The sequence below is a fragment of the Kogia breviceps genome, chromosome 11, assembly GCF_026419965.1.
Source record: "Kogia breviceps isolate mKogBre1 chromosome 11, mKogBre1 haplotype 1, whole genome shotgun sequence".
Taxonomy (NCBI): Eukaryota; Metazoa; Chordata; class Mammalia; order Artiodactyla; family Physeteridae; genus Kogia; species Kogia breviceps.
This window is the reverse complement of record NC_081320.1, coordinates 52378383-52598109: the sequence shown is the minus strand read 5'-3', so window position 1 is coordinate 52598109 and position 219727 is coordinate 52378383. Positions and strand designations below refer to the sequence as shown.

Genomic DNA, 219727 nt, shown 5'->3' with positions numbered 1-219727 from the left:
TAGCAATAGATAACTATTAAGAAGCAGATATGTTTGCATGCAGGGAAGGCAAACATTTGAGGGAGCATGTGCCTGAAATCCTTCCATTTTTTTGTGCTGAGAGTAAGTTGAAAAAAAGAACAAAGGTTTGGCGTGGCTACATTAGAAGATGGGAAATTTAGCTGGCTAAGGATGCATGAAAGAATGGGCCAGTACTCTTAAGAGCCCAACTGAGATTGGTGATTAAAAAAAAGTTGAAGCTACTGCAATAAGCAGTTAAGGAATTGTTGTCCAGCTACCTTGACACCCTGCAATAGAAGAGAAAGAGGTTGTTGAAATGACCAGGATTGGGAGTTTATAAGATGATGAAGTAGAAAGCCAAAGAAGCAAATCAGTTGGAGATGCTAGCAAGAGACGGGCTACAGTGATGGAACCACAGGAGGGGAATAAGAGGTGGTGAGAAGGTCACAACTGGATGGATAGAAAATAGTAGGTAGCCTCAGTGAAGCTGGGGAGCTGGTTAATGGGCTTAAGAGTGAGAGGAACCAAAAGGCTCTAGGCCTGTGCTCAGAGGGGAGCAGTTCTGGGTGACCAGATGACTCAGGCTGTGCCCATGGGTGCAGGTTTCTTAAACAAGTGCCTCTGCCAACTCCTCCAGTCTGATTCAAGCCAACCTGAGCTCCCTGCATCCCAGCACCATGAACGCCATGCTTCAGCCACAAAGGACTCCTGCGGTTCTGTTCTTCTCATGTCGGCCTGGGTTGCCCTCCCTTCCATCCCCATCTTTCCCCAACAGATTCCTTTTCAACCCTCAAGCTGCAGCTCATGTTCTGCGTCCTAAGTGAGCTCCTCACAAATGTCTCCCACCTGAATTAATGCCTCCCCACCCCCAGCCCAGTTTTGCACCTATTACAGCCTTGAGTTTGCCATACGTTATCATTAGGTCGATGGGGCTTTTTCTGTTTTCTCCATCGGAAGGTACATCCTTGGTGGGTAGACAGTGCGAGCCAGGATCTTTAGGTAGCTGGTGTTCCCAGAAGAGTGGCTGATTTGCAGTCAGTGCTCAGTACTGAACTGGATAAAGTAGTAAAATAATAAGGCTGAAGACACTGAGTGTACAGTAAGTCTTCCTGAGGAACTCTGAGATGAAAAAGGCAGCGGGAGAGAGTGCTTCCGTTCACTGTGCATCTGCCAACACTCACAACAGCTGTGCCAGGGAGCTCTTCCAAGTTTGGAAAACTAAGGCTCAAAGGTTCAGACTTGGCCATCACTTGTCTCTTTACTCCTCCCTAGGGTCTCATCCAGTCTCCAGACTAAAATCCATCAATATGCTGGTACCTCCCAGCATTCCTCTCCAGCCCAGAGTGTTCTCAGGCTGGACTGTAGACACAACCCCCGCGGCCTCTGCCACGTCTCTAAGAGGCCTCTCAAACGCACATGGTCACAGACTCCTGATTCCGCTGCAAAATGTGTTGCTCCCACAGATGTCTTCATCCTAGTAAACGGTGACTCTGCTCTACCAGGTAGGACTCAAAAATATCGACTCCTCTCTTTCCACACACCCTCCCTCGGTGGTCCGATGGGCACTTCCTGTCAGCGCCACCACCCGCGGGTGTCTACATTCAACCATCCACTCCCCTGCTTCCAGCACCTGCCACCTGGATTATTGCAATCCGCCCCTTACCACCTGCCGGCTTCCCGCCTGCCCCCTTCAGCCCATTCTTGGCACAGCAGCAGAGAGGTTCTTTTCAAATGTAAATCCCGTCTTTCCACTCTCCCGTTTAAAACCTTCCGCTAGCGCCCCATCTCAGATCCTCAGATGGCCTACCAGGCCCTGCCTGATCTGGTCTCCTGTCAATCAATGCTCTGATTTTTAAAAATAGCTTTTTCAGGGCTTCCCTGGTGGCGCAGTGGTTGAGAATCCGCCTGCCGATTCAGGGGACATGGGTTCGTGCCCCGATCTGGGAAGATCCCACATGCCGCGGAGCGGCTGGGCCCGTGAGCCATGGCCGCTGAGCCTGTGCGTCCGGAGCCTGTGCTCCGCAACGGGAGAGGCCACAACAGTGAGAGGCCCGCGTACCACAAAAAAAAAAAAAAAAAATAGCTTTTTCAGATATAATCCACATAACATACAGCTTGCCTACTTACAGTGCGCAACGGTGTGGCTTTTAGCACATTCCCAGGGTTGCGCAGCCACCCTCTCAATGAATGTTACAACGCTTTCATCATTTCAAAAAGAAACTGAATCCCCTGGTCATCACTCCCCCATCTTCCCCTCTCTCCCAGTCCCAGGCACCCGGCTTTCTGTCTCCATAGATTTCCCCTTTGCGGATATTGCCTTGAAATCTCTCTTGAGTTTCTCTCCGCCTCCTGAAAACCCCTCCTCTCCACCTCCTCCCCCACCCAACAGCTTGGTCTCCTGGTGCTCCCTGAACACCCCCATCTCAGGGCCTTTGCACTTCGGTTCCCTCCACCTGAACCCCGCGGTCCCCAGATCACGGCCACACCTCATGCCTCCACTCAAATGCTACCTTCTCAGGGAAGGAAGCCTTCCCTGACCTCCATACAAAACAGCACTCCCATTATTCGCTTACCCCGCACCTGACTTACTTCCTCTGCATCACTAATCATTATATATATGTAATTTATACAATCTAGATATATAAAATTATATATGATATCAAGTATGCATATTTTTTTTCCTTTCTTAATTGTCTGTGTCCCCCTGCCACCCATGGAATATAAGCTCCAGAGGGAAGGGGTTACCACTTTTGTACCCTTAGTGCCTTGAACAGCACCTGAAATATACTCTATAAATATCGCCAAATGAACAGCAGAAACAGGGCTTGAACATGAGTCTACTGGACCCCAAAACCTATACCTACAGTCACTGTACTCTGCAGATCTCAGAAAATGGGAAGGATTTAGACAGTGGCAAGAGGTAGAAAGGTCTAACACCCATGCTCAGGGTGTTGGATGCTGAGGTACGTTGCCCGGGTCTCCCCTCAGGATGGGGTGTTCTTTACCCCAGCTGCGGGGAGTGTTGGCAGCCAGCAGCTCACAGCTGCATCCTCAGGGCTGGCCCTGGCCTAAAGAGAACCGCCTCCCTCAAGGCCACTCTGCCCCTTTCCAAAGCAGCCTGTAGCCAATGGTCAATGTGGGGTATAAAGTCTGCCCCGGGCTCCAACTGTAAAGGGCCATCCTAGCTCCGGAGCTCCTGTGACATCGGTGAAGCCTTTGTTGGGACAGCATCAAAGTTCAACTTTTCCCTCCAACAATCCTACTTCCTTTCCTCCTCCCACAGGCATTGATCTTGAGTTCACTCCCCAATAAACTCTGTGCAGGCAAATCTCTGTTGCAGAGCCTACTTCCTGGGGAGCTCAACCTGTGATGCTCAGAATAAATCATCCAGTGACTTTCCAGAAAGGTCAAAGGACCTTTGGGAAACTGGACACAGAACAAATAAGCTGGGCCTCTGAAAGCTATGCCAACAACCAGATGAGCCAGTCCTACCTGTGTTTACATGAGCCAGGCTCATCACGTCCCTTTTAACAGAATAACATGGAAAGGAAGAGAACGTGGTGTGCGTGGCCCATGACCAATGCCACAGCTCGGGAGCATCCCTCACGTGAAAGCAACTTCATTTCTTAGCCAAGCAGACCTCAGCTTGGGTCCCTGTCTGTGCCGTGACCTCACCCTGCTGAGCCAAATCTGCAGCAACTCATGAGTCATCGGGCTCAATCATAATTTCCTGTTAGCTACGTACCCCGCCCCCAAGGGACAGTGGTTATCTTCACCTCCCCCTTCTGGAGCCTGGCTGCTGAGTGGGAGAGAAGAGGGGAGGGGAAAAGGAGTCATCAAGAAATGACAACCCCAAGGGGGCAGCAATATCCCTGCCTGAAGTCTAGAGAGGAACAGGCAAAATTATTAAAATCATACTTGCCTGTCAGCCTTTTAGCTGAATAAGAAATTAGAAGGTGGTCTCTCTAGTGTGGGGGCAGCTTGAAGGCAGGCATCAGTTATCATAAGTAATAGTACAGCTATCCATAAGACCATGAGTCATCCTAAGGCCACTTCTCCTATAGAGAGTAGGCCAAGCTCTGTTCTGAGCACTTGACATATATTCACTAGTTTCACCCTCTTAACAAGCTTTCAGGTAGGTGCCAATCTTATCACCCTTATTTTGCACGTGAGACTGAGGCACAGAAAGCTTAAGAAAGGGTAGGAAACTTACTAAGGCCACACAGGTTACAAGAGAGTTTGGCCCCTGTACCTACCATACTACCGGTGTGTATAATTCAGGGCCAAAGGCAGTGCTGGGGTTTGGTGGGGTACACTGCCCCCGGGGCCCTTCTCACAGCTAACCACACACCCCTCAGGGGCAAGTAGGGGTAAGTGGCCCCCCAGAAACCTGGGTTAAAGAAAACATGGGTTAAGGAGAAGTGCAGGGGCTTCCCTCCAAGCCCCCCTTCTTCCTGCCTAGGGTAGGGGCTGCAAACATCTCCCCATGCCTTGATTCACTGTGCCTACTTTCTCTTTGATGCATTCATTCTTTCCAGAGTTTTTTACTTTCTTTCCGTTTGCTCACAAGGGAAGGCCTGTTGGGGCGGAAACATCACGCTTGAGTGAAAGGAGAACAATGGGTGCTGGCAGCCCGAGGAAGCCTCCAGTGGGGTGGCTGTATTGCGGTTCCAGAACTTCCTCCAGGCAAGATCTGATCTGACAAGACACACAGCAGGGCTGATGGAGACATTCATCACTTCCTCCCTCAACAAAAGGTGCTAATAAAATAAACTTCTCCTCTCACTGGCCACTTGACCGCTGTGTTGATTACAGCAAGATCTTTATGGACTCTGGTTCTTTTTACTCATCCTTTCCGAGTATTATTTTCCTTGTACCTATAAGCCCCAGCCCCTCCCAACACACAGACACACACACACACAAGAACTTGGCTGCGTTTTTCCTTGGGCATCTCTGGGTAGTGTTGTTTATTCCCAAGTTACCCTCCTGGACCAAAAAGAGTGATGATCCCCTTAGGTTCCAGATTTTAGAACTGTAAAAATGTCTAGGTTTAGCTAGACCAGTGTTTCCCAAGCTGTTTTCATTATTACCCCCTAAAGAGCCTTGTCAGGTATTCTTTTCCTAATCGCCCTTCTTCCCATGACATTACTGTCTACCAGCATATCTCAGGGCCACGAACCATTGTAATATCTAAGATTTTTTTCACATACCTCTGCCATCACCCCCTGCCCCACTCCTCCTAAGAAACACCTTGGGGTCAATATCACCTGCTAAGAATATATGAGCTGGAATCAGCAACAGAGTTTCCAGCCTGGCACTTTCTTCCTTTCAGTGGTGATTGCTGACATCCTGCCCCAGCGCTGCATTTCTTGCTCCTGGTTGTAAATAAACTCCCATCTACCTCTCACAGTCAAACCTTAAGCCTGAAGTAATTTCACTCCTAGGAATTACCCAAGAGAAATAATTTTGACTGTGTCCACCAGAAGACCAGTACAAGAATGTTCATAGCAGCTTTAATTGTAACAGCCCCACACTAGAAACAACCTAAGTGACCTTCAATAAGAGAATAGGTAAATTAGGATATATTCACACAATGGAATATTACCAGCAACAAAAAGGAACAAACTACTGCTACACATAACAACATGGATTAAATTGCAAAAACAATGTAAGTGAAAGAAAACAGACACAAAAGAGCATATATGGTATGATTCCATATCTATAAAGTTCAAGAACAGGCAAAATTAGTCTACGGTGATATTCAGAATAGTATTGTTACCTCTGGGACAACTTAGAGGGAAATTTCCTCCTCTATCTTGATCTGACTGATTGTTACATAGGTGTACTCAGGTTAAAATGTGTGTACTTATATAAAAATAAAAAGTCTAGCTATACACTTAAGATTTGTGAACTTATCTCTGTAAAGTACACCTTAAAATTTTAAACAGGGCTTCCCTGGTGGCACAGCGGTTGAGAGTCCACCTGCCGATGCAGGGGACACGGGTTCGTGCCCTGGTCCGGGAAGATCCCACATGCCGTGGAGCAGCTAGGCCTGTGAGCCACAGCCGCTGAGCCTGCGTGTCCGAAGCCTGTGCTCTGCAACGGGAGAGGCCACAACGGTGAGAGGCCCGCATACCGCAAAAAAAAAAAAAAAAAAAAAAAAAAATTTAAACAGGTCCTTGAAAGCTCCTAAAAAACAAATCAGCCAGAGGTGCCTGGTTAAGATGCAGATTTCAGGGTCCCGTTCAGAGACCTACTCTATGGGGCAGGTCTGAGAAACTGACCCTTATCCAACGCCCCCGGTTATTCTGATGCAGGTTGTCCTGACATTACCCTCTAAGACACACTGGTCAACAGCACCGAGGCATGTGGGGTCTTAGTTCCCTGACCAGGGATCAAACCAGAGCCCCCTGCATTGGAAGGGCAGCGTCTTAACCACTGGACCGCCAGGGAAGTGCCCAGGTCAAGAGTTTTAGCAGAAGGTATTTACTGGCTTCAGTGGCATCTTGGTACATGTTCCCATTCCATAAACCTAAAGAACTTGGAGTGAATGGAACAAATGTAGCAAAATGTTCCCTGAAAAGCTGTGAGAAATGCAACAAAAATAGACCCCTATGTCCTATAAGCTTAAATTGAATCAATGTGAAGGCAAACTGCCCCCTAGGAATGAAGGCTATGATGTTGGAGGCAAGGAAAAAAGGCAGAGAAAGGGCCCCTTTAGACTAAACAGTTTTGAATTGCTGCACTTGAGTACTCTGGTTGCATCCCACCCTAAATCACTGTGTGTGGAAGGCACAGAATCTTATCTGGACCTGAGTACTAGCTCCTCCCGTTGAGCTGTGTGACTCTGGGTTACTTAACAGCTCTGATCTTCAGTTCCTTCTCTCTAAAATGGGAATAACAGAATTTACTTCATGGTGTTGTTGTAAGGATTAAAAGAGAGAAAGAATACAAGGACATTTTACCATACGTAGGGAAGGAAAAAAGTTTTTTTCCCTCTACCCTGTTAGGTTCTGTACCTGGGCCCTGTAAATTAGAGTGACAAAAGACACATTAACAAGAGAGCAACAAACAGAAGTTTATTAACATGTGCATTGCACATACCTATGGGAGTACCCAGTGATGTGTAACTCAGAGGGGTGGTTACAACTCGGGCTAGGTGGCATCTTAACAAAAGAATGACACACTTTGAGAAGTGACAAGAAAAGGGAAAGGACTTTGAATTTCTAGGGCAGCAAGTTGTGGGAAGACAAATACATGGGGGAACGAATGAAAGACAAAGTCTTGTTAGTAAAGTTTGTTATATAGATTCCTCTGGTGCCACCTCTGTGCTGATAAGGGTCTAGAGGTATTTCCAGTGATGAACTTCTGTCCTTTCTGGTAGAGAGGGGAAAGGGACACCTTTATAAACTTCTGTCCTGCTTTTAGGCAAATAGGGAGAGGACAGAGAGCTTTTCTTACATCTGCTTCTTCTCAATTGCCAGCAGTTCAGAATAATCCTTATACCAGAGTGGCATATTTGGGGGAAGCATATTCTGCTACCAGTCATATGCCTGGCATAATGCAGAAGGAGCTTGTTAAGTGTGGCTTTCCTGAAATTTAAGTTGTTTGCTCTAGCTTCAGCTCCTCATTCACACATCAAATATTTATTGGGCACCTATTTTGTTCCAAACACTGAGGGGCCAGGGCTGGAGGGATGGATGAGATGTAGACACGCACGGCAGATGAGGTGCGCAGAACGACCGGGGAGGACAGGAACTGGGGATATGCTGCACAGTGCAGGCAGCAGCCCCACCCCAGTCTCGGGGACCAGGGATGGTGTCTCAAGTTCCCCCAAGCTGAGTTTAGCAAGATAAAGGGAAGTTGCCAGAAAGGCTGGCATAAGGACAAACAAAGGCCTGGGGTAAACAGGACATCTAGCTGTGTAAATTTTCTGGGTTCTCTTTCATGGGGTGCATTGATATGAAAGCCAGCATCTAGGGAGAGATTGCTGTGTGCCAGGCACTGGGCCGGAGGCTGTGAGGATCATGAGGCTAAGTCAGTCCATGCTCTCAGGAGACTTTCATCTGAACCAAGCCCTCCCCCAACCCTACGGTAAAAGACAGCAGGGGATCGAATTACACACATCATTTGTATCTGACCTACGTTGTGAACCAACTGCTAGTCCGCAGAGAGGAGGGCTGCCATCTTGAGTGCTCCTACTATTTGGCCCCTGGACCTAGTAAAAGTCTCTGACCATGGAGGGAGTCGGCAAGCATGCTGACTGGCCCAGTCCTACTACCTCTATCACCCTCAAGTTACAGCATTTATGAGGTTCCGCTTCTTGGAAGTCAATTGCCAGGAAACACTCGTAAGTGGCAGAAACCATACTCCACCTCTGGTAGGTTGGCAGTATCTTTTCCCAGGTATCTCAGGCAGAATCCAAAGGCCAACATGTCACTTTGTCATAAATTCTACCTTTTCAAGAAAACTTATGCTCTCTGTGAAATTGAGCAACCTCTCCAGGGCTGTGAGAAGTGGTTCATGCTCAGTGGCATAGCAGTAACTGTTTAACATCGGCTCTGCAGGAAAAAAAGCCCTGACTTGTTCACCAATTTCTCTGGTGTAAATACTCCCACCATGACCAATTTCAAGCTACCAAAGCTATGCCACTGAGTGTGGAGTCCGGAAGAGATGTGTACAATCACCTCTGGCCAGTGGAAAGGAGCCTGCTCCAGCACACCCCTGAGTCATGCTCTTGGCAGCCCCTGAAAGATGACTCACCAGAATGATTTGTAAATGTAACCTCAGTGATGAATAACGGCATATTCTTCAAAGCCCAAAAGCATTGTCTGAAACACCTTCGGGCACTAGAGTGACCTGCTCTCAGAGCTGGGCTCACGGTTCTATTCTTCTCTGGATGAGGCTACCTTCCATATCAAGTCCCATCATTTTTCTGCCCAGTCTCCTCCTACCCATCCATCCTTCCATTTTTAGCTTAAGTCACTTCCTCCAGGAAATCTTCCCAACATTCCAGCCTCCACTTAGCTCCTCCTACCATGAGCTCTCAAGGCCCCACCCACATCTCCTTGCTGGGCTCATCACAGTTTAATGTTAAATGTTGTTGGTGTGATTGTTTGATTTGTATCTTTCTCCCTCTAGACTAAATTCCCCAAAGGCAGAGCCTGGTCCCCATTGATCCCTCCCCCAGCACATGATGGGAGCTCAGAATATACTTGTGGGACAATGAAGTAGATGATGTGAAGAAGAGTCTAAACCAAGAGCACCGACACAGGGCAGAGGCAGAATTTCCTTTCAGGATCACCCCACAGCGCTCTCTCCACCTTCCGTCAGTCGCAAGGTTTTCAGCTTCAGTGTCAGTTTAGCCCCAGGGTCATCCTCATCCAGTAGAGGAAAAAACTGTCCAGCTCTGATGAGAAGGCCCTCTAGCCATGGGCTACCACTAGTCTTACATGGCTTGTGTACAAGTGAGACAAAGATCTCCTCTCTGGCCAGATGCAGCCCCAAGGACCCTTGATTTGCTATAGGATGCTCTTTGGTGAAGAAAAACGCTCCTCTTCCTCAGAGCACACAGCTTGGTGGGCAGCACTGGAACTGAATTTCAGCCCTTAGTCCACCACCTTTGTGCATCGTACAAACTGCAGAAGTATGCATAGCAGCCCTGCTGGCTTGGCCTCCCCAGGAGCCAGCCTTGCCAAGATGTAGGAACAGAGAGTTGAGGGCAGAGGAAACAGCAGTGCAAAGTCCCCAGGGCAGGGCTGAGCTCAGGCTTTGAGAAATAGGAGGAAGTCAGAGAGGGCAGCAGGGTCCAGAAGGGGAAGGGATTTGACTTTAGTGAAGGGCTTATATTTCAAGCGTTGTTGAATTGAACGGAAGTCGGAAGTAAAATTGGATAAAACAAGAATGTTCACTCTTATTGTCATGACCTATTGACCACAATGGGAATAGACCCTGAGGGAATGCACCAAGGTGGCCCCCTTATTATACACAATAGTTTGGGGACCAGGTCCCCTCCCAGGTCATGCAAGACCTGAGCCAAATTATATTGTGAACCCTCCTTCCTCCACCTTCCCCTCCAGGTAAAAGCAGGTTACAATCATCATGGAAGGTGGCCTTAAAGGGGTGGACATTTATTGTTACATGTACCTATCCCCTTTCCCTTCTTTTGGAATTGTTTCTTTTCCTAAACCAAACATGTGATTTGAATGAGGTCTGCCATGTTCTTACAGACCTGGCTCTTGGCCTGAGGTGGAAACTTGGCCTTACCTAAACCAGCTGAATTCTTCCCTAGGATTTTGAAAATATGGACCAGAGAGACCTGAGTAACTCCTTTCTGTTGCACTTATTTTCCTTTTTTGGAGGTGAGCACTTATTACATAGAGACCTGTAGACATTTATCATTTCTCACCTAAAAGTTGTCTGTAGATAGAAAGTAAGCATCTTTATCCCAAGCTCCTTCCACCATTTTCTCTGCCATTTTTAGTGCTCATTTCCATCTTCAAGTTCTCCTCATACTCTCAAGATGAATGTTCGAGCACTAGCTATCACATCCACATTCCAGGCAGAAGGAGGAGGAAGGCATAAGGGCAAAAATGGCAAAACTTCCAGCTGAGTCAGCCTTTTATAAAGGACTTTCCTTAGAAGCTCAACTTAATTTTCTGCGTACATCTCATTGTCCACCCCTGACTGTAAAGGGAAGCTGGAAAATGTGATCTTTTCAGCCAGGTATGTTGCCACTTCCAACAACATGGGGATTTTGTTACCAAGAAAGAAGGGGAAAATTTCAGATGCCTTTGAGATACCCAAGAGTAGATACCAGGTAGGCAATTAGCTACATAGGCCTAGAGCGTGGAGAAAGGTCTGTGTTGGAGAATAAATATGGGAACCCTCTAAGTAGAGATGGTGATTAAAACTGTGAGGATCTCTGAGGGAGGAAGTAAGAGGACCTAGGATAGAGCCTCGAGGAACTTCAATATTTGATGGCCAGGTAGGAGGCTAAGCTAGTCAAGAAGACAGAGAAAGAGAGGGATAGAAGATGGGAAATGTGAGGCTGTGGCACCACCATGTTGGGGACAGCCCCTATCTGCAGGGAGAGAGAAGAAAGCATCCTTGTAGAGAGTCAGCCAGAGAGGACTGTGGGAGAGAGGCAGGATGAGGGAGGGATGTTTTCCCTGGTCACTCATATCTGATGCTCTGCCCTTCCTGTGACTGAGCTGTTGAGCCATCTTTTTTTTTTTTTTTTCTTTCTTTTTTTTGGCTGTGTTGGGTCTTTGTTGCCAGGCACGGGCTTTCCCTAGTTGCAGTGAGCGGGGGCTACTCTTCGTTGTGGTGTGTGGGCTTCTCATTGTGGTGGCTTCTCTTGTTGCGGAGCACGGGCTCTCAGCACGCGGGCTTCAGTAGTTGCGGCTCGTGGGCTCTAGAACACAGGCTCAGTAGTTGTGGTGCACGGGCTTAGTTGCTCCACATCACATGAGATCCTCCTGGACCAGGGACCGAACCCATGTCCCCTGCATTGGCAGGCGAACTCTTTTTTTTTTTTTAAACATCTTTCTTGGAGTATAATTGCTTTACAATGGTGTGTTAGTTTCTGCTTTATAACGTAGTGAATCAGCTATACATATACATATATCCCCATATCTCCTCCCTCTTGCGCTTGCCTCCCAACCTCCCTATCCCACCCCTCCCTCTAGGTGGTCACAAAGCACTGAGCTGATCTCCCTATGAAGCAGAATTTCTTAACCAAGCTCTCTATCCATGTACCTGAGAGAAATAGCAAAATCAGATCTGGCCAAGTGGCAGAAGGAATTTTAAGTAGTAGGGAAAGGGCCAATAAAACTATTGTTCATTTTTTGATGAGGGGTGGGGAATGGTTTGAGTAGAAAGGACTAACTGATAAACCATATCCTATTTCCACGTGACTTTGAGTTCCCTAGGTACTGGTATAAACAAGGATATGAAACACACACATCCTCCCTACTCAGGCGGCTAACTAAACCAAGTAACTGTGCCCCATCACTGGCCATAAGCTTCTCCAAAGCTCCTTTTCTAATCCAACCTATTATACACATGCAAACCATCAACTTTCCCAGTTTGGGAAATAAACATGGAAAATAGTGCTCAGTCCTCATCCTTTTCACCACAGGAGGTCTTGGAGATGGGTATTTTGACTCAAGCCAGTCTCAGCAGCTAAAATATCACCTATCCTTGTCTACTCTCTTGAGAAGGAATGAGGCAACTGGGATGAAACCAGAGAAGTGAGCATTTTATTCAGGAAATGTGATATACAGTAAATTTCATACTGAAATGGTTTTATTCTAGGAAAAATTAGTCATGAACAAATGCTAGATTTCTTATAGGCTCAGGGTTTTATCAAACTAGTGGGTAATTGTCCACAAGAGATTGCCTGGTCTTGAGAAGTCGTATCACCATGCTCCAAGCTTGGGTGTACTGTCCACATACTTCACCACTTTGAAGTTTTTGCTCACAAAGTTTACGGCATTAAACTGTTTTTGGTTTCCACCTTAAGGGATATGAAGCTGTTGTTTGTTCTAGATCAGTCACAGAATTAAAGAAAACTCAGCTGTCTCTGAATAAGCCTACTCCTTGAGTCACCTTGAGTAATTTTCACTTATGCCATTAGTAACTGGAGTGAGGGAAAAAAACTTCTAATGTGCAACTTTTAAGAGCCTAAGTCATTCCCTACTAGAAAATTAAGAGTTTAGTGATTCATACCAACTCTTCTAGGCCAAAAAGATGCTTCAGATTATATGACTAGGTAGTCCCTTATGTACTGCCTACTTGAGCCCCTGGGGAGCTGGGCCTCCACCCCAAATCGTCTCCCTCTATCCACCCTACTTGTTAGGGTGTTCAAAACTTTTTGGCCCCTCCTCCATTTAAATGAACATTCCCTTCAAGAGAGTATTGTCTTTACCTTAATCTGTGTTGCTTTTTGTTTTTTGTTTTTGTTTTTTTTTGTTTTTTGGCCACGAGGCTTGTGGGATCTTAGTTCCTAGTGAAGGATGGAACCCACACCCTTGGCAGTGAAAGCGTGGAGTCCTAAATACTGGACTGCCAGGGAATTCCCTACCGTAATCTGATTTACAGAGGGGAGCAGACAGAGGAGAGCAGGCTTTCTTTGGTTAAGATTTCCACTCAGACTTCCTACTAAATATAAAATCACTGCCTCAATCTTTTTGCTCCTTGGGTCCCCAAATCATTGCTGGGAGGAAGTTTGGAGAATATCTCAAAGGTACGATGGCAGGCAATATTTTGTCAGTTAAGTGCACAGATCCTGGGTTGTGTTGGGATCTGCTACATACTGGCTGGGTGACCCTGGGAAAATTACTGTAACCTCTCAGTGCCTCGGTTTCCACATCTGCAAAATGGGGATAATAATGGTACCCAATTTATATATCTAAAGTATTAACTATGAGGATGAGGATGATGATGATGATGATAATCTTTCTCTATTCTTCTTCTCTTCTCTGATCTACTGAAAATGACTTCTTTTCAGTTCCCTAAAAGTTTCTCTCCCTTGACATGAGCCTTCTAGAATGCTAGTCTCTCTTCTTGGGACAACCCCTCCCCACAACTTCACCCCTCCACCTTCACCTAACACACTCAGGTTTTACCTTAGATATTACTGATATGGCCCTGATCAGCTATAGCCAAGTCTAGGGTGAGTATATGTGAAAATATTCCAACCACATGCCACATTTCTCCTATTTAGCACCTATCACCTGGAATAATAAGTGCCAGGTTAGACTACACTCCCTGAGCACAGGCACTGTGTCTATTTTATCCAAGGACTGAGCACACAGTTTTGATAAGGAATGAACCCATAGATGGATGGATGAATGTTAGACAAAAGTTTACTAATACCAACGTATGGAAATTCCTATAGACATTACAGTGGAGAGGCTATGAGAATGGAATTGCCCAGAGAAGGGATCTTTGCCATCAAATACAGATTTAGTGCTTAGATGTTATTTACTTGTCTTTTAAAAATTGATGGCATTTGATGCCAACAGCTCAAAAACCAATTATTATTTCATTTAACTTTACCTCCACAGATGTAGTAATAATATGTTATCAGGATAACAAAACCAAGAAGTTTCTTTTAGGTATTTCTTTTTTGATTTTAGCAGAGGACAAACAGGAAGGAAAAACAGGAATTGAATCCCCTAGCATGTAGTCATGTGTCTCTGTTTCTCAGAGCCTCAGTTACAGTGAAGCGGTGAATGACATTTAGATATGAAGCTAGTGACTTCGGGTCTCAGTCTCTGGTGAAATAGGGTATTTCCATTTGGTAATCACTGCTCTAAAAATGGTAAGAGTGTGTGGCCATTCTGGTGAACAGAACTCCAGCCCAAAGGAATTTCCCTGGGAGCCCTGCTTCAGCCATCTCCCTGGCCCCTGGGAAGTGTCTGTCTGATTTTTGCCCAGTTCTGAAGGTGAGGTCATCATCATCACCCTCTCTATTCTCATCATCATCACCTTCTCTATTCAGGGCACCATCCTGAGGGTACTGAGAAGCAAAAGGGTAGGAGATAGACGTGGTGCCCATTCAGGGGGGAGCAGAGGGGAGTCAAGGACACACAGAGCCAGAAAGGGAGCTAGGTTTTGCTCATGGAACAGGAGACTGGACAGGCCAAGGAGTGCATGAGGGAGCAGAAGAGGTGGCCATATTGACAAGTTAATAGTGAAGCAAAGGAGGCAGATGAAGCAGGAGTGTGTCTGAGAAGCAGGGCAGACCAAATTCACTTGTAGGGAGGAGGGGCTGAGCTAAAGAGAGAGGGAAGGGGGAGAGCCAAAGCAGTGAAGTTCAGTGAGAGACAGGAGGAAATCAAGATCAAGATGGAGGAGGAAACATTGGGTTGAAAGAACTTTGCTTCCTCCAAGACCCAGGGATCAAGACAGAGACATATTTTTAGGGGAGAAGATAGAAGTCCAATAAGTTCATCCTGGAGAAGGGCAGTCCTGGGATCAAATGCCTGCATTGTGACTTGGAAGCAGTTAGAGGCTGGAAGAAGTCTTTAAGCTCTGGTTTCATCATCTGCAAAACAGGATTATTGATACTTTGCAGATGAAGCATACATACTGCACCAGCCTAGTGTTTGTGCTGCTGCATAAATGATAGCAGCTATGATTATTTTGTTACTCATCTCAGGAAAGCATGAGGCAAGGACATCTGCAGAAGGGAAACAGGGAGAGAAAAGTTTGGGGCCTTGGGGGAAGTGAGTTGCCATGGGAGTAAGACACACAGTTAGAAGGTGATTAAAGGCAGGCCAAAAGGCAGTGAGGACTTGCTGAGGTCAGAGGGCAGGAATTTTGGGCAGTCCACTGGCAACGCTGGGATTTGAACTAGTAGGGCTCAGCAGCTTGGGAGTGGGATCAACATTTTCAGGGTGTGGACATTTCCATGGCATTGCCTTGACATTCACGTTGTCAACGGAAACGGCTGGTTGTTTTAGTTTTAGGGAAGCTGGTCTTTTGATCAGGATTTGCACGTCAAAGCACCACTTCAGGGCCTGTGGTTCTTCTGTAGAGTTGAAGCCACTGTAGGAGGGACTCCCTGTTTCTCATACAGCAGAGCTGGAACCAGGTTTTCACCATTGTTTTAGTTAGAGCTACTGTCCCCCACAGCCTTTGCCTGTGCGATGGTGGTGGAATGGAAGGTACTAAAGAAGGAAGAGCCAGGTATGTGCAGAACAGTAGTTTATGGGAGAGACCAAACTGCAAAATGCCTTTGAGAAGGTACCTCATACTGTTTGCTGAGCATTTCATTTTTATTTTATTATTTTTATTTTTGGCCGCACCGTGGGCAGCATGTGAGATCTTAGTTCCCCAGCCAGGGATTGAACTCGTGTCCCCTGCAGTGGAAGAGTGGATTCTTAACCACTGGACCGTCAGGGCAGTCCTGAGCACCTCATTTTGACAACCTGAGTTGTCAGCGACCTGCAGTGCAACAAGTACTCTAGAATAGGATTTCTCAACATCAGCACTATTGATATTTGGGACCAGACAGTTCTTTGCTGCGGGGGGCTGTCCAGTGGATTGTAGGATGTTTAGCAGAGCCCCTGGCCTCTACCGACTAGACGCCAGTAGCAGCCTACCCACACCAGCCCTTTTAGGACAACCAAAAATGTCTCCAGACATTGCCAAATGTCTCTTGGTGGGGGGGGGGGAAATTTAGCCACGGTTGCAAATCTCTACCGTAGGACGGTGATAATCCTTGAAGGAAAACACTCTAGAATCTACGTTTCATCACTTGGCTCTCAGCTGTATGTATCTCTCCTCCCAGCATGTCTCCAAGGACTTTCTTCCTCATTATCAAACCCCTAGTTTTTGCACCACCTATCTGGCAAAGCAGAGCTAAAAGATCATAAAAAAATAAATCTGAAAAGCAAGAGCTACAGAAATAGAGAGGCATTTCCTCAGGAGCGGTCCCAGTTTTATAGAGCCTGAAACCTATACAACTTGGGAAGCCCATTTTAAGAACACTAATGCCAAATTAAAAACAAAATTGTGAGGGTCCCTCTCGGGGCTCTGGAAGAGGCTGGAGCTAAGCGAGGGGCTGTATCTCAGGTTTTGTTAGTCTCACCACAAACCTGCTTCTGCACATCATGCAAACCTGATTCTTTACTCATTTTTCTTCTCTTGCCTGAACTTTTTTTCCCCCCTAGAATACTATGTTGAATAACCCCACAAATGACATGTGTTTTTCTCTTGTAAACAAATCCTTAAGACGCTATCCATTTGCTTCTTTTTTTGACAAGTTATTGAAGGTGAAAAGTAAAAGAAACTACCTAGATCTTAATTTCCTAGGCTATATGGAAAATGAAATCATTCTACTTACTTTTGTTTTGTTTTTGGCCATGCCACACAGCATGTGGGATATTAGTTCCCCACCAAGGATTGAACCCGTGCCCCCTGCAGTGGAAGCGTGGAGTCTTTTTTTTTTTTTTTTTTTTGGGGGGGCTGCGTTGGGTCTTCGTTGCTGCATTCGGGCTTCTCATTGAGGTGGCTTCTCTTGCTGCGGACCACGGGCTCTAGGCCCGCGGGCTTCAGTAGCTGATGCACTCAGGCTCAGTAGTTGTCGCTCACGGGCTCTAGAGTGCAGGCTCAGTAGTTGGGGTGCATGGGCTTAGTTGCTCCGAGGCATGTGGGATCTTCCCAGACCAGGGATTGAACCCTTGTCCCCTGCATTGGCAGGCGGATTCTTAACCACTGCACCACCAGGGAAGCCCCATTCTACTTACTAAAATAGCCTTTCTTCAAATTCTTGTGACTTACTAAAAATGACCATTAACATTTTCAGTTGATTTCATTTTGGTTTTGGTCAGAGTTTCTTCTGAACTGAGTTTCACTGACAACTTTGGTGACATTTATCCTTCACTTCCCTTTTTTTTTTTTTTTTTTTTCTGATGCCCTCTGGGACTGAGGCTAAGGGATGTGCTGCTCTTGTTGGCACAATAGCTTTTCTCTTTGTATAGAATACGCCGAGACCCAATGCTCCAACAATGGCAATAAATCATGTTTTCCTTTTCAAAGCACTCTCATATTTACTCTCATTAATGTTATGTGTAAGGAGCTCTTGTGAGTGCAACATAAACCAGGCTTATTTGGGAATCCAACAATAAATAAGGCCCTTTCCTCACCCCGAAGAGGCTCATGGTCTGGTAGGAATGACAGGTAAGTATATATAAACAATGACAATAACAGTGGTAATGGTAATCATTATAATTTGAGTATCTACTATGTTCCTACACTGTTCAAGTACTTTACAAATATTAACTCACAAAATATTGGGCAACATGTGATATATATAATGTTATCTGAGGCCATATGAATTACAGCTGTGGTGGAGAGCGCCATGAAAGCTTCATGGAACAAAAGGGAGTTTAACTGAACTCTTGAAATCACTGTTTTATACAGGCAGAGATGCTCAAAAGTATCAGACAGACACTTATTTCTTATCATCTCACACAATATCCGAGCTTACTTATAATAATAAAAAAGGCAGCTACAATAGAATTGTTAAAACAAGAATTAAAACACTAAGATCACATTATGGAGGAGAAGGGAGAGCTGTACGAAAGAACATGTATCTACTAGGACTACTGGTTAGAACTGAGGTAAAATCTAAGTGTCTTGGCAACTTAGGTATAACGGGTTTCATAACTTCAACTTCTTTCTCAAAAACATATACATGCTTGCTCTAACTTCTAAGAAAATAGACAGGATGAATCTTTATCTGAGGGGGATAAAAGGTAGTATAAATTGTTTTTCACAGGTACAGAAAGATCTTTCAGGCATTTGTTTCTTACACTTAAATTATTGTCCTGTGATGGCATTTCTGTGAGAAGCCGAGAAGCTGCAATCCAAGAATGCACCCTTCTGGTGTTCTAATTCTAACCAGATCCAGGGAGGGAGCTTAAAGCAGTGTTTTTCAAACTCTAATGTGCATCCCAATGACCTGGGGTTTCTAAATTCAGTCAGCTGGCTTGGGGCGTAAGATTCTGCATTTCTAACAGTCTTTGAGAGGCAAGGGCTCAGAACAGTAGTTTTCAAATGTGAGCATCAGAGCCACACATGGATGGCTGGGCCACAGTTCCTGAGTTTCTGATATAGAAGTTCTGGTGTGGGGCCCAACAGTTTGCATTTCTTCTTTTTTTTTTTTTTAAACCACTTTATGGAGAATGACTGACATACAAAAAGCTGTAGATATTTAACATATATCTGATGAATTTGGAAATAAATATACATCCGTGGAACCATCACCACAATCTATGCCATAAACATATCCATTATCTCCAAAAGTTTCCTCCTGCCCTCTTTATTTATTATTATTAAACTTTTTTGGTGATGGGAGTTTGCAGGCCTAACAAATTCCCCAGGTGATACTCATGCTACTGACTACCACCACCCCCCCGCCCCCCGCAAGCCAAACCACCATCACCACAACATTTTAAGAACCACTGGCTTGGGCTTCCCTGGTGGCGCAGTGGTTGAGAGTCCGCCTGCCAATGCAGGGGACGCGGGTTCATGCCCCGGTCTGGGAAGATCCCACATGCCGCGGAGCGGCTGGGCTCGTGAGCCATGGCCGCTGAGCCTGCGCGTCCGGAGCCTGTGCTCCACAACGGGAGAGGCCACAACAGTGAGAGACCCGCGTATGGCAAAAAAAAAAAAAAAAAAAAAAAGAACGTACCACTGACTTAGAGCAACCCTCATGAATGTGAATGGTCCCTCCTGGGATTTGCAGGAAAGTTGGGGGGATAGAGAAATCAAGATGAAACAACCAAGATGGGCCATTCCAAGCAGGTATCTTATGAGCTTAAATGAAAAGGGATCCACTCACTTTAGATAATGAAGATAAGGATAGCTAGCATTTGTTGACATTTTCTCTGTACACCAAACTAAGGAGTTTAACTCACATTACCTCACTCGGCAACCAGCATGGGCAGCAGACTTGGTGTTTGATGTGTAGCTGAGGAGCCGGCTCCATGTGCGTGTTGGGAGGTGGTGTCTCAGCTCAGCGTTGTGGTCCGTAGAGGTACCTGCAAGCAAGGCCAAACTGGCCCTCAGGAAACACCTTTAGATCTGGACAAGCAGCCGCTGAAGGCCTGATTTCTGCTTCACAGGCCTTGCAGAAACAACCAAAAGAATTTGGGGGCAGGTGTTAACAATCATCTGTCTCAACCGCAAAAGTACCTGAATATAGAACAGAGTTTATCAGCCCTGGCACACATCAGAAGCATCTGGATGCCTGAGACCCATCAGGGGAGAAACCTTTTTTAAAGCTCCTCAGCCAGAATTGAGAACTAATGGTATAGGTTTGATTTGGGGCAAGACCAATGGGGGAGGGGAAGGGCAAAAAACAAACTTTCCAGCAAAACACCTATTCGCAGAATGGATCTCTTGAGCGTTTGCCAAATTGGCCAAATTGGCTTCTTGCTACTGTTTAGAGCAGTAGTTCTCCAATTTCAGGATGCATCAGAATCACCTGGAGGGTTTGTTAAAGCAGGTTACTGGGCCTACCCCCAGAGTTTCTAATCCAGCAAATCTAGGGTGCATTCCTAACACATTCCCACATGAGGCTGATTCTGCAGGTTCCAGAAACTTGGTTGCTCTCTCTCACCCTCAGAGGCATGTCCTTGAAGGCCACTCTTGCTGTCAGCCATCAGCACACCAGGTCCCCCAGCCTTCTCTCCACCAGAAAGCCCTGTCCTCTCCACCACCCTGAGGCACAGAGACACAGTCAGCACCCAGACACAGAGCTGGAGGTCTTCCCCCCTAGAAGGAACAACACCAACAAAGGCAGGAGGCAATGTTCTCAACACCGGGTGCACTCTGGAAAATGCCCAGGCCAGGGCTTCACCCCCAGAAATTCTTATTTAATTGGCCCAGGATGGAAACTAGGCAGCAGTTTTGTTTTTTAGTTGGAATAAAATAGACACAAAAACAAAAAAGTGCACAAATGGACAAAAAAGTGCTCAAATCTTAAGTGTGCGGCTCAGCAAATTATCCAAACATGTATGTATTTTTAATTTGTATAAGCATCATTGAGGAACACACACACACACACACACACATACCACCACCACCACCACCACCAGCAACTCAGAAGCCCTTCATGTGCCCTCCCTGTAAAATCTACTTATTCCCTCTTCTCCAAAGGTAACTGTTGTCCTGGCTTCTAACACCACTGAGATTTAAGATTTTCCTGATTTTCCTAATTGTATGATATCTCACATTTTGAGGAAAATCTTTTTTTTTTTTTGCAGTACGTGGGCCTCTCACTGTTGTGGCCTCTCCCGTTGCGGAGCACAGGCTCCAGACGCGCAGGCTCAGTGGCCATGGCTCACGGGCCTAGCTGCTCCGTGGCATGTGGGATCTTTCCGGACCGGGGCACGAACCCATGTCCCCTGCATCGGCAGGCGGATTCTCAACCACTGCGCCACCAGGGAAGCCCTGAGGAAAATCTTTTATGTCAGGTTCCTTTTATTGAACATTATATTTGTGAGATTCACTCATGTGATTGCAGCTGTATTCTGCAAACTTTCAATACTAGTCTGTATTCCATTATACATGATATACCACAATTAGTCTATTCTGTTGATGGGCATTTGAGTTGTTTGCTGTTTGAGCGATTGCAAATAATACTGCTGCAAACATCCTTGTACATGTCTCTTGATGCACCTGGGTACTCATTTCTCTTGGGTATAAACCTAGGACTGGAAATGCTGGATGACAGGGAGGTATTGGTTCAACTTCAACAGATGCTGCCAAACTGCTTTCCAAGGTGGGGGTATCGACTTACACTCCGTTAGTAATGCTTGTGAATTCTAGTTGCCCCACATCCTAGCAGGACAGCAGTATTTGTATAAGCTTGCCAGGCTCTGTTGTGCATCGGGTGTTGAGAGCCACTGGTGCCATCGTACGTGATAACGCTTTGGAAATGGCATATGATCTCACATATGGCAGGAGTACTGGGGGTAGAGGGAATATAGTGTGATGTTTTCACAACCACCCAAGAAGCAGACAGGACAGATATTTTTATTCCCCTTTTGCTAATGAGGACACTGAACTCAAAGTTCATTGACTTGATGGAAGATAACCATGTAGTAACAGTCATGACTAAAACTCAGGACTCTTGATTTCCATCCCTTTGTATATTCCAACATACAGCATAACATTATTCATTAGATGTCTGATGTATAGAGGTTTGGGGCAAACCAAACGCCAAGGCACTTTCTCTGTTGTCTCCTGTCCCAGGGTTTAGGAAAGAAGGGAAAGCAGAATGACTCAGACTTGCACCATGACTGAAGTCTCTGGTCATGGTTGTGAGAAGTACACAGATTCTTCCTTTAGTCAGGGATTTAAGACAGTAAATATGCCCCTTCATTGCCTGGGAAACTCCACAATCAGAAGGGTAGCTGGTGAGCCTAGGAGCAAGATGGACTGAGCTTCCCTCAGACAGACTGGGCTCTGACCCAACGCTTCTCTGTCCTGGCTGGGTGACCTTGGACAAGAAACTCAATGTCTCTGAGTCTCAATTTCCTCATTAATAAGATGGGAACCTTAACATATATCTCATGTTTTAAGGAATGAATAGCATATATAAAAACCTAACACATATTAGCAGTCAATACAATGTAGATGTTCTTAATATTACAAGGTAGAGGCCCCTTAGCCCTGAATCTTCCATTTCTCCCTCTCTACTGGATCTTCTCCATCAATGTACAAATGTGGTTATTTCTTCTATATTTAAAAACCTCTCTCAGCCCTATGTCCTCCTCTAGCTTGAGCCCCAGTTCTCTCTTCCATTTACAACTAATGGCCTTTGAAGTATCGTTTGTACTCACTGGCCACAATCCCTCCTCTTAATTTGTTCTTGAACCTTTCCATCAAGGCTTTCACACCACCGATCCACTGACAGGACTCTCCTCAAGGTCACCAGTGACTCTGACTTTGGAGGATTTCCAGTCCTCATCTTACTCACTCTGTCAGCACCAGTCAACACTCCCTCTTCCTTGATGGGTCTTCTTCACTTGGCTTCCAGGACAGACACTGTGTTTCTCCTACTCTCCTTCTAGCTCTTGGCTGGCCCTTCTGTCTTTCAGCTTGTTTTTCTTCTTCCCAGTCATAAACACTAGACCGTTCCAGGACCCACATCTTGGACTTCTCCATCTGCTGTCATTCCCTCAAAAACTTCTTCATCTCTTGGCTTTAAATAACATCTCTTCATTGATGGTCCCTAAAGTTAATCTCCTGCCCCAACTCCACCCTTGAATTCCAAACTCATATATCTATCTGCCTGCCTACTTGGGCCCTTCACTTGTCTAACAGGGATCTAGGGTGTAAGTTCCTGCAACTGAATTCCTGATCTTCTTCCCAACCTGCAACTGTGAAGCCTTCTGTCTCAATTCATAGCAAAACCCTTTTTCTAGCTGCTCAAGTCAAAAACCTTGACATTCTGTTTGGCTCCTTTCTCTTCCTCACACCCACAACCAACCCATTAGCAAATCTTTTTGACTGTATTTTCAAAATATAGCCAGAATCTCCCCACTCCTCACCATCTCTACGACTACTACCCTGGTGTAAGATATTGATACTTTCTTCTCTTCCTGGGATTATTTCAATAGCCTCCTAATTGGTTTCACCCTTGTCCTTCACGGCTTATTCTTAACACAGCAGCAAGTGATCCTTTAAAAATGCAAATCAGATCATGTCACTCCTAGGCTTAAACCAATAGGTAGCTTCTCATCTTGCTCAGAGTAGATCAAAGTGCTTAAAAAGGCCCTCCACCATCCCCCACCCACACACCCACACCTTTCTGACCTCATCTTCTAGTCTTTTCTGTGCTCATCCTGTTTTTGAGTCAGTCACACTGGCCTGCCTGTTGATCCCTAAACTTGCCAGGCGTGCTCCTGCCTCCGGCCTTTGCATTTGCTCTCATCTATGCTAAGAATGCTTCTGCCTCAGATATCCTCCTGCCTCTTTCCACCTCCTCCAGGTCTTTCTTTAAATTCCACCTCCTCAGTGAGGCCTTCCCTGACCGCCCTACATTATACTGTACTCTTCTTTATCTTCTCCCTAGCACTTCTCACCACCAAACACAACACACACACATTATTGTTGTCATTGTCTTGTTTATTGCGTGTTCTCCCCATAGAATGTACAGGGAGAGCTTCCCTGGTGGCTCAGTGGTTAAGAATCTGCCTGCCAATGCAGGGGACATGGGTTCAAGCCCTGGTGAGGGAAGATCTCACATGCTACGGAGCAGCTAAGCCTGTGCGCCACAGCTACTGAGCCTGTGCTCTAGAGCCCGCGAGCCACAACTACTGAGCCTGCGCACCCCAACTACTGAAGCCCGCGTGCCTAGAGCCCATGCTCCGCAACAAGAGAAGCCACCGCGATGAGAAGCCTGCACACCGCAACGAAGCCCACGCGCAGCAACGAAGACCTGACACAGCCAATAAATAAATAAAATAAATTTATGGAAAAAAAAAAGAGAAAAAAAGAATGTACAGGGAACGAGGGCAGGATTTCTGTCATTTTAGTTTACTCCAATTTCTCCAGCCCCTGGAGCACTGCTTGCTTATAATTCAAGCTCAGTAAATATTGATTTAGTGAATGAAATAGTCCCTACTCACAAATGAAAAACAAAACAAACAGCCTTGGTAAAAGAGATCCTGGGGGAAATCCCCAAGAGTTCTTTGGCCCGAGAGAAATACAACTCATTTGAAGGGGGAAAGAGTTTTGGTTTTCCCCTTTATTTCTGAAAGTTCTATTTAACAAAGACTAGCCATGCCTGCCCCTGTAATCCCTTTCTAATCTTTAATATGCCTTCATGAGAACACAGAAAAGAAAGGAGTATGGGAGCCTGGGGGATGGGCAAGGAAAGGGGGAGGAGAGGAGAGGAAGGCAAATAAAGGGTAGAGGGTTCCAAGGAATGCATGACCTACAGAAACTGGACTTGCCCTGTGTGTTTTCTGCCGCAACAGGGCCCCGAAGCCAGTCTCCAGGATGCTCACTGCCCCACTGCCTGACAGGGAGTGTTTGGTCTGCTTTCCTTAAGTGCACACCTGAGTTATAACAGAATGGCCAACCACAGTTCTCCAGCAGGACCAGCTGGCACAGGCAGATGAAGCAGCCACTCCCCAGGCAGGATTTGAGGCTCACCAAAGACTGTTGTGCCCCTCACCTGCCGCAGCATTTGCCCTGCTCTGGTTAGGCCGGCCTTTCCCTGGGTTAGGGTGCTGTGTCTCTAGGGCTCGCCGATCAAAGCCCCAGATGTGCTGCAGAAGACAGAGTCCAATCCAAGACAATGGATTACACTTGCCAGGGCAAGAGTGCAAAGGGAGGCCTATGAAATATGTATTTAAATATTTAAAAGTTATAAGTCAAGCCAACAAACTGTTAACCCTAGAATGGACTTTTGCAAAAATCACTCCACCTTGGATCCCACACAGAGAAAAGGCCAAAACCTTATTAGAAGTTATTTTCATAAGTCCCTGCTGTGTTTTGTTTTGTATCATGTTGTTTTAAAGCCTACTACATCCCAGTGTAATATTTTATCTGCTAAAAGAGTTTGGCATAAATGTTATGGGTGATGTTTCTGTACTAATTTATTCTCAGGAAACAGTCTGTTCCAAGTTTCTGGTGACCACATGTATAGCACTTTGGATCATCATACTTTGTCTTGTATAGGCCAGTTATCTCCTCTATCTAATCATTTCCTAATAAGTCTTTATACTGTCATTTCACTTACCTTGTAACACCAAAAACATGGGTAGATTTTCATTAACTTGAAATTGTTGATTAAATGACTCCTAATTATAGTATCCAAAGTTTAGACTTTTAAGATCTGGCTGTTTAATAGAATTGGGGTGTGTGTGTGTGTGTGTGTGTGTGTGTTTAAAAAGTAACTTACATATCTAAATTATCTAGAGCCAATTTAAAACAAACCTTTATCATCAATCCTAATTTTTCTCCTTCGATAGATTTACATCTTAATACAAATTAAATGTACCTTAGTAATAATATGTTTTTATTTCTGGAATTTGATTAATGTTATAGGAAAACAAATACATTAAAAAGGAAAACAAACACCAAGAGACCTATGAGTCCCTTAGCAAAATGGCCAACCACTCTCTTTCAAGTCCACTTATTTTTGGTTTTCCAGATATGTGGGCATATGACAAATGATTTCAGAAATAGAGTATGGGACTAGCTGGGAGAAGCTTATCATTAAGAAGTCTCTGATGGTAGTATCTCTATGATATCAGAGTTGGAAATGATTTAATTGAAAAAAGTAAGATATTTTAAGTAAGGGTCAAGTCAATGACAAGGGTTAAGACAAACTGTCTAAAGACCAGCTCTCAGAGAATATGGTCTCTGACACTAGTGATAGACAGTAGAGAGAGACCACCAATTGGTCCAGCAAGACATTCTCCCATCCCGAGAATCAGAGGGTGGTCTGTTACCTTTGTAGACCTCCATTAATCGAAAGTGTGAGTCCCCAGGGAATTAAAGGTTGTCACTAAGGGAGGATTAGGACCATTGAATCCTGGTCATTTTACTAGATCAGAATTTAAATACTTAGTGCTAAAATAATTAGGGACTGCCAAAAACAAGGCAAGCTCTTGAAGGGAAGAAGAGCCTTTGTTGTTTCTGCCCTAAAGGGTGTTTGGAGCTATCTCTGAATCTGGAGACAGAAGCCTTCAGCTCCTAGTCCCGGCTTTGCAGGTGACTAAGTGACCTACTATCCTTTATTCCCCCATCTTGGGTACCAGCATCCTCCCATCCAGGGTTGCTATTAGCTCACACTGCACTTTGTTCAAATTAGGAAAATGTGCTCCAGAAAGACAGCCAGAGCCCTGCACCCAAGACACCTGGCCTGGAGGGTGGGGCACAGGCTACTTACCTCTGCCACAACCTCACAAGCGCAGGTGACTGTCCTTCTCCATCAGTTTTCCAACAAGCTTTGTCCCCCTTAAGAAACTCTCCTCCTGGACACCCTTCAGTGACTGTCACAAAGCTTGTTTCTCCTTCCCACCTTTCAGTAAGGTCACCAGGGGATTCCAAGTGCCTAAATCTGAGGGACAGTTTTTGTTCCTCATTTCACTAGGCCCCTCAGGAATGTGGACTGTGCTGATCACTCTCTCCTTAAAACGCTCTTTCCCCAGCCTCTGTGGCACTCACGCTCTTAGCCCCTCTCCCCCTCTCTCTAGTCTCTCCTCTCAGTTTCTTTGGCTGGGGTTTCCTCTTTGAAACCATGCTTAAATGTGAGCCTCAGTCCTGACCTTCCCCTCTTCCCATTCTAGACTCTCTTTGATGCCGGTGACCTCAGATACTATTCCCACAGGCAGGGAAGACCTGTTCCTACATCCTCACCTCCTCCCCAAGAAGGAATGGTCCTGGAGCCCCTCTCCTGCCTGTCTCTTCACAACTTACCATGCTTCTCCAAAGAGCGAGTAAAGGAGCTGATTGGGAGGGTTGGGGAAATGCTGCACTAGCTCCAGTGACCACACCTCTAGGGCTGGCAATCCCCCCAGCAAGCCAGGAGGCAGGCAGCTGGGGCTGGGAGGTCTAATTCAGGGGAGAGGTGTGAGGAAACCCAGCGGTAGCTGCAGATTCCCAGCTGCGTTTTCCAATCCAACTTTATCAGCAATAAAGCTGACATACTGACCCCTAGCAGGGTCCTGATCCTGATTTTCAGTTGGTTCTGAACTCAGAGGAGGGGGATTTGATATGTTTCCTCCCCACCCCCAAACCATGGCCTACAAACCAGGAAAGCTTAAGGAACAGGCACAATGACAGGGCTTTGGAGATTTAAGATATATCCAGAGAGAGTGATGCTTCAGGTGTGATAGGGATAGGAGGTGTCAATACTTTAGTCAGCACAGGGCTTCCAGGTACTTGACTGCTTTAAGACACAGCAGTTTAGTGAGCCTGGTGCCACAGGACCTCGGCAGACCCAAGGCCACCTCGGTGTACACAGGCTTTGCAGGTTTTTTGCAACTTACAGATCTAAGCAGGTATGCCCAACATTGGGATTAGATGGGTCTTTCTGTCACTTAAAACATGCAGAGTTTCAGTGAACAAATTATTTAGGTATTAGTGGTTGGGAAAATTTCTTGCTGCTCCTACCATATCTCAGGCAGGAAGAGCCCAAAGGAAGCTAAGTTTCACATGAAACTTATCTTAGTAAATGGAACTAAGCTCCACCTGGGTGAGAGCTGTGGTTCTCAAATGCTAACATTCATAAGAATCACCTAGCGAACTTGTTAAAATAGTTTCCTGGGCTCCCACCACCCGATTTAGTAGGTCTTGGGTAAGGCCTATGAATTTGCATTTTCTAACAAATTCCCAGGTGATGCTGCTGGTCTGAGGACCACCTGAGGACAGGGTTAGGATATACTAGTTGTGCATTAAGTCATCTGCCTCAAATTCTCTTCCTCCTTATGTTATGTTGAACTGAGTCCAGTTTTAGAGCCAAAGAGTAAACTGTGGTGGAATTAACCTCCTGATTCCTTAATGACTTATCTACAGACTCCTGGAATCACCCTCAAACACCACCACATGGTTCAAAGTCCTCTCTAGCTTTATTGCTTAAGCCTGGCTATGGCTTTGGTTAAAGGCTCAGATCTGGAGGTTCAGCCACAGAGGGTGGTGGCTTTTCATCACCGAACGGATAAAGGAAAAGGGGCCCTTATTTTATAGGTGGGAGGACATCTTTTTGGACGTTAATAAAAATACTAGCAAACCAAAGACTAGGAAGGAGTAGTAAGAGGCCTAATGCCAGGAACATACTGTCTCTAGGAATCAAGGAGGAGCTGGATTGGTTTAGAAACTAACAAAGGTTCTCTCCTTGACCAAACTCCAGTCTGGCTCTTCTGAACTCTCTTTTCAACTAGGCCCTGACTTTTAGGCTTCCGTGTCCATCTCTGCTTTGTCCATCATTAGCAAGAACCTTGCTAAGTCAGTTTAACTCCATCCTCAATTTCTGATCTCCCTCGATATCTGATTAGGTCCCTCATCCTCCACCATCCCCCAGGTGATGTCTGATCACCCTTGCCTGCCTTCAGCAAGAAGGTTAGGATGGTTTAGCTGAAAATCCCCACCCCCACTTACCCCTGATATTTCAGTAAATTTCCATCCACTGACTCCCCTTCCCTGCTCCTTGGCTATAAATTCTCACTTTTCCTTGTTGTTGAGCCCAATTCAAAGTTGAGCCCAATATCTCTCCCCCACTGCAAAACCTCATTGGTTCCTACAACTACCACAATGGTGCTGAATAAAGTCTGCCTTACCGTTCTTTAGTAAGAGTCATGAGTAACTTTTACTCTAACAAAACTTTGATCTTGAAATCAGAATGAGAAAGTTGGAGAGAGAAAGATAAATAAAGGAGCCAGGCTGTGTCAGCCAGAGACACACATTGGATGTTTGCAGCCCATGCCATTCTGACTGGCCAGCACTGGGTCTTACCACCACTGCCATGTAGGGAGAAGGATTTCCTTAAGAGACAGGTTTTGATGGCAAAGGCCAGCCTAGTCCGACATAAAAGACGAAAGGAGATACGCTTGGACCTATGCTCTCAAGGAAGGTATTAGAAACCATTCTGTTTATTTGTTTTGGTTATTACTAGACCAGAAAAGGTGTCTGGGATCCAAAGAACTCTAATGGAGGGAGGTGAAATTTCAGAGAACAGACTGGAATAATCTGCACCTGCCAGCCAAAACCAGGAGTGCAGTTCCAGGAAGCACTTGAGAAGTGCCCTCTTTAAAGGTCAGATAAGGAGTCAACAGTAAGTTTAATTGGGGAATCACCCTTTAAAGACTGCAACAGTTATACCTGGTCACGCAACTGTGGCCAGATTTGAGCTGGGAGATCTGGAAAGAGGAGCATAGCATGCTGCTAGCATTACCAGTGAGTTTTGAGGTGGCTCAATTATTGTAATAGACGAGAATGCAGGCATGGTGTGTGCCTTGAGGCAATGTAACCCAGGAAACTTTTGAAAGGGGACGTTCAGGGAAGGCACAGGAAGGTGAGATGAGCTGCAGGAGAACTAGGCAGGACAGTGGCAGATAGAGTCCAGGCCTTAGATATTGGTCCAGTAGGACAACACCATCCATGAGGGGCCACCCACCCAGGAAGACAGATAAAGGATGACAAGATCTGTGTCAACAGCCATGCTTCTGGCAGACTCAAGACTTCCTAAGTACAGGTGGCTCACTGCGGTGGACCCCACAAGACAGAATCCAAGGAGTATATCAGAAAAGCAAATGTCTGGACTCAAAAGCATAGGGAAATAAAGAGGAAAACATTAATTAGTACAGCAAATGGTGCTGGCTGATGTGATAAAGAAGGAAATGATCAACTCAAGAAGCAAGTTAAAATGTTAAAAATGTGGCTGAGTCTTCCTGAAAAGAGAAGTGGAACAACAGAGGCAAACAGATCATCAGAGACATGAGCCACTTCACAGAGAAAGAGGACGTAGGGAAAGTCTCTGCTGCCTTTGACCCAAGAGAAAGGCAGTGGTCTGTGGACTAGCACACGGCAGAGGTGGTTGTCCTCACCAGGCCCAGGGAAGAGCCTCAGAACCACCACCACAAACAAATATGTGCTGAGAACCTTCTGTGTGCCAGGGACTGTTTTAGGCCCTGGGAGTACAGCAGTGAACAAAGCCCTCTGCCATCATGGAACACATATTCAATAGCAGCTTTAGTTGAGGAATCCACGATGAGAGATTCTCCAGATTAAGCAAGTGACACAACTTTAGGAGGCCTGAGAAATTCCAGGCAAGAGGCTGTGGCTCATAAGGGCTCATAAAAGCTGACACTAAAATATTCAGGGATGTAACCTGCAACTTTGGTAGCTTGAAACCTTCTACAGTGGGAGTATTTACACCAAGGAAATTGGCAAGTGCTATCAATCAGGGCTTTTTTTTCTTACACAGAGCCAGTTTACCAGCACACCATTGCAATGACTGCTCACAAGAGGAAATGTGGCTGTGTCCTTGGTTTGACAGGGACACAGGGGAAATAGAAATTAAGGGGTTTTTAAGTGGGGAAGAAATGAGTCTCCAATAAATCCTGGAGCATCATTAAAAATTTCTAAATTTTGCAAGAGGCTGGGAAGGTTTCAATTTCCAGATATGATATGGTAAATCTAGGCCATAATTAACCTCTTGATGAAAGACTTCTCCCAACACCATGTAAAGGGACTTTACATGGTCAAGGGCACACTCTGGGCACTGACTCCTGCCCTCTGCCACATTCCTGTTGGGCAGCGCCTCTGCCTCAGGTCAAGGGACTTCCTTGGTGGAGTAGTGTTTAAGAATCTGCCTGCCAATGCAGGGGACACAGGTTCGAGCCCTGGTCAGGGAAGATCCCACATGCCATGGAGCAACTAAGCCTGTGCGCCACAACTACTGAGCATGTGCTCTAGAGCCAGCGAGCCACAACAACTGAGCTCATGTGCCACAGCTACTGAAGTCTGGAGCCCGTGTGCCGCAAGAGAAGCCACCCTGATGAGAAGCCTGTGCACCACAGCAGAGAGTAGACCCTGCTCGCCGCAACTAGAGAAAGCCCGCACGCAGCAACGAAGACCCAGTGCAGCCAAAAATAAATTAATTTAAAAAATTTTTTAAAGTTCACAGGTCAAAAACTATAGAAAAGTGATATATAGACAGAGAGGCATTCAGACAAGGCTAATATCAATAAGGTTTTTTCTTTCGTGTTTTTTCAGTCTTCCCTCCTCCCCTTAGATCCTGCTGGACCTCTGTCTGGGTCTTCAGTTGGTGCCAGTACCATGTGTGTGTTCTGGGATTTCAAGAACTTTATTTTGACTGAAGTAGACATTCATCTTGATTTTTTGGTGCCCATCGTCTACACCTCTTCCCCCTCCTTAGGAGTCTTGGTTGGAGGCAGAGTGTATCTCCTTTTATAGAAGCAGAAAATGCTACTTACTAACATTCCCAGCTTCCTTGAAGCCATATGACAAGAGTTGTGGCCATGTGACCACGGCTTATTCTGTGAGACCCACCCACCTTGGACTTTGAATCAGGAGTCAGTGACACACAGCCCCAGCCCCAGCAGAGAATTCCCCAAGTCTGTGGGTCCAGGGCTCAGCTGCTGACTATAGGTCTTCTCAGGACCAGTCCATAGGTAACACCAGGTTTTCCAGTCTTCCCTGTGATTCCGCCAACTGCCCAATGAACTACTAAGGGGCTTCCCTGGTGGCACAGTGGTTGAGAGTCCGCCTGCCAATGCAGGGGACATGGGTTCGTGCCCCGGTCTGGGAAGATCCCACATGCTGCAGAGCGGCTGGGCCCGTGAGCCATGGCTGCTGAGCCTGCGCGTCTGGAGCCTGTGCTCCACAATGGGAGAGGCCACAACAGTGAGAGGCCCATGTACCACAAAAAAACCCCCAAAAAACACAAAAAACACACAAAAACACAAAAAAACAAAGAACTACTAATACATTCCTTCTCTGCTTAAATCAGGCAGAGTTTATTTCTGCAGCTTGAAACCTAGAATCAAGACTGATACAACTGGTCTAAATGCCAGGTAGGGCCAGCAGACTTGACCCTGTTTTCTAAGTTTCTTGGGTGTGGGACTGGTGCTGGGAAATCTATGTCCTGTTAACCCTTTGGACTCTAACAGTAGAGCATATAAGAGACTTTGCCTGCAACCGCTGAGGGAACTCCACTCTTCCCAGGCACTGAGTGATGCCCCTGGGCTGAGGCTGAACAGGATGAGAGTTTGTGTAGAAGATAACTGTGGACCTGAATGTCCGTGGTCTTTACCCTACCAGAGCAGGGAGATTTGATTTGGGAGCCTTTAGTTCTCTAAGGGGATGTAATACTATGTTTCATAACATCTAACACACTACCAAGAGAGGGGGAGAAAATGCCAACTAAAGTTTGCACAATACTTGTCACTTAAAATGTTTATTTTATACTTTCTTAATAAGCTCTTTTAGACTTAGACATAGATGTTTATCATAGGTTGTTCTCATGCATATATTAAAAAGAATATGAGCAAAAAAATTAAAATATTCTTAGAAGCTCTTTATATTCAGAATTCAAATATTCTGAATCATGTTTATTTTCAAAGTTGGAAAAGAGCTTTTGTTGAATATCCTTTTACTTTTTTCCCCTAAAAGATAGTTCACGTGTCTATAAGCAGACTCTGAATACAGATATTTTTTCTTTTTCTTATCCATTATAGGTTGTTACAAGATATTGAATATAGTTCCCTGTGCTATACAGTAGGTCCTTGTTGGTTATCTATTTTATATATAGTAGTGTGTATCTGTTAATCCCAAACTCCTAATTTATCTCCCCTTCCCCCCAACCCTGCTATCCCCTTTGGTAACCATAAGTTTGTTTTCTATATCTGTGAGTCTATTTGTTTTGTAAGTAAGTTCATTTGTATCATTTTTTTAGATTCCACATATAAGTGATATCATATGATATTTGTCTTTCTCTGTCTGACTTACTTCACTTAATATGATCTCAGATGGTATCACCATCTGTGTCATCAAGAGCACTCGTGAGGAAGCATTTTATAACAACACTCTGCTCTGTCTGCTGGGTTTTCCTCCAAGCTGCTGACACCCATTCTGTCAGTTTTGATGCACATAGCAGGCAATGACACCTCCATCATAACAGCTGCCTGGATGAGGAGACTGTAATATGACTCCCAATTTTAGAGAGGTTAAAATGTGGGAAAAAATTCACATCCTAGAATCAATGAGATTCTGTAATGGAAGAACGTTATTTGAGATATTTCAATTTTATTGGCATTGCATCACTGTCAAACATCATATTATCATAAGTTTATACTGTCATTTGATCCCATTGCATATCTTCTGGTATACCAGTTGGACAAAACAGCTAAGCAAATATGGGATAGGAAAGAGGACAGTGATGAGTTTTCATCCTAGGGTGCAGTGGGCATTGAAAACTTTACTAAATAACTGTTCTGCTCCCATTTCAGAGCCTTCTTGGAACAAAAGCTAAACGACCCAACAGTGGTTGAAAGAGGGACTCCAAGGAGCAGTGGATGGTAGGGGAAAGGGTGTGGAAGTTAGTCTCATAAAGGTGAGGACAGAACCACGTGCTGGTTCTTTTCTTTCTTCTTTTCCTTTTTTTTTTGTTTTAAACTTCTTGGCCCTGTCGCCCAGCATGCAAGATCTTAGTTCCCCGACCAGGGATCGCGCTGCACCCCTTGCAGTGGAAGAGCACAGTCTTAACCACTGGACTGCCAGGGAAGTCCCTGTGCTGGTTATTTTCTGATTGCCCATTCCCACCCTTTTCTACCCTACTTTGTACCTGGTCAGTCTGACTGCTTAACAGACTACATTCCCTGGTCATTATAGTGCTTTGGTTTCCTGTGCGTTTGGTCAATGGGAGGGAGTTTAGACGGTGGGAAGAATGAGTAGGCTGGATATTTCCCCCCCCCACCCCCCAGCCCATCCCTACTGCTGGCAGTCAAGGGCACACTCTGGGCACTGACTCCTGCCCTCTGCCACATTCCTGTTGGGCAGTGCCTCTGCCTCAGCTACAACTCTCCTGAGTTCTGTACGAGCTCCCTCCTCTTGACCCTAGAACTAGAACTTCCATGTAAATCCTGGATGCTTCTACATCCCTTGTTTGTACCCTTAACCTTGCCCACACCTCTTCACATAATCCCTTTGCTACATTCCCTTCAATTACCTCTGTAAGTATACCATTTATTTCCTGCTGAAACACTCAGTCCTTCCCCCAGGGGAAGTGACTCACTGACGGCTTGGGTGCTTCTTTCTCCTCTCCTCTCTCTCTCTGGATCCGTGCCCCCTGCAGCAGGCACCCAAGTCCTCTCTCCTACGTGATACAATCTTACTGGGGAAGACGCTCTGTTTCTGAAATAGGGAGATAAGCACGGGGGGCCAATAGGTTAAGTCCTGGGGGAAGATATTAAAAAGTCCAGTTTTGTCTACAGATCAAAACTATACTCTATAATCTAGCTTAACCAATTAAAAAAGTTAAGATTTTGTTCCCTAAGTTCTATTTCTCAAGTTGCTTCTGAACTCAGAAGTTAGGGGGCATTATTCATTGGTCCCCTTAAATCCCAACAACCACTCTCAAATGTATATCTCCAGTTTCAGACCCATATAGACAGCTGTCCCGTCATTTTGCTCTTCCTCTTTCTACCCCAACCTGTTCCAAGTTCCCTATTTCATTCCATCTAACCACTCTCCACCCAAGTGCTCATGCTGAAAGTCATTCTTTTTTTTTTTTTGCGGTACGCAGGCCTCTCACTGTTGTGGTCTCTCCCGCTGCAGAGCACAGGCTCCGGACGCACAGGCTCAGAGGCCATGGCTCACGGGCCCAGCCGCTCCGCGGCACGTGGGATCCTTCCGGACCGGGGCACGAAACCCTGTCCTCTGCATCGGCAGGCAGATTCTCAACCACTGCGCCACCAGGGAAGTCTTGAAAGTCATTCTTTTCTTTTTTTTTTTTTTTGAGGGCCCTCTTCCAGGTTTATTTTATTTTTTAACATCTTAATTGCAGTATAATTGCTTTACATTGTTGTGTTAGTTGCTGCTGTATAACAAAGTGAATCAGCTATATGTATACATATATCCCCATATCCCCTCTCTCTTGCATCTCCCTCCCACCCTCCCTATCCCATCCCTCTAGGTGGTCACAAAGCACTGAGCTGGTCTCCCTGTGCTATGCAGCTGCTTCCCACTAGCTATCTGTTTGACATTTGGTAGTGTATATATGTCCATGCCACTCTCTCACTTCGTCCCAGCTTACCCTCCCCCCTTCCCGTGTCCTCAAGTCCATTCTCTACATGTGCGTCTTTATTCCTGTCCTGCCCCTAGGTTCATCAGAACAATTTTTTTTTTAGATTCCATATATATGTGTTAGCATACTGTATTTTTCTCTTTCTGACTTCCTTCACTCTGTATGACAGACTCCAGGTCCATCCACCTCACTACAAATAACTCAATTTTGTTTCTCTTTATGGCTGAGTAATAGTCCATTGTATATATGTGCCACATCTTCTGTATCCATTCATCTGTAGATGGACACTTAGGTTGCTTCCATGTCCTGGCTATTGTCAATAGAGCTGCAATGAACATTGTGGTACATGACTCTTTTTGAATTATGGTTTTCTCAGGGTATATGCCCAGAAGTGGGATTGCTGGATCGTATGGTATTTCTATTTTTAGCTTTTTAAGGAACCTCCATACTGTTCTCCATAGTGGCTGTATCAGTTTACATTCCCACCAACAGTGGAAGAGGGTTCCCTTTTCTCCACACCCTCTCCAGCATTTATTGTTTGTAGATTTTTTGATGATGGCAATTCTGACCCGTGTGAAGTGATACCTCAGGGTAGTTTTGATTTGCATTTCTCTAATGATTAGCATCCTTGAGCATCCTTGCATGTGTTTGTTGGCAATCCGTATATCCTCTTTGGAGAAATGTCTGTTTAGGTCTTCTGCCCATTTTTGGATTGGGTTGTTTGCTTTTTTGATATTGAGCTGCTTCGTTGGCAAATATTTTCTCCCTTCTGAGGGTTGTCTTTTGGTCTTGTTTATGGTTTCCTTTGCTGTGCAAAAGCTTTTAAGTTTTGTTAGGTCCCATTTGTTTATTTTGTTTTTATTTCCATTTCTCTAGGAGGTGCATCAAAAAGGATCTTGCTATGATTTATGTCACTGAGTGTTCTGCCTATGGTTTCCTCTTAGAGTTTTATAGTGTCTGGCCTTACATTTAGGTCTTTAATCCATTTTGAGTTTATTTTTGTGTATGGTTTTAGGGAGTGTTCTAATTTCATTCTGAAAGTCATTCTTGACACCTTCTTCTCAACCTTATATAGACGAATTTTCAAATAATGTAGATCCTGTCTATGAAAAAATCATTAATCCATCCACCACTCTCCATCAACACTGCTACAACCTTGGTACAAGCCACCAGTAACTCTTGCCCAGACCTTAGTAATAGCTTTTCTTAAAGTTTTAAGGGGGAAAGAAACTAAAGAGACAAAAATTTGTCCATATTCTAAAGTCTCAGATGTATCATGAAGCTTCCAGGAAGTCCAAAATAATAGCTAAGAAACATTCATTCTAATACAGAATTCATTCGAGTCCTTTTTTCTAATAGTAAGTGACATATTTTTAAATGAAAGTGACTAATACCTAAGGGCCTTAGAACAATAAAAAAAAAAAAGTGTCCCAGGGTTTGGAGTTGCCGGAACTGTGAAGGGTGGTGCTCTCTATTTGCTCGATGTTTGCAAGTGCTCCCTAGGATGAGACCTGAGCCAAATCTGGTGTTCATCAGTAGCATCACTGTTCTAATAAATACATGATAAGGAGGACATCTTTGACCCAAAGATCCTTCAGGGCTCTCTGCCCAAATCCACTGCTGTTGTGGGTTGAATTGTGTACCTCTGAAAGATATATTCAAGTCCTAACCCATAGTACCAATGCGTGTGATCTTACTCAGAAACAGGGTCGATGCAAATATATTTAGTTAAGATGAGATCATACTGAATTAGGGTATGACTGGTGTCCTTATAAGAAGAGAAGAAACACAAACACAGATACAGAGGGAAGACAGCCATATGAAGATAAAGTCAGGGTTTGGAGTTATGCTGCCCCAAGCCAAGGAACACATAGGGCTACCAGAAGCTAGAGGAGGCAATGAAGTATCTTCCCTCAGAGGCTTTGGAGGGAGCATGGTTCTACAACAGGTTGATTTCAGATTTCTGGCCTCTAGAACTGTGAGATAATAAGTTCCATTGTTTTAAGCTACCCAGTTTGTGGTACCTTGTTACAGAAGCCCTAGGAAACTAATACGCCAGCCTTTAGGAACTTAGTCCTCTAGAGCAGGGGTTGGCAAACCTGCTCACTGACTTTTTATTTGGCCCATGAGCTAAGAACTTTTCTTTTTCAGAAGTACAATTTGCAATCAATTTGAGGATAGGAAACATTAACTTTGAACCTCAATTAAGTGAAATGTTGTCTCCTAAAAAAGAATTCCATTTTTCTCATTAGCAGACCTGTATTACAAAAAAATATATACTCAATTATTATATTTTTAATATCATCATTTTGAAATGTGCAGAAATTTGTTTTCTCTCTTATTATATGAATTCCTACATAGTATTTATGGTTTTGTCTCCTGGCCTGCAAAGCCTAAAATATTTTCTATCTGGCCTTTTACAGAAAAAGTTTGCTAAACTCTGCCCTAGAGGAATCTCAGCATCATCTTCTCATTTAGCCAAGGAAATTTCTAAGCATCAGTGAAAACATTTTAAAAACATATTTATTTATTTATTTATTTGGCTGGTTGCATTGGGTCTTAGTTGCGGTGCATGAGCTTATCTCTAGTTGAGGCAAGTGGGCTCCAGAGTGTGTGGGCTTAGTTGCCCTGCGGCATGGAGGATCTTAGTTCCCCGACCAGGGATCTAACCCGCATCCCTGGCATTGGAAGGCAGATTCTTAAGCACTGGACCACCAGGGAAGTCCCCAAAACATTTATTTATGATTTTTATCTGTTTTCATTTGACATAAACTTTTTTCCCTTGTTACTTTTAAAAAATAACAGCTTTATTGAGATATAATTCACACAACATACAATTCACCCACTTAAAGTGTACAGTTCGATGGTTTTTAGTATATTCACAGTTTTGCAATCATCACCACAATCAATTTTGGAGCATTTTCAGTACCCCATAAAGAAATTTCGTACTCATTGTACCCATTAGCAATTAGCCCCCATGTCCCACTAGTCCTACACCCTCCAGCCTTAGACGAGCATTAATCTACTTTCTGTGTCTATGGATTTGGACATTTCATTCACATTTTCCATGTTACTTTTCTACATTTGCTTTGGTTGATCTTAATTTTTTTTTTTTTTTTTTTTTTTTTTTTTTTGCGGTACGCGGGCCTCTCACTGTTGTGGCCTCTCCCGTTGCGGAGCACAGGCTCCAGACGCGCTGGCTCAGCGGCCATGGCTCACGGGCCCAGCCGCTCTGAGGCATGTGGGATCTTCCCGGACTGGGGCACGAACCCGTGTACCCTGCATTGGCAGGCAGACTCTCAACCACTGCGCCACCAGGGAAGCCCTGATCTTAATTTTTATTCATTTTCTTTCAATCATTTAAACCAAGAACAAGAATTAAGACCAGAGGTGTGAGCCATAAAAAGCTTTTACTTCTCTGATAGCCATGTTTCCCATCCTGATATTTAGCTCACACATATGGTCCCACTGGCTGCATGTCCCCTGTAGACTAAAAATGTCCTGGACTTTACCCTATAGAAACGTTACATGACTGAATGTCCTGAGATCAGGAAACTGGAACTCAGTCCATAGAGTTCCTAAACCTCCCAGCTTGTAGCTTTTTGAGCTGCTAAATTGTGACAAGTCAGGAAGCACCCCAAATATCTGTCATAGTTTGCTGATAATATGAATCTCTGAAATAGGAAGAAAAAGTGGTAAAAAAGAAAATTACTTACACAAATTGCCTTTGAGAAATACAACATAATCTTTAAACATTTCATGTTTACCTAAAGTGAAGTTCTTTCAGAGTCAAGGTTTTTTAAAAACATTACTTGGCCTCACCAATTAATTATTTAATTATCGGTAACAGATCCTCTGACTGGAAACCACCAGTTCACCTTGCTGTTATAGTAATTAGCTATAATGACTTCTAATGGTCCTCGAGTTCATTCCTTACTTATTAAAGAGCCATAGCATTTAAATCACCTCATCTATTGTTCCGGCTATCTATTGCTGCATAACAAACCACCCTAAAGCTCATTGGCTTAAAATGACAACAATCATTTTATTATCTCTATGTGGTTTCTGCGGGTCAAGAATTCAGGAAGAGCTCCACTGGGTGGTTCTGCCTTAGGTTCTGCAGTTGAAGTCATTCAGTGGCAGGAGCTGGAAGAGTGAGCACTGGGAGAGCTTGGGCTGGCTGAGCATCTCTCTCCATTTCAGAAGGCCTCTCCATATGGTCTGTCTGCATGGGTTAGCTTGTGCTTCCTCATAGCATGGTGGTCTCAGGGTGGTACTGCTTGTTACACAGTAGTTCATGTTTCTAATGCAGGGCCCAGCAAACCAGGTAGACTCTGTACCACCTTTTATGACCTACCCTGGGAAGTCACATAATATCACCTTTGCCACAGTTTACTGGTCAACCAGTCACTAAGGTTTAGCCCAGATTCAGAGAGGGGCCACAGAATTCACCTCTTTATGGGAGGTCAAAGAATTTGCAGAAAGTTCTTAAAGCTGTCACTGTCTATGCAGAAGACATTTTTTGGCTTATGCAATAATTACTCCAGTGAGAGACATTATTTCTCTCTTCCTTTTACTTCCTTGTGTTTTCGTTCCTTCTTTCACAATCCCCTTAAAATGTTTCCAACTTAAAGATTTCAGCTCCACATACTTTGCTTGGTACTTTTGTGCTCTGCAGATAGACTAATTCTTGCGCCAGACCCAAATATTTCTGGCTGCTCCGTTCTACTCTACTTCCTGTTTGGTTGACTTTTATTTCCTGTACTCTTTGTCACGGGCTTTGTCAAAACTGTAAACTTCCATTTTGGCCTAGGCACTGTGTTCTATTTCTGAATCTGCCAGTGGTCTTGAGCAATAGTATGCATACAGTAACTGCAAGTATAATACTGGAAGTGAAAATTAAAATACTATGTCTTAATATAGATAGAATTAAATACCCACTTTAAGGAAATACATATTTTAGTGGAGACCATTTTCCAGGAGATCAGACCTCAAAGAGTCAGATCACCTTCTCAGGGGTGAACCGCTTTGAGCCATTGGTTGGACCATCGAGCCCCAAAGATCTTATTTGCAAGGGATTACAAGGCTAGCTAGAATTCTTTCTTTTAGAGACAGTTCTATAGCTCTTAAATTGTTTTGGGCTGCAAACAATGGGAACCTCAACTCAACTGGCTTAAACCATAAGAGAATGGTTTAAGCAGCTAACCATGTCATCAAAAACTCAGATTCCCTCTAAATCTTTCTGCTGTAACATCTTCAGTATGTTGGCTTTATTTTTAACTCACGGTCTTAAAATGGCTTCTATAGTTCACTTGTCACTCGCAGACACAGCAAAGTCCAGTAAATTCCTAGATGTCTCTTTTTATTATGAATGAAAAAAATTATTCCAGAATCTCTCTAGCAAATTTCCCATCTTGTTACATTGCTCAGAAATGTATCATTTGCCCATTCCTAAACACTCTGTGGCTCAAGAGTGGGATTACCATGATTGGTTTAAAGATGCACTTGGCATTTGTAGCACAGTGAATTACCCAAACAAAATCAAGATTCTGCTAAAAAGGGGGAAGAGAAGAAAGAATGACAGATTGGGAGCCTTCTAATATTTGGATTTAATGTAATACAAAGGGAGAAATTCCCCTCCCATGGAGTTCCTAGATCATTGAATGGGACCACAATTAATATAATACAGTTGCTCAAAGCAGAAACCTGGCAGTTCTCTTTACCTATGTCTCCCAATTATCTATTCCCCAAAGCCACTGTCTTAATTCATGCACGTATCTTCTCTCCTCTCCATTGTTACAATTATTTTCCTTACCGGTTACCTGCCTCTAGTCTTCCAGTTCCCTTAATCCATCTTCCACATTGTTGAGAGGCTGAGCTTTCTCTCATGGATTATCAGGGTATTCTCAGTAGAGCGCAAATGCTAAAAATGGAGTAACTTTCACTGTCCACTTCCTCCACATGAGTTGGTGAAATGTATTTTGAGGCTGCAGATGTATGAAACAGTTCTGGTGCAAGGGTGTTCAAGAGACAGTTGGGGAAGCAACAGAGGAGATGGGATGGCATTCGTTGCTATCATGAGCCTAATGATGGTATGGAGTCACAGAAGGGGTTAGAGCCGAAAGATAAGGATACTATATTCATAGTAGATTCTGTGAGGCTTTAGGCACAAGCAGTCTTTTGTGGGTCCCAGGTGACTGTGATACAGTGTTGGACAGAAGGGAAGGTCTTCTGAGCTCAGCAAAGCAGGAAAGAATATTTCATGATCTATTGTGCTCTGTCCTTCCTATTTCAGTGATATACCAAGATCATATCAAAAATCTAAGGCAACATGGATGGACCTAGAGATTACCATACCAAGTGAAGTAAGTCAGAAGGAGAAAGACAAATACCATATGATATCACTTATATGTGGAATATAAATATGGCACAAATGAGCCTATCTATGAAACAGAAACAGACTCAGAGACATAGATAACATACTTGTGGTTACCAAGGTGGACAGGGGGTGGGGGAGGGATGGACCAGGAGTTAGGAGTTAGTAGATGCAAACTATTATATAAGAATGGATGGATAACAAGGTCCTACTGTATAGCACAAGGAATTATGTTCAATATCCTGGGATAAACCATAATGGAAAAGAACATAGAAACGAATGTATATAGTATATAACTGAGTCATTTTGCTGTAAGCAAAAATTAACACATTGTAAATCAACTATTCATCAATAAAAATAAATAAATTTTAAAAAGTCTAAGGCAAAAAACATACCCAGTAATATGAAAGAAAACTTTATGATTTGTAATATTGATCTATAATGTTTAATAAGTACTAAATAAATTATATATGTTTACTATGAAAATGAAAAAATTCCTTCTGGAATATCCAAAATTAGGTTTAATATAGTTTGAACCTCATTAGAGATTTTGAAAGTTTGCTGTAAATATTAGATGAAATATTAATAATAAATTATTATATGAAAATTATGTTTTCTTCAATCTCAGTTGTTAGAGAACAAAATACAAGTCTTTCTTATGCAATAATTTAAAAAGCCCAACCTTCTGCTCATAATTTCCTATTTTCCCAACTTTCCCACTCCATGGTCACACAAAATCTATTTTTTAACCTCAGTAAGACCTACAAACCTTGGAACTATTCCCAGTTTGCTAGGACATCCATTTTCCAGCCAGCTTCCTTCCTCAAAGAGCTGAGTATAAAAACTGTGTAGCAACACAAGACAATGTGGATGGTATAAATATCATGTGGAAAAAAAAAAGGCTACCAAATTTTATGTATGCATAGTATTCATCGCTGTGGCTATATAAATTATGTAATAAAAGTTATCTGAGGATATACTCCAAACCATTACTCTTGGATAATTTTTTCCCAGGGTTGAAGGTAAAGTCATTTTAACTGATTCTCATTTTCTCTGCTTTAATTTTTTACCATAATCAAGTCATAGCAGAAGAAATAAATCAAAGCCTGCATATGAAAAAGTCCTGGAAGGAAACACATATACACACACATGCATATAGGTGATATCTGTATTAATAAGATAGAATTATAGGCCATTTTTCTTCTTTTCTACAACTTTCTTTAATGTTATATATATAAAATTTTTTTTTTTTTTTGGCCGTACTGCGCGGCATGTGGGATCTTTGTTCCCCGACCAGGGATCAAACCCACGCCCCCTACAGTGGAATCGCAGTCTTAACCACTGGACTGCCAGGGAGGTCCCCTATATGTATAATTTTGATGGCATTTTAAAATAAAAATTTTAGCAAAAATTTAAGAACTTTGCATATTATTGAATAATTTAACTGGTTGGCTCAACTTGCTTCTATATTAATCCATGATTTTGGTATTTGTCTTAATATAATCACTATTATGCCTCTCTGCTGGCATGTTTACTTACCTCTTCTGGGAGGGAGAGTTGAAGCCTTGTGTGTGTGTGTCTCTTTCTTTTTTAACAGTATCTCATGCCCAGTGGTAATAAACTGTTACTCATATCAATACTGGACTGATGCAATGTATAACAATTTATATTTCATTAGATATTTACTGAGCATCTCAATACTCAGGGCACTGTACTGACCACTGTAGGGAATAAACGATGAATATGATTTTTACTTTTCCCATGGAGTTCAATTGAGGACTTTTGGGAAAACAGCATGAGGGTCTTCTTCTTCTTTTTTTTTTAACTGAGGTATAGTTGATGTACAATATTACATAATGAGAGTCTTAAAAGATACAGAGCCTGTGAATGCTAAGTACTCCATATGTTAGCATTTTTATTAGTAAGATTATGGCTGCTAAAAAATTTTTTTATATTGCTTTATATCTTAGATCAGATTTGGAAATGCAATGTGACATACAGGACAAAGATCCAAACTATTAGTTTGGAGGTCTAGTTTCAAGTTCCAACTCAGCAACTAACTAGCTGTATGATGTGGGCATAGTACTAAAATTTTCTGTCCCTCAGTTTTTTCATGTGTAAAATGGGTTCCTTCTAACCTTAAAATTTAACTGTCCTCTGTTGAGGACACATCATATGACTTTAAGGTGATGATGACTTTATTACCAGTTCTGAAAAATGCTAATTCTAAATCTGTGCAAGTAATTATTGGATCACATTGCTTGTGAAACAACAGCTATTATTACTACCATTACAGAAACCAAGTTAGTATATTATGTCATACTTCCAAGCAGTGCTATACACATAAAACTAGCATATATAGAACTATAGGGCCTACACAATGTAAAGATTAAAAAGAGGTATTTTATAAATGGATGTTTTATGACTGCTTTTTAGAACTTTCACATACTAAGATTTCATTTCTCTGGGTGTTCACAAATCTCACGTTTCAGTTCCTTAAATGAAAATAGGTGAGTGGGGAGGGTTTCCTCAGAGTTATAGGTTCTTACTTTAGGGACTGGCGTTAGGGAGAACAGGCAAAACTGATGATGGCAGGATCTGGGTTTGCTGCCACACTCCAAACGATTTATGCATTTTTGAAGTTAATCTATATATTTCCATTTTCCTGACAGCAATTCCTGCTGCATCAGCAGTTTTCCAGATTAGAAATCTGGGACTTTTCTTTGACTTCTGGTTCTTCTCAATTCCCTATATCCAGTTGGTCTCCAAGGCTTATTACTTTTCTTTGTAATACCTCTTATTTTCCTTCTTCTTTTTTTACTTCATTTCCACATTCACCATCCTGGTCTGTTTCAGACCCATAGTTGTTTCACTGCAATAACCGCTTAATGGAGTCTTTTTAAAAAATATATATTTATTTAATTTTTGGCTGCATTGGGTCTTCGTTGCTGCAAGTGGGCTTTCTCTAGTTGCGGTGAGCAGGGGCTACTCTTCCTTGCGGTGCGTGGGCTTCTCATTGCGGTGGCTTCCCTTGTTGCGGAGCACGGGCTCTAGGCGTGTGGGCTTCAGCACTCATGGCTTGCGGGCTCTAGAGAGCAGCTTCAGTAATTGTGGTGCACAGGCTTAGTTGCTCCACGGCATGTGGGATCTTCGTGGTCCAGGGCTTGAACCCATGTCCCCTGCATTGACAGGAGGATTCTTAACCACTACGCCACCAGGGAAGCCCTAATGGAGGCTTTATATGCTACCAGTGTGATTTTCCTGAAACACTGCTCCCATCACAGCACTCTCCAGTTTAAGAACTTGGAATATCTCTCTAATGCCTATGAGACAAAACTAAACTACTCCTCTAACCCCTCCATTACCAGGTTTTAACCTTTTTTCCCTGTTTCCTAACACGTACTCATATTAGTTATTGTAATGCTAGCTGCTATAACAAAGAGATCCAAATGCAATGGATGAGAAAAGAGAGAAATTCATTTCTCAATTTAATGTCTGAGTTCCAGGATGCTCCATGCAATCACACAGGTTCCTTCTATCTTGTTTCTCGATCTTAACCTCTAGGACATCATCCTCAATATTAGAACTGAATCTGGATGACAGGACATCTTCTCATTAGCTTGAGGGAAGGCAAAAAAAAAGAAGCAGGCTAAACATCTGAAAGGCTCTGCCTATGAATGGGTGGGCATATATTTCTACCCAAGGGAAGCTGGGAGATAGAGTGTAGCTGGTCAACCATATATCAAGCTACAATTAATACAGAAAAAGAAGAAAAGTCAGCTAGCACTGTCTGCTGCACACCCTCTGCTTCAATTGTCCTGGTCTCTCCAACATGCAGTTTTTCTTTCTCTCCTTCCCTTCTCTCCACTTAGCCAAATGACATCCACCCTACTTAAGCATTACCTCCTCTTGAAAGTATTGCAGCCATTTTCAAAGAATGCTTCAGTATGCTGAAGAAAGTAGAAATGGTTCCAGGACTGTTCAAAACTGATTTATAGTCCTCATTTTTTTTTTGGTGCTAGGCGGGCCTCTCACTGTTGTGGCCTCTCCCATTGCGGAGCACAGGCTCCGGACGAGCAGGCTCAGCGGCCATGGCTCACGGGCCCAGCCGCTCCACGGCATGTGGGATCTTCCCAGACCGGGGCACGAACCTGTGTCCCCTGCATCGACAGGCGGATTCTCAACCACTGCGCCACCAGGGAAGCCCAGTCCTCATTTTTTTATGACGTGTTTTTCTCTTTAATTTTGTCTTTTACAACCTCTTAATCCACAGAAGCGGATTTTGGAGGTCTCAAACAATGCCCACATAGGAAGTAAGTAAACAGGAGAGTAGCAGTGAAGAGTTCTGGTAAAATCCACTCCTAACAGCTGAGTCCGGCCATTGCAACTGTATGTCCTGACTGGTAGTATTCGAACTGAGATTAGTGTGTAGTCTTGATAAGGCTTAATTTCTTGTAAAATATCCTTGTGGCCTAAACTGATATAAAATATCTGCATAAACTATGGATAAAAGTGGTATCTTTCAAAGAGAAGCAATGTGGTCATGTTCATCTAAAATTCTCTAAGAGACACACTGAATCTGATGAACAGGATCATTCTAGTTATCAGAGAAGTATAAAAATAACTGCTTAGGCACGTTAAAGTATTGAGAGAGAAGTGTACCACTGTCTACAATCCAAGGTCTGTGTTGTTTGCAAAGCCAGGGCCCTTAGTTATGTATGGAATAGGGATAATTAAACAGACTTTTTTCACAGCCTCCATTAAATATTATTTAAGACTCTCTTACTCTTGGGGTAGTCAATACCAAATACAGACTACAGGGCCCTTCTCCTACCCACTGAATCAGAATTTCTGGGAGTAGGGACAAAGAATCTGTATTCCCAAAAAGCTCCCCATGTGATTCTTCTGACAACCAAAATTCAAGAACCACTGTTCCAAACCACTGAGGATATTTTGGAACTCTATGACCAAATAGTCCACACCACTGGCATTTACTGCAGGAGTGGTCAGCAATGCTAGGTGCCCTGCAAAGGACAGTGCAGCATGGCTAAGGATTGTCCACCATCCTCATGACTTACCTACGTTTCACCAGAAATTTACGTTCATGTAGATGAAAAATCTATTATAATAATATAAGCCTAGATCACCACTCCATTTTACATATAAACACAAAATATTTTTTGCATGGTTTTAACAGAAACTGAATTTCCCAGTAATACAACTACAGTTGTCCCTCAGTATCCAAAAAGGATTGGTTCTAGGACACCCACAGATGCCAAAAATCCTTGGATGCTCAAGTCTCTTACATAAAATGGCATTGTATTTGCATATAACCTACAGCACATCCTCCCTATATACTTTAAATCATCTCTAAATTACTTATAATACCTAATACAATGTAAATGCTATGTAAATAGTTGTAAATACAATGTAAATGCTATGTAAGTAGTTGCTAGTGCACAGCAAATTCCAGTTTTGCTTTTTGGAGCTTTCTGGAATTTTTTTCCCCAAATATTTTCAATCTGTGGTTGGTTGAATCTGTAGATGTAGACCCATGGATACAGAGGGCTGACTGTACCGTGTAAATCAAGAGAAGATTGTTTTATTAGAAAACTTTTTAAAAGTTGAAAAATCGTTAACTGTGACAGCTTACCAATACAACATATCAGTGTCAGGCTGCGTTTGTAGCCTGTGATTCTATGTATAGGTGCAAACATTTGAAAACTTCATTATGTCTTTTTAAAAAATTAATTAATTAATTTTTGACTGCACTGGGTCTTCGTTGCTGCGCACGGGCTTTCTCTAGTGTGGCGAGTGGGGGCTACTCTTCCTTGCAGTGCATGGGCTTCTCATTGCGGTGGCTTCTCTTGTGGAGCACAGGCTCTAGGCACATGGGCTTCAGTAGTTGTGGCATGTGAGCTCAGTAGTTGTGGCTCATGGGCTCTAGAGCACAGGCTCAGTAGTTGTGGCTCATGGGCTTAGTTGCGCTGCGGCATGTGGGATCTTCCTGACCAAGGCTTGAACCCGTGTCCCCTATACTGGCAGGCGGATTCTTAACCATTGTACCACCAGGGAAGCCCCATTATGTCTTTTAATGTAGTCATGGCCAACCATTTACATATCAAAGTCAATATTATTTTTTATAAATGACTTTTTAATTTCACCTCGATATTGCTATTACGGCATTATTTTTGTTTGAAAACGTACATGGAAGGTAGATTATACATATGATTTTCACTTCAGGGGAGTAAAGGGGATGTTACAAATATCTATTATAAAACAGTGGACACTGATCTGGTAAGGCAGAGAACCACTGCTCTTGATACTAAAGAACATGCCTTAAACATTTAAAATCTTGCTGTTGAAAGAATAAAAAAGACACTTGACATCAAACTGAATAGATGTAGTTATAACAAAGTTTTAGAATTAGATCAATTGTAGGCTCAGAAGAGCTATCCAAATGCAAGGTGTATGATATATAACACACTAAAGACCAGGCATGGTAGGATGTTCAATAACCCAACCAGGCTTGAGAAACAAAGGTGCTGATCTCTAGACAGGATAATTCATTCAACAAATATTGAACATCTGCTATGTGCCAGCCACCTGGAATAAGATTTCCTGCTTTCAAGGATTTTATAGTTTAGTAAGGGAGCCAGGCACATGACCAGATAACTGTAATTCAGTGTGGTAAACTGGCTGATAGATAATATGCTGGCTATTATGTTGTCCAGAGAAGAAATAGCCTATCTGGCTAGGGGAATCTATAAAGGCTTCCTGTAAACTGAGTCTTAAAGGATGAGGAGGAATGAACCAAGTGAAGAAGTGGGTGGGGGGGGCAATATAGGGGTTGGGGAGTGGGAGGTACAAACTATTAGGTGTAACACAGGCTCAAGGATATATTGTACAACACGGGGAATATAGCCAATATTTTGTAATAAATGTAAATGGAAAGCAACCTTTCAAAATTGTAAAAAAATTTTTTTACTGTAAAAAAAAATTAAAAATAAAATGAAAAAGAGTACAAAAAAAAAAAAGAAGTGTGTGTTAGGACACGGAGAGGAGGGAGGTAGTGAGCAGGGTCTCAAGGTAGGGCTGTGCTGGTTGAGTGGTCCTGGTGGGGAAAGGTATTCAAAAATCTTTTCAAATATTTTTAAAAATTGAGATACAATGTACATAAAGTAAACAAGTCTTTATACACCAGTATAGCCCAATTAACTTGTAAATATACGTACCCATGTCAAAGATAAACAAAGCCAGACATTAGTTACAGTGATAAAGACAGATTCTACTCAGTTCAGTAGGGAAGACAGCCCAGTGTAAACTGACTTCAACTTTCATTTGTGCAGAGGTAACTGGGCATTTTCAAGGGAGAATGAGGGAAGAGGGAAGGAAATGAGCAGCATGAGGAAGTGGAAATTTATTAAAAAGTGGGAAGGGAGTTGGTCAGTATATTTAGGCCACGCAGGTTTGTTAACTGGCACTTATGGAAGTGAGGCTCCCACCCTCCCACAGAGACTGGGAGATAGAGGTCCTGACTTTAGGTGTTGGCTGGAATAAACAGTAAATTCTTTTGGCAACCTTGAGTTTTCTCAAGCAGGAACCTATGGGGGCTGAAGTTGTCATCTTAGGGATGTGGCCTTGAGCTATTAGAAAATTTGCTGGTGTTATTCAAGTCTCTTAGCAACAGAGGATTGGCAAAATCATTTGTGGGGAGAGTCTTCAGTTGTTATAGGCCAAGGTTGAGGCCTAGTTGAGAAGCGGGCTCAGAGGAGCCTGACAAGAGTTTGGTCAAGGGGAGAGCCTTTCTCACCACCCAGATCAAGATATGGAACATTTCTAGCAACTCAGAAGGCTCCCTCAGGGCCACTTCTCATCAATTTCCATCCTTAAAGATACCTAATACTTTGCTGTCCATCCCAATAATTAGTTTTATCTGTTTCTGAACTTGATATAGATGGATTCATATAGTATATACTCTATTGTATATGACTTTTCAACTTACATTTATAAGATCCACCCACATTGTTATGTGGCAATAGTACATTCTTTTTCATAACTGGGGAGAAATCTATGTTACGAATATAATGCAGTTTATCTATCCATTCTGCTGCTGATGAACATTTGAGTTGCTTTCCTATTGTTGAATAATACAAATAAAGGTTCCCTTAAATATTCTTATCTGTCTTTTGGTAGATACAAGCACTTATTTCTGTTTGGAATATACCCAAGAATAGTACTGCTGGATCATTGGGTATTTATATTTTAGGTTTAGTAGATATTGCGAATTTTCCAAGGTTGTTGTACCAGTTTATATTCCCACAAAAAATTTTAAGAGAATTCCGTATCCCCACCAACACTTGGTATTATCCTTTTATTTTTAGTTATTCTGATGAGGTGTAGCATTATTTTATTGTTTTTTAATACATATTTTCCTGCTGACTAGTGATTCTGAGCATCTTTTTATATGCTTATTAGTCATTTGGCTATCCTCCTTTGTAAAGTGCCTATTTGAGTCTTTTGCCCACTTAAAAAAATTAAGCTACCTATCTTTTTAAAATTGTTTTGTAAAGTGGATATGAGTGTACCAGTTGGGTACTCTGGGAAGCAGATGCCAATATGAAATGAGCAATGCAAGAGATTTATTGGGGTAACACCTACGAAAGACAAAGGGGAAATAAAGAAGGAGTAGATAGGGAAAGTTCAGATGCAGGTCTGACAATTGTGAAAAGAAAGGGGGAAGGAAGGAAGAAGTGGACAGGAATAGAATTAGATTGGGGTGCATCTATGATAAAGTCTCAGCCAGCCCCATGGGGAGCTCTAACACAAAGACTGCCCACAGAGAAGTCCTGTGCTGGCCAGAGATAGCAAGCCTGTGTTCCACCACTGTGCTTATAACTGGCTAGGTGCTTCCAATGAAACACATGGCCTTGGCTTGAAAGCTGAGGTAGACCCTCTTGAGAAGGGAGATCTGAGCAGAGTATCTTTATGGATGCCATAGAGTTCTTTATCAGATCTATGTATTGCAAGTATCTTCTCCCAGTATGTGGCTTGCCTTTTCATTATCTTAGTGGCATTTTTTAGTTAATTTTAATTAAGTCCAATTTATCTATCTTTTCTTTGCTAGTTAGCACTTTTTGTGTAATGTTCAACAATTCTTTGCTTATCCCAAGGTTATGAAGGTATTCTCCTATGTTTTCTTCTAGAAGGTTAATTATTTTACTTTTCACATGGAGGTCTATGATCCATTTAAAATAATATTTTAGGGCTTCCCTGGTGGCGCAGTGGTTGAGGGTCCGCCTGCAGATGCAGGGGACACGGGTTCGTGCCCCGGTCCGGGAAGATCCCATATGCCGCGGAGCGGCTGGGCCCGTGAGCCATGGCCACTGAGCCTGTGCATCCAGAGCCTGTGCTCCGCAACGGGAGAGGCCACAACAGTGAGAGGCCCGCGTACCACAAAAAATAAATAAATAAATAAATAAAAAATAAAATAATATTTTAGGTATGGTATAAGTTTAGGGTCAGGTTTCATTATTTTCCATATAGATGACAAATTTGTCCCAGCACCAGTTAATGAAAAGACCTCCTTTTCCCCCACAGAACTGCAGTGGAGACTGTTGTAACAAGTGACTGTATATGTATGGGTCTGTTTCTGGATTTTCTAATCCAGCCCATTGTTCTATTTGTCTAAAACTATGCCAATATCATACTATCTTAATTTCTATAGTTTTATAATAAATTTGGCTATCTGGTAAGGTACATTCTCATCTTTATTTTTCCATATTGGCTTGGCTATTCTAGGACTTTGGTATTCCTAGATATATTTTAAAATTACCTTGTCAATTCCAACAAAAAATATGTTTCTTTTCAATTTTTCAAAGACAGTTTTTTTTTTTCTTTTTTTTTTTTTTGTGGCACGCGGGCCTCTCACTGTTGTGGTCTCCTTCGTTGCAGAGCACAGGCTCCGGACGTGCAGGCCCAGCAGCCATGGCTCACGGGCCCAGCCGCTCCGCAGCATGTGGGATCTTCCCGGACCGGGGAAGGAACCCGTGTACCCTGCATTGGCAGGCGGACTCTCAACCACTGAGCCACCAGGGAAGCCCTCAAAGACAGTTTTAATGCCATGGGGAAAATGCTCACGACGTTAAAATGAAAAAAGCAAGATATAGTACCATATATGCAGCATGATCTCAACTATGAAATAATTTTAATATTTATACATTGAAAAAAAAGACTGGAAGAACATGCACCAGACATTTAACTGTAGTTATCTCTGTATAGTGGGAAAATAAGATACTGAATTTTTTACTTTTTGGAAATTTTCAAATTTTCCAAGAAATCAGTATTTATAAATCAGAAAACCAGTAAAAAAAAATTAAACTTAAATGTTAAACTGCTTCATAGCTAACTATCAATGGATTATTAAGGAAGTACTAGGTGAGTAAACTGGCTTTGAGGCATGGCTACATGGACTTTTTCACCTCAATGAAAAAAATGTCCAAGAAAATTTTACTGCAAATTCATAACAGTTTTGTATTATTAATGTTGGAAGCTTTAGTTAAGTCTTACCCACAGAAACATCAGTAGCTAATATCTAATCTTAATATACAGAAAATGCCAACTTTTCATCAAAAATTTAATGCTATCTTAATTGCCTTAATTTGTTCAGAGGCTGGTCTGAACGAAGGGTATAATTTAAAAATTCCATGGTTTCCCTGGTAGCGCAGTGGTTGAGAGTCTGCCTGCCGATGCAGGGGACAGGGGTTTGTGCCCCGGTCCGGGAAGATCCCACATGCCGCGGAGCGGCTGGACCCGTGAGCCATGGCCGCTGAGCCTGCACGTCCGGAGCCTGTGGTCCGTAATGGGAGAGGCCACAACAGTGAGAGGCCCACGTCCCACAAATAAATAAATAAATTAATAAATAATTTTAAAAAATAAAAATTCCAGCCTTCAGAAGAGTTTCAATTAAAGAAGATTTAAAATAATCAATTTTAAGCAATTAAGAGATGAGATTTGCTTTTGGTGCATTGATCTCTTACATCTTAATTTACAAATAAGTTTTTAAAACATTTTACAGTTAAATAACTATTGATAGTTCTGTTATTTCAGGAAGATGCAGAATGCAACATTCAACAAACATTTATTAAGAATCTACTGTGTTCTGCACTTTGTGCTAGGAGTGTGGGCAAGAGGATGAAAAGGGATTCTGAAAGATGGTTGGATATAAATCCCCCACAGGTCAGTTCTAATTAATTCTGTACAACAGAAAATTGCCAAGAAGTTTCTTTCATACTGTATCATTGGTTTAAAAGCACTTAACCTAAGTATTTGTGTGGCTGTCAACGTTTGTTTCTATATATTTAGCTTTATCAATGGGCGGAATGAAGAGTCACAGAAAAGGGGAGAGACACAGAACCAAGCATAAATAATCAAATTTCTTCTTAAAGGTACAGATCTCAATTTTATCAGGAAGATTTGTTCTCATCAAAATTTGGGAACTTCTCTATGACACACAGGCCAAAGAATGTTCTGACAAAACAACAAAAGCTACAAAACTTGTGCTCAAAGGAGCAAGAAAATCCTATTGGTCCATGCTGCCTAAAATCACAGCTTTCCAAAACTCTAGGCGAAGAAGGGATCTATTTTATGACAAATTAGGAATCTGCCTTACATTTTTTTCTAAGTAAAAATTCCTACCTGACCTTACAACCCTAAATATATCAAATGAATGCATTTTTCTTATATGGCCCTATACTCAGTCTCTCCACATCCAAGAATCTTGTCAAGCAATTTAATGATTTTAAGAGACTAAGGATCACCACATATACCAGAAAAAGACTTTGTTAGTCCAAAAAGAGAAGCCAGATATGGAGCCTATTAACTCCTGAAGAGATGGCACTGTGCCACAATCTGATTGCCTGGGATTACATGCTTCAAACTGTCTAATAATACAATTCTATTAGGCTAGAAACTCCTTGAGAGATTATGTGATTCATCTTTGTATCACCTGCCCTTATCACTAGCCTCTAATAAATAGAATGCTTGGCTGTTTACTGTGTTCACTAAATGCTGGGTAATAGGAAAGGCTACAGAATGACAAGATACATTTGTATTTTTAAATGATCACACCTTCCACAGAAGGATTTTTTTTTTTTTTGCAGTACGCGGATCTCTCACTGTTGTGGCCTCTCCCGTTGCGGAGCACAGGCTCCGGACGCGCAGGCTCAGCGAACATGGCTCACGGGCCTAGCCGCTCCGTGGCATGTGGGATCTTCCCAGACCGGGGCATGAACCCGTGTCCCCTGCATCGGCAGGCGGACTCTCAACCACTGCGCCACCAGGGAAGCCCTCACAGAAGGATTTTAATTGCAGAAATCAGAACTCATAACACCACATATGCTGCGTTTTTGATTGGAATCCATTAAATCTATAGAATAATTTGGAGAGAACTGACATTTAAACAATATCGAGTCTTTCAAACCACAAACATGGCATGTCTGTGGGAAGGAGCATTATAGGCAGAAAGGAAAGCATGAACAGGGCAGAAAGACAAGAAACGGCATGGCCCATGGAATATGAGAAGCTATGAAGCAGTTCAGTGAGGTGTGAAGTGCAAGGTGTGGAGTGCAGAAGATGAGGCTAAAGAAACGGACAGAGGCCAGATTATGGGGGAACCTGTCAGCCATGTCCAAGTTTGGATCTAAGGCTAATGGGTGGCCTTAAAGCACAAGAGTGGTATGGTCTGATGTGCATTTGTCCAGAGGATTCAAGCAGCAATGGGTTTGAATATGATTGAGTGGCTTTCAAATGGGACAAAAGTATAGACAGGCGTAATAGTTAGAAGTCCATTCCAGTAGTTCAGGTGAGATATGATGAAGATTTGAACAAGGACAATGGCAGTTAAGATGGAGAAGCAATGGATTCATACTGGACTGATAAAATCAGCAGGACTTGATGATTGGACATTGTAGGTCAGGTAGGGGATGATTAGAGAGAGAGTCAAAGATGGCTCCCAACTTTCTAACTTGTGTCTGGGTAGATGGTGGTACAAGGAATATGGGAATAAGAGTAAACTTGGAAGAGGAGATCCTGTGTTGATTGAGTCTGGGATGTCTATGAGTCTCCTAATAGACAACTGGATATACAGGTCTGAAACCCATGCAAAGATCCAGGCTGGATATATGGTCCTGGGACCATAGGTAAAATCATGGGAATGGGTGACATCACCCAGGGAGTGTGTGTGAGCTGAGAAGTACTTAACATCCCTCCCTCATATTCCCATTCAGACTTAAATTTTCCTAGTTCTTTGTCTTCTTTTTCAAAAATAAACCCACTGATATTCCCTGGGTTAAAAACCATACAAGAAATACTGTGTACTGGTGTGACTTTATATTTATGACCACAAATTTCAAATGATCATTCAGTACAGCCAGACACATCTAATGTCCCACTCTTACAGACTGCATTTTCAGCTTCTCCTCTTGCTTGTTGCCCTCCACTCTCAGCTGAACATAACCTCATACCTCACCAAAAAAAAAAAAAAAAAAAATGCAATTTGACTGATTACTTCATCTCTATACCATCAGGTCTATGAGGTTCTACTTTCCGTCTTGTTACCACAGAGGAAGTGTCCCCATTCCAATCTATGGCCAATCCTATAACCTGTGCTTTAGATTTCATTCTTTATCCCTTACTCATTACTCCCTTCCTCTCAATCATCACCAATTTCTCCTTCACTAGTGAGTCTTATCTTCTACAAACATGCCTTAACCTGACCCTCTATAAACAAAACAAAACTGCAGTACCAGAGACTGCTAGTGATTACTCATATCCAATTTCTTCTCTACTTCCACAGCACATATTTAAATTCCATTTCTCAAATTATATTTCTCAGCCCCCTTGTGGAGACCATATGGAAAACAGACTGTGACCAGAGGAATGTATTCCACTTTCAGGTCTGGCACATAAAAATCTCCCATTCGTGATTCTCTACCCTATTTCCTTTTCCAGGATGACTTTCAAATCCACATGTTGGTGCTACAAGATAGAAGGCATCTAGGTTCCTGGATAACTTCTGGAAGAAAGCCACTCAACTCACATTGGACTGTGACTCAAGTGATAAATAACCTTTGTGTTAACCTGGTGAGATGGAGGTTGTAGCGACAGCCCTTAGCCTAAGACAACCCCACATCCCCCTCCAGCTATTGCCCCATTTGTTTCCTTTAACAGTCTTCAAAGAGTTGTGTATACTCATCCTTTCCATCATTCTCTTCTCAACCTCCTCCAATTCAGCTTTCATTCCCACCATTCCACTGACATGGCTCTCATCAAGGTTACTGATGACCTTCATCTTGCCAAATCCAAGGTCATTTCTTTATTTTCATCTTTTGCAGTCTCTCAGCATCATTTAACACAGCTGACCACTTCCATTCTTTTTGAAACAGTCTCTTGGTTTTTCCTCCTCTTTCACTGGCAGCTCCTTCTTTTCTACCAGCCTTCTTGGGTTCTTTTTAATTTTTTTTCTCTGTGCTCCTTTTTTTTTTTTTTTTTTAATGAAATGCTGCTGACTCACACATCTTTATTTCTACCTTTGACCTCTCCTCTTAGCTTAGTTCTTTATATTCAACTACCTACTCAGATATTTAATAGGCACCTGTAACTTAACAAGTCTGAAACACAACTCCTGGTTTTCCCTCTCAAACCTTTCTCTCACCAGCCTACCTTGATCAGACCAAAAATGTGAGTTATCCATGATTCCCTTTTTCCCCTTCCATCTGCATCCAATCCATCAGCAAGTCCTTCAGGCTCTGACACCCGAATCTTACTGAATATGACCCTTTTTCACCATCTCCTCTGCCGGAATCTTACTGAGTATGACCATTTTTCACCATCTCCTCTGCTAAAACATAAGAACAAACCACTTTTACTTCTCCCTTAGATGACTGCGACAGCCTCTCTGCCACTCCGCCTTCACTCCTTCCCCTGGTTAGCATACAGTGCCCCTAGCAGTTTAACACATCAGCCAGAGTAAACATCTCGAAATGTAATCTACATAAATCAATCACTTGCTTAAAACTCTCCAGTAGGTTCCTGTGTGCACCTGGAATAAAATCCATCCTCCTTACCATGGCCTACAAAGCCCTACATGATCTGGCCCCTGCTTATCTCTTCAACCTCATTCAGTTTGGTTTGGTTCCAGTGGTGTTTCAGTCCCTCACATAAGCTCTTTCCTGTCTCAAGGACTTCGTACTTGCTGTTCTTCACACTGGAATGCTCTTTCCCTGAATCTTTCTGTGGATGTCTTTTTCTTATACCTCAGGACTCCGCTCAAATGTCACCTCCTCAGAGTATCCCTCTCCCTCAGTTACTTTCTATCCCATTACCTCATTTTCTTGACAGCAATAAACAAAATAGTTTAATAATAGTATTTTAGATGATCTTATTTGCTAACATGCTTGATGTCTTTCATGTGAGACAGAGCTGCATGAAGGGAGAGATTTTGTCTTTTTTTAAAAATTGAGGAATAGTTGATTATCTTATTATTAGTGTTCATGCCACAATCTAAAGAGCACCTGGCACAGAATATATATTTGTTGGACTGAATAAATAGTATCAAAAACTGTAAGCCCTTGAGGAATAATACCATGTGTTACATTATAATCCCCACCAACTAGCTGCCAATCATCTTTACAGTAATAAACTATTTCCCCCCCACATAAGTCTGAAAAAAAATAAAAACCACTACTCACATTTGTTGTTGTTTTTAGTCCATCCATCACCTTGTCTTGTAATCTTCCTTTTTTTCTAATTAAGTTTATCCTGCACAAGTGAAATATTTTCACTTTTCAGATGTGGACTGGATTTTTGAAGAAAGGGTTCAGTAAGTTTCTAAAATAGTGAAAGGATTTTCAAAAAAGCCTTTAAAAAGGTGAGATAATATAAATCTATAGCTTATTCATGTGACAAATAAAAATAGCCCTGGAAATAAATACAAAAATGCCATCCTGTTAGTGAGGAGGTTTAAATAAGTGAGTCTTTGAAAAATAAAAATAAAATAAATTCAAACTTCTGTAGTGTTACTAAATCTCAAAAGATCCAGCTTGTTATTTCATAGATTGGAGTGGTTTTAGGACTAGTTTGGGGTCCTGCAGCTGGGACAGATTCTGTTTGGCCCAGAAGTCTTCAGTAAGCAAACATTATTGTGTCCTATTAAGAAGCACCTAAAACCAATCAATTTCTGGAGATGAAATATAAACAAATACACGCAAAATATTTTCCATTCCTATTGGTCTCTCATCCTCCTGTTGGATTCTTAAACACTTATGCTTAGTTCATTCATATAGTTCTCACATTTGGGGTTGTAAGGGTAAATACAAGTCTAAAATAATTTAATTTAAAAATCTGCCTGGTGCCAAAAAGAACAAAGAGCATTACCCCCTCTCTTCATTTAGCAATTCTTTTAGAAAAATAGAGGCTATAAATGATTTCTCTCTTTGAGATGTATGTACACCTTTTAAAAAGCTAAACAAGCTTCTTGCCAGTTTTGTACCCCCTTAAGATCTTTCTTGGGTGCCTTTGAGCTATCTCTTTAAAATGTGAATATCAAGGAGGATGGTGCCCCATCTCTCTGTCTCTGTGGGAGTTTAAACTTTGGCTTTTGGCTCCAAGATGTAACTTCCTATTTTTTTTCCCTTGGGAGAAGTACAACAGGTATGTAATTGATTGCATCTGTCTGATTATATAAACGAGTGAGATTTCTTCTCTTTGCAATCTCTTTAGTGCATCACAGTATAGTTTAATGCTTATTCTATAATAAAACGATTTCATTCTTTTCTACTTTTCTATATTTTGTGGCGAGGATGTTTTGGGCGTGGCAGGAGAGTTTATTTTTAATTATTTCCCCAACTGGGTCCTCCAGTTTTGGCACTTGTATGGCTGATATTTCCCATTGCCCCTCCATACTTATTTTAGGCAGTAAAGGATAGTGGAAAGAGCATGGAGCTTTTGGAGTCAGAAAACCCTGAGTTTAATGTGTTCTTTTTTTTTTTTTAGTAGCATTCTGAGGTATGAACAAGTTACTTAACTTCTCTGAATCCTGATTGCCTCATCTATAAAATGAGGATAATAATACATTATAAGGTAACTAAACTGACACACAGAAGGTTCTTTACACATGAAGGAAACAAAGTTAACTTAGATTCCTTTACCATACTAAACTTTCGTCCTCCTTTCCACGTGGGTAACTCTGTCAAACCTCAAGGCAGTGTCCACGTCATTAATCTTGAGCACACTGAGTGATGAGGCAACGAACTCACACTGCGGACCTCACGAGTTTAAAAAGTTTTAGTTTGTAAAGTACGTTAACAGAACAATTGAGATGATGCAAAGGGATAAGATCAGACTGCTGGGGTCCCCGTAGGCAAATACCTTAATTACGGGCGCGCAGAGGCCTCTGCAGCTTCCGCACTTCCCCTCGAATGCGCTCCGGGACGCCCACGCGGCGCCGCCCGCCCGCGCGGGGGCCGGGGATTTGCATGTGCGAAATCAGGAAGAGGGGGAACCACCCAACGAAAACCCCAGCTGTCCTTACCCCAGCCTGGGAGGACGGGCCCCACTTCGCCGCCCGGCCCGCCCCCAAGTGCTCGCGGGCGGCCAGCCCTCTAGACGTCACCTCACCCTCCCACCCGCTCCTGAACTTTAAGCCACGCGCCCAAGAACACCCTGGAGGAGGGGGATTTCTCAGGAGCCGGCGGCTTTCGCACGCTCAGGGCCGTCACCTCCCGGCTCCCACCGTTCCCTGCGCTCCCGAAGGTCCAGCGCTCGCGCTTCCGCAGCGAGGTCCCAAGCCCACTAGGGCTCCGGGAGAGCGGGAGGGGCGGGGCGCGGGCCGCTGAGGGCGGACGCACGCGCGCGGGTCGCAAGACGCTCCGTCCCCGCCCCAGCCGGGGGGAAGCGGCGGTGAGGCGCTTACGTCAGCCGCGGGAAGTCCCCCTCCCGCCGGGTTGTTCGCCTCTCGCGCAGACCTTCCCTCAGCTGTAGCGGCGCTCCGCCTCCTGGCTCCTGCAGCCTGGACTGGCGACGCCGGGTGACCGGAGCGCGAGAATTAAGCGGGTGAGAAGGTGTGAGCCGCAAACCCAGAGGAGGGCGGAAGGAGGAAGAGGCGGCCCCGGGGTTGGTCAGGGGGACTGGGGATCCCGCCGGCAGAGGTCCCTTGGCCGCCTGACTGACTGACGGGCTGATTGACTGCAGCGGCTTCGGGTCCGGACACTCGGAGCTGGGAGGCGCGGTGAGCGGAGCCATGGCCTCGGGTGAGTGTTCTCGGCGCGGGCTACCGAGGGTCGGGAGCTAGCCTGTCCCTGAAGGCGGGGGCGGGGGAGGAGCGCGTCCGAGGATCTTGCAGATCAGGGTTTCGGGCGCTCAATTTTGGTTGTAACTCATTCTGTCTTTAAAATCGCCTCTGGCAAACTGTCAACCTTTTAAAAAAGTAAGCTGGTTTAGCGTTTGCGTGCGAAATCAAAGTCACGCTCTGTAATTTGATGCCATTATAATAGCCGGAGCCTTAGAGTTTCCCAAAGACTTGCTTTTTGGATTATGGAAGTAATAAGAATGTAAATAAAGGAGGACGAAGATTTCCCATATTTAAAAATTGATTTAAATTGAAATGGTGGTTTTACGTTTTAGAACAGGAACGAGGAACCTTCCGACCTCAGGAGAGGTCTATCTTTTTTAGTTTAATTTCATCAGTTGCCAAGAGGTGATCGCTGTCGTGCTGACAGTTGGACAAAATGCGGTGTGGCTTTAAAAATCAGTGGTATTTTAACAGGTCTTAAGTGGAAATGTTGCTTCAACAAAGTGGATCATTTTTACTGTAAAGTGCGTACTTTCTAATTTATGGAACAGAAGTCGAGTTTTGTTTTGTTTTCCTTTGTTGGAAAGAAGGGGAAAAGAGGATTTTTAGAATCCGCGTGCTTTAAAATATGAGTAAGAATGAAAACAACTTTCTATCACTTAGGTGAATACTTATTTTTAGTCAATAAATGCGTGGATCTCTTGCTTTGGGGGAAACCAGTTTACCAAGAAACTGCTTAAAGGGTGAGGGAGGGAGCCTCACATCCAGCCATGGTTTGGGTCTACCTGTAATCTAAGGGAAGTAAATCAGGTAGACTGCATTCGAGTGGGACCTTTACAGATGTCTGGCAAGGTTTATGGGAGCACTTTCCCGGCAGAGCGAGCAGCGTGAGCAGAGGCTGGGGGGCCTAAAAGTGTGGATTAACCCTGTGCTAGGAGGCTACAGAGGTAGACTTGTTTATGCTTGACCCGCATCCTCCCAACTCCCTGGTTCAGTGACCCTCAGTAGAAGGCTGATGACTAGCAGAGAAGAGGAAGTAGAAAGCATAAAGGACGTTTTTTTTAAAGGGTTGAGCAGGACAAAGCCATAGCTAGTGCTGTAGGCTGAGAAGGAAATTGGGGTGGTTCACATGACATTTGATTTCAGTTTGTCTGTGGTTTTCATGTGAGAATACAAATGTAGTTTAACATATTTCAACTTTCTCTTTAGCCACCTAAGTGACCCTGAACTTTTAGATAATCTTGTAAATTCATAAAGTCAAACCGTATGTAGATTAAAAGTGCAAAGTGACTTGAAACACTTGGTTAATTTATTGATTATCAGAAAGATTTTGTATGAAAGTTAAAGAAGGGCCAGCATTATAAGAAAAAAAAAATCAGCCTTCTGGTAATTTAACCAAACTTCGTTGATATATGGCATGAATGTAATACTCCTAATTCTTTAAAAGAGAAAGAAAAGAATTAGCCATTTATATAGAGTATCCTAAGACCTACATCATGTAAAAATGTGATACAATTTAAACTTGTTTAATGACACTATATTTTGTCCTATTGTGAGGACTGATTTCCTAAATTGAAGGGGAAAAAATTTAAAGGAATGGAAAGTTTAGGGTAATTTTCTTTTCTTTTTTTCCCCAGTTTTCTGGAGTTGCGTTAAAATGGGACTGTTTAAAATATAGCAAGTTATTTAAGTTGTAATTCAGTTGTCTGAAAACTGCTAAGGAAAAGTCTGGGTTTCCTTAATCACTCAGTAAAGACCTTAGACCAAAAGATTCACAAAATTATAAACTCCCATCCTGTTTTGAAACAGTAATTTAACCGAAAGAGTAACAACAACGACAAAAAAACTTTTGCTTAATTAGTTTATCATTGTCTAGTTTGGAGTCTGTTTGTAGTAAAGTTGTATAAAACCTCAAAAAGTATTTTTATTGATTACCAAGCATTTAAGACCATTTCTCACCGGATGTAATATGTAAATAGGTGTCTGTAGTTGAATATATGATCTGTATAACGTGAAAGTAACAGATCATTATTTCATAAATAAAATTATATAATTACCATGAATAACTGAGACTTTATGTATGATTCTGAATTTTGTTCAATTAAATTATATTATTTAGTATTTCACACCTCGATTTCTATTAAGCTGTCTATATTGCTTTTTTAAAAAAAAAATTACACCTTGGTTCCAGTCTTTTGACACAATTAATGAGGACAGGCATTAAGAAAAATGTTCTCAGTCCTATCCAAGGTATGCATAGACAGTCATTACTCTTGTATATTTATGATTCTATCCTGTTTAATGTAAATAAAATTAGCTTTTTTTGTCTGAATTTAAAGCTTCTCATTGTTCTAGTAGAAAGTGCAAATGTACCTGTGTGCGCATAGCTCTGTTTACTTATAAATAGTATTGTCTTTGGTAAAATATGTTCTAAAATTTAGGTAATTTATTTTTATTTACAGTTTTAAAAATTATTATTTTTTAAATTGGAGTATAATTGATTTACAGTATTGTTTAGTTTCACATGTACAGCATAGTGATTCGGGTTTTTTTGCAGATTATATTCCATTATGGGTTATTACAAAATATTGAGTATAATTCCCTGTGCTGTACAGTAAACCCTTGTTGCTTATCTACTTTATGTATAGCATATTCACAGTTTTCTTTAGTATAGTTCTGCTATGTCACATAATAGGAAGTACACGAAGAAATTGTGTTTGTTATCGCACTACTTACCAACTTTGTAGTGTAAATTGCAAGAGAACTGTTTCTCTTGAGTAAGGGGGAAAAAATCAATGTAGTACGACACAATTTAATCTTTAATGAAAAACTGGAGCTGGAATTGATAGGTAAAGACAGTGATTTATGTTTTTAGTAGAAGACTGAACATGTAAACATGAAGGCTGCTTCAGAAGTGCAACACATGAAAATGTAGAGATAACAGTAGTATAAAAGAATTAAGATGATATATGATAGACATAGAGTGAAGGGAATGAGCAAGTGAAATGACTAGGGAGGAATCATGATGAGTCATAATTGGGAACATCTGGGGTGTGTGTAGTATCTTTCTGAAATATAATTTGAGGGACTCAGAATTTCCTTTCGTTCCATCTTTCTTTCATCTGTGTTTTCTGCAAATGATTGTGTTTGTAGGCACACGACCCAAATAATTGCATGGGATATACTTATAGTAAAAAAATTATTTGTTTAATTCGTATTTAAATGGGCATCCTATAATTTTTATTTTTAAATCCGACAGTCTTAATCCAGACAGATGATTTGGCCCTGCCATCTGTTTTTAATTTAGTTTCTCTACTTTTTTCACCCTGGAAGTTAAATTTTTTTTTCAGGACTTATTCTTCCACCCCACAACCCAATGGCAGTGGAATCTCTAGCAGTAAAATCTCTTTGCCAAAATTTTTGCATATTTTATTTACCTTGTGGTGCATACATCAGTCAAATACTCATCTGCAAATTCCCTTACTTGGATTCATGAAGCCCAGATGAGAGAGTTAGCCTGATATACTGGAGTAAACCTTGGATTTTAGTCCATGATGGACCTGGGTTGGTTTTTATTCCAGTTCTGCCACTCTGTGATTTGAAAATGGGTATAACTACTGCAGAGTCTTAATAGGAGCAAATGAGGTAATGCATGGCCATAAATGTTAGTTTTCTTCTGTACTGGAGCTGTTTGGGGACTCAGACCTCTAGGAAACAGGAGCTCCTAGACAGGAGCTCAATTCCTGCCTTTAGGTAGCTTGAAGAAATAAAACAAGTTGTTTGAAGAAATAAAACAAGTAGCTTTTTTTCAAGAAGAAATAAACACTTGGCACTTAATACTATTTAAGTATCCTGATGATTCTAGAATTTTATGAAACCTTAAGGTTTCATAAAAATAGACTAGACCAGATGCTAGATAGAAAATATATCTTTCAAGAATATGTAAGCATGCCCATTTACTTTTAAATAATTTGAAGTGGTTTTGTGTATATTTAAAGTAGGGGAGTAGAAGTTGACAGTGATGTTTGGAGGCAGTCTTCTTTGTCCACTTAAATGATAGTAAGCATTCTGAAGAAGAAAGTAAATAAATTGCTTAGTAAATAAACCACATGTCCTTTTGCTAATTTGATTGATAAAACGTATCCTTCCTTTGATTTCTTTTGCATCTTCTTGAGTTTTCCTTGCCCTTTTGTTAATTGGATACAATTCTGTGTAGGAAGTGGTAACTAAATTTTTATTGTAATTGGAAAGAAATGGAAAAACTCACCTGTGTCTTAAGGTAAAGAAGGTCATCAACATAATTCAGTTGGGTTTGAGGAAAGAAGAACAGGTCTTTTCTTTTTCTCCAAAGTGAGTAGAGGTGATACTTAGAAAAGTATTTATTGGTAGCTCCATTTGCTCCTTTGGGTCTCAGGCAATCTGTTATCCTGAACTTCAGTGAATGAGATTCAGTCTCTAGTCAGTTATTCAAAACTGTGGTGTTCATACACTGGCATGCTGTCTTGTAAGAAGTGTTACTGATGATAGTTAAAATATTAATTTTGTAAAAGATTTATTTTAAATATCAGTGCAGTTGAAGGCTATCTCTGTAATAGTGCTTTTTTTCTCTTGCTTGCATTTGGGTAAGCTTTTTAGAGTGGGAGAGAGTTAAAGGTAGTCAGAATTCCTCCACCTAGTCTGTCCATCACCCGGCTCATCCTTGTGTATGAATTTTGGGGTTGCTTCTCCAGATATGTGTGTTGTTGTTTCCACTTCTTTATGTTTTAGGGCAATGGTTCTTAATCAGGAGTGTGTTCAAATTGCTTCAGAAGCTTTTTTCAGAAACAAGTCTGGGCTTTAGATGGATTTCTGTCTCTATTCAGCAGATCTCAGGAGGGGTCAGGACATGTATGTTTTTTGAAAAAGCTACCTAGGTGATTCTGATATATAGCCCCAATATGAACTTTGTTCCAGGAATTTCATTGCATCTAAATACTCACTTGCCTGTGCCAAGATGCATTATCTTCTTAAACTAAGTTGCATTTATTTTAGCTTATTTGCTATATCAGTTATTGTGACTTTATCCGCAGCTGCTTTTATGCTGCTTGTTCTCTGAATTTGATCCCTCTGGGATCCCAGCTGTCATATTTGCTAATGTCATTCATAATTTCTTTTTCTTATAACTTTATATAATTTTGAACTTTAGTTTTATCAACTGTAAAATGGGATAATAATTCCTGTCCTGTTTTTATGAGACTAAGGTTAAGAGGATCAATGAGAAATGTATATTAAAGTGCCTTAAAACAGTGTTTTAATTACTATAATTAACATTTTTTCACTGTGCAATTAATGCTGGTTCTCAGTGCTAGCTGACAGTTGATCATCCACTTTTATCTTTTATTTCAATGTACGTTCTTTTTAAAAATTTTTTTTCCAATGTACTTTCTTTTTTTAATCTTAAAAACTCAAATAGCACTTTTTCTTGCCTAAGTGCAAATATAAACAAATATATCTTGCAAACATTTTGGCTATATTTCAAATGTTATTCTGGTCTGTATGAGCATTTTACAATACTGTTAAAGATTTAGGGGTCAATCCCAGCTGTGCATAATATTGGTTAAAGAAAAGTACAGTAATCAACTTGTTTAGAACTACTTTTGAAGACATTTCTATGATTTCCAAAACTGTAGTGATTTGAGATAATCTTAGTTAAGAGTACTCATTTTCTCTACAGTTCCCTGATTTATGTTTTACCAACTTCCACTCCATAGATGATTGCATTTCACCACTTTTTATCTTCAGGAAGGATGGCACTTCAGAACAGGGTACTAAGAAAGGAAGTAACTGATACACTGTACTGATGCATGATATTATAAATGATTTATAGCTGAGAAGTTTTTTTTAAATTATAAATACAGATAAAGAAATTAGAATATGAATAGGTATGAGGAGTATGAAGGTGTAGCGATTTTAGTACTTACAAAGCACTGTTTTTTTCTTTAGTAGTACAACCTAATAAGGAAAATCTGAATAATTATTAATATAGTCTTTCAATGTTTGCATAATGTACACAAACAAAAAGATCTTTAGATTTTCAGTCATTCATTCCACAGATACTTACTGAATATCTATCTGTGCAAGGCACTGATGAGTAGGACACAATTCCTGCCTTTAGGTAGCTTGAAGAAATAAAACAAGTTGTTTGAAGAAATAAAACAAGTAGCTTTTTTCCAAGAAGAAATAAAACAGTGAGTCTTCCCTAACTTACAGTTATTTGCAATAATTGCTATAAACAAAACGCTGTGAAGTTTAGAGGAGGGGAAGATTATTTCCAGCCAGGGGAATGGAGAATATTAAAGTAAACTCTGGTTGTTAGACTTTTTACCAATAAAGAGCTTCTACAGTAGAAAGAATAGAGTTCAAGGGTTTTTTAAAGTACTTGATGTTATATGATAACTAATATTTGTCATTTTTAGAATTTAAAAATCTTTAAAAAATGTTTTATTTAGTCTTTCAACAACTTTTTTTCTGTTCTCTTGCCTACAGACTTTTTTCTTAAACGCACTTTCTAGTTTAAGGAAGTGTATAACCAATGAAATATTTGAGTGCTCACTTTAAGCCTAGCACTTTTTTTCACACTCCTCCCTCAAAAGTTAGCCACTTACCATTATTGATGTCATTCTATATTAACTTCCCACTAAGACACTTTTAAATAAGCAGTGGACAGGGATTTATTTGACCTTTAGTTCAACCACAAAGATGATTTAAGATATTACTTAAAAAATACTGTTGAGCATTTTGAACTTCGTTTTCAGAGGGAAAATGTACTTTCTTTTAAATACTCCTACAAGGATATATAAGGATGTGAAATATTTGAAAGTGAAATGTGAATTTGATTATTTGAAATATACAAGGATATATGTTTGTGAAATTTTTTGTCTTTTTAAAATTAATTTTTATTAGAATATAGTTCACTTACAATGTTACGTTAGTTTCTCTTGTACAGCAAAGTGAATCATATATATATACAAATATATATCCATTCTTTTTTAGATTCTTTTCTCATATAAGTCATTACAGAGTATTGAGTAGAGTTCCCTGTGCTATACAGTAGGTTCTTTTTTTGTGGCTGCGCTGGGTCTTTGTTGCTGCGCACGGGCTTTCTCTAGTTGCGGCAAGTGGGGGCTACTCTTGCAGTGCACGGGCTTCTCATTGCAGTGGTTTCTCGTTGCAGAGCACGGGCTCTAGGAGTGAGGGCTTCAGTAGTTGCAGCACATGGGCCCCAGAGGGTGTGGGCTTCAGTAGTTGTGGCGCGTGGGCTCGGTAGTTGCGGCGCACAGGCTCTAGAGCACAGGCTCAGTAGTTGCCCTGCAACATTTGGGATCTTCCCAAACCAGGGATCGAACCTGTGTCTCCCCTGCATTGGCAGGCAGATTCTTAACCACTGGACCACCAGAGAAGTCCTATAGGGTAGGTTCTTATTTGTTATCTATTTCGTAATAGTAGTGTGTATATGTCAATCCCAATCTCCCAGTTTATCCCTCCCAAGGATGCAAAATTGAAATACTCATCTGCATGTGTTACATTTTTCAGTAAAATTGAAATAAGTATTATTAACTTGATTGGGTTAAAGTCAGTTTTCCCTGGCTCTTTGTCTTTTGAATAAACAAATAGGTAGTAAATTCAAGCACAAACCAAACAGAATAAAATTAAAGATACCAGTAATACTTTACTTAGGAACACAAAGTAGAAAATAATGGAGCCATCAATGATTCTTTATTTTCTCTTAACCGTAATGTTCGTTCAGTCACCAAGTACTGTCAATTTTATCTTTTAAATAGTCCTTCATTCCTATTATCACTACCAAATTTCAGAAATACTCTCATCATTGCCCACATTACTGTAACAGCCTCTAAACTGATCATCTTGCTTTCTCTTTTCTTTTTAATCTGTTCACTGCCACCAGAATTCTTACTCTAAAATGTCAATCAGATCATGTGGTTCCTCTGCATAAAACCTTTCATTGATTTTCTGTCACTCATAGAATGAAATCCAAATCTCCAAAAGTACTCTGGCTTTGGTTGTCTTTCTAAGGGTGGAAGTGCACTTCATTTCCATTGGGGCTGTATTGTGATTCTTTAGCTCTTTTTCTGTGCCTCCACCTTTGGACACACTCTTCCCTTTCTGTAGAATGCCTGTGTTTCTCCCTTCCCCCTCCCCACCCTCTTGCTTCAGTACCTCTTTTTTTCCTTTGACATAGTTCGGCTTTCCTGACTCTTTTGCTCTTGTTACAATTTTATGCAGAATTTTGTTAGCATAAACAAAATTTTGTTCCTTCCTCTATAGTCTAATAATTTGTGTTGTTTGCCTCACTATTCTGTAAGATCCTTGAAAGAAGCAGTTGTATATATACTGTCATGGTATCACTATAAATCATTGTTTTCTAGAAAGCATTCAAAATAATAATAGACCATTTACTGAATATTTGTTATATGCCTGACACTTGGTAAGAACCTAACACATATTATCTCTAATGCTCACAACAACCCTATGTGGTAGGTGCTATTGTTATTATCTCCATTTTATAGAGTAGGAAACTTAAGAGATATGATATTTCTAGGGTCTTCAATGTTCAAGATGTGGCTGAGTAGTACTCAAAAGGCCTCTTCCCCATACTGCACTGATAATACCCATTGTGTTACCCTTTCTGAAGATATGCTTGCATCATAACAGAGGATAAGCCTTTAGTCAAATAAATGGATATCTTAATTGTGGGAATTTAGAAATCACTAAACTGATTGAGGGAGGGTTTTTTGGGGGGTTTTGGTTTTTGATTTGGGGTTTTTTTTTTGGTGGAAGACATCTTTATACCCTTGAAATAAAGATAACGTTGCTAAGTACCCTACTTGTAAGCACACTTGAGTGTCTTTATTAAACTGTCATTTCCATGATTTGGATAATAAGGGGGGGCAAAAGTGCATATGTTTTAGACAGCTTTATTGACATATAACTAATGTACAATAAATTGCATGTGTTTAAAGTATGCAATTTTATAACTTTTGACATATTTATACAATTTTGAGATCATCACCACAATCAGGTAATTAACATGTCTGTCATTCCCCAAAGTTCCCCATCCACTCCACACCCTTATTATGCTTAGGCAACCAGTGATATGTTTTCTATCATTATAGATTAGTTTACATATTCTAGAGTTTTATATAAATGGAATCATAACAGTATGTGCACTTTTGATCTGGCTTCTTTCACTCAACATTCATCCATGTTGTTCTGTGTATCAGTATTGATTCTAAAAGTATATATTTTGAATTACATTTGTTATAGAAAGTAAATAATTATTTTCTTTTCCTCTGTTGTGTCTTATACTTTAGGTGGGACTCACTGAAAATTCTTTTGAGTGTCAAGTCCCTTCTGGAACTTGTTTTGCTGTACTATGTATAAGTCCCTTAAGATTCCAATTGAGATGTGAAAAACTTAACATTTCCTTCTGCAAGGATTTAAATACATTTTCATTTTCAATGAACAGTCTTTTAGTCCACTGTTAAGTCTAATGTAAAGTCAAGCAAAGTCACTTTTGGAATATAATATTGTACTTCTGAAGACTATCTTCTTGACCCTTCTGGGAGAATTTTTGGGGAAAACCCTTCTGCTTGGTCTCATGTAAGTGGGTATCTCTGAAGTGGTTATCACAGAACTTCACTCTGGCATTAGTTATAGATATTAAACAATAAAGAGCTAACCAGTAAATATGATTTGAATGACTTGTGTTTACACTGTACGGGGAGCTCAATTTGAATGAGAGAGAAGAGTGTCTTTACCACCCAATCTTTGATAATTACATTTCAACCTTGTTATTTAATATTGAGAGGGAAAATTTTTTAGTCTACTGTTTTATAAAAAACAAAATGGTCAAAATCCATTATCATTTCTGTTGTAATCTCACCCTCCCCCCTTTGAAAATTTTCAGGCGAGTATAAGCCATGTATAGAGATAATTGAACAACCCAGGCAGAGGGGAATGCGTTTTAGATACAAATGTGAAGGGCGATCAGCAGGCAGCATTCCAGGGGAGCACAGCACAGACAACAACCGAACGTACCCATCTATCCAGGTAATAGAACATTCTCTTGTGTGTGTCTGTCTCTTAGTTGCTTCATATTTTAGCTACAGCAACTATGTTAAAGACCCAGCTTTTTCACAGTGATCTCCACCAGCTTTTCTTCCTTTTTTTTCTTTTTAATTGATCTATACTGCATAGAATTCTAGGGACATTTCTTAAGTACAGCATGGATTATTCATCCCTGTGGATAGTTATACATTGTGTGTTAATCTAAGTAGAGTGAGTCCCAGTGCTTAGTATACACTGGCAGCTTTTGGATGATGATCCCTTTCATGGAACAAAAAGCTAATGAGGAAAAAGCATTCTCTCCTTCCAGAGGTGATCAGAATTGTTCTGTAGATTGAAAACATGCATTTGGGAATTCAGTTAGAATTCTTCCTGCAGTCACTTGGTTAATCTAGGGTCTATGTAAAAAGAGAACATTTTTGTCTTTTTTCCCCCTCACCTTTATTGCCTATCCCTGATACTCTGGGTTGACTTGATTTCAAATATTGTCACTTTTTAAATATAGTTTTTTCATATTAGCATAAATTTTGAAAGCAGTTTGACTTTGGTAATATACTATAATTATAAACTATACTATATTTGTATTTTATATTTATATACATTTTCTTCAGTTTTTAATGATTTTTAAAAATTCTTTAAATGCCAATTTAAAACCTTAATGGCAGAGTGGATTTTTGAAGTGTTATTCAATGTTTCATCAGCAGATCTGAATTCACTATTTTATAACTAGATTATTTACAGAGTTTACTCTATTGAACTTAAAGGAAATGCAAAGTTATATAACAAGCCAATGGCAAACTTACATATTGAATTACAGATTCCATCTTCTATCACATTTTTTTGTTAGCAATATGGATTTGAGTTAGATCTAAGTCTTTTTACATAGTGTTAAAATGGGAGAGGTGCTAATAAAAGGTAAATAAGAAAGCAGTAATCTTCTATTCCTTTAAGAGCAAATTTTAAATCTTCTCCATAATTCAGCTTATTCTATACATTCTCTTTAATATTTCTAAGATCTATATCCTTACCATTCCTGTATGTTCTAAACAACTTTGCAGCTTGAGTTCTACAGTAGCCTACCTTATGCTTTTTTTTTTTTTTGGCTGCACCACATGGCTTGTGGGATCTTAGTTCCCCAATCAGGGATCAAACCTGTGTCCCTGCAATGGAAGCACAGAATCCTAACCACTGGACCACCAGGGAATTCCCAACCTTACACATTTTTTTTTTTTTTTTTTGCGGTACGCGGGCCTCTCACCGTTGTGGCCTCTCCCGCTGTGGAGCACGGGCTCAGGATGCACAGGCTCAGCGGCCATGGCCCACGGGCCCAGCCGCTCCGCGGCATGTGGGATCCTCCCGGACCAGGACACGAACCCGCGTCCCCTGCATCGGCAGGCGGACTCTCAACCACTGCGCCACCAGGGAAGCCCCCAACCTTACACATTTAAGTTGTTACCTTCTCTTTTATTCAGGAACGCAATAAATACTTTCTGGTTACTGTTCAAATTAAGTTTAAATTCAGAATTATGGATTTTAATGCCCTTCTACCTTTGAAACCACCTATTCTTACTTAACTGCTTTGCCATTTGTGCTTGCAAATTTGCTAGCTTCCAACCTAAACATTAGCTCATCCCCACATGCTTCCTTCCTCTCCCATGTTTAACTCTTCTCTTCTTTCTCAGTGTTCTGTGTGAAAACTTAATTTTGCAAAACTCAACTTGATTTATTGCTGTTATACAGTGAACACTTGCAGTATGCTTACTGATTAACAAATATTTTTGTAAAATGAAATGTAATGTATTAAGTAAAATGATCATATTTGTGTGCTATCATTTCCATTATGGCTTAAATATATACTTTTTGTTTTTTTGGCTGCGTTGGGTCTTTGTTGCTGCGCGCGGGCTTTCTCTAGTTGCGGCGAGTGGGGTCTACTCTTCGTTGCGGTGCGTGGGAGTCTTGTTGCCGTGGCTTCTCTTGTTGTGGAGCACAGGCTGTAGGCGCACCGGCTTCAGTAGTTGCAGCACGTGGGCTCAGTAGTTGTATCTTGCGGGCTCTAGAGCACAGGCTCAGTAGTTGTGGCGCACGGGCTTAGTTGCTCCGTGGCATGTGGGATCTTCCCGGACCAGGGCTCCAACCCGTGTCCCCTGCATTGGCAGATGGATTCTTAGCCACTGTGCCACCAGGGAAGCCCTAAATATATACTTTGAAGGGATGTTCATGGTATGACAATGAATATAAGAGCATGGCATTCAGTGACTCAACATCTTAGAATTTCCTCATGCTCTGTGATAATATTTTGGTGTAATTTTACTTGTTTTCAAAGGAAAATAAGCAAAAATCAGATGATATGACCAACTGAATTAGGGCACAAAATAATATGCCAAGGAACTGAGCGGTAAAATTCTTCTCTACTGGTATTCTCTGTAAAGTTTCATCCAAACTGCAGTTGCCAGTCAATTGGACTTTATTTATCCAGTGCTAACTATATTATATAAATTGAACTCTCATTTTGTAGATCAGTTCTTAATGAGACGTATTTATTGATCATATATTTAATTTCCCCCCTTTTCAGATTAGGAACTACTATGGAAAAGGAAAAGTGAGAATTACATTAGTAACAAAGAATGACCCACATAAACCTCATCCTCATGATTTAGTAGGAAAAGACTGCAGAGATGGCTACTATGAAGCAGAATTTGGACAAGAACGCAGACCTTTGTTGTAAGTACACAGTCACAGACATTTTTAGGAATAGGATAAGCATAGAATGAATGCTCTTGATTCCTATCCATGTACCTCTGTTATTTTTTAGCAGAATAAACTAATTCCTCACTGTACTTCTATTTACTATAGTATACATTTACATTTTCTTATCATTTGCATTGGAACTACCCTGTCATTCTTTATTAGTAGGCACAGCCCATGATGGTAACAGAAATACTTCTTTATTGTAACTAAAAGTAAACAAACTTATTTTATGCTGCGATTTTCTTTCTTAGTTTGAACAACTTATGAAAGATTTTCTTTCATAAATTTTTACTCTCTTTTCATTGATAGTTAACTTAAAAATTGCCAGATGTGAGAAAATCAACTGGAAAACTGGAATTATTATTTGAAAAGGGCAGTTATAAAATTAACATACAGCAAGTTCTAAGATTTTAAAGAAGTATGTAATACTTTGTGTTTGAGGCTGCTGGATGTATCCATTCATCCTGTTGGTGAGAGTGTAAATAAATATAATCTTTCTGGTAGGCACTTTAACAACTACATAGCAAAAGCCTGAAAAATATGAATGTCTCTTGAACTAGCAATTCTATTTCTAGGAATTTATCCTGAGGAAATAATTTCTAATTAAGCATGTTCAGAAACTTAGCTATAACGATCGATGTTCATTGAAGCTTTGTTTGTGATGGCAAAAAGTTAGAAGCAATCCAGATAATAAACAAAGGGGAATTAGATCCATGCAGTGTACTCCTATGTGGCCTTAAAAATAACCTTGCAAATATGTCTTGTATAGAATGATATTCCCAATATTTAGATAAATAAAATAGGGCTTTAAAACAATGTGTGATAAATAATTTTTTAAATTTTAATTTTATATTGGAGTATCATTGATTAACAATGTTGTTTTAGTTTCAGGTGTACGTGATAAATAATTTTTTCAAAAGTAAATGTGTACATATACATAGTAGTATAAACACTACGGTATTGATAGTAGTTGTCTCTGAGTGGGAAGAATTGTGGAGTTTTATGTTCTTTTAACTGGTGTTTATTTTATAATTCATTTTTTGTAACGAACATCTGTTGCCTTTGAGGAAAAATGAAACCAGTTGTAACAGGAAAAGATTAGTAGCCTCCTTAAATACTAGCAGTAACCATTTAGAAAGTATACTTTAAAAATATTCCTCTTTCAGTAACAACACAAAACATAAACTATCTAGTTATACAAACTTGGCAAGAAGTGTTTCCTGTTTATATTATTTGACCTCCCAATAGCATTTTACATTGTAGATTACTTCTTTATTGGAACATTATTATTCCTTGATTTCTGATTTAGTGAGAACAAACTCCTGTTTTACTTCTTACTTCTCTGGCTGTTCTTTGTCAATCCTAGTTACAGGCAGTTAAATTTTTGGACTACCTTAATTATGTCCAGTGATGCCCAATAATGCCTGTTAAGGCTGTCCTAACTTTCCGCTCAATCCAAGATCCTGTTAAGGATCATACATTATTTTTAGGTGTCATGCTTATTTAGTCTCCTTTAATTTAGAACAGTTTCTCGGCCTTTGTTGGTCTTTCATGACATTAACATTTTTGAAGAGTTTTGGTTGTTTTGAAGAATGTTGTTCAATGTGGATTAGTCTGAATGGTTGTTCATGATTATGTCCATGTTACCATGAATAATAATGTCATGTTAACATGAAATATTTTGGATGAGAAATCTACAGAGGTGATGCTGTATTGTTCTCAAAATAATGTTTTAGGAGACGCAATATTAGTTTTTTCCCATTGGCGATATTAATTGGCATTCTATTATAAAGAAAAACTTTTCCATCTTCTCATACCTCAGTTGAAAAAATACCACTATAGACTCATGGATTCTTTTATTCAGTGTATTATAATTGAATGCTAGTCCATTACTAGCATTATTATTTTGATTTTCAAATTGACCCAAATTTGACCAATGTAAGCCCCTTCATACTGTTTCCTGTGTCCTTTTGACATGTCCCCATCTTTCTTTGAGCACTTCTTTACTTTCTGACACAGCGAAGTGTTCAAGACTTACTTGTACTTTTCTTGCCCAAGCTTTGAAATCTTCAGTTTTTTCTAAGGATACCTGGTTTCTTTCAGTAGGGAATGGTAATAAGGGTGATTGCCTTTTTGACATATTCTCTTAAATAGCTCAAAGGCACCTCAAATAGAATATGCCCCAAACCATGATCTTACCCTGATCATATATACCTCTTTCCTCTCAAAATTGGTCTTCCAGTGTACCTTGTTTTACTAGTTGCTATAAAAGCCCCAAACATAGGTGTCATCCTTCACACCTCCTCACAGAGGTGCACATGTTGAATTCACTAACAGGTACCTCCTAAATAGGTCTTGAATCTATCCACTTCTCTCAGTGACTCCATCACCAACATACTAATTGATCAACTCTCTCCCACTATAGGTTCTCGTGACATAATGTGTATCTCCTTTATAAAACTTGTCATGATTTCAGTTTAGCATTTTGGTGTGTGATTACTTCATGTCTGTTTCACTAGAAAAAAAGTTTCAGCAAACTTTTTCTGTAAAGGACCAGATAGTAAATATTTTAGGCGTTGCAGGCCCTGTGGTCTCTGCTGTACCTGCTCAGCTCTGCTGTTGTGGCATGAAAGTACCTGTAGATAATATGCCAACAAATAAGTTTGTTCGAGTAAAACTTTATTTACAAGAACAGGTGGTGGGCCAGATTTAGTCCATGGGCTATAGTTTGCCAACCCCTGCTCCAGACTGTAAGCTCCATGAGAGGAGGGATTGTATACTCCCATTACTTACCAGAGTTTTTGGTACATAGTAGGAACCCCTGAACTTGTTGAATGACTATGAATGAATGAGTAATTGATTCAGATAATCTCTGTGATCCTTGGTTTCCTCATGTCAGAATTTCAGTGTGTGAATAGGAGTCAAATATGATTATTCAGATGAAACTATCAAGTACTGTATAAATATATAAAAACAGAGTTCTTTAAAATCTTTTGTCAAAGAAAAAGTGAGAACCAATCTAAGAATATTTCAAAGAAGTGGAATACTTTTGAGGAAGACAATCATGGTTTCAGGGTTTCAAGAAAGGATTACAAGTTCAAGATTTACTTTTTAATTATTGGAGGCAGAAGAAGGAAATGTTAAAGATATTTTAGGTGCTAACAAAATCACAGGTGTGGTGAATGTGAAGAGCGTGAACAATAAGACAACAGTGCATGGAGGGGGCAAACAAGGCAAGCGACCTCCTGGTGCAAAGGGCCATGTCAAGTTTGAACAAATAGTAATGTTCGTATAACCAAGTTTTGCTTCCTTATTCACACCCACCTAACTTTAATGATGTCATGGTTTTTCCATGTGGGAACAAGTATGACTGGTGGTGGTAGGGGAGTTCCCCCCACCATCATCTGTACTACACATATGCAAATTAGTAATATTTGTAGCAGTTGAGAAATTTTCCATAAATGACATTTTGAAACTTTTGTTAAATATTATTGTTAGTATTAAATATCTTTCTAATGAAAATATGTAGTTTGATGCTTTCTTATGATGAATGATTATTATAACTTAATATGATAAGGCACAAAATATATTCCAGTGCTGCTGGCAGTGAAGTCATTTGAAGTCAAAAACCAGATGTCCGTGGAGTGAAGAGGCTGAGGTGTAAGAGGATTAGCAGGCACTGTAGCAAACTGCAGAGCCCTGTATAAATGGGGCCGCAGGTGCTTAGCTCCAGCCAGGTGTTTCTGTGCCAATCTACTGTTGCCAGACCTTTAAAATGTTCAAGAGAAGCCAGAAATCCAGAATGTTTATATGCGGTTACCTGGTTTTTAAATGTTGGTAGTCTACGCACAGTTTTTAAAAATGTAGTCAACACTTTTATGAGCTCAGCAAAACTATACCTGTATGTGTCAGCCTTTGGGCATCTTTTTACAACTTTTGCTTTACATTATCAAATGTACAGATTTTATTGATTTGATTATGAATTTGTTTGGGAGGTGAATTTTAGCTTTTTGGTGTTGCTTTCCTCTTAATCTTTGTCTACTTTGGTATATTTGATGCAGGAATATTAGTAAGATCTAACCATAAAATACTGTATGTAAAAGTGATAAAGTATACGCTGCTTTTCTTTTAACAGTTCTCTTAGAAATATAGCCCCATTTTTTTATCCTCACATCTTTATCATAGCAATTGGAAATGTACTTCATGCTTTTAATATCTCCATCTGAAAATTATGATGACCTTTCAGTGCTGGATATATGCTTGATTTTTGCAGTATTCTTTAATAAAACCTCATTTATGTGTCCTTGTATTCAGCTATAAGGAAATTTGAAAGTTCTGTGTTTTCCTTCTAGTTTTCAAAATTTGGGTATTCGATGTGTAAAAAAAAAAGAAGTAAAAGAAGCTGTTATTTCAAGAATAAGGGCAGGAATCAATCCTTTCAATGGTAAGTATGTTTGATTTAATTATTTCTATTATTTGGATATTGACTTATTGTGATGATTTCTAGTTGTATCTTCAACCTGTGCTTTAAAAGCTGTCTTAAGTTCTGTGTTAACTTATATACTTGTCTTACACCTGTAAATGAGGATTGAAGTATATTTAAAATGCTTCAGTGTTGAAAAAAAATTCTTATTCACACAAGGCTTTCTACTATCAGTGAAGAGTGCCATTGTTTTCTATAAGAAAACCCACTCAAAAATATTCTGATTCTTTTGGAATGTGGCCTTCCTTTTGCCACTCCAGCAGACAATATATACTCCCCTCTATGAATATTGAATAGGCACTGTGGTTGTAAGGTATTGGAGTGCATTTAACTCAAGGACATATTCAACAGTGAAACTTAAATTAATCCCAATGTGGAAGTAGTATAGAAATAGTAGAGGCTATACAAAATATTTTCATAGTGTATTTGTGTGTACGACTAGATATTTACTGTTCAGTGGATTTTGTTGGGGATGGCACTGTCTGGTGTAGCACCTGGTAATGGTGCCACAATTGCTACAGAATAGTTGACGGGGCTTCCTTGGTGGCTCAGTGGTTGAGAGTCCGCCTGCTGATGCAGGGTACACGGGTTTGTGCCCCAGTCCGGGAAGATCCCACATGCCGCGGAGCGGCTAGGCCCGTGAGCCATGGCCACTGAGCCTGCACGTCCGGAGCCTGTGCTCCGCAACGGGAGAGGCCACAACAGTGAGAGGCCCGCGTACGGAAAAAAAAAAAAAAAAAAAAAAAAAAGAATAGGTGAGGGCTCTATTTCTTGAATAGAAACATGACTACCAAGCTGACATCCTACATTACAGTGGTCTCCATTGTAAAGTCATCTGCAGTCACTTAAATATGCATAATTCAGGTATTGAACAACTATAAAATTTTCAAAGAATAGATTTCTTTGTCATATTTAAGATATCCTTATATTGTTAGTTTGTGTTTTTCATGGATGTTTAAAATAATTTCAGGGATATGATGATAATTTAAAGAATATGCTCATAGACAAGTAGTGTTTTTATGAATTATAAGGTCTGCATCTCTTTTCTCTAGGTCTTTATTTTGCATACTATTTAGTATAACACAAAAAGCAAAAGTCCCCTTCTTTCTCTTCAGTATTACTCACTGTAAGAGACTACTGTTAAATTTGATGTAAATTTTTCTAGAATTTTCTATATACATGTGTCATGTATATATATACACACATTGTATTTTTTATATAAATGGAGTCATGCTGCACTTCCTAATCTACTGCTTCTTACTTTTCACTCAGGAATTATATCTTAAACATCTTTCCATATTAGTACTTATAAATCTAGTTTACTTTTTAACAGTATTCTGTGGTTTGGGTAGGCTTTAATTTGTTTATCTAGTCATCTATTAATAAACATTTTCAATTTACTAAAAAATCTCCATTGAATATAGACTTTGAATTCTTGTGTGATTTAAAAAAAAAATAAATTTATTTATTTATTTTTGGTTGTGTTGGGTCTTTGTTGCTGCGTGCGGGCTTTCTCTAGTTGCGGTGAGCGGGGGCTACTCTTCATTGCAGTGTGTGGGCTTCTCACTGTGGTGGCTTCTCTCTTTGTGGAGCATGGGCTCTAGGCACGTGGACTTCAGTAGTTGTGGCACATGGGCTCAGTAGTTGTGTCTCACGGTCTCTAGAGCGCAGGCTCAGTAGTTGTGGTGCATGGTCTTAGTTACTTAGTTGCTACACGGCATGTGGAATCTTCCCGGACCAGGGCTCAAACCTGTGTCCCCTGCATTGGCAGGCAGATTCTTAACCACTGGGCTGCCAGGGAAGTCCCTCTTGTGGGTTTTTTTTTTCCTTAAATATTTTCTATGCCTTCATTTCCTTATTTATAAAGTGGAGGTAATAATAGTACCAACTTCATAGGTTGTTATAAGAATTAAATGAAGTAAAATATGTAAAGCACTTATTATGTACTAGGAACTATTCTAAGTGCTGTGTGAGTATATGTTATTAATATCATGCCTTGTTCTGGATTGGTAAAAACAAAAATCAGAAAACCCCCCAAACTTCCTCTGCCTTTTGACTCCTGCATTTTCCTTTTTAATGCCCTTTCCACTGGGGTCAGGAGATCTGGATTTGAATTCCAGCACTGCCACTTGTACATGCTATGTGACTTGGGAAAGTTAAGTAACCAAAGCTTTGGTTTTCTCTTCTGTAAAGCAGTGTTGTAATGATTAAATAAAATAGTGTACATAAAGTACTTAACATTTACTCCTTGACATACAAATGATACTTAATAAGTGGTAGCTATTATTTATAATCTCCTTGTTTTATACTGCATTATCCCTGTTTCATACTATGCCTAGACTTGATGGCCACTTTAATTTAAAAATTGGCCTTTTACTTTAGCAATAAATCAAAATTTTAAATGAGCATACTGTTGACCCAGAAATTTTCTACTTTTGAAAATTATCCTAAGGAAATAATACCTGGTGGAACTAGGATTTGAAAACAGATAGCCTGGCTCTCGGGCGCATTGCTTTATCTCAACTTTGCTTGTTGTATTAACTGTTGTATTAACTCCCCGCTCCCCCCCATTAGAATAATCTTAGAACAGTGCTTTAGCATATTGTTGTGATTAAAAAGTTGCAATGGCTCCTTAAATAGTTTAAAAACGAAATGGCCCTAAATTGGAAATCTTCCAATTCAACATATCTTTCCTACCTTCTTGTCTACTGCTTCTCTTCATGAACCATCCTCTATTCCAGAAAAACTGTTCTGTTCATCTACCCTGACCATCTCTCAGTCGTCTCTGTTCTTCTCACTACCAATGTAGGAATGTAAGCTTACATCATTTTTTAACCTGGACCGTTATTGATAGCCTCTAAACTTGTGTTCCTGCCTCTATTCTAGATCACCCTCCAAGCAGTTTATACACGCTACATCCAAAAAGATTCTTCTAAAACCAATATGAATCAGTTCAGAACTCTGCTTATTATCCTTCAGTGACTCTACATCATCTTCACCAGTGACTCTCAATTTGAATGTGCATAGGAATCCCTTAGTACTTGCTAAACATGTAGAATCCAGGACACATTTTCCCTAATTTGATAGGTCTAATGTGGGGCCTTGGGCTCTGCATTTTAAGACACCTATAGATCCATGTTTCTTAACTGCAACAGTAGGAAATAGATTTTATTTCTCTACTCAGTACATACACATGCACACGTACACACATAGATAAAAAACAATATTCTTAATACATGCAATATACTCTCTAATCCATTCCTTTCCATTTGATTTTTCTTTTTTTTTTTTTTTTTTTTTTGCGGTACGCGGGCCTCTCACTGCTGTGGCCTCTCCCTTTGCGGAGCACAGGCTCCGGACGCGCAGGCTCAGCGGCCATGGCTCACGGGCCCAGCCGCTCCACGGCATGTGGGATCTTCCCAGACCGGGTCACGAACCCGTGTCCCCTGCATCGGCAGGCGGATTCTCAACCACTGCGCCACCAGGGAAGCCCTGATTTTTCTTTTTAAAGAAAATGCATGTCCAACCCAGTAAATTAATTTTATGACCAATGGGTCCTAAACTCTTAGTACATGCAGTATGCTTTCTATTCTATTAAATTCCATTTCTTTTTCTTTTTTTTTAAAGACAGTGCTTATTGAACCCACTAAATTAATTTTATGACCATTGGGTCTCAAACTAGAATTTGAAAATCTCTGTCCTAGATGATTCTAATGCAAGTGATCCATGGACCACACTTTGAGAAACTCTGATACACTTGCTAGAATCAGTTTCTCAAGCATGGCATTTAAAGCCCTTCATAATCTGATCCTTGTTTTACATTCCAGCGTCATTTCTAGCTGTCATCCTCTGCCTCAACTTCCTGTCTGTCCTTCCCCTAGCACTGAGTGCACACATGCCATCTGAACTTTTGGCCATTCTGAATTACTTGTCATGTTAGAAGAGCCGTATTTTTTCTTGCTACTATGTTCTTATACGTGGAGTTCCTAGCATGAAATGCCTTAATCTACATGGTGAATTCTTTCTGCTCATCCCTCAAGCTTAAGAGACACTTCTTTCAAGCTTTCCGTGACCTTCCTAGAGCAAAGTATTCTGTTTTCCCAAAGTGCTGTACATATTCTAATATGGTTTGCTATAAATGTACTTACATGTTTCTCCCTCACTAAATCGTGAGACTCTGAAAGGTAGGGACTCTATTCTGTGCATCTCTGGCACCTAGACCAGTGTCAGATACATGGAAGAGGCTTAATTAAAATTTGTTGACAGAATAAATGAACAAATGAATGAACATGCCTTGTTTGTACTTGTCTACCAAAAATATTCAAATTGCTTTCCTTACCTGAAATGCCCTGAAAGGCTTTTCAGTTCTCTCTGAAGAACTGAAGTCATATCCTTTTAATTATGCCATTCACTCAGCAATTGATCATGGAAAGCTTTGTGACAACTATTAGGTCATTTAGTTGAAGCAGATGAATTTCATGCTTATTGTGGACAGAGTCTCTGATGGAACTTATTTATATTTCACTTTGGCACCTAAACAATGTATTTGTATTACTGTTATATTAGCTATCTATCTTCACAGCTAAGTACCTTCAGGTAATGTGTTTTCTACCTGTATACAGTAGGTTACCCAACTTAACTATTTATGCATTCATTCCTTTGACAGATTTTTACCTTATGTAATCCTAATGGTCCTAGGTTGTTTTAGGTGCTCAGGATAAGTCAGTGAACAGAACAGACAGAAATTCCTCCCTTTGAATAAGGTATATTCTAGTGGAGAGAGACCAACAGTTAACAATCAACTTTACTAAACAGGTATATAATTTATTAGACAACTAAAAGTGCTAAGGGAAAAAAACAGCAGTGTAAGGAGCCAGGAACCTGTAGTTAGGGAGATGGGTTACAAATTTAAGCAGAATGGTTAGAGTAGGCCTCGTTCTCTATTCTTTTTTTTTTTTTTTTAATTTATTTATTTTGGCTATGTTGGGTCTTCATTGCTGCGCACGGGCTTTCTCTAGTTGCGGCGAGCGAGGGCTACTCCTCATTGCAGCGCGTGGGCTTCTCATTGTGGTGGCTTCTCTCATTGTGGAGCACAGGCTCTAGGCGCATGGGCTTCAATAGTTACGGCATGCAGGCTCAGTAGTTGTGGCTCACGGGCTCTAGAGCACAGGCTCAATGGTTGTGGCTCATGGGCTTAGTTGCTCCGCGGCATGTGGGATCTTCCCGGACCAGGGATTAAACCCATGTCCCCTGCATTGTCAGACGGATTCTCAAACACTGCGCCACCAGGGAAGCCCTTCTAGGATGGGTTTTTGTTGTTGTTGTTGTTTTTGGCTGTGTTGGGTCTTTTGTTGCTGTGTACAGGCTTTCTCTATTTGCGGTGAGTGGGGACACCACTCTTCATTGCGGTGTGCGGGTTTCTCATTGTGGTGTCTTCTCTTATGGCGGAGCATGGGCTCTAGGTGCTTGGGCTTTAGTAGTTGTGGCACGTGGCTCAGTAGTTGTGGCTAGCGAGCTCTAGAGAGCAGGCTCAGTAGTTGTGGTGCACGGGCTTAGTTGCTCCGCGGCATGTGGGATCTTCCCGGACCAGGGCTCAAACCCATGTCCCCTGCAGTGGCAGGCGAATTCTTAACCACTGTGCCACCAGTGAAGTCCCTCACTCTCTATTCTGAAATGGCTTTCGTAATAGAAATAATTATTCTGTGTTTTATTGTTTTCCTAGAATATTGAAATAAAAACCTAAAGTATGCATTTCTAGTATTAAGCAAAACATATAATATCTAATCCCCTTGAAAAAACTCAAAACCCTAAAAACTAATTAAAATAGTCTGAACTCAGCTATAGACCTTTGTTGGTTGTTTATTCTATGCTATTTTCAGGATATACTGGTAAATTCTACCACTTACGTAGGAATTTGTCAGAGATGAACTGTCACTTTTTTATAGATGTATCACTTAACACAGGAAAATTCTACTGGTAAAGATAACAAGATACTAGCCGACTTTGTGTTATATCTTTATGATATATAGAAACAATGGAATTGGAAACGTTTAGCAGAATAGGGTCTACAAATTCTGGTCTATAGAGTATCTCATTATGATACTCTGTTCCCTAAAGATCAAATATGTGAAAATACAAAGACTATTAAAAATTATTTTTACTTTGCATGTATCTAGGATGTTTTAAGGTGAGTCCTTATCTTTCTTGCCATTAGTTCTTTAAAGCAGAAACTGTCTCTTGCAGATAGGGACATATAACAGTCAAGTAGTATTAAACTTGAGGCTTCATGTAAAATACATGTTCAAATTATCTAATATGTGCTGAAGTCTAAATAGTGTGAGGAATTTATTTAAGGGTTCCAGTATCAAATTTTAACAGTGTCCATTTAGCTGGCACCAAAAAAATGTCAGTTAGACTTCATAGGGGACTCTTAACTGCAAAAGCAGGGGAAAAAATTTAATTGTCATTTTCTAGCTATGTATTTAATGACATATAAGGAATTCTAATATTCAGTGATTAAAATCTGTAAGATTTTTACAATGAAGTATTTGCAATTCTGTTTTATTAGTCACTTTACTTTTTTTCCATGTACAGAGAACATTGAGTTGTTGTGAGAACACAAAGGCTGTTTTGCAGTTGAGTTTGGGGGAATTATTTTATTTTGGTAGTCTGAAAGGGAATACAGTTTTAAAAGACAGGTAATCTCTAACAGATTCTTGTCTCTAAAGTCTGGTTTAATACAAGAAAATAAGAGCCTTTCCTCACCACTTAAATCTTAAAGCGTAAACAGCAAGAAGAAAAAAAAGCTCTTGTGTACTTCATTATCCTTCATTGCAGTCATTTTAGAAAGCCTTCTTTATTACCCTGTGCAGAACTTGGGGCACTTCTTTTATACCTTCAGTACTCCTTGAACATACTCCCATTATAACACTTTTCATGTTACATTATGTAATTTTAGTTTATGCATCTGTTTCTCATCCAGGCACTAATCTCACTAAGGGCAGGCACTGTCTTTTCATATCTCTGTGTAGCATTTGTTTTAGCACATAATAGAAGCCCAATAAATATGTTGAAAGAATGAGTAATTAATGATAGACTGCTATGACCGTTTACCTTTTGCCTGGCACACAAGCACTTAAATGTTAGCTTTTATTATAACTATACATTTCAAGTAACAGAAATTAAATGAATTATAACTAAACTTTATTTTTTTTCCCTTAAATAAGACATAGCTCTTAAAATTGTTAATCTATATACTGTACATTTTTGCCCTGTTAATTACTTTTTAAATTTTAGTAATATTTAGCAATAATTAAAATTTTAGAAAAGTCACATCTCTAGAGCTAGTAGGTGTTATAATTGATTTAAAAATTTAATCCCGGGGCTTCCCTGGTGGCGCAGTGGTTGAGAGTCCGCCTGCCGATGCAGGGGACACGCGTTCGTGCCCCGGTCCGGGAAGATCCCACATGCCGCGGAGCGGCTGGGCCCGTGAGCCATGGCCGCTGAGCCTGCGCGTCCGGAGCCTGTGCTCCGCAAGGGGAGAGGCCACAACAGTGAGAGGCCCGCGTACCGCAAAAAAAAAAAAAAAAAAAAAAAGAAAAAAAAAAAATTTAATCCCTACTTTGAAAACAAATAAATCATGATCATATCTTTTTGATAAAAATGAAATTCTTATTGCATATACACTGCTCTTAGGACTAAGGAGTGACATTTATTGCTAAAGATAGATTAAGGAGAATAATTGTTACCTTGTATGTATCTTTTTGATCAAGTATAAAGGGAAATTTTAAACTAGTTTAAGAGAAATTTAAGAGAATTTGATTGGTCTCGTGCTTTCTTTTGCTAGATTTTGCAACTATCATTTTTCACATTGCAGAATTTTTAAAATAAGACATTCTGTATCATGCTATATATTTAAAAGCCTACTGCAAGCATTATCTAAGTGGAGGAAACATCCGAAGCATTCACTTTAAAGTTAGGAATGAGAAAAGGATGTGCACTCTTGCCACTTCTATTCCACATTGTACCGGAGATTGTAGCCAGTGCACAGAACTGATCAAAAATGAAGAAATAAAACTGTAATTATTGGAAGCTATTATTTACAGTGAAAACTCAAAAGGATATACAGATTATTAAAGTTTAAAAGGGTGAATGCATGTACAATTAACATATAAAATTCAGTTACATTTCTATATATCAGCAGTAAATAATTATAGAAAATATTGTCAGAAAATGTAAAATACCTAGCAACAGCTCTAAGAAATGATGATCAAGATTTCTCTAGAGAAAATTATAAAATTTTATTATGAGATAGTAGAGAACACCTAAATAGATGGAGAGGTATATCATGTTCTTTAATATCAATATTATAAACATTGCATTTTTTCCCAAATTGATATACAGGTTCAGTGAGATTCCAAACAACTCCCAACAAGATTTTTCACTAAATGTGATAAGATGCTTCTGAACAGGAAAAGGAGGATAATTTATAGAGGAGGAATAGCGATGAAAAACTGACCTTATCAGATATTAGGGTTTATTATGAAATACTTATGAGATATTAGGGTTTATTATGAATAAGTACTAATTAAGCAATATTGGGGTAACAATAGACAAATTGGCCAGTGGAGTGAAATTGAGAGCCCAGAAACAGACTTAAGAAAATATGAAACTTTAGTAAATGACAGTGGTGGTATGTCAGATCAAGAGAAAGGAAGGAAATATTTGATAAGCAAAGCTGGAAAAAATGATTATTTAAGTTGGATTCCCTACCTCTCGCCATATATAAAAATTAGCTTTCAAATGGATTAAAGACTTTAATGTAAATCAACACTTCGAAAACTCTTAGTATAAAATATTGGTAAATAGATTTTAGTCCTTGGCTTCTATAGAAAGACAAGACACAAAGTGTTTTCTATAAAACAGTTGATAAATTTGATGATGTTTAAAATTTCAGTTTACTGTATTTTTTAGTTCTAGAATTTTGTTTGGTTCCTTTTCCCATAGTTTCAAGTACTCTACCAAACTCTCAATATTGTCTTTAACTCCTTACATATACTAAGTGTAGTTATTTTAAATCATGTATCTGAAAACTTCATTATTTGGAACCTTTGTGGTCTGTTTCTATAGTCTGTTGTTTTTCTTTTCTTTAAAAAAAATTACTTTGTCTTTTCTTTTGCTTGCTTATTTAAAATAGAATACCAGTCATCCTGTATGCAAAGTTGTTTAGGTCTAGGGTGTTTTCTCCCTTCAGAAGACTTTCTTGTGGTGGGTGGCTAGTCACACTAGCAGTCCCAGATCATCTAAAATTAGTGAATGATTTAGGTGAGGTCTGGTATCTCTGCATCCAGTTCACCCTTACTCCTAGGGTATAGCTAGCTCCTCCAGAGCCCCAACCAAAGCACTAGGCATTTATCAGATTCTCCATCCTTAGCAGACCCTGAACTTTATTTTTTGCCTATAGTCTATTGAGAGTTCACCTCGATTTCTCATCCTCTTAACTACCTCTTACAAAATTGGCAAGCTATATCTGGAAAAAAGAGGCCTCTTATTCTGAACTTACCTCTCTGAGTTTCTGTGATATTGTGATTTATAATAAATATATCTTCATTCCCATTCCTGGTTTATTAATGAGTTTATTTTTCTTTCATGTGCTATTTTAAAAGATTTTAAATAAAATTTTCTTGAGGTCTCATTTATATACAGTAGGATCCACCCAGATATATGTAACACCACCACAATCAAGGAATATTTCTACTACTGCCACTATTACTACAGAATTTCCTTGTCCACTTCCTGGTCAATTCCCTCTCCCATCTCTGGCTCCAGTCAGCTATTAATTTGCTTTCTGTTGCCATCAATTAATCTTTTCTAGAATTTTCGTATAAATGGAACATGTGGTATATATTTTATATCTAGTTCCTTTTGTTCACATAATGTTTTCGAGATGCTACATGTTTGTGTATATATCCATAGTTCTTTTTTATTGTATAGCTGTCACAGTTTATCCATTCACATAGGTTTGTTTTTAAACTTGTCAGTTTATTTTTGTGTTTATTGATTACTCATCTTTGGAACTGGAAAACATTAATGTCTTCAACTCTAAATTTATAATGCTATAAAAAATTATTTTGAAGAGGTAGATCTCTCACTGCCTACCTAATTGTGCCAGTAGAGTATGCTGCTGTGGTACAGGTGTTTGTATCATAACATTTGACGTTTTACTTGTACAAATATGTTTTTGTAGGCTCTTTGAAATGCTAGGCTTAAGATTGTTGATAATGGAATAATTTTTAATGTTGTGATAGCTACTGAGTGTAGTTTAAAATAAAAACAGTCAAAAGTACATATGGAGGTTCCTTAAAAAACTAAAAATAGAACTACCATACGACCCAGCAATCCCACTACTGGGCATATACCCTGAGAAAACCATAATTCAAAAAGAGTCATGTACCAAAATGTTCATTACAGCTCTATTTACAATAGCCAGGACATGGAAGCAACCTAAGTGTCCATCATCGGATGAATGGATGAAGAAGATGTGGCACATATATACAATGGAATATTACTCAGCCATAAAAAGAAATGAAATTGAGATATTTGTAGTGAGGTGGTTGGACCTAGAGTCTGTCATACAGAGTGAAGTAAGTCAGAAAGAGAAAAAACAAATACCGTATGCTAACACATATATATGGAATCTAAGGAAAAAAAAGGTCATGAAGAACCTAGGGGTAAGACGGGAATAAAGACACAGACCTACTAGGAAATGGACTTGAGGATATGGAGGGCGGAGGCGTGGGCCGTGGTGGAGTGGGAGAGTGGCATGGACATGTGTACACTGCCGAGCGTGGGGTGGACGGCTGGTGGGAGGTGGCCGCCTGGCATAGGAGATCGGCTAGGTGGTTTGTGACCACCTGGAAGGGTGGGATGGAGAGGGTGGGAGGGAGGGAGACGCGGCGGGGAGAGGATGTGGGAACATGTGTATATGTGTGACTGATTTGCTTTGTTTTGGAGCGGAGGCTGACACACCATTGTGGAGCAATTGTACTCTAGTAAAGATGTTAAAAGAAAATGAATGAATGAATGTATGTATGTATGTATGTATGTATGTATGTATGTAATAGGACTAAATACTCCAAGTAAAAGATCAATATTATCAGACTAGATTTTTTTTTTTAAAAGTACATTGTCATTTTTATTAGTTATTGCTAATTGTAAGACTAAAGAATTGGGGTTTTAACTGTTTTCAAATTTAGTATTTCAAATTTCAGTGCTTTCTGAAAACTAAAAATGTTCGTATAATTTAATATGTGTATTTCATGCTTTTTAAAAATATGGCTATGTTAGTTATGGTTGATTGCTACACCTTATAGTATCTTTGAAAAGGCAGTAATATTCTCCTTTGGAACTGCATTTCTTTTAAATAGCAATTTAACAAACTGTCATTATATTATATTCTGTAATAAAGAATGTTTAAAAACTTTTTTTTCAGAACTGTAAAATTTTCCTGCTGTAGCTTTTTTTTTTTTTTTAAGCAAACCTAGTTTGCACATAAATTTTCTTATGGAAACTAGCTGACTTACCTCCTCTAGTATCCTCTTGGTATTTAATCCCTAAAATATTGATCTAAGTTTTTGTAGATATTCTTGTGTATGTCATTTTTATGCAAAACATACGTAAAATTTTCTAATAGAGTTCAGTTTTTTTTTTTTGCGGTATGCGGGCCTCTCACTGTTGTGGCCTCTCCCGTTGCGGAGCACAGGCTCCGGACGCGCAGGCTCAGCGGCCATGGCTCACGGGCCCAGCCGCTCCGCGGCATGTGGGATCTTCCCGGACCGGGGCACGAACCCGTATCCCCTGCATCGGCAGGCGGATTCTCAACCACTGCGCCACCAGGGAAGCCCTAGAGTTCAGTTTTTAAGAGCATAGGCTCTGGATTTAATGGCCTTGAGTTTGAATTCTGTGCCACTTCTTAGCTGTGAAATGTTGGACAAGTAATTTCATTTATTATTATTTTTTTAAATAAATTTATTTATTTTGGCTGCCTTGCTGCATGAGGGCTTTCTCTAGTTGTGGCAAGCGGGGGCTACTCTTCATTGTGGTGCACGGGCTTCTCATTGCGGTGGCTTCTCCTGTGGAGCACAGGCTCTAGGCTCACGGGCTTCAGGAGTTGTGGCTCGTGGGCTCTAGAGCACAGGCTCAGTAGTTGTGGCGCATGGGCTTAGTTGCTCCGCAGCATGTGGGATCTCCCCAGACCAGGGATCGAACCTGTGTTTCCTGCATTGGCAGGCGGATTCTTAACCACTGTGCCACCTGGGAAGTCCCAATTTCATTTCTTTAAAATCAGTTCCTCATCTGTAAAATGGAGTAATTCTTATATAGATTTTGGAGATAATTTACAGAGTCCTTAATACATGACTGGACTAAATACATATTCATTGAATTAATGAATGAATGCCTATTCTCTATTGTGTACAACCTGCAACCATTTTTGTAAAAATTTGATTTATGTCAGTTTTGGATTCTGCTCTAAATTTCACATGACTGGGGTAGTTACTTCCTGACCATGGTCATAACTTAACAAATTATGTTGGATAGTGATTATATGATGAAAAGGATAAAAGGCAGTCTTGAGATTATGTACCATTCTATTTTTGTTAGGACAGATTTGGATGCTAATAAAGGTTATAGGCTATATTGGGCAGTGAGGAGGACTTAGCAGGATTTTAGTTCTATGTGACTATTCTGTATCCTTAAAAAAAAAATGTACTTTTCAGTCCCTGAGCAACAGCTGCTTGATATTGAAGACTGTGACCTCAATGTGGTGAGATTATGTTTTCAAGTTTTCCTCCCTGACGAACATGGTAATTTGACAACTGCTCTACCTCCTGTTGTCTCTAACCCAATTTATGACAACCGTAAGTAATTTATTTTCTTGTATTTGTAGCCTTAGCTCTTTAAAATGATTTTTTAAAGTATTTTGGTAATTAGAAAAAGAGTATGTTCATTATAGGAAAAATTCAGACATTACTGGGTAGATGTTATCTATATGAAGTAGATAATGAGGAGAGTAAACCTCCTATACATCTCATCCTCCAAAGATATTTCACCGGTTTCTTCTTCATATATATACAAATACCTCGTTTCATCATCATCACCATCATTGACACAATATATTTTTGGCAACTTTTTGAAAAATCGTCATTGATTTTTTTTTTTTAACTTTTTCTTTTTTCTCCTCTTAGCAACATATCTTGAACCTCTTTACCTTTCAGGTACCTTACTCTTTTTGGTAGCTGCATATTTCCTTATATCATAATTTTACTAAATCATTACCCTATTACAAGACATTTGGTTTGTTTCCTTCTTAATTTTTTTCTTTTTTCTTTAGCAAATTGTTCTGCAATAAATATTCCACATGTGCATATCTTGTGCAAATGTCTCTAGCATAAATTTGTAGAAGTAGAAATGTTGGCAAATGCTAGATCAAAGGATATGGATATTTATAGTGGTAAAAGATTATGAAATTGCCCTCAAATATTTGTGTGTTTGTATACTCTTATATATGCACCCACCAGTGGTGTATGACTATACCAGTTTTGCATGTAGAAGGATAGTGGGACATAGAACTATAAAGGTAAATCAGAATATCCTCATCATGGAGAGCTTTGAATGCCAGGGAATTATTGGAATAATGTTGACCAGATAATAGGAAGCACGAAAACTGCATGCCACAGGGTTATGGTCATGATTTAAAAAGATTAATCTGATGACAGTGTATAGGATGGATAGGACGAATCAGAATTTAGAAGCAAGGAGATTTAATTAGAGGACATGTCATTGCCTAGAAATGAAGTCATAACACTCTAAACCAGGGTAATGCCCTTAAGAAAAGAAAGGGACAGATGTTGATGATTAAGGTATTGAGTGCCCTTAATTTATTTATACATTAAAGCTTTTATCTATCCTGTAAGTTGTTTTCCTAAAATTCTCCATCAGAAAGGAATAAGACATATTACTAAGGTAGCAACCCATTAAAAATATCCTTTATATTTAGGTGCTCCTAATACTGCAGAATTAAGGATTTGTCGTGTAAACAAGAACTGTGGAAGTGTCAGAGGAGGAGATGAAATATTTCTACTCTGTGACAAAGTTCAGAAAGGTATTTTTTTGTTGTTCTTTTGTTTGTTTCATTGAATTCAGAATATATTTTAGATTGATAGATACATTTTACTTTCTTTTCCCATTGTTACTTGCTTTCGTATTCACTAGACGACATAGAAGTTCGGTTTGTGTTGAACGATTGGGAAGCAAAAGGTATCTTTTCACAAGCTGATGTACACCGTCAAGTAGCCATTGTTTTCAAGACTCCACCATATTGCAAAGCTATAACGGAACCGGTAACAGTAAAAATGCAGTTGCGAAGACCTTCTGACCAGGAAGTTAGTGAATCTATGGATTTTAGATATCTGCCAGACGAAAAAGGTATGACTTTTTCATGGTAATGTTTTATATATTTCTTGAAGTTAGTCCTGCTAAGAACATTTTCTTGTAAGATACATTTGAATATAGTTGTGTTTATTCATAATTTATGTTTCTTTTCCTGAAAGTTTTTGGTTGATTTTTGACTGATCTTTGTGCTCTTTGAATCTCTTCCTTAGGAAAGGTATCTGGAATAATTTCAAAGTATCTAAACCATTTATCAAAATTTGTTTTACGTTTGAGATTCTATTTTGGTCCTTATTGTGCCCTCTTGATAGATGGCATACTTGCCACTCAGAAAGTGGTCTCCATTTTGGTCCTTATCTGCCATTATTGCATTAATTGACATTAGTGACTTGTAGGTGTTCTAAGAAAACAAGATGAATATTATAAACTATTTTTTACTAAGAAAAATATCCTTTATTACTGACTTGGGATGTAGTTTGTGATACTTATAAATCTGTCTTATGTACATTTATTTAAAGCATTTCCTATGTGGGAGTAAAACATCTGTATATTTATTAAAGGAGAGGAAGCATAATCCCATGATGAATCACGTTTTCTTGGTTTCTTTCTAACCAGATACATATGGCAATAAAGCAAAGAAACAAAAAACAACTCTACTTTTCCAGAAACTGTGGCAGGATTGTGGTAAGAATATTTTGTTATTGTTGTTTTTAATAAATTTATTTATTTATTTTTGGCTGCATTTGTCTTCGTTGCTGCCCGCAGGCTTTCTCTAGTTGCGGTGAGCGGGGGCTACTCTTTGTTGCAGTGCGCGGGCTTCTCATTGCAGTGGCTTCTATTGTTGCAGATCATGGCCTGTAGGTGCACGGGCTTCAGTAGTTGTGGCTCGCGAGCTCTAGAGCGCAGGCTCCATAGTCGTGGCGCATGGGCTTATTTGCTCCATGGCATGTGGGATCTTCCCCGACCAGGGCTTGAACCTGTGTCCCCTGCCTTGGCAGGTGGATTCTTCACCACTGCTCCACCAGGGAGGTCCCGGAACATTTTGGATTGATTTGTATTTAAGTAAATTTGTTTTGTTTTGCTTTATTCCGTTTTTCAAATTTTAACTGATATACTGTTATTTTTCAAATTACAATTAATAATGGAAAAAATTTATCATAGGAGTTAATTTTCCTGAAAGACCTAGACCTAGTCCCCTAGGATCAACTGGAGAAGGAAGATTCATCAAAAAAGGTATTTTATTCCCTATAGAGTATTCCTTGTGATTAGAGAGACCAGTGCTTTACACAGTATATTGGAATTCCATTCTTAGGAATGTAAACTGCCTCTTTGATTTATTCCACTCCTACATATTTTTTATGCTATGAACATTGAATGAATTGATCTCAGCTTCCGAAAGACCTGTTGGCAACTATGATTATGTTTTTGGGATTTATTGTTTGAAAAATTACATTTCATTCATATGGTGGTAATTTTACTAATTACAGTGTGTCATGGAAGAAATGATTTAGATCTGGCTAGTTGCCTATCTTTATTTATTTATTTATTTGTAAAGTTTTACTGGAACACAGCTCATTTGATTGCATATTGTCTATGGTTGCTTTTCTTGTACTATAGCAGCAGAGTTGAGTAGTTCCAACAGAGGCTATATGGCCCACAAAGTCTAAAATATTTACTATCTGGCCCTTTATGGAAAAAAAAGTTGCCAAATTCTGATTTAGATCATTCAACCAGGGTTACTTAGAAGTCTTTTTTTCTTTTTACATTCTTAAATCAGAGCTTTTTCTTGGTTTAATATGTACAGCAGTCATATAACATGTAAATAAATACAGACTCCTTCATTTTTTTCTGACTGGGAATTTTGTAGTACCTTAGAGTGAGTAGTATCTTAACATAGCTTGGAAATTTATGTAGATTTTTAAGTCATCCCTAATGAATGTTTCCATCCCTCCATTTTCTCCTAAAGAGGAGAATATGAAATGATTTTGAATATTTAGAGGCCCATTAACTGAAATTCTGATATTTATCTTTCACATTTCAAAAATACCTTTGTAGGGCCTCAGAAGCTAGATTTCCACATTTAACTGGAGTGAAATTTTCGATGCCAAAGTAACTTACCAAAATTATTTTATAGGTATTTGTAAAACAATTAGTATTAAAGAATTCAATTTTGGACTCATGTAATAATTTTTAGTGCTATTTAACATTTCTATTTGAAGTGTTACATTGGTTTCCTTTAAAATTTTTTATGTGTTTGTGTAATTTTAATTTAGAAGTAATGCTTTTTATAATTTTTTTCATTTCCGTTTTGTACAAATACATTTCCTCCTCCACAGAACCAATCTTGTTTTCTCATGGTGCAGTTTTGACAGAAACGTCTGGGCCAGTTTCAAGTCAAGCAGGATCCTACTATTCCTCATCTGCGTCCATCTCAAGTGCATTGCCACATCATGCTTCAGCCATACCCCCAGTGGTACCTCAGCCTTCTTCAAGCTGGTCATCAGTGGCCCACGCCACCTCACGTTCAGTCAATACAAATTCACTGAGTAGTTTTTCAACAGGGACACTTTCCTCTAATTCACAAGTTATCCCACCATTCCTGGAAATGTCTGTTGTGAGTGATTTGAATGTGTCTAATGCTTGCATTTATAACAGTACTAATGACATAGGCAGAATGGAAGCATCATCTGTGTCACCAGCTGACTTATATGGTATTTCTGATGCCAGCATGCTGCCTAATTGCCCTGTGAACATGATAACGCCCAGTAATGACAGCATGAGGGAGACTGATAATCCAAGACTTGTGAGTATGAATCTTGAAAATCCTGCCTGTACTTCAGTGTTAGACCCAAGAGACTTAAGACAGCTCCATCAGATGTCCTCTTCCAGTATGTCAGCAGTCGCCAGTTCTAGTACTAATGCTTTTGTTTCACAATCAGAGGCATTTGAAGGGTCTGACTTTAATTGTGCAGATAACAGTATGATAAATGAGTCAGGACCATCAAACGGTACTAATCCAAATAGTCATAGTTTTGTTCAAAATAGTCAGTATTCAGGTATTGGCACTATGCAGAATGAACAATTGAGTGACTCATTTGCATTTGAATTTTTTCAAGTTAACTTGTAAGATATAAATGGTGTTTCAAGAATTAAATCCCTTTAAAGGTAACCCTTTTGATATTACCTTTATAAATGCAACATTATATATTCCTCTAAGACTATACTACAGTATATCGTGGACCCTTGAACAACACGGGTTTGAACTGTGCGGGCCGGTCCAGTTAATTCTCACATTTTCTTCACTAAGTATGTAGTGCAGTACTACACGATTTGAAGTTGGTTGAATTCATGGATGCAGAAGACATCCATGGAGACAGAGGGCCGACTGTACAGTTTTAAACACAGATTTTTCACTGCACAGAGCGTCTGCACCCCAACCCCCATGTTGTTCAAGGGTCAACTGTAATAATAACTTCAGGTATGTAGGGGATTCCTCTAATGGGCAATCTTGTCTTGGGAGCTTCTTGTTTTGCTGGCAGAGAATTGGTTGGGATAGAAAAGATGAATGCTCAGTGCTTGAAGCTGCAGCTAAAAGAGAGGGATGAACTCATTTCCCAACTTCAGGAAGAGTTAGAAAAAGTCCAGCATTTACAGAAGACTTTTGCTTCAAAAGTAGATAAATCCACACAGACTGAACTCCTAGGCTATGATGCATTGTGGAATCCTACATACAAAGAAAATTTATGTAAACCAGTGTATGATGAATCTATGACATGTTAAATATTGAATAAAATCAATTTTTCCATTAAAAAACCCCAACTTTGGGTATGTAGAATACAAAGTTGGAAACAGTCATAAAAGGAAAATTCCAAAATAGAAATTTAGAAGAGCTTTACTGTTTCTTCTTTTGAAACATGTGATCCGATACTGTGTGTGGTGGGAATTCTAGCATGAGAATCCTGCCACATTTTCCCAGGACAGACTGAGAACATTAGAGCGAGGCTTCAGTTTTTCCAGCTACATCTTTTTATACTTCTTTTATAATGTATTAATGTATTCTTAGTTAAATGAATTAACTGATATTTGCTTTTAAGCAAATTTAAGGTAAAACCTGTAATGGCTATGTCATTGGAAAAATTAATTCCTTATTATTTTTGAGGCCAATGGGCCAAGGTGACCCCTAAGGGGTTTTCTGAGGCTTTCTGGAGTTTCTTAGATTTACATGTAAATCAAAATTTCTTTCAAATGTTAAGTTGGGCAGCAGGCAGTTGAAGTAAGCTTTCAAGGTATGGGAGTTCTCTACATTTTGAACTATTTAGATCCATACCTTTAAAATTGCTTATGATTTTAACTTTACATCCATGTTTTTAAGAGGAAGAAGTTTCCTTGGACCTGTCCTCTTTGTTATGTGTCTGAACTCACTGTGATCTCATCCAATTTCATGCTGTCAACTCCCAAATTTTACCCCTAGCTTACACCCACCCCTTCAACTCCAGACTTGGAGCTTATGTGTGTGTGTGTAAAACTGCTTATTTGACATCTCTACATAGAGATGTAATTAAAGCTCAAACTCAACACATCCAGAGCTGAGTTCTTGATCTTCCCTCCCAAACTTGCTTATCCTTCAGTCTTCCTCAACTCAATAAATGGCAGTGCCATGTTTCTAGTTGCTCAGGTCCAAAACAATGGAGTCATCTTTGCTTCTTTTCTTTCTTTTATCTCTCATATCCAATCCATCAGCAAATCTGGTAGGCCCTACCTTCAAAATATATCTTAAGCTGCCCACCTCTCTTGACCTCTGATATTAACATCCTATTCCAGACCACCATCATCTCTTGCATAGATTGAATTATAGCCTCCAAAAGCTCTCTTTACATCCTTGTGCTCCCGCCGTCTGTTCTCCCTGAAGTAGCCACAGTGATTATTTTTAAAAGAAATCAAATCATATTCACTTGCTCAGAACCATCCAGTGGCTCCCCATCTCACTTAAAGACCCAAATCTTTAAAATTAGCAGGCCCACACTCCCTCTCTTACCCTCATTCACTACCATTTTCCCCTTCTCATTCAGCTCCAGGCACTCTAGCCTCAATGCTCCTTTTCAAAAACACCAAGTACACTCCTGCCTCAGACCCTTTGTACTTCCCTGGTGGAGCAGTGGTTAGGAATCTGCCTGCCAATGCAGGGGACATGGGTTTGAGCCCTGGTCCGGGAGGATCCCACATACCAAAGAGCAGATAAGCTGTGAGCCACAACTACTGAGCCCGCGTGCCTAGAGCCCGTGCTCCACAGCAAGGGAACTAGTTGTAAAATAAACTCAGCTGTATGTGTAGCTCATGCCTTACATCCTTCAGTCTCACTCAACTGTTATTTGATCAAGGCCTTCCATGACTATATATACATTGGCACTCCATGTCTCCCCTCCGTTACATTTGTCCATAGCACTTATCATGATCTGACTTTACTATTTGTTTATATGTGTTTTCCTATACTGGAATACAAGCTCTGTGAGGGCAAAGTTTTGTGTTTTTGTTGAATCCCACATTTGTAGAACAGTGTCTGCTTCCTGTTAAGCACTCAGTAAATATTTATTGAACATTCAAAGTACTACTCATAGAACTTTGGTTTTTGAAAGAAAGAATAGCTTTACTTATTAGATGTTTATGATTTTTATACTTCTGCTTCATGTGACATTGAGTTTATTATATCAGAATCATGTACATTCAGGTTGATGACTAATAATGGTGACCCAAATTGTTAGAAAGCAAAGTAATCCCAGTGGCAAAATGACTGTAGAATTTGGACAGTAATCTTAATTGTGATGGAATCAGCATGATGCTAAGTAACTTGCTAAAGATAAAGACCTAGTTTATTTTACAGCTAGAATCTACGTAAATGTTGAGCATATTTCTAGCTAGAAACAATGTGTCTTTTCACTTATGTGTAGTGTCCAACCAAACCATAAATTTACTGGAACGATTAAAGCTAGTCAGTTTCGTCAAAATGGGGAATGTGTGAATGTCATAAAAATTAAAATTCTGAGTTGAATGATACTGGGAAATGAGAAGGAGAGCAAGATAAGACTTGGGGTCAGGATAGTTTGGAAAGCAAAAGAAAAAGATTAAAGACACCTAACTATCATTAATATTTCTTAGAAATTATGATTTCAAAAAGAAATACTTCTGTTGTATAACTTTAAAAATCATAAGCATATAACATACTTTAGTAAAACTTACCAGGGAGAAAAAACATGAAGGCATTTCTTTCCTGTTCAGAATATGAACCCAAGATATCTCCAGATAGTAGCTTATAGATAGTGAACTTTTTTTTTTAATACAGAATCCTATAATTTTGTAGTAACTAGCACTTATCAGCTTAAACACTGACTGTTAGGCTATCTAAATGGATACTTTAAATTAAACAACTGACTTGTTTTGCGGGTTTTTTTTTCTGTGTAAGTTGAATCAAGGTCCTGCTACATTTGTGTTCATAGTATTTCCAAAGGTTTTTTTCATTTTTCAGGTGCTGTTTACTGATCACAGATTTTACTTTATAATTTAAAATATTGGCAACCTGCTTCTTTTTCTCCAAATGTATTTATACTTTCATCAGTTCTTTTATCACCCTACTTTTAGTTTTGAGAAAAAGATGGCCTCTTGCTTCCTAAACTCTACTTGTATACTGGGTCCCTCTTCCGCCTCTCCCATCTTGTTTCTGTACCCTCATATCACCATTTAGTGCTTTTCTCATATAAACATGGTAACTGTTTTCTCTAGCCTAAAAGAGAAAGGATAAACACCTTTCCTACCTCTATCGTGCTCCTTCCCTTCACATCCAGACTTATGAAATGCTTTCAGCCTCCATTTCCTCACTTCCCAGTCATTCTTTAGCCTACCAGTCTTTCTCTTTTATCTCCTACTATTTTCTTATGATATTCTGGGACAAGTGACCAGAGACACCCTCCCTTGTCAAATCTAGTGTCTTTTTATCAGTCCTCACCCTGCTTGACCTATCCATAACCTATCCTCTTGACCACTCCCTCTTCAGATACTCCTCTCTGAGGTTGACTTTCTTTCCAGAGTCTCATCCCCAGCGCTCAGTTGGTGCTACTTTTCCCCCCTGGGTGACCTCATCAGTGCTCAGGAGAAAGCTTCAGCTTTCTCTTACAATACCTGAATGTCTATAAACTGGCTGCTCCTGTTGCATTCTCTCCTTTCATTAATGGCATTACCATTTACCCTACCATCCAAGATATTTAATAGGAGCCTCAAAATCATATTTTATTCTTTTTCGTCCTCACACTCAAAGAGTTATCAAGTCTTTTTGGGTCTGCCTCCTGAAAATCTCTTGCATTTGTCCTTTCTTCATTCCTGCTGCTTTCTTAGTTTAGGCCTTCATTCTTTTTCCCTAACAAGAATCTTTTCCATATTGCCCCAGTTAAAAATAATACCCCTTCTTCCATACACTGTATTGCATAGTTAGCGTTCCTTGAAGACTCTCTCAGGCCACTAGGCCTCCATGCCTTTCGCATGTTGTCCACTCTGCCTCTGCTCTTTACCTCCACAGCAAGCAGTCTTCAAGATGGGGCTTCTCTGTGAAGTTTGATCCTAGCTGAGGCACAGCTTTACACATACCCACTCTACTGCAGAACTCCTCTCACTGAATTATAGTTATATGAAGTATCTCTTGTTCACCTTTGGAACTCCATCACTTAGCACAATGCCTGGCACAGTTGGTGCTGAATAAATGGTAGTATTGATAGAGAGGGAAGGGTGAAATTGACATAGGTGTGATTATAAAAAATGTGGACAAGGATATGGTTTTTAAAGGGAAAGGTATTTAACGTGGCAGGAAAAGCCGCGATGCCAAGATTACCAGGCTTGTGACGTACTTCACCCTGTGCCTCCTGTAGTGTCAACTGTATTGTGTAGAAATTTTACAGTTACTAGGACTGTTTCCTATCTCTGACCTTACTCCTCCTCTCTCTATGTGGCAGGTTTAATCTCAGTTCTCTGGTGCATTTCCTCAGCACCTTACCCTTGCACAGAAACTCCAGTATTCATGTGATCAGTCACATTTTTGAATGTCTAATGTGCAAAGCACCATGTTAGGGGCTAGAAATGACGTAGAGGTGAATGAGACAAAGTCTTGCTCTCAAAGATGTGTCTTTTTCTTTGGAGGGATAACATATAGTAAAGTGCATAAAGTGGACTAATTTTAAGTTTCAGCTTGATGAATTTTTACATATGTAAATAATCATTTCCAGTTCCCCAGAAGTTTCCTTCATGCCCCTTGCCAATCTACCTACTCCTCAAAACCACTATTCTGATTTCTGTCATCGGAACCTACTATCTTAATGGCCTTTTACATTGGTAACTGGGCTTCCCTACTCAAAACCTTAGTGAACAAAAACAGCTGGGTTGTCAATTTCTAACCTAATGCTTCAGAAAAACTTATTATACTGTCCATGTTAAGAGAGACTTAGAATCAATGGTCCAGGCTGCCTAGTAGCTCCAAATAATTTCTTCTATCATTAATTGATTTATTGAGGGATTTACAAACTTACTGTGTGATGTTAAATAGCATGGAGAAATGGAAAGAGTAAGTAATTTTTAGTCAGAACATCTGGGTTTGAATCTTCAGCTCTGCCACTTAGAAGTCATTTAATATTTAGCAGATCACACTTTCTATGGGCCTGTCTCTTCAGATATAAAATGCAGATAATTCCCAGCACACTTAACTCACAAGGTGTGTTGTATTAAATAAAATAATTCATAAGAAGAAACACTGTAAATTGTATAGTGCAAATCAAATACTGTTAGTAAACCAACATATGCATATATCCTGTGGCCCTGATAATCTCTAATCCAAACACTCCTTCCAGTTCACAGAGTGACAGATCACTATGGATTAGATTCTTTAGTAAGAACCCTGGAATGACTTCCTCTTTAGAGTGGCTAGCTTTTGCCCAAAGATGGAGGACTTTCATTTGGCCATATTCTTTCCAGAACATTTCCTATTGTATAGTGAAGATAAGGTCAATTAATGACTTCGGGTTCTGAAATTCTATGACTCTTAATTTCTTTGCCAAAATTGACTATGAATTGGGAGTATTATGACTATCTTCCTAAGAAGGAGTCTCATCATAGCTAATGAAGTGGCCACGTAAAGATTTCTGATCTGTTTTGTTTCTGGAGATTGAGTATGAGAGGGGGAAAATTAAGGTGCTTTTTGCATCACAAACAATAAAAAATTTCATGCTATTTAACATTATAAGCCCAGGAGTGGGTAGCGAATCAGAGACAAATCTATGAGTTGTCTGTACCCAGTTTTATGCCTTTGTTTGTTTAAGACTTGGTCAAATTAATATCTTAATATATCTTAGCAGAGTTTAAAGTACAAACTTAACATCAGTAAAGTCTCAAAAGTAATCATGTCACCACTACTTTCACTCATAAAGCACAGATACAATTTTTATAAATTTATTTATTGATCGATTGATTTTTGGCTGTGTTGGGTCTTCGTTTCTGTGCGAGGGCTTTCTCTAGTTGCGGCGAGCGGGGGCCACTCTTCATCGCGGTGCGCGGGTCTCTCACTTTCCTGGCCTCTCTTGTTGCGGAGCACAGGCTCCAGATGTGCAGGCTCAGTAGTGTGGCACCCGGGCCCAGTTGCTCCACGGCATGTGGGATCTTCCCAGACCAGGGCTCGAACCCGTGTCCCCTGCATTGGCAGGCAGATTCTTAACCACTGAGCCACCAGGGAAGACCCCAGATACAATTTTTAAACAATTATTTCTTCTAAATATTTTTTCTATTCTAAATGTCTATGGCTTTAGAAAAAAGTACCTGCTAGTAATTATCTACTTAAAGGGAGTAGCATTTATCATACTCTTTTTTCTTACATCTCCTTATTTCTACAACTTCAGTTTACTATTGGACTTCAAAAATTTAAAGAGTCACCAAAAATTCATTAAATACCTATGTGTGAACAGTAATGCACAGTAATTAGTACAAAATGTTGGTGCTTCAGTAAATCAAGTTTTTAGGAATATCAGCAGAAAAGTAAAATATAAACTTTGTTAAAGGTATCATTCATCTTGCTTAATTTTCTTCTTAAACCTTAATCAGAACGTTACAGCTCTGCATAAAATGTAGTGAAAAATAAGTTGGAGTGTTTGGGGACCCATTTGTGGAATTCAGTCTCAGGAGGCTTCGTTGGTGATTTTATTGGGTAATCAGCTAAAAATATTGGTCGCTGGTGCACAGTTTGGATAGCTTTGAGATGCGATGGAAAGGAAAACACAAAGTTTTTGGGTAATGGGCTTTCTTAAATGCATGGTTCAGATGAGATGAACCCTTTTGGAGATGACTTCCATTTTAAAAGAAAGTACTTTTCTATTTTTTTTGTAACTGTTCTGAGTATTTGTATATGCTTCTTAATGACTGTAATGAATTTGGAAGCACTGACAAAAATGATTTTTAAAAGTTCTCAGGGCTTCCCTGGTGGTGCAATGGTTGAGAGTCTGCCTGTCGATGCAGGGGACATGGGTTCGTGCCCTGGTCCGGGAAGATCCCACATGTCGTGGAGCGGCTGGGCCCATGAACCATGGCCACTGAGCCTGTGCTCTGCAACGGGAGAGGCCACACAATGAAAGGCCCTCATACCGCAAAAAAAAAAAAAAAAAGAACAGTGCCATTCTACAGGGATCTGTATTCATCATAGTCAACAGTATTTTTAAGTACATTCTTTTAAAATGGAAGTCATCTCCAAAAGGGTTCATCTGGTCTGAACCATGCATTTAAGAAAGCCCATTACCCAAAAACTTTTTGTGGCCTGCGTACCACAAAAAAAAAAAAAAAAAAAAAAAAAAAAAAAAATCTCAGTGTTCAATTATTTAATGTTAAGTGTGATACTTAAAAGTTGAAATCATTTTTAAATGTCAAAATGTCTTTTGTACAGAATATTTTATTACCTTTGTAATATCTTGTATACAGTGATTTTTTTTCTTGATAATAAATGGAAAAAATTCTGAAACCCTTACAAAAATTTGTTGCTGTTTGACTTTAAAATTATCAAGATTTTCTTGTATTTATAGCATCCTCCTTAAAGAGAAAGGCAGTTTTGGTTGCTTAGAAACATTAGACATTTTTATGGAATGCTGTATCTGAATATACTTACATATGTAACTGTCCTTTAAATTTATTTTATTTATTTTTGACTGCATTGGGTCTTCGTTGCTGCGCATGGGCTTTCTCTAGTTTTGGTGAGTGGGGGCTACTCTCTGTTGAGGTGCGTGGGCTTCTCATTGCAGTGGCTTCTCTTGTTGCAGAGCACAGGCTCTAGGTGCACAGGCTTCAACTAAGGCGCAGGGCCTTAGTTGGGCATGTGAGATCTTCCCTCACCGGGGCTTGAACCTATGTCCCCTGAATTGGCAGGCGGATTCTTAACCACTGTACCACCACGGAAGCTCTGTAACTGTCCTTTAAAATGATAATTTTTGTAGAGTACTGAAATGCCTTTTAAAGAGATTTTCATTTTCTGCCTTCCTGACTTATTTCCTGCCTGTCTCTCTCCCTTCCTGAACAATTCAGGACAAAAGTCATTTGCTTATTCTGAGCAAGGTACAGTTACCTATTGCCACAGGGGGTGAAGACGGTGGCCCATTGTGGGATTACAGTGTGGAGCCTGGGAACATTTGAGGGTAGTAGGGAGGGGAGTCTCAGTGATCTGAAATAAGGATGCAGCAACAGGAGATTGGTTACTTATGAGGGGGAATGATCTATTAAGGAAAATATTAAGGCTAATGGAGCCAGATTTCTCACTGTCAGAAAGGACTTACAAATATGGTAAGGGGGAAAACTAGAAGAAGGTTGGAATTGGAAGTACTGGTATAAACTCATAATTTTCAATATATGTAGATAAGTATATAGGGGTGAGTGCATGCATGCATGCCATGAGAGGGCTTGGTAGCAACAATGCCACAACAGCAGTGAGCACACCTAGTGCCCAGATCTTTTTTCTATCATTTTCCATGAAAAGGAACCAGTTTTTCTCAGAGAAATAGCCCATTCCAGGGCTGGTGCAGATGAAATACAAGATGAGCCTGGAATGTCTTTGTATTAGAAAGTAAGAACATGCTCTAAGAATGATGGGGACATGTTACAAAGACAAAGGAGCCATCTTGAAGGGGCACCCACTGGGGAAGTCAACACTTAGAAATCAAAACAGATGTTAGTAACAAATTATAAACCATCAAATAAAATAGGAAGCCATGAATCCACAAGAAGGGAAAGCTCTACCTTTCAGTGTAATGCCAAAAGGAATGGTGGAATTAGAAAATCATTTGATCATCATTGTGGTAATAGATTCAGGTGAAAATCTTCAATAAATGCTAAAACTAGTGAATGAAAGTTTGAAGGTGTCCCTACAAGATACTTATTAAAGGGAAAAAAGGGTAACTATAAAAGTGAAGGAGATTGGCACACACCACCTTCGTTAACTGATCAAAGCTCAGTTAGCAGTAACTGCAGTAATCAAACTTGTGACATCTGAGAAGATGCAAGAAGATAATCTGCCTTCTGTGGTATTGCTAGAAAGGTACAAACTGAACCTAATTAAAAGGAAACATCAGGCAAGCCCAAATGAGGAACAGTCTGCAAAATAACTGGCCTGAAATCCTCAAAAATGTTGAAGTAAGGAAAGTCAAGGAAAGACAAACTGTTTCAGATTGGTGAAGATTAAAGAGACATAGTTAAATACAAAGAAGTATCATCCCTTGACTATGAAGGACATTTTTGGACAACAGGTGAAATTTGAGGGGCGGGGGGTCCTGTGGATTATATAATAGTAATATTAGTGTTAATCTGATTTTGATAGTTGCATTGTGAGGAAGTAGAAGAATGTCCTTGTTTGTTGGAATTACACACTAATGCATTCAGGGTGATACATTTCTGGCAAAAACATTCTTTGTACTTTTCTTGCAAGTCTGAAATTATTTCAAAATGAAAAAATTGAATTGAAAAATATAAAATATATTTTCTCTATAATAATAAAGGGCAGCATTTAAAAAAATCAACTCAGGAAAGCTTACATCAAAGTTCATTCTCATATGGACTTAAAAATCAAAGAACAAAGCCCCAAAAGATCTATCTAAGTAAGAATGCCTTTTCTCTTTGGAAATAGAAATTTAACTTCTAAATTGATTTCATATAACTTGTAAATAAAACCATTTATCTTACTTGGGAAATTTTTCATTTTACCAGATTTTTTTTTTCCCCACTTTTTCAGGTACTTGGTGTTTTTCCTAAACTAAACCATGGACTATATTTGGGACAAAGAGATACTAAAAGTACAAAGGGCCCTTTCTCTTAAGTGTTTTTTTGTTTTTTGGTTTTTTTTTTAAATACGCTATAGAAGATCACAAAAGTAATTTTAAAATATTTTTATATAGGCAAAAGTTAAACTATGTAGTACTCTCATGACTTAATGTCTTCTGCTTAAATAAAGACCTACATTAATTTTTAACAACCTATGTCTCATATGGATATTTGTAATAAGTATTTGCAGCTAATGCTTACTCTTGAAATTCTGTATAATCCCAGGAATAGAAATTTAAGAAACAAGTCTTCTAATTTAAATTTGCTAAGGAGAGTCTTAATTCTTCCATTTGCAGATCCACTAAATTCAAAGCTGCGCCAAAAAGAAACCTGCAAAAGACTATTTCCAAAATTATTTGAATCTCTTTTGTAGCTAAGTTTCCCCCCAAACTGAGAAACATTCACACAAACGTTGTTCTTACCTTTTTATCAAGTTTATTTTTATTATCCCTTTCTCATTTACCGGCATTGAAAATAATGAAAAAGTTATTTGCTATTATTCACATATGAAATTTCTTCATGTCAGTTAAACCATTTTCCTGATTCTTAAGGTGAATGATACAACTTAGTATCTCTGAAGCATGTTTAATGTAGAGATGGGAAATTGAATAATCCAATAGTATCCAAAAGTCACATGTGTTCCAAAGTAAGCTCAGAAAGTTGAATCAGGGTGATGGAAATTGCACTTAAATCTGAAATTTTAATGAGACTCTTTTCTGAAACTTTTCTCTCAATGATCTATCCATTTTCTTTGCTTCTTTCATGTTTTTCCTCTTCATAGTACCAACTAATGATTAACTAATTAACAAATGGTAATCATATGAGCTCACGTGAAATTTACTTGGGCAATTTTTTGGTAAGCTTGATTTGGTATCTAAATTCCAAAAGTCAATTCTCATGGTTATGTCCATTAAAATGACATTCTTGGGTGCCTCCTTCATGTAGCAGATGCTCAATAATAAGATTTATTAGAAAAGACCCTAGAGACACGGAAACTTCAGTCCTAGATATGGAAGTAACTAACAATTTTAGATAAGTCAGTTCACTTCTATTCTTTGGTTTTCATATTTATAAAGTGGAGATGATAATACCCTATCTACCTGATGAAGATGTTTGAAATTGGATAATACATTGAAGCACTCTGGAATAATATCAGCTTACCTTTGTTTAGCAATGTCAATTTTTCAAAATCTTATCCCTGGGATTGAAGTCATTGAAGGCACTTGTGACTCCTTATTTAAAAGATTTATGAAAGTCTCTTATTATGGTATGCCTCAATTCCTAAGGTCTCACATTCTCTCCCCCAGGAAATGTACTGACAATTTTAGATTGTCAAAAGAGTAACTTGGAGTTATTAAGGTTTGTGACAAATCGTACCAAAACACACTTCTATTGGTAATAGCTTGCTTGAAGCTTACTGGGAAAAATATTAATGATGTCAGATTTGCATTTGGTATCTTAGAATATTACAAGGATACTTACTGTGCTGCATAAATCTAGATGTAACTTTTATCAAGATCATTTAAAAAATTTTAAACCTGATTTTAAAAGTGGTATCTATCCTGTGGAGGGCAATTTTGCTGAAAGAAATTGCAGCTTCTCAGATTTTCAGAGAATGTATCCTGTTTGTGTACCTCTCTGAATGAATGGTTTCATTATTCATAGTTTGGCTTGTGGGGGGTTGGAGAAGGAATGAGAAAAATCATAAGACATCCTTGGAACAATTCAACACAAAATATACATGTACATAGATCCTGAGATGTTACAACAAATTTAAAAATAGATAGATCAACATGATCCAAATGGTTTCCAAGACACCGTTATGGTGGGTAAAAACAGCCATTTTACAGTGTATGCTGAATGGATGTCCACATTTTGCCGGAAAACCCTACTCCTTGTTTCCCATTGAAAGCTAGTCATCCAGAGCAGGGGGCCAATCAACATCTACAGACTAGAAAGAAGAAAACAAGTCATTAAAACATTATTGTTCTAGTAAGCATTTGCTGGTAATGCTATATAAATCTAGTAGTTTTAATATAATGCAACAGAACAAACTGCATTGGAAGAAAAGAGCCATTGAACACCACAATTTAACACTCTAAAATCCATTCTAGGACCTGCAATTCTTGGGCCTGAGGTCTGTTCCTGAATTCACTGAGTATTTGGTTACTCAGCCAGTTATTAATTGTACCTTTTGGTCAATACAAGACTAGAGTATGTTTAAATTTTTCAAATGTTATTTATGGGAAAAGTAGCAAATAATGCAGGGGCCAACACCAACTTTCCCTCAGAAGTCTCAGCAACTTTTAGTCTTCTGACTGTTTTCATTTTTCCATCTTCCATTTAACAGTACTCAAGTAGTCTATATACTTATAATCTTGTTTGTAACTTAGCAACTAAATGTGAAATAAATGGTTAGGAAAGATCACCTGTAACTAGAAAAGGATTAGAGATCTTTGCATGTCACTTCAGCAGAATTTTTGTTTCTTTTAAAATTGATCTATCTCTACTCATCCTGGTTTGGCACTTCTAGAACGAAACCTTGATCTTTAAGTCATAATGGAATTACATTAGCAGACTATTTGTCTCCACATAAATAATCATGTCCCAGGCATTAGAAGCATGAAATTGCACTTTGCCTTAACTACCCTAGAGGGTCTAATTTAGAAGTTAAAACAAAAAAATACAAAAAACGAACAAACAAAAACAAAACTACCATACCCATGTAGTTTTTCGAGACTTAAAGTGTAAAACCTGAAATGATTTACTACAAATTATTTTAAAAATTAATCTGAGTCACTACCAGATTTGAAAATTTTTATTAGAAAAGCCCAAATCATTATTGTGTGTGTGTGTGTGTGTATCTTTTACAGATGCCAAGAAATACTTTGGTTTTGTTTCAGAATATAGCCATAAAACAAACACCCATATATAAATTAATGGATGGTTTCTCAAGGCTGAAAACCAAACTTTACTGATCACCGTCTTGTATGTGTTGAAGTCAGGGGAAGGTAGGCATATTTGTAGGGTTTTAAAAGTTCTACAGGTGATTGCAATGGACAATCAGGGCTGAGAAGCCCTGGCCTTTGGCTCTTTGACACTCCTAAGCTTTGCTAAGAATTAAGGTCAAAGAAGATGAATGCATTTGGGATTTTCTTTAAGAGAAGGTTGTCTTCCTCAAAATGACAGTCTTACTAAGAAGACTCCCTGCAACCTTGAAGATGCTATCACTGGTTGTACCGCAGGTGTATAAAATCTAATCTGAAAGCACTCATGAGAAGTGCTGGTAAAGCAATGACGTTCCAGTGATCATTTGATTACCATGGCTGTTTTCATACTAGGCAATTATACCCACTTCTTTTTATTTATACTCAGATTATTCCCAAGTGCAAAAATTCCTTTTTTGGTGGGGGGTGTGGGGAAGCTGTTCTTAACCAGATATTTACCAAAGTGCACAACTCGTGACTCAATACCTATTGATGCTCAAATGAGAAAAATGTTTATGGAGAATTGTCTGAAAGATCCATTCATTCCATTCTTCTGATTACTTAAGAATGTGGTCTGATTTCAATTCAGACTATAAAAGCAGAGAATTTCTCTTATACCACATCACAGAACCCTACAGAACTGCTTTTATTTATAACCATTGGCTCATCTCATTTTTCTATCCCTGTCCTGAATATATGTTTCTGAGGAGGCTGCCTTAAATTCTTTATAAGAGAGTCCAAAGGATATATGAAGGGCCCTTACAACTTCGTTTCCTTGCTTGGTTTAAGGGTTTAGATCTCATGTCATATGTAAAGCACAGTTAGTAAATTAGCTATATATTTGCAAGGATTATAAATGAGACCTTGTGTTTTTTAAAAAATAAAAATTCTGAAGATAGTCCCTCCCTGCAATTCAATGCTACTGTGAGATTTTGACCGTTTTCAAATACCTATTAAAGTGAATAGTACTATTTGGCTTAATGCTAAAAAAGCATAACCGTGGCTGATTCAGTGTACAAACAGGCATTTCCACAATAAAATGGTTTACCTCAACATCCAGCTCAAGAATGTCTGCAGTCACATCCATCAGAGAGCAAATGTTCGGCTTTGTTCTTCCAAAGTCTCCATGTACAAACTCTTTAATGTAGCTGGGTTTTGTTTAAGAAAAAATGAAGATAACCATACAATACCAACTGTTTGATGAGATTTAACAGGTTGAAGGGGAAATGACAAACCAAAGCAGAAAGGTTATAAAAGGGAGTTTATTTCTGAGCCATGACTTGGGATGTATGTCTTAGAAATTACAGCTATGGCAATAAACTAAGGATGGCAAACTGGTTCCTATGAGCTTGGCAGCCAACACTGGGACCTAGGGCCTATGTCAAACTTCCCAAGAGTCATGACTTTTCTTTTGGCTCATCTCCAAGTGCCAAGGTTTGGATTTGGATTTTTTAAATTAACTATAGTTCAACGCTTTAAAAAAAGAAAACCTCAGCTATTTTCTTTTTTGCTACAGATTCTATTTGGTCATCTTTTTGGTCTCATCATTTTTTGATAATGACAGCAGGCGGCTGCCAAATGGTAGGTTTTCACAGGGTCACTCAGAGAGTGACCTCAATGATGGCTTTCCTTATAACATGACCCAGTGACAACAGCAACAGGATGGGAGAGAAAATGAACATATTAATTTAGACTTGATGAAGGCCCTTCAGAAGGATCATCAAAGGACCTAAATTTTAGTTGTTTGCAACTCTTGCATGGTTAGCAATAGACCTAATTCTTTTTGTGTGTGTTTTCCTCATAGATCTTCAAAATTTCAAAGTCAATGACTGATCCTAGAATTATTCAGATTACCTTAACACTTCTTACACAGAACTCTACTATAATCTTAACAGTATTTTATCTGAAAGATGTGTTTTTGCCAGCATTCAGTAAACACTCATTTAGCATTATGTTGTGTCATAAAGCAGCACTTAGTATAAAAATTAATATAATTTGAATATAAAAAAGTTTATTCTCAGATGATAAAAAGTTACCATAATATGCTGACATTATGTCCTCCTCACTTTCTGATAGTTTGTTCACTATACTTTCACCAAATCTTTTGTCTCAAGTATAAGGCATATAATTATCTATTAACTGTCTTCTTTGCTAAACTCATAATTACTCAACAATTGTCCTTTTTCTCTCACTTCTTTAGAGAGTGCTACTTCTGAGTAGCAATGATGAGGGGAGATGACCTAAAAGCCCCAGAACAACCAGTTAAAAGGTCCAGAATGTTTTTTATGAGGTATAAGTCAAATGAACTACTTCAGTATACTGAGCAATATACGAGAAAAATTCACATACTTCTGTGTATAACCACATGGTATCTAAAGTTTTACCAAATAGGGACTTCCCTGGTGGTGCAGTGGTTAAGAATCTGCCTGCCAATGCAGGGGACATGGGCTCGAGCCATGGTCCAGGAAGATTCTACATGCCGCAGAGCAACTAAGCCCATGCACCACAACTACTGAGTTTGCGCTCTAGAGCCCACACGCCTAGAGCCCGTGCTCTGCAACAACAGAAGCCACCACAATGAGAAGCCCGCACACCACAACGAAGAGTAGCCCCCACTAGCTGTGACTAGAGAAAGCCCGCGTGCAGCAACGAAGACCCAATGCAGCCAAAAATAATAAAATAAATAAATTTATAAAAAAATAAAAAATAAAGTTTTACCAGATAGTCTTTCTTGGCTAATGCCTTAAGTACATGTACATGGCTGGTTCTAAAAATACGTTAATGAGATTGAAAAGACATTAGCTTCTCCATAAGACCACTGCATTTCTTCCTAGCACACCAAAACCAAAGCTGAAATTAGATAAAAATATGTTTTTAAAATCTGTGATTTCTTTGAAATTCCATCCACATTCCATCTACAATAGGCAAATGTGCTCCATGCCCACTGGTCTAAATAAATCCAAACTGCAAAAATTTAGAAGATTTTAGGAGTAAATAACCTGTACCTGTTTCAGCTTAGTCACTCCTGGGGTGGAGCAGGGAAAGAAGAGGGGAGAGAAGGTTGATGGGAAAGGAGAGGCAGACTAATTATAGCAATATAGTGAGAACGCTATTTGGTGATTAAAATGACATTTTTCCCTCTATTGTATCCAATAAGTATGTCATTAGTTTTATACTAATTAGAAGGTTTCATGCTTCATGCTACTGGATCACAAAATAATATAAAGCCAAGAAACAAACAAAAACTAGGAGCACCTTTGAAAACTAAACTAAAGCTAAGACTATGGCAGCTCCCTGATATATTTTAACCAGCAACTAAGATATGATACAAAACCACACAAAGCAGGGTAGGTTATGAACAAGTGATCAAACTGGGACTATTCTCTTGTTCTGGGCCAGTGGCCAAATAATGTGAAGGTCTACATGTAAAGTAGGGCCATTCCCATCTACCATCCCTGTTTAATCATTTGGGGCAAATGCTCGAAATGCTGAAAGGACTCAAATGTGGTCATGAATATGTGACTTGCAAAATGTATAAACACATGAATCAATGAATGAATCAATCAAAAGTGTTCCCTGAGCACTTACTATGCCCTCAGCACCTCATCATCATGTGAGACACTAAAAATTTTAAGGTTCACATTGAATTGGCTGCTGCCTCATGGTTTAATATGTCATCTTGAAAAACACAAATTTAATGGGTAAAAACACTCCAGACCCCCCAAAAAACCAACAAAAAAAGGATTCTTCTCCAGCCCAAACCTTTCCCGAACTGTTCCGAGATAAGGTTGAACCTCTTTTCTAGGGCAGCATGAACTCTCCCAATAGGATTCTGGTTAGATTAGTGCTACACAGCCGGTGAAAGGATACGTTCCTGCCTGAGTCTTCAGATAGAGGCGGAAATGGTGCTCATCCACATAGTGTGTCTCCATGGAGTGAATGATGCGAGTCCTCACAGCCAGGGGCCTCCGGTGAAGGACCCGTAAAGGTGTTTTCTGGTCAATCTTTAAGTCCTAGAGGAGGATATGATAACCATGTGTCAGCTTTGCCGCCCAGTGAAGCCCATTTTAGCACCTCCTTTGTTCATCCATGGCTCACTACAGGCACCCCATCTATCACTGTCAGGATAGAAACTAATACTGTCATAAATTGTATCCTCTAAGGTTCAGACTCTGTGGGACTTCCTATAACCTAGTCCACAATTACTCATTTTCTGGGCCCCAGTATGCCATTAAAAAAAAAAAAAAAAAAAAAAAAAAAAGCTTTGAAGTAAATGATACCCAAGGTCTCTTTTGCTCTCATATTAACAAATTCATTGGACCCTGGTTCTGCATTTTAAACAGAGCCTTTTAAACAGAGCTCTTCTAAAAGATAATGTTCTTACCTTTTTTTTTTTTTTTCCCTAACCCAACAGAGTGACCTAATAGTGGGGATTTCAGACTGAGGTGAGAAATGGTGTAGATGGTGGGACATCAGCATCACCTGTGTGCCTGGGCAGAGTCCATGTTTTAGGGAGAGCCATATACCTACTCACAGGATTATTTTTTTGGTTATACAAAAGGATTTATCTGGAAAATTAACAGCTGCATCTCTGTCTAGGGCGGTATTTCCAAATAATAATCACAAATAAGTGTGTACAATAAACCAGGACCTCTCAATATTTGTTAGACCAGTTCAGGTTACTTGAGAATAATACTGCATGTTTTTTTTTTTTTTACAACTCAGGTTTTTAGGGACAAAGTCTTGTTTTTCTCACAATTAGAGATGTCCTTTTATGTCACAAGATATAAATTAAGAAATAGAGGTTAATATTGTAAAAGGCCAACTAATTACAAGTTTTAAAAATAGATATTGGGGGCTTCCCTGGTGGCGCAGTGGTTGAGACTCTGCCTGCAGATGCAGGGGACATGGGTTCGTGCCCCGGTCCAGGAAGATCCCACATGCTGCAGAGCGGCTGGGCCCGTGAGCCATGGCCGCTGAGCCTGCGCGTCTAGGTCCTGTGCTCCGCAATGGGAGAGGCCACAGCAGTGAGAGGCCCACATACCATTAAAAAAAAAAAAAAAAAAAAAAAGATATTGGGCATAACCAGCAATGCAGGTTCGTAAGAACTTTGAATCCTCTGCAATTTCTTGTAGGAACAACTCCTGCCTGATTTACATGGTTAGTGAGTACACAAAGCCATGCTGACAAAAGAAAGACTTCTGTCTGGTCTCCCCCTACCAAGTTCTGTACCAAGAAAGAAGAGCAGGTTCTGACAAAGACTACACTTGAAATGGTATGACTACTTTTATCAGAGCAGTGAGTCAATGACTCCTCCCTACGATTCTATAATTCTTTGATTTTTAGAAGCACTCTGTTCTGATGAGATAAGTTGTTTTCACAACGTTTAACATTACTTTGGCCAAAAAGACCAAAAAAAGGACAAGGCTGAATTATTATAGAATTGATAAAGATATGGCCTCCACTTCAGAGCACAGAACCAGCTGGCCTTTAAAGGAGTGACTCGCTAAGGTGTGCCATTCCCCTCTGTTTCCTTTACCTCGAGTCACTCCCTGGACTCTGACCCAGGAGCAGTCAATGGAGGTACAACTGAGCTAGTAGATGCACCACTGCTTCCAACATAACACTCAGATCAACACACTTGTCGTTTTTGGTTGCTTGTGTCTAGCAAACGTAAGGAAACCACTTCATTAACTCTAACACTGCACTCTGCTGTCCCCATACTGAATTTTCAGAAACACACGCAAGTGACTTTTTTCCTTAGAAGTAGGTTGCCCTTAAAAAAAAAAGAGACAGAGGCTTCCCTGGTGGCGCAGTGGTTGAGAGTCCGCCTGCCGATGCGGGGGACGCGGGTTCGTGCCCCGGTCCGGGAAGATCCCACGTGCCGCGGAGCGGCTGGGCCCGTGAGCCATGGCCTCTGAGCCTGCATGTCCGGAGCCTGTGCTCCACAACGGAAGGGGCCACAGTGGTGAGAGGCCCGCGTACCGCAAAAAAAAAAGGAGACAAATGGTAAATTTGAAGTGACCTTTTCTCAGAATGGGGCAGTAACTCAGTTTTTTAATTTTTGATGCCAATAGGAATATCTGAAAAACGTTTTAACCCTAACACTTTTAAAAAAGTATTAGACGTCACCTAGTCTCATCAGTCCAATTGGGCCATTAAATCAGACCCTTTCACTACCGAGTGTGTACCTATAACAATCATCTTTCAGCATCATTTCTGAATCAGCTCTATGGCTACTCCCAAACTGTGAATCTATTTTTTTTTTTTTTTTTTTTTGCACCTGTTGCGGAGCACAGGCTCCGGACACGCAGGCTCAGCGGCCATGGCTCGCAGGCCCAGCCGCTCTGCGGCATGTGGGATCTTTCCGGACCGGGGCACGAACCCGTGTCCCCTGCATCGGCAGGCGGACTCTCAACCACTGCGCCACCAGGGAAGCCCTGACTCTATTTTTAAAATGAGTTTTGACTTTCCCCACAGCATTCTAAATGAGCTGCATACATGTACACATGTGATAGAATAGAGGTTTATAAATTTGTTTTTCAATTTTAAGGATATCTGTCTATAGCATAACTATCATCCTAAAGATCCTAGATAATAGGGCCAAAGGCCAGAAGGCCTTAGATTTGGAATCACAGAACCTGAGAAGTGGAGGGCCCACTGGGGATCATCTAGTCCACCCCTCATTTTATAGGTGAACTTCTCTAAGCGGGTGAATGACATGTATGTTTTCACCAAAACACTCATACTATAAACGTTATTCTGCACCTTGCTTTTTTCCGGTAATATCATGGGTGTTCCTACAAAGTCCTAGATGTAGACCTACCTCTATCTTTTTTTCCAACAGTTTTAGGCATATATACACACAATAACATAAATTAAATGGGATCACATGCTGTTTTAATTTTTTTAAACAGCTGTATAATATTCCAACGTGTTCTACCATTTCCTTATTGAAGGAAATTCACTTTTGTTTCCAGTTTTGTTGTTGATTTTGTCACTCTGAACAAAGTCAACAAACATCCTTGTGCACATATCCTTATGCATTGGAGTTTTATTTCTTGTCCTGCCAGTAATGGAAGTACTGGGTAGAAGACCAGTCTATTTTTTATTTTTACAGTCACTGCCACATTGTTTTCCAAAAAGGCTGAAACACTTAACATTTCTACTGAAATTGTATATAACTAGCCTTCTCCTCCCTCCAACCAACAGGCATTCTTAGTCTCAGAAGAATAAAGTGATGTCTTATTGTTACTTCAATCTGGAGGTAGAACATCTTTTCAAATGACTCTTGGCCATTTGGAGTTGCTCTTTTTTCAGCTGTCTTTTCAAATATTTTGTCCAGTTTTTTCTATTGGGTATTTGTATAAATCCTATTTATGGTATTTTTTTTGCCATACAATTTGTTTTCTATATAGTCATATATATGTGTATACATAAGCACACACACGTGTGTGTGTGTGTGTTTAAATCACAATGTATCATATTCTATATATCCTTATAGCTTGTTTTTTTCCCCTTAGCATTCATCAGGAACATTTTCCTTTGTCAATGAATATTCATCTACCATATACTTTCTAACAACTGGCTAGTAATAGTCCATCATACAGATAAGCCATAAGATTAAACCAGTCCCCTCTAGATTATTACAAAATATTGCCCATTTAAACAATGTTGTGATAACGATTTACATCTTTGTGCCCATTTATGCTCATTCCTTGCATGTGAAAGTAAGTTATCTTTACAGGAAGCAGTGGGGGCAGGTGGGAAGAAACATGCAAACGAACATGTAGACCCTCTACAGCAGCATGCTCATGTGAAGGAAAATCTAGCATGTGCCAGAACATTTGTGCTCTACATATATCACCCTGATGTATTTATTTACAACATGTTTTATTTATGCACTTAATCTGAGCATCAATTCTATTAGATAAGTTCTATTTTCTATTTCCTTTTTGCAAATGGCCAAATATAATAATAGCATTGCTGAGTGTTTTCTATGTGCCAGATTCTATTCTAAGAGCTTTATATGACTAAACCCATTTAATTCTTCTAACTAATTTTACAGATGAAGAAACTGAAGCATAAAGAGGCTAAGCAACTTGTCCAAAGTCACACAACTAAGAAATGCAGAACCAGGATTTGTACCCAGATGATCTGTCCTTGGAGTCAGACTCTTAATCACTAGCATCACTGCTTCTCACACAGGTTAGATGAATTGCCCAGTCATTAACTAGTAAATGGCAAAGGCAGGATTTAGAACCAGGTCTCACAGTCCCCAAAGCCTATGTGCTATGACTTGTTGGTAATAAACGAGAAGACAAAGGACTCTTTTATAGGCAGTAGAAAAATAAAAGAATTAGAGCACTGAACTACCTTTATGTCATCTAGGAATTCAATGTCCTTCCTCTGTATTGCTTTATTTGTCCATATTAAGGCACTATAGGTCTTGGTCTTTTCTTCTTCACCTTCTTTCATATGACCTATTGCCTCTCTAAACAAAAACAATAAAAGAAAGTTTGTCTGAATATATAAAATACAGACAAGACTTGCCCCAAACTTCCCTTTCTTTAAAAATAGATTTATTGAGATATAATTTACATACAATTCCCCTGTGTAACTGAACGATTCAGTGATTTTTAGTACGTTTACAGAGTTGTGCAGCTATTACCACAATCTAACTTTAGAATACTTTCATCACCCCAGAAGAGAAACTCCACACCTATTTGCAATCACTTCTCATTCCTCATTTCCCCCAGCCCTTGGCAACCACTTGTTGACTTTCTGTCTCTATAGATTTTCCTACTCTGAACATTTCATATATTAAAATGTGAATATTGTAAAATATACAATAAGTGGTATTTGATGTCTGGCTTCTTTCACTTTATAATGTTTTCAAGGTTCATCCATGTTGTAGCATGTATCTGTACTTCATCCCTTTTTATTACTAAATGATATTCCACTATATGGATATACCACATTCACATTTTGTTCATCCATAGACATTTGGGCTGTTTCTACTTTTTTGCTATTATGTGAGTAATGCTACTATAAACATTCATGCAGAAGTCTCTGTGTGGATGTACATTTCCATTTCTCGTGGGTATATATCTAGAAGTGGAACTGCTGGGCCATATGGTTACTCTATATTTAACTTTTTGAGAAACTGCCAAACTGTTTTGCAAAGTGGCACCACTTATAATCCCACAGCAATGTATGAGGGATCCAATTTCTCCATATCCTTGCCAACACTTGTTATTTTCTGTCTTGTTGTGAAGTGGGATCTCACTGTGGTTTTGATTTGCATTTCTCTAATGACTAATGATGTTGAGCATTTTTTCATGTATTCACTGGTTATTTTGTATATCCTTTTTGGAGAAATGTTCACTTAATCATCTCTCCATTTTTAATTGAGTTATTTTCTTATTATTGAGTTGTAGGAGTTCTTTATATATTCTGGATACAAATCCCTTATCAGATAAATGATCTACAACCAAAACTCCCCTCTTGAAAATATCTCCAGTGAGCCTACCCTTACCTTGTGACAAGCTGCAAGTCACGGACTTGGATTTTGTTAGACGAGTTATTAATTTTCTGTAGTATTAGAGAAAGAAAAACAATTAGCAACTCTAGTTCAGTTACAGAGCTGCAGAAACATGACAATTTCCATGTCATGAAGTGGTTTACCTGCTGAAGTTCCTTAATTTCTTGTGAAGTGAAATGTACTCTATGAGGATTCACCAGCTCAATTGCAAAGGGCCTTCCTGGCAGCACACACCCCGTCATGAAACAGAAACGTGTTGATGGAGTTAACATTTGGGCTAATGCAAGAGGGTTAGGAGGTGTGAAAAAACGAGTTGAGCTCTAGAGGACTGAAAGTTTAGTGACATGACTACATCTGGGGGAGGGAAGAATGTGTGAAAAGAATCAAGGGGCTTTTGGGGGGCTGCTAAACCCCAGGACAGGCAATATGTAAAAACGACTGCTTTCCCAAAAGTCCATGAACAAGCCTGTGTTAATTACAAAATCAAATCCAAACAGCCACTAACTGACTTGGTTACACTAATGTAATGTTGTCACATGCACCAATGCCCAGGTATACCAAATTGAAATACATTCTCCTAGCCTAGTGAAATGAAAAGCTGAGACTCCATGAGAAGAAGGGACTGTAAATCTCGAATAGCTCAGGATTACTCTCATCATCCTCCTTGTAATGCAACAATGTAAAATGAGAGAAATGAAGGCTAAGAGAGCAGAAGCACTTTTTAAATGAAGACATTTTGCAATTTAAATGAGGTGCATTTTAAAAACTGTACTGGTACTGAAATGTAACAATTAATTATCATTTTTGGAAAAAATCAGGCACCTCTTTGTTAATGCACATAGAAGTCCCTTATAACCTACAGGTATTCAATAAAGATGGCCTCTGAAGAAATGATCCCTGTTAAAACATAGTCATATAATTTACAAGGGTAGCTCCATAATCCACAAGGCTTCCTCACATGGAGAAGCTCTGGGCTCTGCCAACTTTGATTCTGACTAAGTGACTACAAAAAAGCTGCTGTCTGAAAAGGGTGATAATCTGAAAGTTAGTTTCAGTCAAGTGATATTGTCACAATCTTACCATTTCCTAATGTTCTCACATCTACATCTTCTCTCCCAGAGGATGAAAAATTAAAGCCTTTGGAAAGCAGATAAAGAAAAAAAAAAATCAGAGACATAACAGTGCTAAGACTTTCATTCCCATCCTTTGGTAGAAACCTAATTTGTCTTAAACAATCTACAGGAGAATCCCAAGGAATAGTCATAATCACACCTCTAATCCCAATCTCTACTAAAAATAGCAATGATAATAATAAATACCATTTATTGAGCACTTATTACATACCAGGTACTGAGCTAAAATTCTGCATACATTATTTCATTCAATCCTTATTATAACCTTATGAGGTAGGTATTAAATAAAAGAACACCAAGCTTCTGAAAGGTTAAGTACTTTTCCCAAAGTAACATGACTAAATGGCAGAACTAGATGTTTCTGATGTCAAAGCCAGACCTTACTTATCATCGCAGTCCACCATCCCATGGGAAAGCCAAAGGCAGAGCACTGTTTGGAGGAAGGCCCCACTACCACCCTGGCTACAAACTTATGGTGAAAAATCTACCTTTCGTCTTTTCCTTAAAACAAAACAAAATAAAAACATTATTTGAGAATTAAACTCTATGAAAGGAAGAGGAGGGGAAAAAAAAGGTTTGATTCTAACAGCAAATTCATTATATAAGCAAACCTAAGCTGGAACCACAATATAACTAGTATACATTTTAAGATAGATGGATCATCACAGACTAAAAGCTGCAAATATTGGAATGGGAAAGTGGTCAATACAGTGTGGGTGGGCAGAGGAAGTGGTTCCATGACAACTTTCTTAGATACAGAACTAACTGATGATTTTGCCACAGCAAAGATTACCATGAGCAGGCATTATTCTAAGTACTTCATATATGTTAACACTACGAGGTAGATACTATCATTATCCCCATTTTACTTGTAAGGAAGGTGAGACAGAGACAGCATAAGTAACATGCCTAAGATCACATCACTGGTAATTGGTAGGGTCAGGATTTGAACCAGCCTGGCAGTCTGGCTCCAGAGTCTCTTAATCACTGTCTATACTGCACCACCACAATGACAGCTGGAAGAGCTCAGACTCATGCCAACTGGGACAAGCAAGGCCAATCAGTCCTCTTGTACCAGGGATTGGGAAAGACTAGGATGTTTTGGAAACCCTGGTCAATCCATAGTTCAGCCACTTTGGAGAGCACAAGATGAGGAAGGACAAAACTGCTGGGAAGGACAGACAGGAAAGGTAGAAGGGAAGGAGGGTCTGTACCATTTTGACAGACATTTTTCTCCCAGGGAAGGTTCACTATGCAAAGGTCCCATGTAGATTTTAGAAAAAGGAAGGCTAAAAGGCTTGAAAAGTGCTATAAAAACTACACTGAAGATTAGCTCTCCTTTCTAGGATGTTTAGCTGTGAAGAAAGTAAGATTTCACCCTTCCTTCACCTTTAAGACATCCCTTTAGCAAGTCAAGGCCAACACTTGTTGGAAACATGGGCTCCAAGCTGTTGTCTGTCACCCACTGCCAAGGTGAAGTGGGCTCTTCTCTGCCCCACATGGCCCAAAACTGTGGGTCTCCCAGAGAGGACCAACCCAGGACTGGTTAGGTAAGGCCTAGGTATCTAAGGTTGGCCTAGAATTCAAGCTGCTCAGAGGTCTGGGTAACTTGTGCAGTGTTAACACCTGGGGACTAGCCAAGCGGGCAGCCATGAGGGGCACAATGTCAGGCTCTTCTCCAGGTGGAGAATCTACACCAGGCAGGTAGTAGGGTTCTGCGGACCATTAAGTCCCAAAGAACCCTCCATTCTATGTCTATACTCCACTGTCAAGCAGCTAATAAACCTATAGCAACATCAGTAGCTTCTAGTCAGAGTCAACAGACTCAAGAGTAGTGCTAACTAGGGATGGACAGCTACATGGAGAGTTCAAAATGGCATCTGGGAAGCTGAAAGATACTCCCTGGGGTGGGGGGGGGCGGGCTGTAGTTTGTTTTATACCTGCCCACCTCCATCTCTAATCCAGGCATAATACTGGGGAACCAGGGCCCTACAGTGACTAAGCCATAACCTGTGACCGATAGGGGTGGAGGGAATGAACAGGACACGAAGAGGTAGACTCAATCAGACCAGAAATCTCAAATTCATAAATTAGCCCCTAAAACTTCCCACAAATTCCAGCCCAGCAACAAGAAAGAAGTACAGAAAACTAGGCTCTCGAGAAGTCCAAAGAAACATTACATCCAGATTAAGGGAGAAGGAGTATTTATTATATCTTTTAGAAAAATGTTGCAAATTTGGACCCTACATTGAGAAATACTTCAGGGGGCAAACTTTAAAAAATAATTTGCAATTATGAATAATAAATGACAACAAAAGGAAAAGGAGTCACTACCTTGAGTATAAGGAAATATATGCTTAAAATTTAGTTGATTTTTCTAAACTCACATTACGCCTTGCCTTATCCCCCTAATGCTGTGAGTTCTACAGACTTCTGCTCAATGGAACAGATATTTCAAACATACAAACAAACAAACAACAAGGACAAAACCAAGTGCAAGAATGATCAAGAACTGTAAGGGGTTCGATAGTCTGTAGTGGCTCTCACACCTGGGGGCAGATAGACAATGGGACTGAAGGATGAGCAGAGGCCAGAGGATGATGGTCTCAGAATATCAAGTTATATAGTTTGGACTTTACCCTGTAGCTAGTCACTGACCAGTTTTCAGCAGGGAACTGACATGACAAATATTTGTTCTGTAAGTGAAGTAATAAATGTATTAGGAAAACATTTCTTAGACATATTGATTTTGAGAGTGTGTCAAAGTTTTACTTATTAACTAGAGAACTGGCAAGTAGAGAATATGATGTGTCAGTCTGAAGTGGCTGAGAAACAAGTTTCTATCTCCCACTGAGGGGAAGGAGTACTAGTTACTTCTGCTTTATAGAAGTAGCTAGGCTGCTTCATGCAATACTGGTTTATTTTCATAGAGTTGTAAAGCACAGAGGTACAACAGTCAGAACCATTTTCCCAGAGTTGTCAGATGTGAATCACAGAAGTAACGAGTAATGTATCTGAGAAGCACAAGTTTAGCAAATCGATGCTATTAATCAGGCATTTCGAACAACAAGGTTTTATTTCGTGACAAGGAGCCAGTTAGCACAGAGGCCCAGAGGTCTGCTTTTTCTCAAGAGGCTCTTAATAAATTTCCTCAGCACACAATTACAGATGCTAAACACACAGTTTGCTTTATTTTCAGTTTGGGGAAATTTTTTTCCCTCCTCAAATGGAAAATGACAACAAATCACCTTCATGAAAGATTGCAAGGGGGAAACATATAGCTATTTCAGAGCCCCCCAACAGCCCTTTTGGTAATGGAGGATTCCTTGGGACCAAAATAATCAGAACTAAATCTTGAATCTTCTTACAGAAAGGGAATAAGGTAGCCCCCCAAAAAGAGTCTGAAGGACACTTTTCATGCTAACGCTTTATTTTCACTTCTTTGTAACTTGGATAAGTCTTATGAGATAACCAGCGTGTAAATATTAAATTAAGTAGGTAAAAGCTCGTGGCAATAGCCCTTTACGGCTAAGATTTTGAAAAATATTAGGTTGCTAGGTTACTTTCTTCTCTATTCAGTAAACAATTCTTAAAGGCCCTTTTTAAAAGGGCCCACCTACCTGATAGGCAACAAATTATAAGAGGGATATGGTTCTTGAAGTGCTTCTCTTTCCTCTTAACAAGCAGAGAGCTGGAAGGGATAGCCATGTCTCATTTTGGTCACCTGCTCACCATTCCTAAAGCAGGCTTGTCTTAAGGTTTGTCAGAGAAAAAGATGGATGTCTAGGTCTATCTGGTCCTTCAAAAAAGGTGTTCTGGGACTTCCCTGGTGGAGCAGTGGTTAAGACTCCATGCTCCCAATGCAGGGCCTCGGGTTCAATACCTGGTCAGGGAATTAGATCCCACATGCATGCTGCAACTAAGAGTTCACATGCCACAACTAAGGAGACTGCCTGACGCAACTAAGGAGCCCACATGCCGCAACTAAGACCCAGCATAACCAAATAAATAAATAAATATATTTTTTAAAAAGGTGTTCTAATTATGCTAGGAGACCCACTCCAAAGAGTATGATATACTTACTCATAGTCTACAGTTTCTCCTGATGTACAACATGGTTTCTTGTGATTGAAATCTTAGTCTCTTTCCTCTAGTCTAATCCTAGGTGAAATCACAAGTTTTTTTACTCCTTTGACCTGATAGCCCTATTGAGCAAAGAAAGCATATGCCTGACAGGATCTGACTCACCCCACAAACCTGGGCTCATTAATACTTAGGAAATTAAAACAACACAACTACTATTAAATCTTTGTAAAATGGTAGCTATTGAACTATTTTCCCTAGGCCTGAACTTTATTCTAGGACACTTTAGCCGTTAAGATGGAAGCTGGGCATTTGCCGGTGATTATTCTTGAACAAGCACTGGATGTGGAAGCTGTATTTTAATTACCTCATATTCCCAAAAAGAGGCAGAGGCTCAAGATGTCCCAAGGTCAGAGCTTAATTGCATTCATTTAAAGTAGTTTCAATTGTTTTGAATTTACCCAGGAAAAAGCGTAATCTTGAGAAAGGAGAGAAAACCTAGGGCACCTTGGCTCAAATCCAGCCCAGGGCAGAGGAGCTCAGGACACGACGGTCCCTGTTCACAGGAAGCTGCCAGCCAAGGGGCCCAGACTTGGTGGTGGTTTACAAAATATAGAAATCTTTCCTGCCACCTCCAAGAAGTCTATTCATGAATGACAATGTAACTAAAATATGAATATTATAACACTTACTCTCTGCTTTGAACACTGTCAAAAGATGGTCTGAAATTAATTCTTCCACTGAAGAGTCCATCTTCCTTTCTCCATCAATTATCCAAGGAGTTTGTGGTAGATTCCTGGAGTATTTATTGTATCTCCCTGTCAAAGAAATATAAAGGTTACCTGGATGGAATGGTGTGCTTAACACAATAGGTTAAAAAGGAAAGCAACAGCTATTTATTGAGTGCCAGTATCCTAGGTGCTATGATATAAAACAAGGCTTAGCCTTCAACTAATTTACAATCTTATTTGGAGAGTCAACATATACACATAATTAAATGAAAAAATTTAAGGTAGCAAGAGAAGAGATGGCTAAAGACACGGTATGAATCATCAAATGAGTTCTAAAGGAATGCTCAACATACTTATATTTGGCTGACTGAACAAGTTACAGTATTATGGAACACACTATGAATCACTTAAAAAAAGAGCAACTACTGTTTTCATGCCTGGTTAATAATACTCTCAGTGTAATAGTCATTGGTGATAATGTATTCCAAACACTTCAAATACAGGAAATTTTGAAGTTTTTGTAAGCAAAAAAAAAAAATCCTAACAGAATATGACTCACTGTTTTATGAAAAAAGCTACGCCAAGGCAGGTAGCTTTTATTACCCCAGGGCAGGGTATTATAGTCAAGACTAAAGAGCAATTTCATTTCAGCTATTACTATGAAACAGCTGTAGCTTTTAAAACAAAAACTGTCTACCCGATTTACCTCTTGGGAAAGTCAATGCAACAATTTCTTTTTCCAGGCAGAAGCCAAATGTTTAGTCATTTTGCAGATAATAAGATAACTTTTTTCAGGATTGATTTCATGTTATAAAACATCCTTCTCCCTTCTCCTGACCAGTTTCAGGTCTGTACATGTACCCATATTTTTACCTGGCCTTCTCTGATAAAAACTATTAAAACCTGAGAACTATCATTTCCCTTCAACATGGCATTTTAAATAACAAATCTCCTGAGTGACCCTTAAGAATGCCTACAGAACCTACAATAAACTTGGTTATCAGCTCTTGTTCTCAAAAGAGTTAACTAATCAGAAATTAATAACAACAGTAAGAAGGAAACAGGAGGAGTTAGTTGAGTTTTTCAGAAAGGAGAGAAAATTGACAATGTAAGTAAATCCTGGACTAAATATTTTACCAGCCACAAAAACAGCACCATGAGCACATTCAATTTCAACAACACTGCATACAGCCTTTGGTGAGTTTGGAGGACAAGGAAACTGCCTGCAAAACAAAATAAATTTTACAGCTACTATTTTCCAGACATGATATTGAAGCACATAACTAAGATGAATCAGCACTGTCTGAGTTACACAGAGCCTGAGTCTCTCAAGGACTAAGCCTCTCCCTAATTTTAAGTGTTGGAACCGTAATGGTCTCTTAGGCCTCTGGAGTACCACTTTCAATACATGAGAGTGGCACTAAGTAAATAAGGGCTCGCTAATAACATTCATGCTCAGGAGGCCTCATGTTCCCAAATGACAGCTTCCAAAATCAACCTGGAGATTTGGGGGAAAAAATCCATCCATATGTAGTGGAAACCTCTCCAGGTTCATTTTGCTATCCATGAACACTGGCTGCTGGCTGACAAGGTCCTCAGTCATTTGGGTAAAGCTGGTGTGCAGTCAGAGACTGGCCACATGAGCATGGCCCACGTTGGAGGGTACTCCAACATTTTTCTCTCTTTTTCCTCTTCATTTCAACTACCTTGGGACTCAGACCACAGAGCCAGAAAAAGTGGAATATGGCAGACTCTGTTGTTTAGCTAAGAAACTTCAATCCAGCTGAGGACAGACCAGAAAGAGCAATGTATGGCTTTATTCTCTGTCCACCATCTGAGAAATTCCAAAGCCATGGAATGGAATCTACCTGTAAATGACTAGATGTGGACTTAATGCAAAATGCTTGTCTTAAAGTTTTCATTCCATTTCCCAAGATGTCTTAACAAAGAAATCACTTAGAAACTCAGGAACTATTGCTTGTAGAGAGTAACTGTCTTTACTTCCTAAAGTTTAATAGAGAATTCCCTGGCAGTCCAGTGGTTAGGACTCTGTGCTTCATCTGCAAGGGGCACAGGTTCAATCCCTGTTCGGGGAACTAAGATCCCACAAGCCACGAAGCATGGCCAAAAAAAAAAAAATTTTTTTTAAATAAAAATATTTCAATTCTGAGACTCATGTTTAGTCAGTAAAATATATGAAACCTTCCTCATAACTTCTTCTGGAAGGATAATATGATAATATTTTATTAAATTAAATGAACACACTGAGAATTAAATCTAAGATTTACTGTAGTTCAGTATATTTTAACAAGAAAGGAAACTCAGAAGCCCTTTTCTCCCTCTTCTGGAGATGTACAATAACAGGAAATCCAGGATGAGGGATGTAATGGGGCCAGTAGTAGGCTGGAGAATCAGGAAACCTGGCTCTATGTCCACTCTCTATTGCCCAGTTGAAATCTTAGGCAAGTCAACTCCCTCTTTGGACCTCAATATCCTCCTCTAAAAGATAAAGAAGTTGGACATGATTCATAAATTCAAATATTAATTTGACATTTATTGAACACCACTACATGCCAGATACTGAGCCAGGAATTGGGGATATAATAAAGATTAAGACACAATCCTGTTCCCTAAAATATATCCAGTCTTGTTTTAGAGATAATCCAGATTATTTCTAACATTCCCTTTATTCTAAAATTCCATGATTATTTCTTGTTTCTATAATTCTACTTACTTGCGGAAATCCTCTTCTTTAATCTTATTCAAAGCTTTCATAACTGCCATTCTAGTGAATACTGACTATACAGGGTAAAATGAAAAGAAAAGACATTTTATCACCTATGTAAGAAAACATCAGAGTTGAAACAAAGAACATGGTTGGAGAAATTATATCATTTTAAACCATACTTAAAAGGGAGAAATACTTAATAACTTCAAGAAAATAAATGAAGCACAAGTATTCATACTGTCAGTTCTGTGATTGGTAGACCCTACAACCCTTCTATTCAATCTAGTCTATGTCTATAATACCAGGTGGATCTAGCAGAATATGTCTTTTTCACTGAGCTCTCCCATTCCCCTCAAAATGTGGTATTCTTCAAATACAAATACAAAAATGATGACATTGCAGGAAATGTGCGTTGAGTATTTTTTCCTAGACCTCAAAAGAAATTTAGACTGATCCATCTATCTTTTCTTCCCTACATCCCTTCAGGGGCCACGGTATATAATTTAGGAGTTGGCTGCCAGGGTAAGGGGTGAAACAGAGCCAACCAGCCTGACTTGGCATCTAACAATTCAATATCACTCACTAACCTCTGAGAAAGTAAATGAATCCACTATACTGAATAAAAGGGCATCTACAAATGTCCCACTCTGGGTTTTTTAAAATAAGAAAAACCAAACCTCATGGTAGACATACTAGAACTAATTAGTGCATATATTTGTGGTCACTATGATAAATCACAATTATTTCTTCTGTTATGAGAAATTATACTTGACTGAAAAGAAGAATAATGTAGGTATCTAAACAGTTTATCATCAAAGAAATAATTTTCTAAACCATATTCTGGGGAACGCTAAGGTGTCGTAGGGTTAGAATTAAAAATTAAGTGCCTGTTTGTTAAGATATGAAATCTTAGGCCTGAAAGAATCTCACAAGGTCATTCAAATTATTCCCAGCCATAAGGCAGGAAAACTACACTTAAGACTATACAACACCTACTGGCCAAATGGCGTGGTGTCCATGATTGTCTGACAAAAACTTCCTTACTCTATTATTTAATGCTGGTACTTATATACTTCTTCAAAGATAACAAAAAATAAAACTAGATCTTTAATATAAATATGGCTTACAGCTCATTTGGGCAGAGCTTCCCAATTGGTATGGCAAAGCATACCACTGGGCTACAGTTGTGCCCAGATCCCTCTAGTTCACAAGGGCTGAGGGGCAGGGCCTGGAACAATGAGAACCCCCAGGCCTATTGCTTACAACTTAGAACAGCTTCATCTGTTAACCTCAGGGTGCTGGCCAAACATGGTAATGTTCTAGGTATACCATGATGTGAGAAAAGGAGGCAAGCAGTGTTTTAGGCTTCCTGCATTTCTGATTATTTCCACACAGGGCATTTGGCAAATGTTACAAACTCCCCAACCCTCCCCTCCCACCCCAGGCAAGAGGAAAGACCAAAAGATGTATCTTTGGCAATAAACTTATATTCTTTTTAACAACCACAACAGCAAAATGGATGTCGGTAAAACTAGGAATGCCTGAGTCTACACAAAACCAGCTAAGTAACTGGGGTGTGAAAGCTTGCCAATATCGTGCCATGCTGTTCTATCCTAGCATAATAGAAACTAAAAGCACATGCTAACTAATTTTTCTCATTAACATGAAGACCAGCTTACATCAGACAGTAAAGGAGAGTTTAAATAAAATACCTTTTGGCAAATGTAGCCTGAAATAGGCTCTATTAATTCAGGACTGTTCTAAATAAAATAATTTACTTTGGATTATATTTTCAAAATACCGATTTCTAGAAAATAAATATTAGACAAAAGTTTGGAATGGTGATGATACTGAACAGGTATTTTCCCAGATGACATAATCTTGGGGAAACAATCCAGACACTGACACAAGCATGAGAACATTTGTGTGTTACGACTTCCCAGCCAAAGGCAAAGGTGTTAAGAATTGAAAAAATGAAAATAAATGTAGTGAATGGAAATAGTTAAAGACTGATTCTTAGCATAATAGATTGCCAACATTTCTAATGCATATCCTTTATGTTGTTAATTTAAATATTCAGCTCAGACAAAACTCACTAAAGAGTAAGAAGCAGGAATCCTTACCTGTTTGTTTTTGGCTGGCTTGAAACAATCTGGGCATATCGCACGTCTAAGTAAAATTCAAGGTAATATAAAAGATTAATGAGTTTATTTGGGGGAGGATAAAATTCAAATATATTTTATACAACATGGCTGCTAAATTCAGGATATCAGAAGCAGACAAAATGAATCCCTATATGAGCTGCATTGGTTTGCCTAGACCCTTATATCAGACAGCTCCCAACCTACTAAGACATGACAAGTTCTGACAGGCTCATTAGAAAGAAGAGCAATACTATTTTCATGAAAATAAAAAAAATATTAACAATGTTGCACAATTGGCATTGTTGTTTACATTGTAACTTACAGGAAGTGGCAATCCTCAACTGTTTCTGGGTGAGCAAAGACCACACTCACTTCAAACAAGCTCTAAAAATTATAAAGACAGTTTAAAGATGAGCAAAAGGAAACTAACATCTGACAACTTATGAATGGAAACAGAAATTAACTCTCAAAGACTGGCTCAGAAAAAGAGTGACAAGGAAAACTGGAAATACTACTGTTTTCAAATCAGCTTGTTCACAGGGCAGCTGTAAAGGAAATCGTCCTTTTTTTTTTTTTTTTAACTTCTAAAACTCAATCATCAGTGATCCTACAAAAAACAAGTTTAAAACAAATTTTAAAATAAATTTGTATGATTTTTTGTACATGTATACATTTTTGTACAAGTATATTTTTTCTACATGTATAAATTTTGTATAAGATTATACAAAATTCCACACTGAGAAAAATATATAAATGTACAATTAGGTAGGAAGATGAATGAGAATTCAGGGAATTGGAAAGGGATAACTGAAAGAAATGAAGAATTACTCCTGTCAGTACTATGATTAGAATTATTAGCAAAGCAAATAGCACTTTATGCACATGCTTAAAAACTCTGTATGAGGCTTGTTTTAAGTGCTCAAACTTCTTAACGGATTTGACTTTTAAAAGCAAGATCTTAATTTTTGTTTTATTAAAAAGGTGATCATAATAAATTATAAAATAATCAAACAGGATGGGTTTTCAATCCCATTCCACTGAGGTAGAACCAGTAACAGTTTGGCATGTTTCCTTCTAGCCATTTTTATGAATATAAACATAAATGTATATACTTCTTTGTATATTAAACAGACTTAGAAAATTGCTTAATTCAATTAATATTGCATCATGAACAGCTTTTCCACTCTAGGAAATGTTGGATGTTTAAGTTAAGTTTTTCTGTTTTTAAAAACTGCCACAATGAACATCCTTGTACACAAAAAAGCACAAGTTCATACTCTATATACATTTACCTCCATGGAGATAATACAAAATTCCACACTGAGAAAAATATATAAATATCATACCATATAACAATTTTTCCTTTTTTATTGAGTTCTATATTTACTGATTGCATTGGATCGTCAGCAGGCCTATTAGTGACTCTATAAAGTGAATAGCTAAATTTTTGCTCTAGTCTAATCTACAAAATAAAATTAAAATTACAACACATTCCTTCTACTCAAGAAAACTTCATTCATCCTGAATCCATTAGAACATTACCACATCTTTTGTTTTCTATTTTCTGTTCTCACTGATTCAACATGTAAAATTATCTGTGCTTCAAACTGAAATTTGAGGTTAAAATATTTTGCATCAATGGCTTCTCTAATTTCCAAAGTACTTTCATCACCTCATTTCCTCTTCATACTATCTGTGAAGTGGTTTTATTCTCTTAGTATTCAGTTTAAAGGACAGAGCTTATTCTTACTAACAGAGGGAAACAGAGCTATATAATTCAGAATGAGGAAAATTTTTTAATTACTTAGCTTTGAAAGATGGTTTTGTGACTTTACTTGAATAGGGGTGTATCTGATATTCAGGGAATTTCCTTCATGCAACATGATGAAGCAGTGAGCCATACTATTAAAGTCTAATTTAAGAGGAGCTGGGAATATGTCCTGTTTCCATGTCTGGAAACCTATTGAACTCTTCCCTAAAATTCAATCCATTTCAAAGGCTGAGGCAAGGTCTGCCTTGGAATAGGGGAGATAGTAAGTGTTCTGGTTTCAAAGGCAGTCTGCTTAAAATTAAACAGAGGGACCTGAGATACCAACAAGGTGGGATAGGTTGAGCCCATGCTCATTGTAGTTGAATAGGGTCTGTCTGCATATTTGAAAACAAAATTAGCCACAGATAACCAAAATTAAATAGTCTAGATTTGACTCCACACTTGTTCATAGTTATTTATGTTTAGCTTTGTATCAGTAAATCTGTCTCTCTAATTAAACTATAAATATACTAAAGGCAAAGATTCACTTCTAACATTTTAAGGTCAATTAGGATACACTGCACCTGTTATAAGTGTCTTGGATCACAAAGAAATCTTTAAAAAAAAAAGGAAGAAAGAAAAACTTTAACCTCAATTTAAGACTGTTAGAAATTAACATTTTAAAAGCTTAAAAATCCTTCATTGGATTATTGAAAGAGAAGATTCTTTTGGATAACCAAAACTGTGCCATATAGTGAAGTAAAACTAGTAAAACCACAGAATAAAATTAACAATGCTGATGACCCAATACCTTTCCATCAATGGGAACACCCAGTTCCTCTGAAAACAGGGGGTGAGTTATCCATTTGTAGGCTTCTTTTAGCTGAACTGTATCATTTCTTCCCAGCGACAGACTCTGCTTTCTGAATAACAAAAATTAATTCACTGACATGAAAAGCTTCATTTTTATGAAAGCAAGAATTTATGTGATTATTAAAAAGTATGTATTATTGAGTGCCTACTATGTCCCAGGCACTATTCTACACATTAGATAGAAAGCAGAGACCAAAGCAGACAAAAATTCCTCAGTTCATGGACCTATATTCTAGTAGAATCAAGAAACTGCTTTTTTGGGCTTCCCTGGTGGCGCAGTGGTTGAGAATCCGCCTGCCGATGCAGGGGTCACGGGTTCGTGCCCTGGTCCGGGAAGATCCCACATGCCGCGGAGCAACTAAGCCCGTGAGCCATGGCCGCTAGGCCTGCGCGTCCGGAGCCTGTGCTCCGCAACGGGAGAGGCCACAGCAGTGAGAGGCCCGCAAAGAAACTGCTTTTTTTAATGGCATATAAGACAGTTTTTGAGGCTTCAAAGACAAAAGCATACAAATGAGGTTTTTCTGAGATAGAATCGCCAGATTCCAGGATTTATACATCAGAAGATGGAAAGGTGGAATAGAGAGGATTATTTATTGCTTAGAAACTACAAACTGTGTATTACAATAATCTCAGACCAAAAATGTTTGTATCTACTCTCTTCCTGATAATGGGGGCTTACTTTTGGGAAATCAATGTAAAACTGTACTTCTCTTTACTGGTAAAGAAGAAGTATTAAATCCTAAAGTATCAGTGTTCTAGAATGCTCATCAATTTAACAGCATATAAATATCTCAATAAATATTTTACATTCCCCCAAAATCTGCTCATGAGCCAATAAATAGGTTTGGGGAAGTCCCAATTATGAGTTCTAGCTTTTAGTTTGTAACCTAAAATGAGATAGAAAGGAACTGAAGTAAAAGGAAAGAAAAACATGGTATGGTAATATTTAAACAGTCCTACTCTGCAATATCACTATTAAACAGGCCGTATCATTCAAATAATTAAAATGTCAAATCAGTCCTATAGCTATTTACAGGACTGCTTTTAACAAAAGAGGTGTTTAGACCAACTTGTGAATCATTTCTTTCAATGTCCTATTTTCACTATTAGAAAGGACAATATAGTCACTATCCATTGTAATTTAATTCCTCAAGACCAAAAGACACTACGAACTACAGGTAGAAAACAAAAAATATTTTAGCTAACGGCTAAACTTAATTGATCTAAATATATATACACACACACACATACACATATAAAGACCACTGTTCCTCTAAAAATGCAAATTAAGAAATAGTTGATCTACCCATTCTTATCCAGCTGAGAATAACTGGTTAAACAGAATGCTTTCATATGCTTTGGGATTGTGGTTTAACAATGAAATACTCTGATAAGCCCTACATCTGACAAAAAAATTAAGTTACTTCTTTACACTTAAGAACTTATTCAAACACTAAGCATTTTAGCTTCATAAACCATTCCGAGCTCTCTATCAGAAACATTTTAGAAATTGTCAGACTATCTTGATATTGTATCAACAGTTTAACTAATGATATTTGCATAAAATAGCATCACAGTTGAAAAGTAAATAATTAAGGTATGAGCACACATTTTAAAGAATAAAAAGGTGAAACAGAAAACACAAGAATGGAAAACCCATTAAAAATTGTTTAGACTCTAGAGAGTACAGAGGATTGTAGCCAAAGCCAATCCTAAAAATGGATTAAAACATTAACTCATTATATATTTAAGAAAACTGATACTTTAAGTCCCTCATGTCTTTGAAAAACGTTTAAAGCACGTTAGTCCAGTTTAAAAGCTTCAACTACAGGTATTTTTTCCTTCCAGATTAAAGAGCTATAAGAAAGGGTTAAGAAACATTTTGGAAACCTTAACCTCACATTTAAGGCAAAAATACAATACTTAAAACTCCAAATTTTCAATCCTGCAAGTTGAATATGGCTAATAGCTTTTCTAATATAATTCAGGGTGAATGTTTTCACAAAGGTCCTTAGCTTATGGCTGATGGTCCTTTAGAGGAATCAGTAGTCATTAAGGTAAATTCAGTACCAATTTAATACTTAGTAACTGCATTTCCCTCTTTCCTCTGTTAGATAACTAATGATGAGGATATCAATTAGGATCACTTTTGCTATAGATACAACAGGATAACCATTCTAAAGCAAACATGAACCAAAATATCATATTTTTTCCTAAATTCCTTGAATCAATTCTTAAATGGCAATTCCTCCACAACCTTTTGATATTAGAATGAACTAGGGACACTGAGAGAAAAGACTACTATTCTATATTTTTTTATGTTCTAGTATCCCTATATTGATCAGGATCTTTTGGAAGAACTAAGCTTAGTTTAAAATCCTTCGATAAGAAATAACAACAGCAAGCAAGGTAGATGGAAACTGGAAACATTTAAAAAATAGCATGCTCTGACTTGACTATGCTAACAAATTTCTCAAACATAGGATCAAATTTTATTATGCCAGAATCACAAGCATTTGAGCCTAATTTAACAAAACCTAACAGAACCCCCAAACCTTTAATAAATATGTGGTTATTACCCTTTTAAAAATGCAGATGTGAAATACAACACACACAAAAAAGCCAAATCAACTAATTTTCTATAAAACACCAAGTATGAGATTCTGATACAGAAATTTATACTTCTCTCTGTGGTTTTCTTTCCAGAGTACACAGGAAACTCCAGTAGTCACATGGTCCTTTTCATACCGGTACAAAATTTTTAATTTCAAAATCCAGAAAGCTCTGGGAAATTAAAGATTTTTTCCTTAACTCAGTTGGCAACCAATCTCTGACTTGAACATGTGAGGCTATTTATTTAGACTTTGTTTATCAAATTTATTATGACTATACATATATTTCACTGCAGAAATATTAATGTTTGATTATATAGTACTACCCCAGACCCTGGAGGAGATGGGTATATTATATATGGTATTTATACTGTATTACATTTCCAAAGTCTAAAAAATTCTAAATTTCAAAACACATTTGGCACCAAGGGTTTCAGATAAAGGATTGTGGACGTATGTTTTCTATGTATAAACTCACTGCGGTTCTGCCTTAACTAGGACTTTACTATGTATCTTTTATAGAACAATTAGTTTTATAATTTAGTTTCTAAGACCAGTATAAAATGTGTTCCTTTAAAATAAGTTGCCAAACTACATGCATTTACATTCATGATAAATCTACCAAAAAAAGAGTCTGCTTTAATAGACTACTAATATGCTGTGCAAATAAACCAATTAAACAAGGTTAACACCTTAAATATATACAATAAAAATTTCCTCTTTGTGCCAATTTCTCTAGCAGCTAGTGAACTCCCTCTAAAAAAAGAGATAGTCGTAGTAAAAGTACTTTAAGAATCAGGTAGCTTATATTTAAAGGGTAGTAAAAATTCCCTACCTAAATTACTTACCCCATTTCCTGTTTTACCAGCAACCATGCAGCATGCTGTAGGCAATTTAGTCACACCCAGAAAGAAAAGGGAAAAAATGTTCATTGAAATTTGGTTCCAATATCATTAGTAAACTGCTTAAGTAATTTGCTAATCAAACTCTCCTTTTTAGGAGAGGAGTTAGTGTTCAGAAATGCAGTAATGACCTCAGTCTCATTTAAAATCAGAAGTGAGGTAAGATGCCACTTTGTAGTGCTGGCTTGCTGTGGCCTACGAATTCAACAGGGGTATCCGCCTCTTCCCCACAGATTTCTATTTCTCATTAATGAGTTACAAGTGCTTTTTAATATGGGTAGCTTACATTTTTTTTTAATATCTTACTATTTCATAGGGGGAAAGCTCAAAGTGATTGAGGAGTACATACTATGTCCCCAAAGACGGACTCAGTTTTTTGTTTTTTTAATAGAGCTAACATTTTTAACTCTAATTAATGATATCCACATGTAAGTGTTTAGGAGTAAAATGTGCTAATGTCTATAACTCACTTTGAAATACAACAAAAACTAAGATGGGTGGCTGGATAAATTGATGATAGGTATATAATAATGCAAATAAAGAAAAATAGCAACAAGTATAGAATCTAGGTGAGTATATGGGTGTTCACTGTATAATTCTTTCAAGTTTAATATAGTTTTGAAAATTCTCATAATTAAATGCTAGGGAGAATGTTCTGGGAAGGATTAATAAAAAACTGAAAAAGTTGCTAAAATGAAAACAATAACATTCACAATCATGGTCGTTATGAGGATTAAGTGAAATTCATATAAAATGCTTTGCATTGTAAGTGTGTGACACTAAGATTTCTCAGTTTTCCATTAAACTCCCATAGCTTTCACCTTAAAGAAAGGTAATACATGGCCTGCCTTGTATATACAGCATTTTGTGAACATGACAGAAGCATACATGTGTAAGTCAATAAAATGCCATAGGTAGTCTCTGCTTCTACATGTCACCAAAAGGGCCAATCACATCCACTTCAAGACCTGGAGAAAGAGAGGGACAGAGAGAGTAAGACAGAGAGAGAGAGAGACAGGGAGACAAAGACAAAGAGAAAGAGAGAGACAGAGAGAGAGACAGCTTTTGTTGTTCATATGTAGAACCCTGTCCTTTTAAACTTAAAGTGGCTGGTGGGGCACCAGAGACTGCTAAAGACTTAGGATCATTTGGAAACATTAGGTGCATTACTTTGTTCAGACATGAGCCAAGCAGAATAAATTAATCACTAGCTAGGTAAGAACTAGAACTGTTCCCAATGCCTAAATGTCTCATCAGTACCTTCCTATCTGTTAGTTTGTTTACTTTGCTAGCTCAAACTAATACCATTTATAGCGCTGCAAGACCCCTTCCTTCTTGCCTCCCATTCACTCAAGCCTTCTCTGAAAGTGCATGAGCATGGTGTAATACACAAATTATGAGTTGTCAGAAGACCTGGCTTTAGGCTTTACCAGATTTCTGGCATTCAGTTTCCTAATGTGTAAAATAAGAGAGTTAGACTAAAATGATTGTAATTTAAATTTTTCTGGATGGCTAAAGGTCATCATTAATGGACATTACTTAGTATACTGTTTTGTAACAGGGGCTATTAAGACTTATAGGACTTTGAGATCATAGAAAAAAATAATAATAAAATAAATAAATCGACTAAAGTTGAAACCTTGTATTCAATGAATGTTACCCCACCTTCCTTCAGTCTCCCTACTTTAACAGATCAATAAATACTTGTTTCCTCATCTGTAAAGGGATATTAATACTCCCCTTGCAGAGATATTATAAGGATTTAATGAAATTATGTATGTAAAGAACCAAGTAAGATTCCTGGCATGTACTTAATAAATGGTAACTATTACTGTCATTTTTGAATTAAAACCTTATCTGTATTTTACAAGTAATAAAATTATTATCCCTTTAAAGACTTAAAAGGCTTGATCCCTTTCCCTCACGTCCCAAACTGCTCTGCTATAAGTAGTTCTGGAACCTCCCTCATCAATGAAACCCTCATGGGTATCTGAGCTATAGAGAACTATCTGTCCTTTTTTTAATGGAACTCAGACTCTTCTGTCCTTTTATAGTGATCTTTTTCTCTCTTTTTTTGAGGCAAACTGTTCTCTATGGTCAGTTCCAGATGATGCCATCAAGTCTGTAATCTACCTGCCATCCTCTGATTATAAAGTAGGGTAGAACTGGAGGTTGCCAAGGGAAACCAGATTACCATGTGTAACATGTAAAATTAAATCAAATGTCTTCAGTACCTGAGATTTGTTAAAGGGTTTTTCCTTCCTAATCCTTTGCAGGCTCCCTGCTTAAGCATGCCAGCAGGTTGGACTAAACTAATCACAAAGCAGGGGCTGGAAACCTGAATCCCAAAGTAGTCAGTGTTGCTCAATTATTCAGTTTTTATCACGTGCTAATAATGCCTTGGACCTGCTTCTGCTGAGGAAAAAGAAGTACATTTCCCCCTTTCAGGTCACCAAGACAATTTTAATAAATGTTCTATTCCTTAGTGAAAAAAATTCATTCTCTAGAGTAAGCAATTTAATTCTTCCTCCGCAACAGAACCAAATGGCATTAAAGTTATCAAGTTTAATCAAATTTGATACCAAAGGCAGCATGTCACCGCCTGAAAATTCAGAAACCACAGAATTTAATCCTGGGCTCAGCTTTGCTAAATGGGACAGCTGAATAACGTGCTTGCTAAAAGTGCTTGTGCACTCTGGCCATACACAGACATACAGACACACACACACAAGCATATACCTGTATACACACATCATGGAAACTCTATGCCTGGGAATGGATTTTTTTTTTTTTTTTTTTTTTTTGGCTGTGTTGGGTCTTTTGTTGCTGTGCGCGGGCTTTCTCTAGTTGCGGCGAACAGGGGCTACTCTATGTTGCAGTGCACGGGCTTCTTGTTGTGGTGCTTCTCTTGTTGTGGAGCATAGGCTCTAGGTGTGTGGGCTTCAGTAATCACAGCAAGCAGGTTCGGTAGTTGTGGCCCGCGGGCCCTAGAGCATGAGGGCTTCACCAGTTGTGGTGCACGGGCTCAGTAGTTGTGGCTCCCGGGCTCTAGAGTGCAGGCTCAGTAGTTGAAGCGCAGGGGCTTAGTTGCTCCGCAGCATGTGGGATCTTCCTGGACCAGGGATCAAACCTGTGACCCCTGAATTGGCAGGCATATTCTTAACCACTGCGCCACCAGGGAAGTCCAGGGAATGGCTTTTAAGATTAGAGTTCTGAGCTGGGGGTGCATCCAGCACCAAACTATGAGAGTGGGTTACAGTAAGGCCAGGGATTGAGGCTGATTCAAGCAGAGGTGGAAGGAAGGAAGGACAGAGAGAGAAGGGGAGGAATTAAAAATGGCATGTTGTCACATATGGATCAATGGAACAGAATAGAGAGCCCAGAAATAAACCCACACACCTATCGTCAATTAATCTTCAACAAAGGAGACAAGAATATAAAATGGGAAAAAGACAGTCTCTTCAGCAAGTGGTGCTGGGAAAGTTGGACAGCTGCATGTAAATAAACGAAGATAGAACACACCCTCACACCATGCACAAAAATAAACTCAAAATGGCTTAAAGACTTAAACATAAGGCATGACACCACAGAACACCTAGAAGAGAGCATAGGCAAAACATTCTCTAATCATACCAATATTTTCTTAGGTCAGTCTCCCAAGGCAATAGAAACAAAAACAAAAATAAACAAATGGGACTTAATCAAACTTACAAGCTTTTGCACAGCAAAGGAAACCATAAAAAGAAGGAAAAGACCACCTACAGATGGGAGAAATTATTTGAAAATGATGCGACCGACAAGGGCTTAACCTCCCAAATATACAAACAACTCATACAATTCAACAACAAAAAAGCAAACAACCCAACTGAAAAATGGGCAGAAGTCCTTAATAGACATTTCTCCAAAGAAGACATACGGATGGCCAGTAGGCACATGAAAAGATGCTCAACACCACTAATTATTAGAGAAATGCAAATCAAAACTACAATGAGGTACTACCTCGCACCGGTCAGAATGGCCATCATTAAAAAGTCTACAAATAAATGCTGTAGAGGGTGTGGAGAAAAGGAACCCTTCTACACTGTTGGTGGGAATGTAAGTTGTACTGCTGGAGAACAGTATGGAGGTTCTTCAGAAAACTAAAATTAGAATTACCATATGATTCAGCAATCCCCTCCTGGGCACATACCCAGAAAAAAATATAATTCAAAAAGGTACATGCACCCCTATGTTCATTAGCAGCACTGTTCACAATAGCCAAAACATGGAAACAACCTAAATGTCCATCAACAGATGAATGGATAAAGAAGCTGTGGTACCTATATACAATGGAATACTACTCAGTCATAAAAAAGAACAAAATAATGCCATTTGCAGCAACATGGATGCAACTAATTAACACACTAAGTGAAGTAAGTCAGAAAGAGAAAGACAAATGCCATATGATATCACTTACATGTGGAAACTAAAATATGGCACAAATGAACCTATCTACAGAACAGAAACAGACTCACTGACATAGAGATCAGACTTGTGGTTGCCAAGGGAGAGGGGATGAGGGAGAGGGATGGACTGGGAGTCTGGGGTTGGTAGATGCAAACTATTACATTTAGAATGGATAAACACCAAGGTCCTACTGTATAGCACAGGCAACTATATCCAATCCCCTGGGATAAACCATCATGGAAAAGAATATAGAAAATCATGTCTATGTGTGTAAAACTGAGTCACTGTGGTGCACAGCAGAGATTGGCACAGCATTGTGAATCAACTACACTTCAATAAAAAGAAAAAAAGGCATGTTGGGGAACCACAATTCAGTAAAGTTGGAGCTTGGGGTATGTATGTGTGTACATAAATGTGAGTAGGGGTTCAATGACTAGAGATGAAACTGGAAAGGTCAGCAGATTTTGAGTGCCAAGCTAGGGTATGAATCCATAGATTGAAACCATAACATGAAGTGCCACGTTATGTGTATACAAATTTCCATGGCAGCACATTTGATCTTCTATAATTGATCAAGTCACAATATAACCATCATCTTCACACTATCGTTTTTTTAATGCAGTAGCTTAAGAGAAAAATTAAGTATTTCTTGTACAAAAATATTTCTTTATTATACATGGGAAAATCCAGTGTGAAACAGACATGTTCAGAAAAATGTCAGAATGACTGTAAAAAAGACAATCCACTTTTCTCATATTTGTTGCCTATCTGGCCCTTACAGACTCCTGAGTCTGTAATTCCTGACAGAGGAAAACAAACACTAGACTAAAAGGTAGGCTCTAAATATTGTGTGAGCACTTTGCAAGGTGGCTTATCTCTCTGAGTCTTGGTTTTTCAACTATAAGATAAAGGGGCTCAACACTTCATTATCTGGGGGTACCTCCTATGTGGTGATATCTTTACTGAGAAAACAGACCTGACAGGCTAGTTTCTGCCCATAAGGGAACTCGTGAACTAGGAGAGAATAAATGTAAGTAAAATGATAATAAAACCATAATAATGATTAATAATATTAATAAAAATAAAAGTACAGAATGATGGGGGCTGTGACAAGGACATATTCTGAGTGGACACTTAGGGCATCCTCAGCTCAGCCTTGGCATTAGAGTTATCAAGAAATGACACCTAATCTGAGCTCTGAAGAATCAGGGATTGAGAATTAACTGAGTGAAGAGCGGGGAAAGTACATTCCAAAGAGAGGAAACTGTTGTGAAAAGGTCACGGAGCATCAGGAAGGTTCTGGGAACTAAAGGTTAGTGGTCCCTAAAGAGCTGAGGATGTGTGGCTGCAAAGTGCAAAGGAGGGACCAGGACTAAGATCACAGAACTAGTGCACCTGTGCTAAGGGGCTTAGATTTTACACTTAAGGCAATACGGTGCCACATAAGGAGTTTAAGCAGTGGAATAGCATGGTCACATTCGTCATCAGGAATGCTCACTCTGGTTGCAGTGGGAATTAGAGGAAGAAGATGGGAACTAAGGGAAATGAAGACGTTTGGTAAACGAAAGCAGTAGTTCAAGTGAGAAACAACACATATGGCAGTGGCGGTAGGAATGGAGAGGAGGAGGCAGCTGTAAGAGATAATAAAGACACAGACCAGTGGGAATTGGTGATCGACAGTGGTGTTGGGGTTTCTAAACTACCACTAATGCCCTTAAAACTCTGAAGTCTTTTGAATCCTACACATCTCTGAGACTCATTTATAATAACAAGCACCAACAGGGAAATGACAATAGTTGTGTGGGAAGCTAGAAGTACTACCCCCTGCTCTTTCTTCTTCTCCCAACACACACACACACACACACACACACACACACACACACACACACACACACACTCTCTTATGTATTTTTCTGGCATACAAATAGCCAGTTGGGAACTAGGCTCAATAATGATGTTAGTTAACAATAGAAACTCTTATGCCCTCTTCCCACCCAGCAAAACTGCCTAAGGTTTCCTTCTCCTCCTCCCTACCCTGCAGTTTGCAACACTTTGAACATCTGCCCGCTCCTCACCTTGGGTCAGGTTTGGTGTCAGGCGTGGTGGCAGAAAGAGAGGTAGGGAGAATATACTCCTAGAACCCCTCTAGACTTCCACTTAGCTACCTCCATGTCTCCTCACCACCGTCACCTCCCTGCCACTCTTTTCCCCAGAATCTAGGATGTCAGACCTGTGATGTAAGACTAACACACTGAGTCTGGATGTCCCTTTCGATAAATAAATGTTCTGTTAGCCATATTTAAAAACCCACCCCTATCCTCTACATTATCTTTCTCCACAGGGTTGAGAAAAACGAAAAATGAAGCCAGACATAAGACCTTCTCACTCCAGCTTTTTCTACCACTGTTGGCAATAAAAACCTTTAGATAGCATTAAAAAGGTTGAACATTTTATTTTTGACAAGGCAAGAGGAGAAAAGCAAGGACAAATCAGCAAAGATAGAATGAATCTGCAGAGCCAAATTATATACAGCTCTACTGACCCAGTTTCCAAGAGAATTACTATTTCTATTTTGTGAGTTTTAAGAAGGAGAATTTCTATTTCATTTTCCAATAGTCTAGATGCTGATGTTTGCCTACTTCTGAAGGACTTTATTGGAAATAATCACAAGAGGAAATTCTATGGGGGTGGGAAGATGGGGTAGGAGTGTAGGTGGAGAGAAGGAACAGAAAAGACAAAACAGCTGCAATGAATGAAAGGCTCTGGGACAGACATAAATAAAGACAGATACGGTTCAGTCTTGTCCTTCAGTGTCATATACTAATGAGGAGATAACCTGGCAACTGAATTTCAGGTAATTCTAGAGCTCAAAACATCAGTGGAACAGAGACATCTCAACAAATATCTGTTAGCAACTGGGTGTGGCTGAGAGTGCAAATGTGTTTCCTCCTAGAATTTGATTTTAGAGAACTAACATCCTCACTGAAATACTGGTTAATGTGAAGTGAACGTGCAGATTCAAGAGGCTTCAAATGTACCAACTAGCTCAATTTCAATAGTCATAAATACAATTTTACTTCAAAACAACTAACAAGAAAAACAGCTTTTAAAGTAAATTTTAAGTTTTGGAATACCAAGGAGACAAACTAATTCTTAGTTGCTGAGAACCTACTAATTGCTGAAAAAGGTCTCGTCAATAATTAACTCAAGAACTCTAAAAAGAGATTTATTTTAAAATCATTCAAAATTATCACAGGAAAATTACAAGACTGGAATCATTCCATGTGTTGAACTTGATTTGCACTAAATATATTCTTAGGGATAAGGATTTATTTATTGCATTTAAAAAAATTAATTTTTAGATATTACTTTTTAAACATACTAAAAGAATATTATAAAATAATCAGACTTCTAGCTTCAAGATGGTGGAAAAATGCCCTTTCTGCTCACTTCTCTGGAAAATCATTGCAAAATCAGGAGAATGAGAAACAGAAAAAGAAACTCCATCTACAATGAAACAAGAAAATACTCATCATCCCAACTCTTGATAAGTGACAGAAAGGGAATGCAGGAGTAGAAAGTAGCAGAGCCCAGGAAGCTGATCCCTCAGTCTCAGCAAAGGGAGATGCTTGCTCCTCCAAGCCCTGCAAAGCTGAGGACCAGAGGCCTAAGACAATAGAGGGTGAAACATGGGCTAAAAAGAAGGGGAATAGCTGAAGCCTTGTATAAAGAATGGATAGACCCCCAACCCCCTCCCTGACACCAAGCAATAGAAGATTTATACTCTGAGAAACTAAACGAGAGGTGTCTGCACTAAGGAGCCCCTGGCAAGAGGACAGCTGGAGTGAAGCCCTACAAGGAAAACAGGAGGGGTCAGTGAGACCTTACAGTCTGATCAGAGACCTGCAACCCCCTTTCCTACCCTGCTCTGGGTACTCAGGCTGCCAAGCTTATATCTTTCTGGATGGGAGATTAGAGGATTCTTCTCTGGATAAACTGGATGGTTTTTGAGGGAAATTTTTCAGATAATGTCATATGGTCCTTCCTTATAAAAAGTCAGTTTACTACCTGTTCTCTTCCAATAAAACCCAGTCAACAAGCACCACCATCCCACACTATACACACATAACTTTCAATCACCTTTTAATGTTCTACGCTTAAATGAATGGACAGAGATCACTAGTCATTTGAAGAAAATCTCTAACATGAAAGGAAGAAACCAAAACATCAAACACAAGTGGAAAGAATAATGTATGAATTCCCATGTACCCTTCAAGCTGGCTTCAAGTTATCAACATTTCACCAAACACGTTTTATCTATCTCTATTACTTTTTTTCTTTTTAAGAGGGAGGTTGGCGGGAGTTACTAAAAGAAAATCTCAAACAATTTCACCTGTGAATATCTTCCAATGGAAACATTGTTAAAGCAATATTCTTTGCTGTCATTTAAACTTACAGTGAAACATTTCTGATGTCAATTTTAAAATATGTAAGGAAGTACATAGTTTCTCAAAATTCTTTTGGGGCTGGAGAAGGGTACATAAGCAAAAAAGTATGAAAAGCATTTACTGAACCTTAGCATAGACTAACACCATTAGAAATGAAAAAGGGACTAGAACCACGTGTGCAGAAAAGGGTGTTTTATTTTTCTCATTTTCTGTTCTTCTTTTCACATAACATGTTAAAAAGTATAGAACATACTGTTATTTACTGTGGAATGTATTTTTCTCTTTCTTTCTCTAAGGATATTATCTCAAGCTCAAAGGTTTTGTGTTTTTTCAGAAAAAAAAAAAAAAAAGAATTAGGAGGGTCCCTGGGGAGCAGAGGAGAAGGAAAGACCTCCTTCCTCCCATTCCCCCTTTCTTCCTCTTACTCTGATCATTGAATAGATATAAATTGCCACCGCTGCTGCTACTGGGAACCTGGATAAGACATGCTGGATATGGTCCAGAGTGACCATAGTCAATGACAAATAACATTGTGTGTCCGTGTGTGATAGGCATATATTAGTAGACAAAACAGACACAAATCCCTGTCCTTACAAAACTTATAGTCAAACAGAAAACAAGCAAAATAAGTAAACAAATCACATGCTGTTTTATGTGATAAATGCAATGAGAAATGATAAATACAGTAGAGAAAAGTAAAACAGGGAAGAGGAATGGAAGAAGAGCAATTTGCAATTTTAAACAGGGTAGTAAGGGAAAGCCTCACTGAGAAGGAAAAAAGATATGAAGGTGAGGGAATAAGCCATACATATATCTGAGAGAGAAATATTTTAGTCAGAGAGAATAGCAATGCAAAGGCCCCGAGGCAGAAGTGTGCCTGTTGTGTCCAAAGTGGCTGGAACAGTCAGGGAAGAGAACAAGTATCAAGTGATGAAGTCAAAGAACTAAGGTGCAGTGGTAGGGTAGGGCCAGTATAGGACCTTGTAGGCAATTAAAGGATTTTGATTTTACTCTGAGGGAGATGGGGAGACATAGGAGGGTAAGCAAAGGAAGGACATGAATTGATTTACTTTTTAAAGTGGTAGGGGACAAGCATGGAAGCAGGGATAGCTTTTAGGAGGCTACTGTAAAAATCCAAGCAATTGCTCAACCTGTCTCTGGATAAAGGAAATGATTTTGACAGGTACAGCAAGGAGAAGGATTAGGGTCTTTTCCAGTCTTGGATCTCAATGCCTTCAAACCAACCCTTGTTCAACAGTCCTTGGCCCTTTTGCTGAAAGAATAAGTTGAGGCTTTAAAAGCTAAAACCCTGTCCTAGGTCTTGGCTTGTAACCCTATGCCTCACTGTGCCGGATTATTCCCTTCCAAGAAGGAACTTCCAGTGCACAGGTAGCAGGCAAGAGGTACCAGGCCCAGGCATCTCATCTGTGCCCTGCAGTACACCTCCACAGGCACTGGCCTTCAGAGCCAGAGGCTTCTAGACAGTCATCATGGATAAGAAGATCAAATAGTCCAGCTTGATGGGATTGGGGAAGAGGGTACACTGAGGACAGACAGCTGGCATACACAGACTGAAGGCCCCAGAAAAGTACTGACCATGGGATTCATAGTGGCCAAGATCCTGTACATAGCAGACTCAGTCAGGGGGTTTTCTGGATTCCTACCTTGGACACATATGGGTTTCAAGAAATCCAATGTAACCATCAGAGCATGGCGCTGGCCTATGACAGCAACTTCCCTGGGAGAGCCTCCTACTCTTTCTGCTACAACTCAGGAACTCCATGCCTGTCATCTAGGCCGACCATCAGAAATCTGCCAGTTCACATATCTAAGTCACTTCTGTAAACTTGGCCTGTGGACAAAATCAGCCACAAAGAAGATCTAAAATACCAAGTGGGCCAGTTCTTCTATCTACATTGGGGTTCTGCTCACAAGCACACATGAAGAGCCACACAATAAATATGTAAAAAACAAAGATGCAGCAAATATGTCTGTGTACATACAGATGCATATATATATATGTATGTATATATATGTGTATGTGTGTGTGTATATATATACATATATATATAAACATACCCATAAGGCAGAAGGCAGAATATTCTATTCAAAGAAGATTTCAAGAAACATAGCTGATAAGTACATGCATTTTCAAAAAAATTAAATTATTAAATCTAGATCAGTGGTTCTCAGTTTGGTTTCAGGACTTTTTACAGTATTAAACATTTTTGAGAACCCAATATAGCTTTTGTTTATGTTGGTTATATCTATTAATATTTATAATATTAGTAATTAAAACTAAATTTTTAAAAATATTAATTCATCTAAAATTGATAACAAAGTAATAAATCTATTACATGCTAACATAAATAACATTTTTAAAATATATTTTTCAAACAAAATAATTTAGAAGAATGGCAATGCAGTACATTTTTGTAATTTCCTCAGTATACATCTTAATAAAAGATAGCTGTTTTTTCATATCTGCTTCTACATTCAATTTGCTGCAATAGTACATATAATGTAGCCTCTGGAAAACTCCACTGTATACTCTTGAGAGGATGAGAATGAAAAAGACAAATAATTATATATATTATGAAAATACTTTTGGCCTTATGAACCTCTTAAAAGGACTCCTAGTAGTCCCTACACCACACTCTGAGAACTACTGATGTGACTGAAATGAACAATTTTGAAGGAACATACAAATAATTAAAATTTGACTCAAGATGAATGAACAAACCCATATAGACCAATAACCTTCAACAGAATAAACTGAAAAAATAATAAAGATCTCCCCTTAGTACTCCCTAAAATGTTTTCTTAAGTGTAGTCTACCAGAACTTCAAGAAACAGAAATAGATTACTCTGGTGTTGCTAAAATTTTCCAAAAACAAAAGATAGAAAGCCTAAATTTGCACAAGCCTCTTAGATAGCCTCATCCACCAGAGGGCAGACAGCAGAAGCAAGAAGAACTACAATCCTGCAGCCTGGGAAATAAAAACCACATTCACAGAAAGATAGACAAGATGAAAAGGCAGAGGGCTATGTACCAGTTGAAGGAACAAGATAAAACCTCAGAAAAACAACTAAGTGAAATGGAGATAGGCAACCTTCTAGAAAAAGAATTCAGAATAATGATAGTGAAGATGATCCAGCACCCTGGAAAAAGAATGGAGGCAAAGATCAAGAAGATGCAAGAAATGTTTAACAAAGGCCTAGAAGAATTAAAGAACAAACAAACAGAGATGAATACAATAACTAAAATGAAAACTACACTAGAAGGAATCAATGGCAGAATAACTGAGGCAGAAGAACGGATAAGTGACCTGGAAGACAGAATGGTGGAATTCACTGCTGTGGAACAGAATAAAGAAAAAAAAAAAAAAAAAAAGAATGAAAAGAAATGAAGACAGCCTAAGAGACCTCTGGGACAACATTAAACGCAACAACATTTGCATTATACGGGTCCCAGAAAGGGAAGAGAAAGAGAAAGGACCCAAGAAAATATTTCAAGAGATTATAGTTGAAAACTTCCCTAATATGGGAAAGGAAATAGCCACCCAAGCCCAGGAAGCACAGAGAGTCCCATACAGGATAAACCCAAGGAGAAACATGCTGAGACACACAGTAATCAAACTGGCAAAAATTAAAGACAAAGAAAAATTACTGAAAGCAGCAAGGGAAAAACAACAAATAACATACAAGGGAACTCCATAAGGTTAACAGCTGGTTTCTCAGCAGAAACTCTACAAGCCAGAAGGGAGTGGCACGATATATTTCAAGTGATGAAAGGGAAGAACCTAAAACCAAGATTACTCTACCCAGCAAGGATCTCATTCAGATTCAATGGAGAAATCAAAAGCTTTAGACAAGTAAAAGCTAAGAGAATTCAGCACCACCAAACCAGCTCTACAACAAATGCTAAAGGAACTTCTCTAAGTGGGAAACACAAGAGAAGAAAAGGACCTACAAAAACAAACTGAAAACAATTAAGAAAATGGTAATGGGAACATACATATCGATAATTACCTTAAATGTGAATGCACTGAATGCTCCAAACAAAAGACACAGGCTTGCTGAATGGATACAAAAACAAGACCCATCTATATGCTGTCTACAAGAGACCCACTTCAGACCTAGGGACACATACAGACTGAAAGTGAGGCGATGGAAAAAGATATTCCATGCAAATGGAAATCAAAAGAAAGCTGGAGTAGCAACACTCATATCAGATAAAATAGACTTTAAAATAAAGAATGTTACAAGAGACAAGGAAGGATACTACATAATGATCAAGGGATCAGTCCAAGAAGAATATATAACAATTATAAATATATATGCACCCAACATAGGAGCACCTCAATACATAAGGCAACTGCTAACAGCTATAAAACAGGAAATCGACAGTAACACAATAAGAGTGGATAAATTTAACACCTCACTTATAGCAATGGACAGATCATCCACAATGGAAATAAATAAGGAAACAGAAGCTTTAAATGACACAATAGACCAGATAGATTTAATTGATATTTATAGGACATTCCGTCTAAAAACAGCAGACTACACTTTCTTCTCTAGTGTGCACGGAACATTCTCCAGGAAAGATCACATCTTGGGTCACAGATCAAGCCTCAGTAAATTTAAGAAAACTGAAATCATATCAAGCATCTTTTCTGACCACAACACTATGAGATTAGAAATGAATTACAGGGAAAAAAATGTAAAAAACACCAACACATGGAGGCTAAACAATACATTACTAAATAACCAAGAGATCACTGAAGAAATCAAAGAGGAAATCAAAAAATACCTGAGACAAATAACAGTGTAAACACGACGATCCAAAACCTATGGGATGCAGCAAAAGTAGTTCTGAAAGGGAAGTTTATAGCTATACAAGTCTACCTCAGGAAACAAGAAAAATCTCAAATAAACAATCTAACCTTACACCTAAAGGAACTAGAGAAAGAAGAACAAACAAAACCCAAAGTTAGCAGAAGGAAAGAAATTAAAAAGATCAGAGCAGAAATAAAAGAAATAGAAACAAAGAAAGCAATAGCAAAGATCAATAAAACTAAAAGCTGGTTCTTTGAGAAGATACACAAAATTGATAAACCATTAGCCAGACTCATCAAGAAAAAGAGGGAGAGGACTCAAATCAATAAAATGAGAAATGAAAAAAGGAGAAGCTATAACAGACACCACAGAGATACAAAGCATCCTAAGAGACTACTACAAGCAACTCAATGCCAATAAAATGGACAACCTTGAAGAAATGGACAAGTTCTTAGAAAGACTGAACCAGGAAGAAATAGAAAATATGAATAGACCAATCACAAGTAATGAAATTGAAACTGTGATTAAAAATCTTCCAACAAAGAAAAGTCCAGGAGCAGAAGGTTTCACAGGTGAATTCTATCAAACATTTAGAGAAGAGCTAACACCCATCCTTCTCAAACTCTTCTAAAAAATTGCAGAGGAAGGAACACTCCCAAACTCATTCTATGAGGCCACCATCACCCTGATAACAAAACCAGACAAAGATACTACAAAAAAAGAAAATTAAAGACCAATATCACTGATTAATATAGATGCAAAAACCCTCAACAAAATACTAGCAAACAGAATCCAACAACACATTAAAAGGATCATACACCATGATCAAGTGGGATTTATCCCAGGGATGCAAGGATTCTTCAATATACGCAAATCAATAAAATGTGATACACCATATTAACAAACTGAATAAGAAAAACCATATGATTATCTCAACAGATGCAGATAAACCTTTTGACAAAATTCAACACCCATTTATGATAAAAACTCTCCAGGAAGTGGGCATAGAGGGAACCTACCTCAACATAATAAAGGCCATATATGACAAACACACAGCAAACATCATTCTCAAGGGTGAAAAACTGAAAACATTTCCTCTAAGATCAGGAACAAGACAAGGATGTCCACTCTCACCATTATTATTCAACATAGTTTTGGAAGTCGTAGCCACAGTAATCAAAGAAGAAAAAGAAAGAAAAGGAATACAAATTGGAAAAGAAGAAGTAAAACTGTCACTGTTTGCAGATGACATGATACTATACATAGAGAATCCTAAAGATGCCACCAGAAAACTACTAGAGCTAATCAATGAATCTGGTAAAGTTGCAGGATACAAAATTAATGCACAGAAATCTCTTGCATTCCTATACACTAATGATGAAAAATCTGAAAGAGAAATTAAGGAAACACTTCCATTTACCATTGCAACAAAAAGAATAAAATACCTAGGAATAAACCTACCTAGGAAGACAAAAGACCTGTATGCACAAAACTATAAGACACAGATGAAAGAAACTAAAGATGATACCAACAGATGGAGAGATATTCCATGTTCTTGGATTAGAAGAATCAATACTGTGAAAATGACTATACTACCCAAAGCAATCTGCAGATTCAATGCAATCCCTATCAAATTACCAATGGCATTTTTTACAGAACTAGAACAAAAAGTCTTAAAATCTGTATGGAGACACAAAAGACACCGAATAGCCAAAGTAGTCTTGAGGGAAAAAAATGGAGCTGGAGGAATCAGACTCCCTGACTTGAGACTATACTACAACGCTACAGTAATCAAGACAATATGGTACTGGCACAAAAACAGAAATATAGATCAATGGAACACGATAGAAAGCCCAGAGATAAACCAACACACCTATGGTCAACTAATCTATGACAAAGGAGGCAAGGATATACAATGGAGAAAAGAGAGTCTCTTCAATAAGTGGTGCTGGGAGAACTGGACAGCTACATGTAAAAGAATGAAATTAGAACACTCCCTAACACCATAAACAAAAATAAACTCAAAATGGATTAGAGACCTAAATGTAAGACCAGACACTATAAAACTCTTAGAGGAAAACATAGGAAGAACACTCTCTGACATAAATCACAGCTAGATCTTTTTTGATCCACCTCCTAGAGTAATGGAAATAAAAACAAAAATAAACAAATGGGACCTAATGAAACTTCAAAGCTTTGCACAGCAAAGGAAACCATAAACAAGACGAAAAGACAACCCTCAGAATGAGAGAAAGTATTTGCAAACGAATCAATGGACAAAGGATTAATCTCCAAAATGTATAAACAGCTCATGCAGCTCAATATTAAAAAAACAAACAACCCGATCAAAAAATGGGCAGAAGGGCTTTCCTGGTGGTGCCAGTGGTTGAGGGTGTGCCTGCCGATGCAGGGGACACGGGTTCATGCCCCATTCTGGGAGGATCCCATGTGCCACGGAGCGGCTGGGCCCGTGAGCCATGGCCACCGAGCCTGCGCGTCCGGAGCCTGTGCTCCGCAATGGGAGAGGCCGCAACGGTGAGAGGCCCGCGTACCAAAAAGAAAAAAAAAAAAGGGCTGAAGACCTAAATAGACATTTCTCCAAATAAGACATACAGATAGCCAAGAAGCACGTGAAAAGCTGCTCAACATCACTAATTATTAGAGAAATGCAAATCAAAACTACAATGAGGTATCGCCTCAGACCAGTTAGAATGGGCATCTTCAGAAAATATACAAACAAATGCTGGATAGGGTGTGGAGAAAAGGGAACCCTCTTGCACTGTTGGTGGGAATGTAAATTGATACAGCCACTCTGGAGAACAGTATGGAGGTTCCTTAAAAAACTAAAAATAGAATTACCATATGATCCAGCAATCCCACTACTGGGCATATACCCAAGAGAAAAACCATAATTCAAAAAGACACATGCGGGCTTCCCTGGTGGCGCAGTGGTTGAGAGTCCGCCTGCCGATGCAGGGGATACAGGTTCGTGCCCCGGTCCGGGAAGATCCCACATGCCGCGGAGCCGCTGGGCCCGTGAGCCGTGGCCGCCGAGCCTGCGCATCCGGAGCCTGTGCTCCGCAACGGGAGAGACCACAACAGTGAGAGGCCCGCATACCGCAAAAAAAAAAAGAAAAAAAAAAAGACACATGCACCCTAATGTTCACTGCAGCACTATTTACAATAGCCAGGTCATGGAAGCAGCCTAAATGCCCACCGACAGACAAGTGGATAAAGAACATGTGACACATATATACAATGGAATATTACTCAGCCATAAAAAGTAACGAAATTGGGTCATTTGTTGAGATGTGGATAGATCTAGAGACCGTCATACAGAGTGAAATAAGTAAGAAAGAGAAAAACAAATATCGTATATTAACGCATATATGTGGAACCTAGAAAAATGGTACAGATGAACCGGTTTGCAGGGCAGAAGTTGTGACACAGATGTAGAGAACAAACGTATGGACACCGAGGGGGGAAAGCTGCGGGGGGGTGGGGATGGTGGTGTGATGAATTGGGCGATTGGGATTGACATGTATACACTGATGTGTATAAAATTGATGACTAATAAGAACCTGCTGTATAAAAAAATAAATAAAATTAAATTAAAAAAATAAAAAAATGATAGAAAGCCTGATAATTAAATCCATATAGCTTACATAATCTAATATTCAAATCATAATCTAATATGTAATCTAATGTCACAATTTAATTCCCAAACCAAAGGTAGCATAAAAATGGTAAATAGGCTATTCTTATTTATATATACATACATATGTATGTATATATGTAAAATACTATATAAATATTAAGTCAAATTTTTATGTAAATAAAATGACTAAAAAATGTTATCTCAGGAAAACAACAAAATTTCAACATAAGAAAATCAATTCATTTACTTGACTATAATAATAGTTAAAAAGAGAAAAATATGTCTGCAAATATCTGTTCCTGATTAAAAAATTTCCTATACTTGGAACAGAAACAAACTTCCTTAAATAGAGAAAGAGTATGTATCAGAAAAGAGTTAACAATGTAATTAATATTTAAACTCTAGAAACATTCCTATTATTGAGGGTCAAGACAAGAGTCACTAGTATTACCATTATGTAGCATGTTTTGGAGGTCCTAGTGAAGTCTGTAAGATAAATATACACACATACATACATACATACACACATATACAATAAATATACACATAAATAGTAGGAAAAAAGAGTAGAAAAATGATCATTATTTGCAAATAAGGTAATAGCATATTTAGATAACCAACTGAAAAACCACTAGAATTAATAATAGAGGCTAGAAAGTTGGGCAGGTACAAGATAAATATCAAGACACACAAACAGGGCTTCCCTGGTGGCGCAGTGGTTGAGGGTCCGCCTGCCGATGCAGGAGACACGGGTTCGTGCCCTGGTCCGGGAAGATCCCACATGCCGCGGAGCAAGCCCGTGAGCCATGGCCGCTAGGCCTGCGCATCCGGAGCCTGTGCTCCGCAATGGGAGAGGCCACAACAGTGAGAAGCCCACATACCGCAAAAAAAAAAAAAAAAAAAAAAAAAAAAAGACACACAAACATACACACATTACTTTCCTAGTAACCAAATAGAAAATGTTATTTAAAAAAAAAACTTACTCAGATTACAATTAAAATAAAAAATGAAAACATGTTAAAAAAAACACATAGGAATAAATTTATGAAAATTGAGATGAAAACTGTAAAATAATTGTAAGCCCAAACAAAGAATTGAAAAAATGTAGAGAAATTTGTTCCTAGTTGAAAAGTTCCATAAAAATTAGAAATTTAAGTTTGCTGAATGACCATAAACAAAGATAAATGACAAATGACAGGCTGGAAGAAATAAAATAGACAAAGGATCAAGAACCATATGTCAAAGAGCTCTTACAAATCAATTTTAAAGAGCCAAATAACCAAATAAAAAGGAACCTCAATGGTTAATAAACATGCAAAAGAGATGTGAAACCTCACTTGAAAATCAAACAAGTGTAAATTAAACAAGATAATTTTTGCATGGTTTAGAATACGAGAGTATGATATACCCAGTTTGGGCAAGGGTACAAGGTTGTAATACACTGTTGTAAACTGGTAACATCTTTTAGGAGGGCAATTTGGAAATACTTATCAAAACTTTAATCAATTCAAAGAGAAGAGTTGCCCATTTTAAATGTAAACCTCATTCCCATAAATACAATAGCTATCTTCAGAAGTGCTGTGATGACAGAATGTTTTGTAAACTCTAAAATGTATACACAACACCCTCCCCCACCCCATATATCATGATCTTATTTTTAGAGAAAAATCTTTCTCCAAGTTAATGAATTTTATTATAACTTGAGAAATAGCTTACGTGTCAAGGTATTAATATTGGAGGCTTTCTAAATTTATTAACACAATGTCCTGAAAACTTCAAACAAAATCTTTCCAAATAAATGACCAACTCCTCTGCCCTGGTAAGGTTTAGTGTGCCTACAACTTTTTCTTTCCAGGAACTTGCCTAAGTAGTGTCAGAGGCGGAATGGGAAGGAGGTCAAAAAGCATACTGGAAAAAGCATGGGAGTCTGAAATAGAAAGAACTGTGTTCAAGTTCTCTTCCTACTTAGTAGCAAGTAATTTGGGGCAATTAAATGCCCTTTTGGTGTTTGTTTCCTCGTCTGTAAAACAGGGAGAATGCTGTTTCTTGCATAATTGGAAGTTTAAATGAGATATTATACCAAAATGTTAATTGTTGTTTTTATAATGCAGGTCTCCTAACTCTGTTTAGTAATGCACATTAAACAAAAAAGGGGATTTCCTCAAGCTTTGCCCTTTCCAAACTTTCAGTTCTAGTTTTAGGCTAAAAGTTTAAGGAAGGTGATTTGTTGTGAATTTGAGAATGGAACAGCATCTGCACCGGGCCAGTTTCTAGCCATGAATGCTAGTTAACGGGTATGCAAGACATAAAGGCAAATGATCAAGGCAGATCAAACCATACACCCAACAACAAAATGCAGTATGACGCTGGGGAAAGGAGAAAGGCAGGGGCCCTTGGACCTTAAATTTTGTCCAGTTTGAATCCTGCCAATATCTTTATTAGGACGCCTTGATATAGTATTTGGAAGGAAGGGAGGCAGCAAGGGAAGCCAGGAAGGTAAGGGAGAGGGAAAGGGGGAGAAAGAGATGTAGACAGTGAGAGAAAAAGAAGGAGAAAAGAACCACAGATTCCTACGAATAATTTGGTAAAGACTATCTAACGGCAAGATCTAATGACAAGGCTTTGGTGGCTGGGACATTTCAAGTGCATTTCTAGAAAATGGCAGTGTGATGAGTTATTCATATACTACCACAAATTTGTACAATATGATATAAAAATAGAAGCTAAAATAACTAAACAAATTGAAAAGGCCTAAGTTCATGAGATGTCAAAATGATTATTAAATACACTCATGAGTCTAATTGGTAATGAATTTTTTCTACCCTTTTCTTCCACCTACCATCCCTCCATGACATAACCTTAAAATATGCAAATATTGTAAAGGTCATTATTGGGTATGAACCCTACTATTAACTGCCAAAAAAGAATATAAAATTTCTTCAAGTATATTTTATCTTCATATTTTTCCATATAATTAATTTGCAAAATAAAAACTAAATTGACAGATTTCCATTTGGGTTGTTATAGCATGAAAAAGTTCTTTCTAACCTCACAGATGAAAGAAACTAGACAGTATACTTTGATTTTGGTAATTTGTATAATGTAGTAAATAAAAATAATGTAACTATAATAAGAATTAAAATGAGACAAACACAAAAATTATATTTTAAAAGTAACCAAATGTATTTGGACTTCTGGGTAAAGAGAGAATATCAAATTCAGGTATGTACTTTTGCTAATCCTCTAAAACAACAAGTAACAAGATTTGTTAAAAGAGCATAAAATCCACCAGGATGGGGACAGTGGGAGTGCAGTTAGAAATCTGGAAGTTGGAAAGCAGATAGAGGAGTGGTAAAGGACAGTGACACACACGCACACACACAAAAAGCTGAATCCTAAACTGGCAGCACACATAACTGATACGCCACAATTAGCAAAAGTCTGAGGAGTAGACACACGACATGGAATTCTGGAAGTGGGGATAGAAGGAGCAAAATAAGGAAGTTTGACTGAAAATCTGTTTGAAAAAAGAGGTAGATCTTCAAATCCCCCACATCACTTCATTCAGCCAGGTGAATGACCTGCCCTAACTGCTCTAAAAGACTATTTATTTTTTCTGGAGAAGGTAAAATGAGGGTCTTTTCAGTGGGGGTCATGAGTCCATGAAGGGAAATGACACCAGATGGCAACTTGGATCTAGAGGAAATGAGGAGCACTAGACATGGTAAATTTGTGGTAAGTATAATAGGTAGACATATTGTTTTCATCTCTTCTTTAAAAGATACATATTTCAGGGCAAAAATTATAACACAGTATTGTAGGGTTAAAAAGTATATAGATATAACAGATATACAACAATTGCACTAAGAACAGTAAAACAGAAATATAATGTTGTAAGATTATAATATTCCTGATTGAGTGAAGATAAAGATGCTTATTATAGCCCCTAGAGCAAAGGTTGGCAAAATTTTTCTGTTAAAGACCAGATAGTACATATCTTAGGCTTTGTTGGACATATGCATCTAGCACACGTAATCAACTCTGCTATTGTAGCGCAAAGAAGAAAAATCTAAAATAAACTATCTAAGCTCCCAACTTTAGGAAGACAGAAAAAGAACAATTAAAGCCATAATAAGTAGAAGGAAGAAAATAATAAAGAATAGAAAGCAATGAAATATAAAATAAACATATACAGAATAAATCAATGAAACCAAATACTTGTTCTTTGAAAAGATCAATAACATTGGTAAATCTCTAGCTGCACAGATCACAGGAAAAGAAGAGAAGACACAAATTACCATTGTCATGGAATAAAACATTAAACCATAAGAAGGGGGAACATTATGAAAAACTTTATGAAAATAAATCTGACAACTTAGATGAAACAAATTCCTCAAAAGATACAAATTACCAAAACTGACACAAGAAGCAATAGGAAACTTGAATAACCCACTATCAACTGAAGAACCTGAATTTGTAATAAAAAACATGGTCAAATATCCTAAGGAATCTACAACAAAACTATTAAAACTATTTTTTAAAGTTTAGCAAGATTGCAGGTTACAAGTCTGCAAAAACCAACTACATTTCTACAGATCAGCAATGAAAAATTGGAAAATGCAATAAAACTCCAATTCCACTTACAAGAGCACCCAAAACAATGAAATTCTTAGGGACAAATTATTTTAAATATGTGTGAAATCTGTACACTGAAAACTGTAAACCATTGTTGAAAGAAATTAAAGATCAAAATAAATGAAAGTGGGAATGTAGACTAGTACAACCACTTTGAAAATAGTTTGGCATTATCTGATAAACTCAAAGAAATGTATTCCTTATGACTCATCAATTCCACTCATAGGCATATACCATAGATAAACTCCTGCATATGTGCACTAGGATAAGCTTCAAGAATGTTGATGGTTTCACTGTTGAAAGTAGCTAAAAACTAGAAATGATCTCAATATCCGTTAATAGTAGTATGAATAAACTGCAGTATATTCATGCAACTGAATACCGTACAGCAATGACAACCTACAGCTCCATGTAGTAATAAGAATGAATCTCTTAAAAATAACATCAAATGATAGAAGCCAGACACAAAAGATTTATCATGTTATGATTCCATTTTATATAAAGTTCAAAATCAGGCCCATTTCAACTCTAGCTTTAGGAGTAAAGACAATGGTTATCTGTGAGAAGGAAGGGGTTAAATGCTGATGAATATAATAATATAAATTGCTAAAAAGAAAATGAAAATATTTCTATTCCAGGATAGATTTCAACTTCAAGGACGTACATCATGTAATCTCTGTGTTTCCCATGAGGCAATTACTTAAAATGTGAGAAACATGAAAGACAAAACAAACTGGAAAAAGACTACCTAAGATGTCCAACAAGCTATCCAATAGATGTACTATATCATAAGCTCAGGAAAAAAAAGTCTCTATGCGAATTGAATATTGTTTATTTGAACACTCACTCTGATTCATTACACTATACCTGTAGTGAGTATGATTAAAAGCCCTTCAAAAGACACATGTGGTGCATCTTAATCTTATTTGCAAAATAACTCAGGTTGCATCATGAATAAAAATGTTATCCAAAAGAAGTGCCCTGAATACATGCCTGCATTTTAAAAAATCTTTTGGAATACCAATTTAGCATTTGTTCCTGGTTACTGATTTATTCAATAGGGCTTGAGTGTACATGCCCACTTTCTTCATAAGGAGAGATTCTACCAGGTAATGCTTTCAGAAATATGATCCGAAGTCTCACTAAAATCATTCTCTCACAGTTTCTAACATGAATTTATAGTGATAATACCAAATGAACAGAATATTATCAATACACATAACACCCCAGCTTCACAAAAAATTTAAATCCTAGATGTGAACTGAATTCTAAATAGAAACTATTTTATATCATGATTCTTTTTTTTAAAGAGTTGAGTTTTTTTTAATTTATTTTAATTTTTATTTTATTTATTTATTTTTGGCTGTGTTGGGTCTTCATTGCTGCACACGGGCTTTTCTCTAGCTGTGGTGAGTGGGGGCTATTCTTCGTTGCGGTGCGCGGGCTTCTCATTGTGGTGGCTTCTCTTGTTGCAGAGCACGGGCTCTAGGCACGTGGGCTTCGGTAGTTGTGGCTCATGGGCTCTAGAGCGCAGACTCGGTAGTTGTGGTGCATGGGCTTAGTTGCTCCACAGCATGTGGGATCTTCCCGGACCAGGGATCAAACCTGCGTCCCCTGCATTGGCAGGCAGATTCTTATCTACTGTGTCACCAGGGAAGCCCTGATTTTTTAAATTGAGATAAAATCGGTATATAACATTATATAAATTTCAGGTGTATGACATTATAATTTGACATCTGTATATACTACAAAGTAATCAGTACCAATAGTCTAGTTACCATCCATCACCATACAATTGACCCCCCTCACCCGTTTCATCCATCTTGCAACCCCCTTTTCCTCTGATAACAACCAATCTGTTCTCTGTATCTGAGAGTTTGGAGGGGTTTTAAAAATATATTTATTTATTATTTTTAGCTGTGTCGGGTCTTTTTGTTGCGGCATGCAGGATTTTTTGTTGTGGTGTGCCAGCTTCTCTCTAGTTGTGGCGCATGGGCTTCAGAGCACGTGGGCTCAGTAGTTGCAGCACGTGGGTTCTCTAGTTGTGGTGTGCAGGCTTAGTTGCCCCGCAGCATGTGGGATCTTAGTTCCCTGACCAGGGATCCAACCCATGTCCCCTGCATTTGAAGGCAGATTCTCAACAGCTGGACCACCAGGGAAATCCCCTGTGAGTTTGTTTTTGTTTTGCTTTATTTGTTCATTTGTTTTTTTAAGTTCCACATGAGTGAAATCATACAGTTTTGTCTTTCTCTGACTTATTTCACTTAGCATAATAGCCTCAAGTTTCATTCACAGTGTTGAAAGTGGCAAGATTTCATTATTTTCATGGCTGAGTAATATTCCACTGTGTATATATACCACATCTTCTTTATTCATTCATCCTTCAATGAACATCTAGGTTGTTTCCATATCTTGGCTATTGTAAATAATGCTGAATGAATATAGGGGTACATATATCTTTTCAAAATAGTAATTTTGTATTCTTTGGATAAATACCCAGAAGTGGAATAGCTGGATCATATCATAGTTCTAGACTTAATTTTTTGAGGAATCCCCATACTGTGTTCCATAGTGGCTGCACCAATTTATATTCTCACTAACGGTGTACAAGAGTTCCCCTTTTTTTACATTCTCTCAAACACTTGCAATTTCTTGTCTCTTTTATAATAACCACTCTAATAGGTGTGATATGACTCTTTATATAAGAATAAAAGGGCTACCTGTGTTGATACCAACACATCTATTTCATTATTTCATTTCCTTTTTTATACTTCATGACCACATCTAAATAAAATCAATTTTATTTTTCCCCACAAATTAGTTCCCCTCACATTATACCTGCCCAGATACTCACAATAACATTTTAACAACCACCTCAGAGATAAACTGAGATTCCACCAGAGAAAAGAATAAAGTTTCAATCACATCAATACTTCAACAGTTACTTATATGAATAACTTTCTTTTTTTTTTTTCTGGCTGCATTGCGCAGCCTGTGGGATCTTAGTTTCCTGACCAGGGAATGAACCCAGGTCACGGCAGTGAAACCACCTAGTCATAACCACTGGACCACCAGGGAATTCTCTGAATAGCTTTTAAATGATAATAAAAATAATATATGACTCTTTAATTTTCCATATATGTAAATTTTAAAATAAAAAATTTATATAATTATATACCTCTTAAATAAAAAACTTGCCCTCTTCCTTCTGCCAGTAACTGCTCTGAGCACTCTTGCCAAGGTTGTAGAGACAGCCATACACCCATCTGATCTCCGTCCCACTAACTGTTAAACCAAAAGCTACAAGCAATAAAAAGGAAGTAACACTGTGAAATGACAATCCAATGCTAAACTAAGGCCTTTCACATGGGAGTTTTATAAACGACGAGTGTCCAAATTGGTTGAAAAATATTTATCATGTTAAAAAAAATCAGGTAACTCTGCATAATAAAAATAATGGCTAGGAAAAAGATAACCAGTTTTTCTTAGGAAAAAAAATTCTCAGATACCATTTCCTTGAATGGTATTTACTCTAGAAAATAGATTCCACTAATATTGATCCTGTATTAATACTGGTAAGGAAAAACAAAGTTTCATTTAAAAGGAAAGATTTGTGGGACTTCCCTGATGGTCCAGTAGGTAAGACTCCGTGCTCCTAATGCAGGGGGACTGCGTTCGATCCCCGGTCAGGGAACTAGATCCTGCATGCATGCTGCAACTAAGAGTTTGCATGCCGCAACTAAGAAGCCCACGTGCTGCAATGAAGATCCCACATGCTGCAACTAAGACCCAGTGCAGACAAAATAATAAATAAATAAATATTTTTAAAAATAAAAGGAAAGATTTGTAAAGATAACATCCAATATTTTAAGCAGTACAACCTAATTTTTTTTAAAAAAAAAGCAGGAGCAGCTGAAGCACTACCATTAATCAATACTACTAATTCTTCTCTTTTTTTAAAGGTAAGAAAGTACCAGTACTAGTTCTCAAGAAAGAGGTTTCTGAGAAGTCAATAATGAAGTTGGATTTGTCTGACTTCAGGGTGGCACCAGCTCCCTCTTTTTGGATATTTGGAAGTACACATGACAAAAGGACAGGGCTGAAATCCTGACATGCCCACCTCTAATTATTAAGGGAATAACGTAATAATTCATCATCACACACACCTACCAATCGTCCTAAGATTAAAGGAAAAACAGAAGTAGCTCCTCACAAAAGTGAATGGAAATTCCTCTATTTTAAGACATCTGCTGTAAAAAGATATTTGATTTGAAACCTCTTCTGTACCTATTCCAATCATCTGATAACAAAACTTGAGCTCAAGTGTGGTGGGAAAGTGCTAAAAAATGTAATTTTAATTTTACTTTCAAAGTTGTAGTTTTAGAGAATCACCAAATTGGTGGTTTAGCATCATGTTTGTTAAATTATTACTCTTGTTAAAATATTACAAGAGCTCTGGTTCCATATATATATATATTTTATATATATATATATTTTTACCAAGAATCCTTTCCCTAACTTTGAAAATACTATACCATTTGAGTGTAAAGGTCAAAACCTAGACCAAGCCTCTCCTGTAAACACAGATAAACAATAACCCACTTCTGATATCTATCTGACCAAATCACAGTGTAGGTAGTAAGTAGGGCACAGCAATAATCAAAAGCATATACTTTGGAGTTGGATACATGAGTGTTTAAATCCTAGCTCTGTTATTTATTAGCAGTGTAACCTTGAGTTTCAATTTCATCATCTGTAAAATAGAAATAATAACACTGCCTACTTCAAGGGGTTGTTATGATTAAGTGAGACAGCACAGGCAGCACACTGTGCTACAAATAATAAATGGTGGCAGCTACTGCCCCTTGTTTTTTCCAAGAAAGGGATTGTATCTTACTGCTCCTAAAACATAAGCACATATTGTGGTGGTGTGGCTGTTTCACATATAAACTATCACTTTATATACATATATTGTATATATAAATTATTATGAATGATTTTTCAAAAATAATAACTTAGTAGTTAAGAATTACTAAAACATGGTGGTGATCTCAGCAAAAAGGGTAATTGAGATGACTTCTCTATGTAACAAACGAAATCTGAAATAGAGTCTAATTTAGAAGCTCCCTTTTTCTGAAACTTAGTCCACTAGGCCATGCAGTCCTAAAACTGAATGAAAAATAAAGAAAGTTTGATAAGGAACTCAATAGTTGGTAAGTAGCAATGTGATAATATGTTGCATTTGATGGGGAAATAGAAAAAGGATTTACTTCATCTTGTATTCCTATTAACTCTGTTACATAAACATTTCTCACTATAAATTTTAAAGATGCAAAATGTGGCAATACATGAGAATAAGACCACACAAATTAAAACATAAACTTCAAAATTTTAAGGCTGCCTCATGCTCTTAACACACCCTGCTACCTCTCAACCACCCACACTGGTGGATTAGCCATAGCAACCTTTTCTCTCTTGCTGCCTCCTCTGCCTATACTTCGCTGGTTCAGGCCAAGAAAAAAGCAAAGCTAGGAAGTAAACATACGCATCTTCAAGTATTTAAACATATGTCTGAATACTCCGCCAACTGCATTCCTGAATTCAATATACATTATTGTGATGGTTTTTAGAATTAGCCTTGCTCCTTGTCCTACTTCACCATGGCATCTCATCGCGGGAATATGATTTGTTCTTCCTTGCTACAAGGCTCAGTGACTTCAGGAAAGGGTTCTTGCTTTATTTGTTGGTCTCCCTGCACCTGTACCCTCTAATAGTGAGTTATTAAACCTATTCAATACCTGCTCTGAATCTCTGACAGCTGGACTGCTGACTGCCCACCCTAAGCTAACCAGGACTTGGGTTCTACAAAGACTTTGACTAATCACAGGTCACTCATCCTTTCTTCCTTGGAACACACGTCCCAGTTGTAGATGGAGTAACAGAATCCTGAACCTGCTCCCATGTCTAGTCCCATGTTCCCCCTGATGCAACAGCTCTGCCTAGATTTTATCATTCTTTTGTCCCCTGATCCTTCTCAAGTGTATGGCTTAACAAGTGCCGTAGTTAAGAAAAGGCAATGCCCATAGAGCCAAGGTAGTTAAGTAAATAAAACATACCTAAGTATAAAAGATGAAGAGATGGTGTGGATTTTTAAAAAAAGCATGAATGAGGGAGACACACACAAATTCCAATAAATGTGACACATTGGGCAAGCTTTGGTTTTCCCCCCTTCACATGAGATGAGTGAGATGATTAGTGAAGTAATCCCAATCTGTGAGGCTGAAAAAATATCACCCAAACATATCTTCTTTCCAATACACAGACACTGGGGATCCATTAAATTTTCAGAGATTAAAAGGTTGGGAACTCCTGGACTCCATCAGAGATTCTCAGTAGGTTTTAAGGGATTTATACCTGGGGTGGTGGCATGGCCAGAGCTCTGACAAATCACAAACAGATACATGTCATTTTTCAATGAGGCTAGATGGTCACCAAGGTCTCCTACAGATTTATGATTCTGTGATTCTGATCATGCAGACTTCCATATACTGATGTTGTGCTCACAGAGGTATGCTATTGGGGTCACCTCTCATAAGGAAGATGGGTTTGCTGCATGTCCTCTGAATGGCTTAAAATGTTGCAGCCTGTATATGCAAAACATTAGCAAGCCCCATCCATAAAGAATCTACTGAAAAATCCCTAAGAGGCTGAGACAGTGATTGCTATAATTTTGCATGTTTTTCAGTGCCTCATTCAGCAACCTTGTAAAAATGCTTTGCATGGATAAATGGACCACATAAAGATTAAAGCAAGTCTTAACTAACTAACCTAACCAAAAAATAGGGTTACAAAGTCTGAAAACTCCTTAGTAAGCTCAGAAAGTTTATCAATTGAAGTGAACCTTAAGTTGGTACTAAATGGTGGGTTAAGCAGGGTGTTTGTCATACAAAATAAAAATTGAGAAGTCACAGAAAATGAATAAAAAGTAGAAAATATGCATACTAAATTAGAGTTGGGTTAATGAATGAAGATAGCCAGCTCAGGCCTATACATACAATATGAAATTGAAAATGTATCTCTCTGTACTTGAAGTCAAAGAGATTTCATCAAATTCTGTACTATGAGCTAATCATAATTAGAAAAAACATTGCCCTTTAGAAAAAGTAAGCACATCAATCAATTACAGAGGGGGAAAATTACTGGAGTGTCCAATTAAGAAAGATCCTAGGTTAATGGCTGGGAGTTTAAGAGGCCTATATAAATACATGCAAAATTTTAAATATATGCATTTTTAGGACAAGGGAGTCATTGCTTTCTTTAGATTCTTAATGAGATGATGGTCCCAAACTGGTTAAGACCGCACAGATTTAAGTAAAAATCCAAAGTCTTTTGAATACCCATTTGTCAGAATTTAATAAAAGAACAACTTTGTAAATATAAACTGCTACCACAGAAATGGTACTGCTTTTATTTTTGGCTACTTTTCTAGGGCTGTGTATAACTTATAGTACTTAGTGCAAAGCATGGAAATATTACAAAGTATAACAAATGAGAGAAAAAAGGTTTTGATTTGACAAATAAAACTCAAACTATACCAAGTTGCATATAGAGAAGTAGGCATTTCATACGACCAAAGTAACATTTAAGGGACAATTAACATTCAAAGTCGATAGTAATTAAGGACCTACTGTAGAGCACAGGGAACTCTACTCAATACTCTGTAATGACCTATGTGGGAAAAGTATCTAAAAAAGAATGGATATATGTATAACTGATTCACTTTGCTGCATAGAAGAAACTAACACAACATTGTAAATCAATTATACTCCAATAAAAATTAAAAACAAAAACCAAAAAAGTCAGTAGTAAACAACTGTTTCCCGCACGCTGCTCCTGAGGTGGGGCCAGTAGGCCAAACTGACAGTACAATATTGCCCCCTACTGAACTGTACTAGTAAAGATAAACCTAGAAGAACAAGACTTTAAAGTGCTTACTTTTAAAAGGACCTACTTGGAATGCTCTTTTCCCATCAATACCAGGTTAGCCTAATATTAGCATAAGTCTGGGTTATTCACTCTATGGTAATTTTTGTGTGGCAGTAATGTAATGTGGTGTAGGAGTTTAGAGGACTCAATCATGAATATAAGGTAACATTTGAAAATTACTGTAATAAATATTTTTCTTAAAACTATTAGGATCTTGAAGTTTGTAAAGGCTAAACAAAGTCTCTAGTCTAACCAACTATAGGTTCACAACTTCCTTATATATATATCTCTGCCAAGTAGTTGCCCAGCCTTGGCTTAAACATTCTGGTGACAGAAAACTCACCATTCCTGAAAACAGTCTATCCTGTTTTGGATAATCCTCCTTACAGCTGAAAATTACTCTATCTCTTCAGGAGAAAAATCCCTCAAATATTTAAGCAGAGCAAATGCGTCCCACTAAATCATCTATTCTCCAAATTAAATAACCCCAGTTCCTTTGGCAGCAGCTCCTGTGACCAGGGTTCAGATGTCTCCAACATTATAAATGCACTCATCTAAATGTGTTTGTTTCTATTGTTGCTATAACAAATTCCCACATATTTAGTGGTTTAAAACACAAATTTATTATCTTACAGTTTTTTAGGTCAGAAGCCTGACACTGGTCTCACTGGGTCAATAGGGCCATATTCTTCTCTGGAGGCTCTAGGATAGGAGGACCTGTTTCCTTGACTTTTCTACCTTTCAGATTCCACTCATTTTCCTTGGCTCATGGCTCCCTCCCACTATCTTCAAAGTGAGCAACACTGCATCTCTCTGACCATTCTTCCACAATCACCTTTTTCTCTTACCATCACCTCAGCCAGGAAGGGTACTTTTAAGGACTCACATGATTAGGTTGAACCCACCTAGATAATTAAGGAGAATCTCTGTATCTCATCATTCTTAACCTTAATTACTTCAGCCATGTCCCTTTTTAAAAAATGCAAGATAACATATTCACAAGTTTGGGGGATTACTACATGGACTACTACAAAATGCCTTCCCAATTGTATTTGTTCTTCCTCAAGTAGAACATTCCATCTGAATATGGTACTCGAGGAATGGCCAGCACTGAGTAAAAAAGGATTGTCACCTTCATCTTCTCAGATACTATACTTCTAATATCTGGATGAAAATCCAAAGAACTTATCTAATCACACCCATAATTCTCATTGGGCTACTAACTAAAACTCCTAAGCCATCGCTATAAACACAGCTCTTTTTTAAAAAAAAATTTATTGGAGTATAGTTGATTTACAATGTTGTGTGAGTTTCAGGTGTACAGCAAAGTGAATCAGTTATACATATACATACATCCACTCTTTTTTAGATTCTTTTCCCATATAGGCCATTACAGAGTATTGAGTAGAGTTTCCTACGCTATACAGTAGGTCCTTATTAATTATCTATTTTATATACAGTAGTGTGTATATGTCAATCCCAATCTTCCAATTAAACATAGCTCAAGCCACTCCTGCCTCCTCCTTTACCTGGCAGTTCTTTTTCTAAACCCAAGTATAAGAACGTAGGTTTAAGGACTTCCTTAGTGGCACAGTGGTTAAGAATCTGCCTGCCAATGCAGGGTACATGGGTTCTATCTCTGGTCCGGGAAGATCCCACATGCAGTGGAACAACTAAGCCCGTGCGCCACAACTACTGAGCCCGCGCTCTAGAGCCTGCGAGCCACAACTACTGAAGCCTGCGTGCCTATAGCCTGTGCTCCACAACGAGAGAAGCCACCGCAATGAGAAGCCCACGCACTACAAAGAAGAGTAGCCCCCGCTCGCCACAAGTAGAGAAAGCCCTCATGCAGCAATGAAGACCCAATGCAGCCAAAAATAAATAAATAAAAGAAGAGTTTATGCAGAATAATTCTATTTTTAAAAACAGCATCTTCTATTTCTAATATGGAATATAAATACTTCATAAGTATTCAACAAATATTAAGTTAATATTGTTAAAATCATCACATGTGGTAAAAATGGACAATACAAATTTCAATGTAAAAATATAAACTTTGAGATGAAGATTGGTAGTAAGATATATAACCACACTTAGAAAATATATTTCTTTTCCTATTTTTGTTACTCAAACACTGAAAGCTTTTGTGAGTCACTCAGCTTTTGGAAGTCTGTTTTTCTCCAACAAAATTGGACTCTGGAGATGACCTATCTGTGAGAAATGCATTGATGATTGACTAGAAAATGATTTTAAGTGTTTATAAACCTCAGTATTACCATTATCACCACCTTTATTCTTCCATTTGCTCCATTATCTTGTCATCAACAGAGATACTACTTAAAATCACTCTACTCTTTTTTACTTCCCAGCTCTTCTCTACCATTTATCCAGCCTCAACAAATCTTAAGTCAATCTTTAGCCTTTTAGGGACTAATAAACATATTCACCCAAAGAAAATGATGGTATAAGATGTAAGGTGATGCTTTGGGATTCTTGGGGAAAATATACCTCATACATATAAATGGATGTGTTACAGCTCATTATAATTTGAGATTACAGAGGCCATTCTCTCTATACTACATTTAACAGTATTAACAAAGATAGTTTTGTGTTTTCACATCAGTTTCTGCACACAGGAACATTACAATAATGACTACTATTATTTTTTTCACTTACCAAAAGAAAAAAGTTAAAATAAATATGAGGCTATTTCTCTCCCTTTTTCCATTGACTAAAAGAGGTGCCGTCTTTTTATATTTTACTCTGGAAAAGAGAAGGCTCATCAAAATTAAAATGATCTTATCCTAGGACCATTATAAAACACATACATCTGCCCCAAAAGATCTATGAAGTCCTGGTCAAATATCTTTCTCTGACCAACATGCCACTCAATGAATGTTGCTACTGAATAAGGACCTTTTAAAAAGATGGCGGTACTGTGATGAATAAACTAACTTGAACCAATAATTCCTTTTCTCATCCATTCATTCAACATCATTAAGCAGCTATAATAATGTAATGCTTTCAGTCATTCAATAAATTCATAAAATGTGAAAATATGGGAAGGAATATTTATACTTTCCTATTTTTTTAGAAATTTCTATTGTGTACTTCTCATATAGTTTTATGTATGTAAATGACCTTACCTCTCTTACAGATAGCTGTGGTGGGAAGGAGATTGACAATACCAAGCTGGTGAATTCAAACCCAGAGGCCTCAACCTTTTGGCACACCTAAAAAAGTATTACATAAAAAGTATTTTTTATTACATAAGAAAGTATTATGTAAATTCCCAGGAATTGCTGAAATTTTTACACTAATCTTCATAACATGAATTTTTGGTCCAGGAGATGACACTGCAAAACTTCTAAACTTTTACCTTTGAGTAGGAAACTCACAAACATCCTGAAATCAAATATTTGCCAACTATGACCCTGAGGACTGATATCACAAGGTGCCAAAAGAGCCAGGACTCACCTGCAGAACAACCTGTTGAATGTCAAAATACTTTTCTATTAAGTCACCTGGTAATTCAGAAAAGATTTTAAACAAAATAAAGCCAAATAGGCACTCTTGATACCTGGAAACAAAAAGCAATCCCACCTTCAATCATGTACCTTCCTCAAGGCTGTAACACTAGTCTTTTCTAGACACTAAAAGGTATGACTAAAGAAGAACTTTTCTCTAACTCCTTAGCTATGTTAAACAGCAAAGGGAAAACTGCTACATTTTTGTTCAATTGAACAGCACTCATAACTGAAATACATGGATACATATTTCATTAATTTTCAGACATGCTGATAAAAAGGTAATTTTAGAATAGTAGGCTTTTAAAAAAAATTAAAAAAACGTTCTAATGATCCATTTGTGTGAAATAAGTTGAAATGAATGGCATTGTTCCTTTGGATACAAGAATTCTAGGCCTTAGAACTGAAAATCTTTACGAATTGCACGTTAATAAAAAAACAGTTTACCTTTTTAATGAACTCTTTTTCACAGAAATCTTGAAGAATTCCTAGGCATACATTGCATACATTTAAATTTGAGTTCTTGGAAGCAATGCTTCCATCTTCAATAATCGAGATCTTTCCCTCTCCATTCTGACTCAGATTATCCATCCCATCAATCCCATCTTCTAGTTCTTGTAGTCGAATTTTCTTGGGAGGTGGGTTTGGAACTTCTGAAACTAATTCATCTTTTTCAGTTTCCAGAAATTTTTGCAGTTCATTGAGCAACTCCTGGAAAGTTAATTAAAAAAAAAACAACCCTTTGACAATGTCCGTAAGGGTAAGATGAAGCGTGAAAATTATGATATATCACAGACTTATACAATGCTGACTTATATCAGTTCTGGAGCAGGTAGTTTTTTTTTTTTTTTTTTTTTTTTTTGAGCCGTTAGTTTTATTAGCCAGCACTGGCTTTCAGAAGAATTTAAAAGAGGATACCTAATTCCTATAATATATGTGTGAATATTTTTTCAAAAGAGCTTCATACATCAGTGAAGCTAAAATCCTAAATCTGAGCTGGAAAGGCTCCATTAACAAATTTATTAATTTGGCCTGTAGCTCTCTGTTGTGAGGGTCATTCACTTGCTAATTTCAGCAAAACAAACAAACAAAAACAAAAAAAACCAACTTCAGGCTTCCCTGGTGGCACAGCGTTTGACAGTCCGCCTGCCGATGCAGGGGACATGGGTTCGTGTCCCCGTCCGGGATGATCCCACATGCTGCGGAGCGGCTAGGCCCGTGAGCCATGGCCGCTGCGCCTGCGCGTCTGGAGCCTGTGCTCCGCAACGGGAGAGGCCACAACAGTGAAAGGCCCGCGTACCGCAAAAAAAAAAAACCAACCAACTTCAATTCTAATTATTAGCAAATAGAAATGCAAACCGAATTTCCATCTATGCTAGGTTATTTAATAATCTCACAACCACTAAAACTTCGTATGTACAATATTTAATATGATATATGAAAAATTACATAGATTAGAAGTCTATTAAGTAAAAATAATTTCTAGGCAATTTACTAAACAAAGGCAAACAGATGCTGGCAATGCTGAAATTTGGCATCATAATTACAAACCATTTACAGGCATTAATTGAAAAAAGCCCTCTACTACATTCTGGTTTGCCTAATTTCTGTCACTCTTTGTATTGGAATGTAAAAAGTGGCATTCCTTTCAAACCATTATCATATTTCAGACATTCCACTCATCTAAATACTCAGAGGACTTTCCTTCTGTTTTGTCTAAATTGGGCAGGTTTTATTATTCAGTTGTTGAATAAATATCCTTTTGAAATTCACTCATATTACAATTTACTGACTCTAAAGGGAAAAATCTTTCACTCAAACAAATTTAATTCATTTTATTAAGACAGGAGCTCTCCTATTAAATCTTTAACAGAGAAATACATACTCATACACATATACACATACAGGCATATTATGGCCCACACAAATATTTTTATTATTACCTAAGACCTATAATGTCAATATAACATCGTACAGATACATGCATGTGTACATATATCACATGAATAGAAAGTATCAAAATATATTTACCCAGAGAAGTCCTCAGATATTTTCATGTTTATTTACATAAAATGATACAAAAGTTGGTAACACTAAGTTTCTTTCTATAATATATATTTTAAAACTTACAACATATGTATAAAATAATAGATTATAAATGTGTCTAAAAAAATTGTAAGGCAAGTTACACAAATTCAATCTTATTACTTCATAGTCATTATGCATATAAAGGAATATAGATGTATATATTAATCATCATAGCATATGTACCATTTCCAGTTTTCAAAGTGTTTTCACATACTTTATTAGATATTGTCCCTTAAAATCCTGTGAGGTGGATGTTATCATCACGCCCATTTACAGAGAAGAAAACTGAAGCTGGAAAGTGGTGAAACTGGGATTCAAATCCATGTCTTCTAGCTCCAAATTCTAGGCTTTGGATTCAGACAGACAGTTCATATCCTAGCTTGCTCACTTAATAGCTGTGTAACTTTGGGCAGGTTGCTTAACCTCTCTGTGCCTCAGTTTCTTCATCTGAAAATAGAGACAATCATAGTATGTACTTACCTAACAGGTTATTGTGAGGATTATATGAGAGCTTGACATATAATAATGCTATATGAATATTGGATATAATTATTTCCAAAATAATAGAAACTAATACATAGGAGAAATGACTGCTATTGCTAATTCCTGGGCAATTTTTTTTAATTATAGGAAGCTGAATGTGTGTGTGTGTGTGTGTGTGTGTGTGTGTGTGTGTGTGTGGTGTATTCATACTGTTTATAAGTACATATTTACACATATGTATATAATTACTATCTGCCTCTGAAAAGAACATCACTGTTAGAATAAAATATATTTCACAAAATGTTATATATTTTATATGAAATATTCTATTAAATGTCGATGCTCTCTGTATATTACCATAAATGTCAAAGACCTCAGTATATTACTTTTGCTATTAATAGTGGTAAATGATAATAAGCATTTACTTCTAGAGAGTTGCAAACACCTATTTGTAAATACAAGTGGTAATACAGAAAACAGAAAAAGAAAAAAGGCAACCAAACCCACCATGCTTCCACCCCCCCAATTACATTTTACTAATATCTGGTGAGATGCACTATTTTGTGATATTCTGTCTAGATATTCTTTAGGAAAGGTCTATGCAAACATTAAATGCACCAGTGAATTGCTTCACAAAGATCTCACTACATTAAATGTTAAATATAATCACTTAAAAAGGAACTTACATTTTATATGGTAATGGCAATTCCAAAATTACCATTATTGGTAACTATTTTATTATAGTTTTTTAAAAAACTTTATGAGAAGTTATGAACAGATACTTGCCCTCAAATACACAGGTATTGATTTAAGACCCTTTCTTCAGGAAAGAGAGAGAGAAAGAAAAGAAAAGAAAAGAAAAGAAAAGAAAAAGAAAAGAAAAGAAAAGAAAGAAAAAAAGAAAATACCCTTACCTTGTAGGGAAGTCTGTATGGTGCATGAAAATCCACACCACAGAATCTGAAGATACATCTTGGACAGGTACCAGTACTGAGCAACAACTGGGCCACATGCTTGTTTTCCACAGTCAGTGGAAACATATTAAATAACTACAACTAGAAAAAAAGAAAAAGTAAAACTAATGAGCACCTTTTGTGTTTTATTTTCACAGACAAATATATGGTCACCTTTAAGGATAAAAATCTTTAAAGATAAAACATTTATATTTGAAAATCACTATTTGGTATTCTCCAGTAATGTCCCTTTCATTATATCCATATTGAAACAAAAACTTGAAGGCAATTTATTAGATGGATCAGGTAAAAGTTTCTAATTGTCAAAGACTTTAACATTCTGGATTATGATAAAGTGCATCAACATAACTAAATCAATCAGAAGAAATAAAAACTAATAAATGGCTATCTCTAAGGAGGGTAATGAAAACAAGAATACAGAGTGTAATTTTGCTTTTTATTTTGTACCATTCAGTATTGTTTGAGAACACAGATTTGTAAATTCAATAAACTTTCCTGTTAGAAATAAGAAAAGAGCTTGCTAGAAAAAATAATCAGATCAGTCTACGTTATGTAATACTTGACTGACCTTAATGATAGTTAAGCAGTCAAGTATTCAAAGCAAACTGATCAGATTCAAAAACATCATCAATTTTACTTTGATGAAATAATAACTAAATAAAAACCAACTATTAGCAAAATGAGAAAAATCTTCTCCTTTCATACACAAGTAAAAACTCCAACAAAAACAAATGAAGTGCAAAATATTTTAGAGTAATTATTGTCTAAAACAAGTTGCCACTTTTTTGCAATTTGAACAAACTCACTTGGAAGTAAATACTACACAGAGAATGGGTTCTTGTTGCCAGGAAGGAGGGGGGTAATAAAAATTAAATTACGGAGTCATTCTGTTTGGAGGGAAAAAAAGGTCTTCTGATTAATGAATCAGCTCACATTACTTTAAAATGAGGAACTAGTGATATTTTATAAAACTATGATTGCATGGTAATGGTACTGAGGTCATAGAGATAAAAGATTGTGGCACCTTTAGTTTGTTCAGTTTCATAATTCAAATGAACTTAATATTTGTGGAGGGTGACGCTCTTACCGACTGCTTACTATAAAGATGTGACTCTTAGAATTAGTTTGTGTTTTCTAACCCTTTAAAACCCACTACTTACTTTCAAGTTTCTAAATGTTTGTGGCCACTTATCAAGAATAGATCCTTGACAGAAAATAGATAGTACTACGGAACTCTTCACCATAAAAAAAAAGTCAGCAGGCAGGACTACAAAAACCAGATTGCCTGTGGCTGGGTTCTAATTCAGGTGAATATGTGGAGTTGTCAGGGAGGGGAAGGGAAGAAAAACAAGCTTCGCTGGACACACCAGTGAGAACTTTCAGACACCCAGACTGGGAAACACTGATTTAGGATTGCCTAAGTAAATTTGAGCTCCAGAAAGTACAGAATATGTAAAGAACACCCTCTGCATAATGAAGCTCTGTGTGATCATTGTTATTTACAAACGATCTGAATCCCTTCCCCCAGCTCATTTAATCTAATAGTTTGATGCTGATAAGGGGTTGGGATTCCTTGAGGAGCTGATTATCAGCATTTAAAGTGTATCCCAGGGCTTCCCTGGTGGCACAGTGGTTGAGAGTCCGCCTGCCGATGCAGGGGATGCGGGTTCGTGCCCCGGTCAGAGACGATCCCATATGCTGCTGGGCCCGTGAGCCATGGCCGCTGAGCCTGTGCTCCACAACGGGAGAAGCCACGGCAGTGAGAGGCCCGCGTACCGCAAAAAGAAAAAAAAATAAAATAAATAAAGTGTATCCCAACTGCATTCCCCTCACAAAGAAACTGTTTCAATCTCGTCCTTTTTTTCTCCTCCTTTCCATTAGCTAAGGCCAAGGATTTCATTTAATTGAGAATTAACCTTTAACTCAGAAAGAGAAACAAATAAACCCTCATGTCCAATAAATAAATCCAGGGGTGAGTGCTTAAGAAGGACACTTTGTATCAAAGATTTCCCAGGAGACAAGTTAAATAGTTGTAATAAAATGTATGCTATTTCCCCCCTTTGGCTTAAAGACAAACTTTGTTTCTCCAGTAGGTTCACTAGAATAAAGGTATCACGCTAGTCAATAAATGACACACTCTAATCTCGTGGCTCTAAAGTTTCCAAACCCGCCCAGAATTAGGTAATCTCCTGTCTTGAGTAATTTGAAGAGGTCTTAAAGGAGCAAAACAAAACCCTCTTCCGTAATTATGTTAGTAATCGAATGGCCTTACAAATTTCTCAAGATCATTTTCACCTAGCAACAATCTAGCGACTTCCCAAGCGCGTTAACATTAGGAAAAAATACGTTCTTAAATTTGGTTGTTTCATCTTGATGTACAGCGCTGAAATGACAGGATTTCATAAGACATCAGAAATCAGTTGTTCCATATTAGATTTATTATCTTTGAAACCAAGCCCTGAGAAATGCATCCCGTACTGTAAGGTTTTCATTGTCGGCTGCCTTTAAGATGTTTGCTTTTCGTTTACGTGTTTACTTTACCCAAAGAACTGGAACATATCATTGCAACAGAATCTCTTCCCAGGTGTCAGGATCCTACGGCGATCGAGTCCCTGCTCCACAAATCAATGGTAACTAGCCCCGTCTCTGGTTTACTAGAGAAGATGGTTGTTTTCACTTCTCGGACGATTACAGAAACTATTTATTACAACAGGCCAGGAGCAGGCAAAATAACCAGGCTGAGTCTCACAACCCGGGATCTTTTAAAACTCATTTTCATACAGAAGGGTGTCATTCGTCTTGTGGGGTGGGGGTGGGGTGTGGATTTTTAAAGAAAGGCGCTCGTAACTTCACCGCGCTACCGATGCACTCAGCAGTGGAATCTACTCTAGATTTCTGTTAAGTTCAACCCCAGGTCTAACCTCCAGTCTTTCCTTTGGCCAACCAAGAAAGCCCTTCGCACCTTCAGTCGGGTCCCAAAACACTTCCTACTCATCCCTCCTTGCTAACAAAGCCTCTCCCACAGGAAGGAAACGATCCCCTCCATCCACACCTCTCCCGCACGCAGTCCTCACCCCCTCTCCTCAGACCTCCCTTGCCTCACCTTCTCCCACGGCGCCGAAGCCAGAGATTTAACCCCTTCCAGCCCTCGGAGGGAACGGGGAAGACTAAAGACAACGCACCTATTGCGTCTAGCAATTCTGTTCCCCGAGGAAACGAGAGCTATAGAACGAAAAGTACCAGCTCCCTCACGCGAGGACTGAATGAATTCTCCCCTGATTGTTTGCAGGGAAATCAATCAAGATGCCTGGCCGGCTGCCACTCACCCTGCCTGCGCCGCGGGTGGAGGAGTGCGTGGAACATTACTCCCGGCCGGGTGCAGGACTTGCCCCAGGAAGCCTCCGTGGGACTCTGACGTCTAGGAAATTATAGCCGCCACCAGAAATATCGATGAGCTCTTACCCTCTGTTTAGAATGGAAATTCTTTCCAAGGCAAATAAAAAGAGAGCGTTTCTTCCCATAGGTTAGTGGCATCCTCCTAGGCTGTAATCCCAGCCAGCAAAACACCACAAGCCACATCCTGACTGCAAGGGAGGGCCGGGTGGAGGGCTCGGTACTCTGCATGTTGTGCCTGGCGCTCAAGCGGCTGGTGTCCTCCGGCCTGGAGAGTCCCAGCGCAGAGCGGGATCTGAGAGGAGGCGGAGATGGCGTCCCAGCCACCGCCTCCCCCGAAACCCTGGGAGACCCGCCGGATTCCGGGGGCTGGGCCGGGGTCAGGACCCGGCACCACTTTCCAGTGAGTGTGCGATTCTTCAGGCCGCGAGTTTTGTGGGCTGTAGCGGGGACGTGGTAGGAGGCGGTTGAAGCCGTTGGGTGTGAAGTGTCCCCTCCCCCTCTCAACCAGCCCCCACTCCCACTCCTAGCCTTAAGGGAGGTCGAAGTGCTGCCGGGGCGCCTGCAAGGGGAATTTCGGCGTCAGACAGCTATTTCTGACTCGGCGGCTCTCGGCAGCGACGTTTCCGGGGGGGTGGTGGTGGCGATAGTCCTGGGTTCCTGTCTGGGTGCCGGTGTTTGGAAGAAAGGGTCAGGTACCTGTCCCTTCTGTTTTGGGGACACCCTGACTGAACTGCATGACTGTTCCCCACCCCCACCCCCACCTTAAAGAGTTAAGATTTTCGGTCTGTAGCAGGTGAGAGAGGTATTTGTCTGGCCCCGGCTCGTTAGGGAGCAAAGTCTCTCGAAAGCTTTTAACCATCTCGACAAGTTGGTGAAAGCCCAAAAGGTCACTTTTACACAACTGGAACTCAAGCCTGTACAGTTTGCGTTCTTTTCCAACATAACTCAGCAATGTTTCGGATAAAGATTTGGAAAAGCAACTTGAAAGCGGGAGTTAAGAACTGAGGCCTTCGAGTGGCCTTTGTGTGCTAGATAGTGTGTGATTTTTTCTAAGGCCTGTGGTTTTTTGTTTGGTTTTAATCAGTGTTAAGTGGATCTACAACTCAAAAATGGTTAAAATAGAATAAAAGGGAAGAATTTCACAGCTTTTCGTGTTTTGTGTTGGGTAGATCTGGACATCTTTTTAAAAATTTTTTATATTGGAGCAGAGTTAATGTGTTAGGTTCAGGTGTACAGCAAAGCGATTAAGTTATACATATACATGTATCTATTCTTTTTCAAATTATTTTCCCATTTAGGTTATTACAGAATATTAAGCAGTGTTCCCTGTGCTATACAGTAGGTCCTTTTAGGTTATCTATTTTAAATATAACAGTGTGTACGTTGTCAATCCCAAACTCCCAATCTATCCCTTCCACCCTTGTAATCATAAGTTCTGTTCTCTAAGTCTGTGGATCTGGGCATCTTAATTCAGATGGTGAGACTCAAATGTCAGATTGCCTACTGTGGTAGGTTTACTTACATAGAAATCCCCAACATACTGGAATGTATTTCTGCTATGTTCTAAAATCTTGTAATTTTTGAAGGTTTTTGAACACAATTGCTACTGTATTTAATAATGAAGGTACATAAGTAGTAAGCTTTAATTATGCTATTAAGTTGGGGTGACACTTTCTGCTACTTTTTTTAAAATAAATTTTTAAATTTAATTTATTTTTGGCTGCATTGGATCTTCGTTGCTGCGCACAGGCTTTCTCTAGTTGGCAGCGAGCGGGGTCGGGGGGTGGGGTTCTCATGGCAGTGGCTTCTCTTGTTGCGGAGCATGGCCTCGAGGTGCATGGGCTTCAGTAGTTGGGGCACACGGGCTCAGTAGTTGGGGCTCGTGGGCTCTAGAGCACAGGCTCAGTAGTTGTGGCACACGGGCTTAGTTGCTCCTCAGCATGTGGGATCTTCCCAGACCAGGGCTCAAGCCCGTGGCCCCTGCATTAGCAGGCAGATTAGCATTTTTTGCTAATCTAAAGGTAGCATCTGCTACCTTTTTTTTATGAGTGGTTTGACCTTCTTTAGAAATTTGGACTGCTCTTTAGAAGAGAGACGTTTTATTTTTGCATCTGTTAAAGTTCTGTTTATGTAAAATTAACCATTTTCCCACTTTTTAAGAAAATGTGAAGTATTTTAAACACCTAGAGACTGGTAGAGAGTAAGATGATGAATACTTGTGTATTAGCTCCCAGCTTTAAAAATATTAACATTTTACCAGATTCGCCTCAGATTTTTAAAAAAATAAAAATTAGAGCAACAGTTAAACCCTCACATTCTTCTTTCCTACAGTAACTACTGTCCCTATTTGGTTTTTATTGTACACAATGTTTTTATACTTCACTATTTAGCTTTGTGTGTACATTACATATGTATATATGTATGTATTATTATTTAATATTTTTAGACTTTAAATATATTCGAACTGTATGTATCATCTTCAAAGTGTTTTTCCACTAAGTATTATTTACTTTGAGATTTATCTTGTTCATTCTTGTAAGTGTACAGGCATACTTGGGAGGTATTGCAGGTTGGGTTCAGACCACCACAGTAAATCAGATATTGCAATAAAGCGAATGAATATCGCAATAAAGCGAGTCACATGAGTTTTTTTGGTTTCCCAGTGCATATAAAAGTTATGTTTACACTCTACTGTAGTCCGTTACATGTGCAATAGCATTATGTCTAAAGAAACAATGTACATAACCTTAAAGATACTTTATTGCTAAAAAAAATGCTAACCATCATCTGAGCCTTCAGCCAGTTGTAATCTTTTTGTTGGTGGAGAGTCTTGCCTCGATGTTGACTCATTGGAGGTGGTTGCTGAAGGCTGGGGTGGATGTGGCAGTTTGATGAATGAAGTTTGCCACATTGGTTGAGTCTTCCTTTCTCGAACATTTCTCTGTAGCATGCAGTACTGTTTGATAGCATTTTACCTGCAGTAGAACTTCTTTCAAAATTGGAATAAATCGGGCTTCCCTGGTGGCGCAGTGGTTAAGAGTCTGCCTGGCAATGCAGGGGACATGGGTTCGGGCCCTGGTCTGGGAAGATCCAACATGCCGCGGAGCAACTATGCCCGTGAGCCACAACTACTGAGCCTGCGCGTCTGGAGCCTGTGCTCCGCAACGGGAGAGGCCGTGACAGTGAGAGGCCCGCGCACCGCGATGAAGAGTGGCCCCCACTCGCCACAACTGGAGAAAGCCCTCGCACAGAAATGAAGACCCAACACAGCAAAATAAATAAATAAATAAATAATTTTTTTAAAAATTGGAATAAATCTTCTCAAACCCTGATGCTGCTTTATCAACTGAATTTACACAGTAGTCTAAATCCCTTGTTGTCATTTCAACAATCTTCATATATTCTTCACCAGGAGTGGATGCCATCTCAAGAAACCACTTTCTTTGCTTATCCATAAGAAGCAGCTCCTCATCTGTTAAAGTCTTATCATGAGATTACAGCATTTCAGTTACATCTTTAGGATTCACTTCTATTTTTAGTTCTCTTGCTATTTCCACCACATCTGCAGTTACTTGCTTCACAGAAGTCTTGAACCCCTTTAAAGTCACCCATGAGGGTTGGAATCAACTTCTTCCAAACTCCTGTTAAAGTTGATATTTTGAACTCATCCCATGTATCACAGATGTTCTTAATGGCATCTAAAATGGTGAATCCTTTCAGAAAGGGTTTCAATTTACTTTGCCCAAGTCCATCAGCGAAATCACTATCTATGGCAGCTATAGCCTTATGAAATTTATTTCTTAGATAATAAGACTTAAAAGTCGAAATGACTCCTTGATCCATGGGCTACAGAATAGATACTGTGTTAGCAGACATGAAAACATTAATCTCATTGTACACCTCCATCAGCTCTTGGGTGACCAGTTGCATTATCAGTGAGCAGTAATATTTTGAAAGGATTCTTCTGGGCACTAGGTCTCAACAGTGGGCTTAAAATATTTAGTAAACCATATTGTAAACAGATGTGCTGTCATGCAGGCTTTGTTGTTCTATTGATAGAGCACAGGCAGAGTAGATTTAGCATAATTCTTCAGGGCCTTAGGATTTTCAGAATGGTAAATGAGCATTGGCTTCATCTTCAAGTTCCAGCTTCATTAGCCCCTAACAAAGAGTCAGCTTGTCCTTTGAGGCTTTGAAGCTTGGCATTGCCTTCCCTCTAGATATGAAAGCCCTAGATGTCATCTTCTTCCCATAGAAGGCTATTTTGTCTGCATTGAAAATCTGTTGTTTAGCATCGCCATGTTCATTAATTATCTTAGCTAGATCTCCTAGATAACTTGCTGGCGCTTCTACACTAGCACTTACAGCTTTACCTTGCACTCTTACGTTATGGAGATGGCTTCTATCCTTAAACCTCTTGAAACGACCTCTGCTAGCTTCAGACTTTTCTTCTGCAGCTTCCTCACCTCTCAGCCTTCACAGAATTGAAAACAGTTAGGGCCTTGCTCTGGATTAGGTTTTGGCTTAAGGGAATGTTAATGGCTGCTTTGATTTAGCTAGACCACTAAAACTTTCGTCATGTCAGCAGTAAGGCTGTTTCACTTTCTTATTAGCGTGTTCACTGGAGTAGCACTTTTAATATCCTTCAAGAACTTTTCCTTTGCATTCACATCTTGGCTAACAGTTTGGTGCAAGAGGCCTAGCCTTTGGCCCATCCTGACTTGACATGCCTTCCTCTCTAAGCTTAATCATTTCTAGCTTTTGATTTAGAGGAGTGTGACCCTTCCTTTCACTTGAACACTTAGAGGCCATTGTAGGGTTATTAATTGGCCTAATTTCAACATTCTTATGTCTCAGGGAATAAGGGAATCTCGAGAAGAGAGGGAGAGACGTGGGAGGAAAGGCTGGTCGCTGGAGCAGTCAGAACACAATTTATTTTGACAGTTTGCTGTCTTAGGGGCACAGTTCATGGTGGTTTAAAACAACTAGAATAGTAACATAAGAGATTACTGATCACCATAACAAATATAATAGTAATGAAAAAGTTTGAAATATTGTGAGAATTACCAGAATGTGACACAGAGAGACGAAGTGAGAAAATGCTGTTCAAAAAATGGTGCAGATAGATTGGCTTGACACAGGGTTGCAACAAGCCTTCAATTTGTAAAAAACACGATCTGCAAAGCACAGTAAAGTAAAGCATCATAAAATGAGGTATGCCTGTAGTTTGTTTTAACTGCCATAGGATATTCTGTTATATAAAAGCAAACTATTTGTTCTGTGATAGATATTAGAGTATTAGTTGTTAAATATTTAAAGCTACTGCAATCAGCATTCTTGTGTCTTTCTCCTTGTGCAAGTTTCCAAGAGGTTTTCTGGGAGGAGAGTTGCTTATTGGAAGGGTATGCTTATCTTCAAGTACTGACTATCACCAAGGTGCTCCTCGAAGTGGTCCTATACCAATTTTTACATTTTCACTAGCGAGGTATTCTGTTTTTCTACATTTTTTCCAACACTTGGTGTTATTTTGTAGTACTGTATTTACCAATCTAATAGATGTGAAATGGTATTTAATTTGCACTTCTCTGATCAGTAATAAAATTGAGGATTTTTTTTTTTGCGGTACGCGGGCCTCTCACTGTTGTGGCCTCTCCCGTTGCGGAGCGCAGGCTCCGGACGCGCAGGCTCAGCAGCCATGGCTCACGGGCCTAGCCGCTCCGCGGCATGTGGGATCCTACCGGACCAGGTAACGAACCCGCATCCCCCCTGCATCGGCAGGCGAGCTCTCAACCACTGCGCCACCAGGGAAGCCCTGAGGATCTTTTTGAATGTTTATTAGCCATTTGAAATTTTTTCTGTTGGTAATCTTTTGCCCACTTTTATGTTGATTTTATCTTTGCTTATCAATTTGTAGGAGTACTTTATTGTTCGTAGTGATCCTATTTTGTTTTTAACTTTCAATCTGTGGCTTGTCTTATTGCTTTTACATTCATGTTCACTTTTGTTGTACAGATATTTTAATTTTAATATAACCAAATTTTTCATCTTTTATTTGTGCTTTTTCTGTCTTGGTTAAGCAACCCTTTCTACCTCAGATCAGGAAAATTTTTCTCTATATCTTCTTTTAACTGTTCATTTCCCATTCGTATCTTTAATCCACCTGGAACTGGCTTTGTTGTACACAAATCAATGTGAAATAGAGAATTCAGTTCTTTTCCATGTGGATAACTTATTGTCCCAGCACCATTTATTAAGTAGTTAATTCCATATTACTTTATAATGCCATCTGTATCATACCAAGTTTTCCTAAATGTGTGGTTCTGTTTTGGGGACTTTATAATATGTTCTGTTGCTCTGTTTATCTATTTTTATGCTAATACCACACTGTCTTTATAATAAGTTTTGATATTTGGTATGTCAAGATCCTCCACACATTGCTGTTCTTCATAATTGCCTTTGTTGCACTTAGCCTTTATAAAAAGACTTACTGGGATTTTTATTAGAACTTTATATTTTATTGGAACTTTTATGTAAAGATCAAGTAAGCCTTTTCATCCATGAATATTGTGTAAGGTGCAGTTGGTGAGATTTTGACATTCTTTTTTGCTTTAAGTAGTGTTTTATAATTGTTTCCATGAAGTCCTTTCCCATCATTTATAAGGTATAGATACTATATCTAGCATAATGTCAGACTCTTAATTTGTTCTGATGGTTTGGTTGAAATTCTTTTGAGTCCCATGTTGACAACCCTATCATTTACAAATAAGCCAGCATAAATTGCCAATATCCTTGTATTGGTCCAGACTTTCATTGGAATGCTTCTCAAGTCTCACTATAAATTATGATGTTTGCTTTTTGTTTTTGATAGATATCGTATCAAATTTCTATCTCTCTACCTTGCTCAGATTTTTATTATGAAGAGGTATTAAATTTTATGAATAACTTTTCTGTATCTGTTGGGATAATTATGTGTTTTTATTTTAATATGAAAATGTGGTTTATTGCATCAATTAACTGTCCAATGTTGAATCATCCTTGCGTTTCTGGATGAACTCTGCTGAATTTTGATTTTTAAAAAAAAATACAATGCTGAAATCTAATATTTTAAGATCTTTGCATATATGTTCCTAATTGGCCTATAATTTTCTTTCTTTGTATTATACCTTTCTGGTTTGGTATCAGAGTTTTGTAGCTACAGAAATTTTTCTATTGAGTCTAATTTTTATTCCTTTACAGACTGTGTTCTCCTTAGCAACCTTTAAGATTTTCCCTGATACCTTGGCCCTCTACAGCTTTATTAGGCTCTCTCTAGGTTCAGATATTCAGATATACACATGTGTATATTATCCTCCTGCTCAGCAGCTACAGTGTTCATTGCTCAGTACCCACAGTGTTGAATCCGAGGATTCACTCTGTCTTTAATTCAGGAAAACTCTCACGAATCCTATCTTTAAATATTGTTTGAGCACTATTCTTTCCCATCTCTTCTTCTGGAACTACTATTAAACATATCAGGAATAGTTCTGCTCCAAGTAACAATATCTGACTTTCTGTGCTTTCAACTATAGAGGCATTTATTTAGTTGACAAGAAGTCTAAAGATCTGCTAACTCACCATTGTCATCAGGGGACCTACATTTTTCTTGGCTTCCTTTTTCTCAGCTTTCTGACATTTTCAGTCATCTCTGTCTTACTCTTGCTCCTTCGAAAGGAATTTTTTTTTTTTTCCCAGCAGTTATACTTTGTTGGGCTTCAGTGTATTTTTCATTATATTATTTTTGGTGGGATTCATAGAGATACTTCAATCTGACTTGATGTCTTTCATTGATTTCAGAAAAGGCTCAACCATTATTTCTTCAAATATCACTTCTGCCCATCCTCTTTTCATTTCTCTGACCCCAATTACATATATGCTCTATATTTCACTATACACTCTGTATCTTACACTCTTTTCTGTATGTATCCTTTTGTTACTCATGCTTCATTCTGGGTATTTTCTTCTGAACTCTTCTAGTTCACTGGTATTTTTCTTTCAGTGTGTCTAATCTGATAGTCAACGAATCAGTCATTGAATTCATAGTTTCAGGTATTTTATTTTTTTAGTTTTAGAATTTCCATTTGGTCCTGCTTTATGGTTTCTATTCTCTGCTGAAAATCTCAATCTTGCCTTTTTTTTCTTTGAATATGTATAGCATAGTTGTTTAAAGTCTCCACCTGATAACTGCATTGTCTGGATCCGTATGGATCATTTTATATTGGCTAATTTTTTTATTTCATTTTTTTTAACATGTAGTTTTATCATCATAGAGGCTCAATTATTTTTCAGTGAGAGCTGGGCATTGTATATAGATAATTTAAGGCGATTTGAGGCCTAGGATGGTCTCTTCCTCCAGAGAGTTTTACTTTTGACAGGCACCTTGGGCCACTAGCAATCTAAGATCATTTTAATAATTTCAAATTTGAACTAACTTGAAATTGTGGTTTCCAGTTTCTGCCAGGGCTAGTCTATTTCTTGTTAACCTTTTCCCCCTTACTCCTAGCATGTGGCTTTATAAAGTCCCAGTCTGAAGTATGGGCATTTATCTTGTCCCTCTTTTGGGGCTTCTGAACTCTAGTTTTCGTCTCCTTAGCCCAGAGACTCTATTAAAAGCTCTACTCAACTTCTCATCCTGTCAGCCATCTCTTCTGGAATTGGCCCTCTTCCCTTGAGAAACATCTAAAATGGGCTTTCTATGTTCTCTCCTACTCCTGGACCTTGACTCTAATTCCTTAGTGTCTTGTCCTCTCATGCTGTAAACAGATGATTTTATATTTTTTCTAGCTTTTCTAATTGTTTTCTGTGAAAGAGTTGGTCTGATTACCTAGAATACCATTACTTGAAGTAGAATTCTGCAAGTTCTATATTTCTACTCTGTTTCTTAGTGTACAACAACTAATTTTCTTTTTGCCTCATAGTTACAAGATGCCTTGTGGCTATGGGCATTGTATATAAGATTTCTAATGAAATTTTTTTCATATTTACATGTTTTTTTTCAATTTTTATTTCACAGATGTTATTGCTACATTTATCTCTCACTTTTTAAAAATCAATTCATTCAATCTTATATTATTCTTGTTCTGCTTATCTCTTTGACCATTTTAAACATATTTAGAATCTTTAATGAGCTATTATATAAAATTAGTTTTTCCTTGAATGACTTTTCATTCTTATTGTTGATTTTTGTTATTTTGGTCTCTGTGTGTTTTTTTTTCTTCTTGGTGTAGTATTTTTGATATGTCCATTTTGAGTGGGAATTTTGGGGTTCTTTTGTCTCACTTTTCCTTCTACATTCAGCTCTTTCTATCTGGTAGGCTTCCTGTTGCTTGTACCTTCCTCTTAGCATCCACTCTCCATGTGAAAATCTGGTATAAAGTGCCTTAGATTAAGGATATCACAGATTAAGTCATTGAGTCAGTTGTTAACTTGTTTCATTTCCTGAGTTTAAGGCTTTATCAGAGTCTTCCCGCATTCTTAGTTTTGTAACTTTCTAAAAATCCTAAAGTGTTAGCAGCAAATTTTATAATCTCTTCTACTACTGTCAGCAAATTTTTATGAGGCAAGGTGGCACTTCCCAGTCCCCAGCCTCAAGCAATGAACTAGTTTCATTTGAGTGGAGCACTTACCCTCAGAGCTGCTTCATCCAAACCTGAATATACTATACTATTTGGTAGTCTGCTGACCCTTTTTAAAGTTTTGTTCCTTTTTTTATGATGTAATACAATCTGAAGTAAACAACTTTGCTCATGATTTATGCTTGCCAAAACCTTTAGATGCATACTTCCAGTTTATACTTCCAGTTCATACTTCCAGTTTATACTTCCAGTTTAACTGGAAGTATAGAGGATAGGGGATAGTTAAACAACATTTGGGGGAAACACAAATCCAGAATGTGGGACACTCTGGAAGAAATTGACTGGACTCTTCAAAAAGTCCAAGACATTATTGTTCTGTTTAGATGAGAATAGGGACACAACCAACTAAATGCAATATGTGAGACTTAATTGAATTTTTGTTTCAAAAAAACCTAAAAAGACATTTTGACTTTTACAACTCAATGGTAAAAAGACAAATAACCTAATTTTTTAAATGGGCAAAGTATGTGAATAGACATTTCTCCAAGGAAGCTCTAAAACTGGCCAATAAGCACATGAAAAGATACTCAGTATCATTAACCATTAGGGAAATGTAAATCACACGCACAGTGACATACCATTTCACACCCACTAGGGTGGTTGTAGTAAAAAAGACAGATAATACCAAGTGTTGGCAAAATGTAGAGAAATTGAAACCCTCACGCACTGCTGGTGGGAATGTAAAATTGTACAGTTGCTTTGGAAAACAATTTGGCAGTTCTTCAGAAGGTTAAACACAGTTAGGATATGACGCAGCAGTATCACCCCCAAGAAACATGAAAACATATGATCACACAAAAATTTGTTCATAAACGTTCATAGAAGCATTAGTCATAATACCCCCAAAGTGGAAACAACCCAAATGTTTATCAACTGATGTATGGATAAATATAATATAGTAATAAAAAAGAATGAGGTACTGATACATGCTATAACATAGATGAACCTTCAAAACATTAAGTGAAAGAAGCCAGTCACAAAATACTACATATTGTAAGTTTCATTTAGATCCTCATTATTTGCAGATTCAGTATGTGCAAACTCTCCTACTCGGTGAAATTTATTTGTAACCCTAAAATCAGTACTTGAGGCATTTTCATGATCTTTTCAGACACACATAGAGCAGTGAAAGATCTGAGTCATCTCTCAGCTAAGGTTGAACAAAAAGCAACATTCTGGCTTCTTGTTTCAGCTCTCATACTGTAAACAGGTGTCCTTTTCAAAAATCAATTAAGTGCCAGCCACGTTTTTCACATTTTTGTTGATGATTTCACTGTCTTTAAATGGCACCTAAGCATAGTGTGCTGAAGTGTTCCTAGAAGGCCTTATGGAGAAAATATTAGCATTAGATAAACTTTGTTCAGACATGAGTTGTGGTGCTTTTGGCCATGAATTCATTGTTAATGAGTCAACAGTGTAATTAGATAAGGTATCTTTAAACAGAAACATACATAAAAAAGTGTATGTATTGATCAGTAGATGAAAATGTTGTGACCAGAGGCTTGAAGGAACCTAACCTTTTGTTTCCTCCAGGAGCAGTAATTCAGTATTTGCTGATTTCATTGTTTGCAGGTTTATAGAACATAACTATCGCAAACAACAAGAATCGATTATATAGGAAATGTCCAAAGTAGGCAAACGTATAGAGACAGACAGTAGATTAGTGATTGCCCAGGATTGGAGGAGAGTAAGAAATGGGGAGTGACTGCTAATAAATATGGGATTTCTATTTGGGATGATGAAAGTGTTCTGAAATTGCATATGATGATAGTTATACACCTCTATGAATATATGGAAAACTGTTGCTTTTTACACTTTAAATGGGTGAATTTTATGGTATGTGAATTTTATCTCAATAAACCTGTTTAGACAAAGGTATTTGAGAGTAATGGATATGTTTTGAATATCAATTGGGTAATAGATGATATTGAATTATTAATTTTCAAAGATGGGAAAACAGTATTATGTTTTTGTATAAAATATCTTTATTCTTAGGAAATGCCTGCTGAGGTATTTAAGAGTAATTTATTAGGTCTATAAGTTAATTTCAAATAGTTCAAGAAGTTTTAAAAGACTAGATAGTGATAAATAGAAAGCATATGTGGCAAAATGATAGCAGTTGTTGAATCTAGATAGAAGGTATGTGGATATTCATTGTACTTTTCTTTCAAGTTTTTTTTTCCTCTTTGAAACTTTTCAAGATAAAAAATTGGGTGGGGGAGACTTTGCACATTCAGCAATGAGAATAAATCATTTGTTCTTCTAAGTCATAGGCTTCATTAGCTCTAATTTTGCTTGTTGTAACAGAAAGCAAGACTGTACATGCACACTGAATGCACTTGTATGCCGGAAACAGACCGCATTAAAACCAAAGAAGAGGAAGTTGGTCCACTGGTTAGGACTCCTCACGTTCACTGGCAAAGGCCTGGGTTCAGTCCCTGATGGGGAACTAAAATTCCACAAGCTGAGCAGGGCAGCCAAAATTAAAAAAAAAAAAAAAAAAACACACAAAGAAGAGTAAGAGGAAATCTCTATATTTTTTATTACCAAATGTTTAAATTCCCTATAATTTTTTAAGTTACATATTCATCACAATTTATGAAACAATACAAAGATATATAAAGAAAAATCTGTATTAATAGTCTGTGTGATATATGTGTATTAAATATTTACTAATGAAAGACTCCAGTATAGTGTTTGTATCAGTACCTATTTATATGCTAAGCACTATAGTTAGGTGATGGAGAAACAAGGAAAGCTCCCTTGCCTTTGAGGAGCTTGCCGTTTACAGGAAGAGTCAGATGTATAAATAAATGTAAGATACAGTGTAAAATATGGACAAAGAATTATAGGAAGGACTTATGATGATGGCAGAATAAGTACTTTAGGAAAAAAAACTATTGAGGACAAGTAGAAAGCTAAGCAGAATATAAAACATCTGCTGGAAGGCATTATAGGGCAAAAAAGAAAATAAAGATTTATGGAGCCCAGATTCAGGAAAGTTAAAAATTCACAAAGGTGAACATGGCCTTTGAAAGCACTTTTCCCATAGAAGCTTCTGCTGACAGACTCTTGAATCATGGTTGGAGTTCAGACGTCCTCCAAGACGAGATACTGATAAATTACCCATACCTAATGTTAGGTACATATAGATATAAGGGTATAAAAGAAGTAGACAGGCCCTTGTAGGAACAGAAGCCCAGCTTCAAATCATCAATTCCTGAAATTAAATTAGGAACATCATGAATTGATAGTAGCCTTAGCAGCCTGCCTGAACCAAATTAGAGAATATCCAGATACATATTACTATATATAAAATAGATAAACAACAGGACCTATTGTATAGCACAGGGAACTATATTCAATATCTTGTAATAACCTAAAATAGAAAAGAATCTGAAAAAGAATATACATATTCAGTTTTATATATATGTGTGTGTGTGTGTGTATATATATATATATATATATATATATATATATATGAATCACTTTGCTCTACCCCTGCAACTAACACAACATTGTCAGTCAACTACATTTCAATTTTTTAAAAAAATGAAACAATATCCAGAATGAAACACATCTGGAGAAAGAGAACATCATCCAGAATCTCAAATTACTGCTACAATAATAATTGCTGATGCACAGCAAATTCAAATAGCCAGACCCAGGAGGACATTATGTAACATAAATGGCTGCTAAGTTAACATCTGGAAAAACAAATTCATAGGGACTCTAGATATTGGAGTTAGCAAAGAGACTTTAAATTATCTTTAATATGTTGAGGGCAATAAAAGAGAAGATGAAGAATTTTGGCAGAAAATTGGAAACTATTAAAAGAGGAAAGGAATTTCTAGAACAAAAAATACAGTAACCAAAATTGAGAACTTGTTGGGTTTAGAAACAGATTAGAGACCTTTACATAGAGAATTAGTGACTTAGAGCAGTACTACTCGAAGTGTGTTCTGTAGCTACTGAGAGTCTATGGGCTGGCTGCTACTTTTTGAACTATGTAGTAACAGTCCACAACAAGATAGGAAATTTGTGTCAGAATGTAGAACAAATTGACCCTGAGCACACCATTTAGTTCAACTGGCATTTTCTTTTTTTAAAAAAAAATTTATTGGAGTATAGTTGTTTACAATGTTGTATTAGTTTCAGGTGTACAGCAAAGTGAATCAGTTATACATATAAATATATCCACTCTTTTTTAGATTCTATGCCCATATAGGTTATTACAGAGTACTGAATAGAGTTCCCTATTCTGTACAGTAGGGTCCTTAGTTATCTATTTTATATATAGTAGTGTGTATATGTCAATCCCAATCTTCCAATTTATCCCTCCACCACTCAAGTAGCATTTTCTTGATAGCAAAACTTTCTCTGTGAAGAAAGAATTTGTTGATTTACATTATAGTGCAAGCTCCTTATCTTGCATATTGGCCCTGAGAGTAGCAGTGACCTAAAGAATAGTTGGAGGGCTTCCCTGGTGGCACAGTGGTTAAGAATCTGCCTACCAGTGCAGGGGACACAGGTTTGAACCCTGGTCCGGGAAGATCCCACATGCCGCAGAGCAACTAAACCCATGCGCCACAACTACTGAGCCTGTGCTCTAGAGCCTGCGATCCACAACTACTGAAGCCTGCGTGCCTAGAGCCCGTGCTCTGCAACAAGAGAAGCCACCGCAGTGAGAAGCCCGTGCACCACAATGAAGAGTAGCCCCCGCTCGCAGCAGCTAGAGAAAGCCTGCGTGCAGCAGTGGAGACCCAACGTAGACAAAAATAAATAAATAAAATAAAAATTAAAAAAGAAAAGAATAAAGAGACAAAAGGATGGGAAAATACAGAAAAGAAGGGAGGAGATTTAGAGGATGAAGCAAGGTATATTTTACAGATAGAAAAGATAAATAGTCCTTTAACACTTGAAGCAGTGCTTCTCAAAATATTTGTGATGATGGCCAATACTTTTTATAAAATGCAGTAAAAATGTCATAGCAGTGTCAAATTACTTAAACACAATCTCATTTTCTGTACTTTTCTTATTATAGATTGGTATAAAATGGTTCATAAAATAGCACTGGTTGACAGACCACATTTTTTTTTTTGCAGTACGCGGGCCTCTCACTGTTGTGGCCTCTCCCGTTGCGGAGCACTGGCTCCGGACGTACAGGCTCAGCAGCCATGGCTCACGGGCCTAGCTGCTCCGCGGCATGTGGGATCCTCTCAGACCAGGGCACGAACCTGTGTCCCCTGCATCGGCAGGCAGACTCCCAACCACTGCACCACCAGGGAAGCCCCACAGACTACATTTTAAGCAGCATGATACTAAAGAAATTAAATTCATAATGAAAATTCTTCCCAGTAGGAGAATTCCAAGCCCATATGATTCACTGGTAAACTCTAGAAACCTTTAAGAAAGAAATAATTAACTTTTCTAGAATATAGAAAAGAGTGAAATACTCCCCCAACTCTTTTTAAGAGGCCAGTTCAACCTGATGTCCAAATCTGACAAAGACATTTACAATAAAAGCATATTAAGACAGTCTCATTCATGAACATAGATATAAAAAAGTCTTCAATAAAATATTGGCAAACCAAATTCAGAAATATATTGTGGCCTAGTTGATTCTGTTTCAGGAATGCAGGTTGGCTTTAACATTTGAAAATTAATGTAATTCATCATAGACAATAAAGGAAAAAATTCATATAATCATCTTGATAGGTGCTAAGGAATCATTTGATAAAATTCAGCATTCATTTGTGGTAAAACAAATTTTATCAAAAAGAAACAGGAAAGGAACTACTAAATCTACAATAAACCTACAACAAATATGATAATTTTTGGTGATGTCTTGAAAATTTTCCCTTTGAGATTAGGAATGAGACTAGGATATCCTCTATCATCCCTTCTATTCAAGATTGTACTGCAGGTCCTAGATGCAACACCTTAATAATCAAAGCTGTAAGAATTGAAAAAAGGAAGAAATAACCTATCGTTATTCACATACAATATGACTGCAGATCCTTAAGATTCTAGAAAATACAAAAGAAGAATCCAAAATAAGGTTGCTAGATATAAGGACCAATTTTTTTTTTTTTTTTTTTTTTTTTTGCGGTATGCAGGCCTCTCACTGTTGTGGCCTCTCTTGTTGCAGAGCATAGGCTCCAGACGCGCAGGCTCAGCGGCCATGGCTCACGGGCACAGCCGCTCCGTGGCATGTGGGAACTTCCCGGACCAGGGCACGAACCCATGTCCCCTGCATTGGCAGGCGGACTCTCAACCACCGCGCCACCAGGGAAGCCCAAGGACCATATTTTTTAAATCAATTATTTCTATATAACAGCAAAAAAGTGAAATTTTAGAAAGACACCGTTTACAGTAGCATGAAAAAAATCAAACATATAGAAATAAATCTAAAGAAAGACCTCCACACAGTAAACTATAAAACATTGAGACTCAGTGGTTATTTATTTTTGGCTGTGTTGGGTTTTGATTGCTGTGCATAGGCTTTCTCTAGTTGCGCGAGTAGGGGCTACTCTTTGTTGCGGTGTGCACACAGGCTTCTCACTGAAGTGGCTTCTCATTACAGAGCATAGGCTCTAGGTATGCGGGCTTCAGTAGTTGTGGTGCATGGGCTCAGTAGTTGTGGCTTGCAGCCTCTAGAGCACAGGCTCAGTAGTTGTAGCTCACAGGCTTAGTTGCTCCGTGGCATGAGGGACCTTCCCAAACCAGGGCACGAACCCCTGTCCCCTGCATTGACAGGTGGATTCTTAACCACTGCACCACCAGGGAAGTCCCTCAGTGGTTATTTTAAAAAACATTATTAAGAAAAATATTTAAAAGACATAAGTAAATGGAGGATATGTTATATTGAGTTGAAACTCTCAATATAGTGGAGATGTCGACTACCTCAAATTAATCTACGAATTTAATGTAATCCCAAACCAGAATCTCAGTGGGGCTTTTGTGGGGAGAACAGTGTAGAACTTCAAACTCTGATTCTAAAATATATATGGATATTCAAAGGGTCAAATAGCCAAGACACTTTTGAAGATGAAGAATAGCGTAGGAAGATTTGTTTTATTGGATATTAAGTCCTATTATAAAACTATAATAATTAAGATAGTGCCATTTAGGTGTAAGGATGGACAGATATTGAGTTGTAACTAACCCTGAGGAAATGGACATGTGTCTTAAAAAGAAACCAAAGGTTGAAGATACTACTAATAATGCAGCGTAAGTAAACAAGAATATAGAGTTCAGTCAGCTATTTTATCTTATCCATTTTGTCTTAACACAGATTCTAAGTATCTGGATACTAGAGGCTATTCCTTACTCTTAAGACATCTTTAGTAGGATCTGTCATAACACTAGGTATATACAAAGTGTTTAGTAGTTACTTTGAATGAATTTATTGTGTGCTAAATTATACCTTTAATCCTTTTTGGTTTTAGATCTGCTGATTTGGGTCCTACTTTATTGACAAGACCTGGACAACCAACACTTACCAGAGTGCCACCGCCTATTCTTCCAAGGCCATCCCAGCAGTCAGGAAGCAGTAATGTGAACACTTTCAGACCTGCTTACAGTTCATTTTCTTCTGGATATAGTGCCTATGGAAATTCATTTTATGGAAGCTATAGCCCTTATAGTTATGGGTATAATGGGTTGGGCTATAACCGCCTTCGTATAGATGATCTTCCACCTAGTAGATTTGTTCAGCAAGCTGAAGAAAGCAGCAGAGGTGCATTTCAGTCCATTGAAAGTATTGTGCATGCATTTGCCTCTGTCAGCATGATGATGGATGCTACCTTTTCAGCTGTCTATAACAGTTTCAGGGCTGTATTGGATGTAGCAAACCACTTTTCCCGATTAAAAATACACTTTACAAAGGTTTTTTCAGCTTTTGCATTAGTTAGGACTATAAGGTATCTTTACAGACGGTTACAATGGATGATAGGTTTAAGAAGAGACTCTGAGAATGAGGACCTATGGGCAGAAAGTGAAGGAACTGTGGCTTGCCTTGGTGCTGAGGACAGAGCAACTAACTCAGCAAAATCTTGGCCAATATTCTTGTTCTTTGCTGTTATCCTTGGTGGTCCTTACCTCATCTGGAAACTGCTGTCTACTCACAGTGACGAAGTAACAGGTAAGAGTAATAGAATGGGTTCAAAAACCATATAACAATCTCAGATTTCAAGAATAGATTAAATTAGCTTTCTTTATTCATTTGTATTTAATATTTTGATCCAGTTATATTTTCAGTTAACTTCAAAACTGGAAGAGGAACATGTAGCAAAAACAGGCTTGTTGATTTATTCTTTGTTAGTTCAGTTTAACAGCACACATTACTTAACTACTGTTCACAAGTCACTGAACTTGATGCTGTGGAAGATACAAAGATAACATAGGGCATAATCCCTTTATCTTTCTAAAACTTACTGGGAGAGAGATGGGCGAGACACATAAATAGGTAATTGTAATGAGGCATAAAGAGTGTAAGTAGTACGACAGTTGGGGAGAAATATAAGACTTACTGAGCCTTTTAAAATTATTATATTTTCTTGAATTTTATTTTAATTTTTTTTTTATACAGCAGGTTCTTATTAATCCATTTTATACACGTCAGTGTATACATGTCAATCCCAATCTCCCAATTCATCACACCCCCACCCCAACCCCCCGCTGCTTTACCCCCTTGGTGTCCATACGTCTGTTCTCTACATCTGCGTCTCAGTTTCTGTCTTGCAAACTGGTTCATCTGTACCATTTTTCCAGGTTCCACATATATGTGTTAATATACGATATTTGTTTTTCTCTTTCGGACATACTTCACTCTGAATGACAGTCTGTAGATTCATCCACATCTCTACAAATGACCCAATTTTGTTCCTTTTTATGGCTGAGTAATATTCCATTGCATATATGTTCCACATCTTCTTTATCCATTCATCTGTTGATGGGCATTTAGGTTGCTTCCATGACCTGGCTATTATAAATAGCACAACAATGAACATTGGGGTGCATCTGTCTTTTTGAATTATAGTTTTCTCTGGGTATATGCCCAGTAGTGGGATTGCTGGGTCATATGGTAATTCTATTTTTACTTTTTAAAGGAACCTCCAAACTGTTCTCCATAATGGCTGTATCAGTTTACATTCCCACCAACAGTGCAAGAGGATTCCCTTTTCTCCACACCCTCTCCAGCATTTGTTGTTTGTAGATTTTCTGATGTTGCCCATTCTAACTGGTGTGAGGTGACACCTCATTGTAGTTTTGATTTGCATTTCTCTAATAATTAGTGATGTTGAGCAGCTTTTCATGTGCTTCTTGGCCATCTGTATGTCCTCTTTGGAGAAATATCTATTTAGGTCTTCTGCCCATTTTTTGATTGGGTTGTTTGTTTTTTTAATATTGAGTTGCATGAGCTGTTTATATATTTTGGAGATTAATCCTTTGTTGATTCATTTGCAAATATTTTCTCCCATTCTGAGGGTTGTCTTTTCATCTTGTTTGTAGTTTCCTTTGCTTTGCAAAAGCTTTGAAGTTTCATTAGGTCCCATTTGTTTATTTTTGTTTTGATTTCCATTACTCTAGGAGGTGTATTAAAAAAGATCTAGCCATGATTTATGTCAGAGAGTGTTCCTCCTATTTTCCTCTAAGAGTTTTATAGTGCCTGACCTTACATTTAGGTCTCTAATCCATTTTGAGTTTATTTTTGTTTATGGTGTTAGGTAGTGTTCTAATTTCATTCTTTTACATGTAGCTGTCCAGTTCTCCCAGCACCACTTATTGAAGAGACTGTCTTTTCTCCATTGTATATCCTTGCCTCCTTTGTCATAGATTAGTTGACCACAGGTGCATGGGTTTTTCTCTGGGCTTTCTCATGTTCCATTGATCTGTATTTCTGTTTTTGTGCCAGTACCATATTGTCTTGATTACTGTACCTTTGTAGTATAGTCTGAAGTCAGGGAGTCTGATTCCTCCAGCTCCGTTTTTTCCCCTCAAGATTGCTTTGGCTATTTGGGGTCTTTTGTGTCTCCATACAAATTTTAAGACTTTTTGTTCTAGTTCTGTAAAAAAATGCCATTGGTAATTTGATAGGGATTGCATTAAATCTGTAGATTGCTTTGGGTAGTATAGTTATTTTCACAGTATTGATTCTTCCAATCCAAGAACATGGAATATCTCTCCATCTGTTTGTATTATCTCTTTTTTTTTTTTGTGGTACGCGGGCCTTTCACTGTTGTGGCTTCTCCTGTTGCGGAGCACAGGCTCCGGATGCGCAGGCTCAGCGGCCATGGCTCACGGGCTCAGCTGCTCCGTGGCATGTGGGATCTTCCCAGACCGGGGCACGAACCCGTGTCCCTTGCATCGGCAGGCGGATTCTCAACCACTGCGCCACCAGGGAAGCCCTGTTTGTATTATCTTTAATTTCTTTCATCAATGTCTTAGTTTTCTGCATATAGGTCTTTTGTCTCCCTAGGTAGGTTTATTCCTAGGTATTTTATTCTTTTTGTTGCAATGGTAAATGGAAGTGTTTCCTTAATTTCTCTTTCAGGTTTTTCATCATTAGTGTATAGGAATGCAAGAGATTTCTGTGCATTAATTTTGTATCCTGCAACTTTACCAAATACATTGTTTAGCTGTAGTAGTTTTCTGGTGGCATCTTTAGGATTCTCTATGTATAGTATCATGTCATCTGCAAACAGTGACAGTTTTACTTCTTGTTTTCCAATTTGTATTCCTTTTCTTTCGTTTTCTTTTCTGATTGCCGTGGCTAGGACTTCCAAAACTATGCTGAATAATAATGGTGAGAATGGACATCCTTGTCTTGTTCCTGATCTTAGAGGAAATGCTTTCAGTTTTTCACCCTTGAGAACGATGTTTGCTGTGTGTTTGTCATATATGGCCTTTATTATGTTGAGGTAGTTTCCCTCTATGCCCACTTTCTGAAGAGTTTTTATCATAAATGGGTGTTGAATTTTGTCAAAGCTTTTTCTGCATCTATTGAGATGGTCATATGGTTTTTCTGCTTCAATTTGTTGTTATGGTATATCGCATTGATTGATTTGCATATATTGAAGAATCCTTGCATCCCTGGGATAGATCCCACTTGATCATGGTGTATGATCCTTTTAATGTGTTGTTGGATTCTGTTTGCTAGTACTTTGTTGAGGATTTTTACATCTATATTAATCAGTGATATTGGTCTGTAATTTTCTTTTTTGTAGTATCTTTGTCTGGTTTTGTTATCAGGGTGATGGTGGCCTCATAGAGTGAGTTTGGGAGTGTTCCTTCCTCTGCAATTTTTTGAAAGAGTTTGAGAAGGATGGGTGTTAGCTCTTCTCTAAATGTTTGATAGAATACACCTGTGAAGCCATCGGGTCCTGGACTTTTGTTTGTTGGAAGAGTTTTAATCACAAGTTTCAATTTTATTACTTGTGATTGGTCTATTCATATTTTCTATTTCTTCCTGGTTCAGTCTTGGAAGGTTATACCTTTCTAAGAATTTGTCCATTTCTTACAGGTTGTCCATTTTATTGGCATAGATTTGCTTGTAGTAATCTCTCATGATCCTTTGTATTTCTGCAGTGTCAGTTGTTATTTCTCCTTTTTCATTTCTAATTCTACTGATTTGAGTCTTCTCCCTTTTTTTTTTTTTTTCAGTATGCAGGCCTCTCACTGTTGTGGCCTCTCCCGTTGCGAGTGCAGGCCTTGGACGTGCAGGCTCAGTGGCCATGTCTCACGGGCCCAGCCGCTCCGCAGCATGTGGGATCTTCCCGGACCGGGGCATGAACCCGTGTCCCTTGCATCAGCAGGTGGATTCTCAACCACTGCGCCACCAGAGAAGCCCCCCTTTTTTTCTTGATGAGTCTGGCTAATGGTTTATCAATTTTGTTTATCTTCTCAAAGAACCAGCTTTTAATTTTATTGATCTTTGCTATTGCTTTCTTTGTTTCTATTTCATTTACTTCTGCTCTGATATTTATGATTTCTTTCCTTCTGCTAACTTTGGGTTTTGTTTGTTCTTTTTTCTCTAGTTCCTTTAGGTGTAAGGTTAGATTGTTTATTTGAGATTGTTCTTGTTTCTTGAGGTAGGCTTGTATAGCTATAAACTTCCCTCTTAGAACTGCTTTTGCTGCATCCCATAGGTTTTGGATTGTTGTGTTTTCATTGTCATTTGTCTCTAGGTATTTTTTGATTTCCTCTTTGATTTCTTCAGTGATCTCTTGGTTATTTAGTAACGTATTGTTTAGCCTCCATGTGTTTGTGCTTTTTACATTATTTTCCATGTAATTGATTTCTAATCTCATAGTGTTGTGGTCAGAAAAGATGCTTGATATAATTTCAGTTTTCTTAAATTTACTGAGGCTTGATTTGTGACCCAAGATGTGATCTATCCTGGAGAACGTTCCGTGCACACTTGAGAAGAAGGTGTAATCTGCGGTTTTCAGATGGAATGTCCTATAAATATCAATTAAATCTATCTGGTCTATTGTGTCTATTTAAAGCTTGGGTTTCCTTATTAATTTTCTGTTTGGATGATCTGTCCATTGATATAAGTGAAGTGTTAAATTCACCCACTATTATTGTGTTACTGTCGATTTCCTGTTTTAGAGCTGTTAGCAGTTGCCTTATGTATTGAGGTGCTCCTACAGTGGGTGCATATATATTTATAATTGTTATATCTTCTTCTTGGACTGATCCCTTGGTCATTATGTAGTGTCCTTCTTTGTCTCTTTTAACAGTCTTTATTTTAAAGTCTATTTTATCTGATATGAGTGTTGCTACTCCAGCTTTCTTTTGATTTCCATTTGCATGGAGTATCTTTTTCAATCCCCTTACTTTCAGTCTGAATGTGTCCCTAGGTCTGAAGTGGGTCTCTTGTAGACAGTATATATATTGGTCTTGTTTTCGTATCCATTCCTCAAGCCTGTGTCTTTTGTTTGGAGCATTTAATCCATTCACGTTTAAGGTAATTTTTGATATGTATGTTCTTATTACCATTTTCTTAATTGTTTTGGGTTTTTTTTTTATAGGTCCTTTTCTTCTCTTGTGTTTCCCACTTAGAGAAGTTTCTTTAGCATTTGTTGTAGAGCTGGTTTGGTGGTGCTGAATTCTCTTAGCTTTTGCTTGTCTGTAAAGCATTTGATTTCTCCATTGAATCTGAGTGAGATCCTTGCTGGGTAGAGTAATCTTGGTTTTAGGTTCTTCCCTTTTATCACTTTAAGTATATGCCACTCCCTTCTGGCTTGTAGAGTTTTTGCCGAGAAATGAGCTGTTAACCTTATGGGAGTTCCCTTGTATGTTATTTATTGTTTTTCCCTTGCTGCTTTCAGTAATTTTTCTTTGTCTTTAATTTTTGCCAGTTTGATTACTGTGTGTCTCAGCGTGTTTCTCCTTGGGTTTATCCTGTATGGGACTCTCTGTGCTTCCTGGACTTGGATGGCTGTTTCCTTTCCCATGTTAGGGAAGTTTTCGACTATAATCTCTTCAAATATTTTCTCTGGTGCTTTCTCTCTCTCTTCTTCTGGGACTCCTATACTGCGAACGTTGTTGCGTTTAATGTTGTCCCAGAGGTCTCTTAGGCTGTCTTCATTTCTTTTCATTCTTTTTTCTTTATTCTGTTCCACAGCAGTGAATTCCACCATTCTGTCTTCCAGGTCACTTATCTGTTCTTCTGCCTCAGTTATTCTGCTGTTGATTCCTTCTAGTGTATTTTTCATTTCAGTTATTGTGTTGTTCATCTCTGTTTGTTTGTTCTTTAATTCTTCTAGATCTTTGTTAAACATTTCGTGTATCTTCTCGATCTTTGCCTCCATTCTTTTTCCGAGGTCCTGCATTATCTTCACTATCGTTATTCTGAGTTCTTTTTCTGGAAGGTTGCCCATCTCCATTTCACTTAGTTGTTTTTCTGGGGTTTTATCTTGTTCCTTCATCTGGTACATAGCCCTCTGCCTTTTCATCTTGTCTATCTTTCTGTGAATGTGGTTTTTATTTCACAGGCTGCAGAACTGTTGTTCCTCTTCCTTCCTATTGAGCCTTTTTTTATATGCAAGACACTGTGCTAAGTTATTTTGTGTATTTTACTCATTTAATTCTTACAACAATCCTAAGAAAAATTATCCTCATTTTATAAGTCATAAAACTGAGGCTCAGAGAAGTCTCTTGCTCAAGGTCAAATCTTTAATAAGCCAGCACCAGAAACAAAACCAGGCATATTTGACTCTTAAGCCTCTACTCTGTCAACTAGTACAGAGTATTATCTCAGTTCAGAAGTGAAGCTGACATTTTTTGACTCTTTGTATCCAGAAAGAAGTAGCATCTAAGTTAGATTTTCGAAAGATAGGTAACATTCCATCAGTTACATAGGAAAAAAAAAAAGACTGAAGCAGATGGAATAGCTTGAACAAAAGTATATAGGTAGGAAATATGAGATTTATTCATCAGCTGTCCTATAGTATTGAATTGAAGGATATTAGGAAGTAAGGCTGAGAAATTAGATTGGAGCCTAGTAATGGAAGATCTTAATTTCCATGACAAGGCTTAATCTTCATTTAGTAAGGAAAGGATGGTTTTTTGGTTGTCTGCTTTTGTTTTTGTTTTTTAAAGCAGGCTTGTGACATACATATAAACAGTGCTGTAAAGAGGTCAGTCTGTCTTAAGTGTTTAAAATAGGTCAGTGCAGGTTAACACAGGTTGAAATTGGATGGTAAGATTAATAAACAATTTGGGGTTATACTTACCATTGTATTCCCAAAAGCTAACAACCTGACCAGTATATCGAAGGTGCTTAATAAATATTTATTAATTTAGGGACATCACTTATGAAGCTTTTGCATTTGAATGGGTGAGAAATAATGAAGACCTGAACTAGGGTATGTGAAAAGCAGCAAAGGTATAATAGACGTAACAGATTTAGTTACTAGCTAGATGGAGTACATAAAGGGAAAGGAGGAATTGAAATGCCCTAGACCTTTAAAATTGAGTTATGAGAAGGATAATGTTTTATTTGTTAACAAATATTTGTTGAGTACCTACTACATACCAGACACAGTTCTAGCATCTAGGGATATAGCAGTGAGTAAAACAGATTTTAAAAATTCCTGCCCTTGTGGCTAGTGGGTAGAGACAGCAATAAACAACTAAATCAAATATATAGTAAGTCACAAGGTAGTAAGTGCCATAGGAAAAAAATAAAGCAGGGAAGAGTGTTGCAGAGTGCCAGTGGTAGGAAATGGGATTACAGAGCTACACATAGGGAACGCCTCTCTGAAGGAGATAAAGGGGGTAAGCTGTATGAGGGAACTGCTGGAGGCATAGGGAACAGCAGAACTGCAAAGTTATTTAAGTGGCAGTGTGCCTGTCATGTCACATGAACAACCGGAGGCCACTACGAATGGAGCAAAGTCAGAGTACCAGGAGATGAAGGAGGGAAGAATACAGTGTGTAGATGGTATAAGCCTTGTAAGCATTTTTCAGAACTTTGGCTTTTATTCTGAAATGCAAAGCCATGGCAGAATTTTGAGCAAAGGAGTGATATGATTTGACTTAGGTTTAAAAAAAAAATCTTTTTCCTGAGAATGGTTTTTAGGTAGAGCTAGGGCCAAAGAGACCAGTCTGGAAAATCAAGAGGCCGTTATAGTAATTCAAGTGGGAAATGATGGTGGCTTGGCTCTGGGTCGCAGTGATGCAGGTTCTGAGGTGGGTCACATTCTGGATATTTATTTGAAGGTAAGGTCAATAAAAATAAATACAGAGAAATCACATGGAACAACTGGTTTGTGAATGATTATCATTCATTTCATTAGAGCTATATTGAGTTTGGTTGTGCCAGTGGGACATTCAAATGGAACCTGAGAAAGTTTCAGAAAGCTGTTTAAAAGGCAGGAAAGGATCTTAGGAAAGAGGTGAAAAATGAAATATTTGAGTCATCCACATAAAAGTGAGAGTTGAAATAGTGTTAGTGGATGATATTACAGTGGTAGAGAGAAAGAGGAACTAAGATGGAAACTAGGAAGAGCAGAAGTAGAACTATGTGAATCCTGTGTTATAGAAGTGAAGGTGAAAGGAGGAAATTTCAAGAAGGGAAAGGATGATGGCTGGTGTCAGATGCTGTAGTAAGATAAGATCAAGAATTGAAAAAAGATCATCAGATTTGGCAATTGGAGGTCATCAGCTCCAGCAAGCAGTTTTAGTAAAGTGGAGGAGACAGAAATCATGGAGGAATATAAAGGGTATATAAAATCAGAAGGTGTGAAAAAAGAAAAGATTAACAATGAATAGAGGAAGAAAAATCAACAGGCTGCTTGGGTAAGAGCAAGTTGATGTGGTAGTTTTCAGTTTTTTTGTTGTGCTTTGTCTTTTATGAAGTGAAATCTGGGAATGTTTTTAGGCTGAAAGAAAGGAGTCTGTAGAGAAGGATTGATTGTCGAGGAGGGAGAAACAGGAGTCAAAAGATGAAGCCTCCTGTAAGAGGTGGGAGAAGATACGATCCAAGGCAGGTGAAAAGGAGGGGCGATTTTTTTATCTGTGGTCAAAGAGGGAGCAATGGGTAATGATACTAAGAGATTTTTGAGCAAAAGTGGAACTGAGGAAGCTTAGACCCTATGACTTCTTAGCTGCTTTTAGGACAGGGGTCAGTGAACGATAACCTGTCAGTAAGATCTGCCTTGCTCCTGTCTTTGTATGGCCCACAAACTAAGAATGGTTTTTACAATAAAATCCAAAAGAATACTATTTGTGACATGTTAAAATTATATGTAATTCAAATATCTGTGTCCATTAGTAAAGTTTTATTAGAACACAGCTACATTCATTCATTTATGTATTGTTATGGCTACTTTTGTACTGAAAGACCAGAGTTGAATAGTTTGTAACATAGAGATCCTATCTATGTTGGCACTCTCATTGCTTTGCACTTGTTCTGCACACTGCAGATCTCAGTAACATAACCTGGCAATGTGTTGAGTGCCACATGTATTGTTATACTGCAATATATATTTTTATTATGAGTACATACATGCTACACAAAAGAAGAGTGAAGTGGACTTTGAAGGTCACACTTTTAAGGCACAGTATAGTCTGGATTATTTTGTTACTGAATTAGGTGGTAAACCATTATTACATTTATTATGCAGTGACAACATAGCTATGTTAAAGGATTACAATATATTGCGTTGGCCAAAAAGTTCCTTTGGTTTTTGTTGTGTTTTTAAAATTTTATTTATTTATTTTGGCCTCATTGGGTCTTTGTTGCTGCGTGCAGGCTTTCTCTAGTTGCGGTGAGCGGAGGCTACTCTTCATTGTGGTGCACGTGCTTCTCACTGCGGTGGCTTCTCATTGAGGAGCCCAGGCTCTAGGCGCATGGGCTTCAGCAGTTGTGGCATGTGGGCTCAGTAGTTGTGGCTTGTGGGCTCTAGAGCGCAGGCGCAGTAGTTGTGGCACACGGGCTTAGTTGCTCCGCGGCATGTGGGATCTTCCCAGACCAGGGCTTGAGCCTGTGTCCCCTGCATTGGCAGGCGGATTCTCAACCATTGTGCCACCAGGGAAGTCCTCCTTTGGTTTTTAAGTAAAAATAAAAAACACATATTTCATTTTCACCAAGAACTTCATTGAACAACATATTCACCATTTTGTTCCACTACCTTCTGCCATTCTTCAGGCAACTTCATAATTCCATCTTCCCAAAACTTTTCATCTTTTTGAGCAAAGAACTGTTGCAGGTACCTTTTACAGTCTGCCAGGGAATTGAAACTTTTTCCATTAAAAGAATTTTGTAAAGACTGAAATAAATGGAAATCCGAATGAAGGTGCCATGTCTGGTGAATACCATGGATAAATAGAACTTCCCAGCCAAGCTCTAACAGCTTTTGCCTGGACATCAAAGAAACATGTGGTCTTGCATTATCCTGATGGATGATTATGTGTTTTCTGTTGACTAATTCTGGACGATTTTCATAGAGTGCTGCTTTTAGTTGGTCTAATTGGGAGCAGTACTTGTTGGAATTAATCGTTTGGTTTTCCGGAAGGAGCTCATAATAGAGGACTCCCTTCCAATCCCACCTTATGCACAACATCATTTTCTTTGTTTTTTTTTTCTTTTTTTAATATTTATTTATTTTTATTCGGTTGCACTGGGTCTTAGTTGCAGCTCACCCACCCCTTAGTTGCAGCACATGGGGTCCTTAGTTGTGGCATGTGAACTCTTAGTTGTGGCATGCATGTGGGATCTAGTTCCCTGACCAGGGATCAAACCCGGGCCCTGTGTATTGGGAGCGTGGAGTCTTAACCACCACACCACCAGAGAGGTCCCAACATCACCTTCTTTGGATGAAGACTGGCCTTTGGTGTGGTTGGTGGTGGTTCATTTCACATGCCCCATGATCTCTTCCATTCCACATCATTGTACAGTATCCACTTTTCATCACCCATCATAATTTGTTTTAAAAACTGAACATTTTCATTACGTTTAAGTAGAGAATCACATGTGGAAATATGGTCAAGAAGGTTTTTTTCACTTAACTTACGTGGAACCCAAACATCAAAGCGATTAACATAACCAACCTGGTGCAATGATTTTCAACGTTTGATTTGGGTATTTTGAGTATGTCAGCTATCTCCCGCGTGGTGTAAGATTGATTGTTCTCAATTAATGTCTCAATTTGATGGCTATCAACTTCAACTGGTCTACCCGACCGTGGAGCATCATCCAGCGAGAAATCTCCAGCACAAAACTTCACAAACCACTTTTGACACGTTCGATCAGTCACAGCACCTTCTCCATACACTGCACAAATCTTTTTTTGCACTTCAGTTGTGTTTTTACCTTTCTTGAAATAATAAAGCATAATATGCCGAAAATGTTGCTTTTTTCCTTCCATCCTCAGTATTAAAATGGCTACACAAAAATTCACCAATTTTGATAAGGTTTTTTTTTTTTTGCTGATATAACAGCTGTCACAAAACAGTCTAATAAAATTGTTTCAAATGAAGTTAAAGACAACTAAGCACTACTAGAGCCATCTTACAGAAAATAACAAACTCTTTGGCCAACCCAGTACATCAACATTACCAGACTGGGCACTCATCACAATATTCCCAACTCACAGGAAGTCAACAGTCAGAAAAATTAGAAAATTTAAAATGGAATAGCTCATCATAGCAGAATTTCCTCACCCAAAAGGGGTCAGGGGAAGGAGCAAAGGAAGGGACTTCCCTGGTGGCGCAGTGGTTAAGAATCCGCCTGCCAGTGCAGGGGACATGGATTCAAGCCCTGGTCTGCGAAGATCCCACATGCCACAGAGCGACTAAGCCCGTGTGCCCCTACTACTGAGCCTGCATTCTAGAGCCCGCGAGCCACAACGACTGAGCCCGTGTGCCACAACTACTGAAGCCTGCGTGCCCAGAGCCTGTGCTGCACAAGAGCAGCCACCACAATGAGTAGCCTGTGCACTGCAACAACGAGTAGCCCCTGCTCGCTGCAAGTAGAGAAAGCACGCATGCAGCAACAAAGACTCAACGCAGCCATAAACAAATAAATAAGCAAAAGAAGAAAAAATAAGCCTGCAACCAAAATAAGTTTCTGAGAGGCTCATTTGTCAGATTAGCAAGGAAATCTGTCTACCAGTGGTTATTGCAACAGTCAAGGAAGTGTGTCAGAGAAAGTAAACTTGTTTAAGACTGTTAACCTTTCAGGGAGAACAGTTTCTTAAAGAGTATTTGAAACATCATTTTAATAGTCATTTTAAAACAAGGCAGATGAGTTCAAATGGATTTACTTGGCTCATGATGACCCAATAGATATTGTTACTGCTCAGTGGTTTATTGCAAGAGTCAGTGTTGAATTTGAAGTGGCTGAAGATGTAGCCTCTGTGAATAGTCTGCATGGAACAACTACAGACAAGAATATTTTCAAAGAATTTGGGAAAAACACATCTGCAAAGATGTGTTATGACTGATGGTGGTAAAAATTTGTGTGGAACAGAAGAAAGCTTAGTTGGACAAAATTTACAGAGTTTTGAAAATATAAGGTTTTTAAAGCCTATAGTTCATTGTATTCTTCACCAGCAGGTACACTGCAGAAAATATTTGAATTTATCATGTTACTGAATTAGTAATGTCAAAGGTGAACTTCAGTCACCCTTGTGGACATAACTATTGTCAGTTCTGTTAATTTTTGTCAGAAGTAGAAGCTGAAGATCCTGACTTGCCCTACCAAACAGCAGTTAGATGGCTGAGCAATCAGTGGTTAAGTTTTATTACTCTTTTTGAGGGATCAAGGCCAAGACTGAAATTTTTCTGAAAAACAAGAACCACCATCAGCCACTCTTAGAAAATGGTTAATGGCTTTGGAAATCAGCTTTTGCTGCAGATTTGGTAATCTTAATGAATTCAACCTAAAACTATAAGGCAGAATAGCAATTATATTGTGAAACTTACATTGGAGTGAAGTTATTTTGACAACAACTAATATTGTTTGAATCACAAGTAATGTCACACTGCTTTATACACCCCCCACCCAGGTTGTCAAAAGTTAAAGAAACAAGATTTCCCTTCCCACATAAATTTGCAGCGGATAGAATTTTCAAGCTCAAACTACAATTCAGAAGTGTTTTTGGACCTCCGTGCAAGTGCGAAGGAAATGTCCATATTTCAAAATCCATTTAACTGTTGTTGAGGAGTTTCCATTTAGTCTTCATTTGGAAGTGATTAGTATCTAATGTAAGGACATGTTAAGAGGTTAATATGGAAGGAGTTTAACAGAATTCTACTCTATTCATCTTCTTAGGATGAATATGCTCAATTAAAACCACATGTTCAATGTATTAATATCAGAATTTGACAATACATATCTATGTGAAAAAACATTTTCAAAATGAAATACCTCAAATCTCATTACAAATTAGCATTAACAGATGAATATTTGCAATTGATATTGATGATAGAAAACACTACCTTCGAACCCCAAATTAAGTAAAATATTATCCTATCCCAAAAAGATTCCGTTCTTTGTAGTAGACCTATATTACAAAAAAAGAATTCAGTTGTTATATTTTGAATTTTTCATAAAATTTATGGAAAATTTTTTTCTCTTTAAGAAACTACACAACGTGTTCAATTTTGCCTCATGGCCTGCAAAGCCTAAAATATTTACTATCAAAAATCTTTTTACTCTACAAAAAAATTGCTGACCCCTGGCTTAAAGTAAGAGAACTAGAATTTGGAGCTTAAAGAATAGAAAAAAGTTTATAACAGGTATCGTAATGAACATTGTTGATTTTACGTAGTGTTAATTGTGGAATTTACTTTGCGGGGGGGACTTTTCTCTTGGCAAATAAGTTTATACAGTTTGCAAAACATAGCCACTGAAATACCTTCTTTTTTTGTTAAGTTTTACTAACCTCATCTTAATTCTTAATTTGGTTTATAGACAATACCAACTGGGCAAGTGGTGAGGATGACCATGTAGTTGCTAGAGCAGAATATGATTTTGTTGCTGTATCCGAAGAAGAAATTTCTTTCCGTGCTGGTGATATGCTAAACTTAGCTCTCAAAGGTAACAAAACATGAATAAATTGGAATTATCTGTGCATTTTTAGAATTTATAAATGTAATATTAAAAACTGCATTAAAGGATCTTGGTCACCATTAGTTAACTCAGAAGTAGTTACTAGGATTTCTCTTTGTCAATGTAGACCTTCTAAATCTGGGGGAGTGGGAGAAAAATGTCCCAGCAGAGTTGTTCCAATAATATTTCACTGAGATAAGGAAAGATTTTGTTTATATAATCTCTTCTAAACTCAAAACACTTTTAATCACCACCCCAAAACATGAGGTAAGTGCGAAGTGTAACAAATCTAATAAACCAAAGTAATTGTCTAGCATCATCTGAGCATCCCTATTGGTCTTTTATTGCTGGGACTAGTATTGCTTTCTTTTTTACTTGAATAATGTTTACTTTAGAAACTTCAACATGAATATTTAGGAATTACTGTCATGACGTATTAAAGAACCTCAGCAAGAAATTTATAGGCATTCAGGTTAATTTTCAGACGAGGTCACTAATAGTTTTTAATGGCTCCAGACAGAATGGCCTTTTCCTCCACCTTTCCCCAGTAATGATCAGAATTTTTGTGGATTTACAAAAAAAAAAGATTTTTTGTGTATTTGTGGGGAGTCAGGTTTGCTATGAAAAGTCACATTTTGTTGGTAAAGATACTAGTAACAATAATAACAGCTGTCATTTATAGACTGCTTAATATGTACTAGGGGGAATTCCCTGGTGGTCCAGCGGTTAGGACTCCACGCTCTCACTGCCAAGGGCCCAGGTTCGATCCCTGGTTGGGGACCTAAGATCCTGCAAGCCATGGGGTGGCCAAAAAAAAGAAAAGAAAAATGTACAAGGCACTGTACTTTACATATTTCATTTAAACCTTATAATAATGCTATAAAGTGAGTACTGTTATTATCCTGTTTCTGGTTTACACATGAGGAAAGCGAGATTCAGAATGAGTAAATTGTCCAGTGTGTTGGAGCTGGACTATGAACCTAGGTTTATCTGACTTCAGAACCTGTATTTTTAACCACTTTGGCTGATTTCCATGTGATCTATTAATGGAAACTTCAGCCTTTTATTGGTGTTAGTCACTCTTTACATAAGGGAAAAATACCTTCAATGTTCAAATCATTAGTTTAATGTGTAAATAATTGAAAATTTTGGATCAAATTTGCTAAATCTCTGCCTCATCTCTTCACACACAAAACCTAGGCTTCCAAGAAAAATTTTTAAATAATAAAATAAAATGTAACTTTTCAAAAATCCTGGCTTTTAGGTATTATATTCATGTTTCTCTTCTAGTGAAAATAGTAACTTACTATTTTAGATTTCAAAAGAATTATTTCTTTTTAAGATTTATTGTTAGAGGAAAATACAGATAATTAGTTTTAATCTAATTAAAGAATAAAGATCAAATGTGGTTTCTTTCAACTAAATTATAATATTCCAGAAAAATTTTATATCTCAGATTATTCTTCAACTCATAGTGCCTTTTAACACTTTGGCTTTGCTTCATTGCTTTCCTCCATTGCTCAAGTAAAATATGTATGGACATTTAGAACAAAATCAGTCACAGACATGGTTAATTTAACTTTTTAAAAAAATTATTATAGAGTAGTATTAAACATGAAAATGTCATATTGTGCCTAAATTATAGTGTTGAACTAAAACTTAACAGTTAAACAGGTTTTTAAAGACATGGATAAAATAGGTGGGAGAATATCAAAATACAAAATTGAATATTTAAATAATCTTTCCTACTTTAAGCTTAGAGTATTGCCTTAACTTTTTGTTATGTGGCTATAGGTAACTGAGGTCTTCAATTTTTGCCCACCTTGGATTAAAATTAACATTCACTGTCCTTCAGGATTATACACCACAATCATATAGAATGAATTTTATATTTCAGCCAAAAATATATAAAGAAAGATGCCTTACCTAAATGTATATATTTATTTTCTGTATTTACCCCTAACTTATCCTATTGAGAAGTAATGAGATATTCATTCCTTAAATTTCAATTTAAAATATGAAAGACATTGATGTTAATTTTCATCTTTTTTTTTTTTTTTTTTTTTTTTTTGCGGTACGCGGGCCGCTCACTGTTGTGGCCTCTCCCGTTGCGGAGCACAGGCTCCGGACGCGCAGGCTCAGCGGCCATGGCTCACGGGCCCAGCCGCTCCGCGGCATGTGGCATCTTCCCAGACCAGGGCACGAACCCGTGTCCCCTGCATCGGCAGGCGGACTCTCAACCACTGCACCACCAGGGAAGCCCAGTTTTCATCTTTTGATAGAACTGAATCTTTTTACTCTATGAATGCACCAACTGATGTAAATTTCATGTTCTTCAAGGCTGAAAAAATATTTAGTAAATATACAAGTGTAGGTTATAAGAAGGGATCCTAGAATTAAACCTACTCATCTTGATTTTTTGAATATTTATGTACACTATTTGTTTATGTACTTTATTATGTAAGTGTAACAGAAATTTTACTTATTTATTATCAATATTCTGTTAGACCCTCAAAGTATGTGATAATTACAAGGCTGTCTTTTCTTCCATCAGAACAGCAACCCAGAGTGCGTGGTTGGCTTCTGGCCAGTCTTGATGGTCAAACAACAGGACTTATACCTGCTAATTATGTCAAAATTCTTGGTAAAAGAAGAGGTAGAAAAACAGTGGAATCCAGTAAAATTTCCAAGCAGCAACAGTCTTTTACCAATACAACACTAATTAAAGGAGCAACAGCTGCTGATTCTTTGGATGAACAGGAAGCTGCCTTTGAATCTGTTTTTGTTGAAACTAATAAGGTTCCAGTTGCACTTGATTCCACTGGGAAAAATGGAGATAAACAAGATCTTTGATAACTTTCATGTTTACCTGCAGCTGAAGTATACTTCACAATACTTTTAAAAAATTTCTTCTTACAAAGAAATTAATCTTCAATCCAATGAAAACATTTGTTAATGGCTATTCCAGATGTTTTGCTGCTAGAAATTATTAAAGTTGTACACGAGTATGTTGGTCTAGTGACCTGGTTACATTTTACGAGTTGTTATTGGACCATGAGGATATTTGTTTTGCCTAGATTTTAAGATTATGGAGACTATCATTTTCATCTTATTTAAAACCCTGTGTTTATTGAAAGAATAAGATTCATGAACTATAGAATACACAGTTTGCTACAGTAGGGATCACTAATGCATTTTAAAATTCTAGATTAATTGACTTGTAATCCTCAGAAGTTGAGTGACAACATATAAATATCAGAACAGGCAAAAAGGCTAATTTTTCTACAACTTTAATTAAACAGAATAATAAAAATTTTCTGATGTGTATTACATCCAGTATTGGGTTTGCTTTAGGCAGTAGTAATATGTTTTCACCCACTGACAGTTGATACTTTTATCTTTTATTGTATTAAAAAAAAATTTATCTTGGAAAAGTCACTAGAAGCATTGTGAAGGAAATGGTTCCAGGGTGACATTTAGCCCTAATAGTTTTCCCTGCTAATAAAGAGGCTATAATTTATCTTTCTTACAGATTATTTCCATTTCTTCAGATGATCATATCCCTTTACAGTATGATTAGTTTTCATCCTGGGTGAATCAGAATACATACATGAAAGATTTACTTTGTTTTCCTCCAGCCAAGACTCAAGTCCTTTGAGTTTCCAACTCAGTTCTAGCAAAAACGATTTTAAATCTTTTCATAGATTCTCTGCTTCTACCTAATATAATTAACTTTTTAAAATTCCATATTCAGGCTGTTCTTTAAACATTGAGAGTGTGTCACATTGGGTACACATTTCTTTTAGGTTTGGTTTTTACTACTGAGGCTATAAATACAATGCTGAATTGCCATTTAGAATATGATAGTGCTATTTGACAAATTTTGGAACATTGACTATTGCCCCACAAAACTGGAAAATTCATGTACTTGCTGTGATCATACTACAAAAATAATAAGTATCAGGAATACAGAGTACAAGAATACCCTGTATTGTATATATTTGCATATATTTACATATATAATATAAATATATTTACATATATTGTTGAAAACTTGGAATTATTTGATAAAGATTTTGATTTAGTATTTTTATCTTTCTTCTTACAGACTTTATATTCAACAAGTAATTCTAGAACAGTTCAAACTAAAACATTAGGAACGAAGTATGTGTATAATCAACATAGAATTTTACTAAAGGCTTCTTGGGAATCTCTCTTTTGAGATAATATAATTAGTAATATATCATTTAAAATACAAATGTTGACCTCGTGCAGAAAAAATAATAAGATAGTAAAATCTGTTTATCTTAGGCATATTTTTCTAACACCTGGTTCTTCAAACCTTCAAGTTAAGGAGATTAAGTTACTTATATATTATTTTCCATTTGTGTTCTACAGTTAGAGGTTCTGCTTTGTTGTTTAGAAAGTAATTTATGGAAATTTTGTTATTGAAACAATTTTTGATAAATTATTAAATTTGGCGTTGAGACATCTAAATTGAATACGAAAAGTGAAGTAGAGGTGAAATGTTGAGTTGGCGCTATTTAGATTAGAAAAGGTGGGTCTTTAAGATAGTACTTGTGATTGCTATTAAAGATGTATAGGGAGAAGAGTATAGTACAGAATGAATGACGAAAATAATTTGACTTGGGACATCCCTGGTGGTCCAGTGGTTAAGACTCTGAGCTTCCAGTGCAGGGGGCACGGGTTCCATCCCTGATGGTCGGGGAACTAAGATCCCACGTGCCTGCTTGGCATGACCAAAAAAAGAAAAAAATTGACTTTTCTTAGGGTGTTTTTGGTTATGTTTTGTTTGTTTGTTTTTGGTTAAGAATGCTAAATTGCAATGTATATTATCTGACTGGTAACTATTTGTGTCTGAAAATTCCTTTTCTATTAAGAATCTAGAAAAGGAATTTAGGACTAGAATAAGCAGAGAAATTTTGTAACCTTTTTTAGATGACTAAATGTAATGTTTAAGGCTCCAATATTGTTATTTTTAGGAACTTATTTAAGGACTGCTACTTTACAGAAATTACTAACTGAAACAAACACTTTCAATTAAATAAAATAATAAATCACAAGTTACAACAAGAAAACAGGTTTCATTTAAAATTTTTTTCTGATTGTAGTGTAGAAAGGAAAAGGTAAGAGGACTATAAATTTTCATGTTTTAACATTTCATTTAGGTACTTGATTTAGTCTATCAGTGTGTCATAATTATATATTTACTTGAATACTGCTGTCCTTTATCTTGTGCTTTCTTTAGTAGAAAAAAGAATGATATTAAATGCACTTAAAATTTTATTTTTAATAGATTGTGAAGTTACTTTTACTGGACAAATAAAAATATATTAAACTTGATTGACATTTTTTGAAGACAAACTTAACTCTTTGCAGGATTGCAATTAATGTAAAAGTCTGTATTTTTCTTCATATCATTGTGTATATTAACTACTGCAAACCAATGTGTCTGCTCTATTTCCTTGTGATTTAAAGAAAATATTAAATTTACATTTATATAAAAATTATCTAGAAGGTGAGTTAAATAAAAATAAGGCCTCAAATCTAGGTTTTCAGAGACCTAGATTCTAGTCTGGACACCACTACTTACTGTAAGATTATTTTTCAGTTTCCTCATTGATAACATTGGAGATAGCTACTGCATCTGCCTCACATGAGAGTGCTTTTTTTAAAATATGAAGCACAGTCAAAAGTAAGAGATTATGGCAACTCCTTATTTGTAATTTTTTCCATGTGTATTTAAAATTCTTATATCCTGTTAAAATGTCACAAGGTATTTCTATCTAAAATTTCAGATTCACACATAATTAAAAATTAAAATTAGTTCACTTGTACTTATAACTTTGCCCAAAATGTAATTTTAAATTATTTTGCTGAATACCAGAACAGCCTAGAAAAATGCAGTGGAATATTTGTTCAACACAAAGAAATTTTGTTTTTTTAGCATTGCCTTTAAGTGTCCTTTCATATTATATGTTTATATGTTGTTTTTATTTAGCTTATCTTATTTGGGAGAATGAACTGTTTCTTTTTTTTTTTTTTTTTTTGTGGTATGCGGGCCTCACTGTTGTGGCCTCTCCCGTTGCGGAGCACAGGCTCCGGATGCGCAGGCTCAGCGGCCATGGCTCACGGGCCCAGCCGCTCCGCGGCATGTGGGATCTTCCCAGACCGGGGCACGAACCCGTGTCCCCTGCATCGGCAGGCGGATTCTCAACCACTGCGCCACCAGGGAAGCCCTGAACTGTTTCTTTTAAAGTCAGCTAACTCACGAATCCTATGGGGTACTTACTATATTATGCCCTATGGATAGTTTTTCACATTTAATGAAGAAATGTTTTAGTCTAACTTAACTGTGTTTCTCTCCTCATATAAATTGTTTCTTTTTTTAAGGATTTCATGTGCTCTGCATTGACTCAATCATTGATTATACTCTTTACTAATGACAGCAGTATCATTGGTCTAGAAAACCTACACTTTTGTTCTGCTTCATTTTACCTTAATAGTTTTTCTTCATCTCCTGCCTGCAATTCCATACTCCCCACTCTCTACTATATTTAATGTTTATCCTTCCAAGCCATCTTCCAAATTTTTGATATATTTCTTTGAAAAACTATATAATATTTATTTTGTATAACTTTTATATTTTATATAAATGATATTATGGTATAAATTTCATTTTGCTTCTAACTTTTATAAAATATTAGGTTTTTAAGAACTATTCTTGTTACTGTATATAGCATGCTTCTGACTGCTGCATATTATTCTATTGTATTCACATACCATAGCTTATCTTTTCCTCTAGTCATAGATTTTTTTTTTTTTTTTTTTTTTTTTTTTTTAGTCATAGATATTTAGGTTATTTCCAGCTGTTCCCACTTCTACAAACTTGTACATTTCTTCCTATGACCCTGCCCTATAGTTTCTTTGGTATATATGTCCTAGAGTAGAATGGCTGGGGTTTTGAGTATATGCATATTTAATTTCAGTTAGTAATGCTGGATTGTTCTCGGAAATGGTTATACCAATTTGCACTTACACCAGCAAGACATGAGGATTTCATTTTCTCTACATCTTCAGCAGTACTTGATATTTTCCTGATTGTTGTTAATCTGATATGTATGAAATTGTATTTTGTTTAATCTGCATTATCTGATTACTAATAAGTCTAAGCATATGCTTTTTAGTCATTCTGGTTTTCCAGGCTATGGATTGCCTATACTTACAATTTGCCCATTTTTCTATTAGACTTTTCTCTTTCTTGTGGATTATAGTACAAGAAATTCTTTATATAGTCTAAATAATGTTTCCTTGTCAGGTTCAGATGTTGGAAATAACTTAGGCCTGTCATTTATTAATTCTTGTCTTTGGTGTCCTTCATGGAATAGAAATTTTAAATTTTGCCCCCAGTTGTTTGTGTTTTTTAGGCCTTGTTCTTATCAGTGTTATAGTTTTACCATTTATATTTAATATAATTAGAGTTTATTTTGGAGTATAGTATAAGGTATGAATCCAACTTTTTCTCCAGCTAATCATTAAGGGAAAAGTGTTATTAACAAAACCACTTCTCTCTCTCTAGAGAAAAATTATCTTGGATTTACTTTCTCCTTGGTACTATTTCCTTGAAACAGTGAGTTAAGATAAATAAGGAATGCCAGCTGTTTACCCAGCAACATTTTTTAATTGTAAAAAGCATAAGCTTTGAGATTTCTCTGAGTAAGGTACAACTGATAACCAAGCTTGCTCCTCCTTGGGGAGATGTGGAATCCACCTTTAGGGATTTTTACACCATAGTGGTTCCTGTGGCATTTGAGGCTTACCGAAGGTGGATGCTCTCCTCTATATGCTGTGTTTACTGTGCAATACCTTTCTGGCATGCTAAGTGACCTTGGTGCCTTTTGGGTCTTGTGAGTGTGAATGTCTGCTGGGCATGCAGAGTAGAATTGTAAGTTTTTCTAACACCATCTATTAAATCCATATTTTCCCATTTCATTACATACCAAGTTTCCATGAGCATGGAACTGTTTGGGGCTCTCTGTTCTGTTTATTGATAAATGTCAATTCCTTTCCCAGTACAACACTTTTTTTTTTTTTTTTTTGCGATACGTGGGCCTCTCACTGTTGTGGCCTCTCCCGTTGCAGAGCACAGGCTCCGGAAGCGCAGGCTCAGCGGCCATGGCTCACGGGCCCAGCCACTCCGCGGCATGTGGGATCCTCCCGGACCGGGGCACAAACCCGCATCCCCTGCATCGGCAGGTGGACTCTCAACCACTGCACCACCAGGGAAGCCCAACACTTTTAATATAAGTTTGTAATATGTCTTAATAGGTGAATCTGTTTGTCCTACTTTGTTAAAATTACCTTAGCTGTTTGTGGATTTTTATTCTATGTATACATTTTAGTATCAGTTTATCAAGTTCCCCAAAACATGCTGCTGAGATTTTTTTTGGAATTGAACTTGCAGATTAATTTAGAATTAACATTTTTACAAGGTCAAATCATCACATTTGTGAACATAATTTTTTTCTTCATTTATTTTGGACATCATGTGTTTATGGGTTTTTTATTTGTTTTTTTGGCTAATTCCTAGGTACTTCATACTTTTAGTTGTCATTGAAAATGGTATCCTGTTATTTCTGATCAGAGAAATATGTTGAACTTGATGTTGATCTTGTATTTCCAGCTTTGATGAACGCTTTTTAGTTCTAAAGTTATTGATTCTCTTTGGTTGTCTATCTAAATGCAAATGCAAATAATGAGTTTTATTTCTTCCTTTTCAGTCCTTATACCTTTCTTTCCTCTTTATTGTTTCAGCCAGGTTGCCAGTCTGTATTTGACAGTAGTTGTGGTCACTGGCATTTTTATCTTATTTCTACTTCAGAATCTAGGGTTGCTTTATTAAATGTGATGTTTGCTGGAGTTCTATGCTAGTTAGTCTTTATCAAAAGAAGTTCCCTTTTATTGATAATTTAAATGTGCCTTTGTTTAGATGGTCTTTTGATTTTTCACCTTTAGTAATAGTAATATAGAGTATAACATTGATTTTCTGGAATTGAACCATTCTTGCATTCCTACTTGATGTTATTTTTTTCAATGAAATAATTTGTTTTATCAAAAATATACATATAAATGAGCATGGAAGATGATTAATATAAAAGTGGGATATCATACAGAAATGTAACTATATTTAGAAGGCAGAATTGCCACTGTTTGATGAGATGTCCCAGAAGATAAGCTGAAAAAAGGCACTGGGTCATAGTCTGGCTTCGTTGTCTCTGAAATTTTACAAGGGCCTTTTCTGGAGAAAGTAATTGGGCAAGGCCCTGAGCAAATATTGGGAAACCTAGGATTATCCACATTTTATGTATTTTGAAACATGTGCCAGCTCCTAGAGCTGGATACTGCCTGTTACACAGGAGGAGTGGGCTGCTTAGGCTTTTCCGCTTTTAAGTATCCCTATGGCTATCCTTCAGCGCTCAGGAGTAGGTCAAAGCAGAACACTTGTGTGTTCTCAAAAGATCCAGGGAGCAGAAGGAAAGAGCTAGACCATCAGCACATGGTCTCGCAAGCCAAGTACAGCAAATAACCTAGGCCAGGCTCACCCAGGCACTGTCAGATTTCTTAAAAATAAGGTATAGCATAAGAAAACATCAGTTGAAGTCTTGAGTCATTCTGCACAAATCTGAACTGGCTGCTCTCTTTGCCTGGTGCACAATTACCCTGGGTTCTGTATTTTCCTGAGGAGTCCTATGATCTTTCTTATTTCTGTACCCTACATTTGCCTCTTTCTTGGTTTACTCTCTTGGAGAGGTAAAGCACATCTAGTAGCTTCCTGAGAAAGACTGCATGGGAGGTAAAGTGTGGGTCCTTGAATGTCTGAAAATGTCTTTAATTCTAATCTCAATTTGAATAACAGTATGGATATAGAATTCCAAGTTTGCAGTTGTTTTTCTTTAAAAATTTGAAGGCATCTCTCTCTTGTCTCTAGTTTCCATTGTGGCCACTGAGAAGGCTGAAGCTGTTCTGATTCTTGATCCTTTATATGTGCCCTATTTTGTTTTTGTGTTTGTTTTCCTCTTTAGAAGCTTGTAGAATCCATCCGAGGATTAATGATTGTAAATTACTTTGTTTTTAATTTATTTTAATTTATTTGTTTATTTCGGCTGCGCCAGGTCTTAGTTGCAGTATGCAGGATCTTTTAGTTGCAGCATGTGGATTTCTTACTTGCGGCATGCGGACTTCTTACTTGCGGCATGCATGCGGGATCTAGTTCCCGGACCAGGGATCAAACCTGGGCCCCTTGCATTGGTAGCTTGGAGTCTTACCCACTGGACCACCCTAAATTACTTTGTTTTGAAGTTTCCATTTTCCTACATAGTCTTTTCTTTCCCCTGTGTTACTGTGTGTGTGTGTGTGTGTGTGTGTGTGTGTGTGTGTGTGTGTGTGTTTATGTTTTATCTCTATCACAATAAAGATTTTCCCCGGGTTTCTGCTGAACTTTGGCTGCCTGCTTATATTTAAGAATAGGAGTCTGAACAGCTGATTGAAGACTTTGAGCAGATAGGGAGGGCTTGTTGTCGGTAAACTTTGTGTTAAAGGTAGTTTGGAACGCCTGACATACGATTTGCTAATATTTCCCTAAATTAAACTTTCTATCCAGTCTCAGGTAGAGTGACCCACCAAACTTACAGAATGGTCAGGAAAACAGAACAGAAAGCACTTTAACTGTAGGTAGGCAGGCAGCTCCAATGAGAGTAGAGAGAGAATGGAAAACTGCATGTGTATAGTTTCTCCTTCCAAACTCACCAATCAGCTAAATCACTCCTTCCCTAACAAGCTGTTAGTAAAATAGGGAGAGAAGGAGGGAGAAAGAGGCACCAGTGTTATTCTAGAGAAATACGTCCATGTGAAAAAATGGAGTAGGGAATTATTAGATTGAACAGTATGTTAAAGTGAATGTATATTTTAAATTTTTCTTCATATTTGCTTTTGGGGGGGGCTCTTTGCTGTTTCTAAGAGAAATATATTTAAAAATCTCCAGTTGATATATTCTCATGGTTTTATCAGTTGCTACTTCTTATATTTTTGCTACCTTACTATAAGTTTGTACTTAGCATGCTTTCTGTTTCTTTTTTTTTTATAGATCAGATTTCTTTCTGTAGGTTTGGAAGCTGTGCATTCTATTTTTATTCTCGTGGTTACTTCTAACCCATAATTATGATTATTTTTCTCTACCAGCGTTTAAAGTTATCAGTGTTGGAGTCTTACAGTAACACAAGAATGTTGGCATACTATCGTTCTCCCTGCTTTCTGCAGACAGTTTTTCTATTGTCTCCCTGCCCCTATTCTTTCACTTGTTGCTATTGCTTGGAGTTTTTTATTCCAGTTAATTTTTTTTTTTTTTTTTGCGGTATGCGGGCCTCTCACTGTTGTGGCCTCTCCTGTTGCGGAGCACAGGCTCCGGACGCGCAGGCCTAGCGGCCATGGCTCACAGGCTTAGTTGCTCCGCGGCATGTGGGATCTTCCCGGACCAGGGCACGAACCCGTGTCTCCTGCATCGGCAGGCGGACTCTCAACCACTGCGCCACCAGGGAAGCCCTATTCCAGTTAATTTTTTATTTTGAATATTTGCCTAGTAGAACAAATAACTTGTCTGAGGTTACTATTTATCCTTACTTCCTATGTATGTTTTATCCATTCAGTTACATGTTTAACTATCAAACTAATAATCACATGGTTTTAAAAAATCAAATTGTGATTAAAAACACATAAGGAAATAAAGTAGTCACCTGCCTCACTCCAGAGTCCTGATCCCAGAATGAGCCACATTTAACTCCTTGCTAATCTGTTTTTATCTTCTTATTTCTAAATAATGTGGTCATCTCACTATTTTGGCTTACCAACTTTAGAGGTTATCTATTACCCTCTCCTTCCCACCCGCTGCCATGGAGGATTTGGCTACCGTACACAACTATCCCACACTTCCTCTTACCTATCTTCCTAATATTATTTTAACTTTTAGTCAAGTCAGTGAAAATGTTTGCATTATTGTGACCATGTAAATATTGTTTCTTTCTTCTCTGTTGTTCATTTCTTATGTAACTCTCTGGTTTCCCTGGTGTTGACATTGCCTTGCTTTTTTATTTGCCTAGTTTCTATATACTGTACCCGGCTAAAAGGAGTGGTGCCTAATGCTTTCAAAGTGCTGAGCCTTTCAAGAGTTCTGCAGTGTAAACAGTCTTAGTTGTCAGAATCCCAGTCTTTGGTATAATTTCATCCCCTCTGCTAAGTCAGTTACCTCACATCCATTTGCTTTCTTACTGCTTCTGAAAGTCTCATTCATTGTTGTCTTCTCTTGGGACTTCCCTGGTGGTCCAGTGGTTAAGACTGCATGCTTCCAATGTAGGGGGTGTAGGTTTGATCCCTGATTGGGGAGCTAAGATCCCACATGCTGCGCGGTGTGGCCAAAAAACAAAAACAAACAAACAAAAAAACATTGTTGACTTCTCTTTTATGCTTTGTCCTGGTTGTTTAATACCTGTCATTTTTTTTTTTTTGTCATTTTGGGGGAGATTTTGAGGGGAAAGGAGAACAAGGTGAGTAATCTCTTGTATTTAACTAGAAAACAAAGTGGTTTTCTGCAACCATGTGTTATATACCTTCGAGAGAGTTATCCATAGTGCTGCCCATTCATTCCTCCATACCTCCCCCTGTTCTGTGTTGAACTCAATTCAACAGGTTTTTCCCACCACCACCCCCATCAAAACAACTCTTGTTGAGGTCACTAGTGACCATTTCACTGCTTTCCAGTGACCAATTCTCAGTCTTTGTTTTACTTGACTTAAGGTGGCACGGTTGATTACTTCCTCCTGCTTGAAAATCTTTTTTCCCTTGGCTTCCAGGACACCATACTCTCCTGGTTTCCCTGCAATATCACTGAACCCTTCTTTTCAGTCTTCATTGCTGGTTTCTCCTCATATTCCCTACCTCTAAATGTTGGAGGACCGAGAGACGGCTTAAAGATGGCGGAAGAGTAAGACGCGGAGATCTCCTTCCTCCTCACAGAGACATCAGAAATACATCTACACGTGGAACTTCTCCTATAGAACACCCACCGAACGCTGGCAGAAGACCTCAGACCTCCAAAAAGGCAAGAAACTCCCCACATATCTGGGTAGGGCAAAAGAAAAAAGAATAAACAGGGACAAAAGAATAGGGACGGGACCTACGCCAGCGGGAGGGAGCCGTGAAGGAGGAAAGACTCCCACACACTAGAGGCCCCT

The 219727-nt window shown here is 38.5% G+C and overlaps 3 protein-coding genes across 7 annotated transcripts; 2 read left to right on the top strand and 1 right to left on the bottom strand.

The window, feature by feature from the left end:
- Positions 1–59409: 59409 nt before the first annotated feature.
- Positions 59410–96516, top strand: REL (REL proto-oncogene, NF-kB subunit). 2 transcript variants are annotated; one of them, XM_067007563.1, is made up of 10 exons: positions 59410–59992; positions 70001–70143; positions 72731–72879; positions 77259–77350; positions 90166–90306; positions 91446–91550; positions 91661–91873; positions 92453–92521; positions 92999–93070; positions 94174–96516. In XM_067007563.1, the coding sequence occupies exons 1-10, from the start codon at positions 59983–59985 to the stop codon at positions 94962–94964; spliced, it is 1785 nt and encodes a 594-aa protein (XP_066863664.1). In that variant the 5' UTR covers positions 59410–59982; the 3' UTR covers positions 94965–96516. The 2 variants fall into 2 exon arrangements, with proteins under 2 accessions (XP_066863664.1, XP_058935247.1); XM_059079264.2 differs by having other exon boundaries at positions 59700–59992; positions 94201–95727.
- Positions 96517–105631: 9115 nt separating this feature from the next.
- PUS10 (pseudouridine synthase 10) lies at positions 105632–175683 on the bottom strand. 3 transcript variants are annotated; one of them, XM_067007554.1, is made up of 18 exons: positions 175112–175683; positions 171726–171866; positions 168688–168951; positions 167860–167946; positions 134645–134679; positions 131123–131234; positions 128884–128945; positions 128541–128586; positions 126424–126488; positions 124827–124912; positions 123651–123776; positions 118823–118879; positions 117886–117962; positions 117737–117792; positions 116575–116692; positions 112069–112211; positions 109247–109346; positions 105632–107162 (listed from the first exon to the last, which is right to left on the bottom strand). In XM_067007554.1, the coding sequence occupies exons 2-18, from the start codon at positions 171849–171851 to the stop codon at positions 107124–107126; spliced, it is 1599 nt and encodes a 532-aa protein (XP_066863655.1). In that variant the 5' UTR covers positions 171852–171866; positions 175112–175683; the 3' UTR covers positions 105632–107123. The 3 variants fall into 3 exon arrangements, with proteins under 3 accessions (XP_066863655.1, XP_058935255.1, XP_066863656.1); XM_059079272.2 differs by having other exon boundaries at positions 174889–175197; XM_067007555.1 differs by lacking the exons at positions 131123–131234; positions 134645–134679 and having other exon boundaries at positions 175112–175197.
- On the top strand, positions 175325–218979 carry PEX13 (peroxisomal biogenesis factor 13). 2 transcript variants are annotated; one of them, XM_067007556.1, is made up of 4 exons: positions 175325–175581; positions 192304–192998; positions 206286–206411; positions 214587–218979. In XM_067007556.1, the coding sequence occupies exons 1-4, from the start codon at positions 175490–175492 to the stop codon at positions 214757–214759; spliced, it is 1086 nt and encodes a 361-aa protein (XP_066863657.1). In that variant the 5' UTR covers positions 175325–175489; the 3' UTR covers positions 214760–218979. The 2 variants fall into 2 exon arrangements, with proteins under 2 accessions (XP_066863657.1, XP_058935261.1); XM_059079278.2 differs by lacking the exon at positions 214587–218979 and adding an exon at positions 208978–209943 and having other exon boundaries at positions 175327–175581.
- The last annotated feature ends 748 nt before the right edge of the window (positions 218980–219727 follow it).

Excerpts from the sequence above, each read along its gene's own strand:
- REL (XM_067007563.1), top strand. Across the intron at positions 70,144-72,730 it reads GAACGTACCCATCTATCCAG|ATTAGGAACTACTATGGAAA; the intron begins GTAATAGAACAT and ends CCCCCTTTTCAG. Across the intron at positions 92,522-92,998 it reads GAAACTGTGGCAGGATTGTG|GAGTTAATTTTCCTGAAAGA; the intron begins GTAAGAATATTT and ends AATTTATCATAG.
- PUS10 (XM_067007554.1), bottom strand. The coding sequence starts at position 171,851 with ATGTTTCCACTGACTGTGGAAAACAAGCATGTGGCCCAGTTGTTGCTC. Across the intron at positions 128,587-128,883 it reads GTTGAGGATTGCCACTTCCT|ACGTGCGATATGCCCAGATT; the intron begins GTAAGTTACAAT and ends AATTTTACTTAG. Across the intron at positions 124,913-126,423 it reads AAAGAAGAGGATTTCCGCAA|GCAGTTTCCTTGTCCTCCAA; the intron begins GTAAGTAGAATT and ends TTTGTTTTGCAG.
- PEX13 (XM_059079278.2), top strand. The coding sequence starts at position 175,490 with ATGGCGTCCCAGCCACCGCCTCCCCCGAAACCCTGGGAGACCCGCCGG. Across the intron at positions 175,582-192,303 it reads GGACCCGGCACCACTTTCCA|ATCTGCTGATTTGGGTCCTA; the intron begins GTGAGTGTGCGA and ends TTTTGGTTTTAG. Across the intron at positions 206,412-208,977 it reads GCTAAACTTAGCTCTCAAAG|AACAGCAACCCAGAGTGCGT; the intron begins GTAACAAAACAT and ends TTCTTCCATCAG.